Source organism: Acomys minous (genome assembly GCF_964271855.1).
Source record: "Acomys minous genome assembly, chromosome: 13".
In the NCBI taxonomy this organism is placed as follows: domain Eukaryota; kingdom Metazoa; phylum Chordata; class Mammalia; order Rodentia; family Muridae; genus Acomys; species Acomys minous.
In genome coordinates, this window is record NC_140495.1 from 3862524 (window position 1) to 4115000 (window position 252477).

Sequence of the window (252477 nt, forward strand, 5' to 3'; positions counted from 1 at the left end):
ACCCTGTCTCAAAAAACCAAAACCAAAAATAAAGGAGGGGCAGAGTTGATTTTATAGTCACAGGACTTTAGCCTTTCTAAGTTGGAAGACCTAGAAACGTTGGCCTTATCTTGTATTTAAGCAATCTCCCCTGTGTAGCAGCAGTGATACCCAGAGGGGACTCAGCCTCTCCAGGACCCTTGGCCCTCACTTGGATCTCACTGGTATGTGCTCCATATTGATACTGGAGGTTACTTATCTGGCCATGGGTTTGTTTTGACCTCCAGCTATTTGAGCTTAACGTCATTGTGTCTAATACGGTAGTTTACAAATGTCATTAGCACCGAGGCTTGGATTATGACTTCTTGTGGGTTCTAGGGGCTCCTCCTAAAGTACATAATGAGTCTAGGATTTGAGTGCAAGTAGTCACGGGAAAAGCCATTCCCCCAAATCCTTTTATAAAAAGGTTAGCGTGAGTCAGAGGTAGACAAAGAGCAAATTGCTAGGAAGGAAGCACTGAGCGCTCATCTTCTGGGCACCTGTGTGAGAGACAAAAGAAAGCCTCCATGTGGAGGAAGTGAGGGTGTTTGTCGCCTGGCTGCCCAGAGTTCCGGCTCCCTGACTTTTCTAGACAGTCACTCGCACCGTGTGTTCCCATAGGCAGAAGAAGGCTCTTCTAGAAGCAGGACACAGAGGACACAACTGTGAGGCAGCGTCCAAGCGCACAGCAGGAGGGCTCTGGCAGTGTCCTCAGAAAGCTGGTTTTGTCTTGTCTCCCCTTCGGCTCCTGGCACTGAGCTGACACTCTGTCCATGTGAAGAGCTGGAAGCATGTTTCTCATCGCCATGCTGAGGACTTTCCATGGGAAATGAAATGAGTTAGGCGGGTCGTTGCACAATGCTAATTTGTTCAAATCTCTTTCTGTGTTGGGGTGAATCACACAGACAGTACGCATCCTGTGCCTGCAAGGCAGGCTGTGGCTTCTCCCCGGAGAGTTTGCTACTTTCTGAGCAAGACTGAATAGTCAGGCCAATTCTCCTCATGATTGGTGACTCTCCTGGGTGTTTTCTGCAAGACTTTGGCGGGATCCTGGCTGTGGTGGTACTACTGATTTCCAGCAGCATGTGCTGCAGAGATTGCAGTGGGGAAGGAAAGCTTAATTAAAGAGGGAGCTCTAGCTTGCTTCCTCTTTCTTCTTCGCTCAGGCAGGAGCCTGGGAGGGCAGCCCAAGGACGTGCTGAGATCATACCTTCTCCCTTGGGGTACTTGCAGTGGACTGCTTCTTCCCTTGAGCCCTTTGGTGGGTACTTTGTTTGTTTGTTTGTTGAGACAGGGTCTCACTGTATAGCCCTGGCTGTCCCAAACTCTGTATGTAGACCAGGCTAACCTCAAACTCACAGGGAGGTCTCTGCCTCTCAAGTGCTGGCATTATTTTCCATTTTAAGACAAGGTTTCGGCCGGGTGGTGATGGTGGTAGCACACGCCTTTAATCCCAGCACTCAGGAGGCAGAGGCAGGTGGATCACTGTTAGTTCGAGGCCAGCCTGGTCTACAAAGTGAGTCCAGGACAGTCAAGGCTACACAGAGAAATCCTGTTTCGAAAAAAACAAAAACAAAAACAAACAAACAAAAAGACAAGGTTTCATGAAGCACAGGCTAGCCTCCAACTTACTATGGAGTGGAAGATGGCCCTGGACTTCTGACCCCCTTGTCTACGTGCGCCACCACCTGAGCGCTAGGATTACAAGTCACCGCCCCAGTTTCTGTGGTGTTTGGGATCGGGCCTCAGGCACACCAGGGAAGCCTTCTACCAACGGAACTATATCCTCAACCTCTTTTATGTAACATCCCTCTTTCTCTACTACAAAGGGACACCGTACATCAAGGACTATGACAGCAGGTATAAGGACAGGCACCATATATGGCCCAGGGTGGCCAGTATCAAATGGCTTCTCTGGTTTGTTATTCAATTGGACACCATGGTATCTTGGGCCTCTCAAGCAGTAGGTTTTGATGGATGTGGTGGGAAAGACAGCAGCCTTGACCTTTCACCTGTGGCTTCCCCGCTGTAGATGTGAACGTGGGAGAAAGAGCTCAATTCCTTCAGTAACTGGTGTCAGGTAGGACACAGTTCCCAGGTTTTGGGGACCCTGGGGACCTCTGTGGCCAGTTGCTCTAGAGCAGAATCAGACTGGTGAGACTGAGGTCTGGGCGCAGGGATGAGAAGAGGCTAAAGTCCTCTCTCAGACAAAGGAGTGTCTTCTCACCTCCCCACCCACCTGCCCTGTGAGACTCCCACAAGAATTCCACGGGGCCAAGCACGCTAACCAGTGCACGCTTTTAACCCCAGCACCCTGGAGGCAGAGGCAGGTGGATCCCTATGAAATCAAAGCCAATCCAATGTTCACAGTGAGGTCCAGGCCAACCAGAGCTACATAATGAAACCCTGTCTCAAAATCAAATAAAACTTTTGGAAGGCTATTTATTCAGGAGGATTGTTACTCTTTTTTTTCCTCTCTGAGACCAAATACCTGGCAAAAAGCAATTCAAAGGAAAGTGGATTATAAGAGTAGGAGTTTTCGCCGGGCATGGTGGCACACGCCTTTAATCCCAGCACTCGGGAGGCAGAGGCAGAGGCAGGTAGATTGCTGTGAGTTCGAGGCCAGCCTGGTCTACAAAGTAAATCCAGGACAGCCAAGGCTACACAAAAAAACCCTGTCTCGAAAAACCAAAAAAAGAAAAAAAGAGAAAAAAAGGGGGGGGGTTTCAAGACAGGGAGCAGGGAGCAGCTTCCATGCAGCAGGGATATATGGTAGCTGCTTGCCCACATCTGGGGGGGGGGGGGGGGAAACAGAGATGAGACATATCTCAAGGCCACTCTGAAGCAGCCCATTTCTCCTGAGGACCTATCTCCTGTGGTTCCCCAACCACTCAATACAGCTGAGGGTAAGTATTCAAACAAGCCTGTGGGGGACATTTTATAACGCAGGGACGGCCTCTTCCTAGTTATCTTTATCATCAATGAATGTGTACCCCAACACCCACACACCTCACCCCTAATTACTAGAAAAAAGTAATGGAGGCATAAAGTACTACTCAGTATCTCTGTTTGTTTCTCTGTTCATGAGGGTGCAATGCGGGGCCTTGTATATGTTGGCATTCCACCGCTGAGCGTCATTCCCAGAGTTATTGAATGAGGCTGATAAGCTGGATCTTTCTTTCTTTTTTCTTTTTTTGGATTTTCAAGACAAGGTTTCTCTGTGTAACAGCCCTGGCTATCTGGACTGAACTTTGTAGACCAGGCTGGCCTCGAACTCACAGAGATCTGCCTGCCTCTGCCTCCCAAGTGCTGGGATTAAAGATGTGCACCCATGCCCACCTGATTTTTTTTCTTTTTCCTTTTTTAAATACTCCGCCAAGCTGACTTATTTTCTGCATGTAGAGGAGTCACTGTGAAAGACCAGAAAAGCCACATTGGCTCGTTTTTGAGGCAAATTGTGAGGTTGACTAGTTGTCTTTTTCCTCACTCTACACAAGAAAGTTGGCCAGTGGTTCAGTTTGGGAGTTCATATTTTTTTTTTCAGTAGTAGTGACAAAGATTGTCGCCTTCCATTTCTTTTCTTTTTTTTTCTATTATTGTTGTTGTTGTTGTTGTTGTTATTTTTCCAGACAGGGTTTCTCTGTATAGCCTTGGCTGTCCTAGACTTCTTTTGTAAACCAGGCTGGCTTTGAACTCATAGCGATCTGCCTGCCTCTGCCTCCCGAGTGCTGGGATTAAAGGCGTGCACCACCACGCCCAGCTTTTTCTTTTCTTTCTTTTATGCAGTCTCATTTTCTACCCAGATTAACCAGGCTGGCCAAGAACTCACAGCGATTTCCCGAGTGCCATGATTACAGGTGTGAGCCACAGCACCTGCTCCTAATGATTGCTCATAGCTGCGTTTAAGGAGCTCTGCCTTCCTTGGAGCCTCATACCCATGACGGCAGTGCACGCTAACTGCTTGATTATTTCCCTGTTCCCTGGCCGAAACCTCTGAGAGCAAGAACATTGCCCGTTGCTAGAGAATTGCATCTGATACTTACAACATCTAGAGACCTGATTTTTTTAAAGGGTTAAAAAAAAAAAAAAAAAAAAGAATAGGTGCAAAATTCAGCTCCAGAATTACAGGGATCTGAATAGGCAACACCTGAAGGCTTAGCTGTGCTTGTGTGGGGGTGAGTCACCCTCTGCTGTTGTTTGTGGCCCAGGACATTGGACTGGAGCCTTATGCGTGCAGGGCAGGAGCTTTACCACTAAGCCACCGCCTCCGCCCTCCCTTTAAAAATGATTTTTGAGTACAGAACTTACTCTGCAGCCTGTGCAATCTTTGAACTCACGTGCTTCTTGCCTCAGTCTCCCAAGAAGCAAGGATTACTGGCCTGCACTACCAGGCCTAGATGTAGCAAGCTCTTGTTTGAACGGTTGGGGAGAGAGATTGCCTACTCCAGTGCAGACCTGGGAGCCATGAGGTAGTGCTTTGGTGTGCCCCTCTTTCTCGGCCATAGCCAGCTTTCTCATGGGAGTGTCAGACAACTTAGGGACCAGATCAACACCCAGAAGATGGACCCTTGAGAAGGGATCTTCCCTGTGGCCTGGAGCTGGGCACCTGCCTCTTTGGAGTTCTGAAAGAGGCAGGCGCAAGACCAAGACGGAAACTGACGTAGGGCTATGTGGTATGCCACACGTTCCTTATTCCATGTGTATGTACACATATTTGTACATATTTGGCTAAACTTGACTTCACGGAGCCCAGAGTGTCACCCTAGGTTTGGTAACATCAATATGGTCTGAATCAACTTTGATAAGTTCATAATGTCCATGAGCACATGGGATGCAGAGCCATCCTGCCTCTGTTTATACTCGAAACAGAGCCAAAAGCCACCTGGGGAATGCACAGCCTGTGAGCCACAGTGTCACACAAGAGGGACACAGGCCACGCCTGAGCCAGGGGCTCTAATTGCCGTCTTCTCTCCCTGCTTCCTCGCTGTTACATCTTTCAGTCCTGTTGAGGCCATCTTCTGAGCTTACTTTTTAAAATTTTTATTTAATTTTACTTTATGTGCATTACTGTGTGAGGGCATCAGGTCACATGGGACTGGAGTTATAGACAGCTGTGAGCTGCCACTGGGAACTGAACCTGAGTCCTTTGGAAGAGCAGCCAGTGCTCTTAAGTACTGAGCCATTTCTCCAGCCACCGGGCTTTCTTTTTCCCATCTTCCTTTCTTCTTTCCCCCCTCCCTCCCTCCCTTCTCCTTTTGTCACAGGGTTTCTCTGTGCGGCCCTGACTGTCCTGGACTCGCTTTATAGACCAGGCTGGCCTCGAACTCCGAGATCCTCCTTCCTCTGCCTCCCGAGTGCTGGGATTAAAGGCGTGCGCCGCCACCTCCCTGGCTGTTTGTCTGCTTTTTGAAACAGGGTTTTACTTTATAGCTCAAAATGTCCCTGAACTTGAGATCTTCTTGTCTCCACTTCCCTTTAGCTTCAAGGGCCTTGTCGGCCACGATATAAAATAGAAAAGCTCCGTTGCGTCAGGCAGAGCACAACCCACTGCAGGTTTCTGTAATCCTAGCTGGGTATGTTTATATCAGTGCCCAGAGTTTCACTCACATGCATCTCATAACTCCGACTGAACACCTGTTAAAAATGTGAACTCCTCTGATTTCCCCTGCGGAGATTCCAGCTCAGGCAGCTGTATAACACCTTCTCCTCCTCCTCCTCCTCCTCCTCCTCCTCCTCCTATTTTTTGAGACAGGGTTTCTCTGTGCAGCCTTGGCTGTCCTGGGCTCACTTTATAGACCAGGCTGGCCTTGAACTCACATCAACCCGCCTGCCTCTGCCTCCTGAGCGCTGGGATTAAAGGCCTGCGCCACCACCGCCTGGCTGTGTACGTCCTATACCAGCATTCATGTCCTACACTCGTGTTCTCTAAAACTGTGACCAGGTGCTTACTATTCACGAGGAGGATTTGATGCCCCACATCCACTGATGACGCCAAAAACAGTTACTGCAAGGCTGTGCCCAATCATTCTAGTGAGGTGCAAGGGGGTCTTCTCAGGAAAGGTGTACCCCATGCCCTCTACCAAGCGTGCCTTAAACTCTTCCCCATAGTTGTCTTAAGATGCCCCGACAAAAGCAACTTAAAGGAGAATGTGTTCATGAAGAACTCAAAGCCACTAGTCGCTGCACAGCCCCAGCAGAGAGCAGAGCGTGTGAACGGATGCCCCCTGCCCCTCCCCCACCACAGCCCGTGGCAATCAAGCTAATTCCTTTCCCTAAACCAATGCAAACAGAGCAGACCAATAGGAGACATGTAAGTGCTGATTATAAGTGGGCCGATAGCACCACCCAGCAGCCACTGCTGGAACTGCATCTATTTTCTTTTTCATTTTTTCTCTTAAAAAATGGAGACAGCTGTGGTTTTGTGGCTCAAATAGACAAAGCTGTTCCTTCCGCACTTCACAGCAACATGAGTGAAAAGTGAAAGAGAAATGCTGTCTTCAGGGTAGTACATGCGCATGGGGTCTCACACACAGTTTTTTAACTGAGCTTTTTCAATCCATGAAGACTACATGATATGAGCAGACAGACGTGGCCACAGTCCACGTCAAACTGGACAATGAGCCCGCCTTGAGATCCCCATCATGCCTTATGCCAGATGGTGTCAAGTTGATAATGAGCACCGGCCATCACAGGTGCCATTGCTTCCACACAGTTTTATTCTAGAGAATCACCCCAACTCTGTCCTCTAAGTGAGCTTTGGGAGGACAAGTCCTCTGCAACCCAGACGCCAGGCAAGTGGCTGCTGTGAGGAGTGTCTCTAGAGACGGGGTTGAGCGTCTCTTTCAGACACAGGGGCCCAGGGAAGTGGGGATTTCTCCCCACGCCCACCCCACCCCCACCCCAGGGTGCTTCTAGAACAGATAGGTGTCCAGGAGGTAGGTGCTTTTCAGAGCAAAGGTTTTGATTTATTTTTCTTGAGTCTGAGAATGTATCCAGCATGATTTTTAACCTATCAGCAACTCTGTCTCTGGGGTCTTTTCTCTAAGGCTGATACAAATGAAAGCACATTAATAGATGAAGTTTAAAGGCCAACCATAAACGGGCCAATACCACCACCTATTGGCGCATGTAGGTATTGACCCCCCCTCCCCCGCCCCCATCTCTTTTAACCTGTGGATCTGTGGTTCAATCAGGCAAAGCTGTTCCTGGTAACACCTGAGACCAACAGGAAAATGAAAGTGGGAAAGAAGTGCAACTTGAAGGCAGCTAGCAGACAACTGATGTCTCAAGTGCAGTTCTGGATTTTGTTTTTCACAAACTGTGAGATGAAGCAGCGGGCTGGAGAGATGGCTCAGAGGTTAGGAGCACTGTCTGCTCTTCCAGAGGTCCTGAGTTCAATTCCCAGCAACCACATGGTGGCTCATAACCATCGGTAACGAGATCTGGTGCCCTCTTCTGCTGTGCAGGCACACAAGTGTGCAGAATAGTGTTTAAATAAATATTGTGTAGGTGTTTAAATTAAAAAAAAAAAAGCTGGGCGTGGTGGCACACGCCTTTAATGCCAGCACTCAGGAGGCAGAGGCAGGTGATCGATGAGTGGCCGGAGGACCAGTTGTGCAGGACAGAAAAGCATTTTTTAAAAAATTATTTATTTTTATTTTGTGTACATTTGTGTTTTGCCTTCATGTGTGAGGACATCAGATCATCTGGAACTGGAATTACAGACAGTTGTGAGCTGCCATGTGGGTGCCAGGAATTGAACCTGGGTCCTCTGGAAGAACAGCCATTGCTCTTAACCACTGAAGCATCTACCCAGCCCCAGGAAAGCATTTTTTGACATTGCCTTTCTGACTCAGGTAGTGTGGATGCCATGACAACTTTTTGTCAATGGCCTGGATCCTTCCCTGGCTTCTGTATGGCCAGCCACCTAGAAGAGAGCATTTTCCTCACTGTGATTTGTAGAAATCTAAAGAAGGATGGTACTTGGTGGCATGGAACAGTGGTGTGAAATGATTTCCTACCCACACATGAGTCTTTATTGGAATAGTTCTATGCGGCCATCTTCCATGGCTGAGCTAAGCACTTGGAACAGAGAAGGCACTTCCACAGAACAAATATTTACTGTTAATCGTTATGTGGAAAGTATCCAACATTACCTAATAATTTAGATTTTGAGAAGCCAAGTATTGTACACACACAGAGAGAGAGAGAGAGAGAGAGAGAGAGAGAGAGAGAGAGAGAGAGAGGGAGGGAGGGAGAGAGGGAAGGAGGGAGGGAGGGAGGAGCCTGGGGAGAGCCATTGCAGTGGCACAGGCAAAGGCCAGATGCTAAGATGTGTTGACCAGAGCACAGGGGTGAGGCGAAGTGAAACCCACAACCAGACGTAGTAAGCTTTGGTTCCGTGAGACACAGGGGCCATCTCTGCAAGCCGATCTTGTTAATTTTGAAGTTCTTGTGATACATCCAATTGACATCCAGTGGGATGGCATCAGCTTGAGTACACAGGTGGCACAAAGCCATTTACTTATATCAGGCATGCTGGAAGGCAGTCACTCTGTCATGTTTTTTTTTTGTTTTTTGTTTTTTGTTTGTTTGTTTTTGTGTGTGTGTATGTGTGTGTGTGTGTGTGTGTGTGTGTGTGTGTGTGTGTGTGTTATGCATGCATGTGGGGGGGGGGTCAGAGGTTGATACAGGCATCTTCCTTGATTGTTCTTCATCTTATGTACACTGAGGCAGGTCTCTCCCTTGAGCGCAGAGCTCCCTGGTCTAGGTAGCCAGTTTACTCCAGGGACCTTCTGTCTCTGCCTCCTGAGTGCTGGGATTACAGGTGGACTAACAGTCCTACCCAGGACCTACACCCAGCACTTCTTTTTGGGGGGGGAGGGGTGTTGAGACAGGGTTTCTCTGTGTAGCCTTGACTGTCCTGGACTCAGTTTGTAGACCAGGCTGGCCTTGAACTCACAGCGATCCGCCTGCTCTGCCTGCCAAGTGCTGGGATTAAACACGTGCGCCACCAACACTTAGCCACTACATAAGTTCTGAACCAGGTCCTGATGTTTGTGTAGCAAGCATTTTACCCACTAAGCTACCTCTGCAGGCCAGATGTGTTAAGTTCCGGTGACATATCCAAACTGATGTCCAGTGGGATGGCATCAGAACAGAATGTGATGAGATCCAGTGAGGTTTGCTTTTTTTGTGTCTGAGAGGTTGTCTTTGTCCAGTATGGTCAGATGGATGCATTGATGACTCAGACAGGGGATGCCTGGGGAGCGGGAGATGGTACCCAGAACATAAATGGCAAATCATCCCCTGTAAGCACAGAGTAGAGCAAGCATACACAGCACTGTCTGGGGTGGAGGTAGGTAAGGGATAGTAGAGGTTGCCCATACCCGGGACATCTCTCAGAGAGTGCGGCACAAGTGGAGGTGCCCTATGTATCCCTGCAGGACCTCCAGAAGAGCAGTGTGCCCTTAACTGCTGAGCTATCTCTCCAGTCCAAGTGACAGCAAGTTAAAACTGCTTTTTCTGGATTGTCAGAGGCAGGCTGAGATCAGTGTGTGTAACAGTTCTGATTGTGTCAGTCAAGAGCCACGCTCTAGGTGCCCACAAGAGGGTGCTGATGGATCACTATTAGCCTTAAACTGCCTCTCACTTTACCTGTGACTTCCCTGGTACCCAACCTTTCCTTTTTTTTTTTTTTGAGACAGGGTCTCCCTATGTTAGCCTTGGCTGTCCTAGACTCACTTTGTAGACCAGGCTGGCCTCGAACTCACAGCGATCCGCTGGCCTCTGCCTCCCAAGTGCTGGGATTAAAGGCATGTGCCACCACGCCCGGCTCCAACCTTTCCATCTTAACACTCTTGGTCTACACCAAGTGGGTTGATAAGGCGCACTGTTGTTCCTGATGTCAATCAACTCCCCAGCCGCTAACGAGTCACTGGCACTAACTCGTTCACACTACATGCTGGTGACCAGGGATACTGTCTCCTACCAGGTTTAAGTTCCCCATAGCACTGGCTGGCCTCAGAACTCAAGAGATCCATCTGCCTCTGCCTCCCTGAGTGCTGGGATTTAAAGGTGTGCACTTCCACGCCTGGCTATGCAATTGCTTCTTGCACGAAGCTTGTAGGCTATTCACTAGTTTCAGATGAAGGCAGAAGGCTCAGGATGCTGCTGTTGGTGACCAAGAGCAGAGTATGGGCCACAGCAATCCCACTGTCAAACAGGTAGACCGACTCGCATGAGCATTAACTGGCCATTTTGATTTTCATAGGCATGTCATCCTACAGTGCCTTGGGTTTAGAGCATCCGAGGGTGGTTTGGCAATCCTTTCCTCCCTTCCTCACAGGTCCATCCCATCCATGATGCTTCCTTGGAGGAGTTCGTGGATTCTCCCACATGTGGCCTCACCCTAATCCATGTTCCCATCATATGATAGAATGCCCATCAGTTTACTCGCCACTTTCCAGGGTCCCACACAGACATCTTGCTTAGTGGACAGATGTGCTGTGTGACCTACCGTGATTGTCCTAGGCTGGAGGCCAGCTGCGGACACGGAACCCACGCTCCCAGTGTCTCAAACTTGTTGGGGAACTGCCATAGTGGCTGGGATGGAACTATTCTTCACTGTGTGGGACACCGGCCCCCTCATGAGAACAGCTTGTCACTTCTTAGGCAGGGCAGCCTCCTGCTCCAGTGTCCTGAGTGGAACCTATTTACTCCAGACTGTCAAGCCTCAAAGTTCAGGGACAAATTTATTTGCCCCTGATACTCTAAGTTTTGTAGCCCAAAACATGACTCGCTGGAGAAAATGCAGCCTGTGCCTTTTCACAGGAAGACTGAGCTGTGTAGATCTATCGTTTCTGATGGACAGGTCTCTCTCTCTCGAGCTATCTGGCCATTCTGACTGAGGTTGCTTACCACTTATTCTGTGACTGGTGTCTGTTAAGTGTCAGACACTGTGCAGAAGACAGCAGAGGAAAGCACGCAGCCTGCACCTACAACCAATGCTCTCGGGCGATGACAGCAGCCCGGTGGCCTTCTCTTCCCATCTGAGGCCTTCCCTGTCTTGACACACACTGATCTTCTAGGCACTTGCTCAGAGCTCAGCAAATGTATTCATACAGGATTCTGGTGCAAGCCAGGGCTTCTGTTTTACAGTGTCCTCAGCCACAGGGGGAATTAGACAACAGTAAGACAGTAAATCTGGGACAGTTCTTAAAAGACTGGCAATAGCTGGGAGTGATAGCAGTCTTTAGTCCCTTAACTCAGGAGGCAGAAGCAGCTGGATCTGAGTTTGAAGCCAGCCTGGTCTATATACTGTTTCAAAACCACCAAAAGACTACCAAAAAGGTGGAAACCCCTCCCAAACCTCCCGCCCAGGGTGTAGAACCGCTTGGTCTTTCCAGGGTGAACCTATGACTTAGCCCTCACAGGAAGCGGAGAGCAGGCTGGCCACCGCACCACACTCAGCAGTGCACTCACGCATGCTTTTCTCTGCTTTGGCTCATGGTTTCCTGGCATAGCTTTTCTGTTCAGCAAATCACTGTTAAGACCAGGGATCCAGGATAAAGAACACAGATCCCTTGCAGTCATTTCCACGACTGTCCCTGTGCACAGCAATGCTGCAGGACAGCTCGGCGCCATGCTGGACGGCCTGATGGCACTCAACCCCAGGAGTTCTTTCCACCCTGAGGACAGGCAGCACCACCCATTCTGTAGGGCAGGGCCTGCGACGACAGGCATTTTCTGAGGGAGCCTCTTAGGGATGACAATGACTGTGGCAGCTGTAACAGGACTCTCTCTACCTGTTGCCGTCCCAGAGCTGGTCCTCTTGATAGCCACTAGAGGCTCCAGGAAGAGACAGCTCATGTTCCTCCCTTATCCTTAGTCAGCAGATGAAAACACAAATGTGCACTACTGGCTTAGGTCTGGGGCGTAAGTGCTCATAATGGACTCACAGACTCTCTTTTTATTGTTAAGCTGCAGCACACATGGTTTAATACAACAACAACAACAACAACGGAAACATTTAATAATCAAGTGAAAAGAAACCTGAACAATAAACACTCAGAACAAAATCTTTTCCATTGGAAACATGTTAGGACGGACCCGGGCTTCGCTCCCATCTCACGGCGATTTTCTTATGACTCAGGAGCCTACATACCCCATGTTTTCTGTAGCCATGCAGGTGTGAGTGGAAGTCTGAATGACTAAATAAATGCCAAGTCCGTCGTTTACCGTAGAGAATCATCTCCTGAGGCAGCCAAACTGGGTTAAGGAACAAAACCACTTAGGAAACTTGCCGCATGTTTGGGTTCATCTTAGAATCCGTGGACCTTCAGCTGCTCCTCCTTGACGATGCCAACCTGTAAAGTAAGACTGTGCTCAGCAGAGCCATGGCAGCAGCCAGCAGCGTCCCACCACACCCCTGCACACCACTGTAGCACAGAGGGAGCAGTACAGAGCCTTACCCTCAGCAGAGACAGCGTCCTACCACACCCTTGCACACCACTGTAGCACAGAGGGAGCAGTACAAAACCTACCCTCTTCAGTCACTTCACTTACTTCAGCTCTAGGCAGGAAAGGACTCCTGCCTCTTTAAAATGTTAGTTCCTGGAAGCAATCTCAAGGTCACACCCAGCCACTCACCTCCAAAAGAAACTGGCAAATGTTCTTCCTTTGGTCACCTTGAAGCTGAATAACCTCTCCGTACTCAGGGTGCTCAATCACAGTACCGTTACAGGCAAATTTCTACAACACACAGAGTCAAATGCACAGGTTTTACTTGTTAGAACAAGCCTGACTCCTTCGGCGGCTTGACAGCATCAGGAGCAGTGAGGTCCAGAACTCAATGACTCTGCAAATGACTCTGCAGGCCACACGAAGGAAGCTCTATCAGGGAAGCCACAAACTCAGCGGCTCCCGTTCTGGTAAACCTTACTTTGAGATGGAGAACAACAGAGCTTTCCTGGGCCTAGGCGCGGGGACCCACCCCATTCCTGACATCATCACCTTTTTGAAAGCTTTCACAAGTTTCTTTTTGTCATAATCATCCGCGATGCCCTGCACAGTGGTCAGCGTCTTCCTGCCGTTCCGCTGCTGGATCCTTATATGAATGTAATCCTCAGTCCCTGCCGGGAGTAAGTCGTCACCCTTAGTTGCATCAGCAAAGGGGTCTGCAGAGGGACAGGAAAAATAAAAATAAAAATTAGAAAGGGCTATGTAGAAATGAGGTCCGCTGCAGGCCTGGACAGACAGCAGCAAGGGGCCAGGGTCCCTGCTTCCTTCCTGCAGGGGAGGATGGGGCTCGCTGATACTAAGTTTTCCGAACGGGAAAAATCTAAGCAGACCGATATTTGAGCTTAAAAAACAAAGAATATCAGTGTTGAAGGCACCCTCTAAGGAGACAAAAGCATTTGTGGAACCCTAAGTTCACACAGCCACCACAAGGACGTGCATCATCGCCACTGTATCCCCACAACAGCATTCAAAAACACCCACCCCAATCAGTTAACACGGCGACCCGAGCCTTACGTAAACTACACATAAACACATACATGTGACCTCAAGAGGTGTAGTTTACTAATGACTGCGAGCAGAGGCAACAGGGCCACTTCCATGCCAAATCAGAGAGGCCTGTATTTATGCATCTTTTATCAGATGCCGCGGAGGAGGACCGACTGCTTAAAACCAGCTGGGTCCAGCCCCGCCCCCAGCTCCTGCCAGCTGCAGGTCCCTCAGGCACCATCCTCTCCCCTTCCCAGTTGCCTTAAGAGTCGCAGATCCCCTAAGCCTTTAGCCTCCCCAGCCTCCCAAGAACCGAGCAACCCCACCCCCCCCCCCCACCACACCCCACACTTGAGAGTCACGGGTGCCCCAGTCGCCTGAAAGCTGTCAGGTCCCCCAGCTTCTGAGCCCCACCCCTCCAGTCTCCTTGCAGAGCCCTGGCCAGTTCCGAAACCCCAAGAGAGTCCCCGAGACTCGCTGCTTCCCTGCCAGTGTCAGGCTCCCCGCAAGGCTCTAGCCCTAGTCTCTGCGGCCCCGGCAAAAACTCTAGCCCCCTTGTAGGTCTCTTAAAACCACTGCCAAGTCCTCCCAGCCTCTGGCTACTGTCTCTGCAGTCCTGACATGTCCCTGACACCTCTGTCCCCCAACCCCCGGCCCGGCCCTGGCCTCCTGTAGGTTGCAGGTCCTCATAAGGCCGGGCCCGAAGCTGTAAAGAAGCCGTCCCTGGGACCCGGGGAGCCCCAGTCGCCATCTTCTGCGCGCCGAGACAAAGCCCACTAGGGATGCGGGCGGCGGCCGGCGACTGGACCTTACCGAAAGGTTGGAGGTTCTGGATAGTGGACATGCGACAATAGTGTGAGGCCGGTGAGGGGATAAAAATTCCTGCGGGGCCCGCCCGGATCACCGTGTCAGGAGGCTGCAGAGGCGAGAAACGGAAATCAATGAAGTAGCGGAAGCCCGAGGCGCAGGAAGACGCGGAGGCGGCGGTACCCGGCGCGAGCAGGCGAGCGAAGCTGCGGCTTCTCGCACAAAATGGCCGGCGCCGCGTATTTAGCTACGCGCGCCGCCGCCACGTGACCACGCGCACCGCCCGCCCTGGGTCGCAGAGCTGGGGGGCTCCCGGCGGCGGCGGCGGCGGCGGCGGCGGTCCGTCCCGCCCGAGGCGCCGGATGGAGCGACTTCCGGGTGCAACTGTGAGAAACGCGCCCCCGGGGTCTGGGCTTTGGGGCTCGCGGGGGCCCACGCCTCTTTAGCCCTCGGCTGCCCTCCGTCACCCCAGGATCCCCCCCCCGCCCTGGTTTCTTTTGCAGAACTTTTGTGGGAATCTTCAGTTCTGACAAGCCCCGGGAGTCCCACGCAGCGATCTGTATCAAACGGAATCTCGTTTGTCTCAGGTGTCACGGCCTGGCCTCTAGCAGAGTCAGGAGTGCGTAGAGTGAACACGCTACGAATCCCGCCCGACTTCTCCTCTGCGGTGCTTCCTAAGGGCCGGGGCAGGTTCTGGGCGGCCCAGTTGCCTGGTGCTCGGTGAAGGTGAGAGCGGCAGATAAAAGTAACTAAAGAGCAACCATGCACAACCATCAGCGGTTGTGCCGTGGGGAGCCGGCTTACCTGTGCAGCACCTACACAGGTGGTTGGTTTTCTAGACCCAACAGACTAAAATGTAGGAGTTCTTAATCTTTTTTTTTTTTGTGGTCCTAGCCTATCGGCCTCGTGTTGAAATAATTTTGCGGGCCTGATGTAAGAAGCCATACGTTGACAACACAGTATGTGCCTGTTTAGCAAGCTGTTCAATAAGATGTAGCAGTAGACCTAATCACTACTGCATTTTCCTTTTCAAAAAGAGTTTGTGGCCGGGCATGGTGGTGCATTCTCTGTTATACAGAGAAACCCTATCTCGAAAAACCAAAACAAACATATTTTTTTATGTGGTTGAGTGAGTGTATGTACCATGTGCATGCAGTGCCCACACAGGCCAGAAGAGGGCGTCATATGCCCTGGTACTGGAATTACAAATGGTTACTGGGGTGATCTTTTTGTGCACTGTGTTAAAATTATCTTCATAATATCTTCATAAATCCTGGTTTCTGTGCCAGCAGAGAGCTGAGAACAGGCTAGACTTCAGATTGTTATTTTTGGGGGCTGTATTATATTTTGTAAACACTCCCCCCAACACCTTGTAATTGGTTTAACAAAGAGCTGAACAGCCTATAGCAAAGGTGGGAAAGAGAGGCAGGTCTTCCAGCGGAGGTAGGAACTCTGGGAAAGAATTAGGCGTGGCGAAGAAATGAGTGCCAGAAACAAGTGTTAGTACTAAGGTACTGAGGAGAGGTAACCCGCCACGTGACCGGTGGTAAGCCAGGCCAGTGTTGTCTGGTTAGTGTAGCTGAGAATCTGGCCAGCTATAGTGCTTATAAGCTTATAAGAAATATAATAAGTCTCAGCAGGTCGTGGTGGCGCACACCTTTAATCCCAGCACTCAGAAGGCAGGCGGACCTCCGAGTTTGAGGCCAGCCTGGTCTACAAAGCAAGTCCAGGATAGCCAGGGCTGTTACACAGAGAAAAGAAAAGAAAAAGAAATATAATAAGTCTCTGTGTCATTACCCATCTGTTGTCAGTCTCACAGAAAGTCCTGTTTTACACCATGTGGGTCCTGGGAACAGAATTCAGGTTTTGTGCAGGAGCAGCAAGTGCTCATAACTTCCGGGCTGTGTCTCAAGCCCCGCGTTACTATAATCTCAAAAAGGCAATAAGCATCGTAAGTGTAGTGTAAATGTAGTGTAGTGACTTCTATTAGTACAAAGTGGCCGCTCATTCTAGAACTCCTATGCATATGTCCACAAGGGAAGGACGTGCTCCATTGTGCTTAAAGGGTAGTAAAACAAACAAACAAACAAACAAACAAACCCACATCCCCGACCCCACCCCACCCTCCATCCACCAGTCAAATTTTAGGAGCATTGCTTACTCAGTTTTATTTTTATGCCATTATCTGAAAAACACTAGATTAAGAATACTTAGCCGGGTGTGGTGGTGTACGCCTGTGATCCCAGCACTCGGGAGACAGAGCAGGTGGATTGCAATGAGTTTGAGACCAGCCTGGTCTCCAAAGGGAGTCAAAAACAGCCAAGGCTACACAGAGAAACCCTGTCTCAAAACAACAACATCAACAAAGGATACTTAAATTGACAGTCTTTAACATGTAGCATTTTCATGTGGGTTCTGGGGCAAGAACTGAAGTTGTCAGGCTTGTCTAGAAAACCCAAGCAACCTCATCAGCCCTTGAGTAATTTTTAATTATCTATGTATACATATATAATCATATATATTAAATATATATTGAAAAATATGTATATTCCTGTGGCTGTTGGCCACAGGGGCTGTTTTTCTTGGTTCCTTACAAAAGGGACACTGTAAAATATATAAATATATATGTAATATATGATATAAGATAAATATTTTTTCTGCTCTAACATAGTAACACTAATTTCTAATTTAAAGTAGTCTGTCTCTATAAGAAGCACAGACTAGAGCTGGGCGTGGTGGCGCACACCTGTAATCCCAGCACTCGGGAAGCAGAGGCAGGCGGATCGCTGTGAGTTCAAGGCTAGCCTGGTCTACACAGAGAAACCCTGTCTCCAAAAAAAAAAAAAAAAGCACAGAATATACAAAATGTATGTTTGTTTCCTCCTTTTTCTTACTAGGCATACATCACCACTCTGTGTTCTATGGCTTCTCAGATGCAGCTGAGGGTGGGTGGGCCAGAGGAAAGCTTTTAAGGAAATGCAGAAAAGCTTTAAAAGCTTTCTGAATTCCGGAGCTGGAGAAATGGTGCAGGCTTGCTGTTCTTTCAGAGGACTGCTGTTTGGTTCCCAGTACCCACCAGGGCCAGCTCTCAACTGCCTGGAACTCCAGCTCCAAGGGGGTCTGATACCCTCTTTCTTCCAGATTCTGTGGGCATCTGTACTCATGTACACAACACACACACACACACACACACACACACACACACACACACACTCACACACTCACAAACACACACACACACGGAAATCTTCCAAGTGTCACTGTCATCACAGCGGTTAGTAGAATGTATCCCTCCGTTTAGAAATAAGGCTTTAGTTAGAAGTACCCAAGAGAGCTACATTTTGAGCCAAGCAAATACAGAAACAGGTTAAAGGCCTTTCTTACTTCGTCTTCATGGGCTTTGTGTTTAAGCCTCTGGAATATGATGCATAGCACAGAGCTCTTGTAGCGTAGCTGGTCTGAATTGAAATGTGAGGTAAATAGAAAGTATGCATGAACTTCTAAAGACTTAAATCTACCTGCTTGCTTTTACTTAAAAAAAAAATGTAGCTACTAAAAGATTTCACACTATTATGTAGCTTAAATCCAATTTGTTTTTTCTTTGGTCTTTTGAGACAGGGTCTTTCCTGTCCTGGACTCACTTTGTAGACCAGTCTGGCCTTGGAGCTCACAGAGATCCACTTGCCTCTGCCTCCTGAGTGCTGGGATGAAAGGCGTGCGCCACCCCCACACCCCCGGCTGTAAATCCAATTTCTAAGAGAGAATGCTGTTTGGAATTCAAAGAATCTCAAGTTTTTAATAAAAAGAATTGAAGTATTTAAAGTTAAGTGTGTTTGGCTTTAAGTGGTAATAGTGTGGGTTAAGGGGGCCATTTCTGGGTCACAGAGAACAGCTGACTAAGGAAACGAGGGAAGATAAAAGAGTGATGGTTGGGAAAGGAAAGTTCCTGAGATTAGAGGTTAGACCCTCCAAGTCAGGGTCTTAACATCCACATAGCAACAACATACAGGAAACCCATGTGTCTGCAGGGAGTGGACCTACCAGGTGTCCGGGAGGAACAGCTTTGCCTGGCTGTTGGCCACAGGAGCTGTTTTTCTTGGTTCCTCATAAAGGGGACACTGTGATGTAGCTAGTAGCTACCCTGGCAGTTTGCCTGCACGGAAACAGTAATGGGCAGCTGTATCTTACATCCGGTAGACATGGAGGCATGGTATCTGCTTAGAACCCACGGTCCTTGACCATCCAAAGATGTGTCTCCTGTACAGGATTTGTGACCACAACACTAGAGTGATGTGTGTCTGCGGTGAGTTCAATCCACACACGTCCTTGGCTGTTGCACTCAGAATTCAACATTGCATCCTGCCAAGGCCACACTTGCACTGGCTGTTCCTGGCCAGGAACTGAACACACACGAAAGATAATGCAGACTGGAGCCGGGCGTGGAGCCGGGCGTGGTGGCGCACGCCTCTAATCCCAGCACTCCGGAGGCAGAGGCAGGCGGATCACTGTGAGTTCAAGGCCAGCCTGGCATATAGAGTTCAGGAAAGCCGAGGTTACACAGAGAAACCCTGTCTCAACAAACAAACAAATAAACAAACAATAAAATGGGCCTGGAGCGATGGCTCAGTGGTAAGTGCACTTGCTACTTTTCCAGAGGTCCTGAGTTCAATTCCCAGCACCCACATGGCAGCTCACAACTGTCTGTAACTGCAACTCTGGTTCCAGAGGATGCAACACCCTCTCACAGGCATACATGCTGGCAAAACACCAATACAAATAAATCTTTTTTTTTAAAAGAAAAGAAAAAAAAAACCAATAAAATAAAATAAAGAAACCCTGTCTCAAAATACCAAAAAGGGGGGAGAAAGAATGCAGACTGGTTACAGAGAGAGATGGGGGTCCTTCTCATGGGCTCAACACTCCCAGTCAGCCCTGCTGCATCTCATTAAATTTGTGCAGAAGCCCAAGATTCTTCCAACAGCTCCTTCCTTCTCTGCTTCCCAGGGCCACCACTTCTGGCTCCTCTTCCTCACATCCCCTCCTCCCTTCTCTTCCCCCCCCCCCCCCCCGCCCAAGCTCCCAAACCTGTTGCATACCTTCCCCTTCCTTGATACCTCAAGCCAGATAACGGATGCACCCAGCTCCAGATCGGACGTGGAAAACACAGAAAGAAAACTCCACCTTGAAAGAAAGGGAGTTTTTCTGACTTTTTTTTAAAAAGTAGTTTTTCAAGACAGGGTTTCTTTTTATAGCCTTGGCTGTCCTGGACTTGCTTTGTAGACCAGGCTGCCCTCGAACTCACAGAGATCTGTCTGCTTCTGCCTCCCCGAGTGCTGGGATTACAAGCGTGTATCATTGTGCCCGGCGTATCTGATTATTTTAATTAAAATACTTTTTTATTATTTATTTTTGTTTTTGTGGTTTTCAAAACAAGGGTCCAACTGTGTGGCTCTGGCTTGTTGAGGAATGTTAACTCAGTACATGGCTGTCTGGCAAGAGATCACATCCAAAGATCTTCTAGGTCAGTGTGATCCGGTTGGAAAGCAAACATGGCTTTAATCCAGGAGACAGAGGCAAGCAGATCTGCGTTCAAGGCCAGCCTGCTATAGAGCAAGTATCAGGTAAAGAAAGGCATAGGTCCAGGTGTGGTGGTACCTGCCTTTAATCCCAAATGAAGGTAAAGTTTTTTTTGCAGAAGGAAGCACCCATGCTTGATGTCTAATTGAGTGGCAGAAAAGGTGATGAATCAGAGAATATTTGACAGAATAGGATACGCCCAACTCTCACCAAAAAAGGGAGGAAAGGGAAGCTACTTAAGAGGCAGTTTTACAGAGAAGTAGTTTTACCAGGACAGTGATAGAGAGATGGTTGCAGAGAGAGAACTCAGGTGAAGACAACAGAGCCAGACAATGAGAAGGAGCCAGAAGATGAGAGCAGGTTGCTGAGTTAGTCTGAGGCCGAGCAGAGCAAGTCTGTGCTGAGAGAGAAGCCAGGTTGAACAAGTCAGCTGGGAGAGGAGTTTGAGCCAGAACAGCTGAGCTTAACCAGCAGCCCAGAGCTCAGAAAGAGGAAAGGGTGAGCTCATTAAGCAGTAAGTCTCAGAGACTGAAAACATTCTAGGCCTAGGTTAGATTGTACAGAGGCTAGAAGCTTCCAGGCCTAGGCCTAGGTTAGCAGAAGGACACAGTAAGCCTCCAAGATAACAATTGAGCCAGGAGAATAAAAGTTACGTTTACACTGGCTGTCCTGGAACTCACTATGTAGACAAGGCTGGCCTCGAACTCATAGCGGTCCCGTGTGCTGGGATTAAAGTATGCGTCACTATGTCTGGCTTGTTATTGTTTTTAATGGTGTGTATGTGCGTGTGTCTGTGTAGGTGTGTGCATGTGAGTGCAGGCAGCTGTAGAGACAAACAGCACCGTCAGACCCTTCTGGGTCTCTAGTTCTGGGTGCTGGGAATCAAACTCTGGTCCTCAGGAAGAACAGTGCCCACTCTGACCCACTGAGCCATGTCTCCAGCCCGAAATCTCATGATTACTGCCAAACTTTTCCTTCAAGCTCTCATACATCCTGGAGTTATAATGAACTGCCCTTGACAGTGGGAAGACCCTGGGGTCTTTGTACCTGTACCCCGGGAATGGACCCAGCAGTCCGAAGTGACAAGCCAACAGCGCTGTGCCTCTGGGAGAGCAATACAGAAAAACCACAGGGCCGTGCTTCTACTTTGATCGTTAACTAGTGTCTCACTTCTTGTGTTCAATGAGGCAAACAGCTAAGGGTTAAAGTTAGGTTTCCTTTTTTGTTGTTTTTTTGTTTGTTTTTTGAAACAGTGTTTCTCTGTGTAGCCTTGGCTGTCCTGGACTCACTTTGTAGACCAGGCTGGCCTCGAACTCACATCCATCTGCCTGCCTCTGCCTCCTGAGTACTGGGTTTAAAGGCATGCGCCACCACGCCCGGCCCTAAAGTTAGGTTTCCTAAGAGGGCCCTGTGGCCTAGTGGTTAACCACATGCATCGAACAAATAAACAACTAAATGGCCATATTTCTGTCCAAAATGCCGGGACCTGTGTCTCTGTAGGATTCTGTACGGTCAGGAAGCACATAGAAGAGACAGTCAGAACCCACGTCAGAGTTTTAAAATTGTTTGTTTGAGACATGGTCTTGTGATGTTCCTAGGTTGGCTGGAAACTTCAGGGCTCAAGCGATCCTCTGTCCTCTGCCCTCACAATAGCAGGGACTTCAGATGCACACCTTGGAGTTGCACTCTGGGCCTGATTATTTTTGTTTTTTCCTTGAAATGGGTTCTGATTTAGCCCAGGCTGACCTAAAACCTGGCATATAGCCGAGGATGGCCCTGAACTCCTGATTTTCCTTCCTCTGCTTCCTCAGTTCTGGATTACAGGTGTGTACCGCCATACTGTTTATGTGGTGCTGGATGTGGAACCCAGGGCTTCCTGCATGCCCGGTGAGCGCTTTCCCCGCTAACCCCCTAGCCCCTGTCTCCTCAGCTCATAGACATTGCTATGGGACCACTCTGTGGGGGAAGAGTAGGGACAGGTGAGTGACGGCTTTGTGTGTGGGGGTACTGATAGCATGACACACAGCCTGAAACAGAAGAAGTCACAAAGTCCAGGGAGTTGCTGAGTCCCGGTGCTGGAGGCTGGGAAGTCCAAGGTCAAGATGCTGGCACCTGTGGTAATTCAGACACCAGCACGATGCCTTGAAGGACACACATCCTTCAAGGAGAAGGGAATCATCAACCTCGCATGGCCAAAGGGCAAACAGGAGAAATGGCGACTAAGGTCTCCTTCTCATGACAGAGTTAGTTCTTTCACAGGACAGGGACCATATGAGCTAAACATTTCTGACCAACCTCTGAATTTTGGGTCTGTACCCTAACAACAATGATGGACATGGTGATTAGTGTGTATCATGTGGGGGCAGCTTTCTGTCTCTTCTACAGAGATAACTTACTCATACTCAAGGAGCCAATAATTTTTCTTATTTTCAGGGAGCTTGTGAGTCTAAAAGCATTTAAACCAAGGCAGCATGTGGCCACAAAGAACATTCTGGAAATCTGTGAGTGTGAAAACTTGACGGCCCTAACCCGTCTGGCATCTGTGGCAAGCCCCGTCTCAGTCGAGGGAGCCATGATGGTGGTCATGACACTCAGCTTCCAGTCTTCAGGAAGAGCCGGGGCCGACTTACCGTTCCTGCTCTTTGTTCTACCTTCTGCTATCAGGAGCTGGAAAGGGTCTGAGACTTCCCCAAGTTAGCTTCCTCCATGTTGACGAAGGCTTCGAGACACTTGGGTTAGAGACAAATACTCGTGACCCATGTGTCAAAAGCAGTAAGCTGTAATTCAGTGTTGACGCGGTTTGTCCCTGGGCCGCAGGGCCTATAGGGCACCACGGGTGAGCCTGTGTGATGTCTATCCGTGGGTTGCCCCACAGGAGAGAATGCTGCCCGTAGAATCTGTTGTTTTGGTAGTGAGCAGTAATAAGGAGATGCAGTGGGACATGGCACCTCATCTCTCAAGATGGCTCTCTGTAAACAGGACCCTGAGAGAAGCCCCAGATCAAAGCGGCGAGGGCCCAGCACTCTCGGCAAACTCAGCTAGAACCTGTGATGGGTTGACTCTCCAACAGCTGCCTGCTCATTTGTGCTCTGTCTGTCTGTCTGTCTGTCTGTCTGTCTGTCTTTCTGTCTCCTTCATGCCCTCTTACTCTTCCTCTCTTTGAAACGTGCTGATCTCACCTTGCAGCACTAGATGGGTCACGCTGGCCACTTGACAAGGCTTGTACGTTCGCAGATCAGGCCTGTACACACGTTTCCCCTCTGATTCTCTTTTTTTCCCCAAACACTATTAAGGTCAGGAGAGACCTAGCAGCTTCATTTGCCCTCTGACCTCCTGCGTCCTCTCTCTTGCTCATTTCTTCCAGTTCTTGCCTCCCCTGGAGGCCCTTGGGCTTGTGAGTCAGCTTGGAGCATGGCTCCAGACGCCTGTTGTCGTTGGTTCCCTGAGGCGGCTCAGCTAGCGCACAGGACTGATGGTTTCCTTGTCCTTGCCACACACTCGAGAGAAGTCGTCCTTGGATGGGCACTGAGGGAAAGAGGCAGCTCAATGGGTTGTGGCCTGTGTGTACTTGGGCCTGACACCTTGCTTGTGGGGTGGCACTGTTTGTGACAAAGCTTCACAGTTTAGCTCAGGCTGGCCTGGAATGTGTGATCCTCCTGCCTCATCCTCCTGGGAACTGAGGTTACAGGCATTCCTTTCCGCCCAGGCTTGGGGTGTGGAACTTACAGGCATCATACGCTGCTGGCCTGTGGTAGATATAAACATGTTTTTGTTTTGATCCCATGTGTGGGATAGGTATTGGATGTAAACATGTTTTTGTTTGAGCCCAAGTGTGGGATGGGGAACAGACTTGTGAGAGAACAGGTGATGTTTATCCACTTAGAAGTCGAACCACTTCATGCTAGGGCTTGGTTTTTGCCAGCTGAAAAACATCCTAGTACAGACTCTGAGAGGATGTGTGTGTGTGTGTGTGTGTGTGTGTGTGTGTGTGTCCATCCAAAACAAGAGGCTGGGACTTTTTGGGTCTTGGTACTGTTTGGCTGTTCATCGAGTCACTTAGAGACACTCCAAGAGAGAACCGCTCTAGAGAAGGCTTGGAGGCTCTGGGCTCTGGCTGAGGCTCCAGCTTCAGGCTGCTCCAGGTTCCAGCAGCAACTCCGGTGGATTTGCTGGTCTGCTGAAATCCTACCAACTACCCCAGGGGAATCACTCCCAGGAACTGAATCCAACAAGGTCTACTTCCCCTGTTCCCATAAACCTCCTTTCTCTCCTATCTAGGGGAAGTGGGCTGGAAGGGAGGTGTAAGCATTTAAAGACCCCCATATAAAGCAGGTTTGGGAAAAGTGCAGCCTACACTGGCCAGCCATTGGCACTGCTGAGGACTCGATTTCTCTCCAGCCCCATTTCCTGTAACGAGATCGCTGCGACAACCACACTTAGCCTCGCCCCTGGGACAGAAGCCCCTTCTGGACGCTATGTGGTGAGACTGGTCAAGGCTGAGGCGGCAGTCACCGGTCACCATGCCTGCCGTAGACCGTGCACACCATCTCGCTTTCATCCCACAAATCTCACCACAGCCAATAACTTTGGTTCAGTGTAACAAAGGTTTTTTTCACAATCATGGCAGCCAATGTGTACAGGATGACTGTAAGAGAGCAGTCAGGAGAAGGAGACACACGAAGGAAAGGCAAACAAAACCCTTCCCTGTCAGCAACCTGGGGCACACAGGAAGTCGGGGCCTGGGCCTGGAGCTGGGGCTGGGGCTGGGGCTGGCGCTGGGGCTGGGGCTGGGGTTGGGGCTGGGGCTGCGCCACTGTCACTCTGGCTCCTGCTTTTCATTCAGTCGTATGCTCAGCGGGACACGCTTCCCCCAAAGGTTAAATTGTGTCTACTCTTCACTGATCTTGACCCCACCAGATCCATTCCTAGAAGCTGACAAACTCCACAGTTAACAACAGATGCTCTTAGGGCAGGCATGGTGGCACAAATGCCTTATTTAATCCCAGCACTTGGGAGGCAGAGGCAGGTGGATCACTATGAGTTCAAGGCCAGCCTGGTCTACAAAGTGAGTCCAGGACAGCCAGGGCTACACAGAGAAACCCTGTCTTGAAAAACAAAACAAAACAAAAAAAGATGCTCTTGAAATCACGTTAGTTTTAAATGGAAGTGCTTTAAATCTGTTTTTTTTAATCAGAAAATCTGATTAAATATTACTAGCTATAGAGAGTTATTATGAATAAACCTCAAGATCACTGAGTAAATCTTGCCTGTACAGTGTGTGTACAAACTTCTAGAAGCCAGAGGTTGATGTGGGTATCCTCAATCTGTCTTCACCTCATTTTCTGGGAGCGGCTTCTCTCACCGAACCTTTGGCTAGCCTGGATGGCCGCCAAGCCCCAGGGAACCCTCCCTGGGTCACCTCTGCAGTGTCTGTATTACAGGAGCTTTTTTTTTACACGCATGTGGAGGCCAAACTCAGGTCCTTGTGTTTGTGCAGCCAGTAAAGCCAGGGATGTCCCCAGGGATTACTGTCAACTCTGCAGTGCGGGACAGTCAATACTTGCTTACGTATGTATGTCACTGTAACTGCAGAAAGCAGGGACTCGGTGAGTAAGGACTGAGGTCACAGGGACTGGAGCCATTCAGATGGAAAACAGAGACCTGGTGACATTCAAGGAGACACTGTGATGATCCTGCGTGGGACCTTGGTCAGTCAGTGTGGGTCATGAACCAGGCAGCTTCCCTACAGCTCCAGTAGCTCCCCTCTTACACACGTGGCAGGCCAGGCGGCCTCGTTTTGTTAAGACTGAAGTGTAACAGTAACATTTATTCTCCTGGCTCAGTTGTTGTCTGTGAGGCTTACTGTGTCCTTCTGCTAACCTAGGCCTAGTCCTGGAAGCTTCTAGCCTCTGTACAATCTAACCTAGGCCTAGAATGTTTTCAGCCTCTGGGACTTACTGCTTAATGAGCTCACCCTTTCTAGTTCTTTCTGAGCTCTGGGCTGCTGGTTAAGCTCAGCTGTTTTGGCTCAAACTCCTCTCCCAGCTGACTTGTTCAATCTGGCTTCTCTCTCGGCACAGACTTGCTCTGCTCGGCCTCAGACTAACTCAGCAATCTGCTCTCATCTTCTGGCTCTGTTGTCTTCACCTGAGTTCTCTCTCTGCAACTATCTCTCTATCACTGTCCTGGTAAAACTACTTCTCTGTAAAACTGCCTCTTAAGTAGCTTCCCTTTCCTCTCTCTCCTTGTGAGAGTTGGGCGTATCCTATTCTGTCAAATGTTCTCTGATTCATCACCTTTTCTGCCACTCAATTAGGCATCACTTTCAAATATGGGTGATTCCTTCTGCAAACTAACCTTACCTTCCTCCAAGCTTTTTGTTACCTGATACTTGCTCTATAGCAAGCTGGCCTTGAACTCAGATCTATTTGCCTCTGTCCCCTGGATTAAAGGTGTGTTTGTATTCCAACTGGATCGCAGAGACCTACAAGATGTTTGGATGTGATCTCTTGCTAGAACAGCCGTGTTCTGAATTAATCTTCCTTTACACTGAAGATTTTTCTTCCTTTCTTTCTTTTTTTTGATTTTTCAAGACAGGGTTTCTCTTTGTAGCCTTGGCTGTCTTGGACTCGCCAAGACCAGGCTGGCCTTGAACTCACAGAGATCTGCCTGCCTCTGCCTCCTGAGTGCTGGGATTAAAGGCGTGCGCCACCACGCCCAGAAGCTTTTTCAATGACAGATGTGGTCACAGTCATAACTGAGGAGACTCACCCTGCCTTCCCTGACAAATAGCACCAGCTCCACAGCCCTCTCATTGGATGCAAAAGCCATTTGGTTCTCATTAGTCACTCAGTTTTAGTGTTCCTTCCCTTGCTGCTCCAACAAGACCCAGGGCCACCACCCATGATGTGAAAGCTGGGTAATGGTCTTGTGTAATTTCTGCAGGTGGGCTGACCTGACCTCTTCCTTCAGGATGAAGCAGTGTGCTGGTTGGTTTAACTCTCAACTGCCACAGCGTACAATCACTACAGTCATGGACAAAGAAAGGAATTATCTACATTAGCATGTCCCATTGCACATGTCCGCTGGGGACTGTCTTGCTTGTTAACTGATGTAGAAGACACGTCCCCAGATGTGGGTGGCACCACTTCAAGGGATGGACCCTGAGCTGTGGGAGAATGAGGAAAGTCACCTAAGCACAAGCAAGCACAAAGGATCCTTCGTGTCCCCATCTGCTCTTGACTGTAGATGTCATGTGACCAGAGAGCTCCTGAGTTTCCTACCGTAATCTATTGTAACCTGGAACTGCAAGCTGAATGAATCCCTGGCTCTCCAAGTTGCCATGGCCAGGGTGTCTCAGCACGGCAACAGGCGGATCTAGGACAAGCGGTGACCTCCTGCAGGCTCGTGTTTGTGCTGATGCTCTCTGCCGCACCACAACAGCCTCCCTGCGAGTTCTTTTCTTAGCCCGTTTTAACAGGAGCTACATTATTGATTCTGAGACATTTTAAAACTGCAGCACCAACTATTTTTTGACAATATTTGTCCATCATGCTGTGTACTCCCGGACCAACTGTGCCCTTCTGTCTCAAGAGCACAGGGCCTTGCTCACAGCCACAGGGAGAGGCAAGCTGCCATCAGCCTGCAGGGCTGTGCCCTCAAAAACCTCTATTTTACTGATTCCACATGCTTCTCACTTTGTCAGTTTTGGAGGCTGCTGGATCTACATCTCCACGAATTTTAACATAATCCTACTTTACTAGAAATAACTTTTTAAAATTTCTTTTCTTTTTTTGTTTTTGTCTTTCAAGACAAGGCTTCTCTGTGTAGCCTTGGCTGCCCTGGACTTACTTTGTAGATCAGGCTGGCCTTGAACTCACAGCGATCTGCCTGCCTCTGCCTCCTGAGTGCTGGGATTAAAGGCGTGCGCTACTACCGCCTGGCTGATTCATGTTCTTTTTAATATAATATTTTTACTAATTCACTGGAAATTTCATTCTGTATATTTTGATGATATTCTGTCTCTGCTTCCGTGATGTTTCCTAAAACTTAAGTGGAGGGATCGTGTTAAGCTCTTTCCACTGGGTTCAGGGCAGGCACCTGACAGCCAATTGTCCTCTGCGTTTTGGTCTAATGGTCTCTTCTGCTACAAAAAGGAGCCTCTATGATGAAGGATGAGAGAGCTGTGCTTTTTTTGTGGATATAGGATAAACATTTAGAATGAAGTTAGAAATAATATCGAAGCCTGGCGTGGTGGTTCACACCTGTAATTCCCAGCACTCAGGGAAGCAGAGGCAGGCAGATCTTTGTGAGTTCGAGGCCAGCCTGGTCTACAAAGTGAGTCCAGGACAGCCAAGGCTACACAGAGAAACCCTGTCTCTCAAGAAAAAGAAAAGAAAGAAAGGAAGGAAGGAAGGAAGAAGGAAGAAGGAGTGTTGGTTCAGGAATGTGACAATGGCAGGCTATCCTCTAGTTCCATGGCCTTACTAACTGTGGGTACTTGGCTGGGCTTATGGCACCGGGCATAAATTCCACCCAATTGTTTGGGCTGTAAGTCCAGTTAGCTACCTGCTGGTTACTGCCACAGTATGAGCGCTGTTGTTACACCTCTGAAGATATCCTGCTGTGATGGTCGTGTCATGTCTTGTAGGCGTCACAGCTGGGTAGGACTATTGATTGCTTTTCTCCCTGGGCAGTTTTCACAGGAGCTTCTGGTATAAAGGGTTCATTTTGGCTTACAGTTCCAGGATGGGAGTCCTTAGTGATGGGGAAGACATGGTAGCCGGCTGCCGGAGCAGGACGCAGGCAAATCACAGAACAGAGCGCAAACCGGAAGTGAGGCGGGGCTATAGACTCTCAGAGTCCGTTCCCCAATGACGTACTTCCTTCAGAAAGGCTCTGTTTCCTCCGCACACACCCCCAGACAGCACCCCCAACTACGGATTAAGTGTTCAAGGCCACGAGTCTACTTGGAGCAGTTCTTACTTTAAAATGTAAAAATCCAGATGTATTATGCATTCAAATATCCTAGTGCTGGGAAGTAGAGACAGGATGGCCTCTGGGAGTCGTTGCCCAGTCAGACTGACCCAATTGGCAAATGTACCAAGTGATATAGACAAGTCTTAGAAAATAAGGTGGAGAGGCTGGGCAGTGGTGGTGCAACACCTTTAACCCCAGCAGTCTAGAGGCAGAGGCAGGTGGATCTCTGAGTTCAAAGCCAGCCAGGTCTACAGTGAGTTCCAGGACATCCAGGGCTACACAGTGAAACCCTGTCTAAAAAAAAAAACAAAACCCAAAATAAATATTAAGTAAATAAATAAAAAATCTGGAGAACATTTGAGGAAATACAGTGAGGTGACTTCTACCCTCTTTATATATGTACAAATGTGATACACACACACACACACACACACACACACACACACACACACACACACACACACCTTATACCCAAACATCATTAAGGAAGGGAAGCAAAGGCCCACAAACATGTAAATAAGAGTGCTTATCTTTGAAAAATGGGTAGGTTACAGGGAGCGAGGAAACAGGTTAAATGAAAATAAAAATGTCCACTCTTAGCCAGGCGTGGTGGTGCCCACCTTTAATCCCCGCCCTAGGGAGACAGAGGCAGGTGGATCACTGTGAGTTTGAGGCCAGCTTGGTCTACAAAGTGAGTCTAGGACAGGCAAGGCTACACAGAGAAACCCTGTTGTGAAAAACAAAAAAAAATTTTAAAAATAAAAAAAAATTTTTTTCCACTCTTCAGATGACACTAATGCCGTAGGACGTTAGGCTTCATAAGCGATGCCCCCCCCCCCAGCAGAGCTGGCAGGAGTAGCAGTAGCTCTGGCAGCAGCACCCTTGCTTCTCAACTATCATTCTAAATTCATGAAGGCCCCAGGCAGCACAGCACAGCACAGCACAGCACAGCACAGCACAGCAGCACAGCACAGCACAGCAGCACAGCACAGCACAGCAGCACAGCACAGCACAGCACAGCACAGCACAGCACAGCACAGCAGCACAGCACAGCACAGCACAGCAGCACAGCACAGCACAGCACAGCACAGCACAGCACAGCACAGCACAGCAGCACAGCACAGCACAGCACAGCACAGCACAGCACAGCACAGCAGCACAGCACAGCACAGCACAGCAGCACAGCACAGCACAGCACAGCAGCACAGCACAGCACAGCACAGCAGCACAGCACAGCACAGCACAGCACAGCACAGCACAGCACAGCACAGCACAGCACAGCACAGCAGCACAGCACAGCACAGCACAGCACAGCAGCACAGCAGCACAGCACAGCACAGCACAGCACAGCACAGCACAGCACAGCACAGCAGCACAGCACAGCAGCACAGCACAGCACAGCACAGCACAGCAGCACAGCACAGCACAGCAGCACAGCACAGCACAGCACAGCAGCACAGCACAGCAGCACAGCACAGCACAGCAGCACAGCACAGCACAGCACAGCACAGCAGCACAGCACAGCAGCACAGCACAGCACAGCACAGCACAGCACAGCAGCACAGCACAGCACAGCACAGCAGCACAGCACAGCACAGCACAGCACAGCACAGCAGCACAGCACAGCACAGCACAGCACAGCAGCACAGCACAGCACAGCAGCACAGCAGCACAGCACAGCAGCACAGCACAGCACAGCAGCACAGCACAGCACAGCACAGCACAGCACAGCACAGCACAGCACAGCAGCACAGCACAGCACAGCACAGCAGCACAGCACAGCACAGCACAGCACAGCAGCACAGCACAGCAGCACAGCACAGCAGCACAGCACAGCAGCACAGCACAGCACAGCACAGCACAGCAGCACAGCACAGCAGCACAGCACAGCACAGCACAGCACAGCAGCACAGCACAGCAGCACAGCACAGCACAGCACAGCACAGCACAGCAGCACAGCACAGCACAGCACAGCAGCACAGCACAGCACAGCAGCACAGCACAGCACAGCACAGCACAGCAGCACAGCACAGCACAGCACAGCAGCACAGCACAGCACAGCACAGCACAGCACAGCAGCACAGCACAGCACAGCAGCACAGCACAGCACAGCACAGCACAGCACAGCAGCACAGCACAGCACAGCAGCACAGCAGCACAGCACAGCACAGCACAGCACAGCAGCACAGCACAGCACAGCAGCACAGCACAGCACAGCACAGCAGCACAGCACAGCACAGCAGCACAGCACAGCACAGCACAGCACAGCACAGCACAGCAGCACAGCAGGCATTATCTTTCAAAGCATTTTTCTTGGTAACTGTAGAAAGAGATTTCATCTGGCTTTTTCTTACCAATAATGACGAGTGAAGACCTTCACCTTCTTAGAGAAATCATGTGCACCTGTCATAACTACCCAGCCACAAAAGCCAGGTGTGGCTTTTCGAAGCAAGCACATTATTTTCTATGTAATTGCTGTAATTCTCTGCGGGAACATCGTTGACCCATTCACAGAAGAAGCAGATGGAAGGAGCCTGTGTTCATGCATGAGACAGGATGCGGTGAACAGCCGCTGCTTAGCATAAGCTCAGTGCCTAAGTGCTGTACTGTAGCTGGGTGTTGAGAAGCAAGCCAAGGCTGTAGTAAGTCCATGGTCTTCAGTCACACACAAGGACAGTCTTAGACGTCCTCATGGTTTGAATAAGAAGCATACAGGAAATGGGTGGTGTGGGTGGCTTAGCAGCTAAGAGCACTTAGTGCTTTTCCAGAAGACCTGAGTCTGGTTTCCAGGGATCATTGGGTGGCTCCCAACAACCTGTAATCCCAGCTCCCGTTGATCCAACATCCTAGTCTGGTCTCCATGGCCACCTGTATGCACGTGTATGTACCCAGATACATATGTGTACACTAAATAAGAATAAAATAAATCTAAAATAGTATAGGTGAGCTGAGGAGATGACTCAGTGGGTAAAGTACACACACACACACACACCCACACACACACACACACACACACACACACACACACACACACAGAGGCATGCACACACACACATGCCTCTCTCTCTCCTACCCACACATGTGAGAACTTAAGATATGCTCTAGATTCTCAAGAAGACTGACAATGCACACGCTCTCACACTGGAAAGAGAATGCCTGAACCTCAGCTGGGAAGGTAGCAAAGGCCGCCCTGAAGGACACATAAGTCAGCCGGACTACCCAGAGATGTGGTTTTGAGATACGAGACACAGACCTGTGACCCTTGAACCCGTCCCTAGGCAATATGGCTGCCTAGTATTGACTGTGAGTCTCTCAGGAACATCAACACTGCTGAGCTTGCTGTTTTCTCTCTTTTCGTGAAACTTTCTGCATACTGGTGCCAGGGATTGTGACTGTGGGCTCTAAGCACATTGCTGAACTCAGTGAATGCACACCTGGTTACAGCCTGAGCAGGGGCGTCAGGCAGGATGTCCCCTGGCACTTACCATGATTCTCCTGTGGTCTTCCCTTGCAGTCTTTCAAGCTCTTGCTTCTATTTCTATATTGACTGGTGGAACGGTCACATCACTGCTTCCTTGTGTTTCCTGTTCCTTGTACGTCTGGGCCACCTTTTCCTTTCCTTTTCCCTCTCTCATTTCCTGAGACACTTCTCTCTTTATTATCCTTCCCCCTCCTGCCTGCGCTCGCTCTCTCTGTCTCTGTCTCTGTCTCTCTGTTTCTCTGTCTCTCTGTCTCCTCTCTCTCTCCTTATGCAGTTCCATTGCATATTAAACACCATGACAACAGCAGCTTATGGAGGGAGGGAGGAAGGGAAGGAGAGAGAGAGAGAGAGATAGAGAGAGAGAGAGAGAGAGTCCATAAAGAGATGGAGAGGGAGATGGCAGGGGGAAGGAGCAGGAAGCTGAGAGATCACATCTTCACTGGCAAACATGAAGCAGAGCGCAAACTGGAAGCGGCTGGTCTCCAAGGCCTCCCCCTGTGACTCGCCTCCTCCAGCAAGGCTCCACCACCGCCCTGAACAGCTCCGTCAATCATGGGCCAAGTGCCGAGCCTGTGAGGGAATTTCTCACCACATGTGGGTCCAGGGCCCTCAGTCCTTTTCTTTAGTGTGCATGCGTGAGTGCGTGCGTGCGTGCGTGCGTGCATGTGTATGGATTTTCAGTCCCACCCAGGAACCTTTCAATGTGGACATCTTTCATATCACTCTCTCCCCCAGTGTAGACCCAGCTTCTTCCTGGACCATGTCACCCTCCCAGGAGGGAAATCATTATTTCAGTTCTGCAGACAGAAGGACATGTTTTCTGTGGTACTAGCCAGGCATTCGAGCACACTTCACATTTCATGGTTTTTTACAATTAAAAAAAAAGTTTTTACACATAAATACAATATACTACCTACAACAAGAAGAAACACAAAATAATCAGGAGTTATATATATAAATGTTTCATTCGTAGTGTTTTGGTTATTTGTATTTGGCAACCTTGAAGAAAACATATTTCTTATCTTGATGAGTCTAAAATTATCATATCTTTATCAATTTAATACATCTATCTAGACCTGAAAGTAACTTACCCCCTGTACAACTAAGCTTAATTTCATGGTTTTTTAAACCACCATATCTAACAAAACTCTCATTTTGCCTCTTGCGTCAGTTATTCTCACTTTGCTGTGAATAACAAAACCTATTTTAGCTCACAGTTTTCGAGAGTTTGTCCATGATTGCTTGGCACCGTGCGCTTGGCACCGTATGGTGGATGTGTGAAGCCAAAGAGAGAGCAAGGCGAGGTGTACGACATCCTGCAAGGGTCTGCCTCAGGGATCTTCTTCCTCCGGCTAGACGCCACCTCACAAAGCTTCCACAGCCTTCCAAAACAGCATCAGCTATGGAACACTGAGGTGTCTTGTTACAGCAGTGAGAACAGACTGAGAAGCACAGTTCTCCGTCATCTGCCTGCCCCTCAGTTGTCACCACCATTAACAGTGACTCTTCTCTCTGATGTCTCTGTATAAAGTTAGGAAATATTGGCATTTCCTGAGACTATAAAGAGGAGGAAAGGCCAAAACTACTGTATATGGCATCCCTGCACATGGCACCATTGCACATGGCACCACTGCGCATGGCACCACGTCACATGGCACCCCTGCGCATGGCATCCCTGCGCATGGTACCCCTGCGCATGGTACCCCTGCGCATGGTACCCCTGCGCATGGCACCCCTGCACATGGAACCACTGCACACCGCACCCCTGCGCATGGCACCACGGCACACGGCACCCCTGCGCATGGCACGACGGCACATGGCACCACTGCGCATGGCACCACTGCGCATGGCACCCCTGCACATGGCACCCCTGCGCATGGCACCCCTGCGCATGGCACCCCTGCGCATGGCACCCCTGCGCATGGCACCCCTGCGCATGGCACCCCTGCGCATGGTACCCCTGCGCATGGCACCACTGCGCATGGCACCCCTGCACATGGTACCCCTGCGCATGGCACCACTGCGCATGGCACCCCTGCACATGGTACCCCTGCGCATGGCACCCCTGCACATGGCACCACTGCACATGGAACCATTGCACATGGCACCCCTGCACATGGCACCCCTGCGCATGGCACCACTGCGCATGGCACCACTGCACATGGCACCCCTGCACATGGCACCCCTGCGCATGGCACCATGGCACACGGCACCCCTGCACATGGCACCACGGCACATGGCACCCCTGCACATGGCACCACTGTGCATGGCACCCCTGCGCATGGCACCCCCGCACATGGCACCACTGTGCATGGCACCCCTGTACATGGCACCACTGCGCATGGCACCACTGTGCATGGCACCCCTGCACATGGCACCCCTGCGCATGGCACCACTGCATATGGCACCACTGCATATGGCACCACTGCACATGGCACCCCTGCGCATGGCACCCCTGCGCATGGCACCACTGCACATGGCACCCCTGCGCATGGCACCCCTGCGCATGGCACCACGGCACACGGCACCCCTGCACATGGCACCACTGTGCATGGCACCCCTGTACACGGCACCACTGCGCATGGCACCACGGCACACGGCACCACTGCGCATGGCACCACTGTGCATGGCACCACTGCGCATGGCACCACTGCACATGGCACCACTGTGCATGGCACCACTGCGCATGGCACCACTACACACGGCACCCCTGCATATGGCACCACTGCGCATGGCACCCCTGCACACGGCACCCCTGCACATGGCACCATGGCACACGGCACCACTTCGCATGACACCATGGCACAAGGCACCCCTGCGCATGGCACCACTGTGCATGGCATCCCTGTACATTGCACCGCTGAACATGGCACCACTGCACATGGTACCCCTGCACATGGCACCATGGCACACGGCACCCCTGCACGTGGCACCACTGCACATGGCACCACTGCATATGGCACCACTGCACATGGCACCACTGCATATGGCACCTCTGCGCATGGCACCCCTGCACATGGCACCACTGCACATGACACCACGGCACATAGCACCACTGCGCATAGCACCCCTGCACATGGCACCACTGCATATGGCACCACTGCACATGGTACCACTGCACACAGCACCCCTACACATGGCACCACGGCACACGGCACCACTGCACATGGCACCACAGCACATGGCACCCCTGTACATGGCACCGCTGCACATGGCACCAGTGTAGGTGACAACCCTGCACATGGCACCACTGCACATGGCACCCCTGTACATGGCACCGCTGCACATGGCACCAGTGTAGGTGACAACCCTGCACATGGCACCACTGCACATGGAACCCACTGCTCACAGAACCCACTGCACAATGACATGGACCCACAGGCGTTTGGAAAGGCTCCAGGCTCTAGAGAAAGCACAACTTGGAGCTTCAGCCACAGCAGATTTGAATCTGGATTGTGAGTGACTTAGAGCCTGCTCCCTGAATCACTGTCATTACTCAGGGAGTCTCCTAGGCAAGGAAGGGCTCTGGGACCAATGTAGGGGAGGTGACATCTCTAAAAGATGAGGAGGAGCTGTGTGTGGTGGCATACGTCTTTAATCCCAGCACTCAGGCTAAAGAGGCAGAGAGGTCTCTATGAGTTCAAGACCAGCCTGGGCTACATAGAAAGTTCCAGGACAGCCATAGCCACACAGAGAAACCTGCTCTCTCTCAAAACAAAACAGAAAAAAAAAAAAAGCCCAACAAGACAAACCAACAGAAAGAGGAGTAGGGATTTTCAGTGTTACACAGTGTCATTTTGGGAGGATGCAGACTTGAGGAAGCTCCTTCGCTGAATGGTTTGTGGTGAAGGGGGTCCTGCCAGAGGAAGCTGCCTGAAAACGCTACGGTGCCATAGCCCCACTCTCCCAGGGCTTGGAGCACCTGCTCCGGCCAAAGTTAGCTGCGCATCCTCAGCATTAGCCAAAAAGTCCATTTACGCTGCCATCAAGGTTGGCTCGGAGACCAGGAGGGCAGGATCCTGACTCTTCAAATCTAAAAGGGGAACCAACTCCCTCATCTTCAGACAGTTCAATAACCCATGGGCACCAAATGACATCAGCAGCCGGGACTGCACCCACACAGTCAGCATACCAACACCCCAGAAAGGAGAGGCAGAACCGCTGTGGACACGGGGCACGCAATGACAGCATCATCCAAAGAGAAAGAAGGGCCTCTGTCCTGTGTTGCTGGATGCTGTGAGGCCCTCGCCAGAGCCAAGCACCATCCCCACCATGACTGTGTGTACACATGTGAATGGAGGCCAGAGGGTCATGCCTGGTGTCGTCTTCAATCGCTCTCCGTCTTATCGTTAAAAAAAATATTTATTTATTATTATGTATACAGTGCTCTGCCTGCGTGTATACCTATATGCCAGAAGAGGGCATCAGAGCACATTATAGATGATTGTGAGCCACCATGTGGTTGCTGGGAATTGAACTCAGGTCCTCTGGAAGAGCAGTAAGTGTTCTTAACCACTGAACCATCTCTCCAGCCCCTCCATCTTATTTTTAAGCATAGAATTTCTCTAAGACTTTACTTTTATGTGTGTAGGCTTAGCGTGTGTGCACCATGTACATGCAGGTGCCTGTGGGGTCCGCTGGGAATGGAGTCTCTGGCTGCTGTGAGCCTCTGATGTGGTGCTGGGGAACTGAACCTGGGTCCTTCGCAAGAGCAGCAAGGGCTCAGAATCCCAGGAAGCACAGGGAAAGGGGCGATGCCTTGTTCTGCATGGCTGTCAGTCTAGTCACATGGCCAGAACTGACCTCGGTCTTCCCCAGTTTCCACTTTCTCTCCAATGTCTGCGCAGTACAAGTGGAATCCAGTCCCTCAAGATTTTGGGCTAGTGCAAGAAAAAAGCGGTGTGAACACACACAAGCATGCAAATCTCAGGGAAGGGGGATGTGAGAGAAGAAAGAACCAATGATCACAAAAGAGCCAGCAACAGAACAGATCATTTCCCAGAGGCCCCTGAAGAACTCTGCGGAATCCCAATGTTCTAATGTGGCCAGGAACACCGACTTCAGCCCGGGAGCTGTCCCACCTCAGACCTGTCAGTCAGGATGTTGGAGCAAGAGTCTGCCTTCACCCTTCCATCTTTACCAGACGACTCTGACGGAAAATGGCCTCCTCTCTCCCTTGTATTTAAAGACTTAGTTCTACCCTTTCGATAACTTCTTTGAAGTTTCCAAAGTGTGGAGTGGATATTTGAATTTTTCAGGCCCCTGGAAAGCTGCAGAAGACACCTGTTTACCTGTGAGGTAGCATAATCCCAGCTCAGTCATCGAGACAGAAGGCTCACACAGCCAACTGTTCTGCAAAATGCAAATTTTGTATGGGAAACACTTCCCCTGGGAGAAAACAGAGCGGCTGTCAGGGAGAGCTATTTTAAAAGGGCCAAATGCTCCAGCAAGGCAGCGATTTATCAAAAATTTCAATGACAAAAGACTTTTTGCGAAAGATCAACACACACACACACACACACACACACACACACACACACACACACGGAGTAAAAAGGAGAGAGAAAGCTGTGAAATGTCAAAGCAAAGAGATTAATGGTTATCTGAGTCCTTTATGCTGATATAGGGCCCTATTTGGGACTTTTCTTCCAGCTACAACAAAAGCAACCCCAGGAAGGAGCAGTTAATTTTGGCTCACACTTAGGAAGTCCAGTCCACCGTGATGGGAAGGCACGTGGCAGGAGCAGGGGTGGCTTGGCCACTTGTGCCACAGTCCACATGGTGGGAAGGCACGTGGCAGGAGCAGGGGTGGCTTGGCCCCTTGTGCCATAGTCCACAGTGGTAGGGAAGGCATGTGGCAGGAGCAGGGGTGGCTGCCACTTGTGCCCACAGTCATGAAGTGATGAGTGTGTGCTGGTGCTCAGCTAGCTTTCTCCTTTATATTTCATGCAGGCCCCCAGACCACGGGGTGTGTGTGTGTGTGTGTGTGTGTGTGTGTGTGTGTGTGCTGTCCACTATCAGGTGGGTGATCTTACTGTAGCCAGCTCATCCTAGAGACTCAGACACCCCAGAGGCTTGTGTCTAGGGTGATTCTAAATCCTATTGAGTCAGCATTAACCTTTATGATGACTTTGCTTTTTGTATTCACTAATCTTACTTCACCCCTAACACACAGATAAATATAAGTCGATAAGCCAAGTTTGAAGACAATGTAGCTAATACCATAATAACACTGTTTAACGTGGCTACCCTCCAAACTCAGTGTTTTCAGAGAGTGTTCACTGTGACCTGTGAGTCAAATAAGCCTTTTCCTCCCCAAGTTATCACAACAACAGAAAAGCAAAACAGAGCATCCGATTAGCCAAAGCAGGTCTCATAAACAAGTCCAAGGTTGAGAGGCAAGCCACCTAGCCTAGCCTGGCCTCAGTGGGAGCAGAGTGGCCACACCTCCTGGAATTAGGGGAGGAAGAGGAAGCATTTCCAGAGCAGAAATCTCTTCCACCTGAGCTGTAGAGCCAAGGCTGGGTGCCTGTGCTCCTACTGGAAGGACACTGATTCTTGGAAGATTTTCTCATTTGAAGAGGACATGAAAAGTTTTGCCATACCTGCCTCCAGGCTGCCTAGCAACCAATGATGTCATCACCTGCCCTCCACTAGGTGTGCCAGGTGCCCAGGATACAAAAGGGCAAACCCATCTAAGCTCTTTCTTTCTTGCTCTCTTGGTCTGCCTGTCTGTCTGTCTGTCTGTCTGTCTGTCTGTTTCTTTCTCTGTCCCCCCGGGGTGCCCCCTTTTCCATTTCCTCCTCTCCACATTTCTACAGTAAATCTTATACTATGTAGAGCAGGAAGGGGTCAACATGAGCATCCGGTAACTATGGTCACCAGGCTCCTGCTGGCGTGTCACATCCCCTAAGGTCCTGGCAGCAAAAGGACTACACTTGGAATTCCACTTTACAGGTGAGCTGACCAGCCACGGTAGAGACTAGATGCCTGGGAAACTTCTAGATGCTCTGAACTCTGGGCCACGGTTGTCATGGCAAATAAATCACTTCTTTCTCAGGAGAAAAATAGCTTTATGTTGTGTTGGGGGTTGGTCTGGTGGCTGCCCAAATGATGCTTGTAAGTAACCTTGCCTAAAAACCTATTCCTGTTTGACCAATGAAAAGCCAACACACCTGGGCAGAGCAAATGGGGCAGGTGCGGCTAAGGTTGGGAGCGGGCTTGAGGACAGAGAGGATCTTGGGAAGGGAGAGCGGAGGAAGAGGAGAAGGAAGGAGGCGACCACCACAGGTTGGATGGAGAAAGAAGCACACGGCCGGCATAGATGGAGGCCACTCATCACCATGGGTGAGGTGGAGGAGAAGCACACGGCCTGCGTGGATGGAGGATTTGGCCCAGATGAAGAACATTAGCAAGTATTTGGGATTATGGATGTAAGGTAGCTCAATAGAGATTATCAGAAAGCAGATGGCATGGGACTGGGGCGGAGAGATATGGGACGTAGTTTAGGGGATTCATACCTACCCTACCCCAGGTAAAGCGAGGCTATTTTAAAATACAAGAGGTGTCTGTGTTTTTATTGATTGATATTGGGTTAGAAAAATACTGCTGTAATAATTATAGGGTTAAAGCCAGGCGTGGTGGTGTACACCTTTAATCCCAGCACTTGGGAGGTAGAGGCAGGCATATCCCTGTGAGTTCGAGACCATCCTGGTCTACAAAGTGACTCCAGGACAGTCAAGGCTACACAGCGAAACCCTGTCTCAAAAAAAGTGTGTGTGTGTGTGCGTGCGCGCATATGTGTATTTGTGTATGTGTATTTGTGTAGATGCGTGTGTGTTTTTGTATGTTGCAGGGTATTTGATCCCATTGTGAACCCTGTGATTGTGAACTATAGAAACCTGTTTCTTGTTTGGTGTGGCTCAACTCTCACATGCATCTTTAATAGAAGACCTTTCTGTTTCTTGTAAACAGGTGATGATGGTATGGCTCAGCCCTCACGCACACCTTTAATCCAAAAGCTTTTTGTACGCAGGATTTAATAAAGTTAACCCTAGGTCAAGAAGTGGAGCAAGAAACCAGCTGACAGGAATTAAAGAGTAGGAGGGTTAGGGTTAGAGAGAACGGTGTTTAAGACAGTGTGGAGAAGAAGAGAGGGTTTGACTTTTTCCTTCTGGGATGTCAGCTGAGTAGGAAGGTCAGCTGCGTGCTTTCTCTGTCTCTCTGAGCTGGTAAGCCTTCACTCCAGCATCTGGCTCCTGAGTCTTTATTGGTAAAATTGAACGATAGGGATTTGGTTTTTAATAACATTTGCATGTGTATACATGTGTGCATGTGTGTTTGTGTTTTGACTTGATACAGTGGGCCAGGGAGTCTCACCAAACTGGCTTTTCTAAAATAGGGTGCCCTAGTTTGCTTTCTGTTGCTGTGATAAAACACCAGGACCAAATCAACTTTGGGAGGAAAGGGTTTATTTCATCTTACAGCTTATGGTCCATCATGAAGGGAGGTCAGGGCAGGAGCTCAAGGCAGGCGCTGAAGCAGAGGCCATGGAGGAATGCTGTTTTCTGGCTCGTGCCTCATGGTTTGCTCAGCCTGCTTTCTTATACAGCCTAGGACCACCAGCCCAGGTGGGCTGAGCCCTCCCACATCAGGCATAATCAGAAGGACGTGTGTACAGGACACAGTGTGTGTGCATAGGACACAGTGCGTGTGCACAGGACATGGTGCATGTGGGGCATCTTATGGAGGCATCTTCTCAGCTGGGATTTCTTCTTAACTCTATCTTGTGTCAAGAAAAAAAAAATACCCAGCACACAGGGGTTGGCAGGACAAAGACAAGAAGACCCACTCAGGAGGAGGGCTCAGAGGAGCCTGATGAGGTTTGCTGGAGGACTGAATCCTTGGCATCACTCTGCACTCTGTCCTGTGTGTGTGGAGCTGGAGCCTTGCCTAGGAACGGGAAGCACTGTACTGTTCCCTGACGCTTGTGGGCTCATGCTGCTGCTGTGACCCCCCTCACTGGTGGTGTGAGGACTCGGTCGTGACAGATCTCACCTCCCTGTGACACGTAATCAGTGGACGATCTGCCTAGCCTTTTCCATGCCTGTTGTCGGAATAATAAACCTGGGACCCTCAAAGTCCCCCGGGCTTGTGTTCAAAGGATGTCTGTAATGTCCCACTGACAAGCTGGGTCCTAGTTTGCTTTCTGCCGCCGCCATAGACACCATGACCAGAGGTATCTTGGTTGACTTGGCTTACATGTCCCGATCATGGTCCATGAGTGAGGGAAGTCGGGGCAGGGGCAGGGGCAGGACCATGGACAGGTGCCACTCACCAGCTTGCTCAGTCGGCTTCCTTACACCACCCAGGACAGCCTGTTCAGGAGCAGCACCCTCCACAGTGGGCTGAACCTCCCACATCACCATTCAAAACAATGTTTCACAGATTTACCCCCAGGCCAGTCTGACAGAGCAATTCTGAACCTAGTTTCTTTTTTTCTTTTAATTTTATTAATGTATTCAGATTACAACTCAATTGTTATCCCATCACTTGTATCCCCCTATTCCTCCCTCCCTCCTGCTTTCACCCTATTCCCCTCCCCTAGGTCTATGACCGAGGGGGCCTCCTCCCCTACTATATGGTCATAGGCTATCAAGTCTCTTACTGGTAGCCTGCTTACTCTTTCTTTGAGTGCCACCAGGCCTCCCCACCAAGGGGAGGTGGTCAAATGTGGAGCACCAGGGCTCATGTCAGAGTCAGTCCCCGCTCTCCACATAACTGGAGAATGTCCTGTCCATTGGGTAGATCAGAGTAGGGGTTCGATGTTTGCTACTCATATTGTCCTTGGTTAGTGAAATAGTTTGAGCAGACCACCCTGAGCCCTGATCCACCCATCAAGATGTTCTTGTAGGTTTCTAGGACCCTCTGGGTCCTTCTATTTCCCCATCTCCTATGTTTCTCTTACCTAGAGTCCCAGTAGGATGTCTTCACATCTACCCCAATCTCCTGGTATGTAAAGACTTTCATAGGACATGGCTTTTGGGCTAGTGCCCAATTATAAGTGAGTATCTTTCTGCTTCTGGGTTAACTCACTATGATCATTTCTAGTTACATCCATTTGTCCACCAACTTTGTGATTTCCTTGTTTTTAAAAGCTGAGTAGTATTCCATAGTGTAAATGTAGCAGTTTCTTTATCCATTCTTCAACTGAGGGACATTTAGGTTGTTTCCAGGTTCTGGCTATTATGAATAAGGCTGCTATGAACATGGTTGAGCATGTGTCCTTGTTGTGTGGTGGAGCATTTTCTGGGTATATTCTAAGGAGTGGAATATCTGGGTCTTGAGGAAGCCCTATTCCCAGTTTTCTGAGAAGGGGCTGGATAGATTTCCAAAGTAGTTGTACAAGTTTGCATTCCCACCAGCAATGAAGGAGTGTTCCTCTTTCTCCACATCCTCTCCAGCATGTGGTGTCACTTAAATTTTGATCTTATCGATTCTGACGGGTGTAAGATGGAATCTCAGAGTCACTTTGATTTGCATTTCTCTGACGAATGAAGACACTGAGCATTTCTTTATGTGTTTCTCAGTCATTCGATGTTCCTCTGTTCAGAATTCTGTTTAGTTCTGAGCCCTGTTTCTCAATTGGGTTATTTGGTTTGGTGGTGTTTAATTTATTGAGTTCTTTATAATTTTGGATATTAGTCGTTTGTCATATATAAGGTTGGTGAAGATCTTTTCCCAGTCTATAGGCTGTCGTTTTGTTCTTCTGTCAGTGTCTCCTGCCTTACATAAGCTTCTCAGCCTCATGAGGTCACATTTATTAATTGTTGACCTTAAGGCCTGGGATGTTGGTGTTCTGTTCAGGAAGTTGTCTCCTGTGCCAATATGTTACAGGCTCTTCCTTGCTTTTTCTTCTAATGATTTAGTGTCTCTGATTTTATGTTGAGGTCTTTAATCCACTTGGACTTGAGTTTTGTGCATGGTAACAAACATGGGTCTAATTGCATTTTTCTACATGTAGACATCCAGTTAGACCAGCACCATTTGTTGAAAATTCTATCCTTTTTCCATTGAATAGATTTGGCTTCTTTGTAAAAAATCAAGTGTCCATATGTGTGTGGATTCATTTCTGGGTCTTCGATTTGATTCCATTGATCAACCAGCTTATTGCTGTGCCACTACCATGCTGTTTTAATTACTGTTGCTCTATAGTACAGTTTGAGATCAGGTATGGAGATTCTTCTTGAGGATCTTTTATTGTATAGAATTGTTTTAGCTATTCTGGGTTTTTTGTTTTTTCATATGAAGTTGAGAATTGATCTTTCAATTTCTTTCAAAATTGTGTAGGTATTTTGATAGGGATTGCATTGAATCTGTAAATTGCTTTTGGCAAGATGGCCATTTTTACTATGTTAATTCTCCTGATCCACAAACAAGGGCGATCCCTCCATCTTCTGATGTCATCTTCAATCTCTTTCTTCAGAGATTTAAAGTTTTTTCCAAAAAAGTCCTTCACTTGCTTGGTTAGAGTTACTCCTAGATATTTTATATTGCTTGTGGCTATCATGAAGGGCGTAGTTTTCCTAATTTCTTCCTCTGCATGTTTGTCATTTGTATATTGGAAAGCTACTGACTTTTTTTGAGTTAATTTTTTATCCAGCCAATTTGCTGTTTACCAGCTGTAGGAGTTCTCTGGTGGAATTTTGGAGTCACTTATGTGCACTATCATATCATCTGCAAATAGAGATAGTTTGACTTCCTCCTTTCCCATTTGGATCCCCTTGATCTCCTTTTTGATGTCTTATTGCTCTGGCTAGAACTTCAAGAATATATTGAAGAGATATGAGGAAAGTGGGAAGCCTTGTCTGGTCCCTGATTTTAGAGGAATTTCCTTGAGTATCTCTCTGTTTAATGTGATGTTGGCTATTGGTTTACTGTATATAGCCTTTATTATATTTAGGCATGTGTCTTGTGTTCCTGATCTCTCCAAAACTTTAAACATGAATGGGTGTTGGATTTTGTCAAATGCTTTTTCTGCATCTAAGGAGATGATCATGTGGTTTTTTTCTTCCAGTTTGTTTATATGATGGATTACATAGATGGATTTCTATACATTAACCATCCCTGTATGCCTGGAATGAAGCCTACCTGGTCATAGTGAATGATATATTTGATATGTTCTTGTAATTGTTTTGTGAGTATTTTATTGAGTATTTTTGCATCAATGTTCATAAGAGAAATTGGTCTGACATTCTTTTTTTTTTGGGCCTTTGTGGGGTTTAGGTATCAATGTGACTGTGGCTTCATAGAATGAATTTGGTAATGTTCTATCTATTTCTATCTGTTGGAGTAGCTTGAAGAGTATTGGTATTAGCTCTTCTTTGAAGGTCTGGTAGAATTCTGTGCTGAACCCATCTGGCCCTGGGCTTTTTTGGTTGGGAGACTATCAATGATTGCTTCTATTTCTATAGGATTAATAGGACTATTTAATTTGTTTATCTGATCTTGATTCAATTTTGGCAAGTGGAATCAATCAAGAAAATTGTTCATTTCCCTTAGATTTTCAAATTTTGTGGCATATATGCCTTTAAAGTAGGATCTTATGATTCTTTGTATTTTTTCAGTGTCTGTTGTTTCATTTCTGATTTTGTTGATTTGGATAGTGTCTCTCTGCCTTTTAGTTAGTTTGGCTAACGGTTTGTCTATCTTGTTGATTTTCTCAAAGAACGAGCTCCTGGTTTTGTTGATTCTTTGAATTGTTCTCTTTGTTTCTAATTTATTGATTTCAGCCTTGAGTTTGATTATTTCTAGATGTCTACTCCTCTTGGGTGTTTCTGGTTTTTTTTTTTAAGGCTTCCAGATGTGTTGTTAAATTGCTTATGTGGGATGTTTCCAATTTCTTTATAAATGCACTTAGTGCTATGAATTTTCCTCTTAGCATCACTTCCAATGTGTCCCACAAACTTGGGTATGTTGTTCCTTCATTTTCATGAAGTCCTTGATTTCTTTCTTTATTTCTTCCCTGACTCAGGTGTCATTAAGTAGAGAGTTGTTGAGTTTTCACGTGTGTGTAGGCTTTTTGTTATTTCTGTTGTTGAAGTCTAGCTTTAGACCATGGTGATCTGATAGGATATAAGGTATTATTTCAATCCTCTTATATCTGTTGAGGCTTGCTTTGTGACCTACTATGTGATCAGTTTTGAAGACGGTTCCATGGAGTGGTGAGAAGAAGGTATAATCAATCCTTTGTGTTTGGGTGAAAAGTTCTATAAATATCTGTTAGATCCATTTGATTCATGGCGTTGGTTAATGATGTTATTTCTCAGCTTAGTTTCTGTTTCAATGACCTATCCTTAAGTGAAAGTGGGGTGTTGAAGTCTCCCACTATTAATGTGTGGGGATCAATGTGTGGTTTAAGCTTTTTTAATAGTTCTTTTTACAAATGTGGGTGCCCTTGTATTTGGAGCATAGATGTTAAGAATTGTGACGTCATCTTGGTTGATTTTACCTTTGATGAGTATGAAGTGTCCTTCCTCATCCTTTATGATTAATTTTGGTTGAAAGTCTATTTTATTAGCTATAAAAATGGCTACACCAGCTTGCTTCTTGTGACCATTTGCTTGGAATTTTTTCCTCAGCCTTTTACCTTGGGGTAATGTCTGTCCTTGTGGGCGAGATGTGTTTCTTGAATGCAGAAGAATGTTGGATCTTGTTTATGCATCCATTCAGTTAGTCTTTTTATTGGAGAGTTGAGACAATTGATCTTGAGAGATATTAATGATAAGTGACTGTTAAGTCTCTTAATTTTTGATGTTGGTTACAGTAGAGAATTTGTATGGTTGTGTTTTTGTGATGGTGTAGTTATCTATTTCCTGTGTAGTTTTGGTTGTGGCTCCACTCCTTTGGGGTGGAGTTTTCTGTCTAGTAATTTCTGTCAAGCCAGATTTGTAGATAGATATTGTTTGAATTTGTTTTTATCATGGAATATTTTGTTTTCTCCATCAATGGTTATTGATAGTTTTGCTGGGTATAGTAGGCTGGCCTGGCATCTGTGGTCTCTTAGGGTTTGCAGGACTCTGTCCAGGCCCTTCTGGCTTTCATTGTCTCTGCTGAGAAGTTGGGTGTAATTCTGATAAGTTTGCCATTGTATGTTACTTTGCCTTTTTCTCTTGCTGCCTTTAATATTTTTCTTTGTTCTGTATATTTTGTGTTTTTATTATTATGTGTCAGGAATATTTTCTCTTCTGGTCTATTCTATTTGGTGTTCTGTAGGCCTCTTGTATGTTTATATATATCTCCTTTAAATTGGGGAGATTTTCTTCTATGATTTTGTTGAAGATATTTTCTGGGCCTTGCAGTCAGGTCTCTTCTCTTTCCTCAATGCCTATTAATTATCAGGTTTCATCTTTTCATGGTGTTCTTGATTTGTTGGATATTGTGTGTCAGGAATTTTCCAGATTTAGCATTTTCTTTGATGGTTGCTTCGAGTTCTACAATTGTATCTTCTAGTCCCAAGATTCGTTCCTCCATTTCTTGGATTCTGTTAGAGAAGCTCACTTCTGTGTTGATTTACTTTCTTTTCTAAGGTCTCTTGTTCCCGTTTCTCTTCTGTCTGTGCCTTTATCACTGTTTCCATTTTCATCTTCAGATCTTGAACTGTTTTATTGATTTCCTTCATCTGGTTGTTTGTATTTTCCTGAAAAATTTTCCAGTGCCTCTCTATAGGCCTCTTTTATGTCTTCTACCTGTTTGGCTGTGTCTTCCTGCATTTGATTATGGATTTTATTCATTTCCTCCATTATCATCTTCATTACTAAGGATTTGAGGTCATTTTCTTGTATTTCAAATGTGTTTGAGTTCTCAGGGTTGCTTTCTTTGTGATAGCTGGGATCTGGGGATACTGTGTTGTTTTGTTTTTTTGTTGCTTGCATTCTTACACTGTCCTTTAGTCATCTTGGTATCTCTGATGTTGAGTGGTAGTTTCTGGTGTCCTTCACTGGTCATTGAGAATGGGTAGTTGGTAAGTATTATAGGTCACATGCCCTTGCCTATGGGGATCAGGGAGTTCTTCTCTGGAACTGGCAGGTGACCCAGTTTCTGCTCCAGGAGACTTTGCTCTACACCTTAAGCTCCTGACTGGGTCAGCAGAGGCAGGCTTCTGCCTGATTCCGTTCACACTACTGAGGGGATTCAGACCAGCTGTGTTGGGGGCCACTGTTTAATTTTCTGTCCCAACCCCTCAGAGCAGTCTAGCCTCTCCCAAGCCTGTAGGATACCCCGTCAGGCTGTGGGACTGTGGCTTTACATGCTCAATTGTCCAGGGCCTCACCGCTGTCGTCTGCAGATAGGTTCCTGCCCGGATCAGTCTAGATAGTGGATCAGTCTAGATTGCACACCTTTGGCGGCTCAGTCCCACTGAGCTGTGGCTGCAACTCAGACTCCCCTCTGGACACCCAGGGCAGTCCAGTTTTTCCCACAAGCGTGGAAGTCCCTGCTGGGCCATGGGGACTGTAGCTTTATCTGCCCAATTGTCCATGCCGGGACCACCATGGCCCACAGACAGATTCCTGCCCAGATCAGTCTAGATAGCGGACCAGTCTAGATTGTGCACCCCTGGAGGTTCAGTCCCACTGAGCTGTGGCCACAATTCAGACCACCTTTAGACCCCCAGGACAATCCAGCTTCTCCCACAAGTGTGGGAGTCCCTACCGGGCCATGGGCCCTGTCCTGGCCAGGCTTCAGCTGCCCAACTGTCCAGGCCCAGACCACTGTGGTCCGCAGATAGAACCTAGTTTCTTTCTTCCCTGACATCTCTAATTTGTGTCTAGCTGACAAAACAAAACAAAAACATAGACCTAACCAGCAAGCAGTGGGTGTGATTTGGTGGGACTTGTGCCCTGCACCTCCACTCCAGTAGCATCTGCCATGTAAGCCTTCGTAAAAGAATGCCCTTGACCTACCTCATCAGTGTTACCACCTGCAACATCTAAAGCATCTAATTTAGCCTTGTGCTTTGCAACACTGCTGGCTGTGGCTCAGGATGAGCGGAAGCACTCTGCTTAGTCTTGAAGCTGTTGGAATGAAATGACACCTGCATCAATGGGAGGGAACAGAAACAAGAGTTTGGCTGGGTTGGTGGCCTGTGAAGGCTACATTTTCTTTCCAAACTCTCTTTGCCTAGTGGGGATGTTTGCCCAGGTGCCATTAAATCCTGGCTCCTTGGCTTTCTAGCTTTTCTTTCTTTCTTTCTTTCTTTCTTTCTTTCTTTCTTTTTCAAGACAGGGTTTCTCTGTGCAGCCTTGGCTGTCCTGGACTCGCTTTGTAGATCAGGCTGGCTTCCAACTCACAGTAATCCACCTGCCTCTGCCTCCAGAGTGCTGGGGTTAAAGGAGTGTGCCACCTTTCCGGTCATTTGTTCCCCTGTCTGAAAGGAGGACGGGGAGAGTGGCTCTCACCCCAGGGAGTGGTTTGTAGCCTCTCATTGGTTCCATCGGAGCTGCTGTATCATGGGTGTAGGTAAGGGTTCCTTTTTTCCCCTCCACCTGTGGTTTTAAGAGCATGGTCCAGGGATCCCCAGTGTTAGCACCACACTGGAATGTTGTTAGAGATGTACACCAGAAGATCAGGGTGGGGCCAGTTTGGACAAGCACCCCGGGTGATCCTAAGCACATCTGAGAACGTCCAACTGCATAGCTTTTCCTCATGTTGGGTGATGACAGACCCAGGATGCAAAGTCTCCCAAATCCAGCTTGGTGACTCAGTGAGTTCTCTGGGGACACAGTATGGAGTTACTTATAGAAGCCAAAAGACTGGTGCTATCACGGGTGAGTGCTTAGAACGCTGTACCTCTGGATGCTCTGCATTCCCAGCAGGCAGCGCCACAGGAGGGCCTCTTGTAGCTCGTGTCACCTCACAGGAGCCTTGTGAGTCTTGCTTCTTGTCTCTTGTGAGTCCCTCACAAACCTTTCTGCCCTTCCAGAACAGCTCACTCTTGAGGAAACAGCTGTATTACAGCAGGGCTCTATGGGCGTAGATGGGAAGCTCCTGGCTTTGTGTTTCCTGTGATTCCATATTAATAGAGGGCTTCTGCTCCCACTTGTGGATGGCAGGAGCCAGCATCTGGCTTGGATGTCCTGGTCATACCAGGATGCAACAACCTCCTAAGCCTGCAAAAGTGGGGGCTCGGGGGGGGGGGTAAAGTGACTTTCCACAGTGTCTACAGAGGCAGGCAAGGGCTCCCCACTGACATCGGGTTGACCTCCAGGGTCTAACCAACACAGGGTTCTCATTCTCAGCACTGTGACAGCTGGGCTACGGTCACCCTGTGCAATGTGTGGTGCTTGGCAGAATCCCCGTTACAAGTGGCAGAATCTTCTGGTTGCTTTAACTGAACTGTCCACATGGGCTGGGGAGGTGGATGTCAGCAGAATACTTGTGCAGGAAATGAGGACCCGGGTTCTGCTTCCCAACACCCGAGTAAGGAAAGCAAAGAGCCAACATGTCAGTGCACATCTATGATCCCAGCACTGTGGAGACAGAAAGTCAGGTAGGTAGATTCCTGGTGCTTGTTTCTCAGCCAGGCTGGCCAAACCAGAAGCTTCCAGGTTCAGTGGGGGGCCCTATGTCGAAAAGTAAGGTGGCAGGTGATTGCTGAAGACACCTCCATGCAGACATGTGCACACACTCATGCTTGTGCACATGCACACACAGATAGCCAGACAGAGAGACCAGATGTTGTCTAAACGTCCATGGAGGCAGGGACAAAATCAGAGCCGACTGCCTTCCTCTCCTTGAGGGCTGCTGGCCCTCCCTCCAGAGGGAAGAGGTCGCCTTAGTTAACTGGGGAGAGAGAACCGACTTGGTCAGACACCTGTGTGTAGTAAAACTAGAAGGCAGCAAGGACAGAGACTCCTACACTCTTCCCACCAAAATAAAGAAATAAAAACCACACACACAGGCAGACTATTTTCATAAGTGACTTTTACTGCTTGGTCGTGGTCGTGTCTCTTGACAGTGTGTGACATGAAGGCATAACCTTGAGAAGCCATCAGAGATAGTACCCTTTTTGTCCTCATTTGCTTAAACCATCAAAATATTTCATTTATAAAAATTAATCTAAATATAAATATTGACACTAAAGATCAAAATCACTGATGACAAAATAATTTCTGGAACTATAGCATGTTTATGGTTTAAATAGTAAATTAAATCTTTGTACTTATTTGGCACAAGGAAACCTTTATATAAAAGTTCAAATGCCATAGAACAGGCTTTTTCTTCATTATTATTATTTTTTTTGCAAGGCTTACACAGTACACGCTTTTGTCAAAAAGAAAACTGAGTATTTTAACACTGTTTTAGCACAAAGGCAGTCTCGTGCCTCCTAAGGAAAACGTCCTGTTTGGAAGTCAGATCTATTTGTTGTTGTGTTTTTTTTTAATTTTTGTTTTAGTGTGAACTACACCAGTGGATAAAATGCTGAAGGTTTTATTATTTCTATGGAGTCTGTACTCTTGGGTGACAGCAGCAGGGGCCTATGGGAAAGCACAAGGACCCCGCCCTCCATCGGCACACAGCACAGGGAGGGCAGTTAAATCAAGTCTGAGGAGTCACAAGAGAAGAGAGGACATAGAAATGAAACAAAACTAGGCTTTGGGGTGGGGCAGGGCATGGGGCATGGGGCACTCCAATTATAACCAGCTCTGGGGGTGGGGCATTCTAGTTAGAACCAGTTCACAGGCATGGCTTCAGCAAGTTCGCTGGTCTGACCATTAGCTATGGATCCTGCAAAATCCATATGCTGACCAGAGAGGGACATTAGACAAAATTGAGAACATCGTCTTCCCCAGAGGCAGCACCTAGGTCGGTCACTCCCTCTCTCCTCTGCCCCCTCCTCCGCCCCCTCCCCACCACAGCCTATGATTCAGAAAATCCTGGAAGCCAACTTTAAACATGTGCTGCAAGTACCCAGAGCCCAGCAGTGTCAGTTCCATCTGTGTGCATTTTTTTTTACACCAGCCCCTCCCCCACAACAGACTATTAATGTGGAGTGAGGGCCACCTCTGGTGTCCCTCACAGTCAGCACTTCTTTTCCCTAACCCCCCTTCATCGTTGCTGCTGTTCTGAATCTTGTTGACTTTGGCAGGAGATACATGTTGGAGAACGGAACACTTTTCTTGTGAGTTCTCTTTTGCAGTAGTTTGTTTGCTTACCCAAATCCCATTTCAATGTCAAGTCGTTCAACGAAGCCACATCACATTGACTCTGAACAGTGTCCCTTAAGTTAGACTAATAGTGACATTCCTTAGGCCCCTCTTCCCCTGAGTAAATCCATGCAAGAACCCCAAATTCAGAATGAGACACGGTTTTCGAGAGACCTGGGTCTGGGTACAGGTGGATCAGAGCTTTTCATTTTGTGGCTTCTGATTGCCAAGCAATGGGAAGCGATGGTTGATGGGCAGGTTGTGGGGGCTAGGGGTGTAGCCGGAGGTGGTGGGGCATTCTCTCTCTCTCTCTCTCTCTCTCTCTCTCTCTCTCTCTGGTTTTTCTTTTGGTCTCTCTGTGTAGCCTTGGCTGTCCTGGACTCACTTTGTAGACCAGGCTGGCCTCGAACTCACATCGGTCCACCTGCCTCTGCCTCCCGAGTGCTCCCTGTTCTTAGCATCAGTTAGGAGATGATTAGCAAGGGCAAGCAATGATAATAGCCTCCACCCTGCATGTCCCCCACCCCTACCTTCCTTGCCCAAAGCTCCTCTCCAACACTTTTATTGGATGACCTGTTGATGGGGATAAAAAGGGGATTAAAAACACATAGGTTGGTAAAGACAATACGCAGGAGCAAATTAAACAGGCACAATGCGTCTTTTGAACACAGAGCTCTGGTAATGGAAGCCAGTGTCTGGGTATTCGGTCTCAGATTCCCCTGGGAGCCTAAGGCAGAGAGAGCGGGCGAGACCTCAGTGTTGCGGACTGAGATGGCCTTCTGGGTGCAGCAGCGCACTGCGGCCTCCCCAGGCCCTCGCCTCAGTGGAAATCCACACAGTACTCGATGGCTGTTGGGTCAAGGCACTGTCGTGTACGGCCGGAGGCAGTGGGTCACTGGCTGTGGAGTTCTGTGCGTTAGTACATCACAGCCGACTCCAGGACAGGCTCCTGAGAGAAGCAGAGATGGGATACATTGTCACCAGCCACCCGGCAAACCGATCGCAACAGACGTGGTCACTGGAAATGACCAGACACTTCCTTCCTCCTGGAATTTACTGAGGTTTTGTTTGTAGGCTAGGATAAAGATCCATGTTTTTGAGTCTTAGAAAACAGATTTTCTGTTGAATGTAGTTAGGTATTTTCTGTTATGCATTGTTAGCTATTGAAGCATCACAACCAAACTCACAGTGCTCAGCCCTCTGACTGGCACTTGTTTCTGGAAAGGCTGAGAAGGGAGTTATTTTTTTTAAAAGATTTATTTATTTTATTTATTGCATATGAGTGCTTTATCTGCAGAAGTGGGTATCAGATTACATTATAGATGGTTGTGAGCCACCATGTGGTTTCTGGGAATTGAACTCAGGACCTCCGGAAGAGTAGGTGGTGCTCTTAACCACTGGGCCATCTCTCCAGCCCTGAAGGGAGTTATTTTTGTCTTTGTGTTTTGTTTTTCTTTTTTTGAGACAGGATTTCTCTGTGTAGCCTTGGCTGTCCTAGACTCACTTTGTAGACCAGGCTGGCCTCGAACTTACAGCGATCCACCTGCCTCTGCCTCCTTAAAGGCGTACACCACCACACCTGGCCAGAGAAGGGAGCTCCTGACTCATCAACCATAACAGTGCTATCCCCTCAGGACAAGCTCCAGACTTGCCTACTTCAGCCAAATGAATCGCCCTCTCCTGCTGTCTCTGAACACTTACCTTGAAATCTACTTTTTCTGAAAGCATTTCTCCCCTACTTTTGTTTTTTGTTTAGTACATATGTTCATTTTTTTCTTTTTAAGACTAAAAAATGTTTTTATGTATATGGGTATTTTACCTGCATGTATGTCTGTGCACCACATGTGTACCCAGCCTGGTACCTTCAGAGGCCAGAAGAGAGCATCAGATCTCCCAGAATTAGACTTAACAGACCATTGTGAGCCACCATGTGAGTGCTGGGAATTAAACCCAGGTCTGCTGAGCAGTGGCCAGTGTACTTAAGCCCTGGGCCATCTTCCAGCATCCCACGCTCTCATATTTAACCCTTCTCTGCTATTTTAAGGTGATTTATGTACTTATTTGTTTTTGAAGTGCTAGGGATTGAGCTTAGGGCCCAAAGATGCTAAGCAGTGTTCTGAGCTGCGTCGTAGCCCTCTTAAGGTAATTTTTATTTATTGAAAAGAAACCTGGTGGTGTGTGTAAGGCTGACATGTGTCAGACTGGAAACTCAGGGTTGTGGACACTTTTCTCCTTGGTCTAGCCTGTGCTCACTCAGCTTTCTGACTCGCTGTAATGTGAGCAGGCTCCCGCCACCGTGGGCTGGGGACATCTCCATGCCTTACCAGCTATGTAAACCTTTGCTCTCTTCTGGGCAGGTATCAGCCATGGCAGTGGGAAAAGTAGTGCCACGGGCCCACCCACCTGCGTGTGTTCTGTTGCTATGGAAGTGGATTTAACGTACTTCTTCCCTGACCCTGCTGGCTGGTCCTGAATGCACTAAAGGCTTCAACTGTTATTTATTTATTTTAGCTTTTTGAAGTTATGGCCAGGAGCCAGGTGACTGGACTTTGAAAGGTCAGGGGTCACAGCTGACCAGCAAAGGGAAGAGACATTCCTTGTGGCGCTCAAGACAGTTCCAAGTCTGGACCTCACATATGCAATCACCTGGTGCTTCTGCTCTCTGTGGGCAGGAGGTGGGATGACAAAGGGTGAGGCAGATGGCGCCTGTACGGCAGCGTGTGGGTGAGTGCGTGTATCCCTCTGGCCATTCCACACACGGTCTCCCATCAGCACGGCATACACTGTGGACATGCCTGGGGCAGGTATGGCATCTCTTCCAATGTACTGTACTGGTGTCCGCTGAAATTCTGATGGACAATCTGCTGTGAACTGTTTGTTTTGAGACAGTGTCTTACAGACCTGGTGTTCACTGTATGGCTCAGTCTGGCCTTGAGTTTGCTACACTCCTCCTGTTTAGCCTCCCTCATGTTGAGACTGCAGATGTAAGCCACCGTAGCTTCAGCTGCAAACTGGTTTTATATTCATTGATGAATTGATTATTTAACTTAAAGAATCAGTGAGTGTGTCTGTGCATGCACACAAGTGTGTGTCTGTGAGTGTTTGTGCGTGTGCCCGAGTGGAGGTCAGAGGACATTCAGGACTTTGTTCACTCTTTTCATTGTGGGAATCTGGAGACCAAACCAGGTGTTAGGTCTGTACAGCAACTGCTTTTACCTACGTGGTGGACAGTTCTGGGTAGAATTGACACCAGCTAGAGTCTTCTGAGAAGAGGGACCCTCAACAGCGAAAGCACCTCTTGAGATTCTGCTGCCGGAAAGCCTGTGGGGCAGTTTCTTAATTAGTGGTTTTGATGGGGGAGGGCCTAGCCCTTTGTGGGTGGAACCATCCGTGGGCTGGTGGTTAGGTTCTATAAGAAAGCAAGCTGATCAAGCCATGAGGTGAGGCAGTAAGCAGCACTCCTCCACATCCTCTGCATCAGCTCCTGCCTCCAGGTTCCACCCCAGTGTGAGTTCCTGCCTTTTTTTTTTTTTTTCAATAGACCATGACTTGGGATACGCACGTTTTTTCCCCAAGTTGCTTTGGTCATGGTGTTTCGTCACAGCAATAGTAAAGCTAACTAAGAAAGCCCTTGAGCCACGCCATCGGTGGGCCAGAGTCTTGCTATGCAACTGTGGCTCAACTGGACTTCACCATGCAGCCCTGGCTGGCCCCCAACTCAAAGCAATCCCCCTGCCTTAGCCTCCCTAATGATGCCATTGCAGACATGAGCTACCCACCCTAGCTGCAAATGCTCCACTCGCCCTCCCTGTGTGACTTCCCTGAGGCTGTGGTTGTCACTCTCTGTCCTTTGTCACACTTAGGAGCCACTGTTGACTCTGCTTAGGAAAAGGCATTCATGGCTAACAGAACCTTACAAATGCATATGGATCATTCCAGAACAAAAGCCCCCATGCCTCCACCAGAGCCTGCACGCTTTCATTTATCTCCTATTATAGCTGGTTCCTAAGAAGAGTTAGAAAGAGATACAGCGGTGATGGCAGACTGGGGTAAAGAGGTCAGCAATGCCAGACAGGGTGGCACTCACCTTTTCTAGACACGCCCCCCCAAATCTAAAACAGGGGAACAGAAAGGAAGGTTGCCTCTTGGGGGTCTGCTGGGGCAAAAGGAAGAAGAATGGGGGACCTGAGTCGTGTGATGTGACGGACACAGAGATATTTACCATCACGTCCGTGGCGTCACCTTTCCTTTCCGTGGGCCTGTTTGTGGAGGAGCCTTGTAGAAGGAAGTTGCGGTTAAATGTTTTAATGGGGGTCACGGAAGATGCTTCAATTTTTTCAGCTAAAAGGGAAACAGATAATAAGAAGTAAGTGCCAGAAAGATGGCTCAGCCAGGAGCACGTTGAGGCTTCATCTCCCCAAAGATGTAGCTCACTAATTAAAGCACCCCGGGCTGGCATGACCTCCTTGAACTGTCTCCCCTCTCCTCTCCGCACTTCCTGGAATCTCCCCTTAAAGCACCTCACACCGCTTTGTGTCCCAGATTGCTTCTGGGGGCGGCGAGGGGCAAGTCAAGATAGGTAAGACTGGCTGGAGAGACGGCTCAGTAGGTAGGAAGGTCTGCGGGGCCTGCGTTTGGATCCCAGCACCTATGTAAAATAGCTTGTAACCCAGGAGGACTGCTGGGGTTTAATGGCCACCAGTCTAGCTCCATACGCACTCCCACATACATGAACACACATGTATACTACCACATACATATATATGCAAACTCACACGTGCTCACACAGAAAACACACATGTACCCTTACTCATACACACACACTAACTCATGTGTACACACACTCAAACACACACAGACACATACATCTACACACAAACACACAAACTTAGACATACATTCAGACTTCAACTCATGTACCAACTTAGACTCACACATGCACACAAACACACTCCCAAACACATATGAATACACACTCAAAATACTCAGAAGCACATTTCTACCCATACCCTCACTTCCACAGCCTCATACTCAAACTGGCAGAAACTTCCTCATTAACACACTGACAAAGTACACACTCACACAATACTCACATACACTTATATACACCCTCACATTCACACTTAGGCACATTCCCTCACTCATGCACACAGCTATACACCAACTCTATCCCCACACTCAGACACTCGCACATGCATACACCCGACACACACCCACATACCTCCACACTCATGTGGCCAACTCTCTTAAACACAAACTCTCACCTATACACAATAATACACAGCTTCAAAAACTCACACTCATACACATTTAAAAAATAAGCATAGTTTCACACACTCATGCACTCATTTGCCATACACACTCAAACACACTCACAATGGCCACCGTTGTATGCATGTACTCACACACTCAAACACACTCACAATGGCCACCATTGTATGCACTCACACACTCACATTCAAACACTCACAACAGCCACCACTGTATGCACACACTCACACCTCATACCCTCTCGCATACCACACACACAGTTATACAATCACACACACACACATTCGCCCTCACATACATAAATACCTCAGACTCAAACACATACTTCACACTACATAAGATGATCACATACACACTCGCACACACCATACCGTCACACACGTCATATACTTCCCCACAGGCACATACACCCAGTCTTATACAACCTCACACTCACACACACACCTGCACTCAGCTGCACACTGAGACCATGCACTCTCACATGCACATTCACACTCAGCTATACACCCTCACATTCACACATGCACACACATGCACACACATTCACGCACATCACCCTAACACACATACTCTCACCAACACACTCACCCCTACATACTCACGTCCTCATATTCTCAGACCCCCCACCCTTTCACACACACACACTTGCTCACACAGGCACACTGTCATACACCATCACTCTCATCCTAACTCTGCTCATGCATGCTCATCCGCTGTCACGCACACCGTCTCACATGCTCACAGGTAAGACAGATTAGCACAGTCCTTGGGGAGAGGGCACATCAGATCTGATCCTCACGCCTCTTCACACGCAGGGCCCTGAGTTCTTCCAACAGTTCAAGCTTGGTGTTCTAAGTGCAACACACCTTTCACAGGAGGGGCAGGCAGTTTCCTCCTCTGCTGCCTCGACGTGTCTATAGTCTGAACCTACAAACAAACACGGCTGTCAGTACAGCTCTGTAGACGCTGGATGTTTGGAACTACCCAGGCCATGCAATGTTCTGAGGGGGGAGCGAAGGACAGACACACCTGACTCCTTCGCTTCTGATCCCGCCGTCTTGTGAGACGCACACACGGTGCTATGTTTAAGCCAGCGATGGTCAGGGCTGAAATCCGGCTCTCAATGTCAGAAATCTTCATGCAGCAGAAAGACAGGTTCAGTAAACACAGAAAGAAAGAATCTTTTGTTTAAAGTGTTACAAACTTATAAACTGCTTTCATGTATGGTCATTCATTTATTCATTCATTCATTCATTCAGGGTTTTTTGTTGTTGTTGTTTGTTTTTGTTTTGTTTGAGACAAAATCACATGCATCCCAGGCTGACATGAAACTTGTTATGTAGCTCAGGACGACCTTGAACTTCTGATTTTCCTGCCTCCACCTCTCAGTGCTGGAACTTCAGGTGTGTGCCACAACACCTGGTTTTCCATTCATTTAAAGTCTACTAATGACTGGTCTATCTAGTGCTGTAAAAAAAAAAAAAGACAAAACACAAGAAATGCATAAAATTAAATTTCTGGTTTCACAGTTCTAGTGTATGTCAGCAGTCCCATGAGAGCGTGCACACGGACAGATGGAGGGCCCGTGGTACTATGGGAATGCTAGTCCAGAGCCACCTCGGTCTCGGTGACCAGGAAGTCTCCAAGTAGGGTTAGGAGAAGGTGTTAGTTTGTTCTGAAGAGGTACTGGAGCCTTGGTTCTCAGGGAGGCGATGCTGGGGTAATAAAAACTTCACAAAGTGAGACCAACATTGATCAACAGTGGCACAGATGTTATGGGGGTGACCAGCTATCTTCTGAGTGGACTTAAGGCCTGCTCCACAGGACGGACCTCGTGCCTCCTTCTATAAACCTGGCCAACACCTGCGGCTGGGGAGGTCACAGGCCCCAGGAGAGAGCCTGATATTATTTTGCTAAATGGTCACAGCTTTAAACTGCCTTCTAAAAACTTCTTATCTTTCTATATCCATAGTTTGATGCAGCTTTCATTTCCCGGCAGAAGCTTCTATTTGTAGTGGTCAGTGGTTAGTACGAGACTCACCACTGTGTGGAGAGCAGCTGGCTGTGGAGTGGCCTACCCTAACTGGGACATCTACATTACGCTGTCCGTCTCTTCACTCGGGGACACTGTAGAAGCACGGTGGGAAGCGGTTATGAGCAGCCTCCGGCTGGCTTGTTTTATGAGAGGGCATCTCTCGGTAGCTTGCAACTAGACAATTTAGCCAGCAAGCCCCAGTGATCTCCCTGTCTCTACCGCCTCAGTAGTGGGATTACAAGCTTATTTTTTCCCTTTAAAACTGTGGAATCTGGGGGTAGAAATCAGGCCCTCATGTTTGCAAGGCAAAAGCTTTATCAATTGCACCATCTCCTCAGACCTGGCCAGGATGCAGGTTCAAGATAAAAGGAAAGTAGCAATATCAGGGATTTGTACTGAACTCATGCTGTTTCTCTATCAAAATATTTTTTATTAATAGTGTGTGTGTGTCTGTGTGTGCGTGCCTATGTGTCCATGTGTGTGCATGTGATGTGTGTCTGTCTCTGTGTGTGCACATGTGTATATGTCTGTATGCATGTGTGTGTGTACCTATGTGATTGTGTGCACCTGTGTATGTGCATATGTGTGTCTGTGTGTGTGAGTGTGTGTATGTATGGTACACATGCTATGGCACACATGTATAAGTCAGAAAACAACTTTGTGCAATTATATTTCTGGTTCTTTCCTTCAATCTTTACATGGGGTTCCTGGGAGTGAACTCAGGTTTTGGCTTGTATGGTAACTGCCTTTATCCGCACAGTCATGTTGTTCGTTCTCCTGTTGTTTCTTTCAAGATTTCTTTATTTGTTATGTATACAATGTTCTGCCTGCATGTGTGCCTGCACACCAGAAGAGGGCACCAAATCTCATTATAGATGGTTATGAGCCACCATGTGGTTGCTGGGAATTGAACTCATGACCTCTGGAAGAGCCCTGGTGCTGGAGTCATAGGCAGTTATGATCCATCTGATGTGGGTGATAGGAACAGAACCCAGGCCCTCTGCAGGAGGAGCATGTGTTCTTAGTTGCTGAGCCATCTCTCCAGCTCCTAGTCTATCTTTGTTAAGTGTCAGGAGTTAGTCCCTCCAACTAGACACCTGTGGTCTGGTCCTCATGCAGCTTTGAGTCCCTGCTGGGGAAACAGCAGGGAACAACCCACAGAATGACTGGGGTGGCTTTGGGATGAGATGGGGGGAGACCAGCATAAAGTGTGTGTGTGTGTGTGTGTTTGTGTGTGTGTACAGGTTCATACACACACGTGTGCGAGTGCATGGACACATATGCACATATATTGTGGGTACCAGGGCTTAATATCAGGCATGTTCCTCAATTGCTCTCCATCTTTTATTTTCAGAGAGAATCTCTCACTTAACCTACAGCTCATGGACCTGTCCCGACTGGCTGGCCAGTGAACTTCATGGATGCTCACACCTCTGCCTCCCCAGCACTGGGATCACAGGTACCTGTCACCTTCCTGGCTTTCAACATGGTGCTGGGATCTGAACTTGGGCCCTCGGGTTTTGGGGGAAGCACTTTACTGGTTGAACCATCTCCTCAGCCCTCAGCGTAGTTCTTAATGGAAAGCCAGGACAGATGATACAGCTCTAAGCTCTGCTACCGGAGGCAGATGTCTATTTTAGAAGAGGTTTTAGGGGCTGGAGAGATGGACTGATCGCTGGTTAGGAGGATTGTTGCTCTTACAGAGGACCTGGTGCTTCATGCCATCCAGAATTTTAGTTCCAGGGGAATCTAATGATTTCTCTTCACCAAGCATGCACATGGTGTACATACATACATTCAGCGTGCGCGCGCACACACACACACACACACACACACACACACACACACACACACACACACACTGAGTTTTAAAAATTTTAAAGAAAGAAAAGGTTTGATAGTGTCCAGGGGACGATGGTGCTTGCCAGGCACCATGACTTTGAAATGGATCTATCAACCCGAACAGAGAGGAGGGGGGCTCACCTGGAGCTCGGCGTGGTGCACCTGGGCTGCTGCTGCAGCCACCTGGTCCTCTAGATCTGCCAGCTCCGTCTCACCGGTGCTACTGTGGATGCAGCGGGCAGCATCTTCCAGCTCACTCAGTTGGCCCTCCAGCCCGTACACAGTGCCCGCTGCCAGGTACACCTGCAGAGAGAGCACACACCTGAGCCCAGGGCCTGGGACTGGCCAGGTACACCTGCAGAGACAGCACACACCTGAGCCCAGGGCCTGGGACTGGCCAGGTACACCTGCAGAGACAGCACACACCTGAGCCCAGGGGCTGGGACTGGCCAGGCTCTTTGTTGGGGCACCAGTCATCAAGGGATCCAGAAAAACCTGGGCTCAACAGGAGGGGAGAGATGGGAGCCCCCACTTAGCAACATTTCACAGGGGCAGGAAGCCTCTGACATCTCTTCTCTCCTCCAAGCACAAGGAGAGAGGGTTTAAGTGCAATGACATGCCTAACGCCAGCACTGTAACGGAGGATTTGTCCAGGGACTTATACCAGGGTAAATCAAGTGGAAATAAACAGAAAAGCTCACAGTTGGATTGCTTTGGAATTATTTACATGAAATGACCTGTTTCAGCATAGCAACTTAAATTATTACCAAGGAAACTGGAAGCAGAGGTGACAATGATGACACGCCTACAGTGACCCATTTTACTAGAAACAAGTGGAATGCACATCTTAACCCTAGGGCTGTATCTAACCAAACTATATCTGTTAATGTTCCTTATTTAAAAAAGTTTATTTATTTTTCATCATAGCCGAGACAAAGCAATAGGAAACACAGATCTGAGCCCTCAGGATGGTCCGAATGATCATATTTTTACTTTGTGTTTTCTGAAAGTCTGTTCCCTTGGCACTAGGGGGAGGGGACACAGAGGTTTGTCACTGAGCACAGGAGAATGACAACTCACCACCAAGCTGATGGGATGGAGCTGGAAGAGGCCATGGAAACATGTTTATCGACCCAGGAACTAAGGCAAGAGATTCACATGGCTTTTGTGTGTGTGTGTGTGTGTGTGTGTGTGTGTGTGTGTGTGTGTGTGTGTGTGTGCGTGTGTCTGTACTGGGAAGGTCAGAGAACAATCTTGCTCTCATCCCTCAGTCTGTCATCTTGTTTTGTGAGACAGTGACTCATTGGCTGGACTGGCTGGCCAGTGGGCCCAGGCATGATTGTCCCTGCCCCTCCCACTCTCCCAGTGCTGGAGGATGAAGTCAGGTGCTCATGTTTGTGAGGCAAACACTTGCGGTGGGCCAGCCAGACTCCGCATTAAGATTAGAAGCCGTCCTGTTGCAAGGTCCAAGTAAGTTCATGCCTGTTTTCTCTAAAATTTAAGTCTGACCGTATCTTGACCCATTTTCTGGAGTTTGTCATGTTCCGCACCCTACACACTGACTATACCCTGACCTCCACCCTGAGGAAACGTCAGCCGAGCTCCTACATAACCAAAAAAATCCCCAGCCCTTGGAAGGCCCCTCATGCTGCAGTTTTGGGGCCACAGAAAACCCACTGCGCTTATGTTCAGGCTGCCCTCTCGAATCCCACATTTAGGGAGATGCAGTTGCCAGACCTGCTACACTGTGCACGTATGATAAAGATTGCTATAAAACTGGGTAACTTGGGCATCTTCTCTCATCCCGTGGGATTAACTCTTAACCGTACTGAGCTCCCACCCCAGCCCCACTCCCAGGAGTCTCTTATGCATGGATCTCAAGTTTCACAGCAAGATCAGACTTTCCAGACTTGTTGCTCCTTATAGCATTGTGTTCCATTAAAATTCAACTTAGAGGTCCTGTAGATGGTAGTGGTTTCTTTTCTCTTGCTCACAAAGGGCAGATAGTTACCTAAGTAACCAGGGCCACTGCCATGATTTTGGGGGGCCACCTCCAGGGCCACTGCCATGAGTTTTGGGGGTCATCTCCTGTCTGGAGCTTTGGGGCAGCATGTTCTCTACTGCACACTCTGGACCTGCATGTGTGGTGTGCCTGCTGCCACTGGTTGTAAAGTACACGGGCGACAAGAACTGCAGCTAAAGGGAAATTGGGATAGACACTGCGTGTGTCCGTGTGCGTGTTTGTGTTTGGAATCATAGGTTAGCACAAGTTGACATTGTCTTAGAGCAAAATAGATGAGATGGGTCCTTAGATGGGAACAGGAGGGGCCAGACCCTCACTGATACTCAGTCCCCAGGTGAGTCTAGATTGTGTCAGGCTGACAATTAAAACTAAGCACCAGGGCTCAGCAGTTAAGAGCACTGGCTCTTCTAGAGGACCCGTGTTCTATGACAATCCACAACTGCCTATACCCCGAGTTCCAGGGAATGACTCCCTCTCCTCAGCCCTGGTTGTGCTGCGGAGGGCTGGCACAACTCCCTTCCTTCCTACTCTTTCAGCTCTCTGGTACCCCTTAACTTTGCCCATGCCTTAAATAACAGTCTCCTTACAAACCCCTCCCCTGCCAGCCAGACCCCAGGAGGCGCAGCTGGACTCTTTTTCAGAGGGCCCAGGTTTTCTGCCCAAGGCACTGAACTCCCGCTGTGCATAGCTGGGGAGGGTGAGGGGAGCCCCACAGTGTTCTGGACTTTAGGGGAGCAGGTCTTACAGTGCTAATGCAATGGAGACGATGTGGCTCTAAGTTTCCCAGGCTCTTCCCTAATCAAGTTAGCAAGCCATTGACTAGACACCAAGTGGTATTTCCTTCATTCTGTCTGTTCTACCTCCACAGCCTTAGAAGCATCTCCAAGAGTGAATATTCAAAATAGAATGTTCTCTTTTATCTGAGAGTCCTGGCTCACAGCAACTGTATTCAGAAGAGGATGATGAGAGCTTGGTCCCCAGCCCAAAGGCAAGGTGTGTGTGTGTGGGGGAGAAAGGATGGAATTCACTTTTAACAGTGCAGACCAACAAAAGTCATGATTTAATTAAGCCAGCTGCAGCCCCTGGCAGCCAGGGGCCGGTTTCAGAGCCAGCCTTGCCCTTTCCCACTGCTTAGCTGAATTCCATCCTGGGGACAGGAGGGTGGATGGCCCCCCACTCCCCACACAACAGCTCTGTGATCTGCTGGACCAGAGCACGGAGGGGAAATTCTACCCTACTCTTACTCAACACCTTACAGAACTCAAAGGAACGTGGATGTCCTCTTGTCTTAGGTGAGAGGTGAAAAGCTGGAGGAATGGGGGGAGGGGAGGCAGGCAGTTAACTCTGGGGAATGGCACAGGGCTGAAGAGGGGACCAGTTGCTGCAGGCCCAGCCTGGAAACTACCGGCCCACACTGGGGCTCCTGATATCCGGAGCCAGTGGGTTTTGAATTGAAAATATTACTAAGCCATCCCCAATGGCCACAAAAGAACCACATAGTCACCCTAATGGGAAGGCACACAGGCCTCATTTTCAATATAGTTTTGGCAGAAAGGTATGCTGTCCTTGTTCTGAATACAGTGAGAGAAAACTGGCCACTGTCAAGTGTGTGTGTGTGTGTGCGCGCGCGCGCGCGCGTGCACGCACACATGCAAAAGGACAGCCTGGGGATGTTACGCCTCAGATGCCATCTGCTGTGTCAGAGTTACTGACCTGGAATTTACTCAGGGAGATTTGCTGACTAGTAGGCCCCAGGTTTCTGCTTCCCCAGCCCCAGAATTACAAGCATATCCTACCATGTCTGGCTTTTCTATGTAAATTCTGGGTATCAAATTCAGGTCCTTATGCTTGGACAGTAAACACTGTACCCCTGAGATATCCCCCAGCCCAGAACTGAGGTCCTTTAAGAAGCTACCCTCATCCCAGCAGTGGAAGGGTGCTATCTGGCTCTCCACCAGGTCACCTTTGTTTTCCACATAATCCCCTCAACAAAGACTCTTGGTTGCCTAACTGTTAGAGGGGGAGGAACCATCTCCTGGACTCGCCCAGAAGCTGTTAGATGGAACACTACCTTAGGAGTCCTGCCCAGTGGCTTTGGCCAGACCACATCCCCTCAGGTTTCTTATGTTCCACCTGTGTCCAAACGATGCCTGCCCCACCCTGGCCTGCCTTCAGCAGGGATCTGGGTTTCTTTGGGCAATTGTGGGTCCCCTCACCTCCTCTCCACGCTTCAGCTATCAATTCTCATCACGCAGGTGACATCAGGAGCCAAGCTCGCGCTCAGGAGGCCCTGGTTCCCTACATCTCAATCCTGCTGCCCCCCCCCCCAGCCCCCCAGAAAACCACCTCTGAAGATACTCAACCTCTATGCAGGAGGGCTGAAGCGCTTGCGGGCTGCGGAGAAGTGCGGGTCCCAGATGCAGCTATCACCCGAGAGCCCTCTGTGGGCTGAAGCGACTGAAGTCATGCTTGGTTTCTTCCCTCAGCCCTTCCCCACACCATCGCCGCACCATCTTCCCTGAGGGAGAGGGAGCAGCCTGGCCAAGGGTCGCAACTAGACACAGCTAGGGTGTCACCAAGTCCTCGGTCCTCACATAGGAAGCTGCCCTTCCTCTGTGCACAGCTTCCTCCCCGTCTCCTCTATAGTTACTCAGTTGACTCCTGGTTTCATCCTTGCTTCTGGGGAGCCCTGCCTCAGCCCTTTCCTGGGAACACGCCAGCCATGGTGGCAGTGGTGGCGATCTGGGAACAGCTACAATTCTTCCCCTTCACATATGCTCACCCATGACTGGGCACATTCACACCCACTTACATTTTCTTCCAAGGAAGTCAGCTGCTTGTCCAGTCTCACTTGGTCTGTCCCAAGAGGAAACATCCCCTTTTCTCTGTCAGTGGGGGCTGGGGTGTTCTCCCAAGGCCCTGCAGACTCTGCGATCAACTCCTCGGTAGCATTGATGACCTTCAGGACTTCTGTGGAGATGTTGCAGAGAGAAACAGCAGAACACTTCTGTTTGGTCCAATAACAGAAGGGGACAGAAGACAAGAACAGCACATTAACAAAGACACAGAAATCCTGCAATATCCTGCAATATCCTGGAACCCATCATGAGGTCAACTTGGTAATAACACACACACTCACACACACATGCACGCACATATATGCACACACATATACCACACACATGCACGCACGCATGCACGAGAGTACACACACACACTTGCTGAAAGAGTGGGGCAGTAAAGAAATCTACATAGGGAGCTGAAGAGATAGTTTAGTGGCTAAGAGTGCTGGTTGCTCTTACAAAGGACTCAGGTTCAATGTCCAGCAACCACATGGTGGCTCACAACCATCTGTAAAGTTTCAGGGGATTCAATGACCTCTTCTGACTTCTCTGAATGTAGGCAAAATATTCATACCATTAAATAGAATAACTCTTAAAATACAACAACACAGCACTTGGGAACCTAGAGGAAGGCTAGTGTGACTTGGCCTAGATTTGGTGACTCACAGTGAATGACCCCAGGGCCACAGGGATGGAGGGAGCAGAGCTCGAGGGTAAGTTATCTGCATTTTGTGTTTATTACCAATTACTTTAATCTTCCAGATCATATTTTTTCAATATCACTTTATTCACAACCATGTGAAATGGCATCTACAGTGTGTCCTGAGGGCGGCTTTCTGTGTGAGGAGTTAGGAGACCTGGTGAGAGTCTAGCTTTGTCTATTATAGAACCTTAGCCAAGCTGCTCCTCAGTTCTAGAACTTACTCTAGTCATCCAAACTCTTCTGAGGTTTGGTCAGCATCATGTGCTAGCTCACACACAGATCTCAAGCCAGCCTCTCTAGGGCTAAGCAGGAAGTAACATTTCCTAGCCTCCCTTGCAGCTAGGTAAGCCCGAAGAGGAAGCCAACTATTTTCTAGGGAAGTGGGTTTTTTTTCTGTTTATTTTCACATGCATGTTTAAGGTGTGCATGTCTGTGGGAGCATGTGTATGTGTACAGGTGGGCAAAGACCCAAGGTGGACACTGGGAATCTTTCTTGATCACTTGCTCTCCACCTTATGAGGCAGGGTCTCCCGGCTGAACCCCAAGCTTCCTGATAGTGCTAGTCTCACTGCTCTGCCTGATTTGGGGTCCCTTGTCTCCAGCTTCTGAAATGTGGAATTACAGGCAGGTCACTCTGTCTACAGGCTCTGGGGATGCAAAGCCCTGTCCTCATGTTTGCTTACTGTGTGGCAGTGGTTTTAACCACTGAACACACCCTGGCCCTGTGGCTTGATTTGGGAAAGAATTGCTTCTCGGAATGGATTCTACTTCTGGCTCTGTCTCATTAAAGGAGGCTTCAGGCAATGCGCTCCCTTCAACAGAGAATGCAGAGTGAAGAGGTGAGGCAGTGAACGAAACAGAGCAGTCCTTGCCTTGTGGCCTGCCTTGACCCCACCTTACTGACACCCTATCCTGGTCCTCAAGGGCAGGTGTACTTGTCATGCAATCTGAGGTGGCTTTCTTTGGTTGAGAAGAGGGGAGCTGGACCACACCAGAAAGAAAATGACCCACATCAAACCAAAACCAACATCTAAGAACATAAGTTTTCTGTTGTTTGGAGTCCTGGCAAGTGCAACCTGAATCTATGTGCAATTTTCCTGTGGGTCACCAGTTTACTTGGACCTGGGGTGTGGGTGGGGAAGATGAGCTACCAGGGACTTATGGGCTATCCTTAATAAGAGGAGCAGGACACATGACTTTCCCTGGCCATTCACTGGCTTAGCCAAAGCCTTCAGGGGACTTCCATACTAACTCTGCTCCTTGTGTGAATGTCCTATCCCTGCCTGGTGTAGAGTGAACAGTCAAGATGACCTTCCAAAAGTTTGCTATGAAAGTCATAATTAGGGGGATTACAAGATGGCAGCACCCCGTATGTACCTGTCCAGGGAGCAGAGGAGCAGAAATGGGAAGCTGGGAAATGGACTGAAGGCAACAACCCAGGAGCATCAGGACCCCCACTCCCTTATCGTAGCCAGACAACCCCTGGTTCAGAAGTCAAAAGCTTTGGGCACCCTGCAAAACACTGGAGCAAGTGCAGGACCCCTGGGGAAGAGACTCAGGATCAGTGCATCAAAACCATTGAGTGAATGGGCTGCGGATCTAAGACACTCACTTGGGGGCTCCTCAGTCTGAGCAGTTGGGGAAGATCAGAACCAGTCCCCCCCACCCCCACCCTCATGGTGGTTGGACATCCCCTGGGTTCAGGAATCACAAACTTAGAGCAGCCTGCACTCTTCTAGTGCAGGCCCCCTAGGGAACAGGATTGGCACAGTGGAACCTGGGACCCTCAATCAGCATCTAGGTCCCAGATATAGGGACTCCAAGCCACTGTTCTACTCTACTGCTGATCTCTCTGAGGAGATCAAGTAGTCAGAGGAGCCCTACTGAGTCTGGGATCCTAGGTGACAGAGCTCAGACAAATCTAGCTCCAGGAGGCCAGTGTCTACCAAGGCAGTAAACCAAGCATCTGCTTTCCAAAGGGACTCTCCTCCTCGACTGCCAGCTCAGAAAACCCGATCCCCCTCAGCAGATGGCTAAAGAACACAACCAAAAAAAAAAAAAAAAACCAGGACAGCATGGCTCCACCAGAAATCCCAAGCAATGGACACTCTAATGCAGCCAAATCTCAGGAAAATGAACTTAAAGCTATGCTTCTGTGTGGAGCCATGCCAAATTCTGTGATGTCAGAAATCCTGTGCTTAGGCTGTATGCTGTGACCTTCGAGTTGCTGACCTTTGCCTTATGAGGTCTTGTGTTCTAGGCTAACCTTAGACTATTTACCTTTGAAAGAAGTAGGGAAGTCCCAACTTGGAACCACCCAGAGGATCAAGGAAGTTCTTACAGGGAACGATTCAGGCTACTGTATACTTGCCTGTGGGCTAGGGTGAGTGGGATTAGAATAGATCCTATTGACCTTGCTCTCTATATATTCTTACTAGTCAGCATTAAAGTGAGTCTTGACCAGAAATTTCTAGACTTGACTCGTTATTTCTCGCGTCTCTGTACCCCACTTTCAATCCCCACTCCCTCTCTTGGGTAAACCCTGATTCGATTTGTCCTGCAGGCTGGGACACATCATGCTTGTATAGTTATTTGAGAATTATAAAGAGGAAATGAATAAATCCTTCCAAGAATTACAGGAAATTACAACCAAAGGAAGGGAGGCCATCAAAGAGAAACAGGAAACCACAATCAACAAAAGCTGTTCAAGACATGAAAATGGAACTAGAATCAATTAAGAAAACACAAACCTAAAAAGCTATGGAAATGGAAAACTTAAGAGATCAGGAAGAGAAGAGATCAGGAATCATAGAGGTAAGTATCATAAACAGAATTCAAGAGACAGAGGAGAGAATCTCAGGGGCTGAAGATACATCAGAAGAAATTGATACATCTCTTAAAGAAAATATTAAAACAGAAAATTTTGTGACACAAAAACATCCAAGAAATAAGGACACTATGAAAAGGTGTAACCTCAGGATTATAGGAATAGATGAAAAAGAAGATGCCAGGTTACAAGAACCAGAAAATATTTTCAAGAAAATAATAGAAAAAAATTTCCACAACCTAAACAAAGAGATGCCCTTGAACATACAAGAGGTGTACAAAAACACCAAATAGACTAGACCAGTACATATAAAGCCAGACCCATCAGAATTACACCTGACTTCTCAACAAAGACCATGAAAGCCAGAAGGTCCTGGGCTGGTCATGCAGACATAAAGAGACAACATATGCCAACCCAGACTACTATATCCAGCAAAACTTTCAATCACCATAGATGGAGAAAACAAGATATTCCATGAGAAAACCAAATTTAAACTATCTATTCACCAACCCAGCTCTACAGAAGATATTAGAAGGAAAACCCCAACACAGTGAGGTCAACTACCCCCAAGAAAACACAGTATATAGATAATCTCACAACAGCAAAACCCAAACAGGCACAGCTACACAGATTATCACCACCAATTCCACAATAAAGGGAACTAACAATCATTAGTCACTAATATCTTTCAACATCAATGGCCTCAGCTCCCCAATAAAAAGACACAGACTAACAGAATGCTGTGGAAAAAAGATCCAACATTCTGCTGCATTCAAGAAACACACCTCAGCAACAAAGATAGACATTACCTAAGAGTAAAGGGCTAGAAAAAGATTTTCCAAGCAAACAGACAGACACAGAAGAAAGCTGGAGTAGCCATTCTAATATCTAATAACAGACTTTCAATAAAAATTAATCAAGAAATATGGAGAAAGACACTTCGTTCTCATCAAAGGAAAAATCCACCAAGAGGACATCACAATACTGAATATGCCCCAATACAAGGGCACCTGCTTTTGTGAAAGAAACATTTTTAAAGCTTAAATCACACATCAATCCCAACATATTAATAGTGGGAGTCCTCAACACTCCACTCTCACCAATGGACAGATCATCAAGGCAGAAACTAAATAGAGAACAATGAAGCTAACAGAGGTCATGAATCAAATGGACCTAACAGACATCCACAGAAGGTTTCACCCAAACACAAAAGAATATTCCTTCTCAGCATCACATGGAACCTTCTCCAAAATTGGCTGTATAATCAGTCACAAAGCAAGCCTCAACAGATTTAAAAAAAAAAAAGAGAGAGAGAGAGAAAAGAAATAATCCCCTGCATCTTATGAGACCACCATGGTATAAAGCTGAATTTCAACAATAGAAATAAGAAAAGCCTATGAGCACATGGAAACTGAACAATGTTCTACTCAATGACAACCAGGACAGGGATAACATAAAGAAAGAAATTAAAGACTTCTTAGAATTCAATGAAAATGAAGGCACAACATATCCAAGCCTTTGGGACACAATGAAAGCAGTGCTAAGAGGGAAAGTTCATAGCATTAAGTGCCTTCATAAAGAAACTGGAGATATCGAATACAAGCAACTTAATGGAAAACATTAAAACTCTAGCAAAATAAGAAGCAGGCACACCCAAGAGGAGTAAACGGCTGGAAATTATCAAACTCAGGACTAAAAATCAATAAATTAGAAACAAGGAAAACAATTCAAAGAATCAATGAAACCAAGAGCTGGTTCTTTGAGAAAATCAACAAGATAGACAAACTCTTAGCCAAACCAACTAAAAGGCAAAAGGAGAGTATCCAAATCAACAAAATCAGAAATGAAAAGGGAAGCAACAACAGATACTGAGGAAATACAAAGAATCATTAGGTCTTACTTCAAAAGCCTATATGCCACAAAATTTGAAAATCTAAATGTTATGGACAATTTTCTTGATAAGTTCCACTTGCCAAAGTTGAATCAAAGCCGGGCATGGTGGCACACTCCTTTAACCGCAGCACTTGGGGAGGCAGAGACAGGTAGATCTTTGTGAGTTCAAGGCCAGCCTGGTCTACACAGTGAGTCCAGGACAGCCAAGGCTACATAAAGAAACCCTGTCTGCAAACAACAACAAACACACACACACACAAAACCAAAACCAAAGTTGAATCAAGATCAGGCAAACAAATTAAATAGTCCTATATTCCCTAAGGAAATAGAAGAAGTCATCAAAAGTCTCCCAACCCTATCTGGTGCTATTTCAGAAAACTAGGAATAAGGCTTCCTCAAGACCCAGAAAGTGATGCTGTCTCAGGGACAGGGATGGGGAGACGGCTCATCACTTAGCAGCTGGGAACACGTGCTGCTGAGGGCCAGCACCCAACTGGTGGGCTTGTAACTGCCTGCAACACCAGTCCCATGGGATCACCCTCCTCTGGCCTCCATGGGCATTGCACATATATGTGATGCACATACATACATGTAGCCACTCACACACATAAACATAAAAGTCAATTTAAAAAGTCCGAGGGGGCAATCAGGCCAGTGAGCAAAAGATGAAGGGAAGAAGGGAAGATGAAGGAGAGGGAACCGGCCTGTCATTCTAGCCTCCACCACCAAGTCTCTCTCAGAATAAGCTTGTTGTCAAGGCTGCGGAGAGACCAAGCCACAGGGCACAGGTGAGAGCCGCCCAGGGATTCACTCCTAGCCTGAGCCCACCAAGACTTAGGCAAACACTCAGCACAGTTAGAAAGACTGCACACCACAGCAGGCCCAGACCCACGGTCTGCCCATGGCTTTCTGTCTCAAATTACAGATGCTTCCAATTAGCAGAGCAACAGACAAGGAAACTGGTCCCCGAATGCCTGAGTTTCATGGATTTGTCTCCTTTTCAAAGGTAAGAAAAGATACCCCATATGTCCCCACAAAGAGCTGACAGAAATCTGCGAGGAAAACAGCACAGGTTGTTTTCAGTTCTCATGAACATAAGGCCCTTGGCGACACCTCCAGAACCCACCAAACACACTCTCCACCACGCTCACGCCTCTGAAGAGCGACGTTGTAAAAGAGGGAGCACAGAGCTGTGTGGAGAAGTTGGGACATGTTAGCGTATGTGAGGAGCAGATACAATCACATATCATAGAGCAGAGCTGACCTCTAGGAAGGGCTGGGGATGTGTGCAGGCATGTGTGTGTGTGTGTGTGTGTGTGTGTGTGTGTGTGTGTGTGAGAGAGAGGGGGGGGCAGAGGGAGGGAGAGAGAGAGAGGGAGAGGGAGAGAGAGAGAGATTGAGATTGTGTGTATAGGCTAGAGGACCTTAGCTAGAATTCTTCAGGCACTATCCAGTTTTTTTTTTTTATTTAAAAGATTTATTTTTAAGTGTGTGTGTGTGTGTGTGTGTGTGTGTGTGTGTGTGTACACATGAGTGCAGAGACCCACAAGAAGGCAGTTGTGAGCCACCAAACATGTGTGCTGGGAAGTAAACACAGGAAAGCAGGACATACCATTCTAAACCGCTGGGCCACCTCACCAGCTTCCAGTTGGCTCTTTGTACAGGGTCTCTTATGGCCCTGAGATTGACAGTAGGCTATGCTGGCCGGTTAGCCTCAGAGGTCTGCTTGTCTCCCCTGTCCCAGTGGTGGGACGACAGGATGTGCCACCATGTGGGCTCTAGGGACCAAATTTGGATCCCTGTCCTTCCTGAGAGGTGTCCAGTGTTGCTTGGTTTATGACACCCTTGAAGACACATCAGGGCACGGCCAGGGTGATGGAAAAGGCCAATGTTAGTGCTGTTACCCTTGACCCTGTCATCGCTGGCAGGTGCAGAGCAGGCAGGGACATCTTCCCCGGCCCAGGTGACTGCTGTTGATTTGTTCTACGTGTGTGATGGCTTCTCTTAGTCACCAGTGACTGAAATCAACTGCTAAGATCTTTCCATCACTCACAGTAGCCAACATACTGCAAGGTGTGTGCACAAGTCCAGGGAAACTGAAAAATCACCCAACCCTTCCTGGGCATCTCTGCCTAACCTTTGCTCTACTTGTCCCTTGCTCAGCTCAACGCAGTTGGCCAGAGGCTCCCAGCTGTGCGCATCATCCTCCTGACTTCCTGTCTAATCTCCATGGAAACACATCCTCATGTGCCTGGGTATCAGAGATCTTCCCAACAGAAGGTGAGTCCACTGATTGGTAAGCAGTCCTCTTTTACCCACAATGCATTACCGCTCCTAGATCAGTCCAGTGATTATTTACTGAACAAATTACATGAGTGGGGATTGAACCCCCAATAGTGTACCCCTCCACTCCTCATAGGAGAAGTGCTCTCCTGTCATGTCTCCTATATTTTTCCTAAACAAGCAAGTCAATCCTGGTTCCAATTACCAAAAAAAAAACCACAACAGGACAAAACAAACAAAAAACACACCGTGGGCTCTTAGTTCATCGAAACGGCTCAGCAGGTGAAGAGGCTTGTTAACCCTGGTGACTTGAGTTTGCTCCTCAGGACTTACACAGTGGAAAGACAGACCTGACTCCTGCAAGCTTTTCTCCATATGTGTGCTATGGTCACACACACACACACACACACACGCATTCTCTGCATGTTAAAAAGTGCCATAGCATCCTTGTCCCAGTTAGGGGTGGGGAATGAGTAGAAGTCATGAAATAAAATAAGTTAAATTGAATATAGTTTAGGCTCCACTTCTGGTTATTTTCTAAGATCTTGTATCAGCATCTCATGGGTTTAGTTACTGTGGCATTAAAGTGTATAGGTGATGTCTTACGAGGCAGATCCTCCTCAGCCATCCCTTAAATTTCCTAAACATTTCCACACTATTTTTGGCTTTCTTCCATCAGGCGATTTTGATGTTGGGAATATTTGGGGGATGTTGACATCTGGTTTGAGTTCCTGTTCTGAATTACACTAAACTTCTAACCTAATTTTGGAAGAAGTCATTTCTATGTCGCCTCCTTCCAGCGCACGGCTCCATTTCTCGGAGATCTGCAGTTTCCTTGCTAAGTTTTAACTTCACATTTTTTCTTTGCTCTTATTATGGTTGGAATTAACCTCGTTTTCATTCCTACGCCCCCACTCCTGCCTGAGATCCACCCCTCCATCTTCACCCCCATCCTGTCTGAGATTCACCCCTCCACCCCATCCTGTCTGAGATTCACCCCTCCATCTCCCCCTCATCCTGTCTGAGATTCACCCCTCCCCCTCATCCTGTCTGAGATTCACCCCCCCCCTCATCCTGTCTGAGATTCACCCCTCCCCCTCATCCTGTCTGAGATTCACCCCTCCCCCTCATCCTGTCTGAGATTCACCCCTCCCCCTCATCCTGTCTGAGATTCACCCCCCCCCTCATCCTGTCTGAGATTCACCCCCCCCTCATCCTGTCTGAGATTCACCGCTCCCCCTCATCCTGTCTGAGATTCACCCCTCCCCCTCATCCTGTCTGAGATTCACCCCTCCACCCCATCCTGTCTGAGATTCACCCCTCCCCCTCCCCCTCATCCTGTCTGAGATTCACCCCTCCCCCTCCCCCTCATCCTGTCTGAGATTCACCCCTCCATCTCCACCCCCATCCTGTCTGAGATTCACCCCCCCCTCATCCTGTCTGAGATTCACCCCCCCCCTCATCCTGTCTGAGATTCACCCCTCCCCCTCATCCTGTCTGAGATTCACCCCTCCCCCTCCCCCTCATCCTGTCTGAGATTCACCCCTCCCCCTCCCCCCCATCCTGTCTGAGATTCACCCCTCCATCTCCACCCCCATCCTGTCTGAGATTCACCCCTCCCCCCCATCCTGTCTGAGATTCACCCCTCCCCCTCATCCTGTCTGAGATTCACCCCCCCCTCATCCTGTCTGAGATTCACCCCCCCCTCATCCTGTCTGAGATTCACCCCTCCCCCTCCCCCTCATCCTGTCTGAGATTCACCCCTCCATCTCCACCCCCATCCTGTCTGAGATTCACCCCTCCCCCCCATCCTGTCTGAGATTCACCCCTCCCCCTCCCCCTCATCCTGTCTGAGATTCACCCCTCCCCCTCCCCCTCATCCTGTCTGAGATTCACCCCTCCATCTCCACCCCCATCCTGTCTGAGATTCACCCCTCCCCCTCATCCTGTCTGAGATTCACCCCTCCCCCTCCCCCTCATCCTGTCTGAGATTCACCCCTCCCCCTCCCCCTCATCCTGTCTGAGATTCACCCCTCCCCCTCCCCCTCATCCTGTCTGAGATTCACCCCTCCATCTCCACCCCCATCCTGTCTGAGATTCACCCCCCCCTCATCCTGTCTGAGATTCACCCCTCCCCCTCATCCTGTCTGAGATTCACCCCTCCCCCTCCCCCTCATCCTGTCTGAGATTCACCCCTCCCCCTCCCCCTCATCCTGTCTGAGATTCACCCCTCCCCCTCATCCTGTCTGAGATTCACCCCCCCCTCATCCTGTCTGAGATTCACCCCTCCCCCTCATCCTGTCTGAGATTCACCCCTCCCCCTCCCCCTCATCCTGTCTGAGATTCACCCCTCCCCCTCCCCCTCATCCTGTCTGAGATTCAGCCCTCCCCCTCCCCCTCATCCTGTCTGAGATTCACCCCTCCCCCTCCCCCTCATCCTGTCTGAGATTCACCCCTCCCCCTCCCCCCCATCCTGTCTGAGATTCACCCCTCCATCTCCACCCCCATCCTGTCTGAGATTCACCCCTCCCCCCCATCCTGTCTGAGATTCACCCCTCCCCCTCATCCTGTCTGAGATTCACCCCCCCCTCATCCTGTCTGAGATTCACCCCCCCCCTCATCCTGTCTGAGATTCACCCCTCCCCCTCATCCTGTCTGAGATTCACCCCTCCCCCTCCCCCTCATCCTGTCTGAGATTCACCCCTCCCCCTCCCCCTCATCCTGTCTGAGATTCACCCCTCCCCCTCCCCCCCATCCTGTCTGAGATTCACCCCTCCATCTCCACCCCCATCCTGTCTGAGATTCACCCCTCCCCCCCATCCTGTCTGAGATTCACCCCTCCATCTCCACCTCCATCCTGTCTGAGATTCACCCCTCCCCCTCATCCTGTCTGAGATTCACCCCTCCCCCTCCCCCTCATCCTGTCTGAGATTCACCCCTCCCCCTCCCCCTCATCCTGTCTGAGATTCACCCCTCCCCCTCATCCTGTCTGAGATTCACCCCTCCCCCTCCCCCTCATCCTGTCTGAGATTCACCCCTCCATCTCCACCCCCATCCTGTCTGAGATTCACCCCTCCATCTCCACCCCCATCCTGTCTGAGATTCACCCCTCCCCCCCATCCTGTCTGAGATTCACCCCTCCATCTCCACCCCCATCCTGTCTGAGATTCACCCCTCCATCTCCACCCCCATCCTGTCTGAGATTCACCCCTCCCCCCCATCCTGTCTGAGATTCACCCCTCCCCCCCATCCTGTCTGAGATTCACCCCTCCATCTCCACCCCCATCCTGTCTGAGATTCACCCCTCCCCCTCATCCTGTCTGAGATTCACCCCTCCCCCTCATCCTGTCTGAGATTCACCCCTCCCCCTCATCCTGTCTGAGATTCACCCCTCCCCCTCCCCCTCATCCTGTCTGAGATTCACCCCTCCCCCTCCCCCTCATCCTGTCTGAGATTCACCCCTCCCCCTCCCCCTCATCCTGTCTGAGATTCACCCCTCCCCCTCCCCCCCATCCTGTCTGAGATTCACCCCTCCATCTCCACCCCCATCCTGTCTGAGATTCACCCCTCCCCCCCATCCTGTCTGAGATTCACCCCTCCCCCTCATCCTGTCTGAGATTCACCCCCCCCTCATCCTGTCTGAGATTCACCCCCCCCTCATCCTGTCTGAGATTCACCCCTCCCCCTCATCCTGTCTGAGATTCACCCCTCCCCCTCCCCCTCATCCTGTCTGAGATTCACCCCTCCCCCTCCCCCTCATCCTGTCTGAGATTCACCCCTCCCCCTCCCCCCCATCCTGTCTGAGATTCACCCCTCCATCTCCACCCCCATCCTGTCTGAGATTCACCCCTCCCCCTCCCCCTCATCCTGTCTGAGATTCACCCCTCCCCCTCCCCCTCATCCTGTCTGAGATTCACCCCTCCCCCTCCCCCTCATCCTGTCTGAGATTCACCCCTCCCCCTCCCCCCCATCCTGTCTGAGATTCACCCCTCCATCTCCACCTCCATCCTGTCTGAGATTCACCCCTCCCCCTCATCCTGTCTGAGATTCACCCCTCCCCCTCCCCCTCATCCTGTCTGAGATTCACCCCTCCCCCTCCCCCTCTTCCTGTCTGAGATTCACCCCTCCATCTCCACCCCCATCCTGTCTGAGATTCACCCCCCCCTCATCCTGTCTGAGATTCACCCCTCCCCCTCATCCTGTCTGAGATTCACCCCTCCATCTCCACCCCCATCCTGTCTGAGATTCACCCCTCCCCCTCATCCTGTCTGAGATTCACCCCTCCATCTCCACCCCCATCCTGTCTGAGATTCACCCCTCCATCTCCACCCCCATCCTGTCTGAGATTCACCCCTCCCCCCCATCCTGTCTGAGATTCACCCCTCCATCTCCACCCCCATCCTGTCTGAGATTCACCCCTCCCCCCCATCCTGTCTGAGATTCACCCCTCCATCTCCACCCCCATCCTGTCTGAGATTCACCCCTCCCCCTCATCCTGTCTGAGATTCACCCCTCCCCCTCCCCCTCATCCTGTCTGAGATTCACCCCTCCCCCTCCCCCTCATCCTGTCTGAGATTCACCCCCCCCTCATCCTGTCTGAGATTCACCCCTCCCCCTCATCCTGTCTGAGATTCACCCCTCCCCCTCCCCCTCATCCTGTCTGAGATTCACCCCTCCCCCTCCCCCTCATCCTGTCTGAGATTCACCCCTCCCCCTCCCCCTCATCCTGTCTGAGATTCACCCCTCCATCTCCACCCCCATCCTGTCTGAGATTCACCCCCCCCTCATCCTGTCTGAGATTCACCCCTCCATCTCCACCCCCATCCTGTCTGAGATTCACCCCTCCATCTCCACCCCCATCCTGTCTGAGATTCACCCCCCCCTCATCCTGTCTGAGATTCACCCCTCCATCTCCACCCCCATCCTGTCTGAGATTCACCCCTCCATCTCCACCCCCATCCTGTCTGAGATTCACCCCTCCATCTCCACCCCCATCCTGTCTGAGATTCACCCCTCCCCCCCATCCTGTCTGAGATTCACCCCCCCTCATCCTGTCTGAGATTCACCCCCCCCCTCATCCTGTCTGAGATTCACCCCTCCCCCTCATCCTGTCTGAGATTCACCCCTCCCCCTCATCCTGTCTGAGATTCACCCCTCCACCCCATCCTGTCTGAGATTCACCCCTCCCCCTCCCCCCCATCCTGTCTGAGATTCACCCCTCCCCCCCATCCTGTCTGAGATTCACCCCTCCACCCCATCCTGTCTGAGATTCACCCCTCCACCCCTATCCTGTCTGAGATTCACCCCTCCCCCCCATCCTGTCTGAGATTCACCCCTCCACCCCTATCCTGTCTGAGATTCACCCCTCCACCCCATCCTGTCTGAGATTCACCCCTCCACCCCATCCTGTCTGAGATTCACCCCTCCCCCTCATCCTGTCTGAGATTCACCCCCCCCTCATCCTGTCTGAGATTCACCCCTCCCCCTCATCCTGTCTGAGATTCACCCCCCCCTCATCCTGTCTGAGATTCACCCCTCCCCCTCATCCTGTCTGAGATTCACCCCTCCACCCCCATCCTGTCTGAGATTCACCCCTCCCCCTCATCCTGTCTGAGATTCACCCCCCCCTCATCCTGTCTGAGATTCACCCCTCCCCCTCATCCTGTCTGAGATTCACCCCTCCACCCCCATCCTGTCTGAGATTCACCCCTCCCCCTCATCCTGTCTGAGATTCACCCCTCCACCCCCATCCTGTCTGAGATTCACCCCTCCCCCTCATCCTGTCTGAGATTCACCCCCCCCTCATCCTGTCTGAGATTCACCCCTCCCCCTCATCCTGTCTGAGATTCACCCCTCCACCCCCATCCTGTCTGAGATTCACCCCTCCCCCTCATCCTGTCTGAGATTCACCCCTCCACCCCCATCCTGTCTGAGATTCACCCCTCCACCCCCATCCTGTCTGAGATTCACCCCTCCCCCTCATCCTGTCTGAGATTCACCCCTCCACCCCCATCCTGTCTGAGATTCACCCCTCCACCCCTATCCTGTCTGAGATTCACCCCTCCACCCCTATCCTGTCTGAGATTCACCCCTCCACCCCTATCCTGTCTGAGATTCACCCCTCCACCCCTATCCTGTCTGAGATTCACCCCTCCACCCCTATCCTGTCTGAGATTCACCCCTCCACCCCTATCCTGTCTGAGATTCACCCCTCCACCCCATCCTGTCTGAGATTCACCCCTCCACCCCATCCTGTCTGAGATTCACCCCTCCACCCCATCCTGTCTGAGATTCACCCCTCCCCCTCATCCTGTCTGAGATTCACCCCTCCCCCTCATCCTGTCTGAGATTCACCCCTCCACCCCATCCTGTCTGAGATTCACCCCTCCCCCTCATCCTGTCTGAGATTCACCCCTCCCCTTCCCCCTCATCCTGTCTGAGATTCACCCCTCCATCCCATCCTGTCTGAGATCCATATGCATTTTCAGCTCACAGAGAATTCAGGACTTCACTAGAAACTCCTAGAATGGGGCTCTTTGCAAGCCTGAGCCTTGGCGCTGCCTGGGTGGTTACAGAGAGTGTGGTGAGGGTTATGAATGTCTCTCCTTTGGACAGGAAGGATTTGCCATCTGTGTTCATGTGAGCTCAGCGTTGCTGTGTTCTCTCACATGTGCTTTCTGGGACGGTTCACCATCTGCTCCCAGCCAGGAGAGTGCAGTGCTGCCCTGAAACCTTCCTGCTTTGTTTTAACCCAGCAGCTCTCCCAGCGACCCTTTCTACAGGCTTGAAACCCTAACTTCTCTACTCTCTCACTTTCAGAAGACAAGGTGGTCTTCTAGCTGACGTGGGGGAGGGGTGCTTAACAGGAGGCGGAGAGGAGGAACAGAAGAGAGGATGAGGAAGAGGAGGAGGAGATGGAGGAGGAAACAAAAGGGCTTGGACAAAGCTGCAGCCTGCCAGCATCACACATATTGCCTTCTGACATCAGTTTCTTATTTGGGGAGAAGCAGCTTGATTAACTTAGTGAAATCTCAATTTCATATTCAAATACATATGTTATGAAATCTCATTACGTAGGTGGGAGGGGTCTCCTAATCTTATAGAAATCTCTTATAGAAATAAACAACTCATAATAAACAAAAATGCTTTAAATTGTTCCAGGCTAATGGGTATACAAATTGGTCTCTAATGCAAGAGTTTAGTAACTTGGGTCTCCAAGAAGCAGCATCGTAAATGATAATTTTTATCAAGAAACAATAGACGATGCCACTGTCCGTGGTAACACATGTCACAACACATCTAGAGCCACAAAATCCTGGAACCAGGAGAGGTCCAGAAGGCAGCTGCTCTAGGCATGGGCACAGCAGGGCACCTGTAGGAGATTTGGCTACCAAATGTTGCCTTTAGACTCAGGCCAGCCTCTGCTCTTCTTCACACCCCTTACGTCCAAGTGGCAAGCTAACCACTCAGCCAGGATCTTCTCCTAGAACCGTTGGGGTGGTCCTGGCCCAGAGCAGGAAAAGCCAGTTTATTTCCACACTCGGAAGGCTGACCACTGGGGTCTGACGGACCAGAGCACCCACTTAAAGACGAAACCCGACCCTTTGCACAACTAACTGCCTCAAGGCTTTGAGACAGACCCCAGAGCTCTGTGAGTTCATTCTTCAGCGGTTTCTCAGTCACGGCTGGACCACATACACCCAGGTAAAGAGACCCATTGGGGCAGCTGAGGGGCAAGTCGGCTACTGCCAGGGCCTGCCTCCAAGCAAGGAAAAAGCTATGCTTCCAAAGGGGTTCTGCTACTGTTGGGCAGGGTCCGGGAATCCCAAGTTCTAGAGAAAAACTGCCATTAAAGTCACCAAACTGGCATTAGTATTCCAGTCTTGCATGGACGTGCATGTCGGCTCTCAGGAAACAGGGACAGACACAACAGCAGAAGTTCCCTGAGCGGTCTTAGATTCTCGCTCTTTGGTGTGTGTGTGTGTGTGTGTGTGTGTGTGTGTGTGTGTGTGTGTGTGTGTGTGTGCACGCACGCGCGCATGCGCGCATGCTTGCTCGATCTAAAAACTGGTGGTAGCTGGATCGTGGGAGATGTCACAGCTACTCTGACCTTAAAGATGGAAACTTGGGGCTCAGCCTCATGCAGTGTTCCCCCCCACTGACATTCTGCACAGCGTGAAGGGCACCAGCTGTGGACACAGATCTGCGTCTGTCCGCCCAAGGCTTTGAGCTCGCTGTACGCAGCACCAGCAGATGGACAGTATTTTGTGAGGCTGATTTTCTGGAGCTTGTTACTGGGGGGGATGGTAATTAACATTCGCCGGGCTCCTGCTGTGCATGAGGCTTACACTACATAATTCAAGCCTCACAACTCTGAAAAGCAGAATGACTGTCCCTGTGCCATAAGCGAGGGCAAGATGCGTTTGTCTAACCAACAATAAAAACCTGGGCTGGATCCTAGGGATCAAGGTAAAAATAAGATGGACTGACAGACACAGGCTGACAAACGGAGAGCAAGTGATAGCAGGGTAGCTGGGCTGCTGAGCCCAGAGAGGACTAGAGGGTCTGGGAAGGGCCAGGGGCCATAAGAAGAACAGAGAAAAGGTGAGGGTTGGTGGACAGGCAAGAAAGGACAGGGGGTGCCGTACACAGCAGTAAGGAGCGAAGATGTCAGTTGAAGTCCAGAGTGCAAAGCAACAAAGCAAAACAAACAGGCAAACCCTAAACTCCATCTCTGTTCAGCGTACCTCTCTGCTTAGATAATGTTCAGGCTATAACCCAAACACACACACACACACACACACACACACACACACACACACACACACGAGGGTTAGTAGAGTATGGGAATGCCTACACACACACACACACACACACACACACCCCTCTCAAATGTGAAATACAGCCTTCACAAGTACCAAGAACCCGAGGGACTACGGGATGAAACCCTGCTGGAGCTAACAAAGAGGTGGCCTGTTACAAAGAGGGGAGCACATGATTTGAGGTCAAGGTGTTTTTATGTATTCCCAGCTCTGACACCAGCTGCAGGACTTGATAGCCCAGACTCAGTTTCCCCATCTGCAAAAATCAGCTGCAGCCATATCAAAGGGTTATTTAGTGAGCTTGTCTGCCATCTGTTTATCTGTCTATTGATCTATCATCAATCAATCATCTAGTTAACATCAATCGACCTATTATCTATAAATCTATCACCTATCATTATGATCAATCTATTATCTGTAGAGGGTCTTTGTGCTCACAGATAAGCACTAGAAAAGCCAGAAATGTTAAGCATGCAGGATTGTCTCGTCAACAGAAGAGACGGACATCTGTTTTCTGCCTGGAAGGACCGGGTGTAGTTGGTAACCTGGTGACCTGTGCTGTCTGCAGGGCCAGGCCACTCCTGACCCCCACGCCTCTCTCAGCCATCCTGGACCCTTATCTTGAGCACTGTTTCTCGACCAGTAGAACCCATCTTTATGAAGGAGATCACAGGTACTTTATAAAGAGTTTCAGTATAAGCAGGCCTTAAGCTTTGTTGTGCAGACGGGACTGAGTTAATTATTATCAGAAAACTTTGTTCAAAAATTATACTATACTTAAATATTGCTGTGATAAACTGCTTCGTATTAGACTCTAGAAGTTTTCACCAGCACTGGCTACTGAGTGATGTGGAATAGGAAAGGAATTCCTCCTTGCCTCAAGCCAATTGCTGTTCTTCTGACCCCGATGTTTGCAAAGACCCCACTATCATATGTCTGTCTGTCTGTCTATCTATCTGTCTGTCTGTCTATCTATCTATCTATCTGTCTATCTATCATCCATCTATCTATCTGTCTGTCTGTCTATCTATCTGTCTGTCTGTCTGTCTATCTATCTATCTGTCTGTCTATCATCTATCTATCTATCTATCTATCATTCATCTATCTTCCATTGATCCATCCATCCATCATTTATCAATATCATCTACCTATCACCTAGTAGCCTACCATCTATCTGCTATCTATGTATGTGTCTACCATTTATCTATCTATTTTCTACATACTATTTATCTCTTATCTATCTCTCATTAACATGTCAAGGAGACACTCAACATGTCACTCTCTCCCCTTCACTGGTGGCAGACTGAGATACTCAGCTTAACCATGTCTTGAGAGGCTGGAGAGGGAAGGCTAGCACAGTGGGCAGAGGCAGGGTGGGGAGGCATCTGCGATCCTGGTCTGCTGGGGTTGGCTTATCTTTCACGCTGCTCAAGCCTGCTCAGGCCGTGTACCCAAGAGCTCAGGGGGTTGCTGCTAAGGAAGGCCCCTAAGGGAGGGAAGGAGTGCAGGGCTACGGACCCAGTGTTTTGGGGTCCTGAAAGCAGGACTGACATGTTTGAAATAGGGATTCCTAATAAGGTTGGTTTAAAAGGGGATCTCAGGCTGAAATAAACAAATTGGGATCTGAAAATGGCCCAGCAGAAGAGTACAGATGGCGACTGTTAAGACAAAGTTTCTGTACAGTGGAGCAAAGCCTTAGGTGCACAATCCTGAACCACGGGCAAAAGGAGAGATATCATACAACAGTGGGAAACAGAGAAGGTCATGGGATGAAGACTCAAAGACGAGGGGCTGGAGAGATGGCTTAGTGGTTAAGAGCACTGTCTGCTCTTCCAGAGGGCCTGAGTTCAATTCCCGGCAACCACATAGTGGCTCACAACCATCTATTCGATCTGATGCCCTCTCCTGGCATGCACGCACACATGCAGATAGAGCATTCAAATACATAAAATAGATAAGCAAATCTTATTTTTAAAAAAAAAGACTCAAAGACAAAGGACAGCAGAAGACATGAGGTGATGACTTCCAAGGACAGTGGAGTCTCTTCCTTGCTTGTCCCTGGCAATGACTGAGAAAGCTCTCTTCTTTTCTCCCAAGTACTTGGGCTGAGCACTGAGGGGACGCTATCTGGGGGCTGGGGCATCTCTGCATAAGCTCAGACCCCCCTACTCCTGTACACCGCAGCTGTGGGAGGGCACTGTCCCAGGTGTCCCCTGGCCCGAGGGCACTGTCCCAGGTGTTCCCTGGCCCGAGGGCACTGTCCCAGGTGTCTCCTGGCCCGAGGGCACTGTCCCAGGTGTCCCCTGGCCCGAGGGCACTGTCCCAGGTGTCCCTGGCCCGAGGGCACTGTCCCAGGTGTCCCCTGGCCCAAGGGCACTGTCCCAGGTGTCCCCTGGCCCGAGGGCACTGTCCCAGGTGTCCCTGGCCCGAGGGCACTGTCCCAGGTGTCCCCTGGCCCAAGGGCACTGTCCCAGGTGTCCCCTGGCCCGAGGGCACTGTCCCAGGTGTCCCTGGCCCGAGGGCACTGTCCCAGGTGTCCCTGGCCCGAGGGCACTGTCCCAGGTGTCCCCTGGCCCATACCTTCTTCAGCTCCTCCTGGACGCTCTGGCTGTTCTCCTCAGAAGAGATACTGCCTTTTTGGTTCTCAGACTCCGTCTTGGGCTCAGACTCCTGCTCCTCCCCAGAAGAAGTCTCCTTTTCGCTCATTTTCATGGCTAACTCGTACAATCTGTTTCTCAGCCTCTCCTCCGCCGAGTCTGTGCTGGTCCGGCAGTTCTGAGCCTCGTTGCTGATGTCAGTCTCTGACACGTTGTCTGACACCTGTATGGAGCCAGAACCAGGGGATAAGCATCTTCCTCTCTGGAGAAAAGGGATCTCTATGCTGGGTGGGCTGCGGCTGTCCCCCTTAGCCTCCAGGGGAAGCTGTAAGGTGGGACTGTTTCCTGGCTTGGCTTCCACTTCACTTTGACTCTCTTTAATGAATTCAACCCTTGGCTAAAGAGTTTACATAGATGAACATCACACCTAGAATAGTGTTTGAACCCATGTTTTTGTACGTGTAAGTGGGTGAGTACATGAACCACGGAGGCCAGCGAATAACCTCGGATAATATTCCATAGTGTCCTAGTCACTGTTCTATCACTGTGAAGAGATGCCAGGACTATGGCAACTCTCATAAAATAAGGCATGTAATCTGGGTGTGGTGTCACACACCTGTAATACTAGCATTCTGGGAGGTGGAGGCGGGTGGATCTCTGTGAGTTCGGGGGCCAGTCTGGCCTACAAAGTGAGTTCAGGAGAGTCGAGTCCTGTCTTCAAACAAACAAAAAATAAGGCATTTAATCCAGGACTTTCTTACAGTTTCAGACGCTTAATCTATTACCGTCATGGCAGGAAGCAGGTAGCATGCAGACAGGTGCGGGAGAAGCCAATCCTTCCAGTCCTTTCAAACCCAGCCACTTCCTGGTGACTAAACATTCAAATATTTGAGCCTACAGGGCCCCTTTTTATTCAAACCCCACAGTTAGTTGGAATCTACCTTGTTGGTTTGTTTTTGAAGTGGGGAGCTCTCACTTGCCTGGGCTCCACGTGCCAGAGTGCTTTAGTCTCTTCCCTGAGACTAGGGCTTCTGCTGGGGGGTTTGGAACTGCCAGCCTGTGTACCTCTGCTGTGGGTCAGCTCCAACTGCCTCCCTGGGTCTATTTTTCACTTGTGTGGAGCTCACCAAGCAGGCAAGGCCCAGGGATCTGACTGCCTGTCTCTCCAGCACCAGGATTCCAGATAAGTACCACCACATCTGGCCTCTGTCTATCTATCTGTCTATCTATCTATCTATCATCTGTCTGTCTATCCATCTATCATCTATCTGTCTGTCTATATATCAACTATCTATCTATCTATCTATCTATTTATCCATCTATCTATCTATCTATCACTTAAATAAACCTGGTGTTGAACTCTTATCTCCTGCACTGTAAGACAAGCTCTTCACCTGCTGACCCATATCCCCAGCCTCACATTCATTTTTTTCCATTCTCAGATTTCCTGTGTTCCCACATGGGCAGCAATCAGGCTGGGCAAACTTGCCTGGTCCACCTACCAGCAGCCTCCTAGCACAGGAGCCCGCAGTCTTTCCCACGGACCCACAATGCCTTTGGGTGAAGAGAGAATGGTGTACAATGGGAGCGGTGAAGGGACTCTACACATCCCATAAACAAACAGGGAAGGCTTCCCTGTGGAAGCCAGGCTTGAGCTGGGACTTCAAGTGTCGCAGTCACACAGCTCAAAAGGGACAAGGCAAGCCCAGCGTTCCAGAACTAATTAAGGGTCCCCCCCCCCCCAGTCGTTAACAACCACATTCTCATGATTATATGCTAAGGTCCCTCTATGACTGTGTCTCTTGCAGGCTGTGGGGATCGCAGAAAGCCACGGGGATTGTGGCTCTTACTCTGTCTGTCCTTGGATTTGGCTGTGCAGACGTGTACTGGAAAATCCACTCTCTCTAAATGCCACATCATGCCACCCCCTCCCGCCTGAAGCTCAGGGAACACGGAAGAGGAGCAAGGAGGATGTAAGCCACAAAATCCCGTCTTCTGGACATGATGAGGCCCCTGCACGCATCATCTTACTGCAGCTGTGGTCACCTGCACAAGGGGCCAGCCCACAGGAGTACCCAGCATCACCTCACTGCAGCTGTGGTCACCTACACAATGGGCCAGCCCACAGGAGTATCCAGCATCACCTCACTGCATCTGTGGTCACCTGCACAAAGGGCCAGCCCACAGGAGTACCCAGCATCACCTCACTGCAGCTGTGGTCACCTGCACAAGGGGCCAGCCCACAGGAGTACCCAGCATCCCCTCACTGCAGCTGTGGTCACCTGCACAAAGGGCCAGCCCACAGGAGTACCCAGCATCACCTCACTGCAGCTGTGGTCACCTGCACAAAGGGCCAGCCCACAGGAGTACCCAGCATCACCTCACTGCAGCTGTGGTCACCTGCACAAAGGGCCAGCCCACAGGAGTACCCAGCATCACCTCACTGCAGCTGTGGTCACCTGCACAAGGGGCCAGCCCACAGGAGTACCCAGCATCCCCTCACTGCAGCTGTGGTCACCTGCACAAAGGGCCAGCCCACAGGAGTACCCAGCATCACCTCACTGCAGCTGTGGTCACCTGCACAAAGGGCCAGCCCACAGGAGTACCCAGCATCACCTCACTGCAGCTGTGGTCACCTGCACAAAGGGCCAGCCCACAGGAGTACCCAGCATCACCTCACTGCAGCTGTGGTCACCTGCACAAGGGGCCAGCCCACAGGAGTACCCAGCATCACCTCACTGCATCTGTGGTCACCTGCACAACGGGCCAGCCCACAGGAGTACCCAGCATCACCTCACTGCAGCTGTGGTCATCTGCACAAAGGGCCAGTCCACAGGAGTACCCAGCATCACCTCACTGCATCTGTGGTCACCTGCACAAAGGGCCAGCCCACAGGAGTACCCAGCATCACCTCACTGCATCTGTGGTCACCTGCACAAAGGGCCAGCCCACAGGAGTACCCAGCATCACCTCACTGCATCTGTGGTCACCTGCACAAAGGGCCAGCCCACAGGAGTACCCAGCATCACCTCACTGCAGCTGTGGTCACCTGCACAAGGGGCCAGCCCACAGGAGTACCCAGCATCACCTCACTGCATCTGTGGTCACCTGCACAAAGGGCCAGCCCACAGGAGTACCCAGCATCACCTCACTGCAGCTGTGGTCACCTGCACAAGGGGCCAGCCCACAGGAGTACCCAGCATCACCTCACTGCAGCTGTGGTCACCTGCACAACGGGCCAGCCCACAGGAGTACCCAGCATCACCTCACTGCAGCTGTGGTCACCTACACAAAGGGCCAGCCCACAGGAGTACCCAGCATCACCTCACTGCAGCTGTGGTCACCTGCACAAAGGGCCAGCCCACAGGAGTACCCAGCATCACCTCACTGCATCTGTGGTCACCTGCACAAAGGGCCAGCCCACAGGAGTACCCAGCATCACCTCACTGCAGCTGTGGTCACCTGCACAAAGGGCCAGCCCACAGGAGTACCCAGCATCACCTCACTGCAGCTGTGGTCACCTGCACAACGGGCCAGCCCACAGGAGTACCCAGCATCACCTCACTGCAGCTGTGGTCACCTACACAACGGGCCAGCCCACAGGAGTACCCAGCATCACCTCACTGCAGCTGTGGTCACCTGCACAAAGGGCCAGCCCACAGGAGTACCCAGCATCACCTCACTGCAGCTGTGGTCACCTGCACAAGGGGCCAGCCCACAGGAGTACCCAGCATCACCTCACTGCAGCTGTGGTCACCTGCACAAGGGGCCAGCCCACAGGAGTACCCAGCATCACCTCACTGCAGCTGTGGTCACCTGCACAAGGGGCCAGCCCACAGGAGTACCCAGCATCACCTCACTGCATCTGTGGTCACCTGCACAAAGGGCCAGCCCACAGGAGTACCCAGCATCACCTCACTGCAGCTGTGGTCACCTGCACAAGGGGCCAGCCCACAGGAGTACCCAGCATCACCTCACTGCAGCTGTGGTCACCTGCACAAAGGGCCAGCCCACAGGAGTACCCAGCATCCCCTCACTGCAGCTGTGGTCATCTGCACAAAGGGCCAGCCCACAGGAGTACCCAGCATCACCTCACTGCAGCTGTGGTCACCTGCACAAAGGGCCAGCCCACAGGAGTACCCAGCATCACCTCACTGCAGCTGTGGTCACCTGCACAAAGGGCCAGCCCACAGGAGTACCCAGCATCACCTCACTGCAGCTGTGGTCACCTGCACAAGGGGCCAGCCCACAGGAGTACCCAGCATCACCTCACTGCAGCTGTGGTCACCTGCACAAAGGGCCAGCCCACAGGAGTACCCAGCATCCCCTCACTGCAGCTGTGGTCATCTGCACAAAGGGCCAGCCCACAGGAGTACCCAGCATCCCCTCACTGCAGCTGTGGTCACCTGCACAAAGGGCCAGCCCACAGGAGTACCCAGCATCACCTCACTGCAGCTGTGGTCACCTGCACAAGGGGACAGCCCACAGGAGTACCCAGCATCACCTCACTGCAGCTGTGGTCACCTGCACAAAGGGCCAGCCCACAGGAGTATCCAGCATCACCTCACTGCATCTGTGGTCACCTACACAAGGGGCCAGCCCACAGGAGTACCCAGCATCCCCTCACTGCATCTGTGGTCACCTGCACAAGGGGCCAGCCCACAGGAGTACCCAGCATCACCTCACTGCAGCTGTGGTCACCTGCACAAAGGGCCAGCCCACAGGAGTACCCAGCATCCCCTCACTGCAGCTGTGGTCACCTGCACAAAGGGCCAGCCCACAGGAGTACCCAGCATCACCTCACTGCAGCTGTGGTCATCTGCACAAAGGGCCAGCCCACAGGAGTACCCAGCATCCCCTCACTGCAGCTGTGGTCACCTGCACAAAGGGCCAGCCCACAGGAGTACCCAGCATCACCTCACTGCAGCTGTGGTCACCTGCACAAGGGGACAGCCCACAGGAGTACCCAGCATCACCTCACTGCAGCTGTGGTCACCTGCACAAAGGGCCAGCCCACAGGAGTATCCAGCATCACCTCACTGCATCTGTGGTCACCTACACAAGGGGCCAGCCCACAGGAGTACCCAGCATCACCTCACTGCAGCTGTGGTCACCTGCACAAAGGGCCAGCCCACAGGAGTACCCAGCATCCCCTCACTGCATCTGTGGTCACCTGCACAAAGGGCCAGCCCACAGGAGTACCCAGCATCACCTCACTGCAGCTGTGGTCACCTGCACAAGGGGACAGCCCACAGGAGTACCCAGCATCCCCTCACTGCAGCTGTGGTCACCTGCACAAGGGGACAGCCCACAGGAGTACCCAGCATCACCTCACTGCAGCTGTGGTCACCTGCACAAGGGGCCAGCCCACAGGAGTACCCAGCATCACCTCACTGCAGCTGTGGTCACCTGCACAAGGGGCCAGCCCACAGGAGTACCCAGCATCACCTCACTGCAGCTGTGGTCACCTGCACAAGGGGCCAGCCCACAGGAGTACCCAGCATCACCTCACTGCAGCTGTGGTCACCTGCACAAGGGGCCAGCCCACAGGAGTACCCAGCATCACAGCAGGAAGCACGAGTGGATTCAGTGGATTACACCAGGGTGGGGGCGGGGAGAAGATCTGGAGGTTGGAGGGGGTGTGCAGGAAGGTTCCGGGAGACTAGGGGGAGCGGCTCAGGGTGGTTAGGATGGGGAGTCGCTGCACATATGCATGAGATTGTCCAGGAATATGGACGGTGGAGATGCCCCTGTGTCTGTAACACGGCACACCAGCGGGGGCTCATGGGCCCACTTTGGTGTTTTGAGGTTCCTTGGGAAGTCTTTATGTATCTTTAGGGCTTGATATTTCACAGCTCTCATTCTCTTAGAAGGCATCTAAAGAACAAAGAAAAAAAGTACTTATTTCTAAATTGGAATCAAACCTACTCTATTTTGCAATTGCCATGGGTTTGCTGGGCATTTTGCCGCCAGATCTATGGCGGGATCTGGTCATCTTTTTCTTATCTTGAAGCATGTTCAAGTCACTATCCATCACTGTAATTTCCTGTTGGTTTTTACCTGTTACTTCTGATGATGCTAACACGTACTAATATAGTAAACAGAAGGAGAACAGAAACTTTGCTAAAATCAACCAAATTAACTAAGACAGGAGAATGGCCTCTCAGGCAGGGTGAGCACAGAGGGGAGGACGGCCTCTCGGGCAGGGTGAGCACTGAAGGGAGGACGGCCTCTCGGGCAGGGTGAGCACTGAAGGGAGGACGGCCCTCAGGCAGAGTGAACACTGGGAGAGTGACTTCATTCTGCTCTTGATGCATTCAGCCGAGAGTTCTTTTTTTTTTTTCATCATGGCAAAGAGAAGACGACTGATGGGGGCTCGCGGGGAGCACTTCACAGTTGTCAGACACTCAGAAGAGGGACGTGGAGTGGATAGCAGCCTGGATTCCAGCAACAGCTGTAGCACACTATGGACTTAAGAAGACCTGGCATTTTCCTGAGACAGTGCCTTTGCTAGGTTTTCTCAGGCTCACGCACGGATGAGTGAAGGTTGCCAGCATTATTGACAGCTCTCAGAGAAGACATTCTGCATTTATTTTTTCAGTCTGCCAACAGGAAGGGCCTCACCATTCAGCGCTGTGCTGTGCAGCGTGAGCCAGAGAGCTGGATCTTGTTTAGTTGAGCTCTGTTCTAGCCTTCGCAATGTCCGTGTGTCAGGTCTACTCGGTACAGTCTGTAACTGGATAAATCTAAGGCAGATGCCTACATAATGGTAGTTAAGAGGAAATCTATGAAATAGAAAATTTCAAAAACCACTGACTCAAAGAGAATAAAAGGAACCCTTGGACGTGTCCATCTGTTTCACTGTCCCAAGTAAGGACTGACGCTGAGAGCCTCTGGAGCTGACCAGTGCTCTTTGGGCACTGGACAAGCAAGAGTTCCTTTGCTGGGCGTGTGAGAACACCCCACAGGAAGGATGGGCTCTGAGCAGGTTTAGGAAAGATGAGAACATTGCAGTGTGTAAGTATGGGGTCAGGCACTCCCCGCGAGGAAGCAGCAAGACCCTGAAGACCTGAGGTGTGTAGAATGTCATGACGTCACTGGAAGGTTCAGAAGGAGAGAGCAGAGCTGTAGGGGAGAGGAGAAAAGCAGTCTGGGCCAGAACCAGGGGGCTAAACAGCAGCCAGAGGCATGGAGCTCTCCCCACCAAGGCATTCTGCCACTGCTTTGGCTTAGGCTACAGAACACCCCTTTACAAGGCAAAAAAAAATCTCTCCAAGCCAGGCACAGTGGTACATGCCTGTAATCCCAGCACTTGGGAGGCAAAGGTAGGCAGATCACTGTGATTTCAAGGCCAGCCTGGTCTACAAAATGAGTCCAGGACAGCCAAGGCTACACAGAGAAACCCTGTCTCAAAACAAAAACAAACAAACAAAAACAAACCAAATAACCAAACAAAAAAGCCAAAAACATCTCTTCAAAAGACAGTCTGCTTGACAATATCTGTTCATGTCTGTTTACCACATGCAAATACATGAAGAATTGGTAGGTGACGGTTTGGGCCCACATTCAGCAAAGATAGATTGAGCACCTACTGTGTGCTGAATCCTGTACTGTCCATGGGGACTTGAAGGTCGTGTGCCACTGTCCCTGGCCCCGTGAGTTCACAGTGTGGTGGGAGAAGGGTAGCTAGCCAGATACACCCACGACACAGGCAAGGGTCGATGATACTCAGCCCTGGCCTGGTTGGTGGAGGTAGACAGGGTCAGCAGAAAGGACTGAGCAAAGCTTAAAGCTTGCAGTTCAGGGGCTGGGGGACCCCCTACTCTGTGTTGTGCTGGCTGCACAGGAGTGGGCCTGGGTTTGACCCCTGGAGCCACATAAAGCCAGATATGGCAGTGCATGCCTGTGATCCCGGGGCCATTAGTAGCTGCTCATATGGCAAGATCAGTTTTTGCATTTATTTATTTATGTTTTGTGTGTGTACATGCGTGTGTGTGTGTGTGTGTGTATGTGTGCGTGTATGTGTGCATGTGTGTGTAGGCACGTGGACATTCATATGCCTCAGCACACGGGGAGATCAGAGGACCCCTACGGGAGTCAGTTTCCTTCTACATGCAGGTCCGGAGGGCCCAACTCAGGCCAGCAGCAGGCTTGACGGCAGCACCTTTATCTGCTGACCTATCTGAACCTATTTCTAGAGACGAATTAGAACCTAGGATGCTGGATGGGGCCAAATTTACCCCAAAAAACAACACCACTAATGAGTATAACCAAAAATAAACCATTGCAGGAAGCTAAAATAGCAGCCGTCTGGAGCCCTCAAGTTCCCATTGGTGCAAACGCACCAGGCAGCTTCCATGTTAAAATGGTGTTAGGCAAAGAGCCCCCACAACCTTGTCTAACCTTCTTACAAAGCTGTGTGGGCAGACCCACAAAATGATGGCAACTCTACTACTCCAGGAAGTGATGGAAATCACACTGTTGTCAGTAAAAGGAGAATCTTTCCTTCTTTCCTTGCTTCCTTCCTTGCTTCCTTCCTTCCTTCATTTCCAAACAAGTTTTCTCTCTGTAGCCCTGGCTGTCCTGAAACTCTCTGTAGACCAGGCTGGCCTCAGACTCAGAGATCTACCTGCCTCTGCCTTCTGAGTGCTGGGATCAAGGGCGCCTGGCAGAGAATTTTTCATTAAGCACAAAAGCCACGGGAACAGGCAAGAAAAAGAACTAGCAGATCCAGCTGTTCTCTTCCTTCTAAATAGAATAATTTTTGGTCTCTTCTCCCCAACACTCTGTCTACTTCAAATCCTAGTGCAGAAATGTCAGACAAATGCACACCACAAAACACAATAAACAGCAGTCAGACAGGCAGCCTAGACAAACAGACACAGAGCTGAGTCTTGCACTTTGTCATCCAAGAATAAACCCTGCTTTCAATAGAAACTAGGTTAATTATACACCTTGTGTGGGGATGTGCACATGACTGCAGTGCCTGTGGAGGCCAGAAGAGGGCATCAGATTCCGTGGAGCTACAGTTAGAGGCAGTTGTGAGCCGCTATGTGGGTGCTGGGCTCTGAACTCTGGTCTTGTGCAAGAGCAGGAAGCACGTTTAACTGCTGAGCCAAAGTGAACACTGAACTCAACAGGTTAGAAAACAAATTAAATTCTGTTCTTACAGACAGGAGTCGTGATCTGGAAAAGTATAAGTAACAAATGCTAAGTCAACTAAAAAAATCAATGATTAATGTGAGTATCAATATTAACAGATCATAGAAGAAAAACTGGCCAGGCCTGGGGCTCAGGGTTAGAACCGCAGCACTTGGGAGGCTGAAGCTGAGGGACTGCAGTGAGTTAAGGTCAGCTTAGGCCACTCAGTAAGCTCCAGGCCACCCCAGCGCCACAGTGAGAAGACTCTGCTTGACCCAACACATACCAAAACCCCATTGCTGATTTACATTGTTTGAGATGCTCCGAAAGGCTTCCTAGTTTTGATAAGGGCTTAACTGAGGCAGGCAGCAGCAAAGCTGACCGTGAACCGCTGGAGCAGGTCACCAAGGAAGAAAGATCCCGGCTGGGGTTGTTTCACAGTGAGCACAATTAAAGTCAAATAAAAATCACATATTCAGGCTGAGGAGATGGCTCAGCCGTTAAGAACACCGGTTGTTTTTCCAGAGGACCGGATAGCCTGAGTTCGAATCCCAGTACCCACACGGCTCCTCACAACTATCGGTAACCCCGGCTTCAGGGGCCAATCTCTCAGAAATCCAGGCAAAATACCAATGTACATAAAATAAAACAAAAAAATTGTTTTAAATCACATGTTCAGCTTGTTACTTTAGACACCTATAAATGTATTAATGTAAGGCAAAGCAAATGAATGTGCTATAATATACAAATAGTAAGGCTTACGAATGGCAGTTCCTGCCAGGCACAGTAGCAAATGCCGATAATCCTAGTACTCCAGAGGCTACGGCGGAGGACCATGTATTGGGGGCTAGCCTGGGCTATATAATGAGGACCATGTATTAGGGGCTAGCCTGGGCTATATAATGAGGCACCCCTCCTCCATCTCAGGCAAAAACAAACAAACAAACAAAAACAGACAGGGCTGAAGAGACGGCTTAGCAGTTCAGGAAACTTGCTGCTCTCAAAGAGGACCCGGATTTCGTTCCCAGCACCCACATCAGGCAGGCGCCTGCAACTCCAGGTCCAGAGGATCTGATGTCCTCTTTCTGGGCACCAAGGGCACCTGCATACACACGGTGCTCGTACAAACAGTCACACACATACACGTAAATTAAAAGTTAGATGAAACAGAAGCAAACAAAATCTAACTATGAAGTTTCCAGCGCAGTAAGAGAAGAGAAAGGGCAGGACCGCAGTGTTGCTGGGCTGCGTGCAGTGGTCTGCAACCCCAGCTGCTCGCGAGGCTGACGCTGAGCCAGAGAGTGAGTTCAAGGCCTACCTGGGCGACTTAGGGAGGTCCAAAGAGGAAGAGGAGGAGGTGGGAGAACAGAGGGGAATGGGACGGGGAGAGGTAGAGCACCTGCTAGTACGCAAGTTCACTATTTGTAGGTAATAGGGACGGCTAAGAGCACCGCAGGAAAGACTTAGCAGAATCAACAAACACTCCACTGGAGTACCAAGTTATGAAACATAAAGTCAGTACCGTTCTATAGGCGCTAATCCGATCTCAACATGTAACAGATGGGAAAATTCTCCCTCACAGCATCTTGAAGTGTAAATTAAAATTTACTTAACAAGAAGAGCATGAGGGCTTTGGGCGAAAAGTACAAAAACTTTACAAGTGCCATACAGTCCTGGATTAAAAAAAAAAAAACACTAGATATTACACAGACAATCATTCCTAAGTATATGCATACATTCTGCCCAGTCCAATAAAACTTTTTTTTCCAAATTGAGCAGATTTTGAGAACCCAATTATATGAGTAAAGAGTTGAGAGATGCCAAGAGAGTTTTAGAGAAGTATGTAAGTTATCAACCAAAACAACACAGGGCGGGGAGGGGGAGGGGGAGGGGATGTGTGACCACCAGACAGTGACATATACTGTAAGGAATTTATAATGAAAACAGTAGGATTTGTACAGGAAGGGAACAAAGAGAACAGACTCATGGTAATAAAATAAACTCCATGCGTGCTGAAGACGGCATCTGCTGCCAGCAGATACATGTGAGTGACTTATTCATGATCCAGAAACAAATGAATAATTAAGGAAAAAAGCTAGCTCTTAGTTCACACCCAGGAAAATGAAGCCTATGTGGGTCAAACAGATCGATGGAGAATACAAACCTGCTTGAGAATTTATGGCATGAAATAATAAAATGATAGAAGAGACAATTAGCAGGGTCTCATGTAGCCCAGGCTGGCCTTGAACGCAACTCACGATGTCATTGAGGATGACCCTGCCCTCCTGCCCCTCCTGCCTGTGCTTACCAAGTGCTGGTATTGCAGGAGTGTGCCACTGTGCCTGGTCTATGCGGTTCTGGGGATTGAACCCAGCTCCTTACATGAGCAAGGCTAAGACTCTGCCAACTGAGCCACACACCCATCTCCACCCACACTGTTATTGAGAAAAAAATGTATATGTAAAATGTACTTAGGCTGGGTGTGCAGGTGCACACCTTTAACCTCAGCATTTGGGAAGCAGAGGCAGGAGATTTGGTATGATTTTGAAGCCAACCTGGTCTACATAGTGAGTTCTAGGCCAGCCAAGGATACACATTGTGACTCTGTCTCAAAACACCAAAAATAAAAGATACATATTGGAGTAAGATGACAGGTAAAACACAAGTGCACTTTTTACAGAAGAAAAACTTTGATCACTTTTAAAGTCAGGGGAAGAAACAATCTCAGTGGAAACCAAGCAAGTGTTAACTAAAAAGTTTTTTCTTTCTCAAACAGAGTTGACGAAATTGAACAGACTGACAATGACATTGTTGACGACAAGTGCAAAACACACCCGTACCCTGTCACACTATGTAAATAGCTACAAGGTCTCAGAGCTTAACTTGACAACTCTTTAAAATGTGCATGGCGACACTCTGTGGGCCTGTCTGCAGCCTGGAAGCTTGGACCAAATCTTAAACAGCCGTCACTTTGGGGTTAAGGGTGAACCAATGGCATCCCTAGTGGGGTTTGGAAGCCACCTGGCCCCCTAAAAAGAGTTTGTCATCAGCACCATTGCTTAGAGTTGTCTGTGACTGGCAGGTGTTGACACAGAGAAGACAGCATTTGGGAACTGCAGAGGTGTGCAGCTATCGTGAGTACTTCCTGCTCGTGAAGAGGACATGAGTCTGGTTCCTGACACCCATGCCAGGCCACTGCATTCACACGTACAAAACCACACACATACTTAATTAAGTATAATTAAGGGAAAAAAACCTTTTCAAAGACTAGCTTTAATGTCTTTATTGCTGTTTTTAAGTTGTATGTATGTGTGTACATGTGTGTGCATGTGTGTGTGTGTGTGTGTGTGTGTGTGTGTGTGTGTGTCTGGTGTTTTCTATGTAGCTAGGCTCTCTGGCCAGCGAGCCCCAGTGGCAACTTGTCTCTGTCCCTCAGCACACCACAAGACTGTGCCTGGGATTTTACATGTGTCTGGGGGTGACACTCAGACCCTTGCACTTGCAAGGGAAGAGCTTTACCAAGCAAGCCATCTCCCCAGTGCCTGGTTTAAACTTCTACAGATGGTGTCTTCCTTACTGCTTGCGTTCTGCGTGGGCTGATCCCTGCTCTTGGTATGTTATCTTTCTGTATCAGGCATGGTTGGGAGTTAGATTGTCATGGAAGAAGATGGACAAACAGTATGATGCCAAAGACAGACTTGCTGAGTCACAGTTTTGAGCATACTATGCTCACACGAACACACCAAGGTGTGCACCAGACAGTTTTATGTCAACTTGACACAAGCTGACGTCATTTGAAATCAGGGGGACAACTCCACAAGGTCAGGCTGCAGGCGAGCCTGAAGGCGTTTGCCTAATTAGCGACTGAGGGGAGAGGGCCCAGCTCAGGGAAGGTGAGGCCATCACTGGCCCTAATGGTCCTGGGTTCTACAGGAAAGCAGGCTGGACAAGCCGTGAGGAGCAAGCTCGTGGGCAGCACCCTCCATGGCCTCTGCACCAGCTCCTGCCTCCAGGTTCCTGCCCTGTTTGAGCTCCCGTCCTGACTTCCTTTGGTGATGGACTATGGTGTGGAAATGTAGGCTGAATAAACCCTTTCTTCTCCAGCTTGCTTTGGTCATGGTGGTTCATCACAGCAATAGAAACCCTAAGAAAATGGCCTCACACAAAACACACCTTCAGTCATTCAGGGGAGAAAACATTGAGTTAGATTTTGCTTAATTTAAATTTTAATTTACATTTATGTGTGTGACTGTCTGTCTGTATGTGTACCGTGTGTATGCGGGTGCCCTTGGTGCCCAGAAAGAGGGTGTCAGATGCTCTACAACTTGGGTTACAGGCGCCTGAGAACTGCCCTAGGAAAGGAAAGTGAAGGTTGGAACAGCCCTGGCAGTGTAGCAGTACCCCCACCTAGTGGTGATGAGGTAGTACTGCTATTTGCTCAAGGTCCCTCCCCGGGCAGGTAGACAGAGAGGGTCCCTGTGCCTTCTGGGTGGCCTCTGCTGGCTCCCTCCCTGCCAGCGTGGCACAGGCTGGAGCCATCTGGGAAGAGACTCTCAACTGAGAAATCGCTTCTTTAGATTGGCCCGTGGGGAAGGCTATGGTGCTTTTGTTTTTTGTTTTGTTTGTTTTTTATTATTGTTCCCCCCCCCCCCTTTATTTGCCAAGTTGCTTTTGGCCATGGCGTTTCATCACAGTAGCACAAACACCAACTAAGACAGGTGCTTCTCAAATCCCAATGCCTGAACTTGAGCTTGAAGCCACTTTGTAGTAAAATATAAAGCCTCAGGCACCCCGTTTTGAATCATGCATTGATTGGGAATGTTCCTTGGGTATACATCTTAATTCTTAAAAATTTAAAATTAAAAATGTTTTTCCTTACTTAAAAAAGTAATAATTAACTAGTGTGTGTGTGTGTGTGTGTGTGTGTGTGTGTGTGTGCATGTAGAGGCCAGAGACACAGATGTCATCCCTCAGATGCTAACCCACCTTGTTTTTGAGACAGGATCTCTTACTGTCCTGGGGCTAACTAAGCAGTCAAGGGTGGTCAGGTGGTACCTGCACGGGGTCTCCAGTTTCTTCCCTGCCCAGCACTGGGACAGCAAGTGTGCGCCACCACGCTTGGCTTTTTATGTAGGTGGGACTGATGCTTACACAGCAAGCCCTTCACCAACACAGCCGTCTCCCCTGCCTCGCCCTGCCTCTCTCCTGTGGTCCCTTTCTCTTCTTCCTGTCCACCATGAACTGAAGAATCCGCCCCCTGCCCTGCCCCGCCTCCTGTCCCTGCCATCAGTACGCTCTGCTCATGCACAAGAGACACAGCGCCCGTAAACAGAAGCCTCTAGAAACGTGAGCCCAAGTGACGACTCTCAGCATGTGCCTTGTCAGTCTTTGTTCACAGTGACAAGACAGTCAACTAATACAAGGACACAGAGCCACAGAGGGTTTGATGTGACATGGCTCCGGTCATTCGGCTGCTTGGCAGCAACAACCAATAGAATCTTAGACAGCGGAGCCCAAACCCAGGCTCTCTATGGCACCCTATGCGGAGAAGGGTCACCATACTTTCAGAGCGTGCGCATGCGCAGGTGAATTTTCCTTACCTGAGGTGTGTGGGGAGCCTGTGGATGGGCACCAGGCGAAGGCAGCCTCCTGTTTGGCTCCTCTGGGCCTACTCGGGCCCTCCTCCATCTCCTGGCCCGGCGGTCTGCGGCGGGGAGGGCCTCCTCTTGGTCACTGCTGTCGGAAGTTTCTCCGCTGGCTGCCTCGGGGTTGAAATTGACATCCAGCTTCCCCTGGAGGCGCGTTTTCTCTGCTGTGGGGTTCTTGGGGGCCTTCCTCTGCAGCCAGGACAGCCTAGCCCGGCGTCCGGCCTCCCGAGATGAGCTGGTGGAGGAGGTCTCCGAATCGGAACACATGGCCTCAGGGTTGGAGGGAGAGGTGGCTAAGGGACCCTGGCCGGAACTCTGAGCCTGTGCAGGCTGAGGCTGGAGCTGCTTCCGCCCGCTCTGGGATGCTGGGCACAGCTTACTCAAGGCCTCACTATAATCAAAGTCTTCCTCACTGTCGGAACCTATCTCATCATAGGCAGATGTCACACTGGACGCCACCTCCAGAGCCTGAAAGGTCCCACTCTTCGGTTTGGCCAGCAGGCGGGTTGGGGGCCGTGTACCATCATCCTTTAGGGCCATCCAGTTTCCATCGGGGCTCTGCAGAACTGGGACCAGATCTGTGGGGCACAGACAGACACCAGAAGGCCCCGTTATCACTGTAGGAGCAAGCTGGGTGATACATGACACCTCCTATGACTGGCTTCCTGTGAGACCTGTGTGTCCTGTGTGTGTCCCCACAATGCACACAACTCACAGGTGATTGGTCACACCATACATGGGCATCATCAATAGGCTCAGGGGACACTGTAGAAAAGGAGGCAGAAAGACCGTAAGAGATAGAAGATGGTGAAATGCTGATGTCTGGACACGGCAATGCTGTTGTACACACACACACACACACACACACACACACACACACACACACACATACACACACACATGCTGTGATTACCCGCCTGAGACCTGCACCATATCTAGTCAGTCAAATTCCCACCATAGACGGGACAGGGCCTTACAAGGCACCACCCCGAGCACAGGGGCTACTGGCAGTTGATGGCTGCAGAGGGAGGCAGAGACACTTGTCTTTGGAGGTGTGGAGCCTGGCAGGTGCTGATGCCTGAGTCCTAGCAGGATTCAGGATGGTGATGGTGATGGTGATGGTGGTGATGATGATGATATAACATGAAATTGGAGGAAAATAGTGCTGAGGGGTTCTGAGGATAGTTGGGAGAAGGAACTAGGGGTGGATATAATGAAAATACAATATATATATATATATACATATATTTTTTTTTTTAAGTAAAAATATTATTAGAACAAAAAGAGTTCTCAAGGATGCCTGGGGCCTCACAGATGGAGTAAAGCTGGGAGGCATGGTCCCTTCCAGGCCTCCTGAGAGCTGCCCCACGCTGGCAGAAGGGAAGGGACTGAACAGCAGCCTGACCGAGTCCTTGTTCTCTGGCCCTGGCCATGGGTTTGTCTCCTGGACCCTTAATCTCCCTTCACCGATGAGGGACAGTTCACCTCCTATTCTGGCCTGAGTGTGTTCACAGACGTCCCTCCCTACAGCCTCCACACGCACGCATGTCTGTTACTCCTGCGACCCAGGGTGCACACTGGGTTCTGGTGAGGGCCTGAGCGGAATGTGACTAGCATCCCAGGTTTCAGAGGCAGGAGTGAAAACAAAGCAGGGGGCGGAGAGGTGGTTTTCCCTCTTTCCGATGCCAAGGTGTGGCCCTGGGACAACCCAAAGGGAGGGAAAGCCCAAGGGAGGCCGGAGCCCTCCTGAGCTGGCACCCATGACCCAGATGGCTCTCATCTGGACTCAAGTCACCTGGGAGGCCTGAGGGCTGGGCCTCAAGGCTTCAGCCACGTGCTAGCACATAGGGGTTATGGGGAAAGGCCTACTGCTGTATGCCCCAGAGTTCCTCAGGGACAGCAGTTACCAGGAGAGGATGTTTCCCACCAAAGGTGGCAGAGAAGGCTAAGAGCTTTGGAAGGAACAGTTCTGCACCTTGGACCTGGACGTTAGCTTCTGGACCAGGAGCCTACGGGGCTACAGCTCTGTGCAAGACCTTGAGACAGGGCTCCCCTGCTTGACACAAATGGTACAGGCTCTCTGTCAGCCTGCTGCTGCTCCGTGGTATGGTGGTCTCCAGCCTTTGCCTGCTCGTTGCAGAACTCCAGCCTGCAGCAACGCAGGTACTGGTGGGATGTGTGTGTTCAATCCAGTGTCCCAGTGACACACTAGCTGCCTACTGTAACCCACCCTGGCGGAACACTGGGTTCTCTTTCTTCTGAGAGTCAGCCACTCAGGCTGACAGAAAGTGGTGAATGGGGGCCCTTCCGGCAGCCTCAGGTGCCTGGCCCCCTTTCGGCTGCTCCTCACTCTGCTGCTCATCTCCTCACATCCTGTCCTGAAGCTCCAGCTACTTCTTAACCCTCTCACCTCCAAGCCCTCTGTTCCCAGGGCTGGTGCTCACCCCTGACCTTCCTGGCTGCCTTCCCACCACCGCCTTGTGTTCTGACTGACCACGCATGTAGCTCGGCAGCCTCCAGACGACAAGGCCCCCGAGGCAGGACCTGGAGCCCAGCCTTCTGCTTGTCTAAGAAGCAAATTAGCCTCCTCTGCCCAGGGGGTAGGTTTCACAGTGGGAAGAACAGAGGTCTCCAAGGCCTGGGCGTGGGGGCCTGGACGCCATTCTTCAGCTGTAGGATTCTCAGGTCCCCACTGAGCTCATTGGTGGAAAATGACAGCTAGAAGCTTCCTGAGTTGTCATGAGGATGACAGCAGGAACGTGCTTGTAAGGCTGGTACAATGCTTGCTCGGAGCAGAAGGTGTGTGTGTGTGTGTGTGTGTGTGTGTGTGTGTGTTTGTGTGCGCACATGTGTGTGCAGGTGCAGGCGCAGGCATGCATGTGGAGTCCTACAGTTAGTGTTGGGAATCATACGCTGCTCTTCTTCCATATTCTTTGAGGCAGGGTCTCTCCAGAGCTCACTGATAAGCTGGTCTCCCTAGTCAGCTTGCTCTGAGGACCGCATCTCTGCCTCCCGAGCTGGAATTACAGGCAGCAGCCACGCTCACCAGGCATTGACAAGGAACTGAACTCTGGTCCTCACGTTTGTGCAGCAAGCTCTCTAACCATCTCCCAGTCTTCTACCTCAGTTTCCCAGACAGGCTCTCCCACTGAAGCTGGGTCTTACCAGTTCAGCTCAGCTGGCTGGTCAGAAACCCCAGGGACAATCCTACATCCTTAAACAATTATTTATTTTTAACTTATGCATATATGTGTCTGTGGCCACATAAGTTTATTTACAGGAACCCACGGGGGTTGGGGTGTGTGGAATCTACTGGAACTGGAGTTACAAGCAGTTATGACATATGTGCTGGGGACAAAAGCCAGGTGCTCTGCAAGAACAGTCAGCATTGAGCCGTTTCTCCAGCCCCATGCCTGATTTTTTTTCTTTTTAAATGTGGGATCTGGGGAACCGAACTCAGGACCTCATGCTTGCACAGTAAAGATTTTTATCACCAGAGCCATTCCCAGCCCAAGATGGATTCTTAGTGTGAACAGGGCTACTGCAGTGATGGGAAAATCCAAGAACCTGGGGCTTGGGGCTGGAGAGATGGCTCAGTGGTTAAGAGCACTGGCTATGCTTGTAGAGGACCCAGGTTCAAGTCCTGGTACCTACGCTGTGGTTCACAATAGCCTGTGGTTCCAGTTCTAGGGGGATCTGATGCCCTCTTCTGGCATCCATGAGTACTGCATGCACGTGCGCGTACACACAGAATACCAAGATAACAAGTAAATAATATTAGAGAATTTAAAGGGGGATCGGGGATCAGGCAGATCCAGGGATGAACCCTAGATGCAAGGTTACTACCCTCAGATAAGGGGGTACCCTAGCCAGTTTCCTGGCCTGTCTGTGGGGTTAGAGGGAGGCTCCGCTGCTGTCAGTGGGACGCTGTGGCACGGACTATAAAGCCGATGAAGCACTCTCAGCTTTTCTCATCCATTTATTGAGTTGGATTATAGAAATGGACATAACGCCAGGTCATGAACCAACACCCACCTACTCCATGGCGACACACACAGAAAGCAGGTGTGCGTGTTGTAGCCGTCACTCAGTGTTGCATGTGCCCCTCTGTGCAGCAAAGGGACTCGGACAGAGCGGTCCCCGCCCCTGAGACTGCCAGCAGTGCTGCCCTGACTCTCCACAGGACCCCTCAGCCAGGTCAGGGCAACACCACCTTTCCCTGTAGCAGACCCCGTGTCCTCCACCCACAACTGCAGCCTGCAGCCTGTCGGACACTGCATCTGTACTTCCAACTGTCAGCTGTTCTTCACTTGAATCGTAACCTAGGTACAAGACCCTTGAAGGCCTGGGAATTGCCCGATGCTAGGAGCACAGCCCCACTAATAACTGGGGAGACTGTGCGCTAATTATCTACCCCCGTGCCTGACTGGCAGGTAACCCTTCTACACGAGCTCAAGGGCTCCCCAGCCAGTCACCCCCAGATAAGCACCTGGCTCATTAGCTGTCTATGCTCGCCTGTCCTTCCTTATCTCATGGCCTTGTGCGTTTCCTGGGCTCAGATCCCAAATAGTCCTATAAGGCCCCAGGTCCCCACACTAGACTCTGCCTGGGTTGAAGCCAGTGTCACTCAGAAGATGGACAGACACTTAACACTTCTGAGTCTTCACGAGATTGCTCATAGGATGTTGGTTAGTTATAGAGGGAAGATGGCAGCAGGGCCTTTAAAAGTTTATTTCTAGGGTGGCCACTTTGTGGTTAAGTGTTTTTCCTATTCAAGGACGGGATCTGGGTCCGATCTGTATCACAGGTTGTGGACAGCTGCTTCACATGACAACATACGGATCCATGCTCTGTTGTATGTACACGTTTACTTGGCGAGGAACAAACCTGTGCTGAGGGGCACGAGGCCCCCCAACTGTAGGGCTTCTTGGCCCCTGGTTTCTAATTACATCGCCACAACCGCTGTGTGAGAGTTTAGGAAAAAGTATCCGAGATAATTTCAACCCCTTCATTTCGATAGACTATGTAAGATGTTGATGTGGTTCCATCCCCCTGAGAGGAAGAACATTCTAGAAGCAAGCAGGAAGAACACATGTGCAAGCAAACCATAGTGACCTCCTGAGATGAGGCAGGATTGAGAACTGCCTATCAGAGACGCTTTCACAGCCACACGCACACTTATGGGAGGAAGAGCTGAATGGCCCCGCGGTGGTTGGCAAGACTCCAAACAGCACTTGGGGACCCACTTGGAGCCAGGCAGTGGTGGGTGGTGCACACCTATAATCTCAGCATTTAGAAGTGGAGGCAGGAGGAGATGTTCAACGCCATCCTTGACCACACGGGAGTAGGGGCCAGCTCATGATCTGGCCTCTGTGAGGCCTTGTCTCAACAAAACAAAACAAACAACAGAAAGCCCATTACTTGTCCCATCCAGTCCGTCCATGCTCCTCCAGCTGGGCAGAGCAGACCCCTTGAGCAGACGCTGGCCATGGTCCCTGGGCTGCTTTGGTGTGGCCTCCGCTGGACAGGTCTTCAGAGCATCTTCCGAAGTGAAGGAGAACGCAGACTGAGACCGCTGTGGGGAGAGGGACGTGTGAGCTTTAAGCACTGCCCAGGATGACAGCCTTCAGCTCAGCGGGGAACGTGGCCCCGCAGAGGACACTGCACGGTGAGGCTGTTCCCCTCAGCAAGGCTCAGGACAGCACAGGTGTTTGTTTTGAGCACTTGGGAGGCTTATGTGAAAGGGCATTCCACATAGCCACTTTCTGAGAGGAAGTTGGGATCCCCGCCTGGTTGCTGCGACACCCCACACTCTCCTCTCCCGGTGACAAATGCCCTTTTTGCCTCTCCCACCACAGAGCAAAGGAGACACAGGGTGTTCTCAGAGATATGGAAGCGAATGCGGCACCATCAGGAGCTGAACACGGGAGTCCCTGTCCCAGGGCTGGGATGTCATTTCTGCCCCAGCCTTGGCAGACAACCTGGAAACTCCCTTTTGCTCCGTGTTCACACTGCATGTCAAGGTAAAGCGGCAGCTTAAAAAACAAAAACAAAAACAAAAACAAAAACAAAAACAAAAACATCTTCAGGCTGGGGAGATGGTGCCCCAGTCAGAGAAGTGCTTGCTTAGTAAGCATAAAAACCTATGCCCCCCCCCCAATCACATAAAATCCAGGTGTGGCCATGTAACTTTTATCCCAGTACTAAGAGGCAGAGATGGGCAGTCCCAGGGTCTGGCTGGCCAGTGGCCAGCAAGACCAGCCAAACCTGGTGAGCAGCAGGCTAGTAAAAGACCATGTCTCAGAAAACAAAGCGAACAACTTCTGAGGAATGACTCCTGAGGCAGTCCTCTGAGGCACACACACATGCACACACTCATGCATCTAAAGACAGGCTTACACACACACACACACGCACACGCACACGCACACGCACACGAGAGCACAAGCACAAATGTCTCAAATAGAATAGACGCTCAGCAAGGTGTGCTGGGGTGATGGTGCTGAAGCACATGAGTGGGTTTGGGAGGGGTGGTGCTCTCAGCAACCTTGGCCACACAGGACTCCTAACCTGGGAAATGGCCCCAGACCCAGCATGCTTAGGTGCTCGCAGATCCAGGGCCCATGGCTCACTGCTCCGGATGTGGCACAAGCCAGCGTGGGCTCAGAAGGGTCACAGGAAATCCTAGTCCTCCCCAAGAAGACCTGGGGCCATGTAAGAAGAAACAGGCTTGGAAGTGGGAAGTAACAGGGGTACCCATTCTGTGCCTCAAGGTCCTACTTATAGGGGAGTTAATAGCCACACATCACATGGCATGCAGCCACTCTTTGATGCCAGGATTTAGGAGGTGCCATCCCCGTGGCTAGAATCTGGACCAGTTTTGATGATGTTGCTCAAAAACATAGGGTAGGGCATTTTGCTAAATCCTCAACAGAAAACCGGTCTCAGTTGTTGCAATGAAAACTGCTTCCAGCAGGTGGCGCTGGAGCAACATCTTTGCTCACCATCTTTAGGGGCTAGTGAGCCCACCAGAATGTTGGGACCACCTCAGTAGTTGGCTTTCTCACTACTTTGACCCATTCTTTCCCATCCGTGGTCTCCGCTTTTTTTCCCCTCACTTTTTTTGTTTGTTTGTTTGTTTTTTTCAAGACAGGGTTTCTTGGCTGTCCTGGATTCACTTTGTAGACCAGGCAGGCCTTGAACTCACAACAATCTGCCTGTCTCTGCCTCCCAAGTGCTAGGATTAAAGGTGTGCGCCACCACGCCTGGCTCCTCACTTCATTTTTTAAAAAGATTTATTTATTTATTATCATGTATACAGTGCTCTGCCCTCATGTATATCTGCAGATCAGAAGAGGGCATCAGATCACATTATAGATGGTTGTGAGCCACCATGTGGTTGCTGGGAATTGAACTCAGGACCTCTGGAAGAGCAGCCAGTGCTCTTAACCTCTGAGCCATCTCTCCAGCCCGAAAGAAAATTTAAAATTATTTATTTATTTATTTTTGGTTTTTCTGTGTAGCCTTAGCTGTCCTGGACTCACTTTGTAGACCAGGCCTGCCTCTGCCTCATGAGTGCTGGGGATTAAAGGTGTGCGCCATGATACACTCTGCCCCCTTCTTACTTATACAAGGATCTATGGGAGAAGCAAGGGTGGGCACAATTGGAGAAACTAGGCTGGAGAGAGCTGGGAGGCCCTGGGCACACAGCTCGAGGATGCTCACGCTCCTGAGATGGAGGAGACTGAGGGATGTGAGGCTTTACATAAGCACTGCACTCTGTAGGCAGTAGCTAACGAGTGGTTAAAGTCAGCTCCTCCTGCACCCTGGGAACATAGGGGGCTTTTAACTACCTAAAAGCTCTGCACTGGTGTGAGCAAGTAGGGCCCCTGTGAGTGGGAAAGATGGCTCTGTTGGTAAGGAGCTTGCCTTGCAAGTACAAAGACCTGAGTTCAATTCCCAGAAGCCGTAGTTAAGAGCTGGACATAGTGGAGCATACTTATGATCCTAGCACTGGTAAGGTGGAGACAGCAGGTTCTCTGGGGCTGGCAGACCAGAGAGAGACCCCATCTCAAAAGATCAAGGTTGACTGTGCTTGACACCTGAGGTTGACCTCTGACCCCCACATGCACACCTGCACACAGGCACGTGTGCGCACGCACGCACACAGGCAGCCTATGACATCTCTTCATTTTCTCCTAAGTTGGTCTCAATGGAGAAGCTATCCAGCAGCCTGCGCTTTCTCTCAGCTTCTCACTCTCCCCTGTACCTTACCTGCTCCTCTTCCACACTCCTGCTGTCCTCAGGGACCCAGAGAACACACTCACACTCAACTGCAGATGGTGAAACAGGCCCCCTCCTTTTCTGTGGTCAGGAGGGGTGGCAGTGCCACAGGACTCACCCAGAGCTTGGCACGTGCTCCGTGTCGTCCTGGAGGGGCTGTGGTCCCCTCGTCCTTTGCCTTTGCACTGCCACTCTGGGACCGTGGCCACTCTGGTTCCTCTTCCTCTGCTTGCGGCTCGGCTTTGCTCTTCTGCTTTCTTATAATCTGGGGAGATGAGGACACGTTCTGGCGGAGTCGCCTCTGGGATGTCGCCGCAGCCACCCAGGAGCTCAGCTCTAACACTTCGGATCTACCTTGAGTTGGAATGGCACACACAGCCCCGGCGACCTACAGCTCCTGTGGCTGACAACTGCAGCCACCCTTCGCCATCTGCAGGGGACTGGCTCTGAGAACCAACCTCCCTTGCAGACACCCCTGGGCAAAGTCCTTGCTGAACAAGCATTAGGATCTGAGTTTGATCCCCAGAACCCTTGTTTAAAAAAAAAAAAAAGCCAAATGCAGTGGTTCAGGGAGGTGGAGACAGGAGGCTTCCTGGAGTTCACTGACCAGCCTCATCTGTGGGCCCCAGGTCCCCATACGTCAAAAGTAAAGGTGGACCAAGCTTGCGGAATGACACCCAAGGTGGGTAGGACGTGTGTTTGCCTAAAGGAACTATACATCTACCACTATATGTCAAAGCATCTTCAAATCACTTATAGTGCCTGACACGCTGTGCGTGTTACTTCAGTAGTTGCTGGGCTTACTGCTTGGGGAACAATAGCAAGAATAAAGTCTACAGGTTAAGTAAAGACGCAGCTGACATGGGCGTCACTATGTGGTACACAAATGAGGTACCAGGAAGGTGACGCTCAGATGACAGCTGTAGGGAGGACTCAGGCTTGGGGGACAGTAGAAGGCCACAGTGCTTAACCTCACATGCTTTTTTTGCCCATGGGGACTCAGCCTACTGCTTGGCACAGCAAGTTCAAGCTGTCCTTTGTGGAACCTTCTGGAATATCCTTTCCTATGTACTTTGGGTTCTTGTGAACTGACCCTGTAGATGGGGAGCCCATAGTCCTGGGGGCCTGACTGTGCTGCCGTTCTGTTTTTCACAGCTTCTCTAGGTAAGTAACTGTCACTCCACATTGGACTCCATGCTGGGGACTACAGACGCCCCACTTCAGCTGTTGCTCAGAGTAATTCTGAGAAATGCACACTGCACCTCTCCCCATGTGACAGGTGAGTGCAGGTCCAGAGAGAGCCATGTGTCAGCAAGAGCCGCATAGCACACGGCCCCGGTGCTCCTGGATATGTCTCGATTTAAGGGAGCAGCTTGGAACCCCAATGAGTGGCAGAACCCCAGGTCCCCTTTGCCATCAGCTCTGCTGGCACAGCCATGCGCAGTGAGTGCGCCCATTGGAACAGATCCCTCTGGGCCCTAACGTTTGCAGAGGGACAGTGGAGAAAATGGCCGAGCCACCAAGACGAATTCTCCATGGGTGTCTGTTTATTTCTGTGTGTTCACACGTGTGCGGAGGCCGGAAGTCAACCCTGGGTGTCTTCCTCAATCTCTCTCCACTCCCCCCCCCCCCGACCCCCGACAGGGTTTCATATTGAGCCTGGATTTTGCCAACTGGGTTAGGCTGGCCTGCCAGAGAGCCACAGGGACCCTACCCGCATTCTCCTGGGATGAAAAGTGTACGGCACTCAGCGTGTGCAGCGTTTTGCCCATCTGGGTAACCTTGCAGCCTTCAGCGGACTTTTAGACCACAGAGCCACGAGGAAAAGGACAGCAAAGAATGAAGTGCCTGCCAAAGTGTAGACGTGGGCAAGGCCCGTCTTCAGGGTGTGTATAGCTGCATTTACCTCCTGGCCTTTGGAATTGCCGAGGACAGTGAGAGTCAGGACAACAGGACTCGGCCTGTGCTGTTGTCTCTAACACCTGACACTGGGCTTAAAGGACAGCTCATTTATTTGCCTGGCTCACCGGGCTGCAGCTGAAAAAGTATGGCCTGTGGACTTATCCAGGTCCTTTGACCCATGACGGCATGAGACCTCTGGGTGTCCTCAGGAGTGAGGACTGTCCCCTATGTGTGTGAATAGGGCTTGGGTCACGGTGACTGAAAACGAAGGCTGAAGTTTTTCAGGGTACCAACAGCCCTCAGTCAGGGGCCTCTACAGGTCCTTGTGCTCGTGGGAAATGTGCCCCCAACCCCCTGCCTCTGGCCCTGAGTTCTGCCATGTGACTTGCTTTGGCTAAGTACATATGAGGAGGGCAAGGACAGCAGAGAGGGGACCCACGGCCTCGCTTCTGCGTCAGCAGAGGGGTCCATCCCACGAGCTGCTCTCCAGCTCCCCAGAGGCCCTGGCCTGGACCCCATGGCCGATTGTATCGTCCTACCCTCTGCAGGATGGTTGTAGCCAGCTCCTCGGCCAGCTCTTCCTTGTGGTCTCGCAGGTAGCTGGCTTCATTCTGTTTGTCCTGTGGAAGGAACAGAAGGGAGGGGACGTGGGGGCTCCTTGTCACAGTGGCCTGGCAACAGCAAAGAGGTCACACGTAGCCGTACCCAAGGCTACAGTGAGGTGACCCCTGACCTGGACAGCCAGGATGCTCCCGCCTTCCCGCCTCCCACCACACAGAAGGAGGTCCTACCAGGCTGTCCCCCTGGGACTCTGCTTTGGAAATGGCTTCCTCAATGGCTTCTTCTGCCACCCGCAGGGCCACAGCCAGGGTGTCCATCATGCTGTGTCCTGGGAAGGAACAGGGCACAGAGCAGGTTACGATTGCCCCAGAGGCTACTTTTCCACTTACAGCCCTTGGCGTTCCAGGACACACTCCAGCTGCTCAGGGGAGGACATGAGCCCACTGTCCCCTCCGCATCCACCTCACCGCTGCCTCCTGCCATCACCCGAAGCCCATGCCCTGTGGTTCTGAGTCTCCTCTCTGCCTTCCGGTCTTCTGCTGGGGACCAATAGACAGTAACGTTTCTCTCCTCACGTTCTCAGGCAGCTTAGGTTCCGTCTTGTACACACTCTACCACCGTGATGACATGGGTAGAAATGATTAAGTGTCCCCAAGACACTGGGCTGTGATCATGGCTTAAAGCAAACACTGGGGCCGTAAACCAGTGTCTGCACAGGACTGAGTAGAGCGCATGCTGGGACTCAGTCGGTAATCATGGAGGTAACCATGGCGGTAACCTGCCGAGGAGCCATGTGGTCAGAGTTCACATCAGTAACCACATTGGTAAGCCAGTGAGGTGCTGCCGTGTGGTCACACTGCACAGATGGATCTGTGAAGCTCAGACTGGCTAGGTAATTTTTAAGATAGCAGAGGGTTACCACTGGCATTCAGTACTCCTGAGAAAGCTCTGGCAGAGAAATGAAGGCAAAGCCCATGTGATCTCTTCAGATAGCACAGCAGTATTTGTGTGTGTGTGTGTGTGTGTGTGTGTGTGTGTGTGTGTGTGTGTGTGTGTGTGTGTGAGAAGGGGGGCTGACTTCCAGAACTGTCCTCTGTGCACACGGTTTTTGAGACAGGACCTCTGGCTGAACCCGGAGCTCACTGATCCAGCTCAGCTAGTAGGCACCAGGACCCGCCTGTCTCCGCCTCTCTGGAACTGGGCTGCAAGCACACACTGCATGCTCTGCTTTTTGCGTGGCTGATGGAGGCTGAACTCACACTAGTGTGGCGAGTACTTGCCAACTGAGCCTACAGCAATCACTTTAGTGGCGTGGGAACAGCCTCTTCTCCCTACCCCCGTATCTCCAGGGTCTTACTGTATTGGCCGTGCTGGCCTTGAACTCCTAATCCTCCCGATGCAGCCTCTGGAGCAGCTGGGATTACATATCTATTCAGCATAAGCTCACCGGCTGCCTCAGAGTCCAAACTACCTCAGCCATAGGATCATGGGTCTGAAGGATGCACGTGTCTCTTTCTCTAATTTCAATCTCCTGCTGCCATTTATAACCAGTCTTGTGTTAATAGCACGTGCCAACTTCCCGTGAACTGCGGAAAGTTATTTGTGAAATGAGACAAAGTGTGAACACATCTATTCATTCATTAATCACTCACCCACTGTGGCTAGGATGCGGCATTTGGAAAATACAATAAATTCTCTGAAACAAGGCCGAGCAGTGGTGGTACACGCCTTTAATCCCAGCACTCGGGAGGCAGAGGCAGGCGGATCGCTGTGAGTTCGAGGCCAGCCTGGTCTACAACGTGAGTCCAGGACAGCCAAGGCTACACAGAGAGACCCTGTCTTGAAAAACCAGGAAAAAAATTCTCTGAAACAAACTCCACTAAAGTCGAGGTGACATTTAAAATTGGTGTGTGTGTGTGTGTGTGTGTGTGTGCGCACGCGCGTGTGAGCACATGTGTATATGTATGCCATAGCATATGCACGGCAGTTAGAGGATGACTTGTGGGAGTCAGGTTTCTTCTACCATGCGGTTCCAGGGATTGAACTCAGATCCCCAGGCTTGTTTGCAGGCACCTTTACCTGTTGAGCCATCTCATCAGTCCGTATGTATTGCTCATTACTAGTACATATCATTGTACAAAATGCTAGATTTTGTTGTGACGTGTATGTAATGTGCTCTCCTCATATTTTACCCACCAATGCTTTCCCACAGGACAGGTCTGCGTATTCTCAGCAAACACGACCAGCCCCATGGCACTGGGTTCTCTAGCGATGCCCTGGTAGACAGGCTGAGCCCGTGAGCCCAGGCTACGCATTTAACTGGGTGTGTGTGTGTGTGTGTGTGTGTGTGTGTGTGTGTGTGTGTGTGTGTGTGATGGGGACAGTTACCAGGTCTCAGAAAGGCTTCAGATGCCATTCCGTAATTCTCGGATGAGGGTGTAGGTATAAAATGTAACGTTACTAAATTATGGGATTGATTTCCCACGGGAAGCACAGGTTCCTGGCTTGATTACTGCCTCCCAATCCCAGAGCTCTCTCTGGCCAGTCACAACTTGGTTGTGGTCACGACACGTCAGCCCAACAGCCTCCCCAGCCTCCAACTTCCGAGCAGCTGTCAGTCAAGCAACCTTACCTTCCGTCTGCCTGTAGAACGTGGAGTCACTTCCTGAAACACTCCCTTCATTCTCCAGGTGTGGCTCGAACAATCCTCCTCCTAGAGGAGAGAACAGCCCGGCCATGAAGTCCCTGCTTGACCATGAATGCCTCAGAGCGGGCGGATCACCCGCCTTCATGAAGCCTGCCTGGCAGACGCGTTGATGCTCCAGTGATGCAGTATTTGACACCTGTTGTTTTCCCTCTCTGCACAGTGATTTTTAGTACAACTGGACCCCAACTTTCTTCCAGTGTCTTCTGCTATGGCGTAGGTATATTTCCTTTCCAAACTCACAGTGAACTTTAATCCTCATCCCGATGGTATTGGAAGTGGGGTTTGACAAGAGGTGACTAGACCAGGAGAGCCCAGCCCTAATCGGTGGCTTAGTGTAATGCTAGGAGTGGAGCTATTCAGGAGGGAGCTTACGGTGAATGACCCTCTCCCTCTCTTGCTCTTTCCTGTGTGTCCTGCCTTTCTGCCTTCTGTTCTCCATGACACAGCAAGACGGTCCTTCCCAAGGGGCTGGGGAGATGGCTCGGAGATTAAGAGCTTTACTGCTCTTCCAGAGGACCCAAGTTCAGTTCCCAGCACCTACATCTGGAGGCTTACAACCGTCTGCAACTCCCAGCTCTGAGAGATCTGATGGCTTTTAGATTCTGTAGGTACTGTACATGTGTATACACACACACACACACACACACACACACACACACACACGGAGAGGGGAAGGTGGCTTTCCCAGCCTCTCAAACTTCCAGCTATAGAGACTTCTATTGTCTCCAAGTTGCCGGCTCTTGTGTGTTCTGATGTCGCAGCCCCTGTGGACTAAGATTTCTTCTCTGGAGGAATTTGGGGGGTGGAGTGGGGGCAGACAGAGCAGTGGGGTGACGATGGGGAATGTGAGGTCAGTCGGTGGACCTGCACATCACCTGTTGTGCCACTGTGAGCAAGTTACAATCCTCTTTGGTCTTTGACCTCCCTACCAGAAAAACAGGCACATAGATGGTACCCCGCTGTGTGAAGTGGCATCTCACTCATCTTTAGATGGGGGGGGGCATGGCAGCTCTCCAAATGGCCTCTCTCATAATGGTTTAACTGCCCCTTTCTCTACTGCAGAAGTGTACCTGAGATGCAGTCTGAGAAAACAGCAAGGAAGCCACCGTATTTGATCTCGACGGCTGCTGCTGCCTCTCTCAGCTAAACACACCTTTCCCAGGAAGCTTGAAAACGTCTATCTGGGACCACCCCAGGGCCCGATGATCCTCACGGGCGACACCTCCATCCTGTTTCCCCACTAGCTATGCAGCGGGCATAGTTTTCAGATGAGGTACAACCAAGGCTTTATTGAGATACAGCAATGTAAAACAGTGATGATGAAAAGCTGCCCGTGAGGTGGACAGGAGGTTTCCTTTCCCTGGTTCTCATGGATAAAAAGCATTTGCGTGTCAGCAGCTGTGAACAGAGCCACTCCAGCAGAAAGCTCCTTTACGGAGGCGTGCTGCTCACAGGCTTGACAACTGCTCTCCACCCTCCTGTCTTTCTTCAGAGACCCCAAGAACAGAGTCTCTCGTCCTCAGCCACTTGCTTGTCGTAACGGTCTAAATTCTGTGTAGATGAAGTCGCCCCTTTGGGCTTTCCAGGAGGACACCAACACCCTCGTGACTTTGCGAGGAAGCTGGAATCCGAGTCCGGCAAATAGAACTCGGAATGTGAAGGAGTGTCCTGCAATCCCAGGATACAGGCCTGGTCTCTCCTCTCCACACGGAAACAACTTCCCCATGGTTTGGCAGTTAGGAGATAGTTAAGAGTTGCTTCTAGGGGCTGGGTAGGTAGCTCAGCGGTCAAAGCACTGTCACACAAGCATGAAGACCTGAGTTCAAACCCCAGGAGCAGTGTAAAGAGCTGGGTGTGGCCTCACAAGTGCTTGTAAGTCCAGGGCTGTTGGGGGGGGTGGAGTTGGGGGAGGAATTGGTGGGCTTTGCTGGCCACAGACCAGCTCCAGGTCAGCGAGAGACCCTGCACAAAGGGAATTGGAGAGTGACAGAGCAGGGGGCTCGACGTCTTCCTCCGGCCTTCACATACATGTGCCAGGTGCATGCATGTGCTCATGTGTGTGTGTGTGTGTGTGTGTGTATGTGTGTGTGTACACTTGCAATTTGCTGAAATAGTTTGGCCTTCCAAGCTCTCAAGCTGTCTAGTCCAGCAGGAATGTTCAAAGCCCATGCGCTGGGGCTGGAGAGATGATGGAGGATACAGTGCTTGCTGCTCAAACACTAGGACCTGAGTTCGATTCCCAGCATCAAAAGCTGAGCATGTGGCACATGCTTCACTCCCAAGGCTGGGGGTTCAGGGAGAGAGTGGTGGGGCAGAGACAGTTGGGTCACTGGATCTCCTTGGCAACCCAGTCTAGCCTAGCCTACTGGCTGAGTTCCAGGGCCTGTGAAAGACGCTGTCCCCAAAAAACAAAGTGGACCACTCTTGGACACTGGAAGCCGACCTCTGGCCTTCCCATCCATGTGCACACACATACATGCGTGCCTATACACACATGCATTCAAATATACATGCACACACAGAAACAAAACCCTGAGTTAGAGCGTGACACTCCCTGCCACCTGGCCTCTTTCCAGAACGTACCGTTTAAATAAATTTCTCTGTCCCTATGAAGAGTGTGTGCCCCCAAGAACTGGGCCTGCAAGCCACGCCCTCTCCTCTCACTCTCAGAGCGGCAGGCATTGCGGTTACCTAGGATGTCAAAGCAGGCGCCGCTCTCCAGACGGTGTTTCCTGTACAGGTTCTTCAGGACCTTGGCGCTGCCAAAGCGCTTGAAGCGGCTCTTCACGTTGTTGTAGAACCATTCCAGTGACTGTGTCCTCAGAAGCCTGCCAGACAGCAAAAGTCAGACCCGCAGAACGGCTCCCTCCACAGGGGAGTAGGTAGCGTTTGCGCCTCAGCCTCCGGACGCTTGAGCCCTGAGCCCGCAGGCTCCTCGCTGGATGCTTGGGGACACTGCTACCTGTCATCACGCATGTGGAGTCAAGCTGGCCTGTGCTGGGATGGACACCTTTGGTGAGTGGGGCTATCAGCCGCCAGTTGGCCAGAGTTGCAGGAAAGGGCGGGGGGGGGGGGGGGGGGGGAGCCGGACCCACCTGAGTCCACCCAGTGAGCCAGCAGATGCTTGCTATTTTAAGCCACTAAATTCTCCATGGTTTATTAAGGAGAAAAGCTAACTCACAGAACATCTGGTCAGCAGTGGGCTCTATAGCAGATACCCCTACCGTATCATCAGCACTTTTAATCCAGCTTGAAGAGATAAGAACTAATGAGCCTACAAAAGGCTCCAGACTCTTTTTCAGTCAGCACCACAGGAAACCTATTTCCCAGTGCACAAGGCAGCCATGGTCGGCACAGACATGGACGGGATCTCCTTCATGCTTGGTGAGAACAGATTCTAAAGCCCTTCCATTTGAGGAACCGCTTTTGTAACTCTTTCTTATTGTGAGTGTTTAAAAAAAAATCTCTCTGGAAAATTCAGAAAAAGAGTATGAAGATTTCCAGATTGGAAGGGAAAAAATTCACATTCAACGAAGGAACAAGCAAGCGTGGGGTGCAGGTGTGGACACTGCCTTGGAGTCGGCCCCACCGAACTCCCTGTCGGTTCTGATTGCAAGTTAGGCCTTCTGCTCAATTCAAAGCTGAAGCAACAGGAAGCCCCGTGAAGCAAAGAGTCAGAAGAAAACCTAAAACAACCATATTGTTTCCCTTTAAAACCCCACCACTTAGCAGGCACACTGCAAATGCTAAGCCCTTCAGTGAGCTGGTTGTGTGAATCCTTCTCTAATTTCTGTTTATGCGGCATGACTCAGCTGGTAAGTACCGTGTGTTTTCATTTCCAAGACAGACTAGAATCCTAATTCAAGCTGAAGAACAGCACTGAAATAATTACAGTCTCATATACCCTCACCCAGGAACGCCAGACTGACCTGGGTTGACTGGATTTAAACAAGCACAGTTGTGAGAAGGCGGGGAGCCGCCTGCACAGAACTCTGCTCAGGCCGCAGTTGCTAAGCAATGAAGCCGGGTGTCCCCAGGTCCCCACTCTAGCAAGACGGGGTACCATGCAAGAGGAAGCCTCTAGGAGTTCCCTGCTTTTGGGGTGGGGAGCGGGTGGGGGGAAAGGGGCGCTTGTCCTGGGGCTAGCAGGTGGAACGGGTGGCCAGCAGGATGGGCGCCACCTAGAGGCGTTATGTGGAATCACACCCTCAGTCATCCATTTAGCCTCTCAGCCTTGCTGGGTTGAAATTTGTGTTTTAGCAAAAGGGACCTAGTAAAATGTACTGGAGGTTTTAAAAAGTGGAATGACTATATTGTTTTAAACATTGGCCATAGGAGACAGGGCCAGCAACTTGCTTTATCCTGTCCCATTTTTCTAAGGAAAATGATCCAGCCTGGGAAACATAGCTATAAAGATGAACAAAATAACTGAAAAGTCAAACTCTCGAATGCAGGTGCAATAGCTATTAAAAAAGGACATATCAAAATACTGTGGGCACACATTCATGTCTTTATACTCAGCCAGGTTCCCCAAAAACCCTGTGATGGTGGCGCTATGCTGACATTATTTCTCTGGTAAAATCACAGAATGCCACACTTAAGACCCACGTCCTGACTCAACGCCATCTTCATCACACACAGCTAAGTAGGTGGAAGCGAACAGAACCTGAAGTCTGCAGGCGTGTGAAGTGCTTGCCCTCAGGAAAGGGGAAACATTTCTGGGGACCTCAGTGCACTGTAGAAGTGCCACTGTCCCCCAAGAATGTGACTAGCATTGGGGTGCATTTTGTCATCTACCACCTGTGTGGCCGAGAGTTAGCCGCTAACTTTTCAGTGGGGGCATCGGTAAACACGTGGAGCGCATGGGCTGACCTACGTGCTGACAAACCAACTATAGACTTAGGATAGACCAAGACCAAGAAACAGTAAGGTTTTTCCTTCTAAAGAGTTAGAGGGAAAGATGGGTGTGTTGGCAAAGGGAAAAAAAAAATGCTTTTCTTGCTCCTATGTGGACACTGTTAAGAGCGGGTTAGGAAGCCTTTGACTGTTCACTGAGGCCCCAAAGTCCAGAAGCGACATCAGCTTGGGATGCTGTGTGTGTTTCCTTCTGAGCCACCATGTCTGCTGCTTCTGTCAGCGGAGGCCTGAGGAGCCCAGACCTCCCTGGCTGGGCCTGTCGCCTGCTGACAGCAGTTCACACAATCACCTGCTTGATATTGAGGCAAAGCCCTGGGTCAGCTGGGCCATTAACACCCACTCACCCCATCCTGCAATGATTGTTCCTCAACAGCTCCCTGGATACGGCTTCCTACAAGAAGCTCAAGGGCTTAATGATTCAATCCCCCAAACACAAATCAAAACACAACCAACAGCAGAGTCTTCTTGAGCCTCGTCCCAGTCACTGTTGTACGGCTGTGAAGAGACACCATGAGCAAGGCAAGTCATAGAGAAAAGCACTAATTTCCGTGTTTGCTCAGAGTTTTAGAGAGTTAGTCCATGACCATTAAGGCAGGGAATGGTGCTGGAGCTGTAACTGGGAGCTTTACACTTTGATCCACAGGCAACAGGCAGACAGACAGACAGGGAAAGAGACAGGGAGAGACAGACAGACACACATACACAGAGAGAAACAACAGAGAGACAGAGACCGACAGACAGACAGACACACACACAGAGAGAGAGAGAGAGAGACAGAGAGAGAGAGAGAGAGAGGAAGGAAGGAAGGAAGGAAGGAAGGAAGGAAGACAGGGAGAGAGAGACAGACAGACACACACACACACACATACAGAGAGAGAGAGAGAGAGAGAGAGAGAGACAAACAGACACACACACACACACACACACACACACACACACACGGGAGAGAGACTGACAGGGAGACAGACACACATACACAAAGAGACAGACACAGTGAGAGAGAGAGAGAGACAGACAGAGACAGACAGAGAGAGAGACAGAGAGAGACAGAGAGACAGACTGACTGGACCTAGCACGGGCTTTTGAACCCTCAAAGCCCACCCCCCAGTGACACACCTACTCCAACAAGGCCACACCTACTCCACATCTCCTAACCCTTCTCAAACAGTTTATCAGCTGGGGGCTAAGCATTAAATACATGAGCTCTGTGGCCATTTCATTCAAACCACTACAAGCCCTTGCAACGAAAAGAATAAACACCCGCCCCCAGATTTATAGTGACGACTGACATAATGCTGGGGTATCAGCTCGCACACTACCCCACCCCAGGTGGCTTTTCAGAACCTGTTATTTTTATTATCAGCACACACACTATTACACCCACTTTTAAAGAGTGTGGATATAAACATTAAATAATGCCAAAAACAGTCTTGACGGGAAGACAACATTCAAGTCCTACATTGTTGGGAACAAGCAGAAGAAACGTATTCCGAGTTCCACCATTTTGTTTTCAGACTCCACTTAATCATAGGGGGAATCTAAGTTCAAGGTCCCAGGCCCCAGGGAGCTAGGGACTTGCCAATAGCTGGGACAGTTGTCTGAGTCCAGACATTTCAAGGACAACGTCTCCATCTTTCTGGCGGGGTCAACACAGTTCCTGTTCTGAGGCTCTGGGATCTACTCCTACCCTGACTGATGGAAACTCCCTTGCTCGACCCCTTATGTCAACATATGACTGGATGGACACACTGCAGCCCACCCATGCTCCCTCTCGCTCTATGGCTCATCCTTTAAATACGCTGTACAACATCCCTTCAGGGTCACAGTTCAGCTCCTGAGTCGGTTCTGCAGCCCTGATTGATCGGTAGAGTTTTGACTACAATACATTTTTGTCACCTGCATTGACCTGGTGTTTGAGTTATATTGGATTTAAGCAGACCACATAACATTGTCTTTTTTTTTTTTTCACTCTTTTCTGAAACAGGGTCTTACTATGTAGCTCAGGCTGACCTTGAACTTGACAGTCTGCCCCCACTTCCCGAGTGCTGAGATGATAGGTGTGCGCTACCATGGTCTGGCTTTTTTTTTTTTTAAGATTTATTTATTTAATGTACATGATAATTCACACCAGAAGAGGGCATCCGATCACATTATCCAATCATAAAGGTGAAAGCCTGACATCTATAGCAACATCAACCAGATTGGAGGACATGGCACCAAGTGACATAAGCCAGACCCAGAAAGACAAACACTGCAGGTTCCCACTCACGTGAAAATGAAAGGTGGTTTCATAGATGCAAAGAGAACAAGGTGACGGGAGGTAAGGAGGCGGGGGTGGGGCAGACAGCTGGCACACAAGTCCAGTTACATGGGAGCAGTAAGATCTAAGGACCCACGGCACAGTCAGGTGGCGCGGTGCCTCACGCCAACTCATTACGTACTTTATAAAGAGCCAGCAGAGAAGGGTTTGAGGAGTCTCAGCACAAAAGAGGCCCAGGTGCGATCATCGCTGCACATGAAGTCAGCACCTTGTATGCTACACACAAATCAACCATTATGCCAGTTAAAATGTTGGTCAAGGAGAGAGGAGGGTTCTGAGATTGAACCCTGTAGCCCACGTGGTGGAAGGAGAGAGCCAGCTCCTGAAAGTTGTTCTCTCACCGCTGTGCACGTGCTGTGGCATGGGTGTGCCTGCACACACCTGTGCACACGCACACACAGGTATAATAAAGCATATTTTAAAAATGAGCAAGAAGCTGGGAGTGGCAGTGCACACCGGCAATCCTAGCACTCAGAGATGCAGAGGCAGGTGGATCTCTGTGAGTTCCAGGCTAACCTGGTCTACAAAGTGAATCCAGGACAGCCAAGGCTAAACAGAGGAACCTTGACTCAAAAAGCCCATACACACACACACACACACACACACACACACACACACACACATACACACACACACACACACACACACACACTTATAAGAAAGGTGCACGATCTGGAGAGATGGCCCAGCAGCATCTACTGGTACTGATCTTGCAGACAACCAGAGCTGAGTTCCCCACACCTATGTTGTCCATCTCATAACCACCATTAGCTCCAGCTCCAGGGGACCTGGTGCCCTCTCCCAGCCTCGGTAGCATGTGCACTCAACTGTACCCACTCTAACCCCGTACATACGCATAATTAAAAGAGAAAATAAAATCTTTCAAAGATGCACAGAGCCCATGTTTTTGTTGTTCCTGTAGTTTTCTGGTCAAGACTCTTGGTCTTAGAAACTTCCAGAAACCCTTAAGGCTAGTGTGCGGTGGAAGAAGAGCTTTGGAGAAGCACGGAGACTGCATTACTAGGGAAAAGCTATGACACTGTGAGACCCTGAGGAGCCTGAGAGCCTCCTTGTAGGTGAGAGCGCATGTGGGTGGGCCTAGGACCTTTCCTTCCTATGACTTACCTGGATGCTGTCAGTGTGCTTGGGCATACAGGCATTCTCTTTGAGGCGTCTCTGACCAGGGTCTTTGTAAGTTCTCACAGGTCCCTGTGTGGACTTGAGACCACTGGCCCATCCTAGCCTTGATCATTTTCATCCATCAGGCAGCCTGCATGGCTCTCGCCTCTACCCTGGAGCTCGGTATAGCTCTGTGAGTTTGATTTAACGAAACCAGCTGTCAAGCCTGCAGGGTTTTGGAAGGAGGGCGAATGCAGCTTCTCTTCTGCTCCCTTGCTTATAAGGCAGACTGGCACTTACTCTTCGTTTGCCAGAAGTAACTGGGTTTAGTCACACGGATCTGGGAACCGGCTGCTCTTGGTTTAGCTGCAGCCAAGGTGGCTCATCTGGGAGAGTGTACAGAATCCGGCTAATGAGTATCACCCTCAGGGTCGACAGCAAAAGCAGAGCACACACCCCCTCCCTCAGTGTGGCCTTGTTATTGACACTGATCTTATTTCCTTCCCTTCACGCCTCTATCTTCAGAATACAGACGATCACGTCTTCTCCCCAGCCCATCTCCGGGGACATGAGGAGCAGCATTGGCTCCTGTGGTCCCAAGACGCTGATGTGAGCCTGGTTTGCCGTGAGAGAATCTCCACGTTTGTGTTAAGTGTGAGCACTTCCTTTACTGCTTCATTCACCCAAACTTAACCAGCACAACAGTAAACTACGGAATGAGGTGTTTCTACTTCAAAGGAGGCCCTGGCTGGCTGCTGGAAGAAGCTGGCTTGAACAGTGCTCATATTAGTCAATTCTCTCACTGCACCGTGTGCAAACCAGGAATAAGCGCTGCTCCAGCAAGTGAGCAGTTGCAGCCATCATGAAGACCTCGCTTGAGTCCAAAGGAGGATGCTAAGGTCGAGGGCAGGGGGGAGTGTGCTGGGGTTGTGGCAAGTCAAAAATACCTGTCACTTACTGATTGTCACCTGCCTGCCCTGAGTAAGGTCCTTTTAGCCCAAGCAAAAACACAAAGCAGAGACAGGAATTGTTCTGTGAAAACAGGGCTATCACCAGTCATTGGTAGAGCTCACTCCTTTTTGTCTGGTAATTTTAATAAAGTGTGTGTGTGTGTGTGTGTGTGTGTGTGTGTGTGTGTAGGCTAGAGGTCAATTCTGGGCATCATCCTCACTTGCTCCCACATCAGTTTTGAGGCAGGTGTCTCATTAGGAGTTAGAGTGGTAGCAAGCCCTGGGGATCTGCCTGTCTCTGCTTCCCCAGTGCTGGGATTGCATTCAGATGCACTGCACCCAGCTTTTTATGTGGGTGCTGGGACATTCAAACACAAGACTTCATGCTCAAATGACATGTGCTTTGTCACTGAGCCATCTCTCCACCCCCCCCCCCCCATAAATAAATACCAGTTAGACCCTAGGATTTGCAACTTAAGTCTTCCGTTCATCCATGGCCACTGTCCCTCCAATCTCCAGCTAAGGCTGCTGCAGTGATTTCAACGGCCTCCACAGGCTCATATATTTGAATATTTGATTCCCAGTTGGTGGAACTGTTTGGGAAGGAGTATAAGGTTTGGCCTTGTTGGTGGGCATGTGTTGCTGGAGGTGGGCTCTGAGGTTTCAAAAGCTCACCATCTCAATCTCCATCTCTCTGCCCCTGTCTTTCAGATCTGATGTGAGCTCTCAGCTATGGCTTCAGCACCCCGCCTGCCTGCCTGCTGCCTGCCTGCCTGCCTGCCTGCTGCCTGCTGCCTGCTGCCTGCTGCCTGCCTGCCTGCCTGCTGCCTGCCTGCCTGCCTGCTGCCTGCCTGCTGCCTGCCTGCTGCCTGCTTGTCTACCTGCCTGCTGCCTGCCTGTCTGTCTGCCTGCTGCCTGCCTGCCTGCCTGTCTGCCTGCCTGCTGCCTGCCACCTGCCTGCCTGCCTGCCTGCCTGCTGCCTGCCTGCCTGCCTGTCTGCCTGCCTGCTGCCTGCCTGCCTGCCTGTCTGTCTGCCTTCTGCCTGCCACCTGCCTGCCTGCCTGCCTGCTGCCTGCCTGCCTGCCTGTCTGCCTGCCTGCTGCCTACCTGCCTGCCTGTCTCCCGCCTGCTGCCTGCCTACCTGCCTGCCTGTCTGCCTGCTGCCTGCCACCTGCCTGCCTGCCTGCCTGCTGCCTGCCTGCCTGCCTGTCTGCCTGCCTGCTGCCTGCCACCTGCCTGCCTGCCTGCCTGCTGCCTACCTGCCTGCCTGTCTCCCGCCTGCTGCCTGCCTACCTGCCTGTCTGTCTGCCTGCTGCCTGCTGCCTGCCACCTGCCTGCCTGCCTGCCTGCCGCCTGCCTGCCTGCTGCCTGCCTGCCTGCCTGCTGCCTGCCTGCCTGCTGCCTGCCTACCTGCCTGCTGCCTGCCTACCTGCCTGCTGCCTGCCTACCTGCCTGCTGCCTGCCTACCTGCCTGCCTGCCTGCCTACCTGCCTGCCTGCCTGCCTACCTGCCTGCCTGCCTGCCTGTCTCCTGCCTGCTGCCTGCCTACCTGCCTGTCTGCCTGCCTGCCCGCTGCCTACCTGCCTGCCTGTCTCCTGCCTGCTGCCTGCTGCCTGCCTGCCTGTCTCCTGCCATGCTCCTTCCTCATCATGATGGTCATGGACTAACTCCTGACACTGCAGGAAAGCCCCCAGTTAAATGCTTCCTTTCATAAGCTGACTTGGTCATGGTGTCTCTTCACAGCAACAGAACAGAAACTAAGACACAGAGCAATGTGATCAATTTCCTTTATGCACACACAAGACACCGGCTCTGCAGAAGTGACCACTCACCATTGCAGCTCTCACAAGAATGCACCCTAGACACCATTGCGAGCATGCCCCTTGCTCCTTTGTATGAGTACATCACTTGATGGCTACTCTAGAGCTTACTTAACCTGTGCCCTGTCTACTTATTGGTATTCTAGATTGCTGTGCTTTGCTATTACACCAATGCTTCAAGAACGGCTTTTTATCTGACCCACTGGATGTAAGTGCATACATCTTCAGGATAAATTCGTAGGCACAGACGCGTGGGTCTGAAAGGTCTGCCTACCGTTTCACAGGCTGTAGGAATCTCACGTGAGCTATCCTCATTCACGGCCTGTTAGCGACTTGTCAGCACCTCTGCTGTACGAGGCATCATCCGTCTACCTTTGCTAATCTTTGAACATCAGGGCAGCAATGTAGCTTTAATTTATGTTTATCATAAGGGAGGCAATGGCCATTTAATCTGTTGAAGAGATATGTGAGGGGCCGGAGAGGTGGCTCCTCTATCCGGTGTGCTTGCTGTCATGCCAGGAGCTGGAGTTCTGGTTCCTAGCACACACATCAGGCAGCTCACAACCCCCTGGAACTTCGGCTCGGATCTGGCACCTTCTTTTGGCCTCCACAGGTGGTACCAAACGACATGTGACGCACACACATACGTTCAGGCAAACAGTCATTCACATAAATAAAAAACACGTAGGTCTTTTAAAAAAAACCAAAATATCATATGTGCATGAAAATGCCATAAAGCAACTTCTCACTTTGCATGAGGAGAAGCACTAAAATAAACAATAAGATAAAACAGGAGGCAGAAAGCCTGGGGGACCCTGACGAACTTTTCATGGTCTCTTCAGAGTGACAGATGTAACATCCCAGTGTGGCTGACCTCAAGCACAAAATGCCCTGGGACATATGTGTCCTAGCAGTTGCTGCTCAAGGACATAGTGCAGGGTTGCTTTGGATTAAGTCAATACCCTTGAACACACCAGTGATTTCCCCTCTACCAGCTGCGGCCTCAGAGGTGGGGCACCTGCCCAGGAGTAGTTCACAATTTAAGCTCGGCACCCCGTGTGCTACATCAGCATAGGTGGGGCACAGTACCCCCACTTTTCCCTGTAGTCTCTGAGGTGGAGACAGTAGATCAAAATAGCTTTCACAGTTCACTTTTCAACCTAGACACAGATACAAAAAACAAAAACAACAACAACAACAAAAAACCACGAACTGAAAACTCATGCACAAGACGGGACAAAGTGACCTATTTTGACTGAAAAACATCCGTAATAGCAGACAGGCAGCCTCCCATGCAGGACTATAGTAAATAATCAATCACTTTAAATTACAAAATTTAATTGTTAAGGTTACCGGAACCAGAGATGCTTTTTCTGCTCTGCCAAACTCTTGGACCCAGATGAGAGCCGGGTATCTTGAAGAAGAATCTCAACAGCAGGTGGTGTAGACCCCAAATCTCTCTCTGTGCTCCTCACTAGGAAGGCCCGAAGAAACACGGTAACCCAGGCAACCTCTTTGAGAAGAGACTCAGGCCTCTCTGCAGAGAGTGAGCCCGAGCGAGGGACCGGCACATAGCACTGCCGGTTTCTATTACTGGCTTCGGCAGGGAGGGGTTGCAGAGCTGTGAAATCTCAGCTAAGCCAGCCAAGAAAAGCCATCAACACATGTGCCGTGGGGAGAAAGCCACCGAAGCTCACTTAAAGCCTCCGGGTTTGAGGAAACCTTGTAGAGAAAATTCACATGGATTTTTACATTTATTTTATTTTTATTTTTTTCCACCTTTCTTGCTTTGCACATTCAAGATGCATAGGTTTGGGACAGTCCCCAGGGTGGTCCTATCATGTGCTTTCTACCCACACCACAGGTCAACTTTGATAAGATTTATACCACAAACACACATCGGATGGCAGGGGGAAGATGGGGATGAGGAAGGTGGATCTGGAAGAGAGCTTTGGGGAGTCTCCTGTGTACACCCCTCAGGTAAAGAAAGGCTCAAGTGTGGCCAGGTTTGACCCAAACAAACACAAATACGTGGGCAACCACTGATGGATACAGCCCCGCCCCTTGATAGCTCAGACCGCGGCAGGTCACTTTGTGCACAGAAGTGCACTTTGGCATCTTTGTGTCTAAAATGGTTATCAGTCAACTTCTGCCTGGATTTTACAAAGTTTTGTGACTTTATTTATTTATTTTTAGTTATTAAATCTTTTTATTTATGCACATGTACATGTGGGTGCAATGCCTATGGCAGCCAGAAGAGGGCGACAGAGCCCCTGGCGCTGGAGATACAGGTGGGTGTGGGAAGCTGGCTCCGGCGCTGGGAACTGACTAAGATCCTCTGAGGGTGCCGGGCACACACACATCACACAGAGGGATTTGAAACGTCACAGTTTTGCAAAAGATAAGGAAACCAGAATCAGTGTGTTGGCTTAGAAATGGGCTTCTCTCGCACACACAGGATATTAACAGAAACTCTGAAGAGATGCACGTTACGTCCTCATCTGGGTGCGAATTCAAGAGCTGTGAACCGCAAAAATGGAAAGAAGGTAATGTTCGTCTCAAAAAACGTGAAGTCAGCCGGGCGGCGGTGGCGCACGCCTTTAATCCCAGTGCTCGGGAGGCAGAGGCAGGCGGATCGCTGTGAGTTCGAGGCCAGCCTGGTCTACAAAGCGAGTCCATGACAGCCAAGGCTACACAGAGAGACTCTGTCTCGAAAAACAACAACAACAAAAAAAAAAAAAAAAAAAAAAAGAAAAGAAAAGAAAGAAAGAAAGAAAAGAAAATGTGAAGTCAGTGTATTTCTGCTCAAATGTGAATCTTGAGAAAAGACTACCGCTAATGTTTTACTTGAAAAATAAACAGAAACCATGGTGATAAATACAGGTCATTTAGGCTGTAAGTCAGTCCTGCCCTCTAGGGGGCAATGGCCTTATGGCCTGGGACGGATGGAGCCCCAGGGTTCCTAACCCTCTTGGGTTAAATTCCTCCAAGTTCCTGAACTCACTGGGAACCCCTGTTACCCAGCATTGCTGCAATTTGAATGTCCTGCTGGCATCTTGGCGGTACCCACAGAGCTAGGCTCCCCTGTCCAGGTGTCTGCAGATGCTGCTCACGGAGCAGGACTTTGGGACCTTAAAGAGAAAGATCGGCTCCATCTGCACTTCACCGGAACTATCTCCCAAGAGACGCTCCATGAGATGACTGACTGTGTTTTCTCACTGAAACTAAACCACCGACCAGAGCTGAGCCAGCACCTGTTCTTGCTAACAGTGGCCAGCGACTGTCTCAGTTCTATGGTGATGAGGAAGATGATGGTGGTGGTGGCGGCATGCATGCATGTGTGTAGGTCAAAGAACAGCTTTGTGAAGTTGGTTTTCTCCTCCTGTCTTACGTGGGTTCCAGGGTTTGAACTCAGGTCACTAGGCTTACACAGCAGGTGCTTTGAGCCACCTCACTAGCTTGCCAGCCCCCCCTTAAAGTTTATTTATTTATTTATTTACTTAAAGATTTATTTAATTATTTATTATGCATATAGCATTCTGCCTGCATGTGTACCTGCAGGCCAGAAGAGGGCATCAGATCACATTATAGATGGTTGTGAGCCACCATGAGGTTGCTGGGAATTGAACTCAGGACCTCTGGAAGAGCAGACAGTGCTCTTAACCTCTGAGCCATCTCTCTGGCCCCTTGCCTGCCCTTTTTGAGCTCTTTAGAAAACAAATTCTCTGCCAGGCGTGGTGGCGCAAGTCCAGGACAGCCAAGGCTAACACAGAGAGGCCCTGACTCCACTGTCCTCTCCTACCCAAAAAAAGAGAAAAAGAAATCAAGTTCTCTAAAGAAAGCCACCCTTAAGAACGGAACCAGCATTCCAGGAGAGAGATCTGCTTTGGAGTGTTACGACTCAGACCAGGGACCCCACCTCTTCCCCATTGCCCACACGTAAAAGGGCTAAAGTATCCATTAGTACTTAGTACAGAGCCAGCTCTCGTGTTATTATAGAGAAGCCATTATTCCCACGAGCACCCGTGTCTTCTTTAAGGGTGGCAGAGGGCTTCATTTACAAAGTCAGTAATTCTAGGCCCAGGCCCTAAAGAAGCTGGGAGCCTCCATGGTAACAGATAAGCCTTTCTTTCTTTCTTTTTTTCCTTTCTTTCTTTTTTTCTGGGTTCTTGGCAGGACCATGGATACTAAAAATGAGCTGATCGGGAAGGTAAGGAGTGGGAGGCAGGCTGGCTGGGGCGTTTTGCTTCATCTAACCAGTAAACAGGGGGATTTGCCAAGCTGCAGGAGCTCTGCCAAACTGCAGCCCAAAATGCCCAGATTTTTCCTTATAGCTGTCGCCTTAACCCGCAAAGAAAAGCTCATCTTTCCAAAACGTGGCCGCGCTTGCCCAGTGTCACATTCTCGCTCGTCTTTTAGCTTTGCCGAACGGAGATGGAAGCTGCATGGTGGAGCCTCATGTCCCAAGCTGCCCTCAGAGCTCACGGTAGGGGGTGAGGTCCCTGGCCTGGCACCCCTCTGTGCAGACCTCAGTTCCAGATCATAGAGGAATTCTGGACCGGGCTGACCACTCCCTCACCCAGAGCTTCAGAGACCTTTACAGATGATCTGCATTCCTCCCGTCATTCCGATGAAGGTTTACAAAGGCAGGAGCCTCCAAGTCAGCCACTTGAGACTCTTCCTAGTGACCCCCAGCCAGAGCCCCGAGGACTGGCCCAGAGCCCTCCGACCATCAGCGCCATAAGGGAAGAGCCAGTGATTCAGGGGCTCTGCGCAAGGTCTTCTAGATCACAGTAAGAAAAGAAAAACCAACCTCAAAAGTGCCAAATTTTCCTGATGACATTTTTGAGTGTCTTGTTTTTCAGCACTTAGCAATAACATATGATGTACTCATTAATGCGCACACTTCAGACTCTCCCAAGGTCCAAAGCAAAATGGAGAGACGTGCTTGGGCGCTCTTCCTGGAGGTGCACGCCATGAGTTATTATAGTGTGACCATTCTCAAACTTTTCAAGTTGAAATAGACTAACAGACGCCCACATATTTCACACGCATCTTGACCTAAAGTTCTGTCTGTAATTTTTAAGAAGTAAACAGGAATCTATAGACAATTAGCGAGAGTATCGCAAGGCAAATTCTTCACACGCAATCTGTTGCCAAGGCCGTTACCCAGCAGCGACACCTGGCAGAGAGCCTCTCCCCCTGGCACTTAGATGCAAACGCATTATGATAGTGAAACATTCCTGAAAAAAATGTCAGAAAAAAGCTTCCGAAAGCCCGTGTCCCTGTTTTGCTTGTCTGTGGGAGACAGTTGAGACAGTCTCTTGAGGTATTAACCAGTCTAACGGCCGCCCTCATTGGGTGGCTCACAAATGTCTGTCAGTCCAGCTCGGACGGGCGCTAGCAGGCCTGAGTGTGGAGAACACGGCTGTGGCAGGCCTCTCTGTACCGGACTCTCTCTGCCCTGCTAACGGGTCAGATGACAGCCCTAAGGCTAGCCACAAGGTCCGGTCCCTAATTCAGCTACTTCCTCCTCCCGAGGCTGACTACAAGGTCCAGCAACAGTGCAAAGCCACCTTTGACTCATCTAATTAACATGCCCAATTAAAATTAAAGATTTATTTATTTATTTTTTATTTATTATGTATACAGTGCTCTGCCTGCATGTACATCTTTAGGCCAGAGGAGGACATCAGATCACACTATAGATGGTTGTGAGCTACCATGTGGTTGCTAGGAATTGAACTTATGACCTCTGGAAGAGCAGTCAGTTCTCTTAACCGCTAAGCCATCTTTCCAGCGCTCCTCCCTGCCAATTAAAATTAAACACCTCATCCTAACACCGGTTTCCTCCTTTCCTTTTATAAACTGCCATTTGTTTATGAGCCATGTCTGTCTCCTGTACCCAGAGGTGGTCCTGTGTTCCTCTGGGACAAATATCCCTGCCCCCTTTCCCTTGCCCCTCCCCCCTTCTCCCTGCCTTGCCATCTCCTGTCTTTGTCTCTTATTCTCTGTCCTTTGTCCCTCTGGGCCAAATACATCTCCTTCGTTTTGAGGACTTTGGTCTTGGTGTGCTTTGAGCTGATTCCCTGCAAGCTCTCTGATGCTCTCCTCTGGACACCACGGACACCGAATGCACACATACCGCCCCCCCTTTGCCCTCCCATACACAACATGCACACATAACTTTAAAAATCTTTAAAGTTCATATGGGGATTTTTACATTTCTTGAGTCTACACATCCACATTTGGATATCTCAGACTAATAATCTCACCTTGGAGGCGGAAGAGAAATGTCCCCTCTCTAGCGTGTGCACAGCACCTGGGGACACAGGGCCCTGCACATACAGGTGCCCACCTGTCTAGCTTGTGCACAGCACCTGGGGACACAGGGCCCTGCACATACAGGTGTCCACCTGTCTAGCTTGTGCACAGCACCTGGGGACACAGGGCCCTGCACATACAGGTGTCCACCTGTCTAGCTTGTGCACAGCACCTGGGGACACAGGGCCCTGCACATACAGGTGCCCACGTGAGGTTCATTTGAACGAAGCTAAGGCTCTGGGTGCTAGGGCAATGGTGGTCCCTAGAACGATTCTTTAAAATAAACCGAATGCTCTGTTGTTAATTTTCTCACATTAAAAACCTTTCCTCTTGGAGGGAAGCACTTTAATACACACAGGGTTTGCATGAAGGTAGGACAACAGGGTGTTCTAGGGGAGGCGAAACACACCATCTGACTGGAAGTTCATCCAGGCAGGAAGTAAACAACTCAAAGAAACTTCTAGAAGTCACTGAAACTGACCAGGTTCACTATGCCCCTCCTTCTCCAAGAGTAAACAGTAAAGATGCTGAGTCCCACAGACAAGTCTGTTAATCTTATCGGAAGAGGCAGAGAGAGGTGCATGGAAGAGGCCCAGGCCAACCGAGGACCCTGGAAAGGATGCTGTCCAGCCTGCCGAGCTGCCTGCAGGCTGCGCAGGGGGCTCCAGGACCCCAGCGTTGTGAGCGCTCACCTGCGCTGGGGTGGGTTGTGGTGATGCAGATGTCATTGAGTCATTTCTGCTCCTGTAAGTTACTTGTCACCCATATTGCTGTAAGTGACTCCCTCCAAACAAAAAACAACAACAACAAAAAAAACCAAAAAAACCCTCACTGGTTCGCCAACTAGACTTCGGTCATGTCTGTACGCTGGTCTGTAAGTTTTCTATCCGGGGTGAATAGATGTTTGTTCGTTTCCCCAAGAATAGTGTCACACAACACCCTCATGTCTCCTACTGTCAAGCACAGTCCCCACCAAGCAAAACGTCGTCAGCTCCTTCCTTAGCACAGCTTCCTAAGCTACCCTGTGCTAGTGCAGTCTCTGATGTACACACACGTATGCGTGCGCGCGCGCACACACACACACACACACACACACACACACACACACACACGGATTCTTTGTTGATTTCATGGCTGTTCTGAGAGCAGGCTACACCCCAAACAGGCCTGGGGGGCATCCTCATGGCACTACAGCTTTCATGGTGGAGGGGTGCAGCCCACACACAGGGCTCCCACTCCTCTTCACAGAGGAGAATTGGGGGAACTTAATGCATTCTTTGTTGTTTAGTGCTGATTCTGACAGCTTTGAGTCCACAATGGGCTCAGCACCGTCACCTTCTGTATTTGCTCCTGCTGAACTCAACAGCCCACATGCTGGGCTTTGCCTCCTCCCAATTAGATCATGTTTCTCAAGGACCTAAGTGAGAGCCGCTCTCTTCCCAGTCCCTCACTTCCTGGTGCTGTGCAAAAGCCCTGAGGATGGATATATATATATATATTTTTTTTTTTTTCTTTTTCCCCCGAGACAGGGTTTCTCTGTGTAGCCTTGGCTGTCCCGGACTCACTCTGTAGACCAGGCTGGCCTCGAACTCACATCGATCCACCTGCTTCTGCCTCCCAAGTGCTGGGATTAAAGGCGTGCGCCACCCCTGGCCAGGAGTTACATGTTTAAAGACCATCCTCCCCTTACACTGGGGAGGCAAACTTTTGCTCTCATGCTTTAAATATTTTATCTTTACTTAATGTGTATGTGCCTGAGTGTGTATGAAGTGCATCGTGTGTGTGTGTGTGTGTGTGTGTGTGTGTGTGTGTGTGTGTGTGTGTGCAGAAACCCTCAGGTCAGAAGAGGGTATTGGATCCCCTGGAGCAGGCATCCCAGGCAGTGATGTGGGGGACTCAAACTTGCTTCTCCGGAAGAGCAGCAAGTGATCTTACAACTACAGAACTACAGAACCACCATCTCTCTAGTCCCAAATTCTTTTCTTCCTTTTATATTTATTTTATTTTTACACGCGTGTATGCCTATGTATCTGTATGTATGGTGTTCCTGTGAGTGCAGCTTCTGCAGAGGCCAGAAGAGAGCGTAAGAGAGATGCCCAACTTTGGTGCTGGAAACTGAGCTTAGGCCCTCTGCAAGAACAGAATGTGCCTTTTAACCACAGAGCCATTGCTCTAGCCTTAGTGTCCCGCTTTAAATAAGGCTCTATGAGCCCTTTTGAGAGAAACGTGAATGTTTAGTGTATATCCTCCTCCTCTCAGCCATTTCAGCCTTACTAAAATATAACTGGTAAATCAAACTGTATGTATTTAAAATGTATAAAGTGATGATCTGACTCATATACATTAGGAATCAAAACATTGTCCATTTAACAAAGTCATTTTTATTTCTCTTGACTTTTGGTGATAGTGCTTATTATATAGTCTCTTAGAAAAATCCAAGTATAAAATATGCTCCTGATAATGTCAGCAAACTGCATTTCAGATTTCATAATTTGTCTTTGATCAAAACCTCTCCATTGCCCCAGCCCGACAAGCCTGTTCTTCTCTCTCCATCTTTGTGTATTTTTCTCTTGATCTTGTGCGTGTATGTGAGTGTGATGTGTGTGTATCCGGTACATGAGCACATGCATGTGTGGGGGGCACATGCATGTGGACGGCAGAGAAGGTCAGTGGGTGCCCTGCGCCATCACCCTCCACCTTTGTCCCTTGGGACAGGCTCTCTCACTGAACCTGGAGCGAGGCTGGCAGCCAGCAAGTCCAGCAACCCGGCTGTGTCTGCACCACATGGTGTTGGGATTACAGGCGGGCACAGCCACACCCAGCTTTACGTTGATTCAAACCCAAATCTTCACACTGTGTAGCCAGTGCTCTGATCCACTGAGCACCCCCCTCCCACCCTTTTCTCACTTAAAAAAAAAAAGTATCTGCATGTAACTGACACCCACACTGTACAGCTCATCTTGGGGTGCTCCATCTGTGTCCCCAAATACCCTCTGTGCACCCAGAAGCCATGTGTTCAGACTTCCGGTCGGTTCTCATCCGATGTTACTGAGATGTCCCTACAGCGATCTGCAGCATCATCCCCCTTCCCCGCAACAGGCTGTTCTTAAACAAGAAGATAAAATGTCCCTGGAAATTGGAAACACAAAGACTCAGCACTGGTCACGGCAATTTTGAAGGAGACGGGCAGAAGCCGGGAAGGCGGCTTGCTCCCTTGACGCTTTTAATATGTCTAATATCGATGTGATGCTGCCACAAAGCTCAGTAAACAGATCTGGGGAGCGGAGCAGAGGACACGGAGAGAGGCCCACGCTTCCACACCTACCAAACAGGAAATGAATATCCACGACACGGAGGGCCTGGAACAGCCTGTTCTCCACACGAAATGCAGTTGTTCCAGGAACTTCCAGGCCGGAGGCAGCACGGCTTCTGGACAAGCCATCAATACACGGTGGCTCAGAGTCCTGCTCAAGCCTGCTGGGGCCAGTGTAATTAAAGAAATTATTTTTTACTGTCAAAGTGCCCCCAAAGGCTTGAATGGGAGCAACAAGATCGCCTGTACTAATGGTTCTCAACCCCCCTAACGCGGCAACCCTTTAACACACGCTGTGGTGCCCCCTCCCCCAAGCATGGCATGACTTCACTGCTACCTCATGACGTGTGATTGTGTTACCGTTACGAATCATAATGTGTATATGTGATACGTAGGATAGCTGATGGGCGACCCCCGTGGGGCTCGGGACCCACGCCTGAGAACCGCTGCTCTGCTCCTGTGTGGCCAGGTGCTCCGTGGGACATTTCAGAGCCACTGTACTGAGAAATGCCAACGGAAAGAGCTCAGTTTGCTCGGCTCATCCTCCTGGGTTGGGGAGTCACTGTTAGATTGAGACGTCTTGTCCCTACTGTCCTAAATGTCTATGTTGCTTGACTTCCCTGGGTTGGAGCTCCCCGGGACATGAAAATGACACAAAGCGTGGACTGAGCAGGGGTTCTGGGGCCCGGGGGTAGTTGAGGTCTCTGAGTATGGATCACATTTTTGGGGGACACCAGATCACAGCATGGTGGGTAGGATTCCCAAACAGGCCACCCCTCCTTCAGAACAGCCCAGATACCTTTGAAAGCCAGGCTCTGCTCTCCAGGGCACAAGGTGGTCCTCGGCAGGGTAGCCTGCCTGCTGCAGTGGGAACAGCTGTTTTGCAGGCACTAGCGTGGGAGGTGTGGGGGTGAGGGGAGCAGCGAGGACAACACCAGAGTTCTCTCACTAGCAGGCCTGTAGGAGGCCTGTCCATCTGAGACGAAGGGGACCTAAGAGGCTGCAGTGTCTGGGGAAGGCAGCAAGGGAAAGAGTTAGAGCAATGTTTTGAAACGCCGTGCCCAGTCACCACACAGGTTTGCTTTACCCTCTAACAGAGGAAGCTTGCAATCAGGGCAGGAGACAGATGAACACAGGTGGGCAGAAGCCACACAGGTTCCTCCTGGCACTGGCGGTGCTGCTTGCTGCCCAGTTTGCTAAGAGATGCCATCTCCCTCCCGCCGTGCCTGGCCCCGTGCTGTGCCAGCTAACCTTACCGTCAGCGTGGCCAGGGTCGCCCTGGAGACAAACCTCTGCATATCTGAGTGGCAGTTTCTATACTGCACTGACTGAAATGGAGACTGGTCGTCAGTGTGGGTGGCACCACTGCATGGGGCTGGGGCCCTACACTGAATAAAAAGGAGGATTGAGCACCAGCCTCCATCTCTCTCTCTCTCTCTCCATGCAGTGCAACCAGCTGTCTTGTGGCTCCTGTCACCTTCCCCCCTTAACTTGCCTATGTCGGTCAGAGCAACTAGAAAGGTAACAAAATGCCTGCCTCCGCGTGAGTGCCACTGCAGACTGTCGCCTCAAAGTAATGCAGTCTCGCTCACTCTCAAAAACTGAGCACTGTTTTATAATAAAAACAAACATTTAAATTTTTTTTACTTTGTGTGTATGGGTGTCTGTGCACCATGTACATGCAGTACCCACAGAGGCCAGGAGATGGCATCACATCCCCCTTGGAACTGGAGCTACAGGTGGTTGCGAGCCACCGAGTGGGTGCTGAGAATCCAACCCAGGTCCTCAGCAACAGCAGCAGACCTCTTGACCTCTGAGCCATCTTTCCAGCCTCTTATAAGTGAAAAAAAATTAAAACTATATATATTTCTTATTTATAGCTTTAAAGTAGCCTTAGGGTTTCTGAATATCATTAGGAAAAACAGCATAATTCTACCCTGTAGGTAACCCTTGTTATCTTAACTCTTTCTGGAGTGAGGGAGGCTGATTTTACATGGCTGGTCAGGGAGCCAGCTGGCTCACCATTCCTTAGCTGCAGAGTTCAGCCCTGTGGCCGCCATCCCTGCCTGCTTGTCTTCAGCAGAGTGTGGTGACCCGGGACTGAGAACACAAGCACTGTGCGTCTGGCAGGGCCTCCTCCTCAGCTCCCCCTTCTGGAGGCCTGGGGTCCACACAGCCGGGGCTTGGCAGACGACGATAGCGGTGTTTTAAACACCAGCATTCACAAGGCACACCGCATTTGTAGCCTTCCAGACAGCATGCATGCACAGAAGCAAACACCCGCCCTGTTGGTACAAGCCCAGCAGCGCTCTCCACGGGATCCTTTACAAACATTAATGAAGAGCCAGCATGGATTTAGAATGACAAGCAGTACATAGGGGGCTTTCTTCTTGCTTGCTGCCCTGAGGGGGCCCGAGGCTGGGGAGCATCTCTTTCCTGCTTACCACTTTAAAGCTGTGGCCTCTGCCACTGTCTGATTCATCTAATGCCACCCTGAGGTTGTGGGAGGATGGAAGACAGGAACATGGCATTTTGTACCGTGTTGCTATCTGGCTTTCAAGGCTAAACAATCTTTGCAGGGAGAAGATTGTATACAGCGTGTCTTCAGTAATAATTCTCGTCCTCAGCTTCACAAACCATATGTCCCATCATCTCAAAATGCTAATAGGAACTTTTAAGAAAAACATCTAAAACTCTCAAAATATTTAGCCCTTCTAAAATAAAACATTCCTTTTCTCTGTGAGTGTTGGAGACCAGAGGTTGGCTTTCCTCAATTGCTGTTCCCTCCTTCTCTCTCCCCCCCCATGTGTATGTGCGTGTGCGTGCGTGTGTGCGCGTGTGTGCATGTGTGTGCATGTGTGTGCATGTGCGTGTGCGCGCGCGCAAGTGTGTGTGTGTGTGTGTGTGTGTGTGTGTGTGTGTGTGTGTGTGTATCAGGTTTCCTCTGGCCTAAGTTTACAAGGTAGCCTCAGGTGACTGGTCAGTGAGTCCCAGGCATCCTCCTGTCTCTGCCTCCGCATTACTGGTACTATGAGTGCACACAATTGTGTCTGACTTTTAACATGAGCTCTCAGGACCTAGCTCATGTCTCCTTCAGGCTCTATAACACTTTCTTCTATGCCTTAAAAAAAAAAACAACAACAAGAGGAGTTTTCAAAGGAGAGGGCAGAACATTGGTCAGCTGGTGTGAAGGTGCTGTTCACCACTAGGGGCAGAAAAAAATACATGTGATTCTGCTAGAAAACGTAACAGTACCTAAAAGACAAAATTATGTACAGGCTCAGATTGAAATTTTAATCATATAGAATAGCCAGACACTAAAGGACACCTGCAAGAAAGGATGCAGAGCAGGGTCTGCAGGTGCACAGAGCAGGGTCTGCAGGTGCACGGAGCAGGGTCTGCAGGTACACGGAGCAGCGTCTGCAGGTGCACGGAGCAGGGTCTGCAGGTGCACGGAGCAGCGTCTGCAGGTGCACGGAGCAGTGTGTGCAAGTGCACAGAGCAGCGTCTGCAGGTACACAGAGCAGCGTCTGCAGGTACACAGAGCAGTGTCTGCAGGTGCAAATAAAGAAAATGAGAAAAGAAACAGATGTTTGAAGTCATGGAAATGCCTTAGTAAACTGTGCTGCAGTGCAACAACAGACTTCACGGATGCTAGAAAACTATGGCTATGGCAGAGGTAGCAGCATAAGAATTGATAAACTTAGGTAAAGTGTGGTAAAAGGTGAATACAACCGTGTTGATTACCATTGGTTCTAGCCCTGTGCTGAATCTGGAGTTCACATGCAGGGCCATCTGCCCAGCAAGCCCCAGGGACCCGTTTGTTCCTGAGCTGCTTCCAACCCTTTTCCCCAAGCTCTTGGGCTGCAGACCCACACCACTGGGCCTAGATTCTTTTTTTTAATGTGGATGCTAGGGATCCGAACTCATATCCTCCTGCTTGCACAGCGAGCATCTACCCACTGAGTCATCGCTCGGCCCCTCTCCGTCTTTTTCCACACCAGCATTTTGAGGACTTAAAGCATTTTATTCTGCACCGTGTCCCTCAGCATGTTTGACATTTCTTCAAGCTTACACTTCCTGAGAAATTTGGGCAGGGAAGAGTGTGCAAGAAGTGCGTGAACGGAACACCACACCGACTTCTAAGGCCAGTTCGCCCCCCCCCCCCCAATACTTCCATCTACCAGGAGCTTCAGCACAACGAAGCTTTTCTGCTCTATCCAGAGCCCTGTGCGGCGGGGCTGTTCAGCAAGGGTCCTTTTCCACTTGCTGTATCCACAAGAGCTAATTATCTGAGGAGCATTCCATGAGAAGGGCGGGAAACCTAACCAGTATGCAGAACTTAACCCCAGCAGCCACCCTCCACACCAGGCCACGGCTACAAGTGATCGGGCAGTTATAATTACAATGTATCCTCTGTCTGGAGTCTGGCAAGCATGCTGGGCCTCGTTTTTTTTAGGCGGCATCTTGATGACGGGACATTATGGTGTGAAAAACAATTCGTTATTAGTCAAGATTTTTGCTGCCCAGGTATTCCGTATTGGTCTCCTAAACTCTGCACATGCTTTAGACTATATTTGTTTTTAAAATAAAATATAGATGGTATAGCTGTTGCATTATATGATATTTGAGACATTTTAATATTGTTCTCATCATTTCTGTAAAAAGGGTTTTTAGGAACGTAAAATAGCGGCTCAGCCAGCCAAGTGCCTAATGTGCAAGCATGAGGTCTGACCCATCAAGAGCCAGGCTCATGTCGGCTCACGTCGGCAATCCCAGCACTGGGGTAGGGGGGTGGAGTGGGGGCAAGGATGGGGGTGGAGGTGGGGGGGCAGAGACAGCTCACATCAGCAATCCCAGCCCTAGGAGGCAGAGACAGGAGGATCCCTGAAGCTTGCCTCCCTGAAGAATGAGCTGTAGGGTAGCAAAGAGGGGACTGTCTTCAGCTCCCCCAGACACCAGTAGGACACACTCCACTCCCTCTGTGCCACAGGCCCTCGGGCTGCCGTGAGACTTCCGCTTCCCAGAAGCCCTCGGCGCATCGCCACTCTCTGTGTCCAGCTGATTTTGGGCAGGAGTTGGTCTAGCTTTCACAGGACAAGCTCAAGACATGGGCTAGACCAAGGAGGACAAGGCACACAAAGACTGTGGAAGCCTCCTGGTCCCTCTCTCAGAGCACACACTGCCAGGAGGCCGAACAAGGCACCAAAGCGGGAGCCGTAACTTAGAAGCTGATGGTCGTTGCTGTACATGAAAACAGGAAGAGCAGGCCGAATGGGGATCGATATCAGGCAGGTACACTTCTCTACTTGTCATCAGAAAACGAATGGGTGAAGCTTACAAAAACATAATTGGTCAAGGAAAAATATACATACCTGAGAAATTGCAATAGAGGTAGATTATACACCTGTGTGTGTGATGTATAAAAATCCATGTATAGAACGAAATGCAAACCAAACTTTAGCTTGTGTTTTGTAAGTTAAACGCAACTGGAAGCCTTACATCTATCAGATTTATAAAAATTTTAAAAATGTTAGGGCCCGGGGCGGTGGCTCAGGGGTAAAGCACTCATCGTATGTGTGCTGAATGTGGGCCATCAGAACCCACACAAACACTGTGGGTGCGATGGCCAGCACCCGGGAAGTGGGCACGGGATCCCCAGAGCAAGCTGGCAAGCCAGACTGGCAGAATCACTGAGCTCTGAGTCCATGTGGGAGATCCTGCCTCGGTGTATACGGTGGAGAGTGGTAAAGAAAGACACCTGGTGTCAAGTGGCTTCTGTACACACACAGCTATATGTGTGCCCACGTGCATATGAACACACGCATGTATGTACACACAGCACATACACATACACCAGCAAAAATACACTTGACTATCAATTATCAGCAAGGATGTGCATGGTGACTCTTCTATGGAGGGTGAGGACTGAAACCACCCTCCTGTTGGAGCACACTTGGCCCGTGTTCAGCAGGACAGGGTGTGTGTGTCCTACAACTGGAAAGCCAGGCTGAGCTGTGCGTCCCAGAAAGGACAGTCTACAGAGTGTAGGACGAGAAAGGGACAAGGTCTCATCAGTGATGTTCTGTATCACGGGAAGCAAGACACAAACATACACAAACAAAGTAACACACGTGGCCACATCAGTCAGGATGGACAGCTTTCCTCTGCTAACTTCCAATACCCGTTCGTCTAAAAGCCACGAGATGTTTTTCCCATCTTACATATTTAATGTCAGCTGTGAAGTGGTGCCTTTCCGCAAAAGTCACTTAAAATTCCAGCTAAGGCTGACGCCATCGTCTTCAGATGCACAGACTAAGCACTCCTCACATCACCAGTCACCCTGGTTGATTGCCTCAACCTTAGCATGACCTGTGTGCCTTAGCATGACCCATGACCTGTGTGCCTCAGCATGACCCATGACCTACGTGCCTCAGCATGACCCATGACCTGTGTGCCTCAGCATGACCCATGACCTACGTGCCTCAGCATGACCCATGACCTGTGTGCCTCAGCATGGCCCATGACCTGTGTGCCTTAGCATGACCCATGACCTGTGTGCCTTAGCATGGCCCATGACCTGTGTGCTTTAGCATGGCCCATGACCTGTGTGCCTTAGCATGACCCATGACCTATGTACCTTAGCATGGCCCATGACCTGTGTGCCTTAGCACCATCCATGACCTGTGTGCCTTAGCATGGCCCATGACCTATGTGCCTTAGCATGGCCCATGACCTCTGTGCTTTAGCATGACCCATGACCTGTGTGCCTTAGGATCACCCATGACCTGTGTGCTTTAGCATGACCCATGACCTGTGTGCCTTAGCATCACCCATGACCTGTGTGCTTTAGCATCACCCATGACCTGTGTGCCTTAGCATTACCCATGACCTGTGTGCCTTAGCATCACCCATGTGCCTTAGCATGACCCATGACCTGTGTACCTTAGCATCACCCATGACCCGTGCTCAGAGTCCACTGCCCCAGACTGATCATGTGGTGCCAGGCTGCCTGCAGAGGAGGAGGGGACACTGGCAAGCACTGTGCATTACATAAGGGAACTGCAAGTGTCACCTGCAACAAACATGACAAACTGGAACAGGCACAGGTGGGAAAAGGACAAAGTAATAGACAGATGATAGATACAGAGATGGATGGACAGACAGACACAGACTGAGCAGGATACAAGTTTTACAAAGAGGTTAACAACTGCGTGTTTTGCTTAAGGATTTTGAAAGTGAAAACATGACTGAGTTACACCAACAGCATGAAGGAATAAATGTATATAAATACCATTTCAAAATGGGGGAAAGGGGAAAGGGGAGCACTCAGGGGGAAGGGGAGCACTCAGGGGGAAGGGGAGCACTCAGGGGGAAGGGGAGCACTCAGGGGGAAGGGGAGCACTCAGGGGCCTCCACAGGACTGTGACGGTTTAGTTCACCATCTGGGCGAGAGGTTATCATAATGTTTTTAGGAGAGACGGTCTGATATAGTCCAGTCCAGTCTGATCTGGACTTCACTATGTAGCCAACAGATGACTGTGAATGTGCATGTTTGTGTGTGTTTTCAGGGTGTGTGCATGTCTGTGTGTGTAGGTACATCCATGTGCACATGTGTGGGTACATGTGGGGGTCTTCTGTCATGCCTCACTTTATTTATATTCCTTCATTCATTCATTTATATGGAGACAGGGCCCCTTAACAAACCTGGAGCTCAACAACTTGGCTAGACTGGCTAGTCAGCAAGCCCCACAGGCCCACCCATCTCTGCCAAGATTAGACCTACACTATGGGTTACTATGGATGCATGTGTCACCGTGCCCAGCATGGTGCTGGGGATCCTTAGGCGCGCATGGCTAACCCTTTGACAACTGTGGCAGCTCCCCATCCCCTGATTTTGAGCTTCTGATCCTCCTGTCTCCACCTTCTGTGTCACCACCTCCTGTGTGTTGGGGTTACAGGTGCGCACGCTGCCATGCCCGGCTCATTATGTGGCACTAACTTAACTGGACGGTTCTGCCTTTTGCACGATGTGGTACAGTACAAATAGTTTCAGCGGCTCTTTGGTGCAAAGCTACTGTCACACACTGCTTAGCTTCCACAATGACTGAGTCTTAATGTCCTCAGTCTCTGAGGCCCAGGGCCCTCCTTCTGAGACCCTGACTTAACCAAGTGTTTCCGTCTGTGACCTCAAGTTGGTGGTATCTTTAACTGCTCCACATCAGTGCTGGGAAATAAACTGATCTTATAATAAAAAACAAAAACTAATTTGTCTTTTACAGTGCTAAATAAAGAAACAACACAAATGGAGAAAATGGCTTCCTGCTTAGAGGCCATCGCACGCCTTAATATTTTATTAGGAAAATACCCACTTAAAGATCTCAGGATGAAAGCACCAATAACAGCACCAAGTAAATGCAGCTAAGATTCTGCTCCGTGGCTAATAGTCCCCCTTTTCTGTTACAATTTTGAGTGAGAATTGTTTTCTACAAACTCTAAAGGATTGAGTAACTTGTCTCTTATAGAGATTTGCCTGCCTCTGCCTCCTGAGTGCTGGGATTAAAGGTATGCGCCACCACGCCCAACTAAGGAGGAATTTTTTTTCTTTCTTTCTTTCTTTTTTAATTAAAGAGTTCATTTTGGCTTACTGTTCCAGAGGGAGAGCCCATGGTGATGAGGATGGCATAGAAGCAGACAGTAAGAGCAGGAAGCTGACAGATGACATTTACGACAGCAACGGAGAAGCAGAAAGGGTGTAGTGAAAAGGCAGGGCAAGGCTGTGAACTCTCAAAGCCTACTTGCAGGGGTGTACTTCCTCCAGCAGGGCTGAAATCTCTCCAAACACATTACCAGCTGCAGACCAAGTGTTCAAATACCTGAGCCAATTAGGGGTGTCTCTTTTTCAAAATACTACATTCCACACCACAGGCTCATGGCCATATTATGTGCAAATGTATTTCAGTCCAACATCAAAAGTCCCCATAGTCTGTCACATAGTTGGACACTCTCACTGACTTCCCTTGAAATATGCACTACCAGCTGTAAGAAAATAGGTTTCTTTTGGCTTGCGGTTCTGGTCAAAGCCAAGGGACTTGATACCAGGCTTCCAGGATGGTACAGGGACCACGTGACGAAGGACACGGAGCCAGGACCAGCCCTGGTCAAAGTGGCTCTTACAGAAAACCCACTCTCAACCCATTAGCCTGCTAATCTGTTAATAAATGAATGGCTCGAGCGGGGCGGCGGTGGCGGCTGCAGCGAAGCCTTTAATCCCAGCACTCGGGAGGCAGAGGCAGGCGGATCTCTGTGAGTTCGAGGCCAGCCTTGTCTACAAAGCAAGTCCAGGACAGCCAAGGCTACACAGAGAGACCCTGTCCCAAAAAACAAAACAAAACAAAAACAAAAAAATGAATGGCTCAGTCCACTCATGAGGGACGCTACCAGTCACTTCCTAGAGGTCCCCATCTGATCCCATTTCTCAGTATTTTATAACAAGGGTTAATTTTTTTTTGAGACAGGGTTTTTGTGTGTGTGTGTGTGTGTGTGTGTGTGTGTGTGTGTGTGTGTAATCTTTGATGTTCTGGACTCGCTTTGTAGACCAGGCTGACCTCAAACTCAGAGATCTGCCTACCTCTGCCTCCTCAGTGATTGGATTAAAAGTGTGTGCTCCCATGCCTGGCTTGTGAGGATTAATTTTTGACATAAAATTTCCGTCTAGGGGACAAAGCCTCTACAAGGCACATCACTGGGCAGCCCTAGCCCGGTCAAACCGATGCCTGAAGTTACTCATCATAGTGCACTTGTCCCATCCCACTTTGCACCACCACGTTCCCACAGAAGCCTTGGCTTAGTTCAGTTTGCCCTGGCATTTAGAAATGGGTCTGGACTCTGGCTGAGTTCACTGCTCTCAGCACATCTGTTTCTAGGTTTTTCTTTTTCTTTTTTAAATTTATTATAATTTACTCCGATCTGGACCCAGAGGGGCCTGTACAAACTGTTGTACCAACCAAGGACAATGCATGCAGTAAACCTAGACCCCCGCCCCCTGTTCAAATCTAGCCAATGGGAAGTTCATTCCTCATGGTTGTGGGGAGAGCGGGGACTGCCTTTGACATGAACTCTGGTGCCCATGATTTGATCACTTTCCCTTGGTGAGGAGGTCCGGCGAGCACACAGAGGAAACGGAATCAGATTATCTGGATGAGACCTGATAGGCTGTGGCCATATAGTGGGGGAGAAGGTCCCCTTCTGTCACAGGTCTAGGGGAAGGGAATAGGGTGGAAGAGGGAGGGAAGGAGGGAGGGTGGGAATGGGAAGATACAATGAAGGGAATAACAATTGGGACGTAAACTAAGGAAGAATTTCCAACAGGGGATAACACTGGGCTTCTCCTTAGTGTGAGTCTCCAGAGCAGAGCAGAGGCCACATGCAGTGCGTGTGGAGCACCGTCCTCAGGAGCTAAGATCAGAATAAGAACCCCTGTTTCCCTCAGCTGAGGGCATCAAGTGAAGCAGGGATCTTGGGTAAATCACCGTTGCTGAAACCGCCACACCCTCTGAATGTGTTGTTTACTACCTCCCCCCCCCCCCCCCGACGTTATGGAAAAACACAAACATGTTTGCCTGTGTTTCAGACATAGCTGGTCGTGCTCACAACAGCCAGTTGCGATGGGCCCTTCCCTTTGTCTCTCTGTCTGCCAAGCCTCCATGTGGAAATGAGACAGGTCTCAGCTATGCAAAGCACAGGGCCTGGGGCACCCAAGCCTGGACACTGGCTGACGTGCAAGCCACTCTTCCGCTGTAGCTGGCATCTCGGAACTGTTTGGTTCTCTGCTATGCGGAGCCTGCTTCCTTGGAGACCCCACTCGGCTGCTACCCCCCCGTGAACTGGCTCTCTGGGGGGAAAGCTAGCATGTTGTTTTTTATTAAAGAGTATAAGCGAGACACAGTGGCAGGAGGAGAGCTGGGGAAGAAAGCAGGGGCAGGAAGGCGGCTTTGCGAGTGTGCGCTCGGGCACAGCCAGTCTGTTTCGGTCACCGTCACACAGCGCACCGGAGCTACCAGGAACAGCAGTGACCCACAAAGACGGTAAGCTCAGCAGAGATTTAAGACACTAGCTATCAAATTCATCCTTCCCCCAGACTCAGCGCATCACGGGGACACTATGAATTACACCCTTGCCAATCCATCCACACGGTGGCAGCACCCCATCCCCAGCTTGCACATGTCAACTGCATTTTACCCTTGACGATCCGGCTTTTTTATTTTTATTATTTTATTTTATTTTATTTTATTTGCCTCTATGAGGCTTTCTCCAAACCCTCCTGACAGCTAGCCCATCGCTCACTGTCCCCACCATCAATGGAGAAGTCGACCAGGGCCTGTTGGTGGCAACGCATGTGGAGGCTAATACTTGTGTGTCCCTTCATGTCCTTATGCACCTGAGTTATTAGGGGTCATCCTAATTCACTCTTGTTTCCAGCAACCCAGGACACTTACAAAAGGATAAAAGGAGGTCCTGGCAAGGGAATTTAAAAGGGTGGGTGGAGCACGGGAAAAGCTGCATCTTCCATGGCAGCAGCCTCCTCGGGGCTCTCCTGTATCCTCTCACCTCCCTCTCTCATCCCCTTCACTGTCCTTAGTGCTCTGGGCACAACTGTCCATCGGTGCTGCTCCTGCCAGTGGGAGGGAATGGTGGTGCCAACAGCCTAGCCCTGCAAGAACAAGTCCACTCACCTGGCTTGCTGGCAGACACAGCACACCCACAGTTTCTCATGCTTCTGGTAGGAGCAACAGCTCTTGCAGACGCTGAACTTGCATTCCCCGCAGCGGCGCCTGGCATTGACCAGGAAGGTGAAGGGCGAGCAGCACCGCATGCAACAGCGCTCCACGAACTTCTGGTGCTTTGAGAGGATGCTGCACTTGCTGTTCTCCTCGGCCAGCCTCTGCTTCATCTCACTGGCAAATCAGAAAGACGGGGAGAAAGAAGGTGAGGCGGAGGAAAGCATCAGGGTGGGCTGTCAGCCCAGAGCACCTGGCCCTGTATCCTGCACACAGCCAGTCCTTCTAGAATCTTCCTGTAGAAGAATAATAAAACCAGTGTGTGTGTGTGCATGTGTGTGTACATGTATGTCATGTGCACAGGTGTGTACATGTGTGCACGTGTGTGTGTCCCTGTGTGTGTTGCACGTGTATGTGGACACTAGAGGCCAATCTTGAGCATCTTCTCTCCCCAAGGCTCAGGGACAATCATGGAGGAGGTGGAAGAAAGACTTTAAGAACCAAGGACGAACATGGTCTTCTGGACATGACAGGACTGTTATTTTCTCAGCTTATAGCAGCTGTGGTGGTCGGGTTCCAGCACAGAGTGTGCAGGGGCCAGTGGGTGGCTTCTATGGAAGGGAGAATCAGTTTTCTTTAAGGGCGTGGCCCCTGGTAGGTCAGCCACACCCAGCGGATGGCTCCACACCCAGAAGCAGATGGACAGCACAGCTGGAGTTGGTGGGTTATTAATTTTTTTTAAAAAGGAGGATATGAAACTGGAGGTAGGGCTAGGGACGTTGGTGTGGACCTGGGAAGGGGAAAAGGAGCCGTTGGGATGAATTTAGTCAAAATACAATACTTAAATTTCTCAAAAAATAATAAAAATACTCTTACGAGCACATTGGTGTCTTACTTCATTGCTTCTCTCCACTGTATTTTTGGAGACAGGATTGTTTACTGAACCTGGAACTCACTGGTTAGCTAACTGGATGGCCAATGAGCTCTGGGTATCCTCCTGCCTCCACCTCCCCAGCTCTCCACATCCAAGTCTCATGTTGGTTCTGGAGACCTGAAGGCATGTCCTTGATCTTATGTGGCCAGGCCCTTCTCCGACTGAGCCGCCTTACCTGTCTCCAGAGAAACCAACCCTCCACCTATGCCCACAGAGGGACTCTGAACGGTGGGTTAACTTTGTGTAGCCCTGGGCACCATGAAAACCCAGGCACTTCTGCCTCAGACACTGCCGGAGGACTAAATCACCACTAAACACAAGCGGTCTTGCAGGATAAAATCTTTCACTTGATTAATGCCTTCTTAGAGGGGCGGACGGTGGCTGCTTCTGTTAAAACATTAATCCTCACACCAGCCCATCTGTAAACCGGATGCATCCCTGGTCCCGCCTCACACCCCTGGAGACCCGCACAAAAGCTTTCAAGCCAACAAGAGTCGGTAAGGATCCTCCGGCAGGTCTGGGTGCTGGTGGCTCGATCGAGACAGAAGGCCATCTTCCACCAGACAGCCCCTGGTCACACAGTGGGGATTTCTCGGGGTCATTACAACCAGTCACACACCTGTGGCCCATCGCTGACCAGAGCAGACAGCACATTTCTCTTTGGTATTAAGCTTTATTTTTAGTAGGTCTTATTTCTGAAAAATTTATACATGCACACAATGCATCTTAATCGTATCCAAACGCTAAGCTGTCCTTTCAGCTCCCCCAACAGCCTCTGCCTCAGTTTTTGTAACTCACTAAGCCCACCTACCATCACCAATATGTGCATAGCTGTGGAGCCAGCCGCTGGGGCACGGGCAACCTACCGACAGCCAGCCCTCCCTTCACAACCATCACTTGCCATTGGCTCCGCAGTCAGGGGTACGGTCTGAGAAGTCCTCACTGCTCCATGCTGGAATGCTTAACCCTTTTGATCTTGTGGGGGTCTGGCGTGGGTAACCAGAGCGAGCATATATTCCTGTATGCGGCAGCCGTGTCATGTCTGGAGGCCAGAAGTGCACAGCTCTCCACACCTTCCTCCTGTCCTTACACCTTTCTGCCCCATCTTCTGTAATGTTCCCTGAGCCTTTTTGCTATCAAACAACGTTCCATGTCCACACTTGCCATATTTACTTATGTGCTCGTCAGCTGACTGGCACTGAATTGCACAGCTTACTGGCACTGAAATTACACTCGCCTTCGGCCATGACGGTTAGTCCTGTCATGAACATTTACATTCAAGCTGTCTGTGGACACAATTCTCAGTTCCAGGAATGGCGCCGTTGAGCCATATAGTTGCTAACTGTACTTAGAGAACCACACAACATGCTCCTAACCGTCACCATCATCCCCACGGTCTGCTGGGGAGATGCGAAGTGTCTCCTTGCCTCACTGTAACTGTCCCCTTTCTCCCAATGGCTGCCATCTTAGAGGGCGTGAGGTGTCTTATACTACGATTTTGATTTGCCTGTCTCTAGTGACTCACGAAGACGGCCGGCTTCCATAATCCACCGATGATCCTGAACACTCTTCCGTGGGTTCATCAGCCATGTTTACAACCTCATCTGCCCTACTGAGAGTGTCTGTCTTCTCTTACTTATTTTCCTGTAACGTGTCTTGATGTAATCTGGACACCAGTTCCTTATCAGATATGTAAATTGGAGATATCTTCTCTTCCATTAACATTATATCCTGTAAGCATTTTTTAGTACAGAAAGGAGACTGCTAACCATTCTACGAGGTCTAAAGGAACAAGCGCACACAGCGGGCACAGCACAGAGATAGCTTCCCAAGGAAGATGCCATTTAGCGCCTTAGAACAGGAGCAGGCAGCCAGCCAAGCCTCAACTAGCGAATCATACCACAGCCTCCAGTCGACTAGTTTATATCACATTGCAGAAGAACTAAATTAAATGGTCCGAAGCTGCGTGGAAGGCAGCCCTCAAGGGTCAAAACAGCTCTGTGAATAATATGCAGATCACTGGAGCTTATTACAGAGGACCACAGGTTCCAGGCGCTTTTGTGGGAGCTCCTCTCAGCAGGAGCACAGTGGGGCTCAGTGGGAAAGGGGGAGGGGCTAGACAGGCAGAAGCCGGCATTCTGGGCAGAGCGTGCCCAGCTCAGCACTGGGAAGAGGCAAAGGGATGCAAGACCTGGGAAGGAGCTGGGGTACAAGGGAAGAGCGGGTGCCGCCCTTGCCAGCTGCTATCGGGTGAAACATGACTCACAGTGGGGCTGCACCGTCACCTGGGGTGGTCAGCTCGGCTGTGCCCTGGAAGCCAAGATTGGGGGGCGCTGTCGTTATGGAGGGGAAGGGGGCCGAGGTTGGCTCTAAATTGATACCCATCTGAAAACACACTTTGTCATGGATCCCCTGTGCTGTTTTCACACCACACCCATTTCTCCTCCTTTTTTTTTTTTTCAACTTATTTCCGCATAAGAGATAATAAGCACATGGCAGAATCTTCCCAATGATTTTATCCCTCACTTGCCCACTAACGCACACAGACAACAGGTTCTACTGGCTCAGCACAAGATGCCCCTCTAGAGCCGGTCCAAACCAGTGTCACGAGGCAGCTATAGAAAGAGATGTTTTTTGTTTTTTTGGTTTTTTGGTTTGTGTGTGTGTGTGTGTGTGTGTGTGTGTGTGTGTGTGTGTTTGTGTTTTTTTGCCCTGAAAGACTGTCCCCCTGTTGTGGGGTTATTGGTGACACAGCTCTGACCCTAAGCCAAGACAACAGTAAAACCGTCCATCTCCCAGGAGGGATGGAGCTGTCCATCACTCTGGAGATGAACTGGTGAACAAAACACAAAGGCGCGGAGCTCCACTCTCCCTTTCACTGAGGAGGGCACGGAGCTCCACTCAGCACTCTGCCACGCTCCTGACCTGTGGTGTGTCATGCACCGCCATTGAATGTGAACTCCCACTTAATCACAGTCACATCTGATTCATCGGAGGAGCCAAGGAGGGTCCTGTCAGCGGTGAGGAGACAGCAGGCTGCACTGGGGATGGCTGTGCGGTGGCAGCCCTGTGCTGTCTACCCTCAACAGCTCTGCTCTCAGGAGATGCCTCCTCAAAATCTAAGCTCAGAGAGGGAGCTCTAGAGAAGCCTACAGAATGGTTTATTTAACGTAACTTTATGTGTGTGATGTATACGTGTCTGTGCACCCATGGAGGCCAGACGTCAACACTGGAAGTCTTGTTCCCTTGCTCTCCTCTTTACTTTCTGACACAGTGCCTCTCCCTGGACCTGGAGCTCACTGGTTGGCTGCACCAGCTGGCAGGCGAGCCCTCGCATGCTCCTGTCTTCACCACCCAGCCCTGAGATGACAGGCAAGCTTGTCATACTTATGTGTGTGCTGGGGGTCAGGTCCTGGTGCTCACACAGCAAGTATTTTACCCATGGAGCCAGATCCACAGTCCCTATAGAACACTTTTAAAATATCCCATGGGGATGGGAGGCTGGAGAGAAGAGCGCTGGCTGCTCTCGCAGATGACCCAGGTTTAATTCCCAGCACCCGCACGGCAGCTCACATCCATCTGTAACTCCGCTTCCAGGGGATCTGACACCATCCTCTGGCCTATTCAGGCACTGCCTGCATGTGCTGCAATACATACATACATGTGGGCACTGCATGCATATGCTGCAATGCATGCATACATGTGGACACTGCAAGCATGTGTGCACATACATACACAATACATTCATAAACATAAATAAATCTTTTTTAAAAACCTATTAAACATCCTACAGTATTAAATTTCTTTAAATCTCCCTTCCCAGAGCACAGGGAGATCAAGCCCTTCTTGGCTCCTTCCTATTTTTATAAAAGGGAACAGGGGTCACCTGCACACCAGGAGAGAGACACCTGGCAAAGCAGATGCCATCAGAAGCCATTAGCAGCAGACGAAGAGGGATCAGGCACTCTCCACAGAGCTCTCTAGAGCTCCCACTCCCACCACCCCGCCATGTTTCACCCCTACCCCCACACCAGCCTCCAAACCAGCCGCCCCCCGCCGCCGCCCCCCCCCCCCCCGGCCGGCACGTTCTGCATGTGGACAGTGAGGAGGCCTAGGCCTGGGGCAGGATCCCTTTGTCTGCACAGCACCAACACTGCAGCTTGCTCATATGAACACAACATGGCGACTCGTGGGCAGCACAGTGCTGGGGAGACGGCCACGAGACCAATATTCAGCACCACACACAAATACCAGAATTACACATCAGAAAAGCCACAGGGCCCAGAGCAGGATGCTACACTTCCCACCTCGAGCTCTTTGATTCGCTCGTGACTTCTGGGGGCCCGTCTCTACCGCCTCCGAGGCTGGTCCACGTGCCCACAGGGTCTGAGCTCAAGGGAAACCTCACGGCTCCATAATGGAGTTCTTCTCGCAAGGACTATGACGTCACCAGGCTGTGGGGTTTCCTGGCCCCACTGCCACTTATGGGCTGTGTATGGGGCCTGTACTGACTGAAGCGTAGTATGGCTCGTGACTGTAAACATGACGCAGACTTGGTTTGGAAATAAATTCCAGTGAGTAATTTAAATACCTTCAGCTAAATGTTGAGTAATAATATAAGCATACACTGATGTTCAATACACTGATTCAAACACAAAAACAAAAGAAAGCAATTTTTAAAGATGTCAGTTTGCCAGGCTTGGCGGCGCACACCTTTAATCCCAGCACTTGGGATTAAAGGCATACGTCACCACCATCCGGCCCAGCAACTCTTATAAAGAAAACCTTTAACTGGGACTGGCTTACAGTCTCAGAGGTTTTGTGGCAGGAAACATGGCTGCATGCAGGCAGACATGGTGCTGGAGGAGCAAAGAGCTCTACATCGTGATCGCCAGGCGGCAGAAGGAGACTGCGCCACACTGAGTGTAGCTTGAGCATTGGAGACCTTAAAGGCTGCCCCCACAGTGACACACTTCCTCCTACAAGACCACACCCACTCCAACAAGGCCACACCTCCTAATAGTGCCACTCCTTATGGACAAAGCACTCAAACACACTAGTCTGTGGGGGCCGTTCCTATTGAGACCACCTCGCCCTCCATATCACCCCAGCCTTGTCATTCCCCCCACCTCACCCCAGCCTTGCCGTTTTCCCCACCTCACCCCAGCCTTGCCGTTTTCCCCACCTCTCACACATTTCATATGCCACTGGGTCTGTTCTCCGGGATGCTCACACTGACTTGCTCGTGTTAGATGCCCTGAGCACCGCCAACATTCAGAAGTGTATGAGACTGTGCACATGAGCAGCTGTGTAGGTCAGAGAGTGAGCACTGGGTGTGTAATTTATCCCTGGAGAACACCTGTGGACAACTGAGGATGACATTTCGGTAGACCAGTCTTGACACAGTTTGCCATGAGGCTGCAAGATTCTACTCCTGCTGGCTCGGTAGGTAAAGTGCTTGCTGCACAGGTGTGAGGACCTGGGTTGAGACCCCAGACACCACGTAAGGCCAGATGTGGTGCTGAGCATCAGTAAATCCAGGGCTCTTCAGGGAAGTGGGAGGCAGAGACGGGAGAACCCCAGGGCACGCGTGAGCCAGCTAGCCTGGCATAGCAAGAGACCCTGTCTCAAACAAGGTATAAGATGTGGCTTGACACCTGAGGTTTTCCTGTGACCTCTACACACACACACACACACACACACACACACACACACACACACACACACACACACACGTTTAAAAAAAATTTTCAACTGGCATTTGCTCAGAGACCACTAGAGGGAGCCCTGCACTTGAGAACTGGAAGGCGCCTTCTTGGCAAAGGAACACACTACCTTCTGTGGGCCACGATGACAACCAACCAGAATAACAACAGGATACATGGAAACCTTTCAATAAAAATTTCATTTTCTGTCATTTCCTCAGCCATGAGTTCTTCCCAACATCACGATAACAATGAATTGTGCCAGTTCTTGGATACCTGTGTCCAAAGCCTCCCAGACACATTTTACTCAGCCTCAGGATAATTTTATATGCGGCGAGCTAGCTGCACTTGACAGAAGAGAAGTCAGAGCCCCAAAGAGTGGACCTTGTGTGAGGATCCCTGTGGATGTGGCTTATTCTAAGAACGGTCTCAAAGGGGGTCACACAGGCCCAGCGCTGGGTGAGGAGCTCCTGGCAGCTGACGGAGGAAGGGAGAGAGGGAGGGGGGGAGGGAGGGAGGGAGGGAGGGAGAGAGGAGGTGAGGGAGGGAGGAAGGGAGTAGGGGCAGTCAGTGTTCTTCAAAGAGGAAACTTTCTCTTATTTTGCTTGGGCAAAATAAGCACGGAGGAGGACAGTGGGCAGGACGTGAAGTAACTGGGAATGGACGTTATACTGATGAGGACTTTTCCTGGAGACAGCAGCCATGTCCCTCTACACAGCAACAGTGTAGGAGAGCTCTGCGCTGGACCTCAGGGCCACGCTGAGGTTAGGTGCTCTCAGCTCCTTGCAGGATGGCTGGGAGGTTGCCCTAGTAGATGACGTCACACCCATGTGTATGGGCCTCCCCGAAAAGAGATTGAAGATTAAGGGGTAGGGGAGATGGGGTACAAAGGAGAGCACACAGGAGAAGGAGTCAAGCAGAGATGCGGCCTCAGTCAGCAGAGCTGGCTTCACACTGGCCTATGAGGAGCACAGAGCTGGCTTCACACTGGCCTATGAGGAGCCCAGAGCTGGCTTCACACTGGCCTATGAGGAGCCCAGAGCTTGCCCTGGCCATGGAGCTGGCTCTGCATTAAGAAGCAAGGACAGCCAGGCATGGTGGCGCACACCTTTAATCCCAGCACTCGGGAGGCAGAGGCAGGAGGATCGCTGTGAGTTCAAGGCCAGCCTGGTCTACAGAGTGAGTCCAGGACAGCCAAGGCTACACAGAGAGACCCTGTCTCGAAAAAGATTAAGAAATGGAAACAGCAACTCCATTTACAAAAACCGTCAAGCTTACCAGGGGAGCCGACCTACACACTCATGCGTGTGTCTGCCGACATAGATGGGCACCGCCGTAGACAGAGACTGGGAGAGGATGGGGGGACCCCCAAACCTACAGAGCTCTTAGATACCAATGCTGCTAAGCTCCCTTGGAGACACTTACCCACCACGCTCTCTCCAGAGCCAAGCTCCCCTTCTTGTTCTGTGTGAGCCTCTACAAGCCAGGCTCAAACGCCGTCCACACCGCCTTCCTGTCCAGCCCTGACACACATCTGTTCATTTGCTAGGCCTAAAACCAGTAAGATATGCATGTCGCTACCTGGTAGATGTGGGAACTGAGGCGCACTACAGTTTATGCCACATGGTGTGAGGCTCTCTTCTGTGACTAGTGTTCTCGCCTGTGGTTATTTCCCCAGCTCCCACTGTGTGCCAGAGGCTTCCTTCATGGCTGGCACACAGTGGGTCCTCCACGAACCCAGCTGCTACGCTCTAGCTTCCAATGCTACACCAGCCCCTAGCTGTGTGTCTTGCAAGTTAAATATGTCCCCACAACCGGGAGAGAACTTTGTCATGTTTGTCAGAGGGGTAGTCTCTTTGGAGCTTGGCAGTGTCTCAGATCTGGAGGGCCCCTGACATTGTAAATGCTCTAGAATATCTCCAAAGAAAGACCAGTCCGCAGAGGACCCTCTGCTCCCGGACGCAGCAGCAGCTGTAACGAGCAATGGCTTCCAGAGTGCCATGCACTGGAGGCGGCTGCAGTGGCTAAGAACCCGACTTCAGGCATTTTCTCAATTGACAGCCCCTCCTCAGATGACTGTGGCTGTGTCCAATTGACACAAACTGTCCAGTACAGTGATTTTTAAAAGACATTTTTAAAGGCTTATTTTAATTTTATGTTTATGGGTGTTGTGCACCGTATGCTTACAGCGGCCATAGCACCCAGGAAGGAATTCAGATCCGATGGAAACTATAGACAGTTCTTTTTTTTTTTTTTAAAGACTTTATTTGTATATGAGTGCTTTATCTGCCAAAAGGGGCATCGGATCACATTATAGATGGTTGTGAGCCACCATGTGGTTGCTGGGAATTGAACTCAGGACCTCTGGAAGAGCAGGTGGTGCTCTTAACCACTGAGCCATTGCTCCAGCCACAGGGTGCTGAGGATCAACCCTGGGTCCCCTGAAAGAACAGCCAGGGCTCTTAACCACTGAGCCATCTCTCCAGCCACAATTGTCTTTAAAGTTTTAGTTAGTTAGTTTGTTTGTGTGTATTATGTATGTATGCCTACATGTATGCATGTGTACACGCCTGTAGGTACCACCCATGAAGGCTAGAAGAGAGCATCAGGTCTTCTGGACCTGGAGCTACAGACAGCTCTGAGCCACCCACCTTGGGGCCTGGGAATCAAACCCAGAACTTCTAGAACAGCAGTGTTGCTCTTAAGCATTGAGCCATCTCTCCAGCCCCAAGATGGTTAAAACAAAAACAAAATCCAACTGCGGATAAATACACATATCATTTACGGTATTAGTCATTTTAAGTGCCTGGCTCAGTGGCATTAAATATATATACAGTGTGCAACCGTCACCCCAATTCTGCCCCAGAATTCTTCATCCTTACAGTCTGCATCCATGGAGCAGGGGTTCCCCTTCCCCCAGTGCCTGGCAACCTCCACTCTACTATGTTCAATTCTGACTCTGCTGGGGAATTCTGGATCTTCTGATCAAAACCTTAAGACCACAGAACCATGCACCGCATACACTGACTGACAGCGAGCGGTCTGGGCTCCACCACGGTGGCTGAGGGATTGGGGGGCACGGTGGCTGAGGGGTGAAGGAGCAGCAGAGTCACAGGTCCGTGTGAGCCACCAAATGAATGCTGAGAACTAAACCCAGGTCCTCTGGAAGAGCAGCCCATGCTCCTAACTGCCAAGCCGTCTCTCCAGCCCGACTCCTGTGATTGCTGGATTGATTTCTGCCTTCCCACTGGGGTGTGAATATCTGTGTTCACCGCATCCTCTGTACCAACCACAGCGTCTAGAACTCCCTGAAGGCTTTAAACAGATTTATAAACAAACATACAACCTTCCTCACTGTTGGCTTTTTATATATCTTCTCATTATTAAGTAGCACATTGATGCTGATGGACAGTGACAAGGTAAGTGTGGTGGCCATGTTCATCCGAGATGTAACCGCTCACTAGTTCTTGTGCCATTTAGAAATACCCTGGAAATTCCATGCAATCACTGTGCCTGCCCTCTCCAGCAGAAAGCAGGGCACGAGGCTGCCTATTGGACTGAAAATGGCAAGCCAGGTGCTGTGAATCTCAGAGGAGAAACTCATTAAAAAAAACAACCCTATGTTGAGCACGACACAAAGTTTTGCTCATATATAAAGAACTTGAGGGGGCCAGCAAGATGGCTCCGTGGGCAAGGAGCTTGCTGCCAAGCCTGATGGCTGGAGTTGAGCTCCAGGACCCACAAGGTAGAGGGAGCCAATTCATACAGGTTGTTCAGGAATTCGACAAGTGTGCTGTGACAAACACACATAAACACACACACACACACACACACACACACACACACACACACACACAGAGAGAGAGAGAGAGACAGAGACAGAGAGAGAGACAGAGACAAAAAGAGACAGAGACAGAGACAGAGAGAGACACACACACACAGAGAGAGAGAGAATTAATAACTAAATCTAATAAAAATGTAAAAACCGAGTTCAGCATCACACAGCTAAAGCATTGGCTGCTTTCATTCCTAAGTCAACAGGAAATACGACTTGGCCAGGCTCCTGCTCTCTCCCTGCACTGTTTCCTCTGATTTCCTACCATTTCTAAAATACTAGGTTGTAAGAAACTCCATCCTCAAATGTTATGCTATGAACAGAAACAAGCTGGATACCAAGGGACACACGGGAAGACTGGCAATTCTGATAATGTTAAAAACACAGTGCCAGGCGTGGTGGTGCACGTCTCTAATCCCAGCACTCGGGAGGCAGAGGTAGGCAGATCACTGTGAGTCCGAGGCCAGCCTGGTCTACAAAGTGAGTCCAGGACAGCCAGGACTACGCAGAGAAACCCTGTCTCAAAAAAAACAAAAACAAAAAAGTAAAAACATACAGTGTTGAGTGAAACACACAGATAAATTGTAGGGGGCCTTTCATCTAAATAGGCATTTAAAAACACAGGGGCACCTTCTCTATGCCCCCTGTGTCTGTCTGCACGTGTTCTCGTGTGTGGGCATGGGGGTGCTTGTGCCATGGCATGCCTATGTAGGTCAGCCAGGTTCGGGTATCTATGCGCCTTGTCTGAGAGGTCTTGCTGTTTGCTGCTGTGTGCATCGGGCCAGCTGCTCTTGCGGCTTCTGGGACCCTCCTGTCCCAACCTGCCACCTCCGCAGGAGTGCTGCGTTTCAGGTGCAGCCAGAATCTTGTCTGGCATTTCTGTCAGTTCTGAAGATTTGGACTTGGGGTTTCATGCTTCACCTCTGAGTCAGCTCAGTACAGCCAGGTTTTGAACAGACTGTGAGGCTCCCCACCCAGAGATCAGACCACTCTGCTCAGTCAGACCCAGTGCTGTGATCGAGGCTGGAGCCTTGCTGATTTCTTTCCTTCACGTGTTTTCTGGTGCCGAGTTGAAGCCAGCATCTTGCACAGACTAGGCGAGCACCCTGTCACTCAGCGGCTGCCCTCTTTTGACATTTTATTTTGAGACAGGGTCTCACTTGGTTACCCAGGATGGCCTTGAACTTGTGACCACCTTGCCTCAGGGACCAGTGCCGTCAAGGTTTGGCTGTCACAACTGAGGACTGTGATGGACATGATTCACTTCATGATACATTAGATGTCACCACAGGTCCCAATGCAAAGCTTCAGTAAGCCAGCCCTCACTCCTGGTCCCATGCCCAAGTCTACCACCACAGCCAGTGATCTGGTTAGCACGGGATCTGGTTAACACGGGAGTCTGGGACTTTTTTGGTGCTAACAAGGACACCTATGTTCCACAGGTATCCGTGAATGTACAGGTCCCTGTGTAAAAACCAAGCTGGATCCTCACGCTGGGGACGATGAGCAGCATAAGTGTGTGCAAAGACAGAGGGGAGGCTGTTTACATGAAAGGCCTGGTGGGCTTTGCTTAAGCACAGAGGAAGATGCTGGGAGCCGCCCACCCGGAGCCCCTCACTCCCCACAGAGCGAAAGCTGCCCCGTGCAGTGCCGAGCCTCCTGGTTCACAGGTTTCCATCTCTCCGCCAGCTCACCTCGGCACAGTTCACGAAGGTCTCACTCCACCAGATTAACTTCCTCTCAGTCACACCTAACCGTAGGGCACCACACACTCCACCACTTAACAGAGGTCACCCATGGAAGTGAGACCAAAGGGAGTGGGCTAACCACGGTGAGCCTTGCTTGCTCTGTAAACGGCACATGCATCAAGCTGAGGTCCTTGAAGACAGAGCACCCCGCCCCCCGCCATATCAGTGGGGAGCGAGGGCATATCTGTTCAAGACATGATGGTTCAAAGTGGGGGTGATGGTGCACACTTTAAATCACAGCACTAGGATGGCAGAGGCAGGTGGATCTCTGTGAGTTCCAGACTAGCTAGTCTCAAAAGTGGACAAATAAACAAACAAGAGGCGGTTCAGACAAGTCCTACCCCCCCACCCCCACCCCCACATTCCCTCCCAGACATCAGCTCTCACTGTGATTAGCCAGAGCTGGTCTGGAAGCCCCCGCCATTTCCCCATCCCTGCCTTGGGCTCCTCCCTACCCCAGCCACCTCCTCACATTCCCCTGCTTTCACTCCCTAGGGCAGTGGTTCTCAGCCTTCCTAATGCTGTGGTCCTTTAAGACAGCTCCTTGCCGGGTGTGGTGGTGCATACCTTTAATCCCAGCATTCAGGAGGCAGAGGCAGGCTGTGAGTTAGAGGCCAGCCTGGTCTATAAAAGTGAGTCCGGTACAGCCAAGACTACATAGAGAAACCCTGTGTCGAAAAACCAAAAATCAAAAACCACACACACACACACACACACAAGACAGCTCCTCATGTGACCCCCACCATAAAATTATTTTCATTGCTACTTCATAATTGTAATTGTATTACTATTATGAATTATAAGGTAAATATCTATGTTTTCTGATAGTCTTAGGCAACCCCCAAAGGGTTGGTGACCCTCAGGTTGAGAATTGCTGCCCTAGTGGATAAGGGAGGAAACAGTGAGTACATTTTATTACCATTTTTAGACAAATACATTTGGTGCCTATAATGCCAACACTTGGGAGGCTAAGGCAGGAGGGTGGGGAGGTCAAGGCCAGCCTGAGTTATGCAGCGAGATCCTGTCTCAAAAAAACAAAAATTAAGACGAATTAAATAAATATATTTTTACAGCCGATGGAAATTTTAAAAATAAAATATAGAATAAGGGGAAGTCAGAACAGGCATCTCTAACATCTGAGAATGTTTGTACCTTCTCTAACCAAGACTCACTGCACCTTCCCTGCGCACCCACCACAGAGGCAGGAGGTGGGGAGAGCTCAGTGGGTAAAGTTGCTGGGTACCCTGAAATTAGACCCCAAACCCTAATGTGAAGATCTGGCTGTGGTCAAATGATGCTACAACCCCAGCATCCGGGCACAGGGGCAACCCCGAGCCCATGGTGCAGCCAACCAGTGGGCTCCAGGTTCAGTGGGAGACCTTGTCTCAAAAAGTAAGGCGGGAGCTATTGAGGTAGGCACCTAAGCTGACTGCTGGCTCCTGCACACACATGTGCACACACTCGAGCACACACGGGGTTCCGGATACAGGATTTGAAGACACAGAGTCACGTTCTTCACGGTAGTGCAGCCACAGGATAAAAATCCAGGCCTACAGGGATGGATTGTTTCTTCTTGGTTTAAAAGATGTTTGCTTTGAGGATTTCAGTCTCCCATCCCTCTAAGAAGAAATGCTTACCTTCCTCATCTCAGAACTGAAAGCCAAGGAAGGACAAGAAGTGACTGGCAGGTCACTATAGCAAGGATAAAGTCAAAACGACAACAAAATCTGACTAAAGTTTGATACTTTTAAACTCTGCTTATTTTCATATTTTGTCTGGCACCATCAAGCTGTCATAGAAAAGCAATAGCACGGCCCAGCGCCCTGAGAGTTAAATTATTTTGTTTCGCTGTTGGCCTCACCTAACACCCACCTGCTGGTATGGACCCTATTTTCTTCCTATTAAGAAAAGAAACTGGGAGAAGAGAAAAATAAAGAAAAGAAACTGGGGCTGGGGAGACAGTAGAGTGGATAGAGGGGGGGGCAAGTTAAATCACCAGCACCCACGCAAGAACGTGGCAACGTGTCTGAAACCCAGCCCTTGTGGTGGGGGACTGGACGGTGAGTGCTGCGGTTGCAGGTGTACAGCACCATACTTGGTTTCTGCAGAGCTGGGGTTTGAAGCCAAGGTCTCCTGCACGCTAGGCAAACCCTTTATCTGAGCTCCATCTCCAGACCCTCAAAAGTGATCTTTGCACAAAAGAGATGTACTCCCCCATTGTCCTCCCAAGGACACTGCCGGGAGCACGCCGGCTCTGAGCAGATGCTCTCCTGCACAAGTGGGGATCAAAGCAGAACGGAGGTCCTCTGCAGTTCATCTCCCTGAGAAGAATGCATGTGCTCCTCCTGACCATGAGGCCACGAGGGCTCTTAACAGATGCACGATCCCCACTTCCCTGGGCGGCAGCACTGATGCACTTGCGACCTTCCTAAGCAAGAAAACGCTGAAGAAGAGATGACTGACAGCTCCGAGCTCTGCTCTTCCTAAGCATGAGCAGCCTCAAACACAGTATCTGATACCTGCGTTTCCGACGCTTCCCGAAAACTGCGGGCACCGTGCAAGGCTGCAATTATTTTTCACGCTATCCCATATTCAGAGGAGTAGGAGATAACTCACAGAGACAATCTGGAACCAATACAGACATGCACCCTGGAATTTTCTCTTGCCATAGTGATGACTATCAACAACTCTGGCTTTGTCTCGGAGCTTGGAAGTTCTTGTCAGTTTAGTTCTTGTTCACAGTGTCCTGAAGATACGGCTATTATTAGCACCACCATCCTCCTTAGCAGGCAGTTATTTGCTTAAATTGGTGTGTGTGTGTGTGTGTGTGTGTGTGTGTGTGTGTGTGTGTCTGTGTGTGTGTGTGTGTGTATGTCTGTATGTGTGTGTGTGTGTGTGTGTGTGTGTGTCTGTGTCTGTGTGTGTGTGTGTGTGTGTGTGTGTGTGTCTGTGTGTGTGTGTGTCTGTGTGTGTGTGTGTGTGTGTGTGTGGTGTATGTGTGGTATGTGTGTGTATGTGGTGTGTGTGTATGTGTGTGTATGGTGTGTGTGTGTATGTGTGTGTGTGTGTGTGTGTGTGTGTATGTGTGTATGTGTGTGTGTATGTATGGTGTGTGTGTGTGTGTGGTATGTGTGTGCACGTGTGTGTGTGTGTGTGTGTGTGTGCATACACATGTGGACATGTTCTCCTAACTTGCCGTCTGTCTGAGTTTTGAGACAGTCTCTTCATTAGCATGGAGCTCACCAGTTGGCTAGCCACGTTCTCAAAACCAGAAGAATTCCAGATGATGCCACACAGGAAGACCACTGTGCTCTGCTGGTCAAGCCACGGAATGAATGGTGCGTCAAATTGACCACGAGGCGGTACCACAGCCCTGCTGTCTGTAAACACAGGCCCATCCTCCCGCCCCTGCCCCCGACAACAATGACCAATCAGAAATGCTCTCATTGGCATAGTGCACAATGATAGCCAAAAACTGAAAGGATGATAGCTCCAAAACAAAACTGCTGCAGCCATCGTGCAGCAGGCAGTTGTCACCCCTCGCCCACTGCATCTGTCTTTTTGCTCTGATCTCGAGTGGCTGGGTTCTGTCACCATCCACGGATCCCAGAGGAGTGACACACCTCACCACTGGTTGCTCAGGGACTACTGATGCTGAAGCCAAACCCACCTCCCTCAGAACACGGGGGGTGGGGGGGTGCACACGCTTTCTGTTTTCATTCCTACATCTAGATATGTGGACTTTTCTGGTTGTTTATCCAATTATGTTTACACACAATAGTTGCATGGATTCCCCTGGGAAGATATGAGCAAACATTGACTCCCCCTATACAGGCTACGACAGACCAAAGAGATGACGTCCCCCAAGTCCAGCCTCCCTGAGTTTCTCACTGCTGTGACTAAACACACAACACCAGCAACCGGGGCAAGAAAGGGGTGACTTTGGCTCACAGTTTGAGGGTAAAGTCTGTTATGGTGGAGAAGCCATGATGACAGTAACTTGAGGCAGCTGGTCACATGACACCCACAGGAAACAGAGAGGGATGAATGCTGGGCTCAGCTCATGTGGCCTCTCCAGGCTTCACAAATGTGCCCCATGGTTTGTCTCTCGATAACTCTAGATCCCTGTCAGGCAGACAATCATCATTAACCTAAGCTAGTGAGCTTGGGAGCTCCTTACAAGGCTGTGGGTGAGGGGACAGTCACAGGCACATCACCAAAATGCCCACCCCAGTCACACATCTGTCAGTCTCGCAGCACCGCCCACAGGTCACTGCACTGGGACTGCCGTTCCCTCAACACTGCCTACTGCTTAAGTAGCCTCGGCGCAGGGCGCTGGGACTTCCCCAAGCTTCTGTGCTTCTTCAGTCTTACAAGCCTCCCTTCTTCCTCCAGGAAGGAGTGTTTCAATTCAGAGGAGAGAATTTTCACTAATTTATATCTTCTTCATCCTATGCATATGGTCTCTTACAATACTGAGACATATTCATATTAAACTGATTTTTTAAAAAAAATCGACTATCCACAATTACACCACTATAACACAAACTATATGTCCATCAACTTCTGGCTCCTGTACCAAGCATCTTGGCCAACAAAATAAGCCGGCAGGTTCTTTCCCATTTGCTTACACCGTGATTTTAATCACAGCCCACACCCACACTCACACCCCCCACACCCACAAGATAAACATTTGCCCACCAAGCATCTCCCAGCCCTTTGTAGTCACTCCTCCTCGCTAAGATATTCCAAGCCATAGTCAGTCTTATATGGCCCAATAATAAGCATTTTCCCCATTTCCTTTTCAGTGAGAGCTGCACTTGTGTCAAAGGAGCTGAACATCCAGTGTGGAGTCCACGCCGCACTGGGTTCACTGTCCTGCAACCCTGGAGGGAACAGCTCTACCACAAGGCACAGCGGAACTGAGCTTGCAGAGGCATTTTCCTGGCCACTGACACTACATAGCTGAACAAGGGGCGGATGACTACATCTACAGTCCAAACCTTCGGAGACTCAGCGAGCCAGGCCAGGACATGGGGACAACATGGCCAACCTTGCCACCCAAAGTCCTCCGCGCTTGCTTGGGCCTTGGCCTCAGCTTCTTCAGTCCTCGCTCGACCCCCAAACACCTGTGGACCCACTCAGCCTTAGGGAGCAACGCTTCTCTTGTTCCTCAGCTCTCCCCACCCTCTGCTTTAAGCCACTTCTAACTTATTGCAAAATAAAGTATATGTGTATAAAGTAACTAAGGCTAGGGATGTATGTTTCCATCACCTTCCCCCACCCTTCCCTACACCCCAATCCCAACCTGTAAGCACCAGTCTACCGCTTTTTTGTTTTGTTTTGCTTTGTTTTGTTTTTCAAGACAGGGTTTCTCTGTGTAAACCTGGCTTTCCTGGACTCTCTCTGTAGACCAGGCTGGCCTCAAACTCACAGAGGTCCGCCTGCCTCTGCTTCCCGGATGCTGGGATTACAGACGTGTGCCACTACCGCCCAGTTTGCTTGCTTGTTTTTTTTCTTGGCACCAGTGTTTCATGTATCCTCCACTGGCCTTGAGTTTGCCATAGCTAAGGATGACAAATGTCTGGTCCTCCTGTGTGCTAGGATTACAAGAGTGGGCACCACGTCCAATTTTATGTAACCCTGGGGATTGGGCCGGTGTTCTGTCCATGATAATTAAGCACTCTACCAGCTGAGCCACATGTCCAGTCCCTGACTTAGCTGTTGTTGTTGTTGCTGCTGCTGTTGTTGGTTTTTCAAGACAGTATTTCTCTGTGTAACCTTGGCTGTCCTGGATTCGCTTTGTAGACCAGGCTGGCCTCGAACTCACAGCGATCCTCCCACCTCTACCTCTCTGACTGACAGGATTACAGTTGTGCGCCATTACACTTTGCTTCGGAGGATTAAAAAAAGTGAAAGAAGATTGTCTGGGAAACACACTTGAGCAATCTGGCCTGTCATTTCAACCTGGACATAATGTTCTGAAATGTTTTGTGAGACTCCCATTTCCTTCCCAGAATTTAGCTTGCCAGATAAACACTTGGGATTCAAAGCCGACTTAAGGAAGGGTGTACAGGCCCTGCTTGGATGAGGAGAGGAAACTGCTGGTGCTGAGAGATTTCAAGCGCCTTTCCTCCCAGCCTGGTGAGGAGCAGGGACAACAGGAGCTGCATACCTCAGCAGAGGTTCCTGCTGGGCGCCTCAGCCCTCACCAGTGAAGGCCATTAGCTCACGCTCAGAAGGAAGACCTGGTGTACACCCCACCTCTCAGCAATGCAATCCAGCGAACCGGCCCCATCTAAACAGACTTACATAAGCTCTCACATGTAAGGCAACGTTGGGCCCTGACCTGGTTCCCTCAGTCGCGGCCTGTTATTGCTCGGCCACCAAAGGCGGATCCAGGATACTCCGTTCGCTTACATTGTGCCTTTGCCAAAAGAAATACACAACACGTGGAGCGGGTGCCAGCAGCCACACTCTGACTTATGAGCGGGTCCTCGGAGCTTAACTGTGGGAACAGAGGTGCCTTTGTGTAACACTGTGCCACTTTGCGGCTCTGCGGGCCTTCCTGGGCTCTGTCTATTTGTGGGTGACAAGTGCTACAAGGAGACATCGATAGAAAAGGACTCTCAGCATCAGCAGACATGTCTGCCGCTGCACACTACCACTCAGCTTTGTCTCCACAAGCAAAATTCAACCATTGCTTTAGTAACTAGCTCGTACACACATTTAATTATTTATTTATTATGCACATGTGTGTCTGTGCGTGCACACAGAAGCCCAGGAGAGTTCGGGTGTCCTTGTGATCACTCCCTCTGAGGCAGAATCTCTCTCTGAATCTGGGCCTCACATTCTCCTTGTTAGGTTGAAAGCCCGCAAGCCTGAGCAGTGCCCCTCCACTCCTTTTGAAGCTGAAGTGACGAAACATGAAGGAAGGCCACCTTGCTGCCAGGACCCCCAACTCTGGTCCTCCTGACTACACAGCCGGCTCTCTTAGCCTGAGTTCCCGGGCTCAAGCCTTCTAGAAGAAGAGCTTGGGAACAGATCCATGCTCAGTGAGAAGGGCCTGGGATGGTCTTCAGGAGACGTGGGAAAGAACAGGGGCCAGAAACGCTGTGGCCAGAAGGAACCGTGATGGGAACATCTGAGTGGCTTTGCTCCTCGTGTTTCCCAGGCTCCACTCTGGTGGGTCCTGAGAGAGTTCTAGGACAGTGATGGAGACCAAAGCAGCAAGTGAGTGAGCAGCATCTACTCCTGGTCCCCACAGAGCCAATGTCAAGACCAAACCACAACCTGTCCTGTCCTAAATGAGGATGAGGGATTGTGAAACCAGCTCTTTCTCTGTGCCCTTCTTAGGTGCGTGTGCGTGTGTGTGTGTGTGTGTGTGTGTGTGTGTGTGTGTGTGTGTGTGTCTGTGTGTCTGTGTGTCTGTGTGTCTGTGTGTGTGGATCGATGTCCTTGTGTGTGTATGGGAGGGTGCATGTGTATGTGCATGCAGTGTGTGTGTGTGTGTGTGTGTGTGTGTGTGTGTGTTTATGTATGTGTGGATGTATGTCCTTGTGTGTGTGGGAGGGTACATGTGTATGTGTATGTGCATGCAGTGTGTTTATGTATGTGTGGATGGAGGTTCTTGTGTGTGTGTGGGAGGGTGCATGTGTATGTGCATGCAGTGTGTGTGTGTGTGTGTGTGTGTGTGTGTGTGTGTGTTTATGTATGTGTGGATGGATGTCCTTGTGTGTGTGGGAGGGTACATGTGTATGTGTATGTGCATGCAGTGTGTTTATGCATGTGTGGATGGAGGTTCTTGTGTGTGTATGGGAAGGCGCATGTGTATGTGCATGCAGTGTGGTGTGTATGTGTGTGTGTGTGTGTGTGTGTGTGTGTGTGTGTGTGTGTGTGTAGGCCAGAGGTCAACCTTGAATGTCACTCCTCAGAAGCTGTCCATCTTATTCTTTGAGACAGGGTCACTCACTGGGACCTGGGGCTCACCGACTAGGGCTGCCTGGTAAGTCCCAGGGGCCACCCTCTCTCTGCACCCCCAGTGCTGAGATTACAATGAGTTCAACTACGCTGGAACTTTTTATGTGAGCTCTGAGGATTGAACTCGGGTCCTTGTGCTTGTGTGGCGAGCGCCTTACCGGCTGAGCCACCCCCACAGCCCCTCTTCTTATCTTTTGTGGCCACTGCAGGCGTCCAGTTCATGGTGTTAATGTTCTCGGGGTCTCCGTTAGCAAGGACACAGGAGCCGAGGATGGTGCTTGGCGGACAGGAGCACCGCCGTTCACAAGGAGAACCGCCCTCCTCAGGAGGGCACCGACTGTGCTGCTGGCGTCCACCTGCAGTGTTATATGCTGTTAATAAACTTCACTGCTCAGTGTCCACACTTTCAGTCTTCCGCACAGATCACCTTGCTGTTAGAGTGGCCCCTTCTGACTACCACAAACTGAAACCCGTTGTGCTTTCCGAAGCCAACAACCCTGATACATGCTTTCTTGATAGCAAGAGTGCGGCGGTTGGTTTCACGTAAGCTGTTGGGGGTGGAAGCATTCGTTAACTCAAAGGCTTACGGCGCACGGCATTTTCAGATAAACCACAGACACTGTCACAAGCAAGTATGTGGGACTTGGGGAGAAAAACCGGAGATGCATAACAAATCTAGAAACATTTATTCAATCAAATACAAAATGCCAGGGCTCTGCGGGAGCCTAGCAGTTTAGCCGAGGGCTGCTCTTACTGTCCTGCAAACCCCATTCCACTACACCCACCAGCTGGGAATTCTAGATGGGAAGACAGGAGCAAAACACCGCAGACGGGTGCGCAAGGAAAACACTGTGCTTTGGAGCACAGCACGGCAAAGCCTTGCGGGCCTGTCTTATTAGCAGGAGTCCACAGGCCCAGGAACATGAGGGACATTCAGGCTGTGACCCAGCTTCGGACAGCCAGGCTGCAGACAGGCCAGATAGTCCACAAGGGGGTATGGGCGACAAGACAGCATCATGGGCCCTGACAGGGTCTCCAACAACCCTGGTATCTGGGAAACTGTGCCCAGATGCTTCGGTTGAAATAGGGGACCAAGGGGTCACTTAGCTCACACTTCTGGGTAACTGTCCATCAGTGCGGGGAAGTCAAGCAGCAGGGACGTGAAGCAGGCCACCTCCATCCACAGTCAAGAGCAGAGAGAAGGGGTGTATTCATACTTAGTGGTCAGCTGGCCTTCTCTACTCCTACAGAGCCCAGAGCCCAAGCCAGGGGAATGGCGCCGCCCACTCTCAGGCCTGATCCTCTCCCCTCAGTGAAGGCAATCCAGGCAGTCCACCTGCAAACGGACCACACCAAACCTGATCTAGATAATTCCTCAGTTCCTCTCTTCCCAGGTGAACGCAGACTGTGTCAAGTTGACAGCGAAACTGACCAGTACTCTGTGGCTTTCTCTTTTTTCCTGTTTTATTCAGTCAAGAGACCCCAGCCCGTGGGACAGATGCTCACATTCGGGTACACCCTGGGAAGTTCCCTCACACACACCCCCAAAGGTTGCCCGCTGGGGTGCCCTACACAATCAGATTCACAGTGAGAACTAAGCATCATGCTGAACCTTTTCCCAACAACTGTCCATGTCAGGCTGCTGGGAAGAGGCTCCCTGCAAACAGTACTCGACTGAAAACAAACAAAGCTTAACTAAAAGGAACGGCGCAGAGCCTATGATGATCCCGCGGCCCTTGCTGATTTTAGAGCTGTGCGTCATGTGGCCCAACAAAGGCAGCAACCTTGGGAACATCGGTAAAAGCAGCCGAGAATAGCATTTTTGGAAATGAACCGAGGCCTCCAGTTCTCTGCAGCCCTTAAGCTGGCGTCTAAAAGCTGACCACAGCCCAGACAAAACAGTCCCTGCAGTGTGTGCGCGCGCGAGCTGGGTGCCAAGGCCACTGAAGCACAGGATGAAAGTGGCCCAGCCTGTCACCCATCCCTGCTGAGAAAGGTGTCCAAAGAAAAAATTTCCTGGGACTCTATGGTGACAGAGCCTCCGAGAGAAGGCAAACATCTCCTTGTAGAGGTGAAATGCAGAGCATGATGGGAGAAACTGGTACAGTCAAGTCGGCTTTTCTGAAGCCTGTGAAAAATGCATGCACCATCAAACTGTCAAATTCATGATGTCAGGCAGTGTAAAAAGAAACAGGCTACCTGCGCTGATCCATACCGACTGTCACCTTGACAGGGTCTGGAATCACCTGGGAGACCCACCTCTCTGGGCCGACTAACTGAGGTGGGAAGGCCCACCCTGAAAGTGGCCTGCACCATTCCAAGGGTGAGCTGAGCACCACCGGCGTCCAGCCCTCTCTGCCTCCTGACGGAATGCACAGTGAGCAGCTGCCTCACACCTGCACACATCTCCTCCACGGTGGCCTGGACAACCTCACACTGTGAACCGAAACAAACTCTTCCTTAACCTGCCACTGCCAGGTGTCTTCTCACAGTAAATTAGCACTGTAAACATGAAAAGTAACTGGTAATGCGGCACACACCCATCCTCCCAGTGCTCAGGAGAGAGAGGCAGGGAGTTCAAGGCCAGCCTTGGCTCCACAGTGAGTCCCAGGCGAACGGACTGATAAGTATCAAAACAGAAGACAGGTGAACTCACCAGAAGGACTGCACGGAAAATCCATGCACTTGTTTATTCTAAATGGAACACATGTCATGCGTCAAATACCATGCTCTACCAAGGCTACATGTTTAAGTACCACAGACTAAAGGTGGGAAAATTGGTACTTCCAAAACCCATATCCTAACGATGAAAGAACGTTAAGGAACAAATGCAGAGATCTATAGGAAAGCTCAGATCCACCCAGGCACTCACACATAATGGTGTCTAAAATCATGTCTCACTCTGGAGACAGACGGTGTAAAGACGGGAGAGATGGCTCAGTGGTTAGGGGCACCACCTGCTGCTTGAGAGGACCAGAGTTTGGTTCCCAGAATCCACACTGGGTGGCTTGCACTGCCTGTGAGTCCAGCCCCATGGGATCTGACACTCCTGTGGGCTCCGTCAGCTCCTGCACTCACACAAACACACACCTACACGTGCACGTACCCACACATGCACAGAGTTAAAGTATAAAAATTAAATTCAGGCCTACCTGACAACTTTTGCTTGCATCTGCTTTATGAGAGAGACCTCACGTAAGACGGTTTCATGTAAGAAATTGCAGCCAAGGACAAAGGACAAACTAAGGTGAAACAGAAATGCAAACAGGCATTTCATCCTGACTTCCAGCCGTCAGCTGAGCTGACTCTCATCTGAGGGAGGGGGCCCTGAAGAACTTGCATAAATGATTATAAAATTCTGTTGCCGAGAACAGGTGCCGAGAGAGCTGAGTCAGACCGGCGCCACCCACTTTTCAAAAGAGAGAGAAATGAATTTTGCTTAAACATCAGACTAGGAAGCAAGGCCTTATGGGTGTTTCAGAAGGGCAGGGAATGAAGCGAGTGGGTAATGCACACAGGTTAACCAGACTGTGAGCAGCAGGGAATCACAATAATGGCACGTAGTGCACTACACAGCAAAGAGTCTACAGATGCAGGGCCGGGCGTGGTGGTGCACGCCTGTAATCCCAGCACTCGGGAGGCAGAGGCAGGCAGGTCGCTGTGAGTTCGAGGCCAGCCTGGTCTACAAAGCAAGTCCAGGATAGCCAGGGCTACACAGAAAAACCCTGTCTCAAAAAAACCAAAAAAAAAAAAAAAAAAGAGTCTAGAAATGTAGACCCACTTTGTTCCTCATGACACCATGGTGAGACACACATGGTTACCATGATGTACATATGGACTGAAGGTCTCTAACACGGAACACATGGAGCTGCAACCAAGAGTCAATCAATTCGCATCAATCACCAGCTTCATTCTGATGGGGCAGGCAGTTCCCGGAAACACCACGAGTCATCTGACTTAGCTCCTTCTTAGCCGTCTTAGGACACAAGAAGTGCTGGGAGCTACAGGCAGGGTGGAGAAGAAGCTGTGTTCCATTTGGACGGCTCAACTCCCTGGCCAAAAGGTAATGCATGGCCGTCTGCCTTGAGACGTAGCCTCTTAGTGTTTCCTTTTCTTAAACAAACAAACAAACAAAACCCCCCTCAATGGTGGTATCTTGTGCCCTCCAGAAACTTGGCTGATATTGCTGACCTTTCACCGTCCCACACCAAGCCCGTCACCAGTGGCCACAAGTCTCCCCTAGAACACGTCTCTCACCGTATTTGAGGTTCAAATTTCCCTACCTCTGAGATCAAAAGGATCCGCAGGCTCTCTGTTAAATGGAATTGTTTTTGTCTAGAAGCTTTAGTAAAATACTTATTTCACTCATTGTTTTTGGGGAACCTGTGCGTACACACGAGCCTTCGGGTATCTGTGGAGGCCAGCAGACGGCGGCGGCGGATCCCCTGGAGCTGGAGTTACAGGTGGTTGTGAGCGCTCAGGACCTAAGCCTGATCATCTGCGAGAGCAGCCAGTCTCTTGTCCAGCCCTTGTCCCCTCCCCCTACCTCCCCCCACACCCTGACCCCCCACCCTACCCCCGGCTGCTCTTAAGCCTTGCTTTCCTTGGTGTTCCTCTGCTTCACAGAGCAGTCTAGAGGAAGACTGGTTTTATTATTCGTTCTTGGGAATGAATGGACTTCATAAAAATCTTGATTTTTAGACTTCAACCAACTGTTGGAAATTCTCAAAACTCCTCAGCTGCGGCCCCCTAGGGCTTCCGTGCCAGCTCGGTGGGCTTCCCGCTTACTCTGCCCCTTCACACACTCCTAACATTTCCTTCATACGGTCACGTTTCTACCTCGGTCTAGATTTTGAAAATTGCATCTTAGAGCTGGGAGTTGGTGGGCACACAGCCTTTAATCCCAGCACTCAGGGAGGCAAAGGCAGGTGGATCTCTGTGAGTTCAAGGCCAGCCTGGTCTATGTAGTGAGTTCCAAGGCAGCCAGGGTTACCGAGTGAGACATCGCCTGGGGAAAAACAACAAAAATGCGTCTTACCATATACCTATATTTACAGTATGAGCCTGTATTTCAAAACAAAGTGGAAGTTTTCCCTTTGGTCTCCTTGCTATTTCCTGTTATTCATAAGTGAAAGGCAGTCTCTCAAATTTTTTCGTAATAGTTGAATTTTCAAACCATTTAGTCCAATTTATTACCATAAGGAATATGACAGTATTAAAGTTCTACCTGGCAATTCCCCCTTCTCTTCTCCGAGACCAGATAGAAGTGTCACAACCCTTATACACAGGTAAGTGGCACTTTTCATACACTTGGGAATTGATTTTGACTTTAGGAACAATTACTCACAAGTTTTGGCATGAATTCAAATTTTAAAGGCTTCATTTCTCATAGTTTGGACCCTAGCTCTTTTCCCTGTAATCCAAGGTCCTTTTTTTTTTATTATTAACTTTTTCGAATAGCTTTAAGTCACATGGCTCCTACACATCGGGGGAGGTCTTGGGTCTAAGCACTAGAAGGCCTGTTTCTGGCTTGGTGACAGACTGCCCATCATGTTAGAGGCATTTGGAAGAAGGAAGGTGCAGACTTGGATAGACCGCACTCTCCTGAGCCCAAGAGAGTGCCTTAAATAACCAAAGATGCCCAACGCAGCCACAGCTCCAGACACACTGTCCTTCCCAGGCTCCAAGCCTCCTCGGGGCCTCTAGAGGTGTGAACCAGTCGCCGTCCTACAGCCCACCGCAAAGACAACGGGTCAACAGACACCAGCAATGGAGTCAGTGTGCAAGTGTCTGTAGCTCAGGGTCATATGGTGACAGACGAAAGCTCTAAACATGTTATTTCCCAGTTCCCTGCTTAGAAGGAAGAGTGGGGTCCCAGCCACAACACCCCGCCAAGCATCTGTGCAGATGTATTATGGTAACGTCTTTGACAAGTTCTTAGCATGTGCCCTACAGCATCACACGTGAGATGAGAGGCTTGGGGCCTGCCTTTCTAAACGTTTGGGCTATGTTTCAAAGTGACATGTTTCAAAATTTAGAAAGCATAAGAAGTTTCCAGTAAAAAGTCTCCTTGTTAATTCTGTGTGTGTGTGTGTGTGCACATGCAAATGCGTGAGAGGCCAGAGGTCAATGTTGGATGTCTCCCTTAATCGCTCTCCACCTGAATTTTTGAGACAGGGCTTCTCACTGAACCTGGAGCTCATTCATTTGGCCTGACTGACTTGATAAGCTCCAAGGAGCCGCTTGTCCCCTACCTTGCTCCCCAGCACTGTACTTACATACACACACACACACACACACACACACACACACACACACACACGCACATGTATACATATGTGCATGCACACAGACACATGCAGACATGCATGCACCTGTACACACAAATGGAGACAGAGACATACACATGGACACACACACACACACACACACCTTAAGAAAACTACATGGCTTCTGGAGAGTGTACTCGGCTCCTTGTGCTTCCCCAGCACACACGTTACATACCAAGCCGTCCTCCTCACCCCACATGACTTTTAGCTGCTCTAAGGTACACTCCATGACACTTTCAAGTTCCTGCCTTTAATTTCAGATTTATCAGGTTCTGCGGTGTTGTGCGGAGCAGAGGGGGCAGTCAGGTAGACTCTGCTTTGTGTCCCTTTACCCCCTCACCCCGCATGGATGCTGGAAGGGATGTGCACGCCACACAGTGTCTGCTGGAACCACCCAAGTGTGGAGCCCACTAAGCTTTAGTGTCCACAAATCCACATGCAAACAGCCCAGCAGAGGCAGACAGCTGCAGAGCACTCCACCGTGGGGCTCACCGTCTAATGAGAACTGACTTAAAAGAGCTCCAGGAAACCTCATTTTATTGCTAATAAAAGAAATCCCACCCTGCCCTACACGGCCTGGATATCGAAAAGCCTTTTGATAAAGAAGACTCGGCAGAAAGATTAATTAAATGGTAATTCTAGGGGATCATGCGGTTCTCCCAGGACAGTGGTCTGCAAGATGAGGCAAACAACACGGACAGGGAAGAAGCCAACAAAAACTTGAGCATCTATCTGGCAAAAGCACTACCACACACAGTCATGATGCGCAGTCTGCCCAGGGTCAGCTGTCACCAGCTCAGAGCTGCCCCAAAGTGAGGGTGCTTTTGTCCGTGTCACACGGACAGCTGTGCCAAACAGCAGCGAGGAGTCCCCTGTTTGGATGTGACCACTATAAAACTTTATTGTGGTCAAACAGAAGGGCAGGGCTTAGAGAAAACACAGACCAGATGGTCAGGAGACGGCTCAGTCTATAAAATACTTGCCACACACACACTCATGAAGGCCAGAATTCAGTTTGTCAGCAGCCACATATAAAAAAAAAAGCCCAGTGTGGCGGTATATGGCTGCAATTTTAGTAGTGGGAAGGCAGAGAAAGGCAGGTCCCTGGATATGCTGGCTGATAGGTCCAGATGGAACACAAAGCTTCAGACAAGAAGGATTCTGTCTCAAAAAAAAAAAAAAATGAGGCAGACAGGCTGGGGAGACAGCTCAGAGGAGAACATGTTAGCTGGGTTAAGTGTGAGGACCAGAACTCAGATGTCAAGAACCACAGAAATAAAAAAGAAAAGAAAGAAAGAAAGAAAAAAAAAAAGAACCACAGAAATGCTGGCTGTGCCTGGGACTCCTCCTGTGATTCTAGCTGGGGACATGGAGAGGGCACTGCCAGGCCAAGCTATACACTATCACTAAAGTCCAGGGTTTCAGCTGGTCCACAGTGCAGGGACTCAAGAGCTCCGGGGTTCTTGGAAGGTTAGCGAGGTCCTTCCTGCTGCCTGTGCCTTGCACACAATCAGGAGGAAGGAGATTCCGGTGTCGAGGCCCTCGCTGTTATTCTGACCTGTGCTCAACGCTCATTTCCCATCCTCATCACACGGCGAGGCGCTGCGTCCACAGGCCACTAACCCTATTATGGCTCGCATGGGACTCGGCGCTATTCGATTAATCAACAATAAACAGATCGAGCTGGGCAGGCAGCACTGCTGCAGAGAACTCAACACAGGGCGTGTCCACCTGGCCTCTGCCCACGCAGCTTTGTGCGTGCACATTTCTGGCAGACCGAATGTGAAATGCTCCCTTGGGTGCAAATGCTGGTAGGTAGCCGCCGGGACCCTCTGTGGACCACCTGGGTGGGGCCACCATGGCCTGCGACATTCTATCTCACACATTTTAACGTGGTTATTCTAACTTAGGAATGAATTTTAAACAGAAAATACCAAGAAGGATGGCAAGCTCTTATAGTATGTGAGGGTGTCTGTTTCAGTGCTATATTATAAAAATCAAATCCCCAGCGAGGAATGGCCAAACAGATGAAGATACATACATATTTTATGGAAGTGATGAAATGCGCTGTGTGGCTAAGACATGGTGGTCTATTCAGTACACTGTGACGCCACCAGAGCCGGTGACACAGGGTCCCGCTGGATACAGGTACTAAGTAGAGGAAATGTGTAAAGCACCAACATGGGGCAGAATGCTGTGAACCACTGGCCCCTGGAGACCTCATGGCTGTTGTACACATGAACCCATAGCAGCTGCTGTTACCTGCACAAAATCCCACACAAGACCAAAGCAGTTAAAAAGTTGCAGTATAGGGAGCTGGAGAGAAGGCTCAGTGCTCGCGAGCGCTGGGTGCCCATGCAGAGGGCGTGGCTTAGGTTCCCAGCACCCACATGGCAACAGGAACACCTGTAACTCCAGTTCCAAGGTCTCTTCTGACCTCCTTGGGCACCAGACATGCACATGGCGCACGTACATACGTGTAGTACATGCAAGCAAATACCTATGTAGGCAGAACTAAGACTCCCAAGCTGGGGAGCTACCGACAACTGCGGGCTGCCACCGGGGAGGAAGTCACTTGTCTTGGAGGGGTGACCACTAGCAGATTGCCTATGCCCTGACGGATGACCCCACAACCCTGTGCATATGAGCAGCACTGTTGGACTTAGTAGGTTAAATGATTCATACATATACAATGTATACTTTAGCATACATTCCAGTGGAAAATATCAATCCGTGCACCTGAGTACAGTGACGTCAGAGGCCAGAAGGGGGCATCAGATCCCTCGGAGCCGGAGTCACAAGGGTTGTGAGCAGCTGCTGTGGGTTCTAGGCGCCAAATCTAGGTCCTCTGAGGGAGCAGCAGTATATATATATATACATACATACATACATACATACATACATACATACATACATACATAGTGTTCTGTCTGCATGTACACCTGCAGGCCAGAAAAGGGCACCAGATCTCATTATACATGGCTGTGAGGCACCAAGTGGTTGCTGGGAATTGAACTCAGGACCTCTGGAAGAGCAGTCAGTGCCCTTAACCTCTGAGCCATCCCTCCAGCCCCTGCCTACTATTTTTGTTAAATATGAAGGATTTACTTAGGCTCATGATTTCATTATATATTATTAAACACATGATTATAGGCCCAGGGAGGTGGCTCAGTCAGCAGAGTGTTTGTCTTGCAAGCACAAGGAGTTTGAGCCCCAGAAGTGACATTTTTTTTAAAGGCTGACTGTGGCAATCTATGCTTGTGATCCCAGCCCCGGGGAGGCAGAGACCGGCAGGTGTCCAGGGTTTGCGGGCCATGGGCTCAGCCTATTTGGCGAGTTTCAGGCCAGTGAGAGACCCTGTGTCAGGAAAACCAGGGGACAGTGCCTGAGGAATGACAGGTGAGGTCATCCTCTGGCTTCCAGGTGTGTGGCCACCATGTGCACCTGCACACAGACACATGTATACACACACACACACACACACACGTATGCACATAGACATGTGCACACACACACACACAAATACACACTGTACTATTTTAGTCCTTTAGTGCCCTATTCACATTACAAAGGGAGAGGCTACTAAAATTAGGATCAAGTGATAAAAAGCACATACCAATGTGAGTACACACACACATGCTACTCACACGCAGAGGTTACACACGCCTTAACCCTACTTCTAGCACAGGTCCTAATTTCTTCTTTTCATGTTTCCTTCTCTCATACAATCCCCTCCCCTCTTTCCACTCCTCCCAGCCCCGCCCGTCCTCCATTCCTCTTCCGAGACGAGCAGGCCTCCCAGGGCTGTCAACTGAACATGGTGGAATAAGACTGACCATATACATCAAGGATGGATGAAGCGACCCAGTAGGAGGAAAGGGGTCCGATAGACAGGCAAAAAGAGTTAGAGACACCCCCCCGCTCCCACTGTTAGGAGTTCCACAAAAACCCTAAGCTAAAAATTAAACAAAGAACCCCACACACACACACACACACGTTTGCAGAGGACCATGCAGTAGACCCATGCAGGTTCCATAATTTGGCCTGCGACACAGGTCCTAATTTTATGAGTGCAGACTCATTTCCTCATGAGAACATTGGCCGCCCTCTCTGTTTTACTTTCTCTTACTGGTTTACTATTAGTCACAACGGTACAATTCGGTGACTTTTGAAAATAACAAAACCCAGAGCTTCAAAAAAGAAATGTATAATTCCATTATCTTCCAAAATACAGGCAGCAAGAACATGAAGGGAGAAAACACTATCTCTTCAGAAATTATAGTTTAACTTTCTTCCGTATGAGTACATGTGTGTGTGTGTGTGTGTGCGTGTGTGTGTGTGTGTGTGTGTGTGTGTGTGTGTGTGTGTGTGCATGTGCACGTGTGTAAGGAGGCTGGAGTTGACATTAGATAGCTTCGCCAATCACGCTCCACCTACCATGCTTTAGAGACAAGGTTGTTTTTATGTGTAGTTATGTGCACATGAGTGCAGGTGCCCAGAGGCCAGAGGAGTTGTCAGGTCCCTTGGAGCTGGAGTTACAGGTAATTGTGATTTGCTCAATGTGGGTGCTGGAACTAAGCCTGAGTTCCTTGTCCCTAATCACAGAGTCCTCTCTCTCCAGCCTCCTGCTTTCTATCTTTACACTTTGCCTGGCTTTCCACATAGCTGCAAAAGGCTCAGACATAGCCTTCCCAAGGGCCACAGAGAAAAGCCGCTCAGGTTAGTGCGTTGCCCCTCTGGCTGCTTGCCTGCTGGAAGGCTTGCTGTGGGCTGGCGGGGCTTTATCGTGTTGTCGGATGGGGCTGCTTGGCCTCTTCCATCAGACACTGGCTGAAGAAAACAAAGGAACCAAGAGCTCATTAGGATTAGATCCCAAAGCTCATTAGGAAACTCAGTAGAATTTGAAATTTTAAATCTGAAGTCAAAATAAGATTTTGGGGGTGGCTTGAAGTTTTCTAGGGTCCAAAAGTAACAGTTCTCAAACAACAATTAGAGCTGAGTAAAGTGATTGCTGCACAGGCGTGAGGACCTGCGTCTGGAGCCCCAGAATTCACTTCAGAAATCAGGAGTGACGGCGGCGTGCAGCAACAGGTGGAGACGGGTGGGTCCTCGGGGGTTGCTGGCCAACCAGCCTAGCCCCAGTGATGAGATCCAGGTTCAGTGAGAGGCCATGTCTCAAGAGGATAAGGTGGCGATCTATGGGAGGGGGGGGAACATGACAGTGACCTCTTACCTCCGCACACAAGTACAAATGCTACTGCGTGCACATGTACAAACACACAGACACACACAGAGGACCGATACCTGGGGTGCTTTCAAAGTTCCCGACAGAAGTAGAATGGGGTACCAGTGATGGGATACCGCCAGGGCCAGCCAGTGCGGTCAGCACTCGGGAGGGGGGCGGTCAGATGCGCAGGGGCTCTGCAGCCTGCCCCAGGGACCCACACTTCACTTCTTCTTGAGTAAGACAAGGGGTTTAGCACCTTCACAAGCCCCGGCATCCTCATCGGCTACGTGAGCAGCTGCTGGCCGCCAGAAGAGCGGTGCAAAAGATCACGCATTCACAAGGGCATGAGGAGCTGGCGATCTCACTGACGCAGGTCAGACGAGTGCAGGTGAGCGCAGTTCGGCAGCATCTGTTCTAACCGATACCCAGGTGCCTGGGACCAGCAAGTCCATGCCTGGTTCTGCACATAGGAGACCTACATCAGCAAGGCCACCAAGAGAACAGCAGAAGATGGAACTAGACAGAAAAACGGGTCAGACATACACTGACTGCTACAGGGCGATGTAGCCCACACTACATGCAGCGTGACGGCCAGTCTCAGAAACAAAACATCAAACCGGGTCCTCAGGCTGGAGAGAAGGCTCAGCCGTGAAAGGGCACTTGCAGAGGGCTGGAGCTCAGTTCCCATCACCCACTTCACGCGGCTCAAAACCATGTACAACTCCAGCTCCCGGGAATGTGTCGCCCTCTTCTGGCCTCTGCGGGCGCCGCACTTGTGTGTATGTACCACACAGACACAAAGGCAGACACATCATTAAAAATAAAAAACAAATTGTTTTTTAAATGAGAAATAGAAATAAACAGATTCCAAAGAGACTCCACTGTGAAATTCCACTGATAGGTTGAGAAACAAGTAGAAAGTTCTTGTGTCACTGCAAGTCTGGGGTGGTGGAATCCTTGGAGGGGGCGGGGCTAAGGAGGAGCAGAGCCCCCTTGGGACTTCGGCCATTTTCTTCTCTCAGCCTAGGTGCTGGTTATACAGCTGTGTCCATCTCTGCTCCGTGGGTGGCAGCAGCTTCCGCCTCCTCCTGGCATGGAGACCTCAGCCTAGCTATGGCTGGCAGAAGCCCTCTTCTTGCTCTCCCGAATTCTTCCTCTCTCTCTTGTCTTCACAGTTCTTCCTGTGGCTTAATTCACTTCCCCCCAAAGCACGTACCCATCCCGTGGTATAAAATGAAGCCAGCCCCCTCCCGGCTGGGTTAGGAGCACTGCAAGAATCTCTTAGTGGCACTAAACAAAATTGCTGTTGGAATACTTAAGGTGAACAGTGGCCATAATTTAGCAGTCTGTCTACTGGTAACTACCTTCCTATTTTACTTTCCTCTCTCCCTTCCTCCCCCCCCCCATTCCTCTCCCCTGCCCATTTCACAGAGTACTGGGGGGGTTGAAACCCTGGGCCCCGTGCCTGCTTAGCAAGCACACCACCAGCTCTGAGCTCTCTCAGTTTCCTCCCCCAGCCCATTTATCTGTGAGTTCACTCCATTCTGAGGCAGGGTCAAGCTGTTGCCCAGGCTGTGAAATGCGTAGCTCATACAGGCTCATACAGGGGTGACAGGCCCATGCCACCAGGATCTCTCAGGGCCCCTGGCCATCCTAGAGTTTTTCCAACTCCGTGGGCTCTCTCTTCTTGCATTGGCTCATACATAAAGGGCAGAAACAAAGAAAGACCACATTGTATGTCACTGGACCCAGTCCAGTTCTGCTGAATGACAGGCCTCCAATGTGCAAGTACCATGTGACGCTGGTCACAAAGACAGCCCCAGCCACAGGGTTCAGGACAGCACTGTATCTGTCCCCTGACCAGACAGACCCAGATCAGACAGTCTGCAGGATCCTGGCCTAGAGAATACATTTTGGAATTGTTCACACCTGTTTCTTGTCTAAGCGGTAGGGAGGGTGACACAGGGATGGGGCAGGGTGGACACAGAAGACACGGCAAAACATACTGCCTTGGTGAGGACAAAGTGCCAGAGACCCCAACTTGAAAGAAAATGAGGTGATTTCTCTGTAAGAATTGTTTGCCTTGTGAAAAGCAACACTTTACTATTGTCTGGGACACAAGCAACTTGTCCCCACATATCCTTGAGTCATCTAGGTATGGAAAGCTGTAGCCGGGTTTCTGTGCAGAAGGAGGCGGCCAAGCTCAAGTGCCTGACTTTGAATAGCCCCAACCACAAAAGGAACAGACTAGAATATGATCACAGTCCACCATGGTCCAGCACTCCAAGCAAAGACGAGACAAAGAACAGGGAGTCGGGTGGGGGACGACAAGGACAGGGCTAGTCTGCAATGACCTTTTGGCAAATTGTTTATTGACCCCTCAAGCTAAACTGTCTGTTCTGTTCTTGATGGTCAAAGCCAACAAAGGAAAAGCAATGTGGCTAGACAGAACAAACTTCAAGGCTCTCTTTGACATGTTTGTCTTCGGCCCTGAGTGACAGCTCAGCTCTGACATGGACAGAGTCCCTTGCCCACAGAACAGCAGGAGATGTGTCAAGTCTGATCCCTCACAGGTCCTCCCAACCCAAACATCCAAGACTCAGTGCAGAAGCGCTAAGGAGTCCGCATGGCTGGAGGCTGACAGTCAAGGGCATGCAGGTCTGCGCTTAGTTGCCATGAAGGGCCAAACAGGGTGACTTTGGGTCCTTAGCATCTCTGAATTCAGTGTCTGTGGCACAGGCATAGTGAGGCTCACCTCATTCCACCTGATGAATGCCAAGCTCTGCTAGAGCCCAGAAGCAGGGCCAACACCTGAAACTTCCCTTTAGCGACAAAAATAAAATAGAAACCACCAGGGTTTGAGAGATGGGGACAGAGCCTCTGTGGAGAATCACTGGGGAGATGGAAGGGAAGCTGAGGCACACAGACCAGACATGGGCACTCTGCAACCTGCTGGTCCTGTGCTGTCTTCTGGAGTCTCAGCTCACTGCACCTGGCTGCACACACCTGGATGCACACTCCTGGATGCACACACCTGGATGCACATTCCTGGCTATACACACCTGGCTGTACACACCTGGCTACACACTCCTGGCTGTACACGTCTGTACACACCTGGCTGTATACTCCTGGCTGTACATATCTGGCTGCACATTCCTGGCTGTACACACCTGGTTGAACATACCTGCCTGCACACTCCCAGCTGTACACAAAGCATGGACCAGTACGAACATACCCAAGCAAGGACCATCCATTAGCTGCTGGCAGCCCTCCCTACCACCTCTTACTTGGAGCCATCAGGTTATAAGCACACACTTAGGTCATGTGTTCAGTCTTCAGGAGTCCCCTCCAATCTCTGTCTTGGGCAACATCATTAACTCCACCCTTTTACCTCACCCACCCCCACTTACCTCACTATCCCCACCCCCATTTCCCTGTCCCAGCCATACTGCCCAGATACTAACCCTTTGGGAGCAGAAAGAAATTAGAATTTTCAGGAATTTGGGGGAGAATCCTATAATCATTAATCCTTCCCTTTTTCCCCACTCCATCTTTCCCTTCCTTCCTTCCTTCCTTCCACAGGGTTTTTAGCCCAGGGTAGACCTTGAGGTCCGCATCCTCCTGCCTCCACTTACTGACACTCCAGACATGTCCCTCCACAGCTCGTTCATACAGCACTGAGGATCAAACCCAGGACTTGGAGCACGCTAAGGAAGTGCTCTGCCAACCGAGCCGCACCCCAGCACCCCAATCCACACCCTGTGCTCTTCATTAATTACTCTATCTAAAAATTGCATTTAATCAAAGGACACATTTCAGTTACTAGGACTGAATAAGCACGCCACCTTACAGCAGCATTTAACCCCTGAGAGATGTCAAATGACACACACCTTCTGAAGGCACCAGAAGGGTGCAACATTTGAATCTCTTTGCAAAGCTAACAGCGCTACACAGACTCTGGTGCTGATGCTGCCAGTTTAAGGATCTGGTCTTCCTAAATGTTTTGTGTCCCAGAACAAAAGTCGTAAGATTTTCATGGAATATATTTTGTCTATAAACTTCTAGTATTTACTCTACTTACACCACTGACACCTGTTGGCAGCTGAGGCATAACCAAGTTTTACTTTTGACAACAGTCACCACTTCTTTCCTCAGCACCTGTGACCAGGTCTCACGGAATGCTGGCCTTCACTTCCAACCAGACACAGTGCATCTACATCTCTATTCGTGCTTTGCTGACAAATAGGTGGCAAATTCTTTCAAATCAGCAGCATCTCTACACTTGCTGGTAAGCAGTCCTTCACTCAGAAACCTCAGAATACTTTTTTCTCTTTTCCTGACTTTTCTTGGGGTTGGGACCTGGGGAGGTATGCTGATTTCCAGAGGAATTCTGGGAAGGATTCTCACCTCAGTCCAGCCTCTAGCAGCCCTGCTGGGTCCTCCAGAACCCTTTCTCCAACTTCCTGACTGATTCAGTTTCCCTTGAAGCAACAGGGCTCCCAACCGCCATCCCCCCCCTTCTCCCCCTGCCACCCGTCCCCCTAACTCAGAGAGGATTTTATTCTGCACATCCAACTGTTCCCTGGAGCCTGGCACGCCAGGATTTACAAAGCCTGGCCTGCTTCACGTCCCAGGGTTTCCATGACCCGGGCAACAGTGATGCTGGTTGATTCCAATCGTCAACATGACATGGCCTGTGGGCATGTCTGGGGGAGGGGCTGCCTCGGTTGCACTAATCATACAGGAAGACCACCCCAAAACTGAGCAGCGCCATTCCTTGGTTTGGGCCCCCGCACTGTATGATAGAGGCTAGCTGAACACCAGCAGCTGCCCGTTGATTTCTCTGTGCTGTTAAGTGTGGCTGTGAAGTGGCCAACTGCTTCAAGTTCCCGCCTTGATTTCCCCTCAGCGATGGAATGAAACCTGGGTGTAGAAGACTGGTAGACCCTAAGATGTGTCTGTGGTCACTGGCACACCTAGGAACATGCATGCACAGAGAGAGAGAGAGAGAGAGAGAGAGAGAGAGAGAGAGAGAGAGAGAGAGAGAGAAGAGAAGAGAAGAGAGGAAAGAAAAGGAAGGAAGGAAGGAAGGAAGGAAGGAAGGAAGGAAGGAGGGAGGGAGGGAGGGAGGGAGGGTAGGCTAGGATGTGAACTCTGGCCTTGGGCACTGTGACCCAGGGAGGCAGCTGCTGGGAGCAGGAACAGGAAAGACTCCAGTCTAACAGGTGCCCAAGAGAGCGGAGAGGAGCCTGAGTTACCACGCAGAGGGAAGCTGCCTTTACAAATGGCCCCGGGGCAGCTTCTCCCCATAAGCTTTGCCAAAGAAACACTGGCCAGAGGGCTGGGTGCTAAAGGTCAGACCTAGAAGGAGGGCCAGGAAAGCTTTATCAGGGCTTGGCAGCTGAGCCGCTGACATTTGCGATGAGAAAGTAAATAAAGACCAGGAACTCAGAACCACAGAGCGAGCCGTGAGAGCAGCACTCCTAATGACTGGAGGAGGAACGGTGGTGCGGGATCTCCGGAGCAGACACCCAAAAAGCAGAGCACAGCACCGCTGGGGCACGGCTCTCTCCAAGGCTCATTTCCCCATGCATAAAAGCCGCTCCTCCTAACCCATAGTCACCCGCCAGAGGAAAATGTGCTTCAGAGATGTGGTATAAAGTATGAATGAGGCCGTTCCAAAGTCATGTGCTGGGCTGGGGGTGCAGCTAAGTCACAAGGCACTCGCCTAGCGTGCACATGGCCCTGGGTTCTAACCAGAAGCAACAAAGAAAAAAAAAAAGCTCCACGTCAGTTCAAAGGTCATACCGTGTTTGGCCCACCTCTGACATCAGAGACACAGGGAAGGCTTCCCTCTGTCTGGTGTTGCACCCAGCTCCCTTGTGAGTGTGGACGGCACACAGCAGGCTTTCTTTTTAAAACTCACTACAGTCAAGGCCTCCCTCTCCTCAGAGGTGACTCAACAAGAAGACTGGACTTACAGGTGTCACACTACAGACTAAGACCGGCATGTAAGGAAAAGCTGAGTGCTCTGAGGCTGGGCGTGGCTCGGCTGCTGGAGTGCTTGCCTAGCATGCCCGGGAGTCCCGGCATTCATCCCCTGCACTGCATAAGCTGGGTGTGGTGCTACACGCCTGTAAACCTAGCAATCAGAAGGCGGAGACAGAAGGCTCAGAAATTCAAGGTCACCCATCACCCTCAGCTAAGAGAACAGACTCAAGGCCAGTGGGGCACAGGAATCACATCTTAAAAGAAAAACAAGGACAGCAGCGACAGGGCTCGGTGGGAAAAGACACTTGCTGTCAACCTTGACAACCTAAGTTTGATCCCAGAACCCATATAGCAGGAGAGAATCAACTCCACTGAATTGTCCTCTGACATACACACATACACACGTGTGCACATACACATGCACACTCATGTGCACATGCACATGTGCATACACACATGCACATACACACGCACACACTCATATACCTGCACACACACATGGACACGTACACATGCACACACTCAAACACCTGCACATGCGTACATACACACATGCACACATGAGCACATGCACACACATTCACACAGGCACACACAAGAAAAATAAATGTAATTTTTAAAAAGAACTTTCTCTACCCCAATTGAGAAAGAAAGCTTCCCTTTTTGATTTTACAAGTCTAAAACCACGTGGCCAGGCATCCAGGGCCACACTAGTTAATTAAAGTATCAGGAAAGCTGTACATATTATGCCATTTAAAACATCCGGGTGTCCATGCTACACAAATGGGGCATTATCATAGTAAGGCACTTTGTTTAAAATGTAATTTTAGGAACATTTCAAGGTACATCAGGATACTCTGTGTTCCATTTTCATGTCTGGTCCTTGCAATTCTGGCTGTATTTTCAAGAGTCCATTTCCTTTTGTACTTGAGGCACTGGAAATGCAGAGGGCCTGCATAGTGAATGGATAGTGTTGTCCACCATGTGTGGACACAAACCCCGGAACTCCCCCATCCCTGAGCACACACACAGCAGGCACTGGCCAGCGCAGCTCTAGGTGTCTAGGATGGCACTAGTTTTACTCACTCTGCCCCAGGGTCCTGGGTGTCCCTGCTTTCCACACCAAGGGCAGTGGTTACCGCCTCTCCAGGGTGGCTCTACGTAGGTTTGTTTGTGGTTTGGGTTTTGGTTTTTTGAGACAGGGTTTTCTCTGTGTAGCCTTGGCTGTCCTGGACTCGCTTTGTAGACCAGGCTGGCCTCGAACTCACAGAGATCTGCCTACCTCGCCTCCCGAGTGCTGGGATTACAGGTGTGCACACATTAGGTAGGTTAGAATCCACTTCCCAGGGTGAGGACCCACAGTCTTTTGGAGGTTCAGTTTCTCCGATGTGTAAACAAGTAAGAGCGGCTCTCTCTCCCTGGGCGGCTGGGAGGACAAAGTGGCACTCGCAAAGCATCATCACACTGAAAGTAGATTGCCATGAAGGTGCTTCCCACTGCTGTGCCGCCAGTCCTGATTTTGTCTTTATCTGTCTTTATCACCGACCCAGGACGCTCCCTGATGCCTGACTGGAAATTCCCAAGGCTCCGGATGAAAGAGCGCTCTAGTTCAGGATGTCTGCCTCGGCTCTCCTTAGCTGGGCTGGGAAGGGCGGGACTGTCTCACCTGCTGTGTACAGCTGGCATCACGCTGCAGGACTCTGCTCAGAGTCTGGGTTCTCCCTCCAGGGCGGAGGCCCTGACTCCACTCACTAATCCCTTTCTCCTCCTGTCCTGTGGCTCACTTCCTATTCCCCGGGAGGCTCCTGACATTCAAACCAGGATTCTGAAGCAAATGAATGAATGTCCAGAAGTTTTGCTGTAATCCGTTTGGCCTTTCCATTATTAGCAGAATGCCAGCAATAAAGAGGAGACCTAAGAACCAAAACCCCCTGAGGCCCTTCTGGCTGGGAGACTCCTCCACCACACCCCCTTTCCACTCCCTGAGGTCTCCACAGATGTCTGCACTGTCTGGGCTTTCCCCTATCCAATGGGAGCTCTCAAATGGAGCAGGGTCGGTCAGGCCTCTCACTCCACCACAGAATGGGCTGGCTCTGCCCTCAGAGTGAGCAGTGTGTGTGTGTGTGTGTGTGTGTGTGTGTGTGTGTGTGTGTGTGCACTTATGTATGTGTGTGTACACATGTATGTGCTTGTGCACACATATGTGGACTTGTTTATATGTGTCCATGTGTGTGTAGAATCGAGAGGGTCAACTGCAGGTGTTTATCAAGAGCTGCCCACCTCATTTGTTGAGACAGGGTCTATCACTGGCCTAGAACTCACTAACTGGGTTCTGCTAGCTGCTCAGTGGGCCCTAGAGACCCACTTACCTCCATCTTCCTATTGCTGGGGAGGCACAGTCTCCAAGCCCTGCAATTTTTTTTTTCTAATGTAGGTTCCAGGGCTCTAACTCAGTCCTCATGTTTATACAGCTACTGACTGAGCTATTTCCCCGCCCACACACTGATTTCTCCCAGCAGGCGTCTGGCTGGCTGAGCTTGCAGTCCTCTGCCCTAGAAGTCACAGTTAGCCAGAGAGGTTAATACCACAGTTGACACAGAGTCTTCAGCACAAGGACAGCCAGGAAGGAAGTGTGGGCAGACAGATACATTAGGAACACACAACTGTGTTCACACCGGAAGTCACAGGTTTCCATGTTCCAGCAGACAAGAGGACCTCAGCTTCAAAACGCAGATGTAACCGGGTGGGTGGGGGGATGGAGGGCGAGGGGGCTGTTGGTTAATTTGTTACACCAACCATGTTGTCTCGAACAATGAGCAGCAAGGACAGACAAATTTCACTTTTAGCAATAGAAACTTTAAAATTTCATTTTGCATCATGAAATTTTATCTTGTTTAAAATAAAAATGAGCCAAGCACTGGTGGCATGTGCCTTTAATCCTAGCAGTTGGGAGGCAGAGGCATGGTCTGTAGATTGGGTTCCAGGACAGCCAAAGCTACACAGATAAACCCTGTCTTTAAAAATCAAATAATAGGGGCTGGAGAGATGGCTCAGTGGTTAAGAGCACTGTCTGCTCTTCCTGAGGTCCTGAGTTCCATTCCCAGCAACCACATGGTGGCTCACAACCATCTGTAATGTGATCTGGCGCCCTCTTCTGGCATGTAAGTGTACATGTAGATAGAATAAACAAAAACAAATATTTTTTAAAAAATCAAATAATAGTAATAATAATAAATGAAAATGAATTGTTGATGGAAAAGATATGAACTTCTTTTTTTAAAGTGCTGCATCCTTTCCACTTTAGAAATGGTGACTGAGGGGCTGGCAAGAGGGCTCCTATAGGTAAAGGTGCCTGTCACCAAGCCTGAAGACTAGGCTTCAATCCCCAGGCCCTACATGGCAGAATGAGAAAATCAATTTCCACAAGTTGTCTGATGCCTCCCTCATGTATGCTAACACTCGAGTGTGTGTACACGAGCATGTGTGATGCGTGTGTGTGTGTGTGTGTGTGTGTGTGTGCGCGCACGCGCGCCTAAGCTGAGTGTATTCAGGCAATACAAAGGCTCCTTTCTCTCTCTTAGTTTTCACATTGTTGCTAGTTCCTAGCAAGAAGTAACTTAAAAGAAAAAGAGCTTATTTGTGCTCAGGGCTTCAGGGGAGAGGGTCCATCGTGGCAGGGAAGTCATGGTGCCTGGAAGGTTCATGGCAGCTGGCATGTGTGCCAGCTACTGGCTCACTTCTCGGGGACAGGGAAGCGGACACAGGACAGGAAGTGGGACCAGGGCAGCAAAGCCCACAGACGTTCCCTAGTGACCCTCTTCCTCTAGCTGGGCCCCACTTCCTCAAGATATTACAGCCCATCGAAGCAGTGTGGGGAGTGACCCGTGAGCACACAGAGGTGCTGGTGCATCTAAACCCTCCGCAGTGGTTACTGTTCCTGTTGCAAGGAGCGACAAGAAGCAATATCGAGTTGGAGGTGTTTACTCTGCATTACAGTGCAGGGAGCATAAGGAAAGGCATGGCGACCGAAGTGAGAGGTGGCTGGTCACACTGCATCCACAGACAGGAAGCTGAGAGTGAGCAGGAAGTGGGGATGCTCTATAAAACCTTAAAGCCCATGCCCTAGTGACCGGGGCCCTCCAGAGAGGCTCCACTTCCTAACAGAGCCTCACCACAACTATCCCACACAACACCACCAACTGGGACCAAACGTGCATGGGAGAGGGGATTCCCATTTTAAATCACACTTTCCTTAACACAGGTGGAGGGCGCTGACAACCCAAGGCCGGCGAGAGGCAGGGAGGCTTGGAAGCCATTCATGATGGATAGGTGGGCGGGTGGATGGATGTGTGAGTGGGTGTGGATGGGTAGATGGGTGGGTGGGTGTGTGGATGGGTAGCTGGTTGGCTGGCTGGGTGGGTGGCTGGATAAGTAGATGGGTGGGCAGATAGGTGGCTGACTGGCTGGGTGTGTGGGTGTGTGGATGGGGGAGTGGGTGGGTGGATAGATGGGTGGGTAGGTATGTGGGTGTGTGGATGGGTGGAAAAGTGTGTGGACGGGTGGCTGGCTGGCTGGCTGGGTGGGCAGGTGGGTGGATGGGTAGATGGGTGGGTGGGTACATGGGCAGATGGACGGATGGATAGGTAGATGGGTGCATGGATGGTGTGTGTGGATGGGTAGGTCAGTGTGTGGATAGGGGGCTGACTGGCTGGGTGTGTGGATGGGTGGATGGGTGGGTGGCTTTTGGCCTCCCTCTGCCCTCCCAGCCCCATTAGCCCTTTGAGGTACAAGCACATACTGTCAGTCCAGCAATTGCTGACAATCAATGGCCAGTGGCATTTACTGGAAACAGCCTCCTCAAGTCTAACCCCTGACCCCACACAGACTGGGCTGATTAGAGTTCCGGAAACTGCCTAAAGCTGAGCAAATGTTTGATTCTAGCCTGAGCGTACTGCATGAGGAATTTTAAAGGCTGCAGCTCTCTTACCCATGTCTCCAAGACTCAATTTTAGCACCGCAGTCCTGTGAAATTAACAGTCATTTTTAGAAAACCACTTTGTAAACACACCACATACAGACGCCATGAGCCCCGGCTTACATCTGGAGACCTTCCGTGGGGTCTTTCTGCGTACAAGAGGGCAGATGGCTCAAGTTGGGGAGTCATAGCAGCAGGAACAGGGCCAGGCTAGACCGTGTCCCCAGCTGGGCCTCCTCTGCATCGAAGAGCAGCCTCCTTATCTGCAAGCATAATAAAATGCTCCACTGCCTCCTGGTGCTCCCCAACCACACTGGTCATGGTGACACTAGGCTATGGCCTTGCGGACTGCCTTAGCTTCCCACTGCTGGGGGAAGATGCCCTGGCAACTGAAGAAGGCTTTGTTTTCACTCACAGTTTGTGGGAAGTCCACTCTGAAGGGGAAAGCACGGCAGCAGGAACCTGAGGCAGCTGGTTGCAGTCCATCCACAGTCAGGAAGCAGGCAGTAATAAACGCCTGTGCTCAGTTTATTTCCTCCTTTCTTCCATCTCAGCTAACCCAGTCAACACAATCCCCTACACACACACACACACACACACACACACACACACACACACACACACACCCCTTCCCATAGGCATGCCCACTGCAAATGAGATTAACCGTCACAGAAACATAGTGCGGTGACATCACACCAAGTCCCCTGCTGGTCCCCACACCCACCTAAGGGTCAGAGCCATCTACTCTGAAGGTCCTATCTTGTCACCACAAAGGTGAGTGGAGGGACAGAGGAGCTAGCTGTACCACCTCTTCAGTGCTCAGCCTGGAAGTGACACGGGCCCAGCCCCTCACGCTTGACTGGCCAGACCTCCATTGTCATCTCAGGGAACTGCAGAAGCAGCACCTGGGAAATACCGGGTGCGCGCTGCTCTACACAAAGCTCACTCGTGCTGGTGCCATCCCAGCAGAACCTCGTGACACTATGGTGAGGCACTGAAGAAAGGACGGCTCAAAATTAAGGCTGCCAGATAAAGCAAGGTGGAGAAGGCGGCTTGAGGTTGGACACCAAACCAGATGTCCGAGCCCAGAGCAAGGCCATCCATGAGATCCTTACTAGCCGGCACCTGTAGGTACAGGTGAAGCCACAGCTGGCAGGCCTCAGCATCTGAGTTATGCTGGAAGCTTAGACCTGGGGGGAGGGGCTGAACTCAGGAAGCGGCTCACATCTCACTATTATAAACATCTTTAATGATGGGGCTAGGGAGATAGAAAGTATTTAGTGAGTTCAATCCCAGTAGCCACATGAAAACCCAGGCATGGTGGCCGTCCCTGCAATTCCCAACACTGGGGAGGCAGAGACAGGAGCCTGGCGCTCACAGGTCAGCCAACTTATTCTGTGAGCCTGAGACCCCGGCGACAGATCCAGTCTCAGAAAGCAGGGCTGACGGCTCCTGAGCAGTGACACCTGAAGTGACCTCTGGTTTCCATCTATCTGCATGGTACCACATGTACACACACACACACACACACACACACACACACACACACACACACACACATACATGCACCCCGCCATACCCTCAAATCGTCACCCCTGATCCCCCATCACTGTGAGGCTCCAAAGGCTGCAAATAACCCAAGAGCCTGCCATATTGCTCCCTCCAGTCAGGGCATCCCACCTCTGCAGGGCTGTTTCCCACCAAAGCCCATGCTGGGCCAGGAGCTGTGTGTGGGTACCTGACAGAAACACCACACCAACAACTGCCCTTATGTCCCCGGAAACCCGAGTGTAGAGGAAATGAAGCAGACAGGTGAGCTTTCGGACCATCGGCTGAAACGGGGCTATTATTAGTCTATCTGAGGATTTTTTTTTCTCCAGATCTAATTGAGAGGAGGAAGGGAGGAGATGCTTCCTGTGAGGTGGATACAGGCCTCACTGCTGGGAAGATGCAGGCCCACTGCAGACGGAGCTGGAGATGCACTGCCTTAACGGTAATTAATGTATTATTCTCACCGCATCCTGTTTAGACACCCAATATATTTAGCAGCGCCTGGGCCCAGCAGTCCTTCAAGGCACTGTCTGCTTGCTATTTGTTGTCTTAAAGGGACCAACACTAAAAGAAATCAGTGTTGTGAGCAACAATCACCCCTCTTTTCCCGGAGCCCCTCTAACCTTGGAGGTCAAAGGGCCACAATTAGTGGAGGAGTTTCCTGTGCCAATGTTTCTGGCCCCAAAGCACGCTGCACAACACCTCCCACCTCTGCGTGGTCCCCAGGAACCTGCACAGCCCAGACAGGCAGACAAGGGAAGCAAGCACTTGGTGTCCTACCCTCCCTCCCAAGACTACTTTAAAATAACAACAAAGAAATAAAAATATACTAACTCATAGCAGCACTGAGAAGAGGAGGAGAGCTATCAGCCACCTGCAGAGTCCATTCCATCAGAGTCCTGAGGTGGGGAGGGGAGGGACGGGGAGAGGGAGCCTTTCCAGTCATGATTACATAAGAGCTACCTGTTGGCTCCCAGACATTAGAAAGCAAGCCACAAACAACAGAGATTCACAAAGGTTTACGGAGCAGCATGTGGAGGCCCTCAGCACCCGATGTGAACTGTTCTGTTCAAGGGGGGGGGGGTTATACAGTAGAGTGGAAGTGCTGGGCTCAGCCCATAGACACCGCGCTGTTGGAATTGAGAGAGGGTGGTGAAGTCCACTTAACAGGAGGCTTGCGTATTAAATACAAAAAAATGACTGTTCTGGTTGGCTTTAGCTGTCAGCTTGACACAGCCTGAAGTCATCTGAGCAGGCGGTCTCAGCATAGGGAGCTCCTACATCAGATGGGGGGGGGGGATGTCTGTGTGGATTGTCTTGATGTAAGTGACTGTAAAGGACCCAGGCCATTGTGGGCGGCACCACTCCCTAGGCAAGTGGTCCTGCGCTGTAGAAGAAAGCATGAGCCCGAGGGCGAGCCAGGCAGCAGCTTCCTCCACAGCTTCTGTTGGCGTTCTTGTTCTGCCTTCCCAAGCTGTACCACAGCCACAGGCAGACACGAGAATGGCAGTGAACAGAAAAACCAGCGGAAAAACCAAGAGCAGAGCACTCGAGAAGCTGAAGAAGGCTTGAGAGCAGTCAGCCAAGTCTCCCTCACTCAAAGCCAAGAACTGACTGGAAGACGGGTCACTGCGATAAAGCAGGGAAAGCAAACGTTCAGATTTAGGAAGGTCGCATCAGCAGAACTCAAAACAGCCCTCAATCTGAAGGTTATGCCAGAACTCAAAGTGACCCTCAGCGTGGAGGTCACACCAGGAGAATTCAAAGGGACCCTCAACATGGGGGTCACACCAGGAGAACTCAAGGTGACCCTCAATGTGGAGGTCACACCAGGAGAACTCAAGGTGACCCTCAATGTGGAGGTCACACCAGGAGAGCTCAAGGTGACCCTCAATGTGGAGGTCACACCAGGAGAGCTCAAGTGACCCTCAATGTGGAGGTCACACCAGGAGAGCTCAAGTGACCCTCAACATGGAGCAAAGAACTTGTGCTTTGTGCTGGAAAATCTTTGTCATTTTCTTTTCACTACCTGCATGACACCATCTGTAATGTTTAAATGTCCACATGACTAGATCACCCAGGAGATACACCTCTAGGTATGTTTGTGAGGGTGTTTCAGAGAGGTGCGATGGAGGAGAAAAGAAATAAAGGGGCCGGGAAGCCTGGTGTACAGCGCTTCTCATCTCTCTGGCTCCTGACAGTGAGAGCAGGATGGACCACTGAGTCACACTCCTGCTGCCATGGTGGACCACACCCTCAAACCATGAGCCCAGGTGAAACCCTCTTCCTTTAAGCTGCTTGCTTGGTAATCAGCCAGCTCCTCTGTGTAAACAGGATCATAGTGACAGAACTGCCAAGAGGGTCTGTGAGGTGACTTCTGCCCACCTGGGGCAGGGGCAGCTGGACAGCTGCTTTCTCCTCCGAATCTCCTCCTGGGGCTTTTTTGCCTCTCCTTACAATTCCACACTATGGCCCCAAGACCTACGTCCCACTCCCACGACCTTCACTTTCTGTCATCGCTGTCACAGGAAAAACTCCACGCCTGAGACCTGAACCCATACAAGCCCAGAATGAATTCAGCCTAAGACTACGGAGGGAAACTCTTGTGAGCCTCACGTCCACTAAAGGAACTGCTGAAAAGGAAGCAGTGTTTCCTGTGACATTACCTCTACTCACTGTTGCTAAGCCCCTCCCAAGCACCTTAAAGCCAGCAGTATGGAGGTGAGACAAACATTAGATGTCTGTCCGCTGTTCTGAGCCGTATCTTAAGTCCCTTCGGCTCAGTACCAGACTCTCGCTATGGCGATACAGATGTGACACCCCTGGGCTAGGTACCTCCTGACACATGTGGCTAGATGCAGGAAACCCTTCAACAAAGGACAGCGTGGCCATTCCATAAACCTAAGCATGTGACTCTGACAGAGACAGAGCTGAGCCCTGTTGCCATCTCACCTCAGCCGCTCTTCCTCCTTCTTGCGAAGATTGAAGTCTCTCTGTACCACCTGGAGAACGTGTTCCGTCTCATTATCGGTCAAACCCGACAGGTCCAGCTTCCTCCCCATGACCAGAGTTAAACGTGGACAACCGGACTAGATCTGGGGAGTGAAAGGAGAGATCACAGATTGAGGACATGACCAAGCCCAGTGTGGACAGAATTCACCCTCAACATTCACTGGAACTAAACACAGTGTTTCTGCGGAGGAGCGTACAAAGGCACAGCGTTCCTCTGAACCCACAGGTGCCACATCTAGACGGCTCTGGCCAGACTTCACGGAAGAGGGAAACTGAGCACCTGCCGGCTTCACACTCTCAGCTCTTCAGTGGGGACAGAGACATCTGTACGTCAGGCGTGGTGGTGCACACCAGGGACCCCAGCAATCAGGAGGTGGAGGCAGGAAGGTCGGTAGTTTAAAGGCCCCCTGGGACACATAGTGAGCGCCAGGCTGGGACACCATGAGAAGGAAAGAGGGAGGGGGAGAAAAGGGGAGGGAGGAAACCAAACCAGAAACAACAGAAAATCTATCCTTTTCTTTATTTAAAAAAAAAAAAAAAACAAAAAGACAAAAAAACCCACAGATTTCCACAAAGCACTGAAAAGCAATAGTCAAGAATTCTTAATTCCTATATTTTGACAGGTTTTAGGTATTCTATTTCATCACAAAGTAAATTATAATATTTTCTTTAAGAAAGCAATACCTACGTGCACTAACACTGGAAATCCTGAGATAATATATAAAGCTGGGGGAGGAGCCAAAGCCTAACGCTTTGTGAATACAGTATCTTCTGAGGATGTAAGGTACCACAAGGACTGGCTCAGTTGCAGAGCACTTGGTAGCAGCACCAAGCCCTGAGCTCAGTCCCCAGCAGGGCATAATGTAGGTGTGTGGGGGGGTCCCAAACTCACAGGTGGAGGCAGGAGAGCCGGAAGTTCAAGACCATTGAACTTCCTTTTTACAAAAATATTCCTTAGCTTTTACCTATTTTGGTTTTTTTCCCCCGTTTTTGGTCTCAGTTATGTAAGGAATTCAAGGCCAGCCTAAGGTACATGAAAACCTATCTCAAAAATGAATGAATGAATGAATAGTGAAGAAATAAATAAATGAAGTAACACAAAGCCCAACCAAAACAAAAATAATACACATGTGTTATAATAAATTATCTGAAACTTCTAAAGAATTATAATTAGGGATTTTAATAAAAAAATGACACTGGGATTATAATAAATAAATGTCCTTAATAACGCTTCCATTGAACAGTTGTCATAGCTGTAGTATTTCATGCATATATATTAAGTTATAATGTCCACAGCATCCTACGGGCAGTCATTACCCACTCACAGATGAGAAAACAAGGCTTGCACTCCCTCACCCTCTGCCTAAGGAGTGACACACGGCCTGCCTGTCTCTCTGCCTCAGGGTCCTGGCTCTGCCCACGCACATCTTCTCTAACAAGCAGAGGGCAACACGGACCTCAGCCTTTAACATGGAAGGTTCTGAGTCCTTTGTCCTTCTTTAGTGTGTGCAAACTAGGAACGGCAGGTCCCATTACAAGCACATGCTGCACGCGTGTGTATGTGTGTGCAGGGGCTATTTGTTGTGGGGGTGCTAGGACCTGGAACTGGAGCTACAGACGGCTGTGAGCAGCCCGTGTGTGTGTGTGTGTGTGTGTGTGCGCGCGCGCGCGCGCGTGCGTGCGTGTGTGTGTGTGTGTGTGTGTGTGTGTGTGTGTGTGCAGGGGCTATTTGTTGTGGGGGTGCTAGGACCTGGAACTGGAGCTACAGACGGCTGTGAGCAGCCCATGTGTGTGCACGTATGTGTGTGTGTGTGTGTGTGTGTGTGTGTGTGTGTGCAGGGGCTATTTGTTGTTGGGGTGTTAGGACCTGGAACTGGAGCTACAGATGGCTGTAAGCAGCCTAACTTGGGTGCTTGATGCTCTAGAAGAGCAGCGAGTGCCCTTAACCTCTGAGCCATCCCTCCCACTCCTTGCCTGTTTGGTATTTGCCTGTTGTGTTTTTAAAGCAAAGTCTGGCTGACCTTCAACTCACTTTGTAGCCCAGACTGGTCTTGAACTCACAGCAATCCTCCTGCTTCTGACTCCCTATTACTGGAATTACAATCACACACTACCACTCCGTTACCTGGTTGCTATTTTTTTTAAGTTATGTGTTCTTTCATTTCTAAGTAATAAACAATAAACAGAGAAAACAGAGTGACTTTTGTCCTCACGTCTCTTGTTAAATGATTTAAAACCGCGTGGTGGCATAATACAAACTAATCTCAAGATTTCACCACAAATTAGCACAGAAATGCTAAGCGTTAGAACAGTTCCCTCCAACAATGCAATAACAAGAAAACAAACCACCCACCTGCTCTACCCGAGTGACACTGAGGCGGGAGAGTGACCTGCCAGTCAGTGACCTGCCGGTCAGGAGAAGCCAAAGCTAACAGAGTCTCGCCCAGGGAGGAGCGTGACTAGCCACCACCTCCAGAGCACCCACAAGCAAGAGGAGCCCTAGAGTGAGTGCAGCAGAAATGTGGGTGAACATCTTCCTTTAAACACCCATTAAAGGGAATGGAGATGGCTCAGTGGGAAAGAGCACTGGGTGGCCAAGAATGAAGACCTGAGTTCAAATCCACAGACGCTACATAAAAAGCCAGGCAGGTGCTGGAGAGCCACCTCAGTGGCTAAGAGCACTGGCTGCCCTTGCAGAGAACCCAAGTTCAGTTCCCAAAACCCACATGATGGCTCACAGTCAAATACAACTCCAGTTCTAGTGGATCCGATGCCCTCTCTGGCCTCTGTAGGAACCCAGCACACACAGGGTGCACAGACACACATGTGGGCAAATCAGTCACGTAAACTAGAAATGAGTCTGGGTTGGTGTGAACTGGGCATAGCCACATATGCCCGTGTAACCTCAGCACCATGGGGGCAGAGACAGGAGGATTCCTGTGTTTGCTGACTTCCAGCCTTCTCTAGGTTCTCTGAAGGAAGAGTCTGGAAAATGACACAGCAGGACACTCAACGAAAGTCCTCCGCTGATTTCCCCACATGTATGCATAGGTATACACATTTGCACATGGATGCACACAGACACAATACACATATACATACCATACACCACACACACACACACACAAACACACACACGCGCGCACGCGCGCACCACTAGGGCCCTATGGTGGACTTTCCCTGATGGAGATAGTCCTGCCCCCGTGACATCACTGATGATGATAAATGAGGTTCTAAGATGCCCAGCTGGCCAGATACAGCAACAGGGATCTGACCATATCTACAAAGGACTGACCAAGACTCAAGAGGGCTACATGGCTCTAAATGGCCCAGAGTACAGAGAGCACTTCCTGAAAAATGGTGCAAACTCGTCCCTTTCCATAACAAGCATAATTAGTTCCATGAGCAATGAATCAGTTAGCACCATTGAGCCGAGCAAAGATGCCTTTCCAATGATGGCATTGGAAGATGAAAAGAGACACCTGACACCTGGGAGAAGAGGTGCATGCCCAGATACACAGAAGATGCAGGCATTCCTGGCCCCATCGGGGCTGCTACCACCTGCTTCCTCTGGCTGATACCCAACCGAGATGCATCCTAAAGACATCCTAAAATTTAGTAATGAGAAAATGAATACCACCTCAGCATTTATATAGTGCCACCTCATAAAAGCGTGTTTGCTGAGTTATTGTTCCCACGAGTAGCTTGTCACAGAGGAGCTAAGTGTCACGCTCTGCCGTCCTCGTGGGACTCCACAGGCTTATGAGATAATCAGCTCTCAGAAGTCTGCAGCCAAGGCAGCAGGTTGAGCTCAGTTCAGTTGACCGCAGCCGTGTGACCATCGGGCAGTTTCCTGAGCAGTGCCTGCTTTTTCAGGGCTAACTAGGAGACGGCACCAAGTGAAAGCTCTGCCGATACCCTCTGGTAACCTCCACAGGACCCTTGAGCTGATGTGCTTTTTGCATATAACTATCAGAAGTCAAGTGACCTTCAGTAGTGCTTTGACAGGGCTGGGCAGAGGCTCAGTGTTTAAAAGCCATACTCCTCTTGCAGAGGATTGGCACTTGGTTCCCAACACGCACACAAGGGACTCACAAGCTTCTGTAACTGCAGATCTCCTTCCTGTGGCCTCTGGCGGTACCTACAGACACAAAAACATCATCATCATATGCTATTGACTTCAAAGTCAAAGCCAGTGGGTGCTGGGGTTGGAGCCCAGTTGGTAGAGGGCTATGCCGACACGCACAAGGCCTTGGCTTTGAAACCCAGCACGTTATGAACCAGCGCTGGTGGCCTACACCTTTAAGGGTAAAGACAAGAGCAAAGCAAAGGTGGTGCTTCCTTAGGAAACTGGTCAACAGAGACCTTGGGAACGAAGATAACCTCAGACACTGCAGGGACACTGGAAACATGTGGAGTGGGATGGTCACCAGGAAAGGTCACTGTTTGCAGGACTGACATCCTGGACATGACCAGACCAGAACCAAGGACAGATGCCTGAGTGAAGTCTTTATCAACCCAAAGTTTTGTGGGGTTCTTGCTTTAGTGTGTGTGTGTATATATATTGGTATGTGTGTTGTGTATGTATATCTGTATGTGTGTTGTGTGTATATGTGTGTAACTGTAGTGTGTGTATGTGTGTGTACATCTGTATGTATGTGTCACTGTGTGTATGTGTGTGTAGATCTGTATGTGTGTGTATATATGTACATGTATCTGAGTATGTGTGTACGGGTGAATGTAGCTGTATGTGTGTGTGTGTGTGTGAATGTGTTTGAGTGGGTGGGTGCATGAGTGTGTGTGTGGATGTGTAGATGTTTGTGTTTATAAGTGTGTGTGTGTGTGTGTGTGTGTGTGTGTCTGTGATGTGCCTTATATGCAAAGAAAACATGAGGTAAATGCTCTGGCACCTCCTCACTGACTAGAAATGAAGCAGAGTATAAAGAGATTGTTCCCTCAGCGGGATGAGACGCTAGGCCTTTCCCACTAAAGTGACTTTGCGGAAAGAGGGAGGGAGGGGGAGGGAGAGAAGAAGGGGGAGAAGAACTTGGCCCGGAAAGAAATAAAAGCTCACAGAGGGTGAGAGACGGGTTTCACTGTGTTTGAAGCCCGTGCTGCCTGGCGTGCTGGACCACTGGACCTCACTGCCTCTGCTCCCTGACACGGACTGGACCTCACTGCCTCTGCTCCCTGACACGGACTGGCTCTTCCTCTAAAACGTGTCCATGCTCAGCAGCCAGAGCAGACAGGACGGTGAGAGTGGACCAGGGATGAGCCTCATGCAAGCTGGATTGGGAGCCTCTCCTAGGGACTCTGATGTGGCCATTGAGTGAGAGGGAGAGGCTGGGGCCTGCTCCACTCCTGCCTGAGAGGCTGGCGCACTCTTATCACCACACAACATTCTGGGTTTTTTTCTTTGGATCAATTCCACCTCACGAAGCACAGGGCAGGGAAGGAAGGGTACAAGACCGGAGACGGGAGGAATCTGTTATTAGAAGTGTGGTCAAAGACCTAAAGACTTCCACAAAAATATTCCCTCACTTTGCTGAACTAGAAAAGAAACTCACTCTTCCCACTAAGCAGAAAGAGAGAGCTAGCAAGACAAAGGCAGAAATAAAGAAAATTATGGTGGTTTGAATGAGAAAAATGGCATCCATAAACATTTGAATGCTCATGGCACTGTTTGGGGGAAGTTTAGGAGGTGTGGCCTTGCTGGAGGAAGTATGTCGGGGGGGGGGGGGGGCAGCTCGTAAAGTATATAACCTCAGGACCCTCACTCTCTCTGCTCAGTGGTGCTTGTTCCTGTTGGCACACCTCCCCAGCAGGATGGACTCTCTCTCTGAAACTGTAAACTTTCTTCATTAAGTTGCTTTGCTTGTGGTGTTTCACCAGAGCAACAGAAACTAACACAAAAAGCAGAGAGAAGTCCACAAAACCTACAGTTCATTCTTTGACAACAGAACCAAAATGGATCATTAGTGACACCAACCATGGAGAAGAATGTTCGAATCATTAAGGTGTAAAAAAAAAAATAGACAACAGCTGGGCGTGGTGGTGCACACCTTTAATCCCAGCACTCAGGAGGCAGAGGCAGGTGGATCCCTGTGAGTTCAAGGCCAGCCTGGTCTACAAATGGAGTCCCGGACAGCCAAGGCTACACAGAGAAACCTTGTCTCAAAAAAAAAAAAGACATCAATAGACCTTAGAGAAACAAAGGGGATTAAAGAGGAATACTATGAACAATTAAAACATCAACAAATGGCTTAGATAACGGATGGCCTAGATAATACTGAAAAACTCCTAGGATGCCATTTCCAAAACTGACCCAGGAAAAATTAAAAACCTGAGTTGACAAATAACTAATAAGGAGACTTTTCTAGGAAGGAAAACAGAGGACTGGGTACCTTCACTGACGGATTATTTCACACAGAAGGAAATAGTGGGCACCAGTCCTCCATGAACAGGACAAAGAGTAGATAAGCCTCACCTTGTATGAAGGGGACAGGTTTCACCAGATACCCAAAGCAAACAGACAGTATAACAAAGTAACACAACAAAGCCAACACCTTACAAATACAGCTTCTAAAACCTTGACCAATGTCGATCAAAGCTAGCCACGTGACAAGGGCTTATGCTAGAAGGCAAGGCAGACACTGCCGGAGGTGCTTTCCCTGCTGCTGGGATGAAATCCCCAGAGGAACAGCCAAAGGAGGGATGGCTTCATTTTGGCTCACAGTTCTAAGGCACAGTCGGTCCATCATGGTGGAGGCTGAATGGCCGTAGGGACGAGCAACAGCTGGCCACATTGTGTCCACAGCCGGAAAGCTGAGCAATGAACACTGGTGTTCAGCTCATGTCACTTTGTATCCACAGCCGGAAAACTGAGCGCTCACGGTCTCCTTTCTATCCAACCCAGGACTCAGCCCAGGCCCTGGTAATTGATAGTTTTGGTTGTGAGCCTGGCCTTTAACAGCTGAGCCATCTCTCTCCAGCCCTCCCTTGCAATTTATACTACTCTCTGCTACACGTTCAATAACAGTATTAGAACTAGTTATTTTTTTTTACCTGCTTGTCAGAGCTGGAAGCGGCTCACCCACTGTTACAGCATTAGAAACTCCTTTAGGCTTCTTTCATTCATTTTCACCTCCTCTGACTGGATAATTTGAATATTTATTTGTTTGGTTTTTATCAAGCCTGCTAATTGAAGTCCACTACTAAATTTTAAGTTCTGTCACTGTGTCCTTCAGCTCCGAGATAGAACAGTTTATGGCTTTGGCTTGTTTGCTAAACTTTTCACCTTGTTCATGTATTATTTTCCTAATTTTATTTTACTCTCTGGATTTTATTGTCATTTGGTGTAATTTAATTCTTCCATGTCTCTTTTTAAAACACTCTCCCTTGTGAATGGGTATGGGGGAAGAGGTGTATGGTGTGTGTGTGTGCATGTGTGCGCGCGCCTGTGTGTGTATATGTGCGCGCGTGTGCATGTGTGTGCGTGTGTGCGTGTGTGCACGTGCGTGTGTGTGTGTGTGTGTGTGTGTGTGTGTGTGTGTGTGTGTGTGTGTGAATGTGCGCGCTCGTACATCTAAGAGGTCAGGAGAGGTAAGCATGTGCCAGTGTGTGCATGGAGGTCAGAAGACAATCTTGAGGGATGGTCCTTGCCCCCTTGTTCAAAACTGAGTATCTCTGACACTTTTTGCTGCTGACAGAAAGCCAGCTGGCCCAAGATCTCCCAGAAAGTCTCCTGGTCCTGGCTCCCATCTCTCTGCAGCGGCAGAGAGAGCACTAGGGTTACAGATGTGTGCTACTGCACCCGGCTCTTATGTGGGCTCCTGGGATTCAAACTTGGGTCCTCATGCATAAGAAGCAAACACTCTGCCCACTGAGCCATCATCTCTCCAGTGCCACATAGGGCTTACCATGCTTTATTTACTTAAAACTCCTTAAATGAGGCATTTTTTTACACGACTTTGTGCATGTTGGTATATAAAATGGTGCACAAATCAAACATTTACATATTCACATTAATAACAAAAAAATCTTAGCGTCATTTTTCTTGCTCTATTGGTAATGACTGCTCTTAGAGGGAAAACACTGCCCCAGTGTCCATGTGAAAGCACAGCTCATCTCTGTGCTATTTGATAACAAAGCTATGTCTGCAGCCCCCACCTCTGTCTCCCCACTCTCTGAGTACTGTAGAGACCCGTGGAGCCTCTTCAATTTTCCCGTCTGCTTCCTGTCCTTGAGGTGCACTCATATCGAGCCCCTGGACAGAAAGCCACCGTGGAACACTTGAAAAAGTACACAGCACTGCAGGAGGCCAGACACATCCCTTTTCCTTTCAACTGGATAGAAAAGGTCTTTGCTCTCTTGACTATAGAAAGGGCCTGGTACATTTCTTCTGCCTGTAATAAAATATGTATCCACTTAAGGGCTTATATCTAGCTGTATTTGGAATGAGACCACATAATTAATTAGGCTAGAGAACAAAACATCATTAGAAACACAGTAAAACCTAAGTCAGACATCTCTAATTCTGAATTTGCCATCAAACACAGCTAAAGTTCACAACCGCATTCGTTCCTCAGACAGAAGTGAGACGCCCAGGAGCAGACAAGAGTATGCGCCTTCAAGAAGGAACAAATGACTAACTCAGAAGCATCCGTTTATACATAAAGACGTCAATTACAGGCCAACAACAGCTTGTAGAACTTGGATTTTTAAAAGACTTTATTTATTTGTATTTTATGCGTATGAATGTTTTGCCTGCATGAACGTCTGTGCACCACAGGTGTGCAGTGGCTAAAGAGACGCTGGATGCCTTGGGACTAGAGTTACTATCTGAGTCACTGTTCGATCACTGTGAAGAGACAAGGAAAGTATTTAACTGGGTGCTGGCTTACAGATTCAGAGATTTGGTCCATTATCATCAGGGCAGGGAACGTGGCGGCCTGCAGGCAAGTGCTGGAGCAGTAGCTGAGAGCTACATCCTGATCCACAGGCAGAGAGAGAGCGAGAGGGAGGGAGGGAGGGAGGGAGGGAGGAGAGAGAGAGAGAGAGAGAGAGAGAGAGAGAGAGAGAGAGAGAGAGAGAGAGAGAGACTGGGCCTGCAGACTGGGCCTGCCATGGGCTTCTGCATCTTCAAAGCCCACCACAAGTGACACACTTCCTCCAACAAAGCCACGCCTCCTAAGCCTTACAATCCTTTCGAACAGTTCCACTCCTAGTGACTAAGCATTCAAATGCATGAGGCTATGGGGGCCATTCTCATCCAGACCAGCACGGTGACAGTCGGTTGTGTGCAGCCATGTTGGTGCTGAACCTGGGTCCTCTGAAAGAGCAGCCATGCTCTTAAATGCCGAGCCGGCTCTCTAGCCCCAAGAGAGTTTGGGTTTTAAACATGGGAACTTCGGGGATTCCTGCAGTCACAGAGTTTAGAGCTGAGGCCTAGTATCTCACGAGTCCTGCCCTTGTCAAACCTTTGTTTTTAGAGTGGAGTCTAGGAGGGCTGTAATAAAGAACCGTTAGACAGCCCCCCCCCCAAAGAATGGGCTGGTGTCCCAAGGATGCACAGGGCTGGCACATGGAGAAGACAGGGGGAGGCGGTGCCCAGGACAGCTCAGACAAGGTCCCTTGGCCAAAGACCGTCACATAAAATATATTGATTTTAGGGGCTGGAGAGTCAGCTCGGCGGTTAAGAGCACCTACTGCCCTTCAAGAGGGACTGGGTTTAGTTCCCATATGGCTGCTCTAACTCCAGTTCTAGAGGACCCAGTACCTCCTTTCTGGCCTTTGAGGGCACCAGACACATGCACAGTGCATTTACACATACCACACATATGCAGACAAACCAGTCAAATACATAAAAATAAATCTTAACTGCACATTAATTTTATAGCAGAGTATAGCAGAGTATGATGGACTGTGTATCATTTTCTACAGGAGGAATGGGTTCCCATCTGTCTGAACATTCGTGCTTTGTGACGTACACGAATGACCCTGGTTTTGTCTTTATTTGGAGGTTAACATGGCTTAAAGAGATGTGTGTGTGTGTGTGTGTGTGTGTGTAAAGGGTAGACTTGTGATGGCTACTTGTACTTCTTTACCTAGAAGCTGGTTTCGGATGAGAATAACACTTGACTCACTGCATTCAGGAAGCACCTTTCCCTGTGTTTCAGTAGAGTGCACTGTGAGCAGACTACATCCAAACAGCTGAGGAGAGCTGACCAGCCCAGGACCTACAGGGGACCGGAAGAGGGGAAGGCAGAGGAGGAAAAGAGGTGAGAAAGGAGTCCACCGGGTGAGCAGGAAGACCCTGGCTTCTTATAAGGTCTGAGGAGCTGGAATTAAATAAACAATAGATTGGTCCTCAGGGTACTGAAGCAAATGGTTTGTGAGCCAGGATGACAGGGGTGGGAGAGAGAACGAAGCTTTGCCCAGAGCAGGCAGAGACAGGATCGCCCAGTCTGATCCTACTGATCCTTGTGACCCGTAGTTTTTTTGGTTTTTGTTTGTTTTTTTTATAGATGTTTGAAGATACCCACACCCCCTGTTTTCTTGCATAGAAGTCTCGGGATCGCATATTTTGATCTGCACGTTGCAGAATCCTTCAGTGACTCTGGGAAGTTTTCCCCATATTACATGAAATTAAACAATTTAAATTAGATAAATTGTTTAAAGCTAGAACAAATGTGCTCTAGGAGATTTTTCTCATCTGTCCCTTCTGGAACTGGTAATTAGTTCGTGGTGGGGTTCTGTATAGTGGGCCTAGGGTCTCAGAGCTTTGTTTCTCAGGATGAACTGGTGCAAGTGTGGCTGGGTCAGAGCGTCAGCACTTAAGTAAAGCCATGTGACCATGTCCCCAGCCCAGGAGTCCCTCCAGCCTCAGCCATCGCTCGGTTGCTGGTGTCTGATGGCATTTGTGTGTGGACTGATCGATTGGAGGGCAGCCTATTAAAAATAATTCATCCAAAAGGTCACCAAGTCCTGCCCGAGGGCTGTTACTATGACAGTGCCAACTTTTCCAGGCCAAGTAACATCGACTGAAGTTAAGGTGCCTTAAAAGTCCCTAAAATTCAATATAAAACCTTGGAACTCAACATTGTTGATACATAAACAGAAAAGAAAATGGCCCCAATCATGTTCTTCACTACAAATAAAGAAAAATAGATCATTGTGGTAAAGAGATGACACGTAAACTCTCTATTTCCAAGGTGGGAATTTTTTTAAGTTAAAATTCCAAACCAGATTCCAAGTGCTTCAGATAAGTGCCTCGGAGACCAGAACCCATGTTTACAGAAACGTCCACTTCAAACTAAGTCTCATAGCAGCTCCCCTGGACATCGTCGGTCACATCACAGGAGCTAGTCAGGGTAGCTCTGAAAGTCAACAGGGACCGGAACTGGGACGCATCCGTTTAAGGGTAGCAGTAGGGGTGCATAGGGGAAGAACAGGGCTGGGAGCTGTTGGGGCGGTTACAGAGACAGGTCTTTAGAAATGGGTGTAACTTGACAGCTTTTGAATGTCTGCATGGAGCCTCCAATGCTTCCTCCATAGATGAGGTGCGGTCATCCAGACACACAAGAAGAGAACGAGGTCGGTTAGTCACAGCACCTGTGGTACTCCAGTGAGCCCCTCTGTAAAATGAGCATGAGGTTGACTACTCACAGCACCTGTGGTACTCCAGTGAGCCCCTCTGTAAAATGAGCATGAGGTTGACTGCTCACATCACCTGTGGTACTCCAGTGAGCCCCTCTGTAAAATGAGCATGAGGTTGACTGCTCACATCACCTGTGGTACTCCAGTGAGCCCCTCTGTAAAATGAGCATGAGGTTGACTGCTCACAGCACTTGTGGTACTCCAGTGAGCCCCTCTGTAAAATGAGGATGAGGTAGTGAGGGATCCAGATTCAGGCCACCCGACCCAGCATTGCAGTGCACGGATCCCAACTTGTGGCCTTCCCTTAGACCTTGTCAGTCAACCCTGGGAGCCTGTATTTCCAATGGCCGCAGCAAGAGGAGGGAGAGACAGCTACATTTTGAGAGGGTTTTACGTGACATCCCTGTGGCAGGAAGGTCACTGATTCCACCCCAGAGGAAGGTGGAGGAGGAGACACGGGAGGAGTTGTTTTCCCTGCCTGCATTGCTGGCCAGAAGAGAGTCCAATGCCTTGGAAGTAGAGCTGCTGGCAGTTGCAAGCCACCTGACGTGAGCTGAACTCAGGTCCTCGGCAAGAGCTGCAAGTACTCTTTTTTTTTAATAGTTTAAAAAACATTTAACTTAGATACCTATACAAAGATTAATGCAGAGTTGAATATAAAATGATATTAAGGTTTAAGCCTTAATAACTATGAGGAGAATACACACATGTTCATAAACTTGATAATGTGACATTGAGGGCATGATATGACTCATGAAAATGTTTTGGTCTTCCAAAGTCACTCACTGTTCAAAGAATGAAAGGGCAAGCCACGGACTTGAAGAAAGTATTCCACATCATAATGCTAGTGACTAACATGTGCCTGGGACCCCTACCTTTAAAAATTCTATGTAAAGACAGCAATCAGAAATGGACAACGCGGGGACTGACTCTGACATGAACTCGGGTGCCCCATATTTGACCACCTCCCTCTGGTGGGGAGGCCTGATGGCACAGAAAGAGTAAGCAGGCTACCAATAAGAGACTTGACAGCCTATGACCATATAGTGGGGGAGGAGGCCCCCCTGGTCATAGACCTAGGGGAGGGGAATATGGTAAAAGTGGGAGGGAGGGAGGAACGGGAGGATACAAGTGATGGGATAACAATTTAGTTGTAATCTGAATAAATTAATTTATATATTATAATTTATATATAAACATATATGTATATGTGTGTGTGTATATATATATATATATATAAATTAGATGGATAAAAAAAAAAAGAAATGGACAACAGAGTCTCAGAAGACATTTTACGAGAACTGAATTAAGCCTGTCAAGACAAGTTCACCTTAGGGGGCAACTCCAATGACAACAATGCACTTCCAGTGAAATGATTAGTAAACAGACAACACCAAGAGCTGACAAGGAGGTGGAGACAGTAGATCCTTCACAGGTTGCCAGAGACTTAATAGATGATTAGAAAATAGGACCTTTCCTAGGCCCATCTCTAATCCAGAGTTGATAACTCATTCTATTTTTTATTTTATTTTTTTCTTTCTATGGAAAATAGGCTCTTAACCCCTGAGCCATCTCTTCAGCTCCCACCACTTTTTTTTTTTTTAAGGCATGGTCTCTCACTGGCATACAGCTTACCAAGTAGGCTAGCCTGGTTTCTCAGTAAGCCCGAGGGATCTGCCTGACTCCACCTCCCCAGTACAAGGATCCAGTTGTTTTACTGGATTTTACTGGTTCTGGGGATTGAACTCAGGCCTCTGTGACAGCATGTTACTGACTGAGCACCTCCTGAGCTCCACTGGACACTCATTTTTACAGCAAAGAGAAGTGTGGTTGTGGAGTTGGTACCTTAGAATCCCATCATTTCCACGATGAACCGTGTCACTCAGAGTTGGCAGAGTAACCTACTTGTAAGTTTTGGTTCACCCATCATAAAATCCACAGATCTCTGAAATGCCATCTCTTTTTAGGCTGTGGGTCTCCAGGAGCCATAAGGTTTGAATTAACCAAACAAAATCATCTTTTATTTTTTCTTCCTTTCCTTTCTTTTGAATCAATAATACACTAGAAGTCTATGTAAGTATTTGAACTGGACCAGTTTTCATTTAAGAAAACAAAATGTTTCCAAAATAAAAGTTAACAATACAGCAAGTGCTCCGGCAGGCCCTTCAAGCTGGGTCATATTAAAATGTCCATGATAGCATGAGGGGGCGATTCCGGCCTGGATAATAGCTTATTCTTATTAGGTAGATAAGAAAAGGAGTGCACAGCTGGGCGTGGTGGCGCACACCTTTAATCCCAGCACTCGGGAGGCAGAGGCGGGCGGATCGCTGTGAGTTCGAGGCCAGCCTGGTCTACAAAGTGAGTCCAGGACAGCCAAGGCTCCACAGAGAGACCCTGTCTCCAAAAATCAAAAAAAAAAAAAAAAAAAAAAAAAAAAAAAAAAAAAAAAAAAAAAAGAAAAGGAGTGCAGAGTCACTCCAGGCAACAGAAGAAGAAATCTAAATTCGGGAACGCGGTAGGAAGGAGACTGGCTAAAGACCTTTGATATCAGCCTGGCCCACTGCCAGCTTCACGCCATCCCGCTACACCTTGGAGATGCATCTTCTACCGCAGGGGGTGTTGGAGACATGCGCTTTAATTAAAATTCACCGCTTCAAGTGTAATTAAAGTGTGTGGCAGAATTCTACTGACAGGATTGTAGGGACCCTCAGCATCACCTAAGCAGAACAGCTGCTCCTGTAAGAGGCCCCACGCACGCAGAGGGCTGAGACCATAGTCTTCTGGCTATGTATTTCAAGTTTTCATCACCATTTTTTTTTTCAAAACCTAAAGGCCAGACTGCATAGCGTGACATCAGTAAGTTGACCCAGAGAGTCAGCTGCAGTCTTCAGATTCCAAACTCCCTCAATACCGCTTCAATAAAAACCCAGAGCTGCGCCAGACTCAAGGGAGCCAGGAGATAAGCACAGAGGTAGGAGGCGACGCTCAGCAGAGTGCCAGGCAGGATGGGTCACTTTTCCCAGCCCATCACTCTCCTGGACCTAAGTTGTCAAAGGGGAGCAATGCCCACTGCCCAAAGTCACTAGAGCGGCCTACAGTTCTGTGCCTCTGGCCTCCTGCTGAGTTTGTTTTTGTATGAACTTGTTCCTTTAGCTTTTTGAGGTTCTCTGTAGCCCCCGAGATAGCTCCATGTAGGAGAACCTGACCAATGCGACACGCTGTCCACGAAAGGGAACCACTGGGGGCCACGAAACACACTGCTGACACTCAGTTAGCAATGGCTTCCACAAGAAAAAGTAAATGCCTCGCCAGGCCCCACAAGGAAGGAGGAACAGAGGGAGGCATGGGAGCACAGGTCGGCCCGGCTCTTCTCTGTCCCACAATTCCCCAACTGTGGAAATCCACAGAAACCAGCTTCTGAAGAAACGCTTTCCTGCCGATCAATAGGCCGTCGAAGGTTCTGCGAATCAATCCTCATTTCTTCCTTTAACTCGGCTGCAGATAATTAGGCTTTTGGACTACAAGTTCTTCATATACAAAAAAGACTCAAATAATGACCAGCACACCGCACAGGCATAGTCCCACCAGCACTAACTGATATGGCCGCCACCAGCTCCTGGTGACTGTGTGGAGGCAGTTGACACTGCTGAGCTGGACTTCCAATCAGACTATAATTAACTTAAATATTAAGTAACATTCAATTCAACTACCAGAAAACTCTTAGAAGTGTGTGTGCATGTTTGTGTGTGTGTGTGTGTGTGTGTGTGTGTGTGTGTGTGTGTGTAACTCTGGTCTATAGCTGTACTTTCTCTACTGTATATTTCATGAAATCTAGATACAAACTAAGTAATTATGATGACAATTTATGCTTGAAAAATTCATTCTAGATATAAATCCTAGTTAGGAATAAGGGGGGGAAATGTGCTATCATAGCTTGTGTTCCTGGAGTCCCAAAGAATAAATGAATATATTACTTTACAAAGAAAATAATTTTTATATTTGACCAAAGCAACAAGTAGAACAGGTTTTGGGAGGAAAATCAGAAATCAAGAGCATGTTTTTTAAAAAAACTTGCACAACCAGAGGAGACATTGGGTGAGGTACTGAAGGGAACCAGGAGAGAAGTCTGGTCTAGAAATATAGGTTTGGGGCGGGCAAGATGGCTCAGTGGGCAGGTTTGCTTGGCACCTATCCTGATGAGCTGAGTTTGATCTTCAGGACCCAAGTCATGGAAGGAGACAGACTCCTGCAGTTTGCCATACATGCACACACATGGGTACACACAAAGATACATAATTAAAGAAAGAAGAGAGGATGAAATGGAAGCCAGTTGCTTATGGTAGCACACACTTGTAAGCCATGCACAGGTAGTGTAGGCTACATGGAATCCTGACTCAAAAAAATAAAAATAGAAATACAGACTTGTCGTTCATTGACATAAAAAGGTATGTCTATGAACACCATGAACTCTACAAGAGGAAAAACAAATGAAGAGGCCAAAATATGTAGCATGAAACAAGGAAGTGAACTGTGAAAGAGAGGCTAAAGGTCATAGGTTATACAGGAAGAAGTTCCTAGATGTGTCAGACAGAGTTGCAGGAGGTGATGGGGAAAAAATGGAGAAGCAATCTTTAAAAAAAGAGCCAAGAGACAAGCTGAGAAGCTCCAGGTCACTGATTAGACCACACACACACACACACACACACACACACACACACACACACACACCTCAGCAGCTGCGAGAACCCTGAGTGGAGGAGCCAAGGCAAGGCCATTACCCCTGCGCCCTGCAGAGACTTAGAACATCAAAGACACAAAGAGGTTACAGCATCTGCTAGAAGAGACAAATTGCAATACAAAGGAGATGGCAGCTGATGGGTGAGCTCCAGACCAAAGGAAGCGCACAGTGGAAGTTAGAAGGCGGTGGAATAACATTACCAGTAAGTAATATACTGTGAAAAAAAAATTAGAAGTCTTATATACACATGGAGGGTTTAACTTTGCTCTGAAATTGGAAACATTTTCGTACAAATTGAATAGAAGGCCAATCATGGTTAAACTCCTTGATGGGCTGAAGACAGACATGAATGTGGTCCAGGTGAGATGTTTCAGGTCTAGTGTGGATGCTGAAGTGACTGCATAATGAATGCCAGGGACTAGAAAGGGCGTACAGAGCTTCTGAGAAAGGAAGGAAGACATGGGACCTGGAGGAGGACGTAGAGCAACACAAAAGGGAGCCGGGGGACCCAAACGCCTGGCTCTTCTTACCTCAGGCCTCGCCTCACACTGCAGTTACCTGCGGTCAACCAACGCTCTGAAAGCATTAAAATGGAAAATTCCAGAAACAAACAATTCATAACTCTGAACTGCATGCCATTCTACGTGGCATGATGAAGTCTCGAGCCGTCCCACTCCATCCCACCTGAGGCATGAATCATGTCTTTGTCCAGAGTCTCTACAATCCTCATGAGTCACTCCTGAGCTGTCTCAGTTCTCTCAGATCAGCTGCCGCACAGCCCCAGTGCTTGTGCTCACGTGACCCTCACAGTGCCCTAATGTACAAGAGGAGTGCTGTAAAGGAGGCGTGAGGACAGATTGCCTCTGCTGTGTGACAACACGCCAGGGAGCACGGGAAACACAATATATACAGGTGGATTCGTTTTTCTTATTACTATTATGAAGACATGATTTTTTTTTAAAGGTGGGGGAGGTAGTTCATTTTGGCTCACAGTTTGAGGAGATACAGTCTGATGGGCAGGGGAGTCATGGCAAGAGCATGATTAGTCACACTGCACCCGTAGTCAGGAATTAAAGACAGATGGACACTGACTCTCAGCTCACTTTCCCCTTTTTACTCCATCCCGGACCCGAGGCCATGAGATGGTGCTGCCCACACTCATGGTGGGTCATCCTGCCTCAGTTAGACCTTTCTGTAAACACTCTCACAGACACGCCCACTCTCACACACCTTTGGGTGTGTTTAGATGATCTCCAATCCAGTCAAACTGGCAGTGAGAGTTAAACCATCATAAGTTGACACCCAAACATATCACTTTCCTGCTCTTCAAAGGCTCCTGGCTATCTCACAACATCATCCCAATATTGTCCAAAGTCCATTCTGAGACCCAAGAAGGCTCTCCACCATGATGCATAAAATCGAAGTGAAAGTTAAAGGCTTCGAATACACAATGGCTCAGAGCAAACACTCCCACTCAAAAGGAGGAACCAAGAGAGCCATAGGAGAACACCAAGCCAGAGCCCAGCAAGGTAAACAATTCATCCTGCAGGTCCACATCTGGCATCTGAGCCCAGCAGGGCAAACATTGCATCCTGCAGGTCCATATCTGGCATCTGGAGCTTTTGGGTGCCAGAACTGGAAAGTGAGGACTGCTCAAAGCTGTCTGCACCCAGTCGATGCTGTGTGAGTCTCAGCCTTGATCTCTCTCTCTCTTTCTTTCTCCTCAGATAGCAGGTACAATGTAACCAGAAGCCTCCAGCTCCTGTGTCCCTACCAGGTTACAGTGTTTCTTCAAACCATCAACCAAAATAAACCTTTCCTTCTTTCAGGTGCCTTTTGTTGGGTGTCTTGTTACAGCAGTGAAAAAAAAGTAACTAACACAGGTTCTGTGCTGTCTAAGCCTTCACACACAGCGGCAGGCCCAGGAATGCAACCTCACAGATGGCAGGGAGGATGTGTGTGTGTCACTGTCTGAAGGAAGTGGCACACCCAAGAGAGCATAAGAAGACGGTGGGATAAAACCAAATATACTAATAAGTAGGCAAAGCTCACACTTGGAACTTGTAGGTTAGGGATAAACAAAACAACTTCATGCTTTGTTGATACCTCCAAATGGTTTCTCAACTGAGATTAAAATATTCAGAGCTCCAGATGGTAAAAGAAAGAGAAAAAAGATGAAGCAGGAAGATGCCAAGGTAAGAAAAACTCGGTTAAACTTGGACTTACAAACAAAAGGATTATTAGAAATTAAGATGGCTATAGGCAAATTAAACTAAAACTCACTTGACATGTAGCTTTGCATATGTGACACTGAGCCCAGGCTCAGGGATTACTGAGGAAGACAGGGCAGAAATACTGTAGGAGCTAAAGGCGGTGGACCACTTCAAGGAAACAATGTTTTCTGGTCACAACAGGGCAGCTGTACCTATAAATTCACCATAGTCTGACAGCAACACAAGATCTGTGCAAGATCAAGCCAGACAAAATTTCGAATAAGGAGAAGGGTGTGAATGTTAGGTCTAACCCCTAACTAAGTAGCTGCAACTGATAGATGCTGAGAGGTCAGTTTTCTCTCAGGGCGTGTGGTCCCAGTTGGGTTGACTATGCTCCAGGGGAAGGAACAGCACAAAGTGAACTTGATGGTTTTAAAAATAACATATAAATGTGTTAAAACGAGTACATAGGGGCTGGAGAGATGGCTCAGTGGTTAAGGGCGCCATCTGCTCTTCCCGAGGTCCTGAGTTCAATCCCCAGCAACCACATGGTGGCTCACAACCATCTATAATGAGATCTGGTGCCCTCTTCTGGCATACAGGGGTACATGCAGGCAAAACAATGTATACATAATAAATAAATAAATACATAAATACATAAGAGTACACAAAGTAAAGAGGTAGGAAAGGAAAGTAGATCTGGGAGGAGCTGAGAAGGGTAGATATGTTCAAAATACACTGTATGAAATTCTCAAAGAACTAGTAAAAATCAGAAAAAATAAAATAAATAAACAAATAGAAATATGCAAAGCTAAGTTGAAAGAACACAAGATAAAACCGACAAATTGATTCCTCTACATTTCCCCATGACTGGTTAATTAAATTGCAAAATTAATAGTAAGAAGTAGAGTATTTAAGTAACACAAAGGACTAAGTGTGAGCTGACAGACAAACAGAAGCCTCTGCAACCAATGAGTACCTTTTCAGGGGAACACAAAATTCTTATTTTATTTTTTTAAAGATGTATTTATTAAATGTATGAATGCTCTATCTGCATGTACGCCTGCATGCCAGAAGAGGGCATCAGATCACATTATAGATGGTTGTGAACCATTACGTGGCTGCTGGGAATTAAACTCAGGACCCCTGGAAGAACAACCAGTGCTCTTAACCTCTGAGCCATCTCTCCAAACCCCAAACTTCTTATTTTAAAATGGCCATTAAAAATGTCAACAGCTTTTAAGAACCTGGAATCATATAGCACCATTCTCTTTACATTAAAGTAAAAAAGAAAAGTTCTATATTTAAAGAAAAACTTCCAAATCATAAATCAAAGAAGAAATTATAATAAAAGCTTGAAAGGTTCATGTGTGAACAGTAACAAAAATGTCACAGGCCAAAATGGATAGACGCAAACATTGCCAAAGCAATAGTTAGAAACATACAGTTCTTGGTGCACACACAAGATAAAAGGGAGGCTGTAAAAGCCAATGCTTTTGCCATTTGAAGAGACTTTTAAAAGCCAGCTGAGCATGGTGGTGCACTCTTATCAAGTCAGCCCTTAGGAGGGGGGAGGGGGATGGTCATCATGAATTCATGGCAGGCAGAAAGACTCTGTTTCAAGATGAAAGAGTTAGAGGGAAGGAGGGACGGGAGGAAAATTTAAAACTGAGAACAGAGACTAATAAACAGGATGATACACAGTAGAGAAGAGAGAGGCAACAACCGGCTCTTTTGGTGAATAAAAAGAATGTATGCCTTTGGCAAGAGCGAGGGAGAGCAGAGGCAGGGCCTGGCTGGTGATGTGCAGAGACACAGGGCTAAGCCCCGCCTCCCACAGTCCTCATCCCCTGAGCAGAAGGGACACCACACAAGAGCACCTGGAGCTGTGGAAGGGAGGGCTCCCACCTGGGTGGCAGAGACCTCAGGGGAGATTTCCCACAGGGACCACAAAGCTAGCATTCCCCTGAGCAGCCTCGTAAGGACTTGGCTCAAGGATGCGGTTATGGGGGCCATCCAAACTGTCTGTACTGAGAAGGGATAAGCCCTGAGGCTGTGCTGGGCATCATCGGTCCCGTCAGCAGAGTCCCTCAGGATTAGTGTGAGGTTTGGGGGAGAACGATGATGTGTTTGAACGCTAGGTCTTCAGTTGCTGGCACTGTTGGGGGAAGTGTAGCCTGTAGAGCCTTGTTGGAGGAAGCGTGTCACTGGAGGGAGCCTCTGAGAGCTGAAAGACGCGCAGCGGTTTCCAGTTCACTCCCTCTGCTTCCTGCTTGTGCTCCAGCCGCCATATCTGCCTGCCGCCACGCCTGCCTGCCGCCACGCCTCGTCAGTGATGGCTGACTGGAACAACCAGATGAGCTAATGGCTAGATGAAGTTATAGTATATAAATACAGGTTGTTGGAAGCAGCTCTCGGCCATCATGCAGAGGGAGGGAGGGACGGAGGGAGAGAAGGAAGAGGAGGAGGAGAGATACAGAAAGGGGGTGGGGGTGGGGACCAAAATGTCTGGATTATATAGTGAGGGGCCTCTGGGAGAGGGATAAGGCCTGACCTGGGCTAGGGAACTCAGGGTAGAGGTACATCAGCTCCCTGGTATATCAGGTAGGGATCCAGGGATACCTGAAACCAAACAGTGGTGATGGGCTCTTAAACCTTTGGAGCCACAAGCCCAATAAATCCTTCCTTCTATAAGTTGGCCTGGACATGGCGTTTTATCACAGCAATAAAAAAGTAGCTAATATGATTAGTAATTTGATTTTCTCTTTCAAGACAGGGTCTCTCTGTGTTAGCCATGGCTGTCCTGGACTCGCTTTGTAGACCAGGCTGGCCTCGAACTCACACCGATCCACCTGCTTCTGCCTCCCCGGAGTGCTGGGATTAACCTCACCTTCATCACTGTGACCAACTCACCTACCTGACCAGAAGGAATCTTAAGGAAAGAAAGCTGGCTCACAGTTTAAAAGACTACAGTCATGGTGGCAGAAGCAGGGGGCTGCAGGTCATGTGGCATGGGCAGTCAAGAAGCAGGGGGTGACATATGCTGGAGCTCAGCTCACTTTCTCCTTGGGGTTCAGTCTAGGTCCCCCACCCACAGGCTTGGGGTTCAGTCTAGGCCCCCCACCCACAGGCTTGGGGTTCAGTCTAGGCCCCCCGCCCACGGGATGGTGCCACCCTCATCTGAAGTGTGTCTTCCCACCTCTCTCACGGATGTCCTCAGAGCTTCGCTTCCTGGTTATTCTAAGTGACATCCAGTTGACAACGGAGACGAGCCACCACAGACTATGCCCATCTCCCCCAACATTACCCCAGCTTCCAGTTTCCCTGGCTAGAAAACGACCCGGAATTCACAACAAATCATGGAAGCATGAGAGCATCACACAGTTGCCTGAGCTGCCAGGACCTAGTCCAAGAGCACTGCTTAAGGATTTTGACAAACAGCCATGGCAGATCCCGAGCCAAGGTCCCCTCTGCCCTCTGGGCACTTGTCCTTCCCAGAGCCTGCACACCTATATTGCTTTCCAAGGCTCTGCTCAGTGAGATTAAATCACCAGACCACAGCATGACTATGCTCACCACAGCTGGAGAGCACACATCTGTCTTCCTCTGCGGCAGAACACTCTAAATCAAAGCCATAAAATGGCATTCCATAGGGTTTTTCTTATCTCTGTGGGTGACATATAAATGTATACAGAAACTTTAATTCATAATCACATAGGAAGGATAACAATTAAAACACAAAAAGCAAGGGCTAAAAGATGGTCCAAACAGGAAAATATTTGCCACATAATCATACAGACTTGACTTCGGATCCCCAGCACCCATGTCAAAAAGGCCACATGATGGCCATGTATCAAACCCCAGTGCTAGGGAAGCGGGAACAGGCAGATCCCTGGGGTGCACTAACCAGCCAGCCTAGCAGAGGTGGAGAGAGACAGAAGAAAACACTTAATGCTGTACACGCACACACACATGAGTACACGCACACATACATGTGCACACACACATACACATACAAATTTTTATACAGTTGCATAAAGCTTTCTTGACTCTCCTTATAGAAATGGAAATAATTCGTTCTTAGATACAAATTCTTGGGCACCTCCATGCCATCCACCTCCCAGCCTGTCTTCCTGACCTTCAAGCCACATTGTGCTCTTCTGCGAGCAACTGAGCAACCCTTCCTCATAACCTCGTTCATGGCACCGTTGCATTGGCACCAACCCAGCTGAGGTCCCCTGAATCGTAAAGAAGAAATGAGGAAAAGAACCAATTGCTTAATGATGAGCCAGCACCCTGGGTCGCGTGAGGAAGGGTGCCTCCCTGGGTTTCCTTCAGTGCTGCTCACTGCACTCACCTCCCCCTCACAGCCTGCCCCCACTGGAGGTTCTGCCACGCACCTGGCCAATTAATAAACTGTTACCCGCTCTCCCAAGCAGACGGATGCTCATGGGATGCTTAGGCAGGCAACACCTGCTACTGTTAAAACATCGGCGTGGGGCACTGGTATGTGAACGGACAGCTCATTAGTGACCGACTCCGTGTGATGATACCTCTTGGGCAAGGAGGCTCACAGCCAGCAGGGTTTTGAAAGTGAAGACTTTTCAAGCCTGCATCCATCTGGACAAAGAATGCAGCATTTTTTTAGAAGTGACAGAGTGACTTTAATTTCCTCCCTTCTATGCTTACCTGTGTCCTATAACTCATGTGTCTTTTCTTAATAAGTTGAATCATCTTAGCTTTAAATTCCAGGTCAAATCCCACATCTCCCACAAACTAGCCTATCTGGACCGCCCTGTCTCCAGCAAAGCCTGCTTTGATGAGTTAACGCTCTTTGAAAGGGACCAGGCACTGTTTTTGGTTGTTCGTTTGGTTTTTTGTTTGTTTGTGTGTTTGTTTGTTTTGATTTTTCGAGACAGGGTTTCTGTGCGTATCCTTGGCTTGGTTGTCCTGGAATTGCCTTGTAGATCAGGCTGGCCTCGAACTCACAGCGACCCGCCTGCCTCTGCCTCCTGAGTGCCCAGCTTGGGGTTCTATGTTTGAATCAGCCTTGTAAACTTACCTTCCTTTCTGAAGATGCTGAGTCCAGTGAAGGATCAACGGGAATGGGATGGAAGGAGGGATGGCTTTCCAAAACAGACGCTCTCTGGGTAGGGTGCCCGAGGAAGCGTACGCAGTAGTAAACGTATAGTGTTATAATTGAAAAAAATACGATTTCTCATACTGTAACATCTAGATATAATGTCAAAACTAATTACTATTAAACCTAACTCAACTTTAGGAGATTAAAAATATATAAGAAAGGAACCTGATAAAATTAAACAAAAGCATAACTTTTGAAACTAAGTCAAATGCTTATTGAAGGTATACATTTTCCTTGGCTTCTCTCTGAAGCTCTCTCTTCACTCTTTGTAGGTATCTGAGCACATCGCTGTAGATCAAAGATAGGAACACAAACTTTGAGGTGGGCTATGGCACTGTTGCTCCATTATGCGGGAGGTCTGACATGCTATAAATAACTATAAATAAAAAAGAAACAACATCAACATTATTTGTGATGTGTTTTGCTTCCTACTAAAATATTCAGAAAAATCTATAAACCAACAAAGATGCTAGGAAGAAAATATATAAACCACATGCAATGGTCAGGCTTTATTGTCAACTTGACAGACTTAGCACCATCCAAAAGGCTTATGTCTCGGGTGCCTGAGAGGGAGCTTCCAGCCTGGGTTAACTGAGGTGGGGAGGCCCGTCCTGAATGTGGGGCCCACAGTGACTAGAAAGGCAAAGGGAGCTGGGTAGCAGCACCTCTCCCCCTCCTCATCCTAAGGGCACACACCCTGTGACCAGCCACTCGAACCTGCCACCAGGACAGGCTTGTACCTCACGCCGTGATCTGAAGTCAATCTTCCCTTCCTCACGTCGGGTGCTTTTGTCACAGCACAAACAAATTAAACTATATATTGGCAATAACCAATTAACAAATGTAATTATCTGCAAAAAGCTCCCACTGGAAAGAAGAATAAAAGCAGCTCGTGACTGGGAACCCGGCTGAGTAAAGCGCAGCCTGCACACAGGACAGCGCACACCATGAACAAGGAAGGAAGCAGACATTCTGCAGCATGGGAAAACTTCAATAGGCAGAAGCAAGCCACCATGCCAGGTTCGTGCAACGCTGAGGACGGCCGCCGGGCGCAGAGAGATCGGAATTGGTGTAGGTTTGCGGTGACCAGGTGCACTGTACGTGGTGAGGGGTGGGGGACTGCCCATGGGCACGTCTGTTTTCTTTTGAAAACAACAAGGACGCTCTGATACTAGACTGTGCTGTTTACTGCACACCCTGGGTTTAACTTAGAACTCAGAATTACAAATGTTAAGCGAGTGAACTTTGGGGGCGTGCGGATTATACCTCCGCAAGGACATGAATTTGAAACTGATAGAAACAACTCTAAACATCCCATACAGGCCCCCAGAGCTTCCCGGAGAATGTTACAAAGCTTTGTTACCATCTAAAAGGAGCGGCTGTTGAGGCAGATCCTGTCAGTGAGTAAGACAACTGAAAAAGGATGAGGAGCCTCCTCCCCATAAACTACAGAGTTAAGTAAACCACGGCAGGGCTTCTCTAGGAGGTTGGGAGGGGGACGAACCAGAAGATCCTAAAATTCACGTTCAAGTCTAAGGGGTCTGGAGCGGATATGAAAGTTTTGAAGAAAAAGTCTAAGGCGGGATGATTTATTCCAAGGTTTTAGTAATTAAGTAAAATGGAATTTAGCCCAGGAATCACAAGACAAATGGGACAGAACGGAGTCGAAAGAACATCGAAACAAAATCCGTATCTGGCCAAGACAGGAGCAGATAATGGGAACAGAACGAATCCCTCCCTCCGTGATAACGAGATGGAGGGCTTCCATTACAGGACGGCTCCAACCTCTGCCTCAGACGGCACGGAAATATAAACGTCAGATGAGTCTAACTGCAGAAAATACAATCTTCACCCTGACGGGAGTCTCAGCAGAGCTGGGCCTCTCCTGTAAGGCTAATAGACTCCTACGAAGGTCGTGTCTTAGGGCAGAAGTTGGTTGAGCCAATTCTGGTACAGCTGGCCAACGAGGTCCAGATGTGTGGGGGGTGGGTGGGGTCTTTATATGATGACTGTCTCCAAAGTCTCGGATGACAGGCAAAGCGTCCCACTGTTGTCACCATCTCCAACACTGTTGTTGTTGTTGTTATTATTATTATTATTATTATTATTATTATTATTATTATTATTATTATTATTCAATTACCGTTATTAGTCTGACCAGGGCCCAAAAGAAGAGTCTGAGAATGAGTAAATCAAGAAGTATGATTCAGAGGTGAAAGAGCCAGTGGAGAGAAATGACAGAAGGCAGGAAGAAAATAAGAGAATCTTCCAAGGGTTTATACAGTGTCAGGGCAGCGAGGAAGCCGCTTAATCAAACCCAAACGGCCACAGTTGAAGACAGGAGAAAATAGGAACTCCCAATACACTGTAGTGGACAGTGGAGAGTCAGAGCCCTCAGACAGTCATTTACAAACCCACTGGATGACACACCACAGGGAGAGGCTGGCCAAGCATATCCCACTCTCCAGTCTGGGAATACAGATGCTAGACACTCACGTGTGACCCCGAGATTTATCAAGGACACTTATTGCAAATGGTAGAAATATCTTACTGTCTATCAATGGGTAATGCTGAAACCCAGGCATATCAGAGGCAGCTGGATTAAATAGGAATCATGAGGACTTAAGTTCAAATCCCCAGAAGCCACATAACAGACAGGCAATGAAGATCTGCAACCCCTGCTGCCCTACTGTGAGAAACATAGTAAAAACGAGACTCCCGTAAAAGGTCATCTGCCTGCTAGCCTGGTGAATGCAGCTGCAAACAGCCAAAGACTGCTCCAACCAACGCAGAGTGTGAGGACCAACAGCAAAGGCTGACCAGCATACACATGCTGCTTGGTGTGAGAAGGCATACACACACACACACACACACACACACACACATACACACACACATGTCACATACACATAAAGTTTACTGTTCTTGTTTAAGAATCAACAAAACTACTGTGGTGGTTTGTGTGAGAAAGGTCACTTGACGGCTCAAGTATTTGGACACGTGGTCCCCAGTTGGCAGCACTGTTATGGGGCCTTGCTGGAGGAAGTAGGTCACTGGGGGCGGGCTTTGAAGGTTTATAGCCCAGCCCTACTTCCTTTTCACCCTCTTCCTTCCTGTGTGATAAAATATCCCTCAGCTTCCTGCTCCAGTTGCCTGCTGCCACGCTTCCCCGCGCATTATAGACTCCCTCTCTTGAACATTAAGCCAAAATAAACCCTGTTTCCCATAAACTTCTTTTAAATGGTGTTTTATCAGAGCACTAAACCTAATAATAAATCTACAATGGCCAATAAGCATCAACACATATTTAGAGGTTAAAAAAAAAAATAATAGCACAGGGCCAGGTGAAACAGATTTCCATGACAATTAACTTCAAACACAAAGTGGGAGTAGCTACCGACAGGCACTTGGTCCCAATGTGGCAGGTGGTACGAATTCAGCTCCAGGATCTCCCACTTCCGAGTCTGAACTTCCCACTCACTCAGAAGAGGGGTTTTCTGGAGTTAACTGGCTGCTAAGTACAAGGCCAGATGCCAAGGAGGGCACAGAATGACACAAGGCTCTCGCCACCCTCCAGGAGGACACAAACTCATCTGGAGAAGCTCGGCTCTTGACCCTCACTCTAGCCTGTGAACTTGGAAAGAGTGCTGAACTTCTGAAGTCCAGGTTTGTCTGCAACTGAAAAGGCCAATGTCCTCCCACCTGGAAAGATGAAGGAACCATACGGTGCCCAGGGCGTGCAGACACCGTCCACACTTGGTGTCAGCCCAGTATCATAGTGCCCGGGGCATGTAAACAACCATCCACACTCGGTGTCAGCTCAGTCTCACAGTGCCCAGGGCGTGTAAACACCCATCCACACTCGGTTGTCAGCTCAGTCTCACAGTGCCTGGGCCATGCACACACCATCCACACTCGGTGCCAGCCCAGTCTCACAGTGCCCAGGGCGTGTAAACACCCATCCACACTCGGTTGTCAGCTCAGTCTCACAGTGCCTGGGCCATGCACACACCATCCACACTCGGTGTCAGCTCAGTCTCACAGTGCCCAGGGCGTGTAAACACCCATCCACACTCGGTTGTCAGCTCAGTCTCACAGTGCCTGGGGCATGCAGACACCGTCCACACTCGGTGTCAGCTCAGTCTCACAGTGCCTGGGGCATGCAGACACCGTCCACACTCGGTGCCAGCCCAGTCTCACAATGCCCGGGCCATGCACACACCGTCCACACTCGGTGCCAGCCCAGTCACATTTAGAAGCACAAGAGACACATCTCAAGGCCTGTCGTTGAGGGTGTTTCCAGAGAGGGTTAGCTGAAGAAGGACCCAACCTGGATGTGGGTGTCACCATCCCTTGGACTGGGGTCCTAGGAAGGGGGAAAAAAAAAGGAAAGAAGAAAACGCGTGGGCACCAGCATCCGTCTCTCCGCTTCTTGACTGTGGGTGCAGAAGTGAGATCAGCTACCTCACATGCATGGTGCCACAGCATGGACAACGCCCTTGGGCTGTGAGCAAAATAAACCCTTCCTTCCTTAATTGCTGCCCTGAGGACTTTTGTCACAGCAGTGAGAAATAATATAGTCACCAGAAGAACACAGCACCCCGTGCAGCATCTTGATGATGTGACGTGGACATGGGCGAGGATGCCAGGCAGCCCCAGAATCCTCACCTGCTCCCCGACTGAACTCTCCCTGTGAGGCGCCGAGGGACATTTTCCCAGTAACCCATCCAATCCTCGAAACTTGCCCTGGATAGCACTCTGTGGAAGGAGCCATTGGCCTCAGGAAAGAGATATTTCAAACCTTTGGGGGATTGTGGGGTGGTATATAATACACACACCTAAGCAAGACTTCTCTAACACCCCAATGACGTGCCACCATCGCCCCACAAGGCTGAGGAAAAGGGACCACCAGCTCAGCTCAGCTCAGCTCCGAACCAGCTCCCAAACCCTGGGGCGGACTCTCTCTGTGAACTCAGCAGTAGGGGGCCAAAAAGGGCCTTCCCACCAGAGAGCAGGAAACAGCATCTATAAGAACTTTCTGGAGATTCTGGGCTGTTGGGTTTTATCCCTGGATTCTTTTCTGGGTCTTTGTTTGTTTGTTTGTTTTGAGACAGGGTTTCTCTGTGTAGTCTTGGCTGTCCTGGACTCACTTTGTAGACCAGGCTGGCCTCGAACTCACAGCGATCTGCCTGCCTCTGCCTCCCGAGTGCTGGGATTAAAGGCGTGCGCCACCACTGCCCGGTTTATCCCTGGATTCTTTCTGAGGGCTCCTGACAGTGGGTGGCTGCATTCTTCAGCCAACATGGTGCCACCATGTGGCAACAGCCCCAACACTTCATAAATCAGTTGAAAAATTTCTGATTCCATCCAACTTTTAACTTTGAGGCATTAAAAATAAACTAATTCATATTTTTTTCTCACTCGTGTCACACAATTTAAGACGCGCACCATTCAAATTTAGTCAATGGAAAAGCAATTTCAGGGGAGTAAACTGGGCTCCGCGTATCAATGGCTGCTCTATCTGGGGTCTGACTATCACCCCATCAAATAACTGATCGTCCCTGGATGGTGGGACTGCCAACCCAGATCCTAAGATCAAACATTTCCGTCTAGTTTTCTGCTGTAGATAAATGACTCTTGGTTTGAGCTCATTAAAAAAGGTTTAAAAAAAATTAAGCCAAACATGGCTCACACCACTAACCCCAGCATTTGGGAGGCCGAGGCTGGAGGAAAACTGCAGGTTTGAGTTTAGCCTGGACCATATAGAGAGTTCCATGAACCCCGAGCTATAGGTAAGACACTGTCTTAAAGAGGGGTGCGTGAGGGGGTGCAGATAAAGAAAACCAAACCGTGACAGTCTCACTTCAGCTTGATAGCCAAATAATATGATAAAAATGAAATGAACTTTGCTTGGCCAAACTAAATAATGTGAGTTACTTCTGGGGCCTACTGCCTTTCATGAGTTACAAGGAGACTGTGAAGGTTTGGGGGGTGGTGTTGCTGTTGTTGTTGGCACTAGATACACAGGTGTGGCTAGTCTATGAAAATCCATCCAGTATACACTTTAAATAGTTACTTTTTTTCTTTCGTATGTATATATGCCTGCGTGTATATATGTGTACTCTGTGCCTATATGCTCTGTGCGTATGGGTGGCATTCATGTGTGCTCTGTGCCTGTGGGGGGCATTCATGCGTGTATATGTGTGCCCTGTGTGCTCTGTGCCTGTGGGGGCATTCATGCCTGTATATGTGTGCCCTGTGTGCTCTGTGCCTATGGGGGGCATTCATGCCTGTATATGTGTGCCCTATGTACTCCTTGCCTGCGGAGCTCACTATAGGGTGTCAGATCCTCTGGAGCGGAAGTGAGCCAACACACAGGTGCTGGAACCAAGCCCAGGTCCCCTGCAAGAGCAGCCAGTGGTCTTAACTGCTGAGCCAGCTCTCCAGCCCCAGACACACACTTGAGAGCTATACAACTTTTTGTAATTATAGTTTACTAAAATGTTAAAACAAATTGACCAGGGGCTGATGAACAATCCTGCTTTACCTGAACTCTGAGATAAGACCACGTCAAACACCATCAGAACTAAGCAGACATAAACGGATGGGTTGGTGTTTAGTTTTCTGTGAGGCACTGTTTGGCCAAAGATAATCAAGTTGATCTGAACACCAAGGCACAGACATGCTCTCTTACTCCACTCCCTCACCGCACCCCATCCCACCCCACCGCACCCCAGGACATACTCTGTAAGTCTGTTAGATCTTGTTTTGTTTTGATTTTGAGTTTTCCAGACAGGGTTTCTCTGTGTAGCCTTGGCTGTCCTGGACTCGCTTTGCAGACCAGGTTGGCCTTGAACTCACAGAGATCTGCCTGCCTCTGCCTCCTGAGTGTTGGATTAGAGGTGCACTACACTTTTTAAACCAGCCGTTCTCAACCTTCATAATGCAAATCAGACACGCCTTCTGGCCCAGAGGCACTCCCTCCATGGATGGGGAATGGCTAGGAAACCACAGATACCCACATCCAGGCCATGAACACCAACAGGAAGACGGAAAGCAACCTTCAAAGCTTCACCAAAACTAAATGTCTCTGGAAAAATCGTATTTAGATCTGCAAATCATCTCCTTTCCATACCACCCGCAAGGTCCCTTCTTCCTGGTACCACAACCCCAATGCATTTTCACAGCGTGCCCTGGGAACCTCAAGAGCCTTGGGAAGACCGGCAGCAGGTGTTCCATCTTAAAAATGAAAATTATGAGGCTCAGAAAAAAGGTCTGTCAATTATCAGGGCATATGAGTAGTGGTGGCATCACTGGGTGTCAGAGGAAGGACATGTGGGACCAGGGAAATGACAGGCAGGTGCAACAACCCTCTCCCCAGCTCAAAATGGAAGAACAGCGTCTCCAAGCTCTGAATCAACCACACCTGGAAGAGGCCTCCAGTCTCCCCAAGAAAGCCTCTAGATAATTAACAAAAGGCATAGTGTGGGGTAGGGGGTGGGGCAGGCAGAAGCGAAGTCCATCTCAAGGAATTTTCTAGGAGATAGGAGAGACCCTTAGAGAAAGCCGCCTTTCAGCGTTCTAGCTTCCCGTCCCAGGTCTTGGAAGAGCGGCTGGGATACAGGTCCTGAGGACAGGGTTAATTTGGGAGACCGGAAGCCAAACACAGCCTATGAAAGCGCTTAGCAGAGTCCCTGGCCTCCCGCAGAAACATCAGTCAATTAAGTGACCAGAAGAAGACAGTGCCTCAGATTGCCGCACTTACGAGGGTTCTCACCACACAAACGCCCCACACGGAAGGTGTCCAGACACTGCCCCAGCCATCAGTCGAGACCCAGTGGGTGGGCTCTAGATCGTTCCAAGTCTGATGTCTTTGTAGATAGTAGGAAATGAGAAAGAGACCAGGATGACACCCTGCCCAGTACCTTTTCTACTGCACTTCTTTGGAAGCCCGGGGCTGAGCCCAAACGCAGTCTGCCTTTTGGGGGTTAACGCTGCGCACGAGCTGTGACCTTCGACGAGTCCCTAATTAGCCCCATTTTACAAATATTAGGAGTCTAAAAGAGTCATGTGGCCGGTGCTGGCCGGCTGCCTGGTGCGCACCGGGTGGTTTGAGGCGCCCGCCAGTGAGCGAATCCCTTAGCAAGGTACGCGGGGCACCGCAGCCCGAGCGCTACGTGGCCAGCGGGGAAACGAAGGGGTCAGCTCCCGCCCCAGCAGCCACAGAAAGGGGCGGATCTGACTCTGTCGGGGCCAAATTCAAGTATCCACCACCCCTTCCACAGAGGCAGGCTGGCCATGCCCCGCACCAGGTGCGGGGGACCGCGCGCGCGACATCTTCAGACACCCACCCCAAAAGTTGCCGCAACGTGACAGCGGAGCGTGGCATAGAGCTGCGGGTGCGGAGGGGAGAGCTCGAGGACTCACCCGGGCTGGCCGGCCTGGAGTAGGTCCGCGGCGGGGCTCATGGATGGCGGCCAGGCTCAGGGCCACCGCACCTCGGGTGGCTCCGGGTCACCTGCCGCAGCGTCCAGCGCGCGATCGTGAAGCTGCAGATTCCCGGTGCGCCTGAGCTGGGGCCGCAGCCACAGCGGGAGCCGGGCAGCGCGGGCAGGAGGACGGCGCGCGGCGACGAGGGAGGTGCCCGCTCCAGGCAGCCAGCCAGCGCCAGCCCAAGCCGCTGCGGCCGCTGCCACCTGCCGGCCCCGCTGACCGCCAATCACAGGCGCCCGGGGCGGCGGCGCGTGCGGAGGCGGGGCGGGGGCGCGTGCGGGGCGGCTGGCGGGAGCGGCGGTGACACCAGCGCGCCTGCGCCGGGACACCGGCCGCCTACCCCGCGGGTTCCTCGCGAGCTCCCCGGGTGCGCGGGTGGCACGCGCCGGGAGGGGTGGGGCGCATGGGGAAGAGGCGGGGCTGGAGCTGCGCGCACCCGGAGAGCTGCGGGTTGCGGCGCAGTGCGGCGCGGGGGTCGCGATCGTGAGGACTCTCCCACACAACCAGACCTAACTTCGGGTCATCCCTAGAGCCGAAGTCAGGCTTTGCAGCCTTGGAGATCTGCCCACTGAGGGACGGGTCACCGCAACCTGGGCCTTTCTGGTCCTAGGAACAGCGCGATCTGCTGTTGGCTCCAGCCTCAGCAAAGACGGCGTGGCGCACCTGCATCAACACCTCCTCTCACTTCACTGCCCCCGACCCCTAGAGTGTTTTTTAGTAACGGTTGTGACCGCTGTCTGCATTCGTTATTCTCCAGGGAACTTAACAGAAGCTAGCCGTGCTCGCTCATTCAATACACACTACTTCCGCGCTAGGCGCGTGCCCCTATAGTCGCTGCACCGCTGGGGTGGTGATCCCGCGACTACTGCAAGTGAGGGGTGCGCTGGGGCGCGTGCCTGCAGTCCACGTTCACCAAACGATGACTAGGAGCTGAGAATGCCCCCCCAATCTACAGCTGCTCTGCTCGTTTATTATACGGAGCAAGCCCAGGACCTGGGGTATTCTCAGAGCAGCTACCTCAACCTGGGGAAACACCTGGCCAGTGTCGACTGCTGTCTGGGTAGCAAGGACTCCCGTCAGAATAAAGCTTCCACAGCGCTACAGCGGTGATTTCAAAAATCTCAGCTCTAAGTCTCATAGGTCAATGCGCCGAGGTCGTGTCCTATGTAAATGCATGCAGTGGAAATGGAAACACGCCTTTGCAGAACAGCGAGGGCAGGAAATTAAATAAGAACGTGTAAGGCATTGAATTGGTTTCTCTAAAGAACCAGTTTCCTCCCTCGAGGGATTTTTAAACTGCTAAAGGAAGAAAGCATTTTATTTATGTTCCATCCTAACTGTATTTAGGCCCAGCTAGTAGCCACACCGTACAACACTCAACAGTTCACCAGACTCCCTCCCACCCTTGCCTCCCCCCGTCTCAGCTCCTGCCGCTGAGCACAGCCAGTGATTACCTTCGCTGGAGAGCATCCTGATTAAAATCATTAACCTCAAGTGTCAACTTGAGGCGACCTAGAATCACCTGGGAGACGGGCCTCTGGGCGGTTCCACTCCACAATCCTCTTGAGTATGTTACCTGGGGTGGGAAGACCCATCAGCTGTGGGCGGCACCATCCCCTGGGCTGGAATTACCCGCTTCCAGGAATGAGGTCAGTCTTCCCAGAGTGTATATTACATCACCCAACAAAATCGCCACCCCCTGGGCGGGAGAGACGGCTAATGGGTTAATAGCACTGTCTGCTCTTTCAGAGGACCAGAGTCTGATTCCCAGCACCCACATGTCAGCTCCCAAGCATCTGTAACTCCAGTTCCAGGGGATTTGAAGCCCTCTTCTGAACCCCACATGAACCGGGCATGCAAATAGCATACAGACCTTCATGCAGGCAAAACACTCAAAACACCTGAGCCATCTCAAGGACCCCAAGACTGGGGTATTCCGACAGCGAGTTAGCCAAGAAGATGAAATGACAGGATGGTGAGTCAGATAGCCAAATGTTTACCCCCTGCACCTGCCCCCCCCCCTTGCTGGCTAACAGTGGGCCACATTACCTCTCATGGGCCCCTTGTTAATTTCCTGACCGATATGAGCACTGCCTCCCACACAAGCACGCACACACATAGGAGAGGCTAGGACTCACATTTGAGAGGAAATATGCAGCATTGCTCTTTCTGGGCCCGGGCTCACCTCACTTAGTATAACACTTCCCAGTTCCATCCACTTTCCATGAACTTCATAACTCCATCTTCTTCACCATGTTTTTATTATCCTTGCATCTGGTGATGGACAAATTGGCCACCCCTGACTCCTTGCTGTTGTGAATGCAGCAACCAGAAAAGTGAGTGGACGATGGTTTCTGGGGTGGACTAAAGAGTCCTTTGGGTGTAGAAGGGGTAGAGAGGTTCATTTTCACCCAGACCTGGTGAGGATCTCAGCGTCTGCAGCTGGGTCCCAACCCCACAGCCTCTTCCTGACACTGGGGCTGGGCTCAAAGGTTAGCTGACTTGGTGCTAGTCTTTGCAAAGTTGGCTTGGCAAATAACTGTCTCATGAAACTCCCAAGAGTCAAGTCTTGATGCCTACCCAAGGATTTTGAAAGAAGGGCAGAGTTGCTAAAGGATTTGAAAAAGATCCCAAATAAGAGGGGGAAAAGTATAGATGGAAACCCATTCAGTGGAAGAGCCCTGCCCTCACTTGTAGTTCTTCAGGTTGGGAAGAGGCCTCCTTCAATTTTTCACCAGAGATAATACTGATATTTTTAAAATGTGTTGTCTTGCAGATGAGTTGGGTGTCCAGGAGCATGGCAAAAAGAAAGAAAGAAAAGAAAGAAAGAAAGAAAGAAAGAAAGAAAGAAAGAAAGAAAGAAAGAAAAAGAAAGAAAAGAAGGAGTCCCAACTGTGACTTCCAGGCTCACTCCACTTTGAGCTGTCACCCACCAAAATTCTGCCAAACTCCAGTAGGGTTCTTTTCCCCCAGGGACTAGGTTCATCAGTGCCTGCTCCTCCAGGTAGCTCATGGCCATCACTAAGTCGAGTTCCCAGGGATCTGGCGCCCTCTTCTGGCTTTCATGGGTACCTGCATATATGTGGCATACATACACACAAACACAAATAAAAATTTTTCTAGACTTTAATTTAAAAAAAAAAAAAAAGGACCTATCCTGTCTTTGCCTCTCGTGACTCAGAGAAGAATTTATCTTTCCACTTTCTGCATGCTCTTGAGCCCTGGATAGGTCTTAATGGATTCTTCTCCTACAAAGAAAGAGCTGTTTGACATTTGGGCACACAAGAAACTGTATCCCGGCTTCTTTTAAAATGGAATCCAGACAGTCCATTTCTAAGAAGATTGATGAGTTTGTACTGACTGGAAAAGGATGTGTCTCAGGAGGATTCTGGGTAGAATTAAAAGACCACTAGTCACACGACTAGAATGCTGGTCTCAGCTCATCAACTCCTGGATGTGTGACCTGGGACCTGCCTGTCAGCTACCCAAACCCTAGGGTCCCCCAATATAAAATACAATACAATCTTCTCTACTGCCCTGGAGGTGTTTTGATTAATCAATACAATGTATATGAAACTCTTTTGTGTATAGAAAAATGTAGCAAATGTTAGCTATGAGAAATTATCATCTGTAGCGTGGAGAAAGCAGGTTTATAAATAATGTTACTGTGCAGTTTTTGACATTTCCTAGCACAGAGGTGGCAGGTTAGAGGGTTCACCTGCTACTTCCCTATCAGCTAGGAGCAGAGCTCTGTCTCTGTCATCCCAGGTAGCGCTTGCTACATGGCAGTAACTAAGTATTCTCTGGGACCCTCACTCACTGAGACAACACTCAAGCCAGAGACATGTCAAGCTCTTGGCCTCCACAGCACTATCTTGGTGAGTTGTGCATGGCCAATCAGTATTTGGTGGATGAACTTAGTGAGAATTTAAGAATGAGCAAATTGGACCTCATGACAGTCGAAAGCACGGCTCTATGAACAATCCTGCCAAAGGGATGAGCAGGAAAACTACATACTAGAAGAAAACATCTTCAAATCGCATATGCAGCCAAGAACTTCTCTAGAAATATGCCGATTTTTAAAAATTCAACAGTAAAACTAACCTCCAAGCAATCTGATTTGCCAATGAACAACACCAAGCCATGAAGCAATAAATCACCAAGGAATGTACCTCACTCACTAACAGGCACCCAGAGATGCTCAGTATCGGTAGCCACTAGAGAAACGCACACTAGGACTACAGTGCGATACTGGTACACACAGCTGCCAAAAGGTGTGTGTGTTGGGGTGACAATACCAAATGGTCACACAAAGGCAGGGAAACACTCCCGTAGGAACTTAAATGACACGAATCCTTTTGGACAGAGATTCACACTCTTTCAGAACCTGAACCAGACTTACTTTCCAGTGTAGCAATTGCCACCTTGGACATCTATCCCAGCGATGTGAAAATTCCTCGTGGCTAGGGAGATGCATCAGGCACCAAAGCACTTGCCTCACCTTCGTTTGATCCAAAACCCATGCTTAAAAGCCAGGCGATTACAGTCTCAGTGGTGGGGAGGCAGAGCCAGGAGGGTCTCTGGGCCTCCAGCCTGGCCTACCTGGCAAAGTTCCAGGCCAATAAAAGACCTCGTCTCAGAAAGAAAGCAGAAGACACTCAAGGAGTGACACCTGTGTTCAGACTGTCCCCTGAACCTGTGTTGTGAGCAACAACAACCAAAAAGATATGCTATGTTATGCTGTGTTACATTAGCTATATTTGACAGCTATAAAAGAGTGGATTGGGATCCAGAGAGGTGGACCCACGGTTCAGAGAACTGGCTGCTCATGTACAGAATCTGTGTTCAATTCCCAGCATCCACATGGTGGCTCACAACCATCTGCAATTCCAGTGCCACGGGAAATGATGCCTTCTTCTGGTCTCCATGGATACCAGGCACACACGTAGTGCACAGACATACATGCAGGCAAAACATGCATACACATGCATACATGCATGCATGCAATCTTTTTTAAAATAGTAAAGATTGAGTTCGAGATGTGTAAAAAAAAAATTTTTTTTTTGGTCCCTTAAACATAGCAAAGTGTATGGCTTCTGACATCTTCCTGGGCAGGGTGCCCACCTGACGCTGGCCTGCTAGAGACAGCCTGCTGGAGTCTCTGAGGCAGCCAGAGCTGCCCTCTCTACTGTTGCAGATCTCAGAGTAGAATTGGGCTTTACATAACCTCAACAGAACATCCCATTGTGATTTTTTTTTCAGACACAAATTTGTTTCTTTTTTTTTTTTTTTTTTCTTTTTTTTTTTTTGGTTTGGTTGTTTTTTCTTTCCTCCTCCTCCTCCTCCTTCTTTTTAGTTTTTCAAGACAGGTTTTCTCTCTGTAGCCTTGGCTGTCCTGGACTCACTTTGTAGACCAGGCTGACCTTGAACTCACAGGGATCCACCTGCCTCTGCCTCCCCAAGTGCTGGGATTACAGGAGTGTGCCACCGCACCCGGCTTTCTTTCTTTCTTTCTTTAGTGAGGCTAGATCATTAATTCAGTTCTCACTGAAACATTAGATTATATGACTATTATATTATCACTTTGTGAAAAAAATATGCACAAGCAACTCTTTTAGGCTTACTCTGAAATGCAGCATGCCTTGCTTTATTTGCAGACGTTACCATCACGGGGCCTTCAGCACACAGGAAAACGTCTGCTGGAGCGCCTATCGGACGTTGAAGCCAGCTTGTCCATTTTCAAACACATCCTGTTTCAGGTGAGGCTCCTCGGACGCAGAGCCTGAGACAGGAATGTAGGGGTGTGTGGTTTATTAAAGAGAGAAGGAGGAAGAGGGCATCACCGAAAAGAAGGCCCGGATGGAGTCCCGTTCCTCCAAGCCCATGGGGAGCTGTGAAGCTTGAAATGATTGCACTAAAGCTGTCCCACCTTGTGGCAATGGGCGAGCAATATTAGCCACCATTCATCAATGGTGCGCCACCCTGTGCCCTGCTGGGAGCCACAGTTCTCCCGTGTGTGGTGACTTACAGAGTAATTCTCTGTGAGAGGCAGTTGCGAGCTGTAGGTTGTCACACCCAGCAGCGGGGAAGGAGGAACAAGCTCAGGAAAGGCAGTGTGGTAGAGCGCCAACATCATCCACCGTACCTCTCTCCCTAAGACCTTGAAAACAACACAACACTTCTGCAGGGTAGCGGAGTTACAGTTCAGTTGCTGCTAAGATGGTTTTTCTAAAACTGAATTCTACACAAACACACGTGCATCCGCATAATTGAAAAATAAACAAGCATCAATATATTTGCAATCAGAGCATGAAGTTACCTGACATCAGGAGTATGGGTGGAAGCCTCTAGAACCGAGCTTCTCAGGCGGGGGTCCTCTGTGGCTGTGAACCGATAAAGTCAAACGACACGGAGCTTTCCTGTCAATAGCCCCACCTAGAGGCAACAGATGGAAGTGCACAGTTCAAGTCAGGCTGCAGTAGGAAGATGCTTGGGTATAAAAATGGCCCCAAAGGCTGGTGAGGAAGGCTTGCGTCCTAATGCGGTGGTGTTCAGAGGTGAGGCTGCTAGAGAGTGACCGATGGGATCTGGAGGGCTCTGACGTCATCCTGCCCGTCAGCAGCCACCCATGATATCCTGCCTTGCCTGGGACCCAAACAACAGAACCCGCCAACCGTGGACCCTTTCCTTCTTGTAAATTGTCTACACCAAGTGTTTTGTCACAGCAACGGAAAGCTGGAACAGACTCCTTCAGAATTTCTGCTCTTTAAAGCGATTAAGTAGAAGATGTAGCCAGGCATGGTGGCACACTCCTAGAATCGCTTACCCTGGACGGTTGCAAACAGGATGACCAGGAGTTCAAGGACAGGCTTGACTACACAGGGACTTCGAGGTCATATGAAACCTTGTCTCAAAACAACAGGCAGGTGAGCAACGTGTGTATCTTGAGGTGATGGAGCAAAACAAAGTGTCCAAACAGAAATAGGAGTGGTTGTTTCTGGTTCTTCCCTGCTATGTGGTTTTTAGATCATTGGATAATTTATTATGCAGCTGTTTATTTCTTACTACATAACTATCCTGCAACAGCCAAGCAGAAATTATCATAGAGGCTTGTCAATCCCTGAGGCGGGTGCCCGGTCCTGGGTGCTGCTGCTGCTGCTGCTGCTGCGGCTGTGAGACGCTGATGAGAACAGGGCAACCTCATCAGTGATCTTTACCAGGTGTTGATTTATGACTCTGAGAATCTTTCTCGCTGTAAGAAACCGATTGCTTGCAATAAAAGCCCAGACTTGGTTCATAACCACAGTAAGCAAATCGTATTACAGTGTTTCTGAGTCCAGAGCTGGTGAAACCCACAGAGCTGAGTCAGCCACGTCTGTACTCAGGGTGAAACGGTAACAGTATTCCCAGAAATGCACACACACAATCAGAGCTGTGTGTGTGCATGGGAGGTGGGGAAGGGGTGCAAGTGTGTGTATATACAGATATTGTGTGTGCATATATATGCATGTGTGTACAAGCATGTATATGTTTGTGCACGTGTGTGTGCAAGTGTGGGTGTGTGTTTTGTGTGTGTGCATGCATGTGTGTATGCATGTGCATGAGTGTGTATATGTATGTGTATGCATATATGTGCATGTGAGCATGTGTGTGTTGATGTGTGTGAATATTCATGCATGTGTGTGTATATATGTATGGAAATGTGTGAGAGACTCGGTGTGTGTGTGTGTGTACACGTATGTGAGTGTGTGTGCATGTGTGTGAATGTCTGTATGCACATGTGTGTGGTGTCTCCTTCCTGACCACCCTCCAGCCCTGCACTATAATTTAGTTGTAACTTTATTCACTGAGGTTCAGCAACAAGCAGACAATTGCACGGCAGAATGAGGCATCACAAAGGCGGGGAGCCAGATGGACTCACCCTCCGTCCCTCGGTTCTAAGGACCTCCGGGTTGTTTCGTGTTCTTCTTATCCATGCCACTTGTCACCTTGTAACACGCTGTCACTTTTCTTACTCTGTGAGTCTCAAGGTTAGGACAAAATTTCCTGTAGCCCAGGCTATTCCCAGCACTAGGGCACCAAAGCTGACCGTGAGCTCCCAATCCTCCAAGGACTGGGGTCACAGGTGGGGCTTGCAAGCCTATTTAGTCATTACTAGAGTGTAAGCCGGGAGCTTTGCATTGTTCGCTGGTGTTTCTGAGCACTTTGGACAAAGCCTTAGCATCTAGAAAGAGCTTGGAAATAGCTACGACTGGCTGAAAACACCAGCAAAAAATGCTCTTCTGCCAACGTTACAACTCAGGGTGCACACCAAATGTTTACACTGAGTTTTTAAACATCGGGTGACCTGAATTTTCATGTATTTTAAAGTTTCCATGGGAAACAAACTGTCTCTTTGTAGAGTGAGATGACAATATCAGCAAGGTTAAGGCCTGGAGTGGGGTTGGGTAGGTAGGTGGGTGGGGTGGGTGGGTGGGGTTGGGTAGGTAGGTGGGTGGGGTGGGTGGGTGGGGTTGGGTAGGTAGGTGGGTGGGGTGGGTGGGTGGGGTTGGGTAGGTAGGTGGGTGGGGTGGGTGGGTGGGGTTGGGTAGGTAGGTGGGTGGGGTGGGTGGGTGGGGTTGGGTAGGTAGGTGGGTGGGGTGGGTGGGTGGGGTTGGGTAGGTAGGTGGGTGGGGTGGGTGGGTGGGGTTGGGTAGGTAGGTGGGTGGGGTGGGTGGGTGGGGTTGGGTAGGTAGGTGGGTGGGGTGGGTGAGGTGGGGTGGATGGGGTGGGTAGGTGTCCAGATTATAACTCAAGTCTCTGGAGGTGGAGATAGGGAATTCAGTAAAGCAAGCTGGTCAGCAGGACCAGCCACACCAGAGAGCTCTGGGTTTACCAAGAGACCCCACCTCAAAGAATAAAGTGGAAGCCATGTGGGAGATGATTCTCAGCCTCAGCTTTGGGCCTCCACATGCACACAGGTGTACACACATGCCTGCACACATATGCAAAAGCATGCACACATAGACACGCATACCACATGCCTACACGTAAAAGATGGGAAGAGAAACATAAAATAACACCTGTTCATGGACTATGCTTTTCAAAGTTCTTCAAAGCCTGTGGTCACTTCTAAGCAAGGACCAGCAAGATTCAGTTTCTATGAAGATGAGGAAACAAGAAACAAGTGAACAAAAGCATTTCCCACCTGGAACACAGGTACAGGGAGACAGGAGGAGACAGATGGAGGATCCCTCGCCTGTAGGAGGGAAAGAGAGACGTCCCTGCTCTCCCAGGAGACTAAGAGAATAATTTGGAGAGTAGATGAAGAGAAGAGAGAGAGAGAGAGACAGAGACAGAGAGAGAGAGAGAGAGACAGAGAGAGAGAGACATTATTTAGTCTTCCAGAATCCAGGACTGCGTCTTGACATTCAAACACTGAAGGAATGGGATTCCAACCTGACACTAGACTGCTCGTGAGGCGATCTCAGGGAAGCTAACGGGAATTGATGGAATCTTCAAATTTCTATCCCTGTGTGCAGATATTGTGTTTAACAGATAATTATATAAAGCCAACCTTTAGTTCCAAGAAGTTTAAGCCTTTTTATTGCAGTGTATGCACTTATCGGTGTTTGTGTGTGGGTGCACACGCGCCACAGTGCACCTGTGAAGGTCAGAGTACAGCTGGCAGAGTTAGTTCCGTCCTACCATGTGGTCCCTGGAATCAAACACAAGCCACCAGGTGCTTTTACTCCCAAGCCATTTCACAAGCCCCAAAAACATTACTTGTAAATCTAACATTTTAATTACTTTGCTCGGCAATCCTTTGAGCCTGCCAACTATTACAAAAACAAAACAAAAAGGTAACCTAAATCTCACAGAATTTTTAATGTCCTTGTTATTGCCCCACTAACCAGTAAAACATTCAGAGAGAGAGAGAGAGAGAGAGAGAGAGAGAGAGAGAGAGAGAGAGAGAGCTCTCCTACCACCAAACAAGCAATAGAGAAAAGTGAGGCATTGCCACCAAATTCCAGCGTCTTAAGATTTAAAAACCCTTTGCTTCTTGCTCAGCCAGAAGGTCCAGAGACCCACGCTGACCTGTCACATGCTAAAGTGACCCAGAACAAAGGCACAGAAGACCACGTGCAGGGACTTATGACTTTTCGCTAACCTGTCCCAGGGGGCTTGCACCACAAGGGATTGATAGTAAGACACTGTGGGACCATAAGACAGCTGTGTAACCATAAGATGCTGTGTGACCAGAGACACGATCTTCTTCATGAAATTCTTCCTGACTCATTTGTGAGCCAAAGTGCCACAGGCTGATCATTTCACAGCTGTGATTACTGTTTAAAGGGGGTTTGGGTTTTTATGGATTTGTTTTTTGCTTCTGTGTATGTGTGTGTGTGTATGTGTGTGTGTGCCTCTGTGTGTCTCTGTGCATGTGTGTGTGTGTGTGTGTGTGTGTGTGTGTGTGTGTGTGTGTGCTGAGCAGGGTTTTTGCAGAATAGACTTTGTTGTTGTTGTTGTTGCTGTTTGGAGATAGGATTTCTCTGTGTAGCCCTGGCTGTCCTGGACTTTGTAGACCAGACTGGCCTTGAACTCACATCAATCTGCCTACCTCTGCCTCCCTGAGTGCTGTGATTAAAGGAGTGTTCCAACACGCCCAGCCAGAATATACATTCTTTAACACAGGGCATATATATACACTAGGCTCTGTGTGGGCGCACATATTTAGCAGTACAGAGCTACCTAGTCTCTCTGTGTACGCATCAATCACTAGAGACACATACATGCATACAAGATGTGTGTTATGTATGTCAACACACACATACGTACATCATGTGATGTTTAGTTTTATGTTGTCAATTTAACCTGGACCACAAGAAACTTCAAGTATTTGGTCAAGCATTGTTACGGATGTTTCTGTGAAGGTTTGGGGTGAGATTAACAATTGATTCAGTAACAGAGAAAATCCTCATCCAGTCAGCTGAAAGCCTAAGAAGAACAAGAGGCTACACCTCCTCAGAGCAAGAGGCAATCCTCCCAGCCTGTGGGCTACAAGCTGAGCTGTCTCCTGCCTGCAGCTTGGAGATGGGACTCTATAGTCACTGGAGCAAATTTCAGTGTGCACACGTGTGTGTGTGTGTGTGTGTGTGTGTGTGTGTGTGCACGGAAGTGCATGAGTGTGTTGGCGAAAGGTCAACTTTCAGTATTGTTCCTCAAATGCCATCCACTTTGGGTTTTGAGGACTTGAGTTTGGTCTCCAGCCTGGAATCCCAGCGCTGACAGGAAGAGCCTGGGTCTGCGGGCCAGTCAGTCTGGCTGAGTTAGAGAGCTCCAGGCCCAGTGAGAACCTGTTTCACAAGATAAGATGGAGCCGGGCGTGGTGGCACAAGCCTTTAATCCCAGCATTCGGGAGGCAGAGGCAGGAGGATTCTCCTGAGTTTTAGACCAGCCTGGTCTACTTAGTAAATTCCAGGACACCCAGGACATGCGTGTTCTGTGGTGTGGGACATGCATGTGTGTATGCAGGGTTTTTTGTTTGTTTGTGTGTGTGTGTGTGTGTGTGTGTGTGTGTGTGTGTGTGTGTGTGTGTGTACATTTCAGAGTGTTAACTGAGGAGGGCAGACCCACCTGGAATGTGGGTGGCTTCACCCCTTGAGCTGGATGGAATTCTGGACCACATAAGAGGGTGGGGGTGAGAAAGCCTAAAGAGCACAGGTTTATCTGCTGAGATGTGGGAGTGGTGTGTGCCAGCTGGCACCCCTGCAGAGGCCCCTGTGGCCTTACATCCTGCCTGGAGGACTCCTGTTGAATGACAACTACATGGGGGGCGGGATTAAGAATCACCATAGCAACAAACCTCTGGGTGTGTCTGTGAGGTGGGAAGACCCAGTTTGAATGTCAGACCCTGAATGACAGACAGCAAATGAGCTCGGCACCAGCAAGCCTCTCTCTGCTCCCTGACAGAGGATGTGGTGCCCAGCTGCCTCATAACCCTACGGCCTTGCCTTCTCTTTCCACCATGATGGGCTGAACCTTCAAACCCTGGCCCAAACAAACCCTTCCTCGGCGGCGTCATGGGTTGTCATAGCGACGAGAAAAGTGATGCTGAGCTTCTAAGGGCTCTGTCTCCACCTCTGTCCTTGCTGCAGGGCACCAAAGCTACAGGCATGTGCCACCAAGCCTGGCCTTACTAATCTGCACCCCTACATCTACCCAGCCCTAACATGCAGGCTTGATTTTGTGAGTCTGCGGCTGTGGCCTGAGAGCTCCTGTTTCTAACTTGTGTCTGGGTGAAAGCGTCTCTACTTGTCTTGAGGGGCTCACACAAGGGGTAGTGAGGACTAAGGGGGTGTCAGAGCAACATGACAATAAAGAATGGAACCAACAGTCTCACAACTCTTTAAACACACACACACACACACACACACACACACACACACACACACACACACATGATCCACTCACATCATCCTATGGATCTGTCCACCTCACACTATGGATCTGTCCACCTCACACTATGGATCCACTCACCCCATCCTATGGATCCGCCCACATTGTCTGCACTCACCCTGTGCTACAGCTTAGGGAAGAGCCCTGCCTGTCCAGTTCCTTTGAGCATCAGGACCTGTCACTCCGGGTTCTGGAGTGGCTGCAACAGGACCAGATGTCTCACACCCTGCCCACGTCAGTCAGGGCAAAGGCTGGCATGGGCCCAGTGTGCATCTTACATTGACATCAGAAGGGGGCTGGAGAGATGGCTCAGTGGTTAAGAGTACCACCTGCTTTTCCAAAGGCCCTGAGTTCAATTCCCAGCAACCACATGGTGGCTCACAACCATCTGTAATGTGATATGGCGCCCTCTTCTGGCTTGCAGGAGTATATGCAAGCAGAGCACTGTATACATAATAATAAATAAATAAATCTTTAAAAAAAAAACACTTAGGTTTGAGGCAGAGGCAGGCGGATTGCTGTGAGTTTGAGGCCAGCCTGGTCTACAAAGCAAGTCTAGGACAGCCAGGGCTACACAGAGAAACCCTGTCTCAAAAGAAAAACAAACAAACAAACAAACATTGACATCAGAAGAATCTATGAAGGTGGAGATCTAACAAGAGACACAGCACTGAGACAATTTTGCTGCACACTGTGGTGTGAGACTTTTCCGGGGGGGGGGGTAGGGGGGGTTGGTGAACACCGCTCATCCCAGATAGATAACCAACAACAGACCAAGTCTATTAGCGTCTAAGTGGGCAAGCCAAGTGGTGGGTCTCCCGTTCCGAGAGGACTTTGCACTTTATGGTGTCAGTGTCCACTGATAATTTTTTGCCTAAACCAACAACTACACCACTGCTCAAGGGATGATGTTCCTGCGAATTTCCTATACAGACCCAGTCAGTATTCTTCCGTGATACGCATGGTGAGCCTCTCCTGGCACAACACAGGCGTCAGCACGGCCATCTGCCTACCCAGGGCACATCCCTGAAGAGCGCGACACTTCCTCCTCTGGCTGCCAGCATTCTCCTTCCAATTGTCCCCTCACCACACCAGCAGGTTAGTGCCTCGTCCTGGGAACCATTATCCTCTGGCCTCTATGTGTGCGCTGTGGCAAGAGGACACACACACACACACACACACACACACACACACACACACACTGGCAAAACAAATAAAGCAGTAATAAAAACTGTGAGTATCTTGAATTTGTGTTCAACTATACGCCAGCACGACGTGTTTCGTTTTAGCATCCCACCATCAGTGTTTAATTATTTGTTCAAAGTTAGGGCAGGTGGCAAGTGGTTCTAGAATTGATAACCACTGGGCGGGAGAATCCTAAGTTCAATATTTGTTTCCCAGGGTGGGGGGCAGGGGGTTACCTTTGAGTCGATGAACCACGTCAGAAAGTCACCTGGCTGAGTTCTCTGCAGGTCTGCCTTCAATCTGCTGTGTGATTCCATTGGAAACACCCATCTGTTAGTGTCTTGTTTTAGAGTTTCCCTCACAAACTTGTGGGGTTTTCTTTTCCATTTTCTTTCTATTCCTACAAAGCACAGGCATGATTTCAAAGTGGAATTCACACAAATCCAGACAGCGAGCAGCGTGTCACCACAGCACCGGACGCCCCTTTCTGTCTAGGTGGATTTGATGCCTGCCTGCCTGCCTGCTCTGCTGGGCTTTAGCTTAGGGTTTGCTTTATCCTCTTCTGTCCTTCCACACAACTGAACAGCAAAAGAGAGTTTTGTTTCATTTCTCTTACAAAAAAGTAGCCCCTTGTCTTCTTCACTGTCCACTTGACTGGGTTTGAAGCCACCTAGGAGACACAGCTCAAGGCATGTCTGTTTCCAGAGCTTTCCAGTTTTCAGAGATTAACAGAGAAGGGGAGGCCCATCCTGACTGTGAGCAGCAGCACGCTGGGCTGGGGTCCTGGGCTGACTAAAATGGGAGGAGGCCCTGCCCGTGTCCCTCACTGCCGCTCTCTGTTCTGCCCTCATGTGAGGGATCCAGTGCCATGTTTATGCCCCCATGAGCACTGTCATGTCTTCCCACCCTGGTGGGCTCTCAACAGTAGGACAAAAGGAATCTTTCTTTAGCAACTTGCTTGTTTAAAAAAATAATGTCAGAAGAGGGCGTTGGATCCGCTCGGACTGGAGCTATGGATGGTTGTGATGCTGGTGGAGCTGGGACTAGAACCCAGGTCTTCTGAGAGGGCAGTCAGTGCTCTTGACACTAAGCCATCACCCCAGCCCCTTAAACTGCCTTCTTTTTTTGGGGGGGGGGGTCAGGTGTTTTGACACAACAACAAATGCACTCATTCACTTTTATATCGGTTCATCTTCGTTAATATTTTTCACTCTGAAATTCCAAAGTGCAGACTGAGAAAGGTCAAGTGATTTCCTAGCTCACCAAGCCAGGCTGAGGAGACAGACAGGAGCGCAGGCTGAGGAGACAGACAGGAGCACAGGCTGAGGAGACAGGCAGGAGCACAGGCTGAGGAGACAGACAGGAGCACAGGCTGAGGAGACAGACAGGAGCACAGGCTGAGGAGACAGACAGGAGCACAGGCTGAGGAGACAGACAGGAGCACAGGCTGAGGAGACAGGCAGGAGCACAGGCTGAGGAGACAGGCAGGAGCACAGGCTGAGGAGACAGGCAGGAGCACAGGCTGAGGAGACAGACAGGAGCACAGGCTGAGGAGACAGAGACAGGAGCACCAACTTCCTTCAGCCCCTCTGCCTTGCTCTTTCTTCTAATCTGATCATGATTAAAGTTAGTAATTCTCAAACCAGAGTTTTAAAAAGGCAAAAATGGCTTTGGTATTTATATGTTCTGAAAATGTCCCTGCTTGTTAGGAAGCTCTGGCCCAGCTCTGCTCAGAGAAGCTGGCAATGCTTGCTGGGGACTTGGAAACTCCGTGTTGTGGAGAAGCTTGTATCCTGGAGGTTATTTTTTGAGAGCTGAACACGCTTGAAAGGTTGTCTGCTTCCTTGCCGACCCACACTCCTTCTGTTTAGCCCTACTTTAGCCTCCCAGCTGAGATGCATATTGCCTGCACAGTCTTCACAATATGACATATTAGATGGTTAAAATCACTGTTGAAATTGGAGCAACATGGTTTTTTCTTTGTTCTAGAACTTTGTTCTAGAGATTTTATGCTTAATTTCTTTCTAATTTTTCATTTTACATGTATGGACATTTTTCTTGTATGTGTAGGTATGTATATCACATGTGTGCCTGGTGCCTGTGGAGACCAGAAAAGGGTGTTGAATTCCCCGGTACTGGAGTTATGAATGGTTGTGGCCACCATGTGGGTGCTGGAATCCAAACATGGGTCCTATGGAAGAGCAGCCGGTGCTCTCACCCACTGAGCCATTCCCCCAGTTCTATACGCTTAAATTTTAGACTTTGTTCAATGGTTTAACAATGTCTGCATTGGTTTATTTGTGTCTCTGCAAGTGCAGAGAGGTCAGAGGACAACAGGTGCGAGTCTGTTCACGCCTCCTGCCGTGTGGGCCCCACAGATTAAACTCAAGTCATCAGGATTGGCAGCAAGCACCTCCATCCACTGAGCCACCCTCCTGACCCCAACTCTTGCTTACTCTTCTTGGTTTTGATTTTCCAGATAGGGTTTTTCTGTATAGCCCAGGCTGTCCTGCAACTCACTCTGTAGCCCAGGCTAGCCTCAAAGATTTTTAGGCTCAAATTTCAAGGGCGGTATATGAAGAAGCAGTGCAAAGTTATAGAGATGGCGACTCCTGCTCTTCGTCTTTCTCAGCCTGGGCGTCTCTGGCTTGGTGTTTACTCCTCAGGTCCTAGTCTTGTCATTCCTGAAGTAGGTGTGATAATGCTGATCTTACAGACACACACAAGATGTGTGTATGTGTATAAGTATATATATATATATATGTGTGTATATATAAGTATATATACATGTGTGTATGTATAAGTGTATATATATACATATGTGTGTATATACGTGTGTGTGTGTGTGTGTGTATGTGTGTGTGTGCAGACAGCTGTGTAAACTCTGATGGTTCTGGAATTATCCAAGTAAGCTAAGCCAGTTGGCTAGTGAGTCCCAGGGATCCAAATGTCTCCAAGCCACTAGTTCTGTGATGACGCACAGCTGCCACTACACCCAGCTATTTTTTTTTTAACATGGCCTGCTTAGAAGATAATCACGTTACCCATCTCATCAGCCTTGTTTTCTTTCTTTCTTTCTTTCTTTCTTTCTTTCTTTCTTTCTTTCTTTTTTTTTTTTAAAGACACTCAAGTAGCCACGGAAGGAAGACTAGTTTTCACACAAGGTCTTAGGTCAGAGGAAAAGACTGCCTAGGACCCCTTGGAGGCTGCGGAGCTCACTGCCAGGTCTGGTAACAAGGTTGGACATGACACTGTGTGTTCTCTCAAGCTTGATACAAACGCCAGTGCTTCTGAGGAGGGAGGGGGAAAAGATGGATCACGGTGTGGGTCCCACACCCTGCCGTTGTGTTCCCTAAGTCTACTGTTCAGTTACTTATCCCAGACTGTTCACGTGCCACCCTCACAACACTGGTCCCTATTAGCACGGAGTTACAGAAATTGTTAAACACTAGACTTTAACTCCCTCATGTCTGTGCATTCATTTTAAGAAATGTCAACCAAACATCTGCTTCCACTCTGTTCTGCAAGTTGGAGACGTCCAGGTGTCAAAGTCAAGAGAGAGACATGGGCACGCACATCCACAGTGTCTTGTGTGCTTGTCCCCAAACTCTTCTTTCTCTAACGTGTTCAGCAGCCACAAACAGTGCTAGATGCCAGTAAACAGCGGAGTCAGAAAGCAGGGTGTCAAGTCGCCTCCCATCTCCCTCCTCTGCTCCCACACTGCCCCGCCCCCGTTTCTGACACTGCTGACCGCTTCAGATGAGCCAAACACCCTCCAACCCAGCCTCCCTTCTCCACATCTTCCCCCTTGCTTATCTATTTTCTGCATCACAGAGCTCCTTCTCTCTCCTGAACTGTCTCTGCTCCTCTCCAACTCGTAAAACCTTCAGTTACCTTTATCGCCTTTGATATAAAATGCAAACCATTTAGCTTGTCAGACAAGAGTTCTTACGATCCGGTGCCAACCACACCCACACATCGGGATCATAGGCAGCGCCTACCCCCTACAGGAGAGAGCTGTGTGGCCACAGGAAGAAGGCTTAGCAATCACCCGATGCGCCTCACTACCTCAACCCCCCTCCCTTGCTTTCAAATCTGAGAAAGATACTGAAGCCAGGCAGGGCCCTTGCTTAGTGCGGTGGTTCTCAACCTGTTGGTCGCAACCCCTTTCACAGGGCTGCACACCAGATATTTACACTACGACTCGTAACAATAGCAAAATTACAGTTGTGAAGTAAAGATGAAAGTAATTTCATGGTTGGCGTCACCACCACAGGAGGAGCTGTATTTAAGGGTCACAGGGTTAGGAAGGCTGAGAGCCTCTGTCCTAGAGACTGTAGCCAGCTGTCTCTCCCACCCAGACTCGACCTGGAACTGAGAGATGTGCCTCCGGCTGGGTTGGTCAGAGCATTTTTAGGATGATCTGACTTTGGGGGCATCTGCACACAGGTGGCCCAGATAGAACCAGGTCCCGGGGTAAAGCAGTGCCCTGTGCCCACTTCACTTCTCCCTGCTGCCGCTGCTGCTACTACAGTCCAGAGGGCAAAGTGACAATTTCTTCTTTGGCTCAAGAAAATGGCTTTTGCATGAAGACCCTACTTAAAGGATGCTAGGAAGATGGCACATCAGCCAGCTCTCACAGTCCGATCTGAGGGGGAGGTTAGAACGCTGGTGACCCTGGCAGGGGAGTCTAACATCACAGACATGTTAGAAGCAGCAACTTCGCTTTGCTTCCTCTGTTGGTGGCAATGGGGTTTGTTTTGTTTTTGCCACATTTCAGGACTTGAGGGAAAATCTCAGGTTCAATCCACTGACTTGGTCCAGCTTTGCTTCCTTTTAAATAACAGTGACATCATTTTGTGAAAATCGGGTTTTGTTCATGAATGTTGTTACATCGCAGTGCTAATTTCACATGGCTTGTGGGCTTCCCATGGCTGCACATGGGAAGAGGCGTTCCTTCAACTTGAGGGTGGTGTTCTGGAAGGCGCAGTGATGTCAACCTCAAGGCTACTGGCTTCCTGCATCAGACTCCTGTCCCCAGGCTGTGCTGCTCTTCTGTTTCATAACAAAACAGCATTTGCTGTAGGAAATTCAATCTCTGAGCGCACCTGTTAGCACCCGAAGATAGGCTGCGTCCTATTTCTTGTTCAAAGACAAGATATTTCTTCACACTCCAGAGTCACTGAGTGAGTCTTTCTCTGGGCCCACAAGGGCTGGAGAATAACTAGAGCTTCTGCGCGTTTCTGTCTATTTGGAGAGAACCATCTGTCTTTATTTCATTTCGGTGCAATTGAAACTACTTGCAGACATTCATCAAGCCCCAGAAAACCAAAATCACAAGGCATTGCTGGTTGGCCTTTTCACTGGAAATAGTCTGGGTGGACTGAGCGCAAAGGTACGAAATAGGAAGGCATCCACGGTGCAGTCCTAAACAGGCAAAGACCAATGGCTGCCCCAGATGCTGAGGAGAGGAGCCCGTTGAGGACTAAGCCTACACAAGACATCTAGACCACTCTCCGAGGCTCAGGGGATAGTGCAGAAAAGAGAGTAGAAATAATGTAAGAGGCACGGGATTGGAGAGGGCTGTAAATAGCATCTTCTAAGCAGGGCACAGACGTGGGGACCAGGAGCTCACAGTGGTGGAACATACGATGGCCCTGGGTGCATGGAAGCTGGGCCTTCCTCAGAGCCAGCTGCAAAGGGTGGAGGGACCTACGGGGCCTTACCATGCACTGCTGATCTGTCGGTTACCAACAGACTCTAAGAGAAGGTGAGCCTTGGCACTGGTGAGTTCCCAGGCTCCGATGGTCACTTCCAAACTCTGGGACACACAGATGGTCCTGGCTGGATTTGTTTAGAGGTATATGAAGCGCAAGCCAAACTTGTAACTATAGAACTAGTTTATGGGGTGGGCTAGTAGCAGCAAGAGGGAGATGAATCAAAATGCATAGTGCATGGGTATGAAATTGTGAAAGAACAAAATTTACTAATAAAATATAGGAAAGGCGGAAATGTAAGAAGGAAGCGAAAAGTTTTGAGTCTGTTAGCACCAAGCCCTGGGGCTCCAGCTTGTGCCTCGTGGGGCTCTGGGTTTTGAAAATATGAAGGAAGGAGTCGAGCAGAGCTCTCTTGGCCTCCAAGTGCAGAGAGATATTTTCAGCAAGACATGCCAATAGCACTCTTAAGTTTTATTTAAACTCTGTGTGTGTGGGAAAGATTAAGCTTTGTCACAGGTGGAAGCAGTCTTGGCGGGCTTTACCCTTGGGGCACACCATGAATACCTTGTGAGAGACTGTTTAGAGCCTTCCTGGGCTTGGAATTCAGGAAGCCTACCTGGGAACCCTACCACAAGAGGTTGAGGGAAGGTGAGGAGAGAGCGCGGAGAGAGAGGAAGGGACCGGACCAGCTCAGCTCGTGGGACAGACACCTAAGGACCCGTCCTGCCGACGGATTCCAGGAGGTTTACTCTTCTGTCCCTTTAACCTTTTTTTCCTTCTTATATATGCTAGTTGGGTTATATAATAAAGTTTAATTGTTAATAAACAGAGCCAACAGTGTGTGTGTGTGTGTGTGTGTGTGTGTGTGCATGCATGTGCATGTGTGTGCATGCGTGTGTGTGCATGTACACATGGGGGCGCATGTGTGTAGAGGCAGAAGTCACCCTTGGCTATTTATTGTTCCTCAGGATGCTCTCTACCTTGGGTTTTGAGCCAGGGCTCTGGATCTCACTGAGTCAGATAGGCCAGGCTGGTTGGCCAGTGCATCCTGGGATCCACCAGTCTCTGCTTTCCCAGAACTAAGATTCTAGGTGCCGGATCCAAACTCAGGTCTTGGTGCTTTACTGACAGATAGATCTCCCCGGGTCTTACTGACATTCTCCCAGAGAGGCGGGGCCCTGGGAAGCCAGTGGAAAATACCTAGGAGGATGTATCGGCTACTGCCCATGAGCACTGGCTTCACATACGACCTGGGAAGAGGTTCCTGGATGCTTCATCTCTCTAGAGCTGTCTGCCCACACCATGTCAGCATCCCCCTCTGAGTGTTAGTCGGCTGCCCCTGAGCCTGCTGGGTACCAGTTCTAGAACACCTGTGATGGTCTGGCCTCTCCATCAATGACTGAGTCAGGGCAAGACAGCACACACACACCCCACCCCTCCCTCACATCAAGGTAGCTGCAACTCTATGACAGCAGTTATGTTCAAGGTGCCCCTTGGGGTCAGTGGAGGCTATGTGCAGCTAAGCCCACATTTTCCCTCAGTGTGGCTTCTGTTGCACTTGCCTTTCACATTCTTTCAGAATGGAAGGGGCGACCATTGTCATGCACAGGGCGTCCTGCTCAGGCCAGCTGTGTCCAGCCAAGCTCATACCCAAGAACCATACAATCACACTGCAGTAAAATCAACAAAAGATACTTGGGACTGGACAGATAGCTCAATGGTCAAGAGCATCTGCTGTTCTCACAGAGGACCAAGCTCAATTCCCATGACCCATGTCAGGTGGCTCACAAGCACCAGCTCCAGGGAAATCTAATGCTGTCTTCTAGCCCTTGTGGGCACCCACACTCATATGAACACACACACACACACACACACACACACACAGAGAGAGAGGGGGGGGAGGGGACTGAGTTTTGTGTTGTGCCATATTCATAAACACCCTGACTGGCAAGAGGCCCGTGATTTCAAGCTGAACACACCTGGAGTAGCGTAGTATCTGCACCGGATGGTTTGTTGGACACAGCTGGAGTGGCATCTGCAGCGGGTGGTTTGCTGGGCACAGCTGGGGTAGTATCTGCAGCAAGTGGTTTGCTAGACACAGCTGGGGTGGCATCTGCAGCAGGTGGTTTGCTGGGCACAGCTGGGGTGGCATCTGCAGCAGGTGGTTTGCTGGGCACAGCTGGGGTGGCATCTACACCAGGTGGTTTGCTGAAGTTTCTCTTTGCTTGTTGTCACAGTTCTCAGAAGCAGACCCTTGTGCAGGAGGAGGAAGAAGGGATGCAGGATCAGAGCCTAATCTCACTGCATTGTCTCTGCTTCATAAGCCTATTCTAATGAAAGGACCACTGTTCCGTGGAAAGACACGTGGATAAGGGGGCTTGAAAGAGGGGTCCACAAGCAGAAGAAAGCCTGCTTCCTCTAGGAGTCTGGAAAGCCCTCTCTTGTTCCTCAGTCTTGGAAGCCAAATGAATACCCAATAAAGGTGTAAGCTACTTGGGTGTTTGAAGTCTTGATGCACGTCCGAAGTAGTAAGAAATACTCACAGAGGAAGCTGAGCTAACAAGGGAGTAAAGCACTTATTGTACGATGTGAGGACCTGAGAGCAGATCCTCCAGAGCCCATGTAACACGTGAACATGGTAGTACATGTCTGCAATCTCAACACTCCTGTAGAGAGACAAGAGGGAGGGCCAGGCGAATCCTGGAAGCTGGCTGCTGAGCTAGCCTGGGCTACACAACAGCAGAGGAGAGGCTTTGGATCAACATCTGAGGTTGCTCTTCTCTGACCACCATATACATTCTGTGGCTGGCATGTGAGCACCGGCATACACACACACACACACACACAGAGTCACATAATTCCATATAATACTATACTATACCATACTGTATGTGTGGCTTTATTTGGCCCTAACTTCTCATTTTCTTTTTGTGGAGGAGTCGTGCTATGTAGCCCAGGCTGTCCTTGATCTCACTATCTTACTGCTTCCATCTCCCAAGCACTGGGTGACAGGCTGACGTGTGCGCCCCGCCCCCACACTCAGGTCTAACTTCTCACTTGTACAGATAATTTAAATATCACTTTTCTTCACTAGGGCATTGAGGTGTAGCCTGGAGTCTCCTGGAACGGGAGCTCTGCCTTACCATGACACCCTGGCCACCCAGGCAGGGCGCACACAGCTCTGCGTCCAACCCCCAAAACAGCCTTCGTTATGAGCCAGGGCCCTGGAGAGAGCAGCCTCTAAGTTGCCTTGCCTCAAGTATTTTTGTATGCATTAGTGGCCCTTCATTAAGAAGACTGGAGCAATTAGTGTTATCTTGATTAATGAGGCTAAATTAGTTTTTGTCTCTCTGATGTATCTTCCTTCTTGCCAGCAGGAATTTGGAACTGAGTCTGCGCAGCCCGCCAGGCAAGCTTCCGCACAGCACTGGAAAGCGGCCCGTGGCTGCGAAGGTACAGGACTGGCTTGTGTGAGGCGAAGCAGTGACTGCAGCCACGTGAAGCCTGTGTGGGTCGCGGTCTTAAGCTCCGACCAGATCCTGGTTAAGACTCGGCTGAGTTATGTGTAAGGTGGGGCTCGTTATCACCGCACCACCACCCTTAAAACTGTCCTCACCCTGAAGCCCCCAGCAAACAGCATCCGCGTCCCTTGAAAACCCCATGGGAATAAAAAATGGTGCCGGCTCCCCGGACCAGTAGAATCATGAATTCTTTGAAGCCCAGGCGTGCTTTTCCTGCTAGCCTCTGAGATTGTTCTGTGGGGCATTTCCGACCCCGGTGCAATCAGCTAGGAAGCTGTTAAACACGTCAGTGCTGCGCCCCAACCCTGAGGCACTCCGTGCAGCTGATTTTGAGTGGGCCCGGGTTTGGTTCTCCCAGAGCTCTGCAAAGCCAGACACAGCAGTGCGTGCCCACACTCCCAGCACTTGGCAAGCAGCGGCAGGAAGATCATGAGTTGGAATTCAGCTGAAATACATAGGGAGTTCCAGGCAAGTTTAGACTGACTAATGAGGTTGTCTAAAAAAAAAAAAAAAAAAAAAAAAAAAAAAAAAAAGAACAAGGCCAGGCGTGGTGGCGCATGCCTTTAATCCCAGCACTCGGGAGGCAGAGGCAGGCATATTGCTGTGAGTTCAAGGCCAGCCTGGTCTACAAAGTGACTACAAAGTGAGTCTAGGGTCTAGGACAGCCAAGGATACACAGAGAAACCCTGTCTTAAAAAAACAAACAACAACAACAAAAACCATTTTTTTAAAAAAAGGCCCAATGAGAAGGTTTTTTGGAGGGGTTGTGGAGGGTGGGCAGGCTAGGGGTTGTGAGGGGTAGGGGGTGTAAAAGGTTTTGCTGTGCAAGCCTGATGACCAGAATTCAATCTCAAAAAAATCTACGTGAAAAGCCAGATGTGGTTGCGAGCCTCTGTCGATCTCATCATTTCTTCAGCTAGATAGGAGGTGGACACAGAGGACAGCCTGGACGCCATGAGCCAGCTGGCCTAGAACACGCAGCAGTCTTGCAGAAACAAACAAAGGAAACAAGCCTGCCTCAACAAAGCAGAACGGACTCCTGAAAGTTGTCCCCTGACCCAAGTGTGCTGTCACCCATGCGCCCACACTCACAGAAATGAACAAACACAAAAAGAAAATAGGCAAGACCACACATAATTTCCCAAGCCCTGATGCCAGATGGCAAGGGTGGGCCGGAGGGGGCGCTTTTGTATCTTGTGTTCCAGAAGATGCTCTAGATGCGGCTTTGCCACCACTAGAGGTAAGAAGGTTGTTTGTCCTGAGTCAGCTCTCCGGACCTAGTGCTGCAGAGGGCAGGGTAACCCCAGTGCACACGGACCCAGCTCAGCATCTCAAGAGAGACATGACAGTGAGGGAGAAGTGTGAGGGCAGAGAGAGAGAGAGAGAGAGAGAGACAGACAGACAGACAGACAGACAGACACAGAGAGACAGAGAGACAGAGAGAAAGAGAGAGAGAGACAGACAGACAGACACAGAGAGGGGGAGGGAGGGAGAGAAAGGGGTGTTCATCAAGTCTAGAGAGGATAACATACAAAGAATAATAAATAAACAAGCTGAGCAAGTAATACAGCATACACTTCACTGTGCACATGTAGCCAGATGAGTGAGTGATGCCTCTCTCTAAGGGACTGAGGATTCAGAGACAGCAGTAACTATCCCTCCCTCAGAGATGAGAGACAAGAAACAAGACACAATTTTTACAGTTTTAATGATCTGCTTCTAGGTTCTGGTTTCTGTCTTAGTCCCGAGCCATATGCAAAAAAAAATCTGGGGGCCTAGAGAGCGCCAGAGGCATCAGAGCCTGTCAGCGCGTTCTCCTGGGCCTGGGCATCCTGCTGGACCATTTCCCACTGCCAGCATCTGCATCTGTGAGGCTCGGGTCTTCCATTGTGTGCAGAGCAGGCTCAAAGTGCACATTAACACTCTTCCTGAGACACAGCGGCCCCAATCACATGCAGCTTCTACACTGTTGCCCCCAGTGCCCCAGGAATTGGCCTCCAATCACCCCCTAACAGACCCCTTGCTCTCAGCTTGCCTCTGTTCCCTTCCTCTTTCTCAGTGCCTTCGCCATCACCTCTTACATGAACACTCTGTGGGGATTCCACTCCCCTCGGACAGTGCTGGGGGGCAGAGGGGGGTATGAATTAAGACAGAAGGAGTGCCAAGCCTGACATGTGGTCACTTTTAGTGGGAGCATGGTGGCCTCCACTCTGCTGAACTCGCCATCCCAGCCAGTCTCAAATCTGGAGTTCTAAAGCCTCGCCTGTTTGACCTGGAAGGAGTTCATTTTCTCCTGCTCTACTGTCCTCTGTTGTAAGCCAGACAAATTGACTCCTCGAACAGGCATGCCCTCTCTCAGGGTCGGGTAAATGTATTACCGATTATTGAATTAGGAAGGAAGTTGACCGCTTGCCCTGTCTACTCTGCCTCTGTTCTGAGCGATGACTCAAGTCCCAAATGCCCTCCGTTGGGACGGACATGACTCACAGTGTCTTAGACAGCAGCGGGCTTCTAAAATGCTTGTCCTGAAGCAGGCTGAGACAGAGAGGGCCGCCATCAGATTTCAGTCACTCAAGTGTTATGGCGTAAGGGATGCGAGATACAGAAACTTAATAACTCCCGGTCACAGGAAGCTGAGATGAGCCGTGATGCTGTGGACGGCACAAAAGGGCAACCCTGAAAAGAAAGCTGTGTCCCCTGGAGGGTCGCCTGCCCCCATTTACTGCAAGCCCAAGGTCGAGTCAGCCGGCTGGGGGTGAGGTAGGGAGCGGGGGAGGGGGGCAACGGGACCGGATATTGGGAACAAACACTGGCCAAGGAGCAGGAAAGAGCACACGCAGGGGTGGACTGTGCCTTCCGCCTGGGGCCATCCTTCCATTAGGCTGCAGAGCCCGCTGCTGTTGCGGTCATCTCCAGAACTACCACAGATACCTGTTTTAACCAGTTCTATCTAGAACCATTCAGCTTGGCCCCAGCTTAGTTTGTTGCCGAGAGGCAGGATGTATATCCCTCCCCAAGGCCACTCTAGACCCTGACCATGGCACAGGTTGACTCTGATTTTATTATTACTCGATTATTTTTTTCTCTCCTGTCATTGAACTTGGAAGAATAAACCGTGGTTTACTCAGCCCCCAGGCTGTGAGCTTCTAAGGTAAACTCACAAGAATAGCAATTCTCATCCTAGAGTGACTTTCGCAATAGCAGGCAGAATGTTAGGTGCATGTACTTTTAGCTGTGTGTGTGTGTGTGTGTGTGTGTGTGTGTGTGTGTACACATGCGTATGTGCATGTGCCTGCTCTGTGTAGGTGTGTGTGTGTATGTATTCTCTGTGTATGTGTACATATTTGTGTGTATAGTATGTGTGTGTTCTGTGTATGTATGTGTTCCTTGTGTGTATATACATGTGTGTATGTGTGTATACATGTATGTATATATATGTGCATATATGTGTATGTATGTATGTACTCTCTGTGTATGTCTATATATTTGTGTGTGTTGTATGTGTATGTATGTGCTCCTTGTGTATATACATGTGTGTATGTGTGTATACATGTATGTATATATGTGCATATATGTGTATGTATGTATGCACTCTTTGTGTATGTCTATATATTTGTGTGTGCTGTGTGTGTATGCATGTGCCCTGTGTGTGTATATGTTTGCGTGCATGCATGTGTTCTCTGTGCATGTGTACATGTGTGTATAGATGTGTGTACATGTGTGTGTATGTGTGTGTATGTGTACATGTTTGTGCAGTACCTGCAGAGGTCGGGAGAGGAGGCGGACCTTCTGGCACTGGAGTTGCAGATGGCTGTGAGCTGCCTGTCCCTGGTGCTAGGAGCGGAACAAGCGTTGTTTGTAAGAGTGGGACACACCGAGCCATCTCTCCAGCTCTGGAAACATTTGATCAAACAACAAGCAGAGACCAGGGATGCGGCTAAACAGCTCACACTGCGGACGGCGCTCCCTCTTACCGCATACCTGTGTCACTGTCACGTCCTGCACTAAAAGTGGTAGCCCTCTACTGCCTCGCGTCTTCAAAGTTTGCAGAGCTAAACGCACTTGGGAATGCAACGTGAGCGTTGGAGAGTCGCACGACAACCAGGAGGTCTTGTTAACTTCCTTTAGTAGAAGGAAAAGGTGGTGTGGGGGCTTCCTGCTCCAAGTATTTGCAACCATCTCAGGATGTCGCTCTGTGTTGCCCTAACTGGACATGAAATCTTTGCTTACTGATCATCTGTGTCTGGGCAGAAGAAGAGATCAGCAGGAGAGGGAGGGAGATGAAAGTGGTCAATGGGATGAATATATAATTATACTATATATAATATATTCATATTCATGTTATACATATAACATATATAATAATTATATATGTATGAAATGTCATAATGTCATGGAATATTATGTGTAATTAATCTATGCTAATAACATAGCTATACCCTGTAAAACGGAAGGCTTCCCTGGCTCCCAAAGCAGCCTAGGTCTCCAGTCATTGCTACAGCGCCCTCATTTTCCCTGCCCATATTTCATCATGATGACAGCCAAATGCTTTCCTGGTCTTGACTGCTACCTCACAGAGGGCGG

The 252477-nt window shown here is 49.6% G+C and overlaps 2 protein-coding genes across 5 annotated transcripts; both read right to left on the reverse strand.

Annotated features, from left to right (window-relative positions):
- Positions 1-11969: 11969 nt before the first annotated feature.
- Positions 11970-14641, reverse strand: EIF1B (eukaryotic translation initiation factor 1B). Its single transcript, XM_084754887.1, has 4 exons — positions 14341-14641; positions 13033-13196; positions 12670-12771; positions 11970-12386 (listed from the first exon to the last, which is right to left on the reverse strand). The coding sequence occupies exons 1-4, from the start codon at positions 14369-14371 to the stop codon at positions 12342-12344; spliced, it is 342 nt and encodes a 113-aa protein (XP_084611013.1). The 5' UTR covers positions 14372-14641; the 3' UTR covers positions 11970-12341.
- A 37481-nt stretch (positions 14642-52122) lies between these two features.
- Positions 52123-225302, reverse strand: MYRIP (myosin VIIA and Rab interacting protein). 4 transcript variants are annotated; one of them, XM_084753408.1, is made up of 17 exons: positions 224967-225302; positions 192728-192870; positions 145456-145677; positions 115649-115785; positions 112883-112963; positions 110481-110578; positions 110229-110309; positions 107906-108052; positions 104926-105079; positions 99457-100082; positions 84699-84938; positions 65560-65754; positions 60866-61027; positions 57877-57981; positions 57714-57774; positions 55799-55917; positions 52123-52525 (listed from the first exon to the last, which is right to left on the reverse strand). In XM_084753408.1, exons 2-17 carry the CDS (start codon positions 192835-192837, stop codon positions 52493-52495), a joined length of 2571 nt encoding a protein of 856 aa, XP_084609534.1. In that variant the 5' UTR covers positions 192838-192870; positions 224967-225302; the 3' UTR covers positions 52123-52492. The 4 variants fall into 4 exon arrangements, with proteins under 4 accessions (XP_084609534.1, XP_084609535.1, XP_084609537.1 ...); XM_084753409.1 differs by having other exon boundaries at positions 224891-225302; XM_084753411.1 differs by lacking the exons at positions 145456-145677; positions 192728-192870; positions 224967-225302 and adding an exon at positions 125437-125639.
- Positions 225303-252477: the final 27175 nt, after the last annotated feature.

Excerpts from the sequence above, each read along its gene's own strand:
- EIF1B (XM_084754887.1), bottom strand. The coding sequence starts at position 14,371 with ATGTCCACTATCCAGAACCTCCAACCTTTCG. Across the intron at positions 13,197-14,340 it reads CCAGAACCTCCAACCTTTCG|ACCCCTTTGCTGATGCAACT; the intron begins GTAAGGTCCAGT and ends GTCCCTCTGCAG. Across the intron at positions 12,772-13,032 it reads TTGTGAAAGCTTTCAAAAAG|AAATTTGCCTGTAACGGTAC; the intron begins GTGATGATGTCA and ends TGTGTGTTGTAG.
- MYRIP (XM_084753408.1), bottom strand. The coding sequence starts at position 192,837 with ATGGGGAGGAAGCTGGACCTGTCGGGTTTGACCGATAATGAGACGGAA. Across the intron at positions 115,786-145,455 it reads TGTGTCTGCCAGCAAGCCAG|GCTTCTGAGGACACAGTCAC; the intron begins GTGAGTGGACTT and ends GCTGTCTGGCAG. Across the intron at positions 112,964-115,648 it reads CGCCTGCTTTGACATCCTAG|GAGGAGGATTGTTCGAGCCA; the intron begins GTAACCGCAATG and ends TCTCTCCTCTAG.